Source organism: Xyrauchen texanus, chromosome 32 (assembly GCF_025860055.1).
Source record: "Xyrauchen texanus isolate HMW12.3.18 chromosome 32, RBS_HiC_50CHRs, whole genome shotgun sequence".
NCBI lineage: Eukaryota > Metazoa > Chordata > Actinopteri > Cypriniformes > Catostomidae > Xyrauchen > Xyrauchen texanus.
The window spans coordinates 5,148,077-5,415,425 of record NC_068307.1 but is presented as its reverse complement, the minus strand read 5'-3'; the positions used below and the strand labels follow the sequence as shown (position 1 = coordinate 5,415,425).

The window sequence follows — 267,349 nt, the reverse complement described above, 5'->3', positions numbered from 1 at the left end:
ATGCTGGGGGCTGGGCAGACTGAGCGCTGGACCGTGGCTGGTGTCTGATAGGTGCTGGTTACTGGTATGAGCAACAAACTGTTGGAATGTGTCTGAGAGATTTTGGCCACTGCACTTAGCTACAGGCTGGTTGATGGCCACTGGTGACTGTTTTTGATTGTCGATGATCATAGGGGACTGGACAAGCTCGTCGGCAGCCTCAGGGAACTGGACAGACTGGTTGACCATGGGAACTGGACAGGCTGTTTGGCCACCGGCGTGATCAGGAGCACTGGCAGTAACTGGGGAACAGCCTCCGTGGCAGGAAGCGCTGGCAGCGACTGGAAAATGGCCTCCGTGGCCGAGAGCACTGGCAGTAACTGGGGAACATCCTCTGGGGCCGGGGTGAATTGGACAGGCTGGACTGCAGCCGCCGTGGTCGAGAGCGCTGCAGCGGAAATGGCCACTGCCTCCTGGTGGTCGGCAGAGGGCTCCTACACCTCCTGGTGGTCACCAGCAAGCTCCTCCACCTCCTGCCGGTTATCAGAGGACTCCTCTGCTCCTCTGTCCCCTAAGCAACCAAATTCGCCAGTTGCTAGGGAGGGTAGAGTCACATGGGTTAACCTCCTTGTGGTTGCTATATAACGTGGCTCGCTCTCGGTGAGGTGCGTGGTGAGTTGGGTGTGTATACACGCTATGGCTCTCTGGTAACGCGCTCAACAAGCCACGTGATAAGATGCATGGATTGACAGCCTCAGACAAGAAGGTAACTAAGGGGGCTTTCACACTAGCACTTTTGGTACGCACCCCGGTTCGAATGACGTCAGAGTTCGGTTCGTTTGGATGATGTGAACGCTGTCTTCCGAACTCGGGTGCGCACCCGCGAACCGTACTCGGGTCCGCTTAAAAAGGTGGTCTGGGGTACGGTTCATGTGAACTCCAGTACGGTTCGCTGCTGATATGAACGCAATCGAACCAAACCGCGGAAGTGAACCGCTATTGATGACGTATAATGTGGTCGTCAGTCTCACACGCGTCACTTTCAAAATGAGTGGAAAGGGTTTACTTTCGTGCGTGTGTGTTTGTATACACTTACCTTGACGAAAAGCGGGATTGACGCACATGCACTGCAAGCAGAGAGATGATTTCTGCTTGCCTTCGCAAAAATTGTCTTCGGCGGACAGCCCGCTGTCTTTTGAACGATTTCAGTATTTTTGCGGCAGACAGACGCAAGTGTGTTTCTGTATCTTGATGTTGAAAACAAAACCAAAGGTTAAAAAAAAAGAAGAACAAATGTGAACCGAGCAAGTCTATTCATTGAATTTTGACGCCTTTTCATTTCGCGGTTATCAAGCAACACGATTACGCACCAGCTGCAGCTTGATGACGCAAGCGTACCGCGGTTCGGATACAAATATATAATGTGAACACAGTCCATCGGGGGGAGGGGGGAGCAATCGAACTCGGGTTCGGAAAAGGCAATCGAACCAAGTGTGAAAGCCCCCTAAGATTTGTCCTCCGCCACCCGGATTGAGGTCACTACAATATCACGAGGACATTGGGAATTGGGCATTCCAAATTGGGGAGAAAAAGGGGAGAAAATAAAAAAGATTTAAACTGGCAAATGGGATTTGATATAGGGAGAAATAACTGGGAGATCAAGTGCTGCAAATGTCAAAAGGCTTAATTTCAAAATAAAACAAAGAACAAACCAAAAAGTCTCACAATGGAGAAAAACAAGAGAAACCACTGTTATATTATCATTAATATTTATAATTAATATTAATAATAATAATATAACAAAGAATAATGTTGTCATTCTCAAAAAAATAATTTGACTTAAAAGACACATTTTCTAAGATCATCCCAAAACATCCCAAAACGTACACCACTGATCAGTCTAAAATCAATAAATATTTTTTTCTCAATAAAAATCTTTCACACGGACATGAACCCATCCATCCATCCATCTTCAACCACTTATCCAAAATCGGATCGTGGGGGCAGCAGCTCCAGCAGGGGGCCCGAAACTTCCCTATCCCGAGCCACATTAACCAGCTCTGACTGGGGGACCCTGAGATGTAATCTCTCCACCTAGTCCTGGGTCTTCCCCGAGGCCTCCTCCCAGCTGGACATGCCTGAAACACCTCCCTAGGGAGGCAGCCAGGAGGCATCCTTACCAGATGCCCAAACCACCTCAACTGACTCCTTTCGACGCGAAGGGGCAGCGGCTCTACTCCGAGCTACTCACGGATGACTGAGCTCCTCCCCCTATCTCTAAGGGAGAAGCCCACCACCCTTCTGAGGAAGCCCATTTCGGCCACTTGTACTCACAACCTAGATCTTTCAGACATGACCCAGCCTTCATGACCATAGGTAGGGTAGAAACGAAAATTGACCGGTAGATCGAGAGCTTTGCATTCCGGCCCAGCTCTCTTTATGTGACAATGGTGCGATAGAGCGAGTGCAATACCGCCCCCGCTGCCTCGATTCTCCAGCCAACCTCCCGCTCCATTGTCCCCTCACTCATGAACAAGACCCCGATGTACTTGAACTCCTTCACTTGGGGAAAACCTCCTTCACTACCCGGAATATGCACTCCATCGGTTTCTTGCTGAGAACCATGTGAAAAAATTACAGTTAAAATGTAAATTAACAACTTTTTCAACATGGTGGAAAAATCATGACATGCACGTTTGAGCAACCTCATCTTCTTCTGAACTTTGACCTTGGACATTTTTTTTCCAAAACTTGTAGAAACTTCAAAATACAAGTTTTTAACTCGTTCCGCTTTTTTCAGGGAACAAGGGTTACACATGTAACCCGAGACGTTCCCTTTACAAAAAGCTTCACTACGATGCTGCGCTGCTAAGCGCTACGGGGAACGCAATACCCATGCCGCCGCACTTGGGGCTGTCCGGACCCCTACGGTTGTGCAGTGTACTCACAAAAACGCGAGAGGTCTCAGACATGAGCTTGAGATGTCGACTGAAGGGCATAAGAGCCCGGAGTAGCATAAACATCTAAACCATTCAATTTTGATGAATGTGCGGAGAGGACCAGCCTGCCGCATCACAAACTTGTTTAGGCCTGGGCTGAGATGTCGACTCAAGGGCATAAGAGCCCGGAGTAACAAAGCATCTAACCCATAAAGTTCGATGAATGTGTGCAAAGAGAACCTTATCACAACACAAACTTGTCATAAAAACTGATGAATGTGAGCGGAGAGGACCAGCCTGCCGCATCACAAACTTGTTCAGGCATAAGCTGAGATGTCGACTCAAGGGCATGAGAGCCCGGAGTAGCAAAGCATCTAACCCATAAAGTTCGATGAATGTGTGCAAAGAGAACCCTATCGCAACACAAACTTGTCATAAAAACTGATGAATGTGTGCGGAGAGGACCAGCCTGCCGCATCACAAACTTGTTTAGGCATGGGCTGAGATGTCAACTCAAGGACATAAGAGTCCGGAGTAGCAAAGCATCTAACCCATAAAGTTCGATGAATGTGTGCGAAGAAAACCCTATCGCAACACAAACTTGTCATAAAAACTGATGAATGTGAGCGGAGAGGACCAGCCTGCCGCATCACAAACTTGTTCAGGTATGAGCTGAGATGTCGACTCAAGGGCATAAGAGCCCGGAGTGCAGAACATCCAAACTAAAAAAGTCCAATGAATGTGTGCGGAGAGGACAACCTGCCGCATCACAAACTTGCTGCAGAGGGAGACCTCTAGCCAAGGTTTTAGAGGAGGAGAGCCCTCTGGTAGAGTGCGCCCTAAAACCTACTGGCGAAGCTTGACCGCACGCCTCGTAGGCCCGGGCAATAACGAGGATGCCTCCTTGAGGCCACCCCGCCCACCGTAGTGGCCACATAGAACCTGGCAGTGGCGAGGCAAGTGCCCGCTGACAGTTCTTTCTACAGAAAATCTGAAGCAAACTGGCAGTAAACTGGTTCTGTAATAAGAACTTTGGTAGAAGGAAACGCATGCAGGCGCATTTGTACTGTGTATGCGTTACTACGATCAGCCCCTCCGGGGGTTGGGGGGACTCAGGGGAGAAGTAGAGGAGACATTGCGCTATCAACAGAATCCCTCTGAAAAAAGAGTTTCTGACAACACCAGGTGACGTATCCATTTATAGCCTGGCCGTTATTCAGCTCGGTTCACAGATAGAGTTGTTCCCCGTTGCCCCTCATCATAGTGAAGCTTTTTGTAAAGGGAACACCTATGACGTAAAATCAAGGGACAAACATATTTATTTCAATTATTTAGATTTCTAATTACTTATTTTGTTTTGCTTTTTTTTTGCAGTTGTTAGGCCTTGCACTAGCGCTTATAATTGTAAATGTCATAGAAGCGGTGTACCAGATTAAGTACAATTGACATTCAGACATATTTTCTAAAAAAATTATAAAACAATATAGTCAAACCATTTCATAATATTTAATAAAAGTGATACAATGATACCTTTTACATGGGGTTTCTTTACTATTTTAATCTCCTTCATGACTGAAAAGTACAAGTGTATATAAAAGTATGTATGTATATATATATATATATATATATATATATATATATATATATATATATATACATGTTAATCAAATAACATTTTATTTCTTTAGCATTTTTACAGTATTTTACTATTAAAATTACAGATTGTACAGATTGTACAGATAAAATTACAGATTACAGATATATATATATATACATACACTGTAAAAAAAACAATCTGTAATTTTAATAGTAAAATACTGTAAAAATGCTAAAGAAATAAAATGTTATTTGATTAACGAATATTAACTGTAAAATATACAGTAATTTTTTTAGATATATTTTAAAAGACATTAAAAAAATGTAGATGTAAAAAGACTTTCCTGTATAATTAATGGTAAAAATGTATATTATGTTTAACAAGAGAGTACACGTACTTTTTACAGTAAATTATTGTTAAAATTCCCAGAATTACCTGCGTGACCCACTACATTTTATAATATTTTATGGGATCATATGTTTCATCTTATTTTTAATATCAGTTACATACACTGGGGTGTCCTGTGTTATATGTGATGTAATATAGTTAATGTTTACTGTATTATTTAAATCTCACATGTGTTACCCTGATGGTGTTTAGTGTTTGTGTGAGTGGTGGTGGTGTAGTGGGCTAAGCGCATAACTTTAATCAGAAGGTCGCTGGTTCGATCTAGTGTCCTTGATCAAGGCACTTAACTCCAGGTTGCTCTGGGGGGATTGTCCCTGTAATAAGTGCGCTGTAAGTCGCTTTGGATAAATGCGTCTGCCAAATGCATAAATGTAAATGTAAATTAGGGACATTGAGTACTCTACATGTTTATTGGTAATTGCTCTTGGAAGAGCCACTATTGATGAGCTTCATGTCATCATGTGCCCTTCTGCAGTTGCTAAGGTGATTAACAAATACCTTATAAAGGAAAAGCTATCTATCTATCTATCTATCTATCTATCTTACATGTGTGTCTCATGTAAGATGGACTACAGAATATAGATAAAGTGATGTGAAATGGCCTTTTAAAGAAAAATAATGTAGTGCAATTTACTACCAGCAGATGGCATACAGAATATAGGTACTGAAATACAAAAAAAGCCCTCGAATGGAAAACTTGCTGGCATGCTGCCCTCTAGACGCATCATAAGAGTGCTAGCTGCATATCAGCTCTCAAAGCCATTCTTTGACACGCCTAAATTGCCTATAAAAACCCTTCTTTTCCAAATCACATAATTACTTAATTACTGGATTGAACTCAACCTGTGTGCACTTGAGGTTTCATATGATCTCAGAGTAACAACTGTGTTTGTGAGTATACGAACTTAATGAGTGCATATCCAAAGAAACCCAATACTATGAAGGAACCCAATACCCAAAAGGAAAAATCCAAGCAAACTCAAGGCAAGGTTGAAAAAATATTAGTCAAGGCAAAAATAAGAAATTTGAACACACCCTCAAAGAACAGTAACGGTAAGGAAATTGCAATAAGTGCTGAAAACTGTCTTTTCTCCAAAAACTCAAGTTTACAGGCTAGAAGAAACATACCTAAAAATTGTAAGTGCCTTGCTGCAACCCTGAGTTTTGCTTCTTCTTCTCTTTTTTTTTTTCTTTTTTAAGAAAAAGCGAGATATGTTGATATATATATATATATATATAAATGGATAAATCATATAAACTTATTTAAATAAAACGTTGTTATACATTTGATCTATTTCTTATATATAAATATAAAATTTAAATTTTATTTAGACTGGCACAATATGTATATTTGTATAAAAAAAACCTAATTTAAGGATAAGCTGTCTTTAAAGTATGGAATGTACTGTATATCATGTCCATTGTTATCTGTGGCAGTATGTAATAGTAGGAAACTCGACAATATATCCAGAGACAGTAGCAGAATATCATTAAAACCTCTTTATTGTATCTAGAAAGGACTTAACCACAATGAGTAGGACAAAAATTAATTTAGTTTGTCATTGCAGTGTGAATTATTAAATACAGTGGATTTTGTAATGTTTGGATAAAATAATAAGCAGTGGAAACCCTTCCGACATGATCTCTGTGAAGATTCTCAGTCATTCAGGTCATCGTGTCTTGTAGAATTTATTTTGAAGAACAGTCTGGGTCGCTCTACAGTCTGAACATCGCTCAGGGTGACCCGTCCACCAGAGAATGCACGCAAAGTCAGCCTCTTCTCAAACAAGCACAATGTGGTTTCTCACCAGTGTCACTGCTCTTGTCAAAAAAATGCTTGACATTTTCCCCAAGAACTTGCCTTTTGGATGAAAACAGAGCTGGCTGCTTTTCTTTGCCTTACAGTTGTGTTCCAAATCTTTTATTTGGCATTTATGTGCCAAGACCTGGCCACAGTTATCATCTTTCGTCTTCCACAAGAATCACAGCTCTTTCTATCCCAGTTCAAATATTCACAATCTAGATGAATCCTCGGGGCGACGACAAGCGGGTGAAACATCTCCATTCTGTAATACTCTGCAGAGGAAATTTCACAATGTAACAGATTTTATGTTGGTAACACATTACAGTGTCTATGTTACACATTTTACATGTTACTTTTATTAATTGTACAGTAATAACACCAAGTAAGCACAAGCAGCTCCACCAAATACTTATACTGTAAGTGCGTGTCGTTTATTAAGGTCAATTTATACTTCTGCTTCGAACCTACTCCATAGCCTGATGTACAACACCAAAGATATCTGAGGTAGCATTGCATTTTCACAAAGAATATTTTAAGATCTATAAGATCATTGTATTTGGGCTCGTTTTAATCTGGAGCATCTGCTGTTTTTATATTCTGTTTATGATTTAATGAAGTTACAAGAGAGAACGAGATAAAAAGACACATCTGCTAAGAACATATACATTTACAATTTTTATCTATATATTTTGTACTCTGAAAATAATCTGCTTTCTTTAGAACCACAAAACAAGAAGTTACAAAATGAACAATAAAAGTGGTGTAAATCAACTTGCAAACAGTAAAATTGTGCAAGCTCATTAATTATTCAAACCGGTGCATGCTAGGAAGGCAAGCTTCATAAAGTTAAGCAAAAAAAATGTATCCTGTAGGACTCATACATAATGATGCAGTGTAAAGATTACAAACAATCATAAATAATGTTTACTTATAAGCTAGAACATACATTTTTACATGTTTGATATAAATATAAGTGTAGAATTAAATTAATATTTTCAAATTCACACCTAAACTAATCTTTTCTGCTATATTTGCTTGACCACTAAATGTTTTTTCAGTGTATGTGTTTGACATAATATTTGTTGTATTCTACTCGAGACCTGTATGATGTTTTGATTGTATGTTTGACAGAATTGTTTACAGTCATTAATCAAATTTCGTAAGTTATGAAAATGAATCTTTATATAAATAATTTTTCAGCAAATTTAAAAGTACCTGCTAAAAGTTGTTTATATTGTGTATATGAATTTGCTTTTTTTTGGTTTTTTGTTATCTGGCCAAAATATGTATTTATTACTATTTAAACGGCACAAGAGAAGACATACAGTACATGCCTGATTTATTTTCTCTCTGCATGGCAGACAACATGTACCATAAATAAAATGTACCTGAATCTGTATATAATATGTACCACACCAGCGTACGCAAAGCCTATAGCATAGGTTTGACAGATGTATAAACTGGCCTGTAGGATTGCGAAATCCTAATTAAATTAATAATAATAATAAAAATGTACAGTAATATACAACTTCAAAGACAACTTAAAATCTCAGTAGACAACCTCAATTGTCTGAGTTTACAAGTGGTAGCCAATCAAAATCACTCATTATTGTACTGTAACTCCACATAAACGCATGCCTCTTCACATACAGAAAACGATCAATTTGATCATTTTCACTATGGGGGTTAGCCTTCAGCCGTCCACACCACTTCTATGCATTGTACTGTACGTAATACAGCTCTAATGGTATAATAGAACTTGCTTTATGGACTCCACGCAACTGGGTAAAAACACAATAACATGAAAACTGTGAAATAAACTGCATTTTATTGAAACATTTAGCACATTTAGAGAATTTGTTTTTGCATCTTTGCACTACAGATGTTCTCACCCTTTTTTCATTTGTGTGAGCATTTTACTGTTGTGCGAAGATGCCTAAACATTAGGCGTAATCCTTTTTAAAACCACCAAAGCAGAAGAAAACACTCAAAACACCGTCGCCACTTGTCTCTCAATAGTACACAATGTTTTCACCCATGTTGGCCCCCCACCTCATGCCTCAGTAGGTTGTTGTGAATCCCGGTTTTGTTGCCCGCAGTGTCTGCTTTCTGCTGCCACAGACTCTGAAATAATGAGGCTGAATGAAGAGGGCCTCTGCCTCTCGCTTTGCTGTCTTGGGGCCAACAGAACACACCACCTTTACTAGTGAGTGTTCCCCACACTGATTGTCTATGACTCCTTTTGGTGTTCAGTCGCCTTGACCTTTAACCTATTTTCAGCACATCGTAAGGAGAGTGGCATTTTGACTCAACGTGCCCTGTTGGATACTACAAAACAGCATGTGGCTAGGTCATAAGAATACCACCCAACCTCCCTGACACAGCATTGTGAATGTATGTATGTATGTATGTATGTGTGTGTGTGTGTGTGTGTGTGTGAGCAAGAGAGAAAATCTAGAGTAGCAGAGAACAGAGAGTCACTGCATGTGTTTTCGTGCAACTTCTATCGTACTATTTGTATGGCATATACAAAGGGGAGGAAATTCCATCTGTCGTGAGTGCCTTTTCAGGCTTCATGCCTATTTCACTGCTGACGGTTGTGCAGATGTATTGACTGATTTTACCTAGTGTTCTCTAAGCCAGTGTTTCTCATTTGGTGGGTCCTGACCCAAAAGTGGGTTGCATGTCTGTTTGGATAGAGTCGCAGACAGCAGGGAAAGAATAATGTCATGGTTCTTCCTCCATTGAACATTTTTGGGAGGCCACTCAAGCGAAATGTCTTGCTACTTAGGCAAATTTATTGATAATCTCACATTAGGCATTTTATACACGCTAAATATGCTTCTCATTTGCAATGCATTATTTTCGCAGTGTGATGGAAGCCTGCTTTCACGCAAGTATGACATAAGCCATTACAGAACCACTTGTGCCAATGATGTGCACGGCTCTGATTTACTGTATCTATTGAGCCGCTCACGTCAACCAGACAAAATTGATGCAACCCATTTTAATTCTAGTGAGAATTTTCTACTTTAAATCACTATGGATAAAATCAAACCTCTCGAACAGTAGACCGTCCTGACATTATACTGTGCTATGCGCCAAAATAAAGGTTTATTACACATCATCACCCTTACTAATATTTATTCGGATTTTACAGTAGTAACAGTATCTTTCATATTTTAACAAAAATGCTGTTGTTTCATGTCAAATAGTCTATTAGGTAAAATTCATTAGACCTTATTTTTATTACAACTGTGGCAGTTGTAAAACTACTAAATGTGTTTAGGCTGCTATTGTTTTTCATAACAAATACTATAATTTCTTCTTCTGATTATTATTATTATTATTAGAAAGACTATCTACATTGACCTAACCACAGTAATAAGGAGACATCCATGGTTTTCCCTGTGCTTATATGGCATTCTATTGTAACTTTAGGCTACAGTAAGGGATGCTACATTTGTCCTAGACTTATGGACAAATTATGGACAAAGTTTTTGTAATATGTGTTCTGTTTGAATGAGGTTTAATATTAGGAAATAAACAGGATAATAAATATAATAGGCTCATATAAATAAATAAATAGGCTAATCAACTTTTAAAATGGAAGAGAGAGAAATGTAGCACCCTAAACTAAAGCAAGACTGATGCAAAGTGACATTTTGACACTTTGGGATGTCAGGTGCATTGAGTGTAACATGTTCTCTCTTCCTAAAATGTGTGAATAAACATGAAGGTGTTAGGTGTTCAGTTAGGTAAAGACTAGTATTTTGCTCTCTTTCTTTCTTTCTTTCTCTTTGTTCTTTTTTCTTTTTCTTTGTTCTTTTTTTCTTTTACTTTCTTTCTTTTGTTCTTTTTTGCTTTTTTTGTAACGAACCCTGCCCCTTTGGTTCACCCCGAGCCCGCTAACGTGCATGCTCGTTCGGAGCCCGCGAGCTTTCACGCTCGTTCTCATGCCTCGAGATCTCCGGCTCGCACGCAATCTCTCCCCCCGGGCTCATATACCCGCTCCCAATCGCCAGAGTATTGAATACACCTGCACTCACCTCAATCACCCCTTCATTCGTTTCACCTGCACCGCTCGTTTGTTCCCCTATTTATATCACAGCACATTCGTTTCACACCCGTTGGTTATTGTCTAGTTACCCCTTTACTTTGCCAGCACTAGTGTTCCCCTAGCTCCCCCTTGTTCATTCTATTCGTAGATATTCACTGCTTTCGATATCGTATCCCCCGGCTTAGACCCCTTGCTTTCCGTGACCACTCTAAAGTTTTGCCCTTTTGTCTTATCCTGATTCCCCGGCTCTCGACTTCGCATTCCTCGACCTTTCTCCCCTCTGGATTTTCCCCACTGTACCTTCGCCTGCTTTTTACTTATTAAAACAGTATCTTGACTTACATTGTGACTGTCTCGTCACATGTGTGTGTGTTTGGGTTACAGAATAACCAACCTCACCGCAGGCAGTCACAATGGAAAACGCCGAGGATTTCAACAGCTCATTAGAGCGGATGTACACGGCACTTTCCGCCCAGGGAGCTACGGTCGGCCACCACGACCAAGCACTCACGGCTCAAGGACAGCAGATACAGGAGATCCTGCAGATGGTACGTGCGATTTCTGATCAAGTTTTGCCTGTTCCACCTGTACCTGTCCCTGTGTCCGTTGAAGTCCCCTCTGTGTTTCCCAGCGCCGCTAGCTTTCAAACCCCCGAGCGGTTTGACGGTTCATCGGACGCTTGTCAGGGGTTTTTGATGCAATGCTCTGTATACATGACATATCACCCCCTGTTACAAACTGACTGTGAGAAAGTGCACTTAACGATCTCCTTGCTCTTGGGCAAAGCACGGCAATGGGCTACCGCATTATGGGCCGCGGAAAGCCCTCTTTTATCATCGTACAGCCAATTTTGTCACCAAATTGCCGTGGTCTTTAATCACCCGGCAGCTGGCCGAGATGTCGGCAGCCGCCTCATGTTTTTAAAGCAGGCGTCGCGCACAGCCGCCGCCTACGCACTTGACTTTCGCACCCTTGCCGCGGGTAGTGGGTGGATCGACCCTGCTCTGTTGACTATATAATGCCTGGCGTTGAATGACCGAATCCAGATGGAATTAGCGTGCCGTGGAGAGTCACTGTCACTCAAGGACTATATTCAGCTCTCCATTACTATTGACAACCTGCTTCGGGACCGTGCTCTTCGGAGCCCCCCTGTCGTTCACGAGCCGTCAACGGCTCGCAACCCACCTAGACCCGTAACTCCAGAGCGCTCTTCCCCAGCCGAACCCATGCAGCTTGGCCGCGCCCCTCTGACCCAGGCGGAGCGAACCAGACGGATGACGCTGAACCTCTGCTTGTACTGCGGCAACCCAGGGCACCGCGTTGATTCCTGCCAGCTCTGCCCACGGCGTGCTCTCTCTAGAAGCCAGGTGAGAATGTCTGTCTTCCTCAACATTACCCAGAAGCAAGTCTGCCTCCCAGTAACATTGAGTTTTAACGATGTCTCTTTTTCTACCCCAGCCCTAGTTGATTCCGGGGCAGCGGGAAACTTTTTAGACGATGGCTTGGTCCAGGAGCTGTCCATCCCCCTCTGTCCGGTCGTGCCACCCCTCAGAGTCAACTCTCTGGATGGGGCACCCCTCGGATCGGGTCTCATCACCCTCCGGACCATGCCATTGTCCCTCCAAGTGGGCCTTTTCCACACGGAGGTAATCCAGTTTTTTATTGTGCACTCCCCTAGAGACCCTGTGGTTTTGGGCCACCCCTGGTTAGCGCTCCATGACCCCCACATTTCCTGGCGCACGGGGGAGTTGTTGCGCTGGACTTACCACTGCTTATCCCACTGTATTTCCCTTCCTGTGTCCTCCACCTCAGTAGAGAGCCCCGAAGTGGAATCCTCTGTTACCATCCCGCCTGAATACTCTGCGTTTGCGGACGTGTTTGCAAAGACTCAGGTTAGTCTTCCCCCCCACCGTAGTGTGGACTGCGCCATTGAGCTCCTTCCAGGGGCCCCACTCCCCAAAAGCCGCGCCTACCCCCTAACATTACCAGAAACCAAGGCCATGGAGGATTATATCGACGAAGCACTCAAGCTGGGCATCATCCGGCCGTCCACCTCCCCGGTGGCGTCCGGTTTTTTCTTCGTCGGCAAAAAGGATGGCGGACTTCGCCCCTGCATCGATTACCGGGCCCTAAACAAGGCCACCCTGAAGTTCGCCTACCCCCTACCTCTCATCCAACCATCCCTCGAGCAGGTCAGTAAGGCGAAGGTCTTCACGAAGCTCGACCTCAGGAGTGCGTACAACCTCGTGTGCATCCGCAAAGGGGACGAGTGGAAGACGGCGTTCATCACCACTAGGGGGCACTATGAGTATCTGGTGATGCCGTACGCCCCTTCAGTGTTCCAGTCGTTCATGTACGACGTCTTCCGAGACATGCTAGACCTCTTTCTCATCGTCTACATCGACGACCTGCTTATCTACTCCGCCACACCCTCTGAGCACACCGTCCACGTCTCTAGGGTGCTGCAGAGACTACGAGAGCACGATCTGTTTGTAAAGGCTGAAAAGTGTGCCTTTCACCGCCCCTCCGTCTCATTCTTGGGCTATGTTCTGTCAGCAGAAATCATGGAGATGGAGACCGACAAGGTGGCTGCGGTTCTGTCCTGGCCCGAACCGACCACACTCAAGGAACTCCAGAGGTTCTTGGGCTTCGCCAATTACTACCGGCGTTTTATTAAGGACTTCGGCAAAATCGTCGCACCCCTCACATCCCTCACACGGGGCAACCCTAAGTTTCTCACCTGGAACGCACCCGCCCAGCAAGCCTTCCAGGCCCTCAAGGAGGCCTTCACGACCGCACCGGTCCTTCAACAGCCCGACCCCACTCTCCCGTTCATGGTGGAGGTAGATGCCTCCGAGGTAGGGGTGGGAGCTGTACTCTCCCAACCCCACGGGACTCCTGCCAAGTTTAACCCATGTGCGTTCTATTCCCACAAGCTGTCCCCCCCGAAGTGAACTACGACGTTGGGAATAGAGCGCTGCTGGCCATCAAGCTGGCCCTGGAGGAGTGGCGCCATTGGCTGGAGGGCTCGAGGTTCCCCTTTGTCGTCTTCACCGATCTGCTCGGAGTACCTCCGAGCAGCCAAGAGATTAAACCCTCGACAGGCCAGGTGGGCAATGTTCTTTACACGGTTCAATTTCACCGTAACCTTTCGTCCAGGCTCCCAGAACCTCAAGGCAGATGCCCTGTCTCGCCTGTTCGACCGGGGCTCTGAGACCCCCGAGTCAGAAACCATCCTCCCCACATCGTGCGTCGTAGCACCCGTCCAGTGGGAGCTGACGGAAGCCATCCTACAAGACTCCCCCCAACAGAGTATATGTCCCTACTGCCATTCGCCCCCAGCTCATGCAGTGGGTACACACCTCACTTTGTTCTGGCCACCCGGGGATTACCCGGTCCACCCAGCTACTCGCTAGGAGATATTGGTGGCCCTCACTCAAAGACGACATTTCTGACTTTGTCCTCTCTTGTCTGGTTTGTGCCCAGTCCAAAACGCCCCGTCACCTTCCAGCAGGCCTCCTCCAGCAGTTGCCAGTGCCTGACCGTCCATGGTCCCACATAGCCATGGACTTCATCACGGACTTGCCCCCTTCCGACGGCCGGACGGAGATCCTTGTGGTCATTGACCGGTTCTCCAAGATGCGCCGTCTCATCCCCCTGCCCGGGTTGCCCAACGCCACACAGCTGGCCGACTTGGTGATCACCCACGTTTTCCGTAACTTCGGCATTCCCGAGGAGATCACCTCTGATCGGGGTACCCAGTTCACATCACGCTTCTGGTGAGCTTTCAGCGACAGGCTGGGTATCCAACTCAACTTCTCCTCGGGATACCACCCTCAGACCAATGGCCAAACAGAGCGCCTCAACCAAGAGGTAGGCAGGTACCTGAGGGCCTACTGCGCCCAAAACCAGGGCAGCTGGCACACCTACCTCCCCTGGGCCGAGTACGCCCAGAACAGTCTGATCAGCTCATCCACACACCTCACCCCCTTCCAGTGCGTCCTGGGCTAACAGCCACCTCTATTCCCATGGGAAGCTTCCGGCGGTGGATGCCTGGGCCCAGAGAAGTGCCCAGGTCTGGAGAGCCACCCATGACCGGATACAACGCTCTGTCCAAACCCAGAAGGCCAAGGCAGACCGCCGACGCTGTCCTGCCCCCCTGTTCCATCCGGGTCAAAGGGTTTGGCTCTCCACCCGCGACATCCGCCTCCGGCTCCCGTGCAAGAAGTTAAGTCCCAAATACAACGGTCCCTTCAAAATTATGTCACGTATTAACCCTGTCACATACAAGTTACTTTTACCACCCCGCAACAAAATTTGTCCTGTGTTTCATGTGTCCCTTCTCAAACCAGTGCACTACAGCCCCATGTTCCCACCCACGGCAGCCCAAACACCCCCTCCACCACTCGATGTCGGTGGTCAGCCCGCCTATACAGTCCGGGCTCTACTTGACTCCCGACGTCGGGGAGGCGAGCTGCAGTACCTGGTCGACTGGGAGGGCTACGGACCTGAGGAGCAGTCGTGGGTGCGATCGAGAGATGTCTTGGACCCAGCTCTTAAACTGGACTACCACTGCCAGCATCCCGATCGCCCCGCACCACTTCCTAGAGGTCGCGCTCCTCGCAACCAAGCGCGGCCGTCAGGAGCCGTCCGTAGCAGAGGGGGGAGTACTGTAACGAACCCTGCCCCTTCGGTTCACCCCGAGCCCGCTAACGTGCATGCTCGTTCGGAGCCCGCGAGCTTTCACGCTCGTTCTCATGCCTCGAGATCTCCGGCTCGCACGCAATCTCTCCCCCCGGGCTCATATACCCGCTCCCAATCGCCAGAGTATTGAATACACCTGCACTCGCCTCAATCACCCCTTCATTCGTTTCACCTGCACCGCTCGTTTGTTCCCCTATTTATATCACAGCACATTCGTTTCACACCCGTTGGTTATTGTCTAGTTACCCCTTCACTTTGCCAGCACTAGTGTTCCCCTAGCTCCCCTTGTTTATTCTATTCGTAGATATTCACTGCTTTCGATATCGTATCCCCCGGCTTAGACCCCTTGCTTTCCGTGACCACTCTAAAGTTTTGCCCTTTTGTCTTATCCTGATTCCCCGGCTCTTGACTTCGCATTCCTCGACCTTTCTCCCCTCTGGATTTTCCCCACTGTACCTTCGCCTGCTTTTTACTTATTAAAACAGTATCTTGACTTACATTGTGACTGTCTCGTCATATGTGTGTGTGTTTGGGTTACATTTTTATTTCTTTCTTTTTACTTTGTTCTTTCATCCCTCCTTTCATTCTCTTTTTTCTTATTTTTTCCTTTTATCTTTTCTTTCTTTCGTTCTTTTATTTGATATTTTTTCTTTCATTTGTTATTTTTCTTTAATTATTTTCTTTCTTTATTTCTTTCGTTCTTTTTTCCTTTTCTCTTTCTTTTTCCTTTCATTCTTTTTCTTTATTTTTTCCTTTTTCTTTGCTCTTTTTATGTTATTTTATTTTCCTTTTTTCTTTCATTCATCCTTTCATTTCCTTTTCTTTTTTCTTTATTTTTTTCTCACATTCTTTTTCCTTTTCTTTATTTTTCCTTTTATCTGATTTTCTTTTTCTTTTTCCTTTTTTCTTTTTATTTCATTCTTTTTTCTTTTCTTTCATTTCCTTTTCTTTTCCTTTCATTAATTGTATTTTATTTTATTTTATTTCATTTCCTTTTCTTTTCTTTTTTCTTTCATTCTTTTTCCTTTTCTTTATTTTTCCTTTATCTTATTTTCTTTTCCTTTTTTCTTTTATCTTATTTTCTTTTCCTTTTTTCTTTCATTCTTTTTTCTTCTTTCATTTTCTTTCCTTTTTTCCTTTTTTCTTTCATTAATTGTATTTTCTTTTCTTTCATTTCCTTTTCTTATCTTTTTCTTTTCATTCTTTTTCCTTTTCTTTATTTTTCCTTTTATCTTATTTTCTTTTCCTTTTTTCTTTTTTATTTCATTGTTTTTCTTTTCTTTCATTTCTTTTTCTTTTCCTTTTTCTTTCAATCTTTTTTCTTTTATTTCATTTCCTTTTCTTTCTTTTTCCTTTTCTTTATTTCTCCTTTTATCTTTTTTCCTTTTTATCTTATTTTCTTTTCCTTTTTTCTTTTCTTTTCTTTCATTTCTTTTTCTTTTTTTCTTTCATTCTTTCATCCAGAAAACGTCTCGGGTTACATGTGTAACCCTTGTTCCCTGAAAAAGGCGGAACGACATGTTGCGCTGCTAAGCGCTACGGGGAACAGCTTTCGCTGTGAGCCGAGCTGAAATATTGTGTGAAACACGTCAATGAACATTGACCGGAATTTATAGCCTCGGCTGATGTAATCATTAGATGCACCTGAGGCCAGGCTATAAATGGATACGTCACCAGGTGTCGTCAGATACTTCTTTTTGAAGAGCAGTCCTGGGACGTCCCAGTGCGGCAAAGCAGCTCAACATCTCGTTCCGCCTTTTTCAGGGAACAAGGGTTACACATGTAACCCGAGGCGTTCCTTTACAAAAGGCTTCACTACGATGTTGCGCTGCTAAGCGCTACGGGAACGCAATACCCACGCCGCCGCGCTGGGGCTGTCCGGACCCCTACGGTTGTGCAGTGTACTCACAAAACGCGAGAGGTCTCAGACATGAGCTTGAGATGTCGACTCAAGGGCATAAGAGCCCGGAGTAGCATAAACATCTAAACCATTAATTTTTTGATGAATGTGTGCGGAGAGGACCAGTCTGCCGCATCACAAACTTGTTCAGGCATGAGCTGAGACGTCGACTCAAGGGCATAAGAGCCCAGAGTAGCAAAGCATCTAACCCATAAAGTTCGATGAATGTGTGCGAAGAGAACCCTATCGCAACACAAACTTGTCATAAAACTGATGAATGTGAGCGGAGAGGACCAGTCTGCCGCATCACAAACTTGTTCAGGCATGAGCTGAGATGTCGACTCAAGGGCATAAGAGCCCGGAGTAGCAAAGCATCTAACCCATAAAGTTCGATGAATGTGTGCGAAGAGAACCCTATCGCAACACAAACTTGTCATAAAACTGATGAATGTGAGCGGAGAGGACCAGCCTGCCGCATCACAAACTTGTTTAGGCATGGGCTGAGATGTCGACTCAAGGACATAAGAGTCCGGAGTAGCAAAGCATCTAAACCATAAAATGTGATTAGTGTGTGCGGAGAGTGCCAACCTGCCGCACCACAAACTTGTTCGGTGTCAACTCAAGGGCGTAAGAGCCAAGAGTGGCAAGAACATCCAAACTATAAAAGTTTAATGAATGTGCGCGGAGAGGACCAACCTGCCGCAGAATAGCGATCCACCTCATGATCCGAGAAGCGTCGAGATCATGTGAAGAAACAGCTGGGTTTGGGGAGAGAGTGAGAGAAAGGGATCAACCCGTCTCTTGCTCCTCAGCCAAAACCATGCACGAGCCCCACGAACGATCTTCTTTTCGAGAGTGCTGACTCCCGGAAGCAAGCGAGGCGAGCACGACGCACTCTGCCTGTTAAAGCAAATCGCAGTGCTCGCACCTGCCCTGCCGCAACGCGAGAGCAGCGTGCTCCCAAACAAACAGCAAAAACTGATGTGTGTCGTCTTCAGCTATAGAGCGAGAAGAGGGGAACACGCACCGTTTGCTTTCAGTCATTCTCTCTTTTTAGAAATATATATATATAATATTTTCTAAACAGAAGAGAAAAGAGAACAAAGAACAAAGTTCACTGCACACTGTCTAACTGATTCTAACTCCTAACAGAGGAAAGAAAGTTTTGACAGGGTGTGTGAAACACACAGAAACAGAATCACTCTGAAAAAATTTATAGCCTGGCCTCAGGTGCATCTAATGATTACATCAGCCGAGGCTATAAATTCCGGTCAATGTTCATTTACGTGTTTCACACAATATTTCAGCTCGGCTCACAGCGAAAGCTGTTCGTAAATATCAGAAGATTAAAACAGTAAATTTAGAGCAAAAATGCAACCTACTAATCACATTCACCATTGATCATAAGAACGCGATTACTTCCTGGTTTCCATGGGACCAGAACCCAGGTCTGAATTCATGCAAAAATGTCAGACAAATGTCAAAATGCTTTGGAGTAATTCAACTCAATGGGATTGATTTCAGGGCACATTAACATTCCCATGTGTTGTAATAAAGGTTGTTTTATTCCTCATGGTAGACTGTTTTTGAGATCAAATTGCAAGCCGAGCCTTAAGTCTTTTTGCTTAAACGGCAATAGTTGCCATTATGAAGTCCAAGACCTGAGGTATGAGAGCCAGCAGAACATGAAATTAAGTTGAAAAGTGCATAAATATCAAAACCCAATATCGTAACTAATCTTAGACAAATTTCTGTTCCTAAAAAACACAATTATAATAACTTGGGTTATGATAATACCATTCATATTCAAAGCAAAGAAAAACAAAGATAGCATTGATTATAATAAATAACTTGATCAAAATAATCTCTTTGTGTTGTTCTTTCATAAATACTTTTTAACCCCACCCTTTTTTTTATCAGTAATTTATTAAATTGTATATTATTTTACAGCACCGGCAGCTAGAGTTTAAATCTGACAATCAAACCACCTGAGTGGCGGCCCTCATCACTTGCACTTTTGACACAGATTAACCGGGCAGAACAGCTAAAGGGGTTAAGAGAATCGACAGAAGCAGACTAATATTGCATAGTAAATAAGGGCAGCTCTCACCAGTGACCCCTGATGCACACTTGTTATCCAGTTTGGCAAATGAACAGCAGAAGGGCGCAATCAGTGCAGGCCCCTTTACCACAAAGAACAATGCCTACAGCAACATTGCAGTTGCATACATTTACTTTCCAACAGGCAAGCGAGCATGCAAACTGTAGCAGAAGGTAGATATTCCCAAATGCACACATTCATTCTTGCATACACTATTTTTTTCAAGCACATTTGCATCGATACACATGTGCATGCAAGCACGAATATATCTAAATTTGCACACACAGTTTTGATTTAAAATATTACTCACAGTCAGCATGTCTAATCTGTGAATGACGAATTATAGACATTAAAAAGGGCATTTCAGAATCACAAAAGGATTACGTGGGGCTTGTTCTGGGTGTATTTTCAAAGCTAAGCAAGTCTGACACAACAACATTGTCTCGACCAACGGCATGAGTTTCAGCCGGTATTATCTGTTTGACTGAGCGAAATTAAACTCTTCACCTTTAACTCTACACAGAAACTTGTCAGTACATGTTTACATTTCATCTCATGTTTTTTGCTGTTCATAGGGCTATGTAGATTTGGCTATGTAGATGTAGCGTATTTGGAGATGACCTCTCCCCTTTTTCCCTAGCAACTGCTTTTTCTGTCCAATGACATGACACCTTTTCTGCACTCCCCACCTTCATCAAGAGCGACTAGCTGTAGGCATTTGTCCCGTTGGACTGACCTGTGATCAGTTTGACAAGCTCTATTAAAGCAGGGGTTTAGTTTAGAATAAAAAGGGCAACCTTTGCTTCCAGGAGTGAGGGACTGACCAATTGCTCGTCCAAGGAAACCATGGAAGGATGAATGGGCAATCTGGACATCTCTCTGCGGTTATCTGGTGACCTGTGCATTTGCCCCTGGGAGAATGGAGGCAACAGATTGAACAAAAATGTGAAGATAGAGTTCACATGAAGGGCATAGGTTTGGTTTCAAAGTTGGTAGGAACAAATTACAAGGAGGAAAATATTCAAAATATTGGTTTTAAGAACCAGTGTGGTAATTTAGGCAAAAGAACATTATTTCCCAGTTAGTTGGGGATAGTTCACCCAAAACTTAAAATTCTTTCATTACTCACACTCATGCCATCCCAGATGTGAATGACATTCTTTCTTCTGCTGACCCATCATTTGAATAATATCTCAGCCCTATAGGTCCATACAGAGGTGCAAAAACCGTATAAGCAAGATGCAATGCATAGGGGAACCATTTAAAGGGGGGCGCCAGCATCTCACTAAAGGTGGGGCAATCGGCCTCCTCGACCTCTTCAACATCACCCCAACACCCCAATGTGTAATTGCACCCCTGGGTCCATACAATGTAAGTGAATAGTGGCCAAAATTTTGAAGGTCCAAAACACAGACAAAGGCAGCATAAAATAATACATTTGACTCCACTGGTTAAATCAGTGCCTTCAGAAGCGATATTATAGGTGTGGGTGAGAAAAATATCAATATTTAAGTTTCTTTTATATATACATTTTCCTCCCAAAATACACAGGAGAAGTATGTGAAAGAGGAGATTTATAGTAAAAAAGGCCGTAAATGGTGAGATGAACTATTTTGGGGTGAACTATTCCTTTAAATATTATCCTGATGTATTTTATTTATTTTTAAAAACAAGCTGGTTTAGAACTGAAAACTAGCATTGCCCGATATGGAGGAAAAATGTCATATGTGGAAAAACTTGTTGGATTAAATGACTATGATATGCGATGCGATAAACCTAAGAACAATGTGTCAAAATCAAATTAAATTGTTTATTTTTATAGTAGATCTACATTGAGAAAACAATGGTATCCAAGGGTTATAAAGTGACATTCTGAGAAATGAGCATTAAACAAATGGAAATCTAAACAATAGCTGAGTTACATATCCAATAAATGATATCTCAAAATTAAATTATGGGTATAGGCCTAATTTAAATTTTTCCCCACTTTCTACTTTCCAACTCTCCTCACTCCCACATATTTCACCCCCTTACCTGGCACAGTTGTTCAAATCCAAAGGTGTCTCACCGGCCGTAAAACAGAATCCTCCATAAGGCCGCATGTAAAACTCAGGATTTTTTAAATGTATTTAATTATTTATTTATTTTATATTTATTTGACAGAAAACGTTAGTAAACGAAAAATATGCTTATTTAACTTGGATTGGACCCATTCGCCCATGTAATCTCCAGAAAATGATTAAAAAAAATCTTTACGCAGTACTAAATGAAAACGGCTTTGATTGGTGCATCCTGACCAGCGCTGAGAAAGCTAACAGGTGCCACGTGACAACACCGTTTTGCTGCTCCAGGAGAGGTGGGACAACATGAATTATGATACTGAGGAACTTTAATAGATTGTATTTCTATCAAGGTTGCTCGATTTTAAACGTTTCGTTGTTTAATAATTCATGATGAGGACAGGAACACTGCACTGCCACTACAATTTCCACATTTTACTTGAAATAACTATAAAACAATAAGACAATTTAAATTGATAATTGTATGTTTATGGACAGAATTTGTGGGAAAAAATTATAATAATAATATTATATATATATATATATATATATATATATATATATATATATATATATATATATATATATAGGTCTTTGTCTTAAAGCATTGTAAAATTACAAGACATGCAAACTCCCCTTATACTATACTGTATTTATATATAAAGGGATGGGTGGGTTACTTTTGACTATGAAAAATTACAAGACATGCAAACATGCAAACTATACTATACTGTATTTATATATAAAGGGATGGGTGGGTTACTTTTGACTATGAAAAATCTGTCAGTAAAGTAAGACAAAATACACATGTTAAAAAAACATTCTCTGAAAAACTTAAATATCTTAATTAATCAAATTGATCTTGTTTTTACCCTTTTTTTTATAATTTTTTTACAGGAAAACAATATAAAAATTATTATCAATAATAAAATGTTTGCCCTAATATCAAAGGTCTTACTATAAAAATAAATTATTATCCAACGTGAATTTTCTTAATAAACAAATATGATTGTGTCTGGTAACACGTGCATGTAAAATGGTTAGAAATAGCATTTTAGCTTAGCATAAAGCTGACAATTTACACAAGGTTTATTTCAATTTCTTCTGCTCCAAACTTACTTCAAACGTACTTCTCTGTCTGCTCGTATGAATGTAACACATCATAAGAAAGTGTTTCACTGCTGTTCAAATGCACTTTGGATCGCATAATTTATATGTATAAATGTTTTCCATCTGAAAGCAGTAAATATTAAATTAAACAAATGACAATAAAATGTAAAGTAATCCCTTCAGTAATAAAAATACTTTTTGAATGTAACTATATTCTAATTACCAATTATTTAAATTGTAACTGTACTGGAATACAGTTACTTATATAACTCCCCAACCCTGTATATATATATATATATATATATATATATATATATATATATATATATATATATATATATATATATATTACGCAATACCACAATTAAAAAATTCCCTGATATTTTCATGTTTTCCATGACCGTGGGAATCCTGTTCAGTGTTTTGTCAGATGAATGATTGACATCAAGGTACACAATAGTACAACCCATTGAACAGACTTTACGTGTATCCCTTACTGCCTCGTATTTATTTACGTTAAATTAAACATAATTTACCCTGACTAAGGTCCATTGTGAAGCTGCTCATATTTTTAGTGACCTAGCTTTAAGAAAAAGACTCTGAAAAAGACTTGTTTATCTATGGACGTTGCATGCCATGTTTATCTTGCAATTCATTCTTTGCAGTCATGCAATCAGACACGAGCAGAAGGGAAAAGGGCAACGATAGACTGTTTTATTTTAATGGTTGCTTATTAAACATCAAGATACAGAGGAAGGGCCCAGCAGCATGACAAGACAAAACTCCTGCTGATAGGTTGTGTGTGTCTGCCGTTGACTCCAAAGAAAGCGGGCACACCATTCAAAGCGCATTAGGCCGAGACAGATTGAGTCGAAGCAATGACCCAGAGCAGGAGGGCTGCACAGTATAGCGGGTGTCTTCAACTCTTAACTGGCCCTTAGAAAAGTACACACATAGTTCTTGCCCCCTCAGCCAAAGGGGGGGAATGGGGGGTGTAGCGTTCATGTTCCAGATATTAAATTACTCATGAAATATTTGCTTGTGCTCCAGGCTTCACCGCTGCCTGCTCAGAGCACTCCACTTAGTCCCTTTCCGGTGTCTCAGAGTGCTGGCGTGTGGCACCTCTTTTCAAAAAGTCAATTTTTCGCATTTGGAGCCGCTGCATTAGAGCAGCATTTCGGCTTACATTAGCATCAAAGCCACATGCTTTGCCACCTCATCTCCTGAACCCTCTTCTTTTCTTCTTCTTTCCCGTTCTTAACTTCTAATCACCACCACCTTCACACTTCAGATATGTAAGATGCTTCGCTAAAACACGACACTCGGGAGGTGACCTCCACGTGATTCTGAAATGAAATCCTTCATGCTCCCTTGCACTTGACAGCACCAGACAGTTCCATCGTTGCTCAGTGAACCCGAACAATTCTTTAAAGACCCAGTGCATGAGAGCTGTGGGAGAGAACACATTCAGTTTCAACCGGCTTAATTTCATTAGTGGCTAAAACTCGAGTTCTGTGTCTCTGTCAGATTGTGTATACCAGAGTGGTGTATGAAAAGATGTGAAAAGTGGTTAAGCATCTGAGTTTTGTTGAGTAATTTGCAACAAAGTAATTAGTAACACTTTACAATAAGGTTCCATTTGTTATGTTAACGTGAACAAACACTAAACAATACTTAAGCATTTATTAATCTTAGTTAATGTTAATTTCAACATGGATTATACATTTTTAAAACCACAAGTTGCATTATGTTAACATTAGTTAATGCACTTTGACCATACAATGAACAATAGTACTTTTATTAAATACCATTAACAAAGATAAATAAATGAGAAACGACATGGAATATTTGTACTTTTACAAATATGGTGTGAAACTTAAAATAAATGGTGACCGTTCACAACACCTACATTGAAAAACATTATGTGTTTGATTTACTTAAAAAGTATGATACAAAAATGCTACATATATATTTTAAGTAAATTCAACTTAAGATAATTTTAAGTCTGTGTAACTAGAAAACTGAGAAAATATTTACTAACTGAAGGTCAGTCAATAAATAAACTTGATTCTCCAAAAATTTGACTTGCAACTCGCATGTTTTGATTTACTTCATGCATTACTCCATGTTTGCATGAATTGATATTCTGTGTTTTACACATCAGTGCAAACTGAATAAAGCTAAAAATGTCATAAATGTAAGTTTCTGAGTAGAAGCTCATACTTTATGGTTGCTGAGCCAACTAATCGTTTTTGTTTGTTATTGTTTTTCAGTATAAGATGCACACGTTCCCTTATTCCCATACATTTTATGTTGATAATGTTTTTTTGTTGTGACTGAAAATACATTTAAACATTTGCAATAAATAGATCTTAATTCTCATAATTTACTCTCCGTCATTCTTATCATGCCATCCCAGATAAGTATGACTTTCTTTCTTTTGTTGAACACAATTGAAGATTTTTAGAAGAATGTTCTTTTTACTTTTTTACTCCTCCCTGCCCAGTTGGTGGCGATAAGAATGAAGAATGTGAATCACCCCAAAAAAGTTGGAATGTGAAAGTGAAAGTGGAGATTTATTGTTAAAAACAATAGGACTTAATTATTGATCTGTTTCTCACCCACACCTATCATATAACATCTGAAGACATGGATTTAACCACTGGAGTCATTTGGATTATTTTATGCTGTTTTTATGTTCTTTTCTGGAGCTTGAAAATGTTGGTCACCATTAACTTGTATTGTATGGACCTACAGCGCTTTAATATTCTTCTAAAAGACTTTGTTTGTGTTCTGCAGAAGAAAGTAAGTCATACACATCTGGGATGGCATGAGGGTGAGTAAATGATGAGAATTCCTTTTATACAAAATGACAAATGTGAAATGTGAAACCTTTTCCTAATAGCACTATTGTGGTACTTGCGAAATGCATGCAGGATGTAAAACAAGACATTATACTTTGTTAAATAAAATATCCAGTCTCTTGCTCACAAATTACAAAATTGCAGGAAAGTACTGTAACATAATGTCTTTGGCTGGATACATTTTCAAATGGACTCTAAAGTATAGTAATAGCAGCTGTTTAAATGTTTTCAAGACCTGACATTAAGACATACTTAAGAAAAAAATGGGATGTCAAATGTTAAACATTCCTGACTGACATCTTACTAAATTTTGCAAAATGATCTGAGCTGATAGATTGTCTCCGGAGGTGGTTACTTTGATCCCGTGTGAAAAATCAAATTACTGCTAATGACAAAATCAGATTAGTTTAGTTCTGCAGCTGCAGGCCTTTACCTCCCCTCTGAAAAAAATGTGGTCGTGTTATCCCACGTCTGGTTTTGGAATATTGTATCTGATTCCTTCCTCCCCGTCAGCAGAGAGGCTAAATGGGGTCTCAGTGTTCAGCATTCTCTGTAGACCTTGTCCGCTTGCACTTGGCAACCACCAAGTCTCGCCAAGAAATATTCACATCTGTCCACTAGAACTGCTGTGTGGCAGACCTCTCGTTCCATTTTCTATATTTCTTTTGCCCCTCATTCAGGGGGACATCATGGCATCAAAGTTATAAAATTGGCTATAACTTTACACAGAAAAGGTTAGTAAGTGATTTTATCACACTAAAATCATGTTAACACTCATATTGTTTACATCTTGTGGCTATACTTTTGAATCAGTATTTTAACGTTAACTGATTGGCACCACCATTCACTGCCAGTGGTCTTACTGTCACCATGATGTTTTAATAAGAAGGATATCAAAATTAATTTTTGTAGTAATCAACATTATGCCACAAATCCTGTCAATTGACCTTAACTTGTCCTGAAGCCGGAATATTCCTTTAATTATGTCTGTAACCACCACTGAGGAGGACACGCCCCTTCCAATATTTAGATTGGTGGTCGACCACTATGTGCTTTTCAATGTGAATTCTTAACAGTGAATTCTTTTGGTGCCACTCTGTGGACATTTCACCCGGAAACTGAAGCTCATGTCCATACATTCAAAAACACTTCAAGCTTCAGCCACCGGGGGGCAATGCTTTGAATTTCGGTAAGCGCAGACCAATTTCACCAGCAAAACTTTCGACCTACTGTTGCCAAATTTCCAGTAGGATCAGTCTGTTTGGTGATGCTAGTGTCACAGAAAAAAAACACACTTCACCTTAAAATGATAACATTTGATCCCTTTTAATTCTGAATATGTGGTTAGATCCTCGATTTCATTGCTTGGAAATAGAAAGTACAGTATCTTCAGATGAGCCCGAATCCTAATCACAGACCTCTGCTTCTAGTCTGTACTGATATGTGTGTCATTTTAATTTGCTTTAAAATTTTAACATCTGTTCATTTCCGAGCACTCCATTTCATTCCTGTCCCTTTTCCTCTAGTGATTGCATTTGGATTAGTGGATGCCTCTTTATATAACCATATAAGTCGATGTGTTTTAGTGCGATCAGTGTGTGTGGGTGTGTGCAGTAAAACGTAACCAAGTGTTTCCAGGATGTTTGACCCCTTGAAAAAAAAATGTTTTTATAAAACAAATCACAGATATTCTCAGATGCAGACCATAAACCAAGATTAAAACTTAAATGACTCTTCTATCTTCAAATAAATTTGGGCCCCTCTGGTGGTTGTATCTTCTCTGTTGTGCTGTTCTAGAGAGATGTCAAATAAATGATACACTTATCTGTTTCTCTGCTGATCTAGTTGTCCTCTGTGACTCTGTATGCAGTCGGCAAGTAACCAGTAGAACTACAGAAGCCTTTAATGAAAAACAATCAAGGTCTTGTACAGGGGCGTCATGCACCCATTTTATTTTTTTATTTTTTTTGAGGGGGCACCAAGGTCCTCTTGGCTCCAAATACCCCCTCAGTCTGAATGGACATGACACCTCTGGTCTACGAAATCTACATTAGGCCTATACGGGAACTCTCTGGAGAAAGACACAAAGTATGTGGACACAGAGCCAAGTGAGTAAAAAAAAAGTAATGTTAACATTTTATCTTTAATTTGATAATTAAGCTGCACGATTATTGTAGGTAATACGTGTTTTTCCGTTCATATGTCTAGCTTGATCATTTTGTCAGTCCAATATAGCTAGTCGCACATTCCGCCAATCAATTTCTAAAAATGTACTTGCTTATTAACTAACTAACTAACTAACTAAATTAAATAGTGTAAGGATCCTGTCACCTATGTCAGCAGTATCGCCACTCCCTATATGCAGACTACGCAGTCTTCGTAGGGCACCAACTCCCTGGGGGGGCACCATCTTACCCTAGGAGGGTTGCGGAAACACAGATGATCGCTTCGCGCTCATATCACACGAATGTCTTGCCATGTGCTTCCCGAGTCTGCCTCCTTGTTCCCTCATCACTCTCCCTAGTTTAGTCCTTGTTAATGTTGATTCGTTTCACCTGCTCCTCATTTGTCTTCCTGCCTATATATTGTGCCTTCTTCTCTCATGTCTCTGTCCGATTGTTTATTTTTCTTACTATTGTGTATGTACTGCCTTTTGAGTTGCCTGGTTTTGTTCCAGTGATCCAGTCGGCCCTGTCCTGATTTTTTTTTTTTTTGTTGGATTCTCCCTCGTGAGAGTCTTGTTTGTGTTTTGTTCTTTTTAATAAAAGTCCTTAATCTTGCCTTCTGCGTTTGGGTCCTTCCTCAACATACTTGGACAAAATACATAAAAGACACAACAACAAAAAAATGGGTGCATGATGTCCCTTCATGTAAATGATATTAATTTTTTCCATAAGAAAAACAGGATCAAAGGTTGAAGGTTGAACTCAAATTTAAAATTTTAAATAATCGATTACTTTTTTTTTTTTATGTGTTAAAGTACTCTACTAAAAGATTACTCAATGCCAATCAGGAACATGTATTCTACAATGAGTTTAAAAAACAAATGGTAACACTTTCTATGCGGTACAGGCTTCATAATGCATTAGTAATGTCTCATAATACACTTTAGAATATGTTATTCATTTTCATAAATAATTTTAACCACAATTATAATACATTATAATACTTACATATTCATAGTTGTACTTCAGATTATAATGCATTTTAACACAAGCAACATCCAATTTTATCTATCTATCTATCTATCTATCTATCTATCTATCTATCTATCTATCTATCTATCTATCTATCTATCTATCTATCTATCTATCTATCTATCTATCTATCTATCTATCTATCTATCTATCTATCTATCTATCTATCTATATATTTGTATTATATATAATAGGTATGTTTTAAGCAAAGTGACAAAAGCAATGTCTCCTTATAAACACCAATAAGACATTACAAGCCATGCTGGATGTTCCATATATTACACATGCACAAAATGAAATATATATATATAAATAATAAAAAAAACACATTCAATGTATGAGATATTATGAAAAACTTGTTAATCTACAAGGTTAAAATATATCAGAAACTCTGTATGTTATAAGTTTATGGCTGTTTATAAGAAAATATTGCTTGCAGGTAAAGACTCCTTATAATATGATCATGTCATAAAGGCTTTTGACTGTTTACACTATACAGCACTAATACAATAATCTTTATTAGCTTCTGCTGTGTTAAATTTGGAAGTTGTTTGTGTTATAATGCTTTATACTCTAAAGTATAACCATGAATAGGAGTTATCTTATAATGTATTATAGCTGTAGTTTTATTTATTAATAAATTATGAGAATAAATAATGAATTATGAGAAGTTATAACCTATTATAAGGTGTATCACGAGACATTATGAAATCAGTGTAATGCATTTATAATGCCTTTACAATGCATTGTGAATATGGGCTTCATAGAAAGTGTTACCAAAGTATTACAAATATGTTTTTTTAATTTTTTGGATTTAAAAAAAAATCTAAAGCCCTTTTTGTGCAACAGTACCGTCAGACAACGCAACCATGAATGTTTTGCCATACTGAACAACTCTATCATTAAAAATAAGAAACCTGGCAAATGCTTTAAAGTACAGACTATGGCTGTCCATCTGTCAGCAATTACTGTACCAATTCCTCTCTTGCTCCCAACATCTCATTTTGCTATAGACGTAAACCTCTTACTCAGCAGTTTGCCTTTAGTGCCGCAACATATTTAGAAATTAAATAAACACACGAAGCACTACATGCAAGGGCCAAGCTGAGTAATCAGAGACAAACAGATTCCTTCTAGGTGTATATGTCTCGATTACAATTCGCAGAAGAAGCCTTGCATGCACGTTTACACACACAAAAGAGATTAACCGTCCCCCTCGTGCTTCCAAAGATGGGACACAGATGAAATTTGATTGGTTGTCTCTTAAAATGATCAGTTGTTATCATGTTATCATGTCAGTTATTCATGACAAATGACAGATTGTCAGTATTTACTATGATATTGATCAATTAGCTTTGGCTGTTTCTCAAACATTAGTGGATAGTTTGATTAATAAATGGAAGTAAAAGCATACACACATATATATATATATATATATATATATATATATATATATATATATATATATATATATATATATATATATTACATTAAGATTTTATTTTTTATTTTTTTTATGAATGGATTAGGGAAAGTATACATCCTAGTCATCTTTTTTATTAATTTATTTTGTTAGTTTTAAATGGTCCATTTTTATATTCTGTATAGTCTCTCAATTAAAATTAGGCCATCAAATCTGCATGCATAAATATTTTTAAAAGAATTAGAAAATCGTTTTAGATGGAGTATAGCATGTCACATTGCAAAAGTATTTTATGTCAGCTACCCAAATTAAGGATGGGTGTTTAGTGTAATTTTGTATTCGAGTACTCTAACACATAAGAAAATGAGTAATCGATTTACTTGAAATTTTGTATTTAGGTTCAACCTTGAACCTTTGAATCTACATTTCTTGTTTAAAATTGAGCACTCTATATAAAAAACAACATCTAGATTAAAAAATGACAGAAAATTATTTGCACTCACACATATAGCATACATCTCAAGTCATTTAAAGCAATATAGTCATTTAAAATAATGACAGAATATTCTTTTTGGATGAGCCCTTTAAGCTTGGATGGGCCTGCAATCTTCAAAATATTAATATCTACAGTCTTGACCAACACAAAAAAGGTATAGTTTGAGAGCTTAGAAGCTTTACTTTACAATGCATGTTGGCATTATGACCCAAACTGAACAAGTGCTTTGAAATTGGCAGATAAATCAGAAGTGTTCCGTTTTGATAATATATTTAAAAAAAATTGCAGTGTACATATTATTTCAATCATGAGTTGAGTTTCAAAACATTAATCTCATCAAATAGCCATGTGTCATATGTTGTCAGAAATCGAATACAAAAATATAGCGAGTAATAGTCCTTGTACATGTCCTTGACAATTATGTTGGTGTAGCTTATATGCCGTGTTTTCGCTTATAACTTCACAAAATAAAATGGAGCATCAAATATGACATAATTATTTAGAGGAGGGGATTATCTTTCAAATGAGCCCACACACAAGACAATCAGATTTATAGATCATTAGATAATCCACATGAAGCACTATGTTACATATGGCCACCAGGAGATGGCGCCATGTAAATAACACAAATTTGATGCAGACTCATCGAGTCAAAAGGCACTCTTTCTGTGAAATCTCATTACTAAAATCATGTCTGCATACTGTGTACACCTTTAGTCATTGTTGTGTTTGCATGTGTAATTAGTTCTTATGTACAATTATTGTGTTTTTTTATTTGTTTGGAGAGGCTTTTGGACACATAGAGATGTTTTTGGACGCTATGATAAATAATTTTTTTAAATGCTATAACTTTTGATTGCTTTGATGTATCATCATAAAACTTTTCTCAGATACAGTTGACATGATTGGGAACAACACAAAGACAGTTTTTCTGAGCCTTATTTACACACAGAGATATATAATGTCAAGTACAAATAAGAGTCTCAGAATGTATCATAATCTATATAATTAAAAAATAATTATTTTCTTTACAATGATACCAAACACTTGTCCCTCCTTGGTTGTTTTGTTGAGTTATATTAAGCCTTTAATTTTGGGTATGCCACTGGAACAGGAATAATTTAAAAACATCTACAGAGATTAAAGGGTTAACGACATCAAGCATCCACAGTGGCAACCAATGCATTGAATTGTAATGACAAGATTTAGATGTTTTAATTACTGCCCACATAAGGCAAAGACATATAGAAATATTAAAATGCAATATTCAAGTAGTGTTTTTACTAGTCGAATATTTAAAGCTGAACAAGTACTCGATTAATCGATTACTTGTTCACATTCCTAACACAAATGCCATTTATATTTATAATATTATTTGGTGTAACATATATTTAAAACTTGTTTTTTTTAATTAATATGTTTCTGTACTATGGGTTGGTTTCCGAAAAATATATTTATCAAAGACAGAAAAAACAAACAAACAAAAACATGCCAAAACTGTCCCGGGAGTTTGAGATAAAACCTTGCTAACAAGTGTTCAATCATGTATAAGATTGCCTTGTATTGGTGTATGTATTGTTTTCATAAACACTCACATTAATGTAGCTCTGACCTGTCCAGTGAGATAAGCCTGAGTGAAAGCCAGCTTTGCAGTGTAATTTATGACCCTGAGTCAAGCCAGATTAGTCCTGATTGGATCGTCTGTGCCATATGTGACCTATAATCAGTACTCTGCTTCTATTGGTAGGCTGGAAGGGTCAACAACCTCCCTGGGCAAAGGTTGTCATGGGAATGACCCCTGGATCCTTCAGTCTGTTATTTCGCTGCCCCCGCTCATCTTGAGGCAGCATTATCCAGATTCTTGTATGTCACTCTTCTATTTTTCTGCTCTATTTCCCAACTCTGCTGCTTCACACAAATTCATCCACACTGAGTTGCTTACACATACAAAACAAACCCATATTTAAAAAGTACATGTATCTATTGAAGAGATAGACAAATTAATTATTTAGTTTTATTGGCAGTTTATTCTATTTTGATTAGTAAATCTCTTACAGATTGACAAATGCTCACTGTCAAACCCATAATGTTCAAATCTATGTAGGAAACTGATTCATTATTGTAATAAAGCATATACATAGATAGATAGATAGATAGATAGATAGATAGATAGATAGATAGATAGATAGATAGATAGATAGATAGATAGATAGATAGATAGATAGAAAGTGGGAGGGAGGGAGGGAATGAGAGAGAGAGAGAGAGAGAGAGATGGATGGATCGGATGGATGGAGAGAGAGAGAGGGAGGATAGATAGATAGATAGATAGATAGATAGATAGATAGATAGATAGATAGATAGATAGATAGATAGAAAGAAAGAAAGTGGGTGGGAGGGAGGGAATGAGAGAGAGAGAGAGAGAGAGAGATGGATGGACGGATGGATGGAGAGAGAGAGCAGAGAGGGAGGGATAGATAGATAGATAGATAGATAGATAGATAGATAGATAGATAGATAGATAGATAGATAGATAGATAGAAAGAAAGTGGGTGGGAGGGAGGGAATGAGAGAGAGAGAGAGAGAGATGGATGGACTGGATGGATGGAGAGAGAGAGAGAGAGAGAGAGAGAGATGGATGGATGGATGGATGGATGGAGAGAGAGAGAGGGAGGGATAGATAGATAGATAGATAGATAGATAGATAGATAGATAGATAGATAGATAGATAGATAGATAGATAGATAGATAGATAGATAGAAAGTGGGAGGGAGGGAGGGAGGGAGAGAGAGAGAGAGATCGATGGATGGGTGGAGGGAGGGAGGGAGGAAAGGATGGATGGATGAGAGAGAGAAAGTGATAGATGGATTGATGGATGGATGAGAGAGAGAGAGAGAGAGAGAGGGATAGATAGATAGATAGATAGATAGATAGATAGATAGATAGATAGATAGATAGATAGATAGATAGATAGATAGATAGATAGATAGATAGAAAGAAAGTGGGTGGGAGGGAGGGAATGAGAGAGAGAGAGAGAGAGAGAGAGAGAGAGAGAGATGGATGGATGGATGGAGGGAGGGAAGGATGGATGGATGAGAGAGAGAGAGGAGAGAGTGGTAGATAGATGGATGGATGGATAGATAGATAGATAGATAGATAGATAGATAGATAGATAGATAGATAGATAGATAGATAGATAGATAGATAAAAATAAGACTACTTAATTTAAAAATAAAAATATTTAATATTGATATTTATGTTAATGTATGCTAAAAATATTTCTTAAAAAAATCACTTTATTGCTTTATAACCAATTATAGTTCCACAATAGCAAATACTGTATGTTTATCTAATTGTAAACAATCAATTATTATGTAAAACAAAAAGATAGCCTTGGTAAAATTGCTTTTCAAAAAGAATAAAAAAGAAAACCGCATTTCATCTAAACTGTATTTTTAAAATAAATGCATAACTGTAAAAAAAAAAAAAAAACTATCATGCAAAACTATTTTAAATCCATTTGAAATATGACAGCGGGGATGATGGGTGATTGCATCCTGAGCAGAAGGGAGAAAAACCGGTGAATCTTTCACATCCGGTCACCATCTAAACACTTTGAAATTATTCTGAAAAAGCAATCGCTAAGCTTTTAAAGGGGCAGATTTCTGCCACGGCCATAACACTGTCATCCGCATCCATTAATAAAACATCCACAGAGAGCTCCCTAGCACAACGTCATATATCTTTGCAGTCAATGTGGTACTGGGGAGCCCAGTTTGAAATTGGTGCACCCAACCGCCATCAGACCACAGAACAGTGATAAAAAATGAGAACGTTCCATAGGCCTGATGGTAAACAGGGAAAATATCTTTCAGATGTAGTGCAGTAATAATCTCCTAGAAGAAGAGAAGAGAATAAGTGGTTACCGACACACTGTTCACAGGGAGTTAGCATACTTTCAGGATACTGATAATACTTTTTTAAAGCAGTTAGCACAAGGCTCTTTGCGTTAGCAAATTAGAGAGCCAGTATACAAGCCAGGTGAAGTGTGTGTCTGATAACAGTGAATACGAATTGAACACATTTTCATTATTCAGAAGTTTTGAACATGCTCTGTGTATAAGCCGACCCATCAAATCACAATTTGAATTTTGTGGCCATCTATATGCCAGTGCTCTCATAAACAGCCTCCTTAAGAAGTTATTACATGCATTTTAAATTTACAGTCTTATTCTTCTGGGAAAACAGACCAAACATATTGATGACACTTCTTCAGTGTTGGGGAAGCTACTCTTTTAAAAAAAGTAGTTAGCTACATTGTAGCTATTTAAAGAAGAAAAAAAATATATAACGATTCTGATTGCAGAATTCAATAATATCACCTGATAGTTATATACTGTATTTAAGTAGGCTGAGAGTCCTTTTATTTAAATTAACCATGGTATTACTACAGTAACCATAGATAAACTATGGTATTACTACAGTAACCATAAATAAACTATGGTATTACTACAGTAACCATAGTTTAACCATGGTATTTGTAGTAAAACTATAGTAACCACAAAATAAATTGTGGTTTCTACAGCCATGGTTAAACTGAAGTAGAAGAAAAAATTACTAGTAAGACAGAAAGATAAGAAAGTTTTTGCACACAGTTAAGTACATTTTAGTTGCACAAAATGAAGTAAAATCTACTTCTCAACATAATATTGATTAAAGTGAGTTAGTAAATTTACCTGAAATATTTAAGTTAAAACAGTATCTTTTACTTACAAATCTGATGTATGCCATGGTATTAAAATAAACTTAGTAAAATTGAAATTAATATTTTTTAGAACAATTAAAATCTTATAAACACATTTAATCATGTACCACATAACATACAAAAATATTCCAACATGGAAACGTAATGCATGTTATGTAGTCTATTAGACATTGCTGGCAAGAGAAACAAAATACAGAGCAGCTGTGCTTGTAGACCTCAACACTTGGTGCACAAAAACAACGATGACGGGAACAATCAACAGATAATATTTTAGATCATGAATAGGTCGTTTTGAGTACAAAAATTGACTTCAGACTTCACAAAACAAGAAGTTACCAAATGTAGCAACAAAATCAACAATAAAATTGGTGTAAATAAACTTGCAAACAATGAAAACATGCAAGCTGATTATTATTCAAGCCCTGTTCCTGCTGGGAACACCAGCTTTCAAAAAGTTAAGTAAAATCTACTTATTTTATTTACCATTTTTATTTACTCAAATTGGTAAATAAATATGTTTTAATACATTAAAAAAATATATTTAAAATATATATATATATATACTTTAGGATTGTTACATGGTGATGCATTGTAAAGACATTAATAATCATTAATAATATTTTTATTAAGCTAGAGCATTCATTTAAAATTGAGTACAAATGTAGAATTTACTTAATATTTTCAAGTTCATGCTTTAACTTATTCAGTGCAACTTGTTCACAAAAGAAATGATTCAGTGTACCTCAATATTACAATAGTAAAACCATGGTTACTATTTGGATACTGCAGTATTACTGTAGTGAAACCATGGAACATTTTCATAAGGGTTAACCAAATAGAGTGACAACGTTAAATTAAACATTAATTTATACTATAAACTAATAAACTAACAATACCCTATATAACTGAAAAGAATAATGATAATAATTAATAATGACAAACAGCTGCACAAAAAATTGGGCAAATGCCCTAAAGGCTCCGCGTGGAATCAAGTGAATCAGTGAATCATTTGTGAACTTTACAGAAACCATCTGAAAGAACCAGTGACGTGCGGTGATGTCTTAAAGAGGCTAGGCACTGAGTTATGAAAGCCAGATTACCTGATTTATTGTTTAAGCTAATAATACGTAATAACAGTGAACGTTACGCACAAGCGCGGCATATCAAAAAATGTACAAATCAGGATGTATATCGTGTATTCTCTCTCACACACACACACAAGCGCGTAAACAGTGAACGTTACGCACAAGCGCGGCATATGAAGAAATGTACAAATCAGGATGTATATCATGCACTCTCTCTCTCTCTCTCTCTCTCTCTCTCTCTCACACACACACACACACACACACACACGCGCGCGCGGCATATCAAGAAATGTACCTTTTCATTGTGGTAGGTTATATTCAGCTTCCTTTGCTCGTCAAGTGCAAGGTCGATCCGAGATTTTCCAAAGGTTTTCAGTGTAATTTGACACTGGATGTGAGCTGACGACTTTTCATGCTTGGTTAAAGCTGCGGGCAGGTTGTTCAAATCACAATATCCCGCTGAAGTCCAAACAGTCTGACTGGTTGAAAAAAGCAGGCAGGGAGAGCAGTACAGCCGCTGATTGTTAGCACAGCCACATAGCCAATCTTTTCTTACATACAATCAGTTTGAAATGATCGGATAATGTTTGGGCCCTTTTGCTGTACTAGTCCATCTAAGGCTGGCGTAGACCTCCCTCTTGCAATTAACTCATATTTGGAATTAAAATCGAGCTTGGAAAAAATTCTTAATTCCGTGATGACGGCCGGTGCTGTCATTTTGATTTTGAATTTGGCGGGAATTAGGCATGTACGCTAGCTGTGGTGTAATGACGTTAGCTACGCAAATGTCCAGGAATATCTCGATTTTAATTGGTCCATGTCTGATACGTAACGGAGATGATTACGGGCATAACATATTTACGTCAAAAGGCACAGTAGATTTGTGCTTTTGCCGTACATGTTAAAGAATACAGGATCGGCGCGCATGCGCAACATGGGTTTTCCGCTTGTCGTCTGCAATGAATGGACCGTAAAAGCACTGCTTATTCTACCATTTGTTTTTAGTTGATTATGCGTAACTGCTACATTTGTCATCATAACGTCTAAACAATTGGAATAACACACATATTGCATATATAAATCACAAGAATAAAAAGTAAAAATACAAGTTTATTATTTAATAAACATTTTATTTAAGAATTCTGGCAGGGTAGGCAGTGCCTAGTTTGCCTACCCAGACCGCACGTCAGTGGAAAGAACCGACTTACTAAAATAAATATGGTTCATTTACATACTGCTCGAAAGAACTGATTCACTCCAATGGGCCAGTTTGCATGCACACCAAAATGCTGATTACTCTCTAAAATCAGCTTATTTAAAAAATCTGACAAGGCATGAAATTTGCATTTACGTACATGACATTTGAAATAATTGTGTTATTCTCTACTTGTGAAGCGGGATGCACTAAACACGTGCGCACATTGGATGAGCTGGTAAGAACACCGGGTAAGGTGTTTACATGGCATGCGAAATCGCCGTAATGGGCAAAAATCTGCCCGTGTCGATCGGGTTATTCATAAGCCTTTCTTGGCCTTGACACCAATAAGGGAACGCAGTATATTGTGCTAACGTGACCACACACATTGTCGGCTAAGTAAGCATAACCGGTATAAGAACGTGCATGTAAACACGCTCAATGATTTTGTTTTTCCAGTGCTAAATGAGAGAGAGAAGACGTGTAGGTGAGTGTGTTTGATAACTCCCTTGACTCCATAGCTGTGTTCCTAATATATTGGCTCAAATGTAGCATTTTGTTAAGCTACATCACTAAATGTCAGAAAAATGAGCTTGTTAGTGGAAAGGTTATACTATTGTAACAATAGCTGAGCTACTGTTACTCTACTGAAAAATTAGGTTAGGTTAGCAGTGTTGTTACTTTTAGTTAAATCTCCAGCACTGCTCATCTTGCACTACAAGATTTTTATCCAATCAAAAGTAGGATTGCCAACCATTCCGTATAATACTGAATCATCCCGTTTTTGAGGGAACAAGGTTGCGTTTCACATGAAATCTATATGGGATGCCATTTGTCTCATAATTTAGTGAGTTGTGTGAGATATCGGCTGTTACACAGACACAAGAAGGGAAAAGATAAAAACGGGAAAAACCTGTGCACATATTTTGTCACATTTTCAGTCTAGAATTCGAGTGCACGAAAATTGGTTTTCACCATTGTGATTTTAAAAACACCAGTAGTTCATGCCATTAAATTACATTGCACATCTTTAAGTGCTCGTTCAGGAAGAGAGATTGAGCTAAATGACTGTGAGAAAAACTGCAGCACTTTTTTAAAGTACAATATAGAACAGGTTTAGTAAAAATCACTTTTCTTTTTACATTTTCCTTTTGATAAACACTATTTACTGCCGAAGCATTGACACTGTAATCCCAGGAGAAATACACTATTTCATGTTAAGCGTTTTCTCTACCATAAAAATCCATTATACATTAATGCATGGTTACTACTAAGATTTGTACTTTTCTTTTTTTTAATGATAAAATAAATTGTATTACACTAAATATTAAATACTATTTTTGAAACATTTGTCATATAGCATACTGCCTACAAACTGATGACCTTACAGGAAAGCGGTTCTTTGAGCTTTCCAAATGGAAAAGGCTTAAGTTAATTATGGGGAAGAAAATGCTTGACAGAAAAATATAGTCTTTCTCTATTGATTGCAGCTTTGCTCTTTTGGCAAAAAGTAGTGTTTATTAAAAGTGAAGATTGATAGAAATTAGTTTTTTTTCCCTGGATGTTGTATTAAAGTGGTTTCATTTTATGTGTATTAGGGGCTGTTCACACCGAACGCTTTTTTGCATCCGTCCATCCTGTTTTTCAATTGTTTTTCAATCTAAACAACATTTAGGAGGACCTCTCATGCTGGAGCCCCATAAAAGTGTTTAAGAGTTCCGTATTTAAAGCTGGAATGTCTCGTATTTGGCTGGTAGGAAGTTGGAAACCCTAATCAAAAGCTTTCTAGTTTGAGAATGTCCATCCCCAAGTACCAAATCACAGATAACTAAAGGTAACTAAAGGCGATTGGCTATTAAAAAATAGGACAAACCATTCTATGTGTCCAACCCAATCTTCCTGTTTCAATAGGAAATGCTTCAACATAGGAAAGTATTTGGACTTCAAGGGTCATGCATGGTAAGTTTATCTTTCTCAGGTGACTGCAGAACCAACAATAGAAATGTTTGGTTTGACTTACACAGAGAATCTTAACTTTGTAGCGTAGCAGTGTGGACAGAGTCATGGTGATATGTCTGGAATGGTAAATGCTATTGGGCAGGATGGGATACTGTATCCCAGTATACCAAAAATCCCTCAGTTCCATCTGTTGCTTCAGGTTGAAGGCACATATATGTGTTTTTAACATGGCCAGTTACACTACAACTATAAAAAAAAACAGTCTCATGAAGTCGAAATAATAGTACGAGTGTTATGTATACCCTGTCTTGTTTTTCCGTTGCCCTTTGTTTGTCATTTTTGTCACTTTTGTAGTTCCTTAGTTTTCACTTTTGGCACCCTTGTAACTCCATAGTCTTGTTTTCCCTCGTGTTCACTGTTCATTGTTTTCACCTGCCCTTGTTAATTTGTCATCTAGTTTGTGTTCTGGTTGTTCATTGGCCCCTTTGTCCCACATTCTTGTATTTAAACCCTGTCTGTTTGTTCAGTCTCTGTCAGTCGTTGTTTGGTATGGTTATATGTTGTTATGTTGTCAGCCTGGTATGTCTCCCCTGCCCGTGTTTTTCTAGTTTTGTGTTTGTTTCCCAATTGAGGGTTTTTCTTTCTGTTGGTTTTTTAAATAAAGTTTAACTGCATTTGGATCCGCACCTCCTCGTCTGCCTGATTCATTACAACGAGATGGTGAAATACTACGAGTTGGCGTGAACAAAACTGTATGACATTTACTCCCATAGAGGAAAAATAAAGGAACCAACGAACGATGTTATTACGATTTTTCCTAAGTTTAACCCTTAACCTAAACCTATCCATTAAGTGGATAAAACCCTAAACCTAAATAAATTGTTGAAAAGGGGCTAACTATAATTTGATGCCTGTATTGTATCGATTTAAAATTGTGTTTGATGATTGGTGGTCTCAACACTCAAAAAAAAATATTTTTGCTTCTTGTTGAATTTAGTTACTTAAAACTTAATTTCATTGTGTGCAATCAATTTAAATTTGTAAAATGGAAAGTCACTTAATGAATTTGCGTTGGGACAACTTAAATTATGTTTATTGGCTACATGTTATTTGAGGTTCCTTGCATGCATCAGGGCATGAGTAAAGACTGCAAATGAATGTTTTAATATTTGCTTTTTATTGTAGTATTTGCAATGATGGTGTTGTGATTGTTGTCCCTTTGGGTTTTGTGCCATATGAGGGAATCTATTTCCCAAAAATATGAATGTTAAGTGTTACCGTCATTACGGTTTGTGTGTTAGATGTTGAGGACCCTACATGCCTGGTTGGAATGCTTTAAAATGAATCGGCAAGATGTCCTATATGATGAAACTTACAACAACACACATTTGACAAAAAAATTTACAAAAAAAAGTGGTATAAATGAAGTTGCCTCAATGTAATTTAAATGATGACCTCGACAAATTTGTATCTAGTAGATGTGACAAAATAAATGTAAATTTGTACAACAAGACTTGATTAAATTTGTTTTTTTATGAAAAACTGTAATTTAATAGCATGGAAAATGTTTCCCTATTTTTATTAAGTTCATGGAATGTTTTTATTTTTGGAGTGTATTTGAATAAAATTCAACCATTTTGGATGAGCCAAGTCGTACGATATCTTATGATTTCCCCACATTACTAGTTGTCTTGCAACTTTGTTGAAGTCATTCTTAGGTTGATTCTCCTGAAAGTGTAGAACAAATACTGTTGCTACAGTGTGTCGGGAATAGCATACTACCATACAACTCTTGCTATTTCTGCAGTATTTAGAGTAGATACAGCAAAAATGGTAAGAGTAGGATTAGATAGTATAGTAATGCACTATTCTGAGCTTGCCATAGCGAACAGCCAGACATATAGGAACTATTTTAACCAATGGCGTGACACTGTCAGTTTGTCCAACCAAGGATAGACTCGGGGAATATTCAGGAAAACTACTTGAAAACAGTCATAATTTTATAAATGCCATTTGTTGACGCCAGGAGCACGTGTTTGTGAATGAGGGTTTAAGGGCGCATAAACTGTGTAATTTCTCCAATCTTTTTCCTGTAACAAAACAATCACTGCAAATGAAAATATAAGGAGCACTAAGTGTCTTCTATGAAATCAACATATGTTTTGGCTTTATACAGATATAAATGCACATGTTTTGTCTAGAGTTACATATGGCGCTTGACATACGGACACAGGTGCACACGACAGCAACCCATTCCCGGGATTATATTTTTGACAGGACATACAGGAGCTTTGAAAGGGAATTCGGCCTAATCTGCATTTGGAAAGTGATCAAAGCTGCAGACAGGGAGCTTGTGTTTCATTTCACTAATGAAAGCCACTCTTCTTCAGAGCTGAATACAAAACGTCTCCTCATTTCACCTGAGAAACATTGCAGGAGTGCCGACTCAACAGTCACTCTCCAAGGTATTTCAGCATGGCTGCTGGAGCAATCATCGCTTTATGTGAGGAGAGCTGTATCAATTAGGATGAGGTCTATTTGGGGTTCATGTGGCCGCTACCATGGGACGCATGATTGATGGCAGATGGTGAAGGATGGCTTTTGTGTTTCTGCGACTGTCATTTGAATCATTTTAGCAAAGGCTTTGTTTTGTTGTAACCAACTTGGATTTATTTTGGTTATAAAACCTGTGTCCTGGACTGCAGTAGCTGATTTGTGGGGCTTGGGTCTCTGGGACTGTTTAATGTAAGCCTGTCTCCCTCATAAAACCATACATTTGCAAGACTGTAGAGTGACATACTGACAGAGCACTTTGCATTCTTGTTTTCAGTACGAAAACAACCCCAAATTGTGGTAATAATGTGTGAGAAATGTTTAAAGCTGCATTATAAGGTTGACTTCTCCATATTAAAGTTCTGATTTCCCCCCCATTTTTTATAGGAATTCTGATCACACTTTGCATGATAAGAATCCAGCAGGAAGTTAATTAAAGAGGGACAGGACTGGGCTTTAGGATTAAATCTGCACAGACTAATTGAGGTTTAATTCACATAATGGCAGAGAGTCACTTAAACACTAATAGAATGACTTAAGTGAATAGGATAAGAAGTATCTAAACCCCATGGTGGCATTGTATATCAATTGGTTTGATATTGCGCTCACTGGCAGAAGAATAGGATTCATTAACTTTCATATTCACACATAATAAAGTATTCTACAGTCCCTTATTGATGTAAAGGCTCTATACTTGTATAGCTAAGTAAAAACAGATGTGACTTCAAAAGAGCCCCTAAGTTGAATATGGCTTGAGTCAAGCCCAAGTTTAATTTAAAGCCTTGAATGTGAAGTGCCAGTATAAAAGCCTTATCTATTTACTCTGACCTGTGAGGGAGTGTCCCTCAAGGGTTAATCCACATTTGAAGGGTCTTCTCAGATTAGAGAGCAGGGAGGATCTGACACAAAAGGTCAGATATCAAGCACACACACTTAAAAGATAGCAACTCACTTTAAAGCCCAACTTCATTCATTAGGTTCTGCTGACAGCCATTGCTTTAACAGCAAATAAAAAAAATAGATAGATAGATAGATCGATCGATCGATCGATCGATCATATTTTTTGAGAGGCACAAGTTATGATGCATGATTTGTTTTTTGCTCACAAATACTTCCCACATAAATACTAATTTTATTTAGTAGTGCCCAAAATTTAAGCATTGTTTTTTTCTTTTTTTTTAAGTGGTACAACAAGATCAAAACATCAAGAATGAGAATGAAAGAGGAAAGTACCTCTCCCCACCTGTAGGAGGCAATGTTGAAGCAGTTTATGAGTAAAAATGGGTCGTCACATCTTTAATCATTTACAGTTATTTATATGTGTGATGTGTTGAACTAGTTGGTCATATTCGTCAACACATTTTTTTTTCTCTAAAATTAGAAGTTATTAGAAATGCATTACAACATTTTTTAAATGCTTAAAAAAGGGTTTAAAAAAACTCATTGCATATTAAATAAAATAGACAAATAAACCAAGTTGTGTATTTTATATTCATTTTAAATGATTATATATTGTTGTAGAAAAATTATTATATTGTTGTATTGATTACATGTAACAGTTTAATTTTAATCTTTTGATAATTATATGCAAAGGCACATGATATACTTATTGACCAAGGTTGTTGAAGTCCCCTTTAAGAAAAAAAAAAATAAAAATAAAAAATGCACAGAGAATAGATTTGGAAAATATTAGTTCTTGAGTGGTGAATTTTTTGTGTAGATACTAGATGGGATATAACTTTGATTACATTTTCTGTGTTATTTACATTTTTTTAAATGATAATTTTCTTATATCGTAATGCACAGCATGTACAGCGTGTGTGCTTCCTTGATAGTGTGTGCTTCCTGTGTTTTCCTACATAGTATGTGCAAAACAATTCACAGCAACACAAAAGTCACATTATCACATTAGCAATTGTTCACACGGTGAACAATTTACAGTATATGATAGGTGTATGGGAACTGTATCCAAAAACTTCAAGATGAAAGTGTCTAAATAAATTGTGAAAGCAAGAAAGAAAGAAAGGAAGGAAAAAAAGAAATAAGAAAGCACCTTTTTTTCCCCCTAGGTTTGCGAACACTGATGTGAATTTTATGTTCTAATGTGAATTTAATATTATAATATGAAGGTTTTGGTTTTTAAAAACAAACAGTCTTAAAAGACTCGGCCAGGATTTTCTCTCTGTCTCTCTCTCTCTCTCTCTCTCTCTCTCTCTCTCTCTCTCTCACACACACACACACACACACACACACACACACACACACACACACACACACATGTTGTGTTTCCATGTTTTATGGGGACTTTCCATAGACATAATGGTTTTTATACTGTACAAACTTTATATTCTATCCCCTAAACCTAACCCTACCCCTAAACCTAACCCTCACAGAAAACATTCTGCATTTTTACATTTTCAAAAAACATAATTTAGTATGATTTATAAGCTGTTTTCCTCATGGGGACTGACAAAATGTCCCCACAAGGTCAAAAATTTCAGGTTTTACTATCCTTATGGGGACATTTGGTACCCACAAAATGATAAATACACGCTCACACACACACACACACACACACACACACACACACACACACACACACACACACACACACACACACACACACACACACACACAGTAGTTTCCCTTTGATGTACAGTGATGTTAGAGGATGGTGTCAATTCGCAATTCACAATACACAGTCTTTTCAAACGGAAAATGATAAAAATAATTTAAAACATTTCTTACTTGATATTCCAGCAGACATAAGTCAAAGTATTAAAGTCCAGTCTCCCATGGTTAGTCTAGTTTTATATCCTTTGATATTTCTCCTCAGACTGACTGGTATTTTCAAGTAAAATACTGCCAGTTCTTTATATTACAATAAGAGCTTTGTTCAATGAGAGCATAGTCTAACAAAACACAGATTCTAAACTCAATAACGGGGAAAGGAATAACTCAGGTTATTAAGACACCTTATAGGTCTATATCTGCTTTGTGATATATTGTAATCTTGAACCATGATTTACTAAAGTAATTTGTGTGACCTAGTAGCAGGGAATGGTAAAAGCAGCCTCACTGACATTAACCTGATATCCGTACCCTACTGTTGCTTCTACCAACTCATTTTATTCCATCTGTGCAGAGAATTTGGGAATCAGCTTGTGGGCTTCTCTGGACTTTACCTTCTGTCTCTCCACATCCGCATGTGGGCAAGGCCATCATTTTTGGCTATTATGCTATATGCTTTATTATACATTATTTGGATTAAACTACCAGCTGCTGAGACAGGAAATGGGTCTTATATTGCTTTGAGGAAATTTAAAAATTCTTTGCACACAATGGCACATAAATTCAGCTGTCATTTCTTACAAACTATAACTGACAAGTCAAAAAGCTTAACGATCTGTTTAAGGCAGACCCCAAGACGTTTGTTTTTTTTTTCATCCTAAATTTTCTTGCTGGCTGAGATAACAATAAAAATAAAATAAATAGTGCCAGAGTCTCCAGCGACTGTCATTTTTGAATGTGCAGATGAAACTGTACTTGAAAAGTTTCTTTAAAGTGAGTGGATGTGATTAATGAAAGCTTGTTTTCAGGGTAAATCCACTCATGAAAAAGATTTAACAACAAAGCAAAAATGTCTTGGCGATTTCGGCGGAGTTTCTCTTTGGAAAAGATACATTTGCTTGAATAACAGTGAACAATGGATTTTACTGGCGAAATGTCATTCATCATTTCAGTTCATCTGAAAGCAATAAATGAATGTGCCATCATTCTGTGCCATCTTAAACTCCTGTTTGTTGGAAATAATGAACATACTAATAAAAACATTTTAGTTTAATAAAGAAGTCTAGTTTAGTTCATGAATAAATAAGACATTTTCTTCCCCACAAACTATTGTCATAAACATTATACGAAAAATAACCAACTCTTGTCTAGAGTAAATAATCTGTACGCCCCGTTTTGTACCTAGTGATTATTTGTGGAACTTATTCAGCTCTATTCAACATTCTGTACAGTGATTGAAGATGTGTAATATCAAACTCAAACTACGTGTAGTACAACCCCAGTTACAGTCTGCTGGGATCAGGTAACTCTAGGACCAGGCTTTTGAAAGATTTTCAAGCATATATCAAATAAGCAGACAAGGATAAAAGTGCCTGCCTTCTTTCTTTCTTTCTTTCTTTCTTATGAATTAAAAAAATATTTCATTTATAAGCAAGGTAGTAAAGAGAAAAAGACGTACAAATGGCTCCCTAACTAATACATATTGACGTTGTAATCTCAGAGCACATACAACCAACACCTTGTGTCAAGAAACTATGTTTTTGCTGGAATAGGTGATTGGAAAAAAGCATGTTTCATCTATCACAAGACTTTAAGTTTCATTTATATATATATATATATATGAAGTCCTTTTTTAAGGCAATCATTTTGCATGTTTTCTAAGTAAACTTACTTATTTAGCTGAAGTAAACTGAAATTAAATGTTTTAAGTACCATTAACTAGTTACAAGAAAATTCAACTCTTCTGTGAGTAAAGTATAATTGTTTTTATTTACTTATTTAAATTGAGTTATAGCATGTCTTATACAGTACGAGAGAAATTATGACTGGAATTGTGGTTAGACACAAGGCATATCGATTTCCTCAGTACTTTCTTGGTGCATTTAAATCTACACTTTTGTGAAGTTCAATCTGTTGAGAAAAATATAGACTTAAATTGAACAGGCTCCAAGTTCACCAGGGGTAACACTAATCACCCTAATGGTGACTTCACACAAATCACATCTATCAAGCACAACAACAGTAGTCATAACTTTTTTAACTATATTCATTTTCAAGTAATTAAATTATTCGACATAAGTACCCTTGTTTTGACCAAAAATGCTTTCTTTTTTCAAGTGCAAGGGCTTATGGGTATTCCACACAGCTGCATTTTTTGTATTTTTTCAAACAATTTCTGCAATTTTGTTAATATTGATTTAATACTCGAAGCCAAATTTAAAGAATGTGTATATTTGAATTATGATTCCAAAATGTGACATTTGAATAACGACCACTTAAATGTTTTTATTAATGACAACTTTAAGGTTCAGAGAGTAACCGTAACTTAAATAAAACTAGTAAGAATGGTAAATAAATTAAGCTTAAGTAAACAATTTGTTTTTACAATTTGAGAAAACTATTAGTATTGTGTCTTAAACATTAGTTTTTTTCCCCTCATATAAGAATCCAATGTATTTACTTTTCATTGACTCATAAAATAACAACAACAACAACTGCATATATATATATATATATATATATCAGATAAACATTATCTGAATAATATTTACCTTTCCTATTTAACTTTTAACCCAACTGCAACATTTTCTCAAATTATTCTCACTACACAGTTCAAGGAAGGCAGTTGGCATACACACACAAAACACGGTTAGTCTTTGGACACACACATGTTAAAATTGCAAATGAGGCATATTGCAAACACACTGTACCTCATTCTGTCCTCGATAATGCCAAACAAAGTAATGTTAACTTTTTGGATTGTTAAGGTGATTCATAATTTATATATTGTAATATAAATATATATATATATATATTTAATATATTTTAAAAAGTTAATATATTTTTTAAAGAATTTATTTGTTTCAAAATTGTATTTTAGAAAATAACTAAATAATTAAATTGGAAAAAGTCCAGTTGGAAAAACGAGTGTATTTATCCTCTCGTTTCGCAGTAATTTTAGAAGCCTTCTTACCTGTACTTCATATGAAGACGATGAAAAAACTTCACAGGCGATATTCTACTTAAAACAACAAGAACCATAGTTTTCTTGAATCATTTTTAAATATCACCCAAAAGTCTGACTAAATTCCCACATCTCTGTATTCCCAATTGTCACAATTTTTCCACCGAGCATCCACTGATAAGGCTGAATAGTTACGCTCTTTTCTTGATTGACAGGTAGGAAAGAGGAAAATTGCGCTTTCGGGTGGGTTGGCTTCACGTTTAATAGTCGCTCCGACGGAAATCGGCTCGGGTCGAGTTTAATCAATGAAATAATCTCTAAAACTCTTATTTCTTATTCGTAAAGCATAGTTTCTTGCGCATTTTCATCCGCTACACGATTTCACACGGTCCGCGGTACCACTGGCCCCCCTCGTCTGCCTCATTTGGTCTCGTCCATACTCGCTTTGGATTGTAGTTGTGTGTTTATGGCATCGTATTCATTCAACGGAAGGTGGAAGTCTACCGGTCTGCGCCAGCGTTTGATATCAATGGCTTTCAGGGCTCGATTTATTTGACTATCTGGACTTTTTTATAATTTCACCCCTAAGAAACCAATGATGGATATCCTATGGATTTTATGGACACTACTACCATCGGTCCTGGCTGTTGAAGGTAAGATGTTTCTCTCAGTGTTGTGCGTCTCCAACATCTTGCCGACCGAGCGAGAGTTTACGGTCACGGCACGTTAGTTTTGAATGTCATCCAAGAAATTAGAGACGAAACCGTTTTTTTCGCTCATCGGCAAATGTGGAATGATACAGGGACAAATGTGACATTTTTTGAACGGTTAGAATTTCCCTGACATGTACGTTTTCCCTTTACATGGTTTGATTGGTCAGGCAGACTATATAGTAAAATCATCTCTAGACACGTTTATTTCCCAATAATCATTACAGTTACACCATTAATTGGGGAATTTGTTCTATTTTTCATCTTTTAACAGTCCCCACGCGCAGAGACGTGAGTCCGCGAGACACGCTCGAGATTCAAGCCTCGCGCCTCTTTCACATTTATAATTGTACAATCACTGCGGATGTGAAATAGTAAACACAGCCACTCCTATTTATATTTATCGTCTGCAATCTCCTCTGTTAATGTTTTCTCAGCACTTGTAACACATTCACGTGGCATGTGTGTGGGGGTTTTCAGAGCTCGATTGGTGATGCTGAAATCAGCATGTTGGACAATGAAACAGGTTTCCAGTGCAGCATACAAATACAAATACAGTTCTGGATTCTCACTTACTGGCCACAATTTCAGTCCCCAAGCAGTTTGAAGTAGATGTGTCTGGTGAATTATGCTCAATGAACTTTAAATAGGCAATGCTGTTATTGCAGAAACCTCTTGTGGCTTCGGTTCTAAAGGTTATACTTATAATTATTTATTGTCAGGTAATTGATAAATATAGACATGCTCCATCCTGTACTTTTAGGCTGGACATTTTGAAGGGAGGGATCCTTTTTATTACTTATAGCTTACATTATTTAAAACTATCAGATATTTTTAAATCAGAGTAAGGCTAAAAACAGTAGTGTAGTTCAGAATAATTAAATATGCATGTCAAATTTAACACACTTGCATACAAAGGCACAAGAGTATTTTAATTAAATAAAAGCTAATTCAACTCACTGCACTGCAGTATTAGGAGTAAGTTAGTGATTCAGAAAATAATTTTTCTTTTGCTAATAAATATTTGCTAAAACATTTTTCGTGGAGCATTACACCATAGCTGCTGAACTCTAACATTATTTATTACAACTATTAAATTAGTTTGTACCAGCATTTACAATCCCAGATAGTTTAGTTCTGAGTTTATGTTAATTATAGTAATATACACTTGTAAAAAGGCAGCCAATATTTTTTTAACAGTGAATTTAGATTATTATGTTAATGCCTGAAATGTTGAAATATTTTCAGTGCTAAATTTTGATCTAATTCTATGCAAATTCAAATTGGCAAACTATTATTATTATTATTATTATTATTATTATCATTATATGTATATTAATGCTAATAAATATTAAAACAAAAATGCATTTAACAGTGTTTTTTTTTAGAGGCCATAATACATATTGTAATGTAAATGTTACTTTTACTCCTTCCCATTACAGAAAATTATAAACAATGTTCTCAAACATTATTTACTCTAAAAGTGTGCAAATTTGGACTTTCATATTGAGCTACTCACACTATTGTTGTCGTCTCTTATAGTTTGCATTTACAGTTAACAGAATTGCTTCAGTATGTCACATTTGACTCCCTTCGACTAGTATTACCAATTATATTATACTGAAAAGGGAAAGAATATTATTATGATGAGATATTATATATATACTGTATATAAGACCCCCCTCAGGTCACTTAATCACAAAATCTAGAATGATTGGTCGATTCACATTGTTCCTCTTGACTATCACCCTAGTTTATCAGCCAATAGATTTAAAGCATGGCGCTTACAGTATAAAAATTTGTGAGTTGAAAAAGAGGTCAACGCCGCTTCAACCTTAAAAATTCAAAGTGATAGCTGGCTGAAGAGGAGATTGCAGAGATTTGACGTCATCAAAACGCCTTATAAAACATTGTGTTGAACCTCACAAAGTGCGGATCTCAATTGTGAGATTGCAATTGAATTATGAAACACAATATAATTATGAAAGGACATGACAAATGCAATGTGTCTTTTTCTCTGAGGATGGGATTGTTGTCACAGATGTTTCATTTGGATATACTTGTAATTGTCGGTCATTTTATTATATGATCAAAACACAATTGAGGTGTAGGGTTTTGTTGCCAAAGAGACACTTTTGATACTTGAGACAGCTTTAGAGTAATAATAATACAGTTCAAGTGCTTTTAGAAGCTTACAGATCCAAGCAGAATTTGCATATGTGAATGTAGAATGATTTTTCCCAGCAGGTGAATCATACAAAATATGGTTCTAGCTGCTCATTGTATTTTCATATCAAACGATACCACCTTTCTTAGGGACTTTAAGTTTTCTTTAGTTTTTCTATATGTCAGCTTGCATTGTGCAGCGGTTTGAAATTACAGTGTAATTTAGTATTAGTCCCTGCGCCTGAAGCTCCTCGGCGATTAGTGTAAGAAATGTCTTATATGTCATTTCTCTATATCAAAGTTGAATTTTTGTTTCTTTTGGGGGGCTTTTCTTCAGCTGTTCTGCTTTGTGTCTCAGTTGGCCCTGAGTTTAATCACACAATCTGGCATATCAGATTTTAAATATATGATTACACGTAAGAAAAGAGAATGTTTGATATATCCACCGGACTTGAACAGTATGTGGTTACACAACACAAATACTAGAAAAGTTATCGAGCAGGATATTCCATCAGTAAGGCCACGACTGAGCTGCATTTTGTTTACCACGTCAGAGAGTTGGCATCTATTGTAAGTAGGACACCAGTCATACAAAAGATTCCTCGGTATTTCAGCGTTCCCAGCGTGCATTCCATTTTGCCTTCATGATACAATGTGCCTTCGCTCTCATTTTGAGACGTCCCATAAGCAGCTGCGTCTGTTCCCAAGTACTGTATGCAAATATTTGACTGCTGAATATGTATTGATGTTCTTTCCAACTCTGTGATTGAAATTCTAGTAGAGGTGGTGCATACTGTAACATCTTCATATATGGTTCAAGGGTAGAAATATCATCCAACTTTAATTAGAGATTTGGTGGTAATGTGGTACCAAACTAGTATTTTCATGGCCCACTTTAAACTTAAATATAGATATCAAAATATTTTCTGTATCTTTTTGGTTTCTGCTTTGTGTATTGCTCCACCATCACATAGTCATTTTAATTTGATCATTTAGATTTTGTTTTAAACCTCCTATTGAGTTTGTGTCATTTGTGACCCGGGAGAAGTAGATAATAATTTTTATTATACTGCATAGTTTTTTAGTATGGGGACCAAACTTTGTGACTTTGTCAATACACATAATTATTTTTTTTCCAGATTTTAATAAAATTGTTTAAGCCATATAGCTATATAAAACAAATTGCTACATCTTTTGCGTTCACTGGTCAATTTTGACCCAGGCATCATGATATTACATAGAATTTTTTGTACATTTATGAATACGATTTCTTCTTATAAACACTTCACTTACATTTAGCCTCTTTCTCATACTTTCTCACACACTTTTTTTGTCTCTCACTGGTACTGCATCTTGTTTATAAACACACACACACACACACACACACACACACACACACACACACACACACACACACACACACACACACACACACACACACACACACACACACACATGTTGGTCTACCTATCATTATGAGGACTTTCCATAGACATAATGACTTTTATACTGTATAAACTATAGATTCTATCTTCTAAACCTAACCCTCACAGAAAACCTTCTGCATTTTTACATTTTCAATAAAACATTGTTTAGTATGATTTTTAAGCGATTAGAATTATGGGGACACTACAAATGTCCTCATAAATCACATTTATAGCATAATACCCTTGTAATTACGAATTTGTAACTTACAAAATTGTCCTCGTAAATCACAAAAACACGCACACATACACACACACACACACACACACACACACACACACACACACACACACACACACACACACACACACATGTTGTGTTTCCATGTTTTATGGGGACTTTCCATAGACATAATGGTTTTTATACTGTACACACTTTATATTCTATCCCCTAAACCTAACCCTACCCCTAAACCTAACCCTCACAGAAAACGTTCTGCATTTTTACATTTTCAAAAAACATAATTTAGTATGATTTATTAGCTGTTTTCCTCATGGGGACTGACAAAATGTCCCCACAAGGTCAAAAATTTCGGTTTTACTATCCTTATGGGGACATTTGATCCCCACAAAGTGATAAATACACGCTCACACACACACACACACGCACACACACACACACACACACACACACACACACACACACACACACACACACACACACACACATAGTTGTGTTTCCATGTTTTATAGGGACTTTCCATAGACATAATGGTTTTTATACTGTACAAACTTTATATTCTATCCCCTAACCCAACCCCTAAACCTAACCCTCACAGAAAACATACTGCATTTTTACATTTTCAAAAAACATAATTTAGTATGATTTATAAGCTGTTTTCCTCATGGGGACCGACAAAATGTCCCCACAAGGTCAAAAATTTCGGGTTTTACTATCCTTATGGGGACATTTGGTCCCCACAAATTGATAAATACACTCTCACACACACACACACACACACACACACACACACACACACACCACTGTACAAAACAGACATGGCAGATTTAACAAACTTAACAAATGAACTAAATAAAACCTACAACTATCTACAGGGGGGTGTGGGGAGAGCAAAAGTTCATGCACACATTAGTCAATTAGTCTAAAAAGGGCTTGAAAGAGGAAATTGTCCACATTCGCAAAACCAGCTTACAGCAAACTCACACATCAACATTCAACAGTTCAAGTAAATAGAATAGATTTAGCTTAAAAACATAGTAAAGAAGTATTTTTGTATACTTGAGCTGTACAGTTGTTTTGATGATTTTCAGTTAGAAAAGAATACATTGGTTTCTTAATTTGAGTGGTAGTGGTGTAGTGGGCTAAAGCAGTTGTTAAGCAGAAGGTTGTCGGTTCGATCCCCACTGCCACCATCATTGTGTCCTTGAGCAAGGCACTTAACTCCAGGTTGAACTCCATGTTGCTCCGGGGGGATTGTCCCTGTAATAAGGGCTCTGTAAGTCGCTTTATATAAAATCGTCTGCCAAATGTAAAATGTAAATAACTTTTGACCACCAAGTTGAATTGAGCAGTTATGAGTAAAATTCAAATGACTAGTAATTATCATATTATATGTTAATATAAATTGTATATTGTTATATTTAGATAACATTTCGCTAATTGTGTATCACATTGGTTTTGTTGTATTTTGAAATGTCAAAGAATTTCTAAATTTTATTATTAAAAAAAAGGCATATTAATTGATAACTTTTATATTTGTCAGTTAACATGCCACAAATATAAATCTTTTTACACGTATGAACAGTTAAGATCTTTTTAATGACTTACAATAAAGTTTTAGATGAAAACCATCAAGTTATGAATGATTTACAAGCTTGAATGCAAATGGCATATGCAGATTCTGAATGCAATAGAAATAATATCAGAGAAGAATAGTTTCAAACACGTATTTACATTTGTGCTATCTCAGCCTTTTCCATTTGATCGGACAGAATTTCCAATGTTATAAATATAAATACAACAGTGTTTATCTACAAGGATTTTGCTCAGAGTTCAAAATTTGTTGAGGCTAAGCTTTCCCGATCTATTTCCATAACACTCTAAACAGCAGAGAGATGGATAATTAAAGCTATTGTTTGTTAACATAGCCGTTTTAACCCTCATATCAACACTTCCACTTTGAAATGCCTGCCAAGTTTGAATAATCTGCTTTCAAATGTAAATGCAACCCGTCCGTTTCCAACTATACGCCGAGTGTGGGCCATGGTGGTGTAAGCTGACACGTAGCATTAAAGTTTTTCGGGCAGATAACAAAAGGCAAAGTGTGGGGTGGTGGGCTTGGTGATAGAGATTCAGAAACGGGATTAGATAAAGGGAAAGTGAGCGGCTGCTCGCAATCCTGTGTTTTCTCAGTCCGCTGAATGAGCAGATGCATGGAGCTCGTCGTCTGCATGCCAGCCTCTGCAGTGGCATTCACAAAGAATCCACCTCCATTCAGCACCTAATCCATGCTGCCCAGGGCCCGGCTATTGTCACTTTGCATGCAAAATTTCAATTAGTGCTGGTACCAGTTGTTTCACTAGTGAGAAGGGTGTCACATTTCGAGGGAAAGGCCGAGGGCTACCTTGACCATGCAGAATGTCTGGAGTAGTACAGACGCTCATGGGAAATGTGCCTGATGTAATGAAATGCGGCTTTATTAATTTATTTATTTTGCCGATATCCTGTCGCTTGCGGCACAGCATGCTATTTTTGTTGCTTTTGGACCTGGAGGCTTTTGTTTAACAAGTGTGCCAGTTCTGCATTCACTGTTTATTTTAAGCCGTTACTTGTTCTGATTTAAGGAATTCACATAATGTTGACATACACCCTCTTTAAGGAGTTCAGTTTTGTGTGAGCCAAGGCAATCTCATCTACAATGACTAGTCTTATGACTAGTTATTATATAGACATGTAAAAACAATTTTAGTGATGACTGCTGAAATTATTATGCTCATTCACCTCTGCGTTTTCCCTATGTTCAAATTTTTGCCATATCTACACGATCCACGTGGGCTGGATGTACAGTAACACTATCTATAAATATTTGACTGTAATATAGAGTTATTTCTTTCAGTTCCGTGCAGTGCATGTGCTTTAGTGAGTCTAAAGGGAGTTTCCAGTGAGCAGGCCGGATCAGAGGCGCTCTCTACCACTTTCCTTCCCTCTGGTTAAGTCAGAAAAGTGATATCACTCCATCCAAAGAGAGGCTCACACACACCCCACTCAAATAGAAATGTATCTTCCTCAAAATGTATATAGCTTGGGCCTTTTTAAGGCATCATAGAAGCATTATGCTTAACATGCTCGCTTAAATACTTTGTTGGGCTAAGTGTTTGAAATCTTCTGTGAGGTCATAAAGCATTACTCGAAAATATATTATGTTTATTTAGAGTTACATTTGACTTTGTGCTCTGATTGCTTGTTGTTGTTAATGGAATATTTTGCGTTCAATACAAGTTAAACGGAATTATCAGCATTGTGGCGTAATGTTGATTACCACCAAAAAAATATTAAGAGTCAACTGTTGTTTATATTTATAAAAGCTGAAAAAATCATGGGTATAAAAGGCATTTAGAATGGAGGTGAATGGGGCCAGACCATAAATGTGAAGATGTGCATAATTTACAAAGTATAGCCACAAAAAATAAACATTAGCCATTAACATGATTTTAGTGTATTAAAATAGCTTATTACAACTCTGTTGACATGACGACGCAACACTGGTTAAGTGGGTAAGTGATTTTATCACACTAATATTAGCTATGTAGAACAAAGATTTTATCCAACTAAAATCATGTCATGAAGTATAATGTTTATTTCTTGTGGCTATACTTTTGAAACATTGTGTATTTTAATGTTTATGGGTTGGCCCCATTCATTTTCATTGTAAGCACCTCATTGTAACTGTGGGACGAGTTAAAATAATTTTGAGTGGTAATCAACTTTATGCCACAAATGCTATACATTTTGTTACATTCAGATAGCAAGTATGGGGGCATAGAAGCCCTTATGACTGAGGAATGATACTCTATGGGGTTCAGGGGTATCCCCTAAGAGAAAATGTAGAAAATGTAAAAGTCTGAATGGGACCATTTTTATATTTTCATAAAAGTGAGAAAGACTAGGCTACAAACTAGTAATTTTGTTGTCTTTCCTTGTCATCCATGCCAGAGATGATGACATCTGATTAATTTCACAAAATTAGAACAGAAATATATTTGTTTATTATTAATAAAGGCTAATGCTGATTAATAAAGCTAAATTTAGAAGGAAAAAAACGTTATGGTCTAAAGGCGCTCTGGAACTGTGTTAACTTATGCGGTGCCTCATGTCTACTCACATGACTGGAAAAGAGGCAACGCGTGCAGAGATCTAACAAGGCAGAAATTAAGCGTGTTCAAGAATATGGTGCAGAAAGATCAGATCTGGTGTATACAGCACTGTTGTTTTGTCACGCTGCTCACTAGAGACAATGAGAGGGCGGAACCGTCATCATGATGTCTTGCGGTCCACTGACTTGCACCTGAACATCTAGATGTTAAACACAGGCTAAATATCGAAAATTACTCAAAAGCTTATCATCGACATCATGGATTTTTTATCGCGATAAATAGCGAGATCGTTTTATCGCCCAGCCCTGGTACAATTACTATTTTAAAATGGACAAAATCATGAAAACAGCAGTTGAGAATCAATAAAATTAACTTGCATGATTGTTTTATATTATAGATTCAGATTTCCTGATTCAATTCTGATTCACAAGCTTTCAATTTGATATTGATTTATATTGGTATATTTCAGTGAAAATGTCTATTTTGCTTACATATGAAAGAAATTATTTCCCAGCTAATGCTGTTAATTATACAGGGGACCTTCAAACTAGGTACGGTACAAAAATATTAATTAGATTAATTCTATTTTATTAGTTTTCATCATTTTGGATATTATATTTCATATATTATTTTATGTTCCATATTTATTGTTTGATTGAACAACTTTTTTTGAAGCATTTACATTGATTTTATGAACACGTGTTAAATACCGGTACTGTCTCTTTAACAAAACCGGCATTTCTGTAAAAAGCATCTATAAATTACCGCATGTTAATGAGAGATGACTCAAATGGCTCTATCTCATTTGTGCCATGCACGATTAGGATTAAATGGTTATTTTTTGTTGTTTTTGATCAGCAACTGACTGTAGAGAACAGAAAGGGTGTTAAAAGAGACATTATGTAATGACAAACAAGTGGATCTCGTCTTTGGGCACACATTACACGGAACAACACGCAGTGAAGTATTCGCTGCTGAATAATTCACCACTATACTACACAATTACTGGTGAGTGAAATGTAAACATTTTCCAGCCAGTTGCCAAATATATTCATTTTAGTCACATAGTATGAAATTTGGTTGCAAATGTGAGTGATTTCCTCTCATTGTAGTGGATCGTTGTACATAGAGTAAAAGATCGATCTTGGGATTTAAGAATCTGCAGTATATATTTCGAGATTGTTCAAATTAAGATTGCTATGCATGGGAAAATCAATATTTTTTCCCCTCCCCTATTTCATGTTATGTTCCATACATTTTTAGCTATCTCTTATTTACACAATGTCACTGAGCTAAAATAAACATATCTATTACTCATAACAATAACATGGCAGTTTGACAATTACCTGAGCTTGTTTAACTCCATGTTAGTGTAGAGAGAGGACAGATGAGGGTCTTTATGTTATAGAATACTGCACTCTGTGCTGAGGATTGGTTGAGGGTGTGTGGTTGGAGATCGTGTGAGTTTTTCTTAAAACAGTTAAATGATAGCCATGTTTTTCTACCTTGAGGTGATAATTGTTTCAATCTGCAGTAGAAGAAAATGTCTTAGCCACATTTTGGGCCAAAGCTCGAGTGTACCCAGATACTTTACCTAGAACATATTGAAATCAAAGTTTGATTAGATTATTTAATTTTGTATTTGCGTATTAACGTATAGGTTTAATGCAGCCTAATCAATCCGTTTAATAATGTATAAGTGCTTACTGGAGGTACAGAATGGTCATCTCATTCCCATTGACCTAGTTTGTGAGAATGTTTTACTTCGCCGTAACCAAATGCAAAGCAAACTGTCTGCTGCACTTTACTTAGCATTCTATTAAACACATTCAAAATGAAATATGCAAGGCAATCCTTTACTCCTTAGAGCTGTTAACAATGCAATAACTCATGCATATGTGAGCTCCAATTGTTAATTCTGTGTTTATGTAGCCCTAATAAGTAATACCATACACAGTGTTAAACTTTAGCTTACAGGATGAAAATGTGTTGTACATGTGGTAATGCAAGCAACCCTAAACTTTAAACATGTTGTAACGTCACCTGGAGCATCACATCAGGGATCTCTTATGATGTTGGAATATTGATTTTTGCTCAGATTATATATAAAGACCACTGAATGTTATTTTTATATCGAGCTTGTGGCACTGGGAGCAGATTAGCTAATTACGTATCAGTTGGCTGGTTGTCTTAAGGGGCTAATTCTAATTGCATAAAGCTAGCCCTGCGGATTGTAACTTGTGCAAGCAATGCCACTTTACAACTGTTATGGGACTGTTGGTATTTTTCGGGAAAGAATTATAATACACATAAATCACATTGTAGTAATATTTGAGATATTTGCACTTGATATTGTTGCTCTAGAATATTGGTCACATGTGTTACATGGGCATGTATAATCTTTCTTTCACGCACCTGTGTAGAAATGCAAATGAAAACATCTTAAGACATGTGATTAGTAATAGGGCTGGGTATACAGATTTCTTGATTCAATTTGATTCCATTTCACAAGTTCCCGAATTCTGATTCAAATGGGTGAGTTATAACCCTGGCGACCCTGCGTACACATGCGTGGACTTTGTATTTTGGCTTCTCTATATGTAACGCATAATTTAATTTCATTTAAACCCGTTGATCTCAGTTCAGGAGACTCTGGGCTGTCAGTAAAGGGTTAAAGTTTCGAAAGACCGAGTCATGTGACAAAACAACATGGCGCTGATCACAGCGGCGTTTGTCTTTGGGAGAAACGCCAACAAAACTACATCTGGTAAGAAACCAAATTAAGTTTTTACATTGAAACCTGTTTGAGTCAAAAGATTAGAGACTGTTCTGAGACCAGTGCACACAGACAGCACACTGAAGGTTATGTCATTCACTAAAAAGGGAGCAAGGGATCATCCTATATGTGTCTTATGTCCAAGTGTCCTAGTGTATTCAGTCGAAACTTCCTATCAAAAGTTCAGTTTCAGGCTGCAGATGATGTTTGAACCACTCAACATGTTTGGCAGACATGGGACAATGATCAGTACATAGATTCAGAATTTATTATGCAAATTTCGGATTTATAAAATGCTTTGGTACTGGATATCACTTCTTTGTTTGATAGCGTGAAGAGAGAGCGCTGAGATTTTGTTTCCAAAGTAGAAAAAACATTGTAGTATAAAAGACAAATCAAGTACAATTATTTTTATTTATATATATATATATTTTGTGCTTTTCTCAATACACAATTTGTGTTTTTTTTGGCATGTTTATTAGGTGCTACTAGTTAAAAATCAAAAACAGGAAATGGAAAATACACACAGCAGGAAAATGCACAAATGTACAAATCCATGTATTTTATTAATAAATATGTACTGAAATTGCCTATATCATATTGCATGTATATATATGTTTTGTTTCATGTTTATTGTTTACATGCATAATTTGTACTATTTACAAGTATTTACATTGACTTGTAGAACAAGTGCTAAAATGGTACTGTCTCTTTAATTATACCGGCAGTTCAGCGCATATTAACGAGTGTGGAGTCTCGCGGTTTCTTACCGCATCCGTGATGAAGAAATCTATATCGATATAATAAAAAACAACAACAATATTTAGATAGTAACTTCAGACAGAGCAACCAATTTCACTCTTAGTCTTAAAGATCTTAAAAACAATCCTCCAACTGAGCTGAATTCAGTGGCAGTTGTGTATTCTTGTGAGAGGTCAGACCTTGTTCACACACACACACACACACACACACACACACACACACACACACACACACACACACACACACACACACACACACACACACACATGTTGTGTTTCCATGTTTTATGGGGACTTTCCATAGACGTAATGGTTTTTATACTGTACAAACTTTATATTCGATCCCCTAAACCTAACCCTACCCCTAAACCTAACCCTCACAGAAAACTTTCTGCATTTTTACATTTTCAAAAAACATAATTTAGTATGATTTATAAGCTGTTTTCCTCATGGGGACCGACAAAATGTCCCCACAAGGTCAAAGATTTTGGGTTTTACTATCCTTATGGGGACATTTGGTACCCACAAAGTGATAAATACACGCTCACACACACACACACACACACACACACACACACACACACACACACACACACACACACACACACACACACACACACACACACACACATGTTGTGTTTCCATGTTTTATGGGGACTTTCCATATACATAATGGTTTTTATACTGTACAAACTTTATATTCTATCCCCTAACCCAACCCCTAAACCTAACCCTCACAGAAAACATTCTGCATTTTTACATTTTCAAAAAACATAATTTAGTATGATTTACAAGCTGTTTTCCTCATGGGGACCGACAAAATGTCCCCACAAGGTCAAAAATTTCGGGTTTTACTATCCTTATGGGGACATTTGGTCCCCACAAATTGATAAATACATGCTCACACACACACACACACACACACACACACACACACACACACACACACACACACACACACACACACAGTCTTAAACAGTTGCGTTTCATCAAGACATTCGACATACACAATTCATCCCCGCTGGTGCAGCTCTGCTGTATGTCTCTCAGAATACAGTCTGTCTTCAGAGATAAAAGCAGGCTGATTGCATCCTTATCTGCATCACAAAGGGAAGCAGCATTCACCTGAACTGCTGTTAGCATGCACACACTTGACGTCTCCTGGCATTTCCACCATCACATGATATCTGCCAGGCTTTGACTGCATACATCCTTTCTTTCAGGCTGGAGGCTGACGGCTTGACTTATTCCGGCTCCTTGGGGAGGTGACCCGTGCTCCCCTTATAACTCAGCCTGATGTTATTGCTTTCATCCCTGTCAATGGCAGAAGGCTTGGACCACTGTGATGCTGGCTCTCTCTTTGCACTGGCCTGGGTCACAACATGCACTCTGATAGAATAAGCACAGAGCTGACAGAAAGCTTCCTCTTCCCAGAAAGGAGTGCAAGGGTCTCTGTTAACTGCAGGATGCCTGACGCTGTTTTCATTTTGTTGTTCCGTTGTGTTTTGACTCCCGAAAGCTGTAATAGATGCCTTACAGTTTTTTGTCCTCAGTGGACTCTGATTTAGAGCTACTGGCTGAGAGGCAAATTGAGAATCTTTCCCTCTATATTCGTAATTAAGAATTCACGAACTGTGAATTCTCTGCATTCCGGTGAATCAAACTGTAGGCATGGGAATAAAGCAGCAAACTTGGGTTAATATGACTAAGTAAAAAATGTTGTTGATTGCTCCCACAGTACTTTGCATTGGGGCATTTTGCTTCTGATATAGCGAGAACACTGGTGCTGAATTACACTTCTCACTTGGCGTTTTTCTGCTAGAAGCAGTCTGATTTGGCAGTGCAATGTGAGCTGGAACAAAATTAATTTTGAGATATGTGTCAGCCTCCTCCTTACAGGATTAACACCCCGACTCCATTCCCAGGCCACCTGTGACTTTTTCATGGCTAATCTAAGTTTGCATGCTACGGTCCCTGTGGTGGCAGAATTATGTAGATATAAAATGTTGGAGGTCCAAATGGCACCTGGATTTTAAATCTCTAAATTAACTGCTTTACTTAATAAAGAAGATTTAAAAAATTAAACAAACAAAAGGTTACCATAATATATGAGCAGTTGTGCAGCTCAGCACTCTTTTTCCTGCCTGAATTTGTGTTTAGAAAATTTTGCAAAATCTAATGCCTGGGCTGTTTTTTAGGGGCCAAGCTAATCAAAATTACTTGTCACTGAAAGTCGAAGTGTGTCACAGGGAAAAAGTGTTACCATGGCAATATTTGTTTGCATATAATTGCATTAGTTTGGCATGGGGGGAATTAGCAGAGATAACTAAGTGATTTGGCCTATAGCTGTGAAATGATTGCTCTCTGAAAGCAGGGTTTTTAATCCTCTGTTGTATTCCTATTAATTCATATCTAAAATGAACCCTTCGTTCTGTAATCTTTTGTTGTTCTGACTTGAAGTCAAGATCACAGTGTCATATTTAAAGGGATAATTAAATGCTTAAGAACCGTTGGGGATTCAGTTAATTGTGTATAATCATATTTTTTTCTTCTTCCATAAAACAATAACAGTGGTAGGCATATGCATCAGCCACACTCAAAATAGAATTGAACAGAATATATTCCAAGCTGGAATAGAAGGTGAATGGATAAAGAACTTTAAAGCCAGGGGTCACAACAACATAAGTGTAACGGCATATCGTGTTAGGGGTTAAGCAGCTGCAGTCCAATTTGTTAGGACTGCCTCATGGTGGACAGTCTCAGAATTGTCTCTGGTAAGAGCCATTGGGGATTCAGCTTAGCATGGGGCAGCAGGTGGGTGTGATGGTCTGAAGTTTAGTGCTGTTTCAAAGAATTAGTGAGGCTTTAAGACATATTTTTTTCTTTTTAAGAAATTTGCAGAAAACTAGGGGTCTTCAACCTTTTCCATTTCCAAATGTATAGAAAGTTATTAATATATGTACATACTTTTACATCAAAAAGTATGTACAAAAGGTATGTACATATATTAATATCGTACTATACATTTGGAAATGGAAAAGGTTATATCACAAAGCCATTAAAATAATTATTAACCACTTTTCCACAATCGGGCCAGTTTGAGACAAGGCTATCAACTGGTCACCCTCAGACATCGAGCCACGAAACCAAAATCGATCTGCGTTCCCACCATTGGGTCAATAGCGCCATGGTGTTGCCCTAAAACCGCACTTAATACGCCGCCCTGGTGCCAATGTCACACACCCCACCCATTTCACAAGCAAGAGGGAACCTCAATATGAGGTATCATGTTATCTAGTTATCTAGAATATCAAGTTTATATCATCTGTAAACATTAGCAAGACAACTCTTTAACTCCCATGGTGTCCCGAGTGGTTTCTCCACTAACAGCGGGACGATGTCTCAGCACACTGTCCATGATTTCAAACCATGGAAAATCTTTATTTGGGCACTGCTTTGTCCATTGCGCATTTTAACGGATTTGTACTGTGCCCTCAATTATATTTTTTCCCCAAACCTTTACCGTTGTGCGCTGGAGACACAATCCACAGTTGCCATTTTTTGGCCCAAGGATAATTGGCGGGCCAAAGGCCATTGGCCGTTTGTCCAGAGAAAGCACAGAGGAGGCACAAAGAAGTCCCGGAAGTAACAGTGGGAACGCAACAGGCCCAGGCATGCACTAGCACATCCTTATTTGGCCTGATAGTGGAAACGCGGCTATTGTTCAGCAGGAGTCTGCAACCTTTTTGACATGAAGTGCCATTTTTTACTTTTCTTGTTAAACACTGTGCCATATCTAAATAGACAGACAGAGCCTCATCTCCATGCAGAATAAAACAGATTTTATAAGTTATGTAACTTATAAAATATGACTATGATATTACTGTCTTCATGTTATGTGATTTGCTGATTTCATACATATGTTGGTGCGAGGGACTTACTGTACATGAAATTCATTCTCTCCTCTCTCTCTCTCTCTGTTGCTCGTGTGCAAGCAATTATTGCATGCCATTGGTGGATCAAACAATAATTTGGGGAGGGGTTAAAGACCCTTGCTCTCTCAATCAGTACTTTATGCATGTAGAGTCTAAGGATATGTACCAATTTTATTACATTCATTAATTCTGAGACATTAAGTATTTGACGTTCCAAAAAAATATGGATAAAAAAAATGTCTTTTGAATAATAAGCAACTCATTATTTGAGCTTAGCTTATCAATTAGATAGCAGCAGCAGCAGCAGCAGCAGCAATCACTGGAAAAAATATGAAGACTGATATTGCAATCAGCTTATCAGAACTTATAGGAAAGGGCGAACAAAAAACAGTGCCTTTTTATTGTATATATTTTCTTATATGTCACTACATTCTCTTTTATTAAATATTTTTAAGCAGGCGCTCCGTGATGCAGGGCAAAGCACCACAAATTCAACCCAGCCTAGATACTGAAATATGCATCCGCTGGGGTTGGTTAAACAATACCTGGAATCATTGTAGCCATGAAGTAACACTGCTCACTGAAACAGGAGCACTATATAAGGCTTAGAAAAGAGTGATGACTGTTTTCCATATCTTCCACCAGCTCTACCTTTCAGATAATAATCATCATGGATCATCTGGGCAGGCAGCTGGAAAATCTATACAGTCTCCCGAGGGAGTGGATATAAAGAGGAGGATATGACTGAGGCTGTTCTATGAAAATGAACAAGTCATGTGACGGAGTTACCGTGCAGAATGTTATGTTTCACACCGCATATGTTGAATACCGTTTTTATCTGACACTAATGTAAGATGTCATGTGTATGGGTTTAGCTAGGCTGTCAGTTCCAAGCATTACCCACAATCCATCAGAATCACATTCAGCCACAATGGCTGTGCAAATGTGAACGTTAATGACTTTTAAGTTCAGGCTCCAGTTTATGTCTGGATAGCTATATATATTAGACAGCGACAGGCCTATTAGGTTTGCATTTATACCTCAAGTCTAATATTTTGATACAAATCCACTGTGTATGTTGACTGTGTTTACATTAATACCAAGACTTGCATTTTACGGAATTTAAATTGTAGGTTACTTTACAGTTTAGGCGCGTTACCTCAACTCCACTAGCACTTTCAGATTTCACGCGCACATAAATCATAAAAAGTTATCTTTAAGATTCTCTTTATTTGTGTAGATTTTCTCTTTACTCTCTTTTTCATTTTGGCCTGTTAACGAGATAAACTAGTGGTTGTCTTGTGATCGACCTCTTGCATAGTGTAAAAGATCGATCTTGTGATTTTAAGAATGATTTAAATCAAGATCATGATTAATCATAAAGTCTTTTTTTTTTTACTCAGCCCTAATCCGGTTTTGTGGAATAATCTGTACATTGGATTGGTTCAATGTGGGTTTTATCAGTATTTACATGGTAGGAATGTCTTCCACCTGTTCATATCACAAGCCAACTGAGCTTAATCAGTCTAGGCAAATAAACAATACCACCCAGCCAATTTCTCCTTGTTTATGACACCCCCGTCCCCATGGCAGTGGCCCAGCATATCAATTACAACATTGAGTGACGTGATTTCTCCTTTGTTCCATGCAAAACTCTTCAGAGGCACACACTGAGAAAACACACTCAGCTCTGTTTTAGATGAGTAAGACTTACACTGACTTCACTGTCATACGTTTAGATCTTTTAAGTCTTGTCTCTCATTGTTAAGATTATTCTCACCCTTTAAAACTCCTTCCTTTGATTCCTTGCCATGTGCCATTTTACTGGTCCAAGTATATTATTTCTATGAAACAGAGCCTTCTTTGTGCTCCCTTTTGGTGAAATGGTTATGTATTATATCAATCAGTCTGAGAGTATTATTATTATTAGCTAAATTAAACAGTAGCAATGATTAAGTGAGAACATAAATCTGCATTTCTTGTTCCAGCCCAGCATGGTGGGCTTAGAAAGAGTTATAAAGAGCCGCCTAGAACAACTAGTGACATGACAACATCTTCCCACTCCTGGCCTGTCTCGTGATAAGTTCACCCTCCGTTTAAGACCCCCCTCTCTTTCTGCGGCCTATGGGGATATGTGACAGACACATTGCATGCATGTGATAACTGTACGAGTCCCTTGTTGGGCTCTCCATCAGAGGGGCCAGTCTCATAGAGTGATCGGGAAAACATGTTCTTCATTATACACCCACAGTCATTTTTCCGTGTACAGTTTGGGCACAGAACATGGCATGCTTTTACTTAAATGTCGCTCTTCTCCCCCTGCTGCTGGGCTCCTTTGAGTGATGGGGCTGGAAGGGCCACTTATTCCAACAAGTCCCCCCCCCCACCCCCCCTTGTCGGGAATGAAGAATGGGCTCACCCCTCCTCTAAAACATACCATGCAAGGCAGCTCTTTGTTGGAACCATATGGCTCAGGCTGTTGCGCCGTGATATATGGCCGATGGAGCACCTGCAGAATCAAGCTAGGAGACCACGTCTCGCCTTGGCGTGTGGAAACGAGAGACCTGAAGCTGGATTAGTGAAAGAGGTGTGAACACAGGGTCAAGGCACTACTAGCCTTTAAACTACCAGCCACAAAAGGCCACACCTCAGATACCCTACTGTATGGAAATGTACATTTGTTTGTTTGTTTTTTAAATCTGTGATAATCTAAGATTTTATTCTCTTGCAAAGTCAGCCATAGGCATTTGCCACATTTTTGACCCAGCATTTACATGATATCATTTGACACCTTACATTTTTTTGGAATTGTACCCTTCACCCTTTGCCAAGATGGCTGGCGCACTTTTGGCCGCCATGCTTTTCAAAGCTTTTAAAATGGTAGCAAACAGATTGTGCATCTGTCGTTTTCTACTGTAGTCAACCAATTTTTTGCTGCCTCATACAGGCTGCTAATTTGAAACAGTGGTCTGAACCTATTGCTTTACAAATCAATCTGAAATCTCTGAAAGCCTCCACTTAGGAATTTTTCAATGAAGTACAAAGCCGGTAATGCAGATTGGTTTGAAAGAAGAAGAAAAAAAAGATGCTTTAAGGTCTGGTCAAATATTTGTTTTTCTAGCAGCAGAATCATAATGCATCATCTATTAACTTCACATTTATGCATGGTTCCAAACATTTCTACAGTTGCTTGTTGGATTTAGGCCATATCAACACTTAAAATGGTTATTTCCCTTAAATCTGCACATAACCAGTGAAAAAACGTCTGTTACAGCTGCCTTTAGTGTCATTTTGTTTTAAACGGATCGCCCAAAATGCATCTTAAAATTAAGATAATGCAATTCAGTTGCAAACTCGTGTAGTTTATTCTTGATAACGTCAACGAACATGAAAGAACGGCTCATGCCTGTATTTTTACAATTATTTGCGCTAATTTGCAAAGAAAAAATATTAAAAACAGCTGCAAATAATAAAGACAGCGTGTAGGGAGATGTGGGTGATGTTATTTATTTTCAAATAATTATTTGTCTCCTGCTACCCACCCCTTGCTCTCCTCTTTCAACAAACATGAAAGAACATTTGCGCCCATTTTACTGTTTGCAAAAGGAGAAATTTTAAGAAAAACTGCGGAAAATAATAAAGACAAAGGGTAGGGAGATGTGAGTAAAGTTTTTTTTTAAATGAATATTTTTTGTCTTCTGCTTCCTAATAGTTTGACCTCCTCTTGTGCGCTCTCTATTTTTCATAGTGGCTCATTGTCGGTCTCTCGCTCGTCGGAATTGTGCACATACCTGACAACAAGGCGTCTAGATTATCAAGCGCTTTTGAAAACTATCATAGCTTCTGGGACTAGTCTCAGCTTGTCGCAGGAGTGTACACACAGCAAGACTGAATTCTGAGACTTCTCATCGCAGACCAGATTACTTAAAACATAAAAACAATTTGCTTGAGTAGTGTAGTGTACACTAGGCTTTATAAGTTTTCATTTGAAAACATAAATTTAGCTACGTTTAGAACTCTTTTCCCACACTAGGATGCCGTTTTCAGTCAACTTTACTAGTTAGAATGGTGGGAAACATAATTTGATCATACTCAAGGTTTTACTTGAATTGGCTTGTATTGGGTCGTTTTTTTCACCTTCAAGGTAGACAACTGATTGGAAGAGTTTGTAGAGATGTCAGGGTTTGTTGGAACATCATACCAGACTACTTAAACATTTCATGTCCCAACATATGCTGATTCGGTCAGTGAAAACAAACACCAACAAATGCCAACGGGAATAACACACTGATCCATCAAATCCCAACAATCATTTGAAGTTCATGTTTGTTGCCTTTTGGTGTAAACTGGCCTTATAATGGCATGTTTCAACCCTATCGTCCGGTGAGAAAGACCAGCGTGTTTAGTCTGCATTTGTCATTTTTAATATTTGTTTGAGGATATTTGTTTCACTGGAAATGAAAAATCCATAGAACATGCACTGTACTAAGTACACAAATAATAATAATGATAATAATAATAATGCTGTTCAGGTACTTCATGCTTTTGTAGACCATTATGATTACAGAACTAAGCCAAATCTATAAATTCACTGACATTGACAGGCTTATATTTACGCATCACTTACCATATGGTAGCTGTCATTCATAATTTTTTAATTAAGCAATTAAATATTGCTCCCCCGTTGTAGTGTTTGCACACATCAAACACCCCTGTTGACATAAACTGTGTCTGTCAGATATATCAATCAGATACTATTTTTTATGCGCACAACATGTGTAGTACCCAGAATCAGGCACTGCTGCCATGCAACCTAAAAACATGTGCCCTTCAGACTCATTTTAAAGCGACAAGTGCCTCAATACATTTGACTTGATTTATATTCAGTTTAGCAATTCCAATAGAAAATAAGCCACACATTCCAGAATTATCTGATCATGATTAGGATTTTTGAGTCGGATATCAATTTTAGAGGGGGGAAATGCACCTATTACCGATATGCTTGCCGATACAGTTAATTTTTGAGCTGAAATTAAAACAGACCTTTTCTATGTGGATTGTGCAACGATTTCGCACTGATATGACTATGCAAATGTACTCCGAAGGCTGCTTTCTTAAACAAATACTTTTATTTGGTTCTGGGGGTAAGTAATTTTTTACCTCGGCCATTGATATTAATAATGCTTTTAAAGAATTCTATCTTGAACTTTATAGTTCCACATCTTTGCCTACTGATGAAGATATTAGAATCTTTGTGAAACCATTAGTTTCACTGGCCTGTCGAATCGATTACGATTAAAAGGGTAACGGTTCGATTATAAAACGATTCTCGATGCACCACGATGCATCTTGTCCTTCAATATCTTTCTTTTTTCGGTTTCTTAAATTTTTTTTTTTACTCTATATTTTTTCCCTTTCAGTTTTTTATTTAACAGCTGTTTTAAAAATCAGAACGAGTCACATTACATAAACTGGCTGTTAACAAAACATGGAATAACCACAAGATTAAATAAATGGTTCTATAGTAAGATTATTTCAGTTTTCAGCTTCTAAAATCTCTTAAAAGCACAAAAGAAAAAATATTGGTTCTCCATCAAAACACTGAATACTATTACTTGAAAGAAAAAAAAAAAAAAAAAAATCAGTTGAAGCATTGTAAATCATTTAATAGTATTTAATATGAATCTATGCCATGCTATTCATTTTCATTTTTAAGCACAAATGGAAGTTGCTGGTCCAGGATGAGAGATATATCTGCTTCTATGAGAGTGCAGCTGTCAGCTTCTCGTCTCCTCACCTGCACAGGTGATAGTAAAGCGGTTTAAATAGCACAGTTGTTGCTTCAGAGATTTATCAAGCATCCCGTATGCACTGTTCTATCTGTTTGCTCTGCTAGTAGAAGATAAAACTTTATCATCAGGTGTGCACTCTGTCCTGATAAACGATTGACTGGCAATGATAAAAGCCAATGAAATGGAGAGCGCGCAAGAGTAGAGAAAGGCATCGGGGGGAGAATAATTAAATGAAAACATCACCAACATCTCCCGAACTGCTGCTACGTCATTATTTTCTTCTGTGTTTTCCCCCGTTGTGTGCAAATCAGTGCAATTATGGGTGCAAGCTTGTCTTTCATGTCGTTTGTTGGCTTCTTATCACAAATAAACTCTCCTGTTGCTTTGTGCGTGGATTTGTGAAAGAATTTCGGGATCGTAGTTTCATTTGGGCACAAATGATCATGTGTTTGATACAGCTGGTCTGCAAACAGTCGTGTTTGTGCACTTGACTTTAGTGTATGCACTTAACTTTCATCTTTGTTTCCACATCTGTCTTTGGTGTACACCACTGCTCTGCCGTGATTTAAACTGAACTCAGGATTGATTCTTATTCTTTTGAGAGATCTCTAATTAGAACCACCTAAACTGATGACTTAACAAAAAAAATTATCTTGATTCTGAGATAACCTTGGAGGAGCTTGGCGAGGTAATTAAGGCTTTGCCTACAGGCAAGGCTCCAGGGCCAGATGGCTTTGCCACAGAATTTTTTAGATCTTATTCTATTGAATTGGCTCCACATTTGTTAGAAGTTTATACGGAATCATTAAAGAATGGAAAGCTTCTGCCAACCATGACACAAGCCTGGATCAGTCTGATTCTTAAAAAGGACAAAAATCCAAGTGGGTGTAAGAGTTACTGTCCAATTTCCCTGATCCAGCTAGATGTTAAAATATTGTCAAAAATTCTGGCTAACCGATTATGTAAAGTTATGACATTTATATATAGATCAGTTGGGGTATATTCGGGGCCGCAGCTCTTCTGATAACATTAGGCATTTCATCAATATGATAGTGTACTGCTCAGTAACAGCTTTTCAGCAAGGCGCCTTACAGTGGCCCAAACAGGGCATTAAGTATTTAGACATTTTATTCTCAGCAAATTTGCCTGATTTAGTTAAGAGTTCATTTTGACCCCTTAATAAAAAGGTTTTCGACTGATGTAGGCAGGTGGGCTTCATTACATTTATCTATGATTGGGAAGGTTAATGTTATTAAAATAAATTGTATTCCAAAATTTAATTACCTGCTACAATCTCTCCCTATAGATGTCCCGCTCTCTCATTTCAAGCAATTTGATAGCATATCAAAGTCCTTCATTTGGAATGGGAAGCATCCCAGATTAAATTTCAATAAAATACATAGGCCAATTGACAAAGGTGAGCTAGGCCTACCCAAGATTTTGTTTTATTGTTATGCATTCTGTCTCAGACATTTCGCTCATTGGTTGCTTCCTCCTGAGGGATCCCCTCCCTGGTTTTGTAATGAACAGGAATTTCTTGCCCCTATTTCGCCATTGCAAAGCCTTTCTATCAAAATAACCGGAGAAGTTAAGTTACACCCCATTATCTTGCATTTACACTCTGTATTAGGGATGCACCGATCCGATACCTGCATCGATATCGGCTCCGATACTGAAGCTTTTAGACGGATCGGGTATTGGTCCGATGAGCCCGATCCAAATCTGATACTGTGTGTTAGTCTTGTTCGTTACTGTCAAGCTCCAAAAATGACATAAAAGAACCATTAAAACACCCTTAAAGCAATTCATATGACTAGTGCATTTTATTCAAAGCCACTTGAAGACGTGCGATAGCTGTGAATCACAAAAGGCTGTGCTTAATAAGTAAATATATAGTATGCGCAGCGAAAGTGCATTAGTGAATGGCGCTGCTCTGTTTACACACACACACTCGCGGCTATTTTACTATTTAGCCTTCACCCGCTGCTCAACATTTGAGCGCTACTCACGAACATCATCTGAGATGTAGATCCTCAATATTTCAGTTCACATTTAATATGCATTTAGAACGGCACCGGAGGTGCATTTGACCAAAATATTAATTAGAAGCAAATTAAACTACTGTGAATTTGCCTACATACAGACACATACAGGACTTTCTTGAGAGTTTGGATGGAATGTCAAAACAAAAGCGTGAGTGTTTAAAAAGTGCACGACTTAAATATATTACTGTTGTATTTAAAATTAAAATTAAAAGTTAGTAATAATAATATGAATAACTATGTCAATAGTATTTGTTTACAATTTATAACAATATTTAAATTGAATGGGTTCCAAAAAATAACTGTGTGAATGAAAAGTGGACTGATTGAAGTAAACTAAATTGAACAAAAAGAGATCTGAAGTCCAGATGTAAGTTGAAACATTTTTGGAAAAAAAAAAAGAAAGAAAGAAAAAAGGCAAAAATAAAACACTGATTTATTTGAGGACAAGACTTGAAGACTGGAATTACTGTTATTTTTCTGCTACATTATCCAGTATACTAGTTAAAAATAAAGTGTTTCTAATAAGCTTTACATTTATATTCAAATAATGTGTAGTTAGAGGTTTGTTTTTCTTTACATATTAAAGAATACTCCCAATTAGTTCCACACAATAATGTAAAGATATTCTAAACTGATTATGCAGAAAATCGGAATCGGATCGGAAGAGAAAAAGTGGTATTGGTGCATCCCTACTCGAGTGTTTAATTTGGACATTTATTTAAATGTTGCCTCGATCCTAAGGCAGAACACAACATTATGCATTAATAAGTTCCCTTTCTGCTGGTCAGAGTGGATTGTGAGGGAGGTTAATACACTCACTGACCTATATGAGAGTGGAGTGTTGAGAACTTTTGAAAATTTGGTTCAACATTTTGGGATTCCCAGATCTCAATTTTATAGGTATTTACAGCTGCACCACCAGCTCTGTACTATTTTTGGGAGTGGCATACACCCCCCTAAAGTGGCAGATACTCTGGGAATGGTGATTTCTGCTTTTGGGAAAGTTAATGAGGCATCAGTGTATTACTCCATGCTAATTCAGAGTCTGGGGGACGGAGCTTTAACTTCTATCAAGAGATTATGGGAGAAATATTTCAACTTGGTATTGGAGGAGGGAGTGTGGGCTAGGATTTAAAAAAAAAGTCTGCATCTAGGGTGCACCAGACTTTGATAAGTCTGCATCAAAGTCTGCAGCAAGGGTGCACCTTATGCAATTCAAGATTGTACATACAGTACTGTGAAAAGGCTCTCAGGGAGGGGCAGTGGAGAGAGGTAGAGGTATAAATGTGTGTGATTATTATTTTATATATATTTTTGTTTGTTTGCTTTTTTTGTGTATATACTCATGTGTGACCACAGGAATGTTTGTTGAGGGTCAGAGCAGGGTTTGGGATTTGGAGGGGGAGAGGTAATTGTGGGGTTTAAATGTTGATTCTATGTATATATATGCTTTTATTTTCTTTATTTACTGTAGCAATCAATATTTTTTTTTAATTACAATAAAAAGAAATGTAAAAATTCACTTTTGAGCCATTTCAGAGCAAATACATAATTATCATGATGTATATCGAAGATCGTCAATAGGCTGAAAAATATAGACATACAATTTTCTAAGACATATTACCCAGCCCTAACATCCACATATGTGCTCATCTAATGGATTAGGATGCTCTTGAACATTTAATATTTCTTTATTTTGTTGTCTAATCCATTAATTTTCAATGTCCGGTTATTTTTGACCAGGAACACAGGTGTAACAGTATAAGTGAAATAAAACCAATAAAAGGTAAATAAAATGGTCAATTTTTGTTGTTGTGTGTGTGTGTTTTTCAGATACCATATATCAACAAAGTCAAGGAATATTTTTCCAATTGGATTATGTAACAAATATTGTCCAGGTCAAAATGACGGGAACACAACATAAGGGTTAAGGCTAATCTGGATTACTGTAGAGCAGCTGTAATATTTAAAAACAACTTTGGGCATTTTAGAAGCTAATAAAGATATTATTTAGGCTTTTTATAAACCATTTTCCTCTTAGGACATCCAAAATGTATTCTTTAGAAATAGCTCACTGCCAGAGGCGTTTATCTGGAATGTTGTCTCTTGAGTATAGCCAGGTCAGAAACGCTTACACATACAAATGTACATAAAATACAAATTGATTTTCCTTTAAACTCATGTGGCGGTGTGTGGTTCACCTAGTGACACTGGCTGTTACAGTGCTTGATGACAAGCACATGTCTTTGGCATAGATCTACTGCACGTCATAAATAATGTGCATTTAGGAGGTCCATGGTTTTGAATAATGAATAGAGACCTTGGTTGGCAGCACCCCTGCTCCTACTAATGGATTGGCATTTAACCTCTTTCTCCTCTTGTAAGTTGAGAACACATTTGCCAGAACGTTCTGATGGAAAGCTGGCAGCCTAGGGAAGCTAACCCACATGCAAGCATCGGGCTAGTCTTTTCTAAATTCAGGGTGTATACAGTTGTTTGCACAGAAAACGGCAGAGTGGTTTACACTCCAGTCCAGAGGTGAAAACCACTTCAGGTGTGAACACACAAAGCATCTGCTCGTCATATTTTTTTGTGGACTATTTTGGTTGCTGAAAATGAGAGAAGAGTCTTAAGTTGCCTCACTTGAGTTGTGTAGCTGGAGGGCAATGCTCAGCGACCTCTTAGACAACAAAATCCACTACACTTAAAGATGGGCACTCAGCTGCCACCTCAGTCTCTGTTCTTTGAAAATCGAGCTCTCTGTTTCTTTCAAATCCAGTCTCCCATTCCCTGCTAGAAAGGGAAAAGAGGAGAAATCTCTAAGTGAAAATGCATTATTGCTTTTTTTTTTTCCTCTGTCTGCTTATGCAAAGAGTAAAATATTAACAGGACTAGACCAGTGTGGCAGGATCAATGTGGGGGAAACATTACCTGTCACTCTGCTTTGTATTAAGACCTCATCAGTGCAAAAAGATTTAAGAGCTTTGGCTTAAAACGTCAGTTAGACATTATTTCGCCCAGGGCCATCACAAAACATGTGTTCTCTTTGAGGGACTGAGGCCAGATGTGGGAGTCTTAGCGGTTCGGGTTTCCTCTCACCTTCTAAAGCTGCCAGACAGCTAAAAGAACCAGTGTGGTTTCTCAAAACAAAGGAGAGAAAGAGGAAAAGGGGGAGGGGACCAGAGGAAGAAAGACAGCCTAAGCCACCTCGCCCATCCTATAGGATTGCCACATTCCCAATTGTGGCTGTGGAGAATTGTGTATGCATGTGTCGGTAAGGAGTACAGGGGATGTATGACAAACATCCAGGCTCCATGGCAAACCTGCTTGCTTGTCTGCTCTCCCGAGTGTGTTTGTGTGTGAGGGAGAAGAAAAGAGGGCCTCCCTGCCGAGGAGGTTAAGACGCAGGGTTGAAATCCTTCTCCAGGGAAGGGTGGTTAGAACATGCACTGTTCGATCAAAGCAACCCGTGAATTAATTAACTCGCCATGCATTATTCAACCTGTTTTCAACCGCTATACTCCATAATAATGTTCTCTCCTCCTCTGGGGAACAAAAGAACCCACATTGTGTCAGATAATGCAGAGGCATCCGTGCTCTCCAGAGAAAAACACCCAGAGGATTTACCTGCCTGTGAAGTGCAGTCCTCATGTCGATGAAGAGTTGGAGGGCTGTTGCACTTTATCACCAAATATTAATAACATATTTTCATATTAGTTTTTATATTTTCATGAACTTATGCTGAATGTGAAATATGGCAGTTTCAATAGAACACAACAGTCTGGGTCCGGAAGTAAAAATCCCATTAATTTCTTCCATAGAGAATTGATTTTCAACGCTAACTTATAAACCTTTAAAAACAGACCTACCATAAGCTCTGAGGTTGTTTATCGATGGTATAAGCTTCAGTTGAAGGCATCTGTATGCATTATTTCAACTTATTTGTTTAAAAATAGTTTTTTAATAGTGGAAGTACTTTTAAACAACTAATTACACATGGTCCAGCTGTGGAAGTTTCAATCAGAGATCCGTAGCCAACAAAGCCCGCAAATTAAGACTAGAAGCGACCGCCTACTCCCATGACACACTGAGTGACGCAAACAAGTTGATCTCCCTGCACTCTCAAACTACTTATATATTTGTATATATCAGAATAATTAGCAAGAAACGTAAACTATATTGTTTCTATACTTATAATCAACAATCTAAAATGTATAGTATTATATATTTGAATAGTTTTATATTCGATTACATTGTAACGGTGGCGCACCCAAACTACAATTTAAATAAATTCTTCAGTTAATACAATTTTACTGAAAACAAAAAAATCAGATTTTTCAGGTGCCAGACAGGTTTAATCCTGTAAAAACAAGACTGCCGTCCACCCAGGGGAGCGCCGCTGCCATCCACCGGGGGAGGGAGTAGACCGACCGCCCGGATGCGGTGAATGACCACTGTCCGCGAGGTGAGTGGGGACTGGACTCCCCGACCGCCTGGAGCGATGGAGCCGCTGCCAGGGACGGAGGAGAGCCCTGCCATCCCCCAGAAACGCGGAGGGGACAGAGTAAGACCGCCGTCCTGCGAGGGGAGGAGGGAAGTGTTCCCCGACCGCCTGGAGCGGTAGCGCCGCTGCCAGGGGTGGAGGAGTGTCCCCATGAGTCGCCGAGAACGCAGAGGGGCGTTCTGACCGCCGGGGGTTGTGAGTCTGACTCATGTGTTCTCTTTGAGGGACTGGGGCCAGATGTGGGAGTCTTAGCGGTTCGGGTTTCCTCTCACCTTCTAAAGCTGCCAGACAGCTAAAAGAACCAGTGAGGTTTCTCACAAAAAAGGAGAGAAAGAGGAAAAGGGGGAGGGGACCAGAGGAAGGAAGACAGCCTAAGCCACCTCGCCCATCCTATAGGATTGCCACATTCCCAATTGTGGCTGTGGAGAATTGTGTATGGATGTGTCGGTAAGGAGTACAGGGGATGTATGACAATCATCCAGGAGGGAAGTGTTCCCCGACCGCCTGGAGTGGTAGGGCCGCTGCCAGGGGTGGAGGAGTGTCCCCACGAGTCGCCGAGAACACAGAGGGGCGTTCTGACCGCCAGGGGTTGTGAGTCTGACTCCGGTCCGCCCGGGGAGAAGTGGCCGTCCTCCACCTGAGAGGGTGGAGGAGTGATCGAGGACCATGCGGCGGTGTATCGGAGAACCGGCGAATAGATTTTTTTTTCTTTCATCTCTCTCTCCTCTCTCTCTTTCACTGCCGCTCTGCGTTGGACTTTTCCTTCTCATTTAAATGGGGGTACTACACTCGATGATTTGATTTGGAAACAGTTCTCTTAAGTCAAGAATGAGAAACATTGAGTGAAATATCGCAATATATTGTAGTTTTGAATAGCAATACACCCAAAAATAATCGCATCGTATCATATCATTTCAAGTCAATATTGTATCATGACCATATGTCGATATTATACCATACTGACAGGTACCTTGTGATTCCCACCCCTAGTGTTGGAGGAGTTGGCTGGAACAAAGTTCATTGCTGGCACATTGCAGGGGGGGAGAGAGATTTGATAGTGAAACATCCAGAGGACAAGTGGGAAATCCCAGAGGGAACAGAGAACAGATACCTAGATTCTCTGCACTACACACATCCTCAACATTCCTGTTTTGGCTGTCGACTCTTCGAGTGGAGTTTCCAATAACCTGCTCATCTTTGCGAATTCAGCATGATCAATTGAACGCCTCCCTCACAATCAGCGACATCGGCTGTGATAGTCCAGACATACTCCCATGTTTCCACTGCCTCGTTCAATTCAACAATCGCCCCTACACCGCAAAAACTCCAAACTCATCTTGTTTAAACAATCTCCTTGATCTTCTCCATTTTCCTCCTTTTCTCTCCACTGATCTTTAATAATCTGCCACCTTGTATCCTCTTCCACTCTTTCCGTCTCTGCATCAAGATAATTAAACACAGGTGTTGGTAATTGTGCGAGCGCTATTCTCAGCACCACCACAACTTCATTTGCAATGCATCATGGGATTGTAGTCTGTGCCCTCATGAAAGATGATAAGTACGCAGACCTGTACATTTGTCTTTTTGTCAGATATTCAATCCTTTTTTGCCTTAAAACACAGTCTGTAATATTGCAGTTCACCTCAGTGCTGGTTGGTTTGGTTCATGCTTTACAACTCTTTAATTGAGGATAAGTCTATCAAAGAAATTAATGGTAAAAATAAGTAGTCATGCACGGTTGCGATCTATAACCGAAAAGCAAAGTAGTTTGGTCTTTTTTGGCTTTATATTCAGTCTTATTGGGAATAAATCACTATTATTGCATTATTTTCAGTCATGTGTACACGTTTGATTATTAGAACAGTGCATTATTATGGGAAAAAATAGTGAATTATTATGTATTATTAGGGCTGGGTAAAAATATAGATTTTTCCAGTGCATCGCAATCTTCATATGAATGATCTCAACATCGATTTTTTAATTCCAAGATTGATCTTTTACTCTACGTGGCAACCCTCTTCAATGGGAGTAAAAAATGTGTGTGTGCGACCAAATTTTGTAACATAAAATGTTAAAAAAATCCTTTCACTGCGTGTTGAGAGTAAAAGAGAGTTGGTTTGACGCATTCAGTGTAATATGTGTCCAAAGATGAGATCCACACACTCTTTTAATATATTTTATGTTAGTTACAGTAAGTTGTTGATCAAAAACAACACAAATATAACATTTAATTGTAATCACTCATAGCACGGATGCGGTAAAGCCATTTGACTTCACTCTCGTTAATATCCTCAACCATACACATCTGTGAGACACTCGTTGAACTGCCACTAGACATCACCGTTTTAACATGTGTTGTACAATTGGTTTTTTAATAAATACCCAGCCCTACTCAGCATCTCCTGACATTTTGGACCAGTGATATTTCACAGTGGACAGAACTGCCCAGTGTGACAACACAAAAATATAACCAAGCAGCTAAATAAAATGTTTTGTTGCATGTTGCTGTCAGGACTGTTTAGGACATAAACTCAATGGAAGAGAGCTTTTATTGCTGTTTGCTTAATTACCTTATGCCTGAATTATACAGGGTGTTCTTAAAAAACATAAATTAGATCATTGGTTTTGGTTCAGAGAAAATTATGAATGTGATTGTAATACCTTTTACACAGACAGAGTGATATTATCACTGTGTATCCACAGATATTATACACCAATCAGCCACAACATTAAAATCACCTGCCTAATATTGTGCAGGTCCCACTCGTGCCGCCAAAACAGCACCAACCCTTCTTCTCACCATAATTGTACAGAGTTGTTATCTGTGTTACCGTAGACTTTGTCTGTTCGAACGAGTCTGGCCATTCTCTGTTGACCTCTCTCATCAACAAGGCATTTCCGTCCACAGAACTGCCACTCACTGGAGCATTTTGTCAATTCTAGAGACTGTTGTGTGTGAAAATCCCAGGAGATCAGCAGCTACAGAAATACTCAAACCAGCCCGTCTGGCACCAACAAACATCCATGCGATTATCTAATCAGCCAATTGTGTGGCAGCAGCGCAGTGTATAAAAACATTCAGATACGGGTCAGGAGCTTCAGTTAATGTTCACATCAACTATACCAATGGGGAAAAATTTGGTCTCAGTGATTTGGACCATGGCATGATTGTTGGTGCCAGATGGGCTGGTTTGAGTATTTCTGTAACTGCTGATCTCTGCAGATAGAAATGCCCTGTTGATAAGAGAAGTCAATGGAGAATGGCTAGCCTGGTTTGAACTGACTAAGTCTACGGTAACTCAGATAACCGCTCTGTACAATTGAGGGGAGAGGAATATTATCTCAGAATGCTATTCTGAAATGCAGGTTGGAGCTGTTTTTGCAGCACGAGGGGGACCTACACAAAATTAGGCACGTGGTTTTAATTTTGTGGCTGATCGGTGTAACCACATGCAATTAAAAAGAAATAGCTGGCTAGTATTTTTTCAAACACAGTGATGTCTGACCAGCTTTGATGGGCACATACAGACAGCATCTGGTTTCTGTTTCAAGCTCTCTGCCTTAGACATAAAGGAGGAAAGGAACATAAAACAGAATCAACAGGTTCATCTCTCTGCCCTGACTCCCCTTTGCCCTTCTGTCCATTCGAAATGAGTCTCAGACATTACACTGTCCTGATGGCAATAGATTTATCAGCCAAGAAAATCTTTTGTAGTGGATATGAATACTGCATGAGAGCCCTGGACTCATTCATACAGCTCAGCAGTGAAGGAATATTGGCATCTCGATTAATTTCTACGAACACAATGCTCACAGATTTTTGTTTTTTCGGCCCAAAAAAACACCTTCCTTTGTAAAGAGTAATTGAGAGACTTCTCCATGTGTGGTGGTGGTTTACATTTGTAATATCTATGCTAAAAGCTTTTTGGTATTTTTTAGTGAGACAGTAAACATTTTAAAATGTAAAACGAATGACTTTTGGCAACAGAGAAAAAGTTTGATAATAGTTCACCGCCCATTTTATTTGCCTTCGAGGGGTTCAAATTTGTCCTCATCACTCATCCTCTACTTCAGTTTGAAAAAGCTTTGAAAGCCTTGAAAAATATTTACAAATGACTTCCTCTCATGTTTTGCTTAAGACCTCAACGACAGGACTTTTAACATGAAAACAAAACAAATTCCTTGTATGCGTAAAAAACGTACTTGGCAATAAAGCTTTTTCTGATTCTGATTCTGATGAAAAGTCACAGTACGTATATGTCCATTGTTTGTGTTATGAGAAATGTTGAAGTGTATTTGCTCAGGTGAGGCAATATGAGTATTTTCCCAGGTGATTTGAGTATGTGCTCAAATGGTGAGTCTGCAAGTATGTACTCATATTTACATGATTGATGGGCACAGTATGTTTTTGCATCTTTTTCTCTGAAAAACTCCTAATGGCAGGTGTGTGGCATGTAAAATCAGTAGGTTATAACTGGCGTTGGGTAAAAATATTGATTTCCCGATGCATTGCGATCTTCATTTTGACCTCGATATCGATTCTTAAATCCCTAGATTGATCTTTTAATCTATGCACAATGCTCCACTACAATGAGAGGAAATCATTCGCATTTGCAACCAAATTTCACGCTATGTGACTAAAAATGTATATATTTGGCAACAGGCTGGTAAATGTTTAGATTTCACTGACCAGTGAATGAAGACAGTGGCATTCAGCAGCGAGAACCTTTCAATTCGTGATGAGAGTAAAATGTTTTCCATGTGTGTCCAAAGACAAGATCCACGCAAAGGATTTGTCAATGAATAATGTATTTTTTAATACCCTTTCTGTTCTTTACAGTCAGTTTTTGATAAAAAAAATAAATAAATAAATAAACATTTAATTGAAATCAGTCATAGCACAGATAAAATAAAGCCATTTGAGTCTCATTCGTTTACATGTGGTAATTTAAAGACGCTGTTTACAGAAATGCCGGGTTTCCTTAAAAAGACATGCTTTTTAGCATGTGTTCAACAAATCAATGTAAATACCTGTAAGTAGTACAAATTATGCAATTAAACAATAAACATATAATAATAATAATATATGCAATATAATATAATTATTCATTAAATACATTGATTTGTTCATTTTAAACAGCTAGAGTGTGACCAAAATTATAAAAAAACCAATATATATTTCCCTATTGCTCCTTGTTAGAATGTCCCCTGTATAACTAACAGCATTAGCTGGGAGAGAATTTATTCCATATGTAAGCAAAAGGGACATTACAACTAAAATATACCCATATGAATAGATATTGAATTGAAATCTGAATCGAAAGCTTGTGAATCGGAATAAAATGTAATCAGGAAATACCCAGCCCTATTTATAACCAAGCATGACTTAGGGTAGCATTATTATGACAAAAAAAATCATAATTGTAGATGATATCCTTTATATTGTAATCACAGTTATTAATGTTGATTCTTAGTGGTTTCATTAAATACTTATTTGTTCAACTTCATGTAGACGTGTCTTTATATGAGCTACACATCAAAACAGCTGCAGAACTAATTTACTTTATTGCAGTTTTACACATCAGTAAATCAACTTCATAGTGGCCTACTTAGTAGCATGACAAAACTAGACTGTTATTCAGTTTTTTAATAAATTGTACACAGAAATCGTGCAATGTGACAATATTAGAACTCTCCCATTTTATGAACTGAAGCTGTCACTTACTGCAGGTTTACACTGTTTGAGTGTCTAGGGTATATTTAACCAAATATCTGAGCTAAAGAGAAGCTTACCATTGAAACCATTGTTGTTAGATTTTACTGCTGATTTAAAAAAATACATATATATATTTTTTATTTTCACTGCTCACAAGTTCTCAGTTCGATAAATGGTGGTGGTTGAGGAGAGTCCCTTGTTCACTGTGTAAAGTGCTTTGAGTGTAGTGTCACAAAAAGCACTTTAGGTATTTACATAAATTTGTTGTACAAACGCTAAAAAATGGTACTGTCTCTTTAAGAAAATCAGCCATTTCTGTAAACAGCATCTTTAAATTTAGAGCATGTGAACAAGAGAGACTCAAATGGCTTTATATCATCTGTGCTATGCCCGAATAAAATTTAATGTTTATTTATTTATTTTTTATCAACATCTGTTGAAAGAACAGAAAGAGTATTAAAAGACACATTATTCATTGACAAATTGGTTGCGTGGATCTCATGGTCACACATGGAACAAGTTTTACATCCGCTGCAAAAACACATTTGACGCAACAGGAGTAGACTTAATAGAATGTTATAATCATCAGTTTTCACCGTAATCATAATCACAATTACAGTTTTGATTAATTGTGCAGCCAAAGTATGACTGCACTGGTGGTTTTTCCAATTTGCAGCCAACCTTAATTATAATATTGGTGAGTGGGAGCCTAATATATATTTTTCAGAAACTAAATTTAGGGATAAATGCCATCTTGTCCTACACTGAGTGTACCCTCTTGCATGTGGTAGTACTTAGATTCTGAGCACACCAGCTGTATTGTAGAGCCTATTAAGTGAAGGAAGTTTATGGAAGAGACACAAGTGAGATGCTAACATCCACACTGCAGGTTCACGGTGTCCCAGTCCATGAAAAATTCACCTCGATCTCTGCCTTTCTCATTTGTGGGCTCATAGGAGGCTAATTGATTCGAGACAGATCGTATGTGCAGAACGCTGGTCTGGGAAATCGGGGGGACTGTCTGCAAACAATAATCAAATATTTTTGTTGGAAAGCTACAAGTTCTACATAAACGCTCAAAACTGCTCTCTTCTGTCAGCAGCGATTTAATATGCTCATTACTCAAGACTGACTAGGGTTCACCTTAACTGACACTATTTGTGTTCCATGAAAGAAAGAAAGTCATATATGGGTTTGTAACAACTTTGAGGGCGAGTAAATGATGACAGAATGATAATTTTTAGGTGAACTACTCCTTTAATCTTTAAACTTCTTGCAAAAAGGAATGTGGTGGCCATTGCGTTTTGCACATTTGAAACCTCTGGTGACTTAATCTTGATGGCTTTCACCATCTTAGATGGCATAAAATATACTATAAGCATAGAGGAAAAATGGAATGGATACCAAGAAGTGAGTTCAGTCGGGATAGAGAGTTGTACTTACTAGACTGTTCGCCTGAAGCGCTGGTAATGTTTCTTCTGGATCTAATCCAGCACTAGCGCTCTATGGCACACTAGCCTACAAGGATTATATGTGTCAGCCTTGTTGTTTCAATGATCTGTTTCACCATTGATTGAGAATAGGGAGCAAAAGCTTAGGGTGCTATTCATAGTACACATTTGAAGTATCTGCAGTAAAAAAATCAAAACGAAGGCAGAAAGTTTTCTTTTGTCTCCTGCTGTAAAAAAACAAAAAACTTAAACCAGTCAACAGACAAGCCTGACTAGGTTGGGAGGCCGGCTAAGACCAGAAAGGTCTACCAGATTTTCTGCTTTTTCTTTATTGTGTCAATTAAAGTCCCGTTTGCGAATGCAGCAATGATCACATCTCGATTTTATATCATGATAGATTTATCATGATATCACAATATAGTAATTTTGGTTTAGTATTTTTTTTAAAGAATAGTAAATAAAAAAACATTGGTTAAAATATTGAGTTTTTTCTTTATTGTGTCAATAAAGTCCCATTTGCCAGTGCAGACAAGATTGCGTGTCAACATAAATGACCAAAATATTATATCGCGAAAAGTGTAGTAAATCATTAAAGAATTGGGTTAAGATGTGAAATAATGTAATGGTTACTGTTGTAACCTCCGTTCCCTGATGGAAGGAATGAAACGTTATGTCGATTGTAGTGACACAAGGATTCTCTTCTGAGAGCCTCACGTACCTCTGAATTTGAACTTGAGAAAAGGCCAATGTCAAGTTGGCGGACAGAATTTGCATGCCCCGCCCCGGATATATGGTTATAAAGGGAGCGGGCGAGCAAATGCCAGGCAGGTTTTCACTGACGAGCCGAGAATACGGTTACGGCACATTACAGTGGTAGGGATAGTGACGTGGCAAGGGAACAAAATGGCTCGTTCCTTCCATCGGGCAACAGAGGTTACAACAGTAAACATGACTTTCCCCTTCTGTCACTCACTCGACGTTGTGTCAATTGTAGTGACACAAGGGGTCCCACTTAAAAACACCATGCACTACCCCGTGTTACGTGGCTGCCGAGCCAGGTGCAAGCTGGCTGTTGCGTGCTAGAAGCAGCTGGGTCGGCTGCACATAACCCTCGCCAACGCCCCCATTAAAAGGTGTCATATACCGCTCTTAAGTTCCCCGTACCCGTACAGAAACAGGCGACATGACTTGCATGGGAGCCAGCTGGCAAGCTGCTTCTTTTCTCACACTGTGTTTCTCGTCATAGAGTTAAAAGTGGCTGGGGCTATCTTAACGCTATAGATGCGTTGGGGAAGGCGTCCTTTCCCGTTCCTATTCTTTCAGGGGGAAAGGGCCCTGTGGAGACCACGACCTGCCCATACTGAAGTGGCTTTCTCTCGTGAGAAAAGAAAGCCGTGACCACGATGTTGCCATGGCTATGTACTTACACAGAGAACATAAACCATTCATAAAAAGCTGTCTGCGTGTGTTCGCAGCCCATGCACAAGAGACAGCTTTTATGAACGTCAGAATGGAGAGAAATCGACCGCACCCAGGAACTACACAGCGACTACAAATGGCATCTTTAAAAAGACTCATCCTGAGGACGTTCAACGCTTGTTTGTGTATGTTGCGCTTTTACCAGAATCAAACTCTTTTAGAGGAAAATAAACTCTTTCAGAGAAGTCAGCTCTTTTATAAGAGAAGTGCTGTCGAAGCGCCCAGGGGCAGAGTCTGTACGGCGTGCAGAGAGGAGAAAGCCGCTGGAATGCGCCGTCAGATCCAACAGCAAGCTCTCTTGCAGAGGTGGGTGAAGCAGTCGTGTGTCACACAGCTCGCAGATCACACAACCGTTCGGCTCTGAAGAAAAAATCTGTCTGGCATTCGCTCGCCCGCTCCCTTTATATAGAAGATCCCTTTATATGTGAAAAGATTTTCTATATACCCGTATGTCCGGGGCGGGGCATGCTAGTTCTGTCTGCCAACTTGACATTGGCCTTTTCTCAAGTTCAAGTTCAGAGGTACGCGAGGTTCTCAGAAGAGACCCCTTGTGTCACTACAATCGACACAACGTTGAGTGAGTGTCAGAAGGGGAACAGGATTGTATGGCCTATTTTGGATAATGCAGTCAGTGAATCAAATACTTCCTCTTATATAATTTTATATTTATTTGGAACTTGACAATAGTCCAAGTAAAAAAAAATTAAATAAATAAACAGAATAAATAAATAATGAAATAAATAAAAAACCCTCAACTATTTGTTTTAAATTATTCATACCATAAAGCAAAATTTCACATTATGCCACATTTCATTTCATGTTGTTGACCAATATTATTATTATACATTTTCCTCAAAAAACTCAAGATCTTCCCAAAACAATGCAACAAAGAAAATAGTGAATAAGTAAAAAAATTAAAATAAATCTAGTGAAAATACCCCAAATTAACCCAAAAAGTATACTTCCACACTATCTCTGAGTGACGGTCTTCAAATGTATCCATTTTAATGACATTAACCTAGGTAACAACTCCTCAGCTGGCACGCGCGATTGTAAATTAAAAGCATCATGTCCAAACCACACCCACAAATATATATATATATATATTTATGGCTGGATTATTATTTTATTTTATTTTTCTCCCAATTTGGAATGCCCAATTCCCAATGTGCTTTTAAGTCCTCATGGTCGCATTGCGAGTCGCCTCAATCCGGGTGGTGGAGGACGAATCCCAGTTTCCTCCGTGTCTGAGACAGTCAACCTGCGCATCTTTTCACATGGCTTGTTGAGCGCATTGCCATGGAGACATTGCGCATGTGGAGGCTTCACGCCATCCACCGCAGCATCCATGCTCAACTTACCACACGCACCACTGAGAACGAACCACATTATACCTAGCAACCGGGCCAATTTGGTTGCTTAGGAGACCTGGCTGGGTTCACTCAGCATGCCCTGGGATTCGAACTAGCGAACAGGCGAACCCCAGGGGTGGTAGCCTGCGTCTTTTACTGCTGAGCTACCCAGGCACCCCACAAATAGTTTTGTCCAATCATCAGTGGTCTTTGACCAGCCGAGTTCTGTTGGGTCAAGAATTTCAGAGATGTATACGAACAGCGAAATCTCACCAAACTAACACCTTGGCAGAACAAAAACATCACTGCATTTTGTCATCGTTTGTAGGCGAACTAAGCGAAGCCTGTTTGCCCAGTAAGAATAAACAATCCTTTATGAGCATCAGATGAGATGCTTCAGAAGCACTGAACATGCGATGAATGTCACTGAATTTGCTTGGTTGGATGCTGAAAATTGTTTAATGCCATAAAAACCCTGTCCATGTTTCTTAAATTCTTTCAGTCTCTCGTGAACCCTGCCCACTGATAGATAAGGACATGCTGCCGACATACATATCTTAAAATACTGTACACAATGCAGCAAAATATATATTGATTGATACTTTAAATTGTTGCCATGATGTATATTATCACATCGCTCAGCCCAATCAACATCTTATAAATATTGTCTGGGGAGATGCTGCACAATGTAGAATTTCAACCCCATTTTGCCTACAAGAATACACAAACATGGGTTCAGGCAGTAGCACACACTCTGGGAAGAAAATTAGATTTTTAATATGCTATTTTCAAGCCATTACAGCCATTCTAGACAGTGATGGTTCTGTGTGCTAAATAGATTGGACATTGTTGGGTAGTGCTGCAGCTGGATTTCTGCCTGGTTGAGAGATTGAAGTCTCTGCTTGACTAGTTTCCTCTCTAAAGTCTTGCTGTGGCTCATCTGCCCTCTGACAGTTTGGTCCATCTGCCCTGGACTGGCCTCCAAGACTGTCAATGCTGTCAGTCTGCAAGAAGAGGAAAGATTGTAGCCTGGTAGATGCAACTCTCCCATGTAAGCCCCAGATTATTCGCAGTATGATTTTTGGTGTATAGCCGTGATTAATGAAGACAGAACGACAAGTTGGAAACTTGGCATAGCGGATAGCACATATGCACCAGACATGCTCATGTGAGAGACTCAGGTTTAAACATTCCCAAATCATGTTGAAAAATAAACGTAACTTGGTTGGTAACAAAACAGGCTTGGTAGCCTCTAATGTTTATTACACATTTTAGATGTTTGTTTAGTAATCATCTCTTCAAATATTATTATTTTTTCTTAGATGTGGGATTTTCCCTCGCTGTTTCCATTTAAATATATTTAAAATATTTAAAATCTTGTTCACAGTTTTTCTGTATTGTGGTATTTTTTCAAAGGAAAAGATGTGGAGGTACAAGAATCCTGAAGCCACCTTTAAATGCAGCACAGCCCAAATAACACCCACAATTTTAGTCTTAGCAACGGCCTTGACGAACCCTATCCCCATTATTTGCTCCCGGTGATTTTACCCTCCTTCACAAATCACACCAGGAGCAGCCTGTGTTTTCACAAAAAATTATATTTGATGTTAGTGAAGGACTTCTCGTGATAAATGAAACCTTATGATCACACATCAAACAAACACCTAATCATCAGCGATTTGGAGACAGATACATAATACTCGCACTCAGTCAAAACCAATTACATATTCTGTCCCCAAAGAATTACATTCAAAGCTGTGACATAAACACTGGGACATGAGGAATGGGAGGGGAAGTGACACCTTGACCTCACTTTAGCACTGATTGGCTGAGCTTGTCTTAGGAATGCCTACTGCTCTTGGCTTTGATAGAAAATGGAGCACTGCTGCTGAAAAGAGTTATAACTTTGTCAGATTCGTTTTCTCCTTTACTGCATTAATGCTGCCCTGCCTTGCACTGATTACAAACAGACCTTGGATGTCTTGGGCAGGTCATGCAAATTAAATTATAGACAGATTGGTGTGGAGATTTTAGAAACAAATTGTCTGGAATCATGTTTGTGACCTTTTCTTACTGTATGGAGTGGCTCTGTTCATTCAGACTTGGCTTTTTTTTATTCATGTACTATTGAATGTCCGATTTATGACACAAAACCCATTCTGGTCACAATGTGGTCCTAATCTATACGTGATGCACACAAATTAAGTGAACAGCAGCTGTAGGTGGATTACTCTGTAATTTGTAGGATTATTGACACGGCACTGTGCTACATTCTAAAGAAAGGCCAAGCTAACACAGATCGATTTGTGGTCTGTACCGATGCTAAATGTATTATCTAAGAGAAGTGACCTACAGTAATTCAGGTGCCTCAGAAAGACACTTACTTATTGAAACTGAGTGACTCTATTCAGCCTGAACAAAAAATATCCTCCATTTTGCCAAACCTCATTACTTCTTTCTGGCCTTTTCACCTCTTTTGGTGATTTGAGAAGGCTGTGATGTAGTCTTCAAAGATAACAAATACAGTAGTCTCAGTCTGGCACACCCACTGACCTCCCACAGCCCATTCTCTAACCATCTGATGCTTATAGCACACAAAGCCAGAAAACGCTTTCTCGATCAACTCAATCTCATTGGCTGGTTAGTAACATCAAATCATTAAAAAATATTCACAGTTTCATGTGAGGCACGTAGCAGGATGTGAAGCAGACATCAACAAGCAGAGCTGCATTTTCTGCTTTGTTTACTAAGTTATGTCTATGAAATTCTCTATAATTAGGTTTTCTGTGCTGTACTTAGACATTTTCTATATATGATCATTTTTCCCCCATGTCGGTCTTTTATTATGGTATGATTCATCTCCGATAACCCCTCCCCTAAATACCCTTTAATGACAAAACGGCTTGACAGATGGCTTTTCCTGTCAAATAGACGTTTCTTGGCCAATTGAAGTGGTTTTAGACCCCTGACATAGGGCTGGGCGATATGGCTATTAGGATATTAGAACATAGGCTAAATATCGATGATCGTTTATCATCAATACATTTCGATATCCTTTTATCGCCCAGCCCTACCCAGACATATGATGTAGTCATAGGTCGCGAGACTACAAATACAGAATCACGCATCATTATCCAAGAGTTTGGATAATTTTTTTGTGATTTAAAAAAAAAAGAAGGAAAAAAATCGAGGTTACAGTGAGAAACTTACAATGGAAGAGAATGAAGCCAATTTTTGGAGGGTTTAAAGGCAGATATGTGAAGCTTATACGTTTATATAAGTACTTGCATCAGTTCTTCTGTTAAAACTTTTTTTTTTAGCTTTAAAGTTTAAATCATCGTTTTTACGGTTATTTTAGGATTTAAGACATTTTAAAGAATTACGTCATCATGGCAACGATGTTGTACAATTGGCTATAATTTATAACTAAGAAAAGATTAGCGAGCAATTTTCTCACGCAAAATTCGTGTTAACATTGATATTGTTTACGTCTTATGGCTATACTTTTGAAACTATTTAACACTGTTTACTTTTCTTTTTTAAGAAAGGGAGAGACGAGTCAAACGTAATTTTGTGGCAACCAATATTATGCCACAAATGCTGTCAATTGATATTGACTTGTATTTAATTTCTGCTTGGAATGACAACCAGGCAGTTGTTTTGGGATCCTTCTGCTGACGAAACAGAAAAAATATCTTTCCAAGAAATTTCAGTAGGCAAAAACTCTTGAAAACTTGTGCAAAATTAGATTTGATTTAGGAGCTTTTTGAATAGCTTTATAGAGTGCATGTCACTGAAGAGATGGTAAGTGCATCCCTCACAGCTTTGTTTTCATTCCTGTCAAAAATCAAAGATGTAGCCACTGTGAATAAGGTCTGCAATTGCATGCCACGTAGGCTTGATTCATCACCCCTACGGTGATTATGCACTGGACACAGTCTATTATATCCCCTTTATTTTGACATTGCACGGCATAATGTGACTCATCCACAACAGCGGACACAAAATAGAGTAATTCTATGTGCCAACCATTGAATTTATTTATACTTGAGGACGCAAAGGTGTCTTCACTCTCCATCTCCCACTTTTATGTGAGTGCTGCACTGGCGCCTTTCCAGACCGGATTCAGGCGAAAATGGTGTTCAGCTGAGTGTAATAAATAGGGTTCACCCTGTCTGCTACACTGTCTCGGCTCACACCATTTTCCTCACCCTCCCTTCCTCCCAGCGTTGATCACTCCCAGAGTAAGTCCAACTTCTATATTCACCTGGACAAGTGTGCTTTTCAGTTCAACACAATGTAATCTGACAAGCGGTTTGCCTCTGCACAGAAGGGCAGACAATCCCATCTGATTTACCCCTCGTCAGCGGGGAACATATCACCACACTCTCTCATCTCTCATTTACACTCTCTCATTCCCTCTTAATGCACATCATTCACGCTAAAGAGTGCCGTTGCCACTTGATCTGGTATGTCTGGGTGTGTGCAGTTCACTGAGAGCTTTTCGACTGATTAATTCACGTACAGTTGAACATTGAAGAGTAGACTTCTCATCACGACGAGCCTATTGTAACTTTCTTTAGGCCACAGATGGCAGCTTGTGTCTGATAGGTACTGAGGTACTTGACATTTTACCCTGGGTAAAATTTTATGGCTATAACGTCTAATGTTCCATCAAAATATCAGACTCAATTCAAGCAATGGACATCTCCCCAGTGCAATGTGAATTTGATTATTATTCAGGAAACTGTCTGTAGGTGGTAAGTGTCTTTGGCCCTCTCAATGAATTAGCACAGGGGTGCGTCCATGATTGAACGATCTCGACATCACTTCTGTAGGATGTAGGTGTGAAGAATTTTTTTGATGAACAATTTGAGCTTCTGAGAGGCCCACTTTCCAACTGCATAAACCTCTTATGAAATACATTTGCAAGCATAAACTTTTACGATGTGTGCACTTACTGAGAAATAAACGCCATATTTTAAAACCCTCAGTATGTTAAAGGAATAGTTCACTCAAAATGACTTTTTTTTTCATTGAACGCACAAAGAGATGTTTTGAAGAAGGTACATGCTGCTCATTTGCATACAGTTTCATTGTGACTAGGGACTGTCAAGCTCCATAAACGACAAAGCTGGCAGATGACTTAATGACTGATAATGACTTCAATTTCAGCCTTTTCCTAACACAAGGCTATCATGTGGCTCAAAAATTGTAAAAAAAAAATATATATATATATATATATATATATATATATTTTTTTTCCTCTCAGTCAGGCCTAAGCTGCAGTGCTGCTCTCGTCCATCATCATTAGAGTTTATTGTGATCTCATGTTACGTTAATCTATATGACAACAAAAAATTTTGTTCACAATTTTTTATTGTCGACGTTGTCGATAACGTCGACTAATCGTTTCAGCCCTACTGAGGGTAAGTGACACTGTTTGTGTAAGCAGAATGTATTCATTTCACATGTCAAGGTTTTCCTGCCTGTGTTCTGTGTTGCCATCAGCTCTCTAGTTCTCACTACATCCCCGTTTGCAGCCTGAGGCACCATGACACACACATACATGCACACATGCTGCTGCTTGCTGACCTATGACCTTGTCCATAGGAGTGAGTACATTCTAGATGAGAGCTAGAGAGAGAGAGAGAGAGAGAGAGATGGAGAGGCCTGTTAGTTGGATAAGGTTTGAAGAGGCTTCTCAGTTAATTTGTCATTCTTGTGACATCCTTTACGTTTCTGGGTGTTGTTTATGTTGCGCTGTTTGGAGTAAATCAAAGCATATCATTGTGTTCTCTCTCACAGTCTTACAGAATAAACAGTGCAATTACATACAGTAACGCTGCAAGGTGTAAGTAGGACAAACACCTGATGTTACAGAAACAGGTTGCTTAAAGGGATAGTTCACCCACATATGCCTCATGTTGTTTCAAACCTGTATGACTTTTTTTAAGCACAATGTTAGCCCATTTTTTCTAGGGTTAAAGTAATAAATGTCATGTGGTATAACCGTCTGGAGACAGAAAAAATAAGTCTCATTAAAAGTAAAAATTCTTGAAAGAATTGTGGTAATGCAGGAAACACCCATAGCATTATTTCTTTAAAAAATAATCAGTGAAACAATTGAAAAAGCTATTTGAAAATCTCCACAAAGTCATGTGGTGCAACCAACATTTAGATATCAATGTGAAAAACAGATAGGATCTCTTTGGACCCTCAATGTGAAGTTGAAAATTATTAAATAGCAATATTTAGAATTTTTTATAAAATGGCACATTTTGTTCTGGTCATTTGGTGTAACCCTGAAAAAACAACTTGAAATTCTTGAAAATAATAATAATAATAATAATCATGACATTTGTAAAAAAATACACTCACTGAGCACTTTATTAGGAACACTATGGTCCTAATAAAGTGCCCGATGTGGTCTTCTGCTGTTGCATCCGCCTCAAGGTTCGACTTGTTGTGCATTCTGAGATTCTATTCTTCTCACCATAATTGTACAGAACGGTTTTTTGAGTTACTGTAGCCTTTCTGTCCGCTTGAACTATTCTGGCCATTCTCTGTTGACCTCACTCATCAACAAGGCATTTTCATCCACAGAACTGCCGCTCACTGTATGCTTTTTGTTTTTGGCACCTTTCTGAGTAAACTCTAGAGACTGTTGTGTGTGAAAATCCCAGGAGATCAACAGTTACAGAAATACTCAAAACAGCCCATCTAGCACCAACAATCATAACATGGTCCAAATCACGAAGATCACATTTTTACCCATTCTGATGGTTGATGTAAGCATTAACTGAAGCTCCTGACCTGTATCTGCATGTTTTTATGTATTTCACTGCTGCCACATGATTGGCTGATTAGATAATCAAATGAATAAGTAGATGTACAAGTGTTCCTAATAAAGTGCTCAGTGAGTGTATTTAAAGATAAACTTTTTTATTTAAAGATATTAATGAGTATGTTCTGTATTCAAGGTGCAGGAAAAGTATTTTAATACCTTATTAAATATATATATATAAATGTTAAACCAACATGGACTTAATTACATTCTTTATGAACTTGACACGTGTTTTGATCACTTTGGCCAACCCATAAATTCAGACAATTTTTCAGAATTTGAGTGTAATGATACTGATAATTCTTTAAAGATGCCATCTTGTTTAAAGCTTTAATGGTTTCCGCGGCAGGCAGAAAGAGAAGCTCACATTGTGTGACTCGGCTGGACAAACAGGAGAGTAGTTATTATTCAGTCCTTCCCATTTTTTGTGGTTGGAGCCAGAGTTTTTTTTTTTGAAAACAGTTAGCAATTTGAAGGGAGTCTATAGAGTGTGTTGAGCAGCTCATTTGCCTAATCTTGGGAACTAGAGTGGAAGCGGGCAATATAATGAGAAGCATGGCTTGTCTAGGGGTGGGAGGGCTGTAGCTCAGGCTAAAGTGGGCAAGGGGGGAAGGGGACACTCTGAAAGACATGAAGGTATTAATCAAACAAAAGGGGCAAGTCTGAGCAGAGGGAAAACGCTAGCGGAATGGTCAAGCATTTTGCATTTTCATACCTTTTGTCCTGGTTGACAGAGAGCGAGTTTGATGGAGAAAGAAAGGAGAGAGAGTGTGAGCGAGGCGGTGAGAGAGAAAGAGGTGTAATTCTCTGTGGGCTCGTCACACAGTAAACATTTGTCCACTTTTTGGAGTGCCAGAGACAGGACTGGAATGCGTGCCATGTGCCGCGTTTCATCGAGAGCGAATAGCCCAGAGCGTGGTTCTGCATCGCTGTGCGTTAAAGGGCAAACAATTGAACCCCCAATAATGGAACACCAACTTGAGGTTTTAGTCTCTCTAAAAATGCATCAGGGACTCTGCTTCATGGAAAAATGTAACTAGCACCTTTGTGTGCAAACTGCGTGATGGCCCTCTCACAGGTAGCTTAGTGCTTTTGAAACAAGATAGGCTTTTTGGCCAGCTCTGAATTAAGCGGACTGCATCAGGGGCAAATGAGACAGAAAAATGGGCTGAAGTGCGTTTGCGCTTCGACGGGACATGCCAGGGTATGGATTAAGGAGCTGTTATTGTATTTGATTGGATTTTCATGTTCCGTTTCACAGTAGACCACCTGCCCATGTATTTACATCTGATTGTTTAATTAACCCCAATTTTCTGTTCACTCACAGTCCCTAGGGCCAAACAAGCTATTTACATGCACACACACACACAACAAACACCAAAGTATGTGTACCTCAAACCTCAAATGACAGTAATTTTGTAATGACATGGGCATTATCCTGCATAATCTAGCAGCAAATTCATTATAATTAATTAGGAACAACAATTCTCCGTTTTCTTCATCTCTCTTTCCTTCAAGAGCTGTGCAGTGTTGCTGGCTGTTCACTCTACAGTACGCAGCCCAGAGCTTTGGCAGGAACGCGGACATAGATACCCTTTCTCTACCATTCATTCTGCATGTGAATGAGCTCCCTGCAGCTAAATGTCAGCTCTTTTTTTTTGCATGCTTATAAAACTAGCTGAGAGAAAATGTGACTGGTGCGTGCCCATGCAAATCTTGACACCACAATGCTAGAGTGATGCTATGTCATTGCTAAGGTGTTCGGAGTGGTTTTTAACATGTTGCTATGCAGTTGCTGAGGTGATTTGAGTGTTTGCTATAAAGTGTCAGAAATTAGGAGGGGGGCTCAAATGCAGGGGTAATGAATTGTTCTGAATTTTTATTATTATTTTTTTTTTATTATTGTAACATCTGATACAGTTCTCAATGTTCTATTATAGTTTTAGTTATACATATTATGGAAAAAAATAGCTTGTGTTGATTTAATTTTTGGGTAAGAGTAATAAATACATTTTGAAAATGTGTATAATGAATTGATTAAATATATGTCAACAGATGAGACTTATTTGTTTTTAATAATTAGGAAAATAAAGTGCCATCATATAGTGTTTAAGCTAGGGGGAAAATATTGGGGAAAATCCAATAAAAATAGGGCTGTTTATTCAGTGCGATTAATTCTATAAAAAATTATATATGTATAAAAAAAAAAATCACAATTTGTCATGTCCCGGGCCCGTAATAAGGAAGATTCCTGAGCAGTTCAAGCTTGAAGTACCACCTGTTTTCTCCAGGGGACAGTAAGCGAGACTTCAGCTGAATAGGCATCGTGCAGCTTATACAGAGAACAAATCAACCCTTCAGCAGACAGCACAACACAAAGATGCATTCTTGCATTCAAAACACAGCTTGATGGAGTACAAATTCGAATTTAGGGATCTCAGGATGTTTTTCTAAGTATTAAACTACTTTTAACTTGACGTAGCAACCTAAAAGTGGTATGTTTATGACGCGACGAAAAAACTCCAAAAGCGTCTCACTTTTTGCTGTGAACTGTAGTGCCAATGATTGGCTTATGTTCAATAAAATGCTAATAAACAATACATTGGATTCTAAAGCCACTTTTTGTATTGTCTTATCAATGATTAACTCCTTTGCCACAATAATGTAATGTATTTTAATTATTTGAATGTAATTGTCCCCGCGACCCTGTACACAGAATAAGCGGTTGACGATGGATGGATGGATGGATGAATGTAATTGTTTTAGAATATATATATACAGTACTGTGCAAAAGATTTAGGCACTTGTGAAACATATTGCATTGTGAGGATGTCTTCAAAAATAATGCCATAAATAGTTTTCATTTATCAATTAACATCACACAAAGTCCAGTCAACATAAAAAAAAGCTAAATCATTATTTGGTGTGACCACCTTTGCTTTCAAAACAGCACCAATTCTCCTAGGTACACATGGCGACAGATGTTCCAAGCTTCTTGGAGAATTTGCCACAGTTCTTCTATCTATTTCGGCCGTCTCAATTGCTTCTGTCTCTTCTTGTAATCCCAGACTGACTCAATATTCAGTGACGGGTTCTGTGGGGACCACGCTATCTGTTGCAGGGCTCCCTGTTCTTCTATTCTAATCTATTTGCAAAATAAATGTCCTATGTCCTATGTACACACTAATGCTGAAAATATAAATAACCATCTTAAGACAAATGTTTTTGTGAAGCATCTGCACAGTACTGTGTATATTTATATGTATATATACATATTTTTTTTAATTAATTTAAATATAACTATTTATAATTATTTCATCATTATATATTGAATTATTGTTATTTGAAGGGCTTTCTCAGCATATTTGCGATTAATGTGATTGTGGCTGGGTGGGGCCGGGTCGTGATCCTACACACCGGTCCCGTATTAGGCTAATTATGCCTCCGTGAGGTTTACAGGCTGACTGCAGAGGGCCGTGCTGGAGAGAGAGATCGTTAGCGGACATGTCCGTCATGTGTGTTAATGTTGTCTTTTAAGTTTACCATTAAACTATTATTTATATCGTCAAGCCGGTTCTCGCCTCCTCCTTTCCATTGATTCCTTTACAGTGATGAATTTATTGCCACGCCATGTAATTAATTAGATTAAAACATTTTATCGATCGACAGCCCTACATTTTTAAAAATACATTTGGTTAGAGCGCAACAGTGCCCGCCCACTTGCTCAGCCGTCTGGGTGTATTTTTCTCAGTTATTTTTCCCATAGAGTCTTAAGCCATGAACCAAACAAACCAGCTCAGAGGTAAATCACAACTTTCACGAACTTTCACGGCAAAGAAGTATTTGAAAATCAGACATAAGACAAAGGTACAAGGGTGTGTACCTACCATCTTTAATGAATGCATGGAATACAATCGCATGAAGCATTGCTAATGATGTCATTAAATAAAAAAATAAGTGAATATATAAAACTATTGATTTTAGGTTGTTGATTATAAGTATAGAAACAATATATTTTATGTTAATTGTAAAATATATAATTAGTTTAATGGTGAAGAAACACCGAATCGATTAAGTCATTCACAGAGCGTCATGGGAGTGTGCAGTGTCCTGAAGCCCATGTCACGGGCTTGTTGTTCTCTGATCTGCTACCAAACACAATTTTTAAACAATGAAGTTGAAATATTGCAGACGAATGGCTTCAACGGAAGCATATACCATCGATGAACAAACTCGTAGCTCACGGTTGGTCTGTCTTTAAAGGTTGATAAGTTATCGTTGCAATCAATTAGGCTATAGGATAAATTAATGGGATTTTTACTTCCAGAACCAGACTGTTGCATTCAATTGACCCATGCCCAAATCTCGCATGTTTACATGCACTCACACCAATTAAGCCGACCACGTGCTGATCAACAGGAGTAGATTATTGCCCATTACCCTGGTTTTGCGTTGCATGTAAACACCTTTACCGACGCTCTTACCGGCTTTTCCATTGTGCACATGACTGTATACGTTTTGACGTCAAAAAAGAGAATAATCTGATGATGTCTCATGTAAACGCGGTTATCTAGCGTTTTCAGATTTTTTTAATAAGATGATTTTTATTAGGTTATAGTGGATTGGTGTGCATGTAAATGTGCTGAATGATATTCAAATCCCTAGTTTCAACATACTTTTTCATCTGTCTTATCGTCTGCCAAGCAAAAACCGCTAGCTTGATTCCTCAGAAAACAGTAATAACACACAAGCTGCATGATTTGAGGCATTCATGTCTTTAGAGCAAACGGTGCGGTACGGAGTATGCGCCAAAGTTTAATACTTAACGTTAATTCTTAACCCCTAGTAATACTAACACTTGCCTTAGCGTGCACCACAAAATATGACTTAAATGCTCCCTCCAAACAGTTCTGCTTATTTGACTATTAAAGGACCACCTGTAGGCAAAACTTTTCAACTGTACAACGCTCAGGTAAACATGTCTCGTCTAAAAGACCAGGATCAGATTTTGCCCAAGGGTTTGGCAAAATATATTATTGGAGTAAACAGTCAGTCACACTTTAAGTGAATGATTAATTTGAAATAGATGACATGCAACTATAGCCTTGTTAAACTGTCCCACCCCTCTCTGAATAGTTAATCTGGCTAACAGGTGTTAATGATAAATGCCTGCTGAAGCTCTCACATCAAGTTACAAAGATTTCAAGTTAAGCTGGTGTGAGAACGACCCACTCATGTTACTGGTCATTTTCCATGGATGAGAAAGTTTTGCAAATATTCTGTTTCTATCTTTGAGTTGTTCGTCCCTCGTCCGAGGCCTCTTAGATCGTCAAAGTGAGTGAAATGAGGTCAGTGTCACAATGAGGGAAATCTGAGGAGATTCTTGTTTGTTTTCTCTGGTTACTGTTTCTCTAGCAAAGACCTTCTGCATTAAAATGCTGCCAAATCCCCTCCCATTACTAAAGAAAAGAGTACTAATTGTACTAGAGTCTAATTGTACTATACGCCCATTCAAGAATCAAAAATATAAAGAGGTAAATGTGAAAATACCTATATTCGTGAGCACATGCACACAGATTTGCACACTAGGTTATAATGAGGGTGCTGGAAATGTGCACATCGTATGCAGGCACACACCCCTGCTAAGGGAACGCATGGACAATTGATGCGCGCACACACTCCCAGTGATAAGCCTAGTGAGTTTCATTGCCAAGGGAATATGTCCATCCGTATCGTAAAAGAACACACACAAGTGAGCTGGTTACAGGACAGACTTTTTCCATTTTGTCACCTTGACTTTTAAATTAAAGTCATCTGCAAAATGCTTAACTTATTCAGCTGTGAGACACGTTTGTCATTCCTCGCTTTATATTTATTTGGGGAAAGATAATGATAGGAGCACTTTATTTGAGCTTGGCATGCACGAAATTGAATTTGCACAGGTACTTTAGCTTTGACAACTTAAACAGGTGTCTTTTCGAAACAAAAAACAAAGAAAAGCAATTTAAAAATGACAACTTATTGTCAGATGATTTATCTGTCTAGCATTCCCTCTTTTTATTTCTAACAAGATTGAGAAAAACATTGACAGACAACACACTGACTGGCTTAGATTAACATGAAACTTGAAACATTTGCTCTGGAAATCACATTGTTAGGCAGGTAGGCCTTTTTGATGACTGCACTGTGAGCAGAATTTCACTGAAGTAAAGTTTATAAAAGTTCCACTGGAAAGTTTCAGTGTTTGTGTCTCAGTTAGGTGATATTGAGGTCACTGCTGGCCCTCCATAAGCTACTTCCTTCACCTCTTTAACATTTTACATTTACTGTCTCTAAGACCAACAGGATTTTCACATTTACCCTCACTGGTTACAGATCTGAGGCACTCTCAGAAGTATTTGCATACCCTACTGTAGCTTTCTGCCTTGTCCCGTCTCATACTAAACCTGAAGCATTAGCTAATCTCAGATCATGCCATTCTCTATAGCAGGTAATTTTTAAACATTTTGATGACAAAGATCTCCAAATCCTTTTGCAAGGGACTCCCTTCTTGAAGTATTAAAAGGCAGCTATATATTTTCATGCACTTATTACAGTATAAAGACAACATGTTTGCAAAATTAAATAACTGGGTTTTATGTTGTAATTTTCAGGGATGCAAACTACTCAACATTCAGCTAAAGTCACCTTTTCTTTAAATCTTTAAACAGATCACCTCTCATGAGTTTGCATTTTACTTAAGCCAAAAGAAAGGATGAAATTATTGTCTTAAATGATGTACTTTGTATTAAGTTAAAGGGGTAGTTCACCCAAAAATGGTGATCAGCACTTTAAAGCTCCAAAAAACTTAGACATTCGTAATAAAAGTAATCCATATGACTCCAGTTGTTAAATAATGTCTTCTAAAGCGATATGATCGCTTTAGCTGAGAAACAGATATACTATATATTTAAATCCTTTGCACTATACTTGTTTCTCTCCGAAGAAACTCAAACAGCTCTTGAATCCTATAATTGTATTTTGTTTCCTTAAAAAGGAATTTCATTTGTGACTTGCAAATACACGTTTTATACCATAACAGACCTCTATTGGGGTTATAGAACTAGTGTGCAAATGATGAATATTGATATAGATTGATATAATAAATCATATCAAATGTTCACACGGAAGACATATTGAAAAAAAATATGTATCAAATGTATTTCTACATTTGAAAGTGGTCCAGATAATATGTGAAAATGTCAGATTAATGTACTTGTGGCTGTTAAGACTGTCATCCAATTAACAGATCAGTGCCAGATGTGATTGAAAAAAATCAGATTTGGGCCACATTCAGCTGAAGTGTGAATGTAGCCAAAGAGTCATGGTCCCTAGTTCAGTAGTCAGGGAACTGATTGGTGAGTCAGACATTTTTAGGGCTGTCCCAATTGCAAAATCATTTCATCATAATGCACCTTAAAAACCAGGGAGTGTCGTTGCTCACTATGTTCCCTTATTGGAAACGTTGTCACGTCTTCTGAAGTCTTTCAAGTCATTAGAAGACGAGTGCAAGTGTAAAACTATGAATTCAAAGCCTTATTTTCTCCATAGATTTGTTAGAAAAAGGTTAAAAACACAAGTAATTTATCTTTCCTAGTAACAATGAAATATCTACAACGAAAATGCACCACAGTGTCATTTTATACAGCAATGTTTTTGATTAATACTAGCTGTGATTTAATGCATGACTATTTTTGTGTCACAGGTGATAGAGCTATATATTATTGTAATATTCAGTAGATGAACACCCTCGCCAGTGCAGGAATTCTTGTTCACGATATACTGATTCCCAACATAGAGAGCTGATTGAGACGGTCCATCAGAAAAATGCTTTCTGCCTCTTGCTGACATCTTTGAAGGGCGTGGTTTTGGTGAGGGTGTGTTCAATTGAAGCCATGGTTGTAGTCGCAATTATCCTACTTAAATCAATCATAAATCAAATGTTGCCAAGGGAAGCTATCAAAGAAGTGTCTCTTTTGAAATTATTTACATTATAAGAAGAATATTGGTATAACCAATTTTGCAGTTTGCATCTCTTTTCTGAAGGCAGTTAATTACTCTGTGCTTTGTCCGATTTGTAAAAATGAGTCTGACTGTAACCTCGCTGCATTAATCACAGTAAATTACACAGAGGAAGGCACAGCTCAGAGACCCAATTAACCTCTGTGCCTTCATCTCAATGCTGGCCTTGTCAGCGGTTATTCAGTACAGACACCTTTGCTGATCACCAGAGAGAGTGCCCTGCACATGGTGTGGTGGCAAATGCTCCATAAAACCCAACCACCAGTCCTTCTCACATGCTCTAAAACTGGCTGACCCCTGAGCTTATTTTCATAGTTGAGTGGGCTCTTATAATGAGTTGTTACTTGATTGTCAAGAACCCAAGATGATGTTGGCAGGTTAATTTTTGATGGAGGGAGACATGCTAGAATGCGGTTTCTGATATTTTTGCATGGATTAGGGTTAAGATTTACCACTATAGTTTTATTCCATTGCATCTTTATAACAAGAATGTGAACAGTGAAAATAAACAGGCAGTTTTTCTGTCTGAATGCTGACAGCGTCTAGCCGCGCATGTCATACAGGAGCCATGGCACGTTTCATCACATCCTTTCATTTGTGTATTTTTTTGATACACAAACACACTCACACATACACATACACACAATGATAATAAACCAAGCGGTAAACACAAGCCAAGACATACATGTAATTAATAACCATAGCAACACATCTGTCTGAAAAGACGCTTAATTGTTTGTTTTGGAGTCTGTGGTCACTTATTGATTTATGGAGGCAGTCATTAGGTCCCTTTTAGAGAGACTGGAATGTGTGGCTTCTTCCGCAGCTCCTGAGAGATTCTTTATCGTTCAGATTTCTCAACTTATTATCCTGTCTCTTTAAGTATCTCATCCTGAAGTTGGCACCAAAACCCTCATCCTGTATTCCAGCCGTGCGCACCCTGTCAAGACAGGAATGCAAGGGACTGGGCGACGGACCAAGGATGCTTGTTATAGGGGATATCAAATTAGTGTGTCTAAGCCTGGCAGTCCCATTTCAAGTTTTATGTAGCAGTTTTGTATTGTTATTTTGGATTTACGGCATACTTTATGGACTGTGGTCTAGTTAGCGGCACAGTGGAGACCGTAAATTGCGAAGCGTTTGATTGTAAATGCGGTAAAACAACACAGAAGGCCTTGATGGAGATTTTCTAAAATGGAATAAACGTTTTCTGTTTTCATTGCTCCTTTTATGTGGACGTGATCCTCAGATGGCCATGTTTCCCTCTGGCCACGAGGATGTTGTATAGTTCTTTATTATAGGTATCATTTTAAAGCTTAGAAGCTCTACTTTACAGTGCATGCAGCAATTGACCAAAACTGAACAAGTGCTTTGAAATTTGTAGACAAATCACAAGTATTCTAAAGCTCTAAAAGAGTAGGTTACAAAAATACAGCAAGTAATAGCTAAGTATACTGTATGTCTTTGACATTTATGTTTCATGTGTACAGGTGTTGTTCATCTGCCGCATTTTCACTTATTCATTTTTGAAAAATAAGCAGAACATGAAATTATAGCATTACTTAGAGGAGGTGATTTATCTTTACAACAATCCCACACACAAAGTAATCGGGTGCATAGATCATTAGATAACACACACAAAGCACATTGTGCACACAGCACATAATGTGCTATCTGGCTAAATACACGTTAGCTTTCCTGGATCAGATGACATCATCGAAAATGCTGTAGCATCATGGAACACTAAACCAATCTGACTGGGTTCAGAGTGCTCAAACCAGTGGTGAAAATCCTCCATATTTGGGCAGAGAATCATGCGATCAATCACTCTAATTATATATGGTCACCAGTAGATGGTGCCAAGTACATGACACAGACACAGTGATGACTTAAATGGCACAGAATGAAACTCATTCTCAGCAATCTCATTAATAAAATCATGTCTGCATGTTATGCAAAACAAATCTTTTCATAAGAAATTATTTCGCATGTACAATTATGTTTTATTTGTTTGGAGAGACTTTTGGACACTTGGAGACGTTTTTGGACACTAGGATAAATTTGTTTTGTAACGCTATAGATTTTGATTGCTTTGTTGTTACAAGCAATCTGTTTTGCTTAGTTACAGATGACATGTTTGGGAACAGAACAAAAGCAGTTTTTTTTGGAGCTACCTTATTTACACCATAAGATATATAATGTAAAATCTGAAAAAATTGAAAATAAAACTGGCTTTTTTGTGTGATTTTTTTTTCAGCAGTTTCTTTGGCTGAGAGTCTCAGAATTTATCATTATCTATATCATTGAAAAATATATATCAAAATATATACCGATATCGGAAATCTCAGTATCGGCTGATACCGATCCCAAGCAAATACCAGTGTTGTTTTGCATAATCAGTTTAGAATATCTTTATATAACATTATTGTATGGAACTAATTGGGAGTATTCTTTAATATGTAAAGAAACACAAACCTCTAACTACACATAATTTCAATATAAATGTATAGTTTATTAAGAAACACTTTATTTACTAGTATACTGGATAATGGAGCAGCAAAATTAACAGTAATTCCAGTCTTCAAGTCTTCAGTAGAAAGAAACCAGTGTTTTATTTTTGCAACATTTTTTTTTCAAAAATGCTTCAACATACATATGGACTTCAAAGGATTTAGATCTCTTTTTTTGTTAAATTTAGTTGTAAGACATCAGTTCACTTTTCATTAACACATTAATTTTTTGAAACCATTCAACTTAAATATTGTAATAAATTGTAAACAAATACTAATGATAACAATAATAATAATACACTTTTATTAATATTATTGACTTTTAATTTTAAATACAACAGTAATACATTTAAATCGTGCACTTTTTAAATCGTGCACATTCTTAATGCATATTTTAAGTGAACCGAACAATTGAGCATCTACATCTGAGATACTATTCTTGAGTAGCGCTCAAATATTGCCACTGCTGTGAAGGAAAATAGCTTTGAGTGCTTCATTAGCCTGTACGTGAGTTTGCATCAACAAAGCATCACCATTCACTAACGTGAGCATACTATATATTTACTTATTAAACACAATCTTTTGTGATTCACAGCTATCGCACGTCTTCAAGTGGCTTTAAATAAAATGCATGAGTCATATGAACTGCTTTAATGGTGTTTGTATGGCTCTTTTATGTCATTTTTGGAGCTTGACCAAAATATGATTAACTCATAGTTGCATTTGAATATTTACATAGGCACACTCGTGAAGTATGCCTTTTTAACAAGCCTTAAACTTACCGTGGGCCAAGCGAATCCCTCTAGTATGGAGCATTCACGGTCGCTGCCCACCCCACTGGTCCCAGTGCACAGAGGCATTCCTCACGGATCACTGCTCTTGCCCCCTTTATTCCCATTCTGTGGCTGCGCTGACACCTGTTCCGCCACTCTCCCCCTAGCTCCTCATTAACAGCATGTGATATTAATGGGAGGTGAATGCTGCTAAATGATGGCCCCCTAAAAGCTCTGTTCAGCTCTGTGCGTCCACATGCAGACCTGATTTGCATGCCAATCCAACCCCCCCCCCCCAAACACACACACACATATTTCCCAGGCCACTACCTAGCCAAAACAGTGAATTGAACCTTCTGTCCCTGTTCCTGCTTTCTGTACCCTCATATTTCTTCTTTTTCTCTGTCTCTCTCTGGCCAGCTGACCGACTGCACCTGGGCGTGATATGTGTGCACTGAATAGCTTAGTCATACTGGTCGCTTTCTGCTCTGTGCCTGTTCTTTTTCTTTTGACTGTCATTATATTCAGTTCAGGGGCATAAATCACTTGTCAGCTTTGTTTGGAATCATACACAGAGCCGGTGCTCTGGCATTCACATGTATGCATGTGTGTATTGGTTAATGTGTGCATCTGTGCATACATACACGTGTTTGTGTAAGAAGGCAGAAGAAAGCAGCCTCTCTAATGTGTATTTAAATCACCTGTTGATAAATGTAAATAGGAAGAAAGCTAGAACATTGCAAACATTATAATAGAGTTGCAATTCAATTGTTCAGATGTATGTATGACATTGTAGGACAGTTCAGTGGAAAGGAGTAGGCGAGAACCGGCTTAACAATATAAATAATAGTTTAATGATTAACTTAAACAAAAATGCAAACACGTGGCAGGCAGCCGCCCGTAACTCTCTCTCTGTCGAACTGCCACCTCCGATCGCCTTTATTCCTCTCAAGCTTGATCAGCCTGATAAAGGGGCGGGTGTGTAGAATCACGGCTTGGCCCCGCCCTCCACCCTGACACATTCCTCCCTCATACTTTCAAGCCGGGTAGTCCCCAGACAAGGGGAGGGAAACAACAACGACAACAAAAAAACACGGTACTTGCACAACTGTACGGTGATGATACCAATCTAAAACACAATACTAAATATTTAAAAAGAGAGGGAAAGGCCAATGTGGAGCGGCAGCTCGCCGGTCCTCCGATATGCCGTAGCCTGGTCCTCGGCCACTCCTCCATCCTGTAGTGGACGTCAGCCGTGCCTCCCCCGGATCAAAGACAGTCTTCCGGCCCTTGGCAGGTGGAACGCCCCGCTGCATTTTCGGTGGATGGAAGGGTCTCCCTCACCTCTGGCAGTGGTTCTCCTGTCTCCATGTCTCATGTTGAGACACCTGCACTCTGTTTCATTTGTTCTGCGTCTAGTTTGTTTCTAGTACAGTGGTCACAAAGATTAAATGTTCTGAACAAGTTCAGGCTGCATAGAGTGGACTGTTTCATATTATTCCAGATTGTTCAGCACCAAGTGAAGTTTCAGCAAATATACAGTAAGGCAATGCACCCGTGTACTAATGGGCTGCCGTGCCTTGTTAAAACTGTGTATGTTTACAGTTTCAGTAAAGTTGCCTATATGCTTACATAAAATACAGCCTATTGCAACAGTACTTGCTAGTAGAACAAATTTGATAGTGAGCTATATCAGGTTCAGGTACGGTTCAGGCTTAAAATCTGACAATATCGTTCGGGCTTGGTAGGGTCAGGTCGTATCGAGTTTAATTTTTAAGGCCCGTGCAGACATCTACCGCAGACCACATTTAGAGCAGCTCCAGAAGAGAGCAAGTGAAGAATAAACACAAGCTGTGAAATAAAGTTAAACAAGGATTTTGATAGTGAACACAAAGCACTCCGGTTTCACTTTAATTTAACATTTGTACAATGGCAAATATTCTTGGTCGTTGTTGGTTTATACACAAGAAGAACAGCTTACTATGGAGCTGGGTGGGATGTCTCGACTGCATCAAGCATATTCAGCACTTTATTTTGCTGCTATAAAACATGGAGAAAAGCAATCGGATTACCTCAGATTCATCGTTTATGTGAATTATTTTGGGAAATTAAACAAATTTGCAAGCTTTCACAAATAATGCGGAGAGTGGTTGAAATTGCATAATCCGTGAGGGTCTGTTGTTAGGTAAATGTTAGCCATTTTTTTAATTTTTTACCGTACAATAAAATGAATGGTGATTGAGGCTCCAATGTTCATGCACACACACTCAATACTACTTTTCTCACTAACTTCCTGTCTCTATCTCTTTTAATGAATGTTGCATTCAAGACTTTCTTAAGAAATGACCACTTCTTTAAAAGGCTGCAGAGCCATACGTGTCCTTTTGAAACACAGAGAATGCACTTCCACTTGTGTGGTATTGTCTGCTTTAGGGCATTTCCCAGCAGGAGATTCTCTATGGATATGGGATTGTAACACAAGATAAAAGAACAATAGTCTTTCCTACTGTATCTGCTTTTCATGTGGAGATTAAAGGACAGAGCATTGAAAAGCCACTGGAACATTTTGTTTCTCAACTATTATTTTCATGTACAAATCATATCCAGAATAAAATAAAATAAAACTGGCATTAAACTGATATATATATATACACCGATCAGCCATAACATTAAATCCACCTGCCTACTATTGTGTAGGTACCCCTCGTGCTGGCAAAACAGCGCTAACGCACATCTCAGAATAGCATTCTGCTCTAAGTCACGAAGATCATAAGATCCGAAATGTTTTAAAGAATGGAACCGGTTCTCGGTTCCCAACCCAGTTTAATTATCATTATTACATTTATGCATTTGGCAGATGCTTTTATCCAAAGCGACTTACAGTGCACTTATTACAGGGACAGTTCCCTGGAGCTAAATACCTTGATCAAGGACACAATGGTGGTGGCTGTGGGGATTGAACCAGCGACCTTCTGATTACCAGTTATGTGCTTTAGCCCACTATGCCACCACCACTCCACCACCATTATTGAGTCTCTATTAAAATACTAGCAGAAGGGTGTAATTGTCATAAACATTAGCTGTGGAATTTTGTTGGCTGTGGTGCGGCTACCAATGAATTTGCTAAATGCTCAGTTTTAAAGCCACGATTTATTGCAAATAAGCAACTGGCACTACATTTGTTTCTGAAGGTGATAATTATTTACTTCAAACAAATAAAGACTCCAGGAATAGAACATTATAAAGCTAGTCTAAATTATGAAGGGCAACTGTAAATGAGATGTCTTGGTGGTTAAATTTAGAATATACACTTAAAACCTTTTTACTGTCTTTATTCCTAATTGGAGAGAACAAGATGTAGTCAAACTGGTTTGAAACACTATCTCTTTCTTTGCCTGGCAATTGTAGCAGACTGTGTACCCAGATAACCCTTCTCTTCACTGCTTCAACTCTAATAAATAACCTTATTTGATGATGTCGCTGTGCTTTGCCAAAACAATGTTGATTTCGTCTCCTGCTTGGATGACTTTGTTAGCCATTTGTTATTGCCAGACATTACTGACACTTTTATTATGGTTTATCTTTCATTAGAGGAAGAGGGTGTTAAAATAAAGAAAAACAAACCTTAATAAATATGCAAGCTGTGTCACTGCATAGCAAAGCAATTTCAATCTTTTAAATGTTTTGAAGTTAACACAGGATTGATTAGTTTGCCATTAAGTTTTTTGTCTGTGCTGTATTTAGGCGCTAAAGTTTAATGCTAAGCGTTGATGCCTCTTTAGGTGCGATTAGCAGTCAAAACACAAATCTTTTCATGCCTCTTGGTAGATAAGCAAACTAAACCTCTAAATCACCTTTAGTGACTATAATCGACCACGAGCAAACAGAGGAACAGAAAGGAGGGGCTGTTGGTCGTTCCAAGCAACAGAACATAAAAAGCATAGACCCCAGACATTAAACAAGCCAACACAACGTCTGCATATTACACAGGTCTTAAGCAAATGTTTATGTGTGTTTTAATGTCAAAGGGTAAGTCTGCCCTCTGCTAACTCTTTTATAGGATAACTTCAGGTGACAGAGTGGCTTGGCGGACAGGCTTGTGCCTGTTTCTTCTCAGGGGAAGTTTCTTACCCTTGCCGTTCCTGGCAATCACTTATCCTAGTATTTTAAAACCCTGTTTTGTTCGCACGGCTCTCTGTCAGCTTGCAATATTATACCACTTTCAAGGTTGCCTAGACTCAAGTCTGCTCTCGGAATGAGCTGTTGAGCTGCACAAGTTTCCTCCTGGAGTATTGGGAGTGAGCTCAATCCTAAAAGCCTTCAACAACTTGATCGCTTAGAAGTACCGAATCTGAGTGCACTTGACTGACCCCTCATTACAGGAGCAGGAGCCCTACTCCAGCCCACACAGACGCCCAGATGCAAGATCTGGTTGAGGGCTTAACTCTTGATTCATGCCATTAGATAAGCAATGAGGCTCATCAGTTTTACGACTGATTAGATTCACTGATGTCTGACGGTCTTTTAACTGTCTTGGATTTGAAGATCTAGCAGCATTGTCTTCATCTGGGATTTTTGGTTCCAATTCATTACATTGCAAGTCCAAAGTAATTAAAGAAACACAAGCCCGGTTTGTCTTGGATGACACTTCTGTGATATTGCAACATTTTTGTGGGGTTCCCATTTCACATGGGTGCCGTGTTCCTCAGCTGTTAGTAATTCCGTCTGAGGGAGTTTACATATTGAGACTCATCAGTTAAGGGGCGTCCAAAAAAAGTTCCTGATGTATTTGCTGTCCAATATATTGTGTTTCCCTCTCTGCAGCTGCACTGAGATCCAGCCCAGAAATTCTGCACGCTCATGGGCCTCTTTCCTCACCTCTGTTCCACAAGCATTGAATTAGTGCTAGACATATAAGAGCTCTCAATGGGTTTAAACTCTCTGTCATTGGAATTGAGTATCTAAGCAAAGCTAAATCTAGTTTCCATTCGACACAGTGGGGCGACATGGTTCGGGGGCGGGTTCCTGGGCCGTTGTGTATTCTTGAACTTTTCCGCCCGTTTCCACAGCAGAAAGCTAGTTTCAGGGCGGAAAAACTTTACGCTTGCTGGTCTCTATGCAGAAACCGCTTACATCAGGGAGCGGAAGGTGGGATAATGTTTCATCACCAGGTAAATTTTTCCAAACAACAGTTTGGCTATTTAATGTCTGCAGCAAGGTGTACTTCTTCACACTATAACAACAATAAAAAACCCACAAAAATGTTAGATTTCAAAATTGTTGAGGAAATTGGAGGAAATGAGCACTCTACTCACGATATGTTCTTCTAGGGAGATCCAAGTTAAACTAGAGTGATCGCAAAGAAAAAAATGAGTCTACGAGGAGATACAGCAAGAAATTATGCATGCCGGCTTCAATCGATTCAAATGATTGGCCAAATCATACACAAATTGAAAAAACTTAAAAGAGAGTACAGAGACCATAAGAAGGACCTAAACAAAAGTGACAGTGGAGGAAGCAGTGATGTCTTGGATATGATCAGTCAGCCAATTAACATTGAATTCAGTCAGTCATGCTCGAGACAAACACAGAATCGCCAGTGTCCTCTATGGCTGATCTTGGTAATTTATTACTTTTGCCAACTTTGTTAGCTTTCCTAGACTCTTCTAAATTTATGTTGTGCATTGTTTTGTTCAGCAAAGGGACTACTCACTAGTTAGGAAGATCGCTGCTATATGTTAAGCAAACTGGTGAAATTGTCAAGACGTAAACGTAATATTATATTCTATGGCAAAAATCTAAATATAACGATATGCTACAGCGATGTTAATAATGAATTCCACTGTTGCAGTTTATAGTAATTAGCTAGTAAAGTCAAAAGCCAAAAAAGTTCATCCTAACCGTAAATGTGATCTTATTGAATAATGTAATAACGTTGGATCGAATTTTTCTGTATGTTTAAATATGTCCTAAAAAACAGACACAGAAGCTGTACACAAACACTGTGATGCACCATGATTGTTTGTGGGCAAGTGAGGTAGTCACGTAAAACTACGACGTTGCCACGTAACGCGTTACATCACAGTTTTCGTTCTCAGGTCAGTGGTTCAAAATGTTCGGTTCTCAAAAGCACGGCTGGTTTGCGATAGCCTCAAAATTGCCCAGGCCATGAAGCGAGCACAGACTCAAGACAAGAAGCATTGCCATTTTGGTTGAAAAGGGCTATCTAATGACCTGGAGCCTGGAGCACTTTTTGTCTGTCGTTTTCAGTATTGTGTTTGGGTTTGGCTATTGACATCTGGGTGGTGCAATGGGCTAGTGGACGCATAATGAACCAATGCATGCGGCCTGTAGCGGAGGCTACCCCAGAGGCTCTTGTTTATAGTTCCCATAGGACCACAGTGAGTCATATCTCATCCCACGAAGACAAGCTAGGCCTAACTCATGGGCCTGGAATCTTCAGCAAGAGAGTGCTTTTTCTTTTCCCTTTATTGTGTAACTCCTCAGTGTGGGGATCCTGGTTAAGTGGTCACGGGTGTGAAGAGTAACACTGGTTTTCTCCTCGGGTCATGGAACATGATGGAGCAGCAGCTGATATGGTCCACCCATAAAAAGTCCAGAAGAGATAAAAAAAGTCTGTGGTCTGGATTAGAGCTTAAAGTCACTTATTCATTCTGTGCTATCACTCTTATCTATTATACAATTCATGTTCTCTTACTTCCTCTCTAATGGGTTTGTAGCCATCTCATCACAGTTGAATAAGTGTTCATTTTCTTAATTAATGTCCATCTATGATTTAATAGAGACCATAATGGATAGTGAGGAAAAGATTGCCATTGATTGTACACTGAACCCTGGCCTACATGCTGACAAATATCAATGAAGTGTTTTTGGCAGACAAGTTCCATCGACTGGCAGGACATCATCTAGTCGCTTAAAGAGCAACATGCAGGTTGAATTTATAACTGAATTAATACTTTATATTGTCTGCAGAGGTCTTTTAAAAACACATATGTAGAAATTACTAATGAAATCTCATTTGATGTAGAGATTTTGATGAAAATGTGCTAGGCTCTGGAATACACCTTTCCCGCTATAGCAACGCGTCATATGACGTAGGGCGAGGCAAATAAAAGAGCTCGCGGTCGGTCAGCTCTCATTGTTGGGTGTTGATGTAGTTAGAGCAGTAGTGAGAGACAGAAAGTTTTAGATCGAGTTTTAGAGAAGCCATAATGGTAAATTATTGTGTTTGTGCTGGTTGCACGAATTCCAGCCTGTCAGGACATCGTGTCCATCATTTTCCTTCTAGGAAAAACAAGGCTTTTTGGTCTTGGGTGCGTTTTGTGCAGGTGAAGAGAGCAGACTTTACTGCCGTGTCTGTTACCACACACTCGGTCGTTTGTGGCGCACATTTCACTCCGGAGAATTATCGACCTGGAGATTTGTTGGAGTCTCGGATGGGATTTCGGAGTAAGGACCACGTGAGGCTGATTACTGATGCTGTTCCCTCGGTGCACTCGATGGAATCAAGTCCACCGTCAAAGTTTACACCGGATTTTGGCGCAGGCGGGACTGGAGGACCAAGTGCTAACGTTAGCAGACATTCCGTGCAACGAAAACGAGCACTTAACAGAGTAAGTCTTTTAATTATTTTAACTCGTGTAATTTCGTAATGATAATAGTATAATATTTTTTATATAATATATTTTTTATAATATTAAATATTTAATATTTATTTAGTATAATAATACAGAGAGGGAGAGAGACTGAGCTTTAGGACAGGTTGTCGTAACGTAATTGTCTGCCTTCTGAAATGAATTTAGTAGTTTGCACAATGCTATAGCTATTGGCAGGCAGCTAGCCCAACTCTCCCGTTTCCCCCGCATTTCAATTCAAACTGTTCTCCCGCCGCCCTCCCGTCTGATTTTGTATCCCCGTAGGCTAACGTTATACTCTCCAGTAAATTGCAAGGTCCAAATGTATGAGGAGGCTCATAATTATAGGCATGTTCGTCCACACCGGAGATCTCGGTTTCTTCATTCGCATCCATTGTAACCTGAGCTTGAACTTGACCAGACTCCCTCGGCCATCGTCACTTCCGGTTAGTGCTTTATAGACGAGGAAGTTATTTTATCACAATTTATCTCAAAATATCGTTAATGGCGAAATATATATTACTCCAGTTCAGAAAATCTAGTTGTTTTATCATCAACATACACTATGCTATATAGGGGTGTCCAACCTGCATGTTGCTCTTTAAGACCCCTTACAATTTGCCTTCAATGCCTCATTTCAGTGCACACCCTTCTGACAAAAGTATCGACTACAAAATCTACCAACCTGCTTTCAAAGAAACACGTTACTATGTCTACATTTTTGCAAAATTATTTTGATTTTGTATGCATGGCGGCAGTTTCCTGGTGGTGCTACAACATCACATTATAGTATCAGTTCATTTTTGCCCTGTTCCTCACACAATGCTATCTTATAACATCTAAGCACTTTTACTTAAGCGCATGACTTGTAAGCTGAGATAAGTTTGCATTACACAACCAACCACATCTATATGTCACTTCGAAACTGCCGTGGCACATGCAGTAAACAACGTAATGCAGTTTTGCAAAAATGTCGCCACAGTCGCGTAATTTCCGTGAGATTAGACTGCTTCTTTTGGTCTCTCTCTTGGTCGATTATCAAGCCTGAGAAATGTCATTTACAAGGATAAGTTCATAATCACAACTGCACTACGTTTAGACCAGGCATGGGTAATAAAGCTAGCAAAATGGGTTTGCTTTGTACTGAGGGCACGGTATTATGAACATATTGGGTGTCAGCAGCACACTCTGAACTGTAGCAGATTGAATAATTTGCATTTGGGAGATGGTTATGGATTACACAGGGGGTAATTTGAGGCTGTGATCTAACCCAGCAGGTCACTTATTTTGTTTTTCCTTAGCGGGTTTAAAAGCTGTTGCTGTAAATGGCTTCTCATCACGCCTTCGCAGAGTTCCGTTGCTAAGCGTGCAGTAATTATGCTAGATGTTAATGTTAGGTACAGTGTTTCTGCTGAACATATGCTCGCAGGAATAAGATGTTTTTCTTGACTGAAGGCTCACTGTTTGTTTGATATTTGACTTCGGTCCTTTTTTACTCCATTGTTACTGCTGATGACCCTTTTTAAGCAAAAACAGATGCCACATACTCCAAATGTAATTAACAGTGTCATTTTCTATGGTTTACACAGATTATTGGTTTCAGTCAACCACCAGTGATTTACTGTCTGCTGTGTATAAAAAAACAAAACGGGAATACAAAATAAAATATGACTTACATTTGTTACTTTTTATGTGTTCTTTGGGAACTATTATATTTCAAAACTCTTTAGAGCATGGCTTTTCATATGTGCATGTTGAAAAACACTGTTCGATTCACTGATTTTAATGCAAACGAGAGCGAAAGGTAATGAAGTGTCCCCTCTGCACACATGGTTTCTCACACACATGGCTGCTAGAAAAGAAAGCCTGCAAGATATTGTCTAATCTCAGTACAGAGGAATATAAGCCTTTCATTTTAGAATAAATAAGCATGTTTTTGTCCCATACAAGGAAATTGAGTGGTGACTGATGCTAATATTCTGCTTAACATCTCTTTTGTCTTAAATGGATGATATAATCTTGTAGGGTGTTGGAACAAATGAGGGAGTAAATGATGATAGAATTGTCATTTTTGGGTGAATTTTCCCTTTGAGTTTAAATGGTATTGCGTCTTGGAACAGTGTGTATTTATGGAGTGCTGTTTTGCATGCATTAGAGTGACTTTCCCTCCTCCCCACCATCTGCATCCAGCCGCAGGCTGCTGTGGCATCATGATTTCTGGTCACAGTTGGAGAGCAAATCTCCAGGTTTGTTTTCCTTCTTTCATAAGAGTGGAGTCTCATTGTTGAGGTGCCACAGAGCCCATTGTAGATGAGTGTTCACTTTTTAATTTGTTACTACCAGTGCATCTAGTGCTGTCTAGGTGAGAGGAACATTGATATTTGGCCTTTACTGTCTTTATAAAAAACAAATCTGCCTTTGCTGACACCATTATGATTGTAGATCTCTGACTAATCATTTTTAGATTTTTTTTTTTAGTCTAAGTAATTGGAAATTTGCCTTTTATCTGGGACAGTGACTAATTTTTAGTTTGTCCAGATCTATTAAATTATAAAAAAATACATTGCAAATGCAATTTACACAAAACAATTACTTGAAAACACGTCTTCTATGATGAACATGTTTTCAGTTACTACATTATAAGTTCTTTGGATATTTTCTGGGATTAAAGTAAAAAATGTCAAGTGGTGTAACAGTAAAACAAATCTCATTCAAAGCTGAAATTATTGAAATAAGAAAACATGATTAGTGTAGAATAATCTTTTATTATTATTTCATAAAAAATTATAAGCAGTGAAATATGACAAATGTTTCAGAATCTTTGTCCACCAAATCAAAGTCATGGTGTAATCAACATGTAGATAGTGATTTTGTTTTCACGTGACACAAATATAAATAAATAAAACATTCATATAACATGAGGACCCCTTTAGACCCCTCTGTTTGTAAAGTTTTGTTTTTATCATGGAATATAATTATTTAAACATTTTAATGAAAAGGTACATTTTGTTGATGTCATTTGGTGTAACCTTAAAAAAAGTATATTATTGACTTAAAAAATGCATGATATTTTTTAAAACAACAGTATATTTTTATATTAAAATAATAATAATAATGAAAAAAATTCCCCATACTTTAGGGAATTAGGAATTAAGATGTAAGTTGCAAGGAAAGGTTTACACATACACACACACACACACACACACACACACACACACACACACACACACACACACACACACACACATATCTTTTAATTGATAATTACACCACATTACATTTTTAAAGCATTAAAACATCTTAAAATCCACGATAAAATTTAAAATTCCGTCAGTAATAATGTACTTCCAATTTTAAATGTATGCGGAGGAGTTATGAGCTCATATCTGGTACCATTTGAAAGCTTAGAATGTCTACTTTCTTGAGATATGCATCACTTTGGCATTTGTTTTACACTAAGTAACTTATTTACAATAAATTACATAGTTCCACCCATCAAAAGTCGTGTCATAATTATGTGCGTTTTTGAATACATATGTCTCATATCAGCTCAAATATGACGCACATGTACAAACCATGTATCAAATGAAAGCTCTCATTGCCAGTAAGAAGTTCCAATAAGTCTTTTTATTGAGGTATAATCACATATCTAATACACTTCGAATGAATCAAGAAGTATACAATCATACAAGTGAAATTATTGAATATTTGCCGTGCTACTCACACTAGACAGCACAGTTAGCCACAAATGCTACATAATCTTTTACCTTAGGTTATTCTCTGCAAAATGAGCCGTTTTTCAGTGTTTTCTGTGGTTGTGTGCCCAAGTAATCCCTCGATATGTCACACGAGTGCAGAAACACCACAAAGTAATGTTATATGATATTCAACAATCCAGGAAAATATGTAAACATCCAATCCGGATAACGCTTATATTGCCGTAAAGCTTAGACCCTCCGCTTTCCGGCAATGTCTCTCAAGATCAAATAGACCAATCAGGGGCTGTGATATTGCATCCAGACTGTGAAGTGATCACTGGGTAGGTTACGTGCCCAAAACACACAGACGCGTCTCACCAGACACCAGAGCGCATATTTACCACTTTCAACAGTGTTTTATGTAATGACAAAGGGTTTTCTGTAAAATTACACTGGGATTTTGCATTTATAGCACTGTATATGGGTATGGGGAGACTTTAGATTTGGGTAGGCGGAAAGTACACCAAAAAAAGGTAATATTCCTCCCTTCAAATAAATTGAAATAGATATTAAATAAAACATGATACAGACAAAATTCCTTTTTCAGGTATTTGCTGACATCTAGTGGAAACAGCCAAAACTGTCTGCTTGCTGCTAGGGTTTACAGGGCTTGAGTTATACGCTTTCAAAAATGAATTTATATAAAAAAAATAAAAAGCGCCTCTTTTTTAGGAGGGTTATTACTGTTCAGACAACATATATTTAATTTTTTTTAATTTTTAGCAGTGTTTTATGCAACTTCAAAGGGTTTCCTGTAAAATGACACCAAAACTGTGTATTTAGGCCAAAGTATGTGGGAATGGGAAGCTTTTTAATTTGGGTAGGCCAAATCCAGGCGGAAATCCCCAAAAATGGCAAGGATCTTAAGAGGTTAAATATTTTTTTGTAAAAAGGGGATTCCCCAATGTTTAGCATTATCTACTACTAACGAGTCTGCATAAAAGCAATTGTTTTGCAGATTTTGAGACAGGTATGCTGAAAAAAAAAACAGTGCCTCCTGTTTCCATGATCATCCTTTTCTACATCATGTTTCTACAACTTGATTGGAGTCCAGCTGTGGTAAATTCAGTTGATTGGACATGATTTGGCAAGGCACACACTTGTCTATATAAACCAAGCCATGAAGTCCCAGGAATTGTCTGTAGACCTCCGAGACAGGATTGTATCAAGGCACAGATCTCGGGAAGGGTACAGAAAAATGTCTGTAGCATTGAAGGTCCCAATGAGCACAGTGGCCTCCATCCATAAACCACCAGGACGCTTCCTAGAGCTGGCCGCCCGGCCAAACTGAGCGATCGGTGGAGAAGGGGCTTAGTCAGGGAGGTGACCAAGATCCCGATGGTCACTCTGACAGAGCTCCAGCATTTCTCTGAGGAGAGAGGAGAACCTTCCAGAAGAACAATCATCTCTGCAGCACTCCACCAATCAGGCCTGAATGGTAGAGTGGCCAGACGGAAGCCACTCCTCAGTAAAAGGTACAAGACAGCCCACCTGGAGTTTGCCAAAAGGCACCTGAAGGACTCTCAGACCATGGTCTGATGAAACAAAGATTAAACTCTTTGGCCTGAATGGCAAGCGTCATGTCTGGAGGAAACCAGGCACCGCTCATCACCTGGCCAATACCATCCCTACAGTGAAGCATGATAATGGCAGCATCATGCTGTGGGGAGGTTTTTCAGCGGCAGGTACTGGGAGACTAGTCAGGATCGAGGGAAAGATGAATGCAGCAATGGACAGAGACATCCTTGTTGAAAACCTGCTTCAGAGCTCTCTGGACCTCAGACTGGGGAAAAGGTTCATCTTCAAACAGGACAACGACCCTAAGCACACAGTGGCTATGGGAAAACTCTGTGAATGTCCTTGAGTGGCCCAGCCAGAGCCCAGACTTGAACCCGATTGAACATCTCTGGAGAGATCTGAAAATGGCTGTGCTCCGACGCTCCCCATCCAACCTGATAGAGCTTGAGAGGTCCTGCAAAGAAGAATGGGTGAAACTGCCCAAAAATAGGTATACCAAGCTTGTAGCATCATACTCCAAAAGACTTGAGGCTGTATTTGGTGCCAAAGGTTCTTCAACAAAGTATTGAGCAAAGGCTGTGAATAAGTTTTTATATTTTTTATGAATTTGCAAAGATTTCAAACAAACTACTTTCACGTTGTCATTATGGGGTATTGTTTGTGGAATTTTGAGGAAATTAATGAATTTAATCAATTTTGGAATAAGGCTGTAACATAACAAATTGAGGAAAAAGAGAAGCGCTGTGAATACTTTCTGGATGCACTGTATTAGTGAAGCAACAAGTGATAGTAGTTTTTAGTGAAGTTACTTACCTTAGCGATGCTGGTGTTCCCAGCATGCGCTGGCTTGAATAATTAATAAGCTTGCTTGATTTTAATGTATTTGTTTATTTTAAATGTACCATTTATGTTATGTTATGTACCATCACATAAGATTTGTAAGTAAAATTTACTGTATAAACTGAAAGCTAGATTTAGTCACTTTGTTCAATAGTACAAAATGAAGTAGATTTTACTTAATATTATACCATAAATAAATCTTACTAGTCATTTTTTTTGGTGTTAATGTGGCAGTACAATTCTTGTACTAAACTGGCAGTTGGAGAAAAAAATCTGTTTCAGGTTAACCTTTAAAGTGCAGGAAAGAACATCTTCCCTTGTGACTTAACTGAAACATTCAACAGGCTAAAAGTGAGAGGAAACCCATTGCTGCATGTCTCCCTCACTCCTTTGAATATTTACCATCAGCAGTCAGTCCTGGAACATAACCGGGTGTTGTAGAACAGTGTTTGTTTCTGACAGCTTGCGAGCAGCCCATCTGTGGCATCCTCCAGCATGCAAGCTTTCCTGGCTTGTGTTGAATGTGATGGATGACCTACAGGGGTTCCACTGGGATTTCCATATCAATGAGAAGAGCCCAGCACAGAATTACCCATACCGTTAGGATATTTTACTGATTGTTTTAAAGGCTCTTCAAGCTCATAAAATAAGTAGTAAAGGACATTGTTTTTGAGGGTTAATGACCAAGCAGAACTGAGCAGTTAATATAATCTCATGGACAATGAGGAGCAGGATGAAGGATATTTGGACAACAATAAGTGGGGTCATGCTTGGCTTTTTATTGCAGAACTCTCATCCAGATATAAAAAATGAAAGAAGCTCTTGGATGTATTATCTTTATGTTCTCCCATTTGGTGTTTTTCGAAGTGCACACACATCAACAACTAAAGGTGGTTGAAGAGATTGAATAAATTGCTCATATCTGTTATCGTAAGAAATGGTCCCATTTTTAAGTCTTTCTCTTAATCTCTACTAGAACAGTATCTTTATTCTACTATCACAATGTGGATTAAGTGAAAACGCAATGGATCTCCTGTCATTAGTCACCAAGACTCAAAAGGATTCATGCCTTGTTCGGACACTTTAACTTCTCACGGGCTTCTCACTTGCCTGACAGAGAAGTTTTGGTATTTTTGTGCAATCATGCATTAAGTCTAGGTGTAGTTGGGTGTGGTGTAATTGTGTGTGCGAAGCGCTAATGGGCTTGGTCAAGTGCATTTTACTTCTGAGGTTCTTCTCTGGTTTTTATATAGTCCATTCCCTATCAGCGGTTACCAAAGCGCTTTACACTGTGTCCCATTCACTCAATCACACACGCATTCACACTCACACTCATACACCAATGAGTACACCAACACAACATTTTATACACATTGAAAATGTTGTTTTCGTCAGAATTTGGTTTCACGCTCTGTTAGTAACATGATTCTATGAGACTAGGTTGTCAGGACCCAGGCATAACTTTCCAAAGGTTTTCAAGGACAAAGTAACAAACATGTCATGCAAACCTTCAAACCACACAGGCATGACAAATTGGATTCCTCTTATGTTTGTACATGCACAATTTACACATTTTTAATCATTTATTGCTTTGTTCTTGGCCTGTGGGCAAAGAGTAGGGTGCAAGCAATTATCATTTTCATCAACTCAGTGCGCATTGATGTTTCTAAACCTGTCAACTTGATGTAGACGTTTTTTTTTTTTTTGGTTCTGTGCGATGTCAGTCACCTCGCAGGTATTTTTGCTTTGATGCAAGTCTGTCAGAATACATTGATTTTAAACTGCCTGGAATTTCATCTTTCACTTAGAAAAACGAATCTTCCTGCACACTGTCAGTACATTTATACTTGTTACCAAACTGTGGAATGCTTCATTTATTTACATTGCAACAACTGTAATGTTTTTTTGAATAGGGTGTTCTCTCAAAACCAAACACATTTAGGTCCCTAGTGTCACAACTTGGCTGCACACCATCGAGGCTATTTAACTGCAAAAACATATTCTTGAAACATGGAAAGAGATCAGTGCTCTTAAATGGTTGGCAAGAAGAATAGGATGTTGTAATCCAACATGATGCAATGTCCAGCGTTTGCGGAACGAGTTGCTCTGATGTGCTTTGGAATAGCAATCAGTTGGAAAGGCAGTCTGTCTGTTAGCATGAGCTGTGAATCTCTCCACTCTCTGTTGTGTTGTCAGACACAGCAAATCATCTGAAGCTGGATCTTTACACAAGCAAGAGAGTTTGAAGAAGCAAGAGAGTGAGAGTGAAAGCAGCTTGCAATTACCATTTTGCAGTCCCCTTGTGAGACACATTCAAAGTAAATAATTAAGCTTTTCACTGAAGCAACACCATCCTATTTAAAAAAGCTGCTAAAGAGGCACTGGGATTGATTGGAGGGACTGGCCTTTTGACAGACTCAAATTAGAAAGTAGCCAAGGACGTCTTACTTGTTTAAGAGTTTGTTTGCGCACGTCTCGGGCTATCTGTCAACAGCTGGGTACCTGACCACATATTTGGATGCAAATTTGGGATATCGCTTACATTTTTTTTATGTTATACACCAAGATGCAAATAAAGTTTCTAAAATGTGCATAAAATACTTCGCTTCCTTGAGGTGGATAGATTTGTTATAGAATACATGTGCATAAACTGTGATGGAAACATATTGACTGGATATATTTCCATAGAATTTATATAGGAATATACACTTACTGAGCATTCTATTTGGAACACCTTTACACCTACTTATTTATACGATTATCTAACCAGCCAATTGTGTGGCAGCAGTGCAATGCATTAAATCATGCAGATATGGTTCAGGAGCTTCAGTTAATGTTCAAATCAACCAGTAGAATGTGGTTTGCTCTCGATGGGTGCGTGGTAAGTTGTGCGTGGATGCCGCGGTGGATGGCGTGAAATGCGCTCAACAAGGCACGTGATAAGATGTCTCAGACGTGGAGGTAGCTGAGATTCATCTCCTGCCACCCGGATTGAGGCGAGTCACTATGCCACCATGAGGACTTAGAGCACATTGGAAATTGGGCATTCCAAATTGGGAGAAAAAAAATTAAGAAGGCTTAAATATTTTTCCGAGTGTGTCTGACGCGCTTTCGCTCCCACAAATAAGGAATCTGCCGCTGTACACTAGCACACATAAAGTTTGTTTGAGGGGTTTGTTTGCGTGCTCTTAACATTAAGTTATTATTTACACATAGGCCTATTAAAAGATCCACATTGGCTACAACTTCAATTTTCTATTTTGCACCAATTTCACCTTAAGTGGTGAGTTTGATCTTTTAAACATACAGGATGGAAAAGCTACTTTATTTACAAATGTTTTTTGTGATATTTCAACTTGGATGGAAACTAAGCTACTGTGAGAGGGAACAAGGTTTGCACTGTTTTCTCGAGTTTCATCTATATCTCCTTTTTCAACTCTTGAATGATGTGCTATGATGTGCTAGGATGATCTATAAGGAAGGAGAATTACCTTAGCCCGTCCCACTCTGAACCCTGGGAATTTGGAGCTACATCATGTTGTCAAGCAGTCAGGAACACTCCGCCGACTGTGTGGTAGCATATTTCACAAGAAATCGCACACTGCCAATATCAACTGCCTGCTTCCTCTTCCTCTAAAACACACTGATACTCTGTGTTGGCTTAGTCCATCTTCCTACTGCCAGCCCTGCCACATCACTCCACACTTCCCTACATCATCATCATCTGACCCCTAAATTCAGCATTTAGTAGACCATGAGTAATCCCGGAGAATTCATAAATCTCCCCTAGAGAGCGTGACATATCCATGCACATATGCAGATTCTGATTTGCTCTTCTCAAGCCCCTAAAGTAATGCTGGTGAGGTTTGGGTATCTGCCACCTTCTGGATTAAAGCCACGTTCTTTAAGCACATTCTGTGTGCAGTATGCTGTGGCATACGGACACAATTACCATACAAAGCCATTCTGTAATGCAGCGGTTATGTGCGCTCCAACTAATTGACCCTCGTTGTGCTGAAAGATTTCTGGACGGCTAGGGGCACGTCAGAACTGTGCAGCGGTGCTCACTCATCATTCCAACTACACAGGCCTTTGCCCTTCACCCTGACATATGAATGCTATTATCACGCACACATGCCACTCAGATGAAATTATTTTCTCAGACCCTTTGGTAAATTGCAGCAGGAATCTAGTGTATGTTTATGGAGTATTTGCTTGCAATGAATAGCAGTAACACCCTAAATATCCTAATGTTTTTCTTTTTGCTTTGTTTTTTGAAGAAGAAAATCCAATAGCTGTCATTTCTCAGGTGTGTCTCAGAGAGAACATGCCCTTGAGAAACAAATGGCTGCATAGCGGAGATGACTCTGCTAATCTGTGCGTGAGTGTGTCTCCGCTGCTACAGTTCTACATGTTCCTTTGTGAGTGAGAGGTACTGAGGATTTGTTCTAAGCAAATTGCACACCAAATTTTGCTACACATGTGACAAACATTCCAAGCCAAAGTGACAAAGGGAGCTGCTTCTCTAATCATGTGCAGTGGTGGGAGGGAATCTTAATCATTAGCCTTCATTATGTGTTCTAACAGGAAAACGATGCTCTTTGGGAATCAGCATGGTATTAGTGTGAAATATGCTTCTAAATGCTGGTCTGTGACTCACTGTTTTGCATTTACTTTGAATCTGGCACTTGTTGGATGTATCGCCATGAGCTATCTAAGGGCAGAGGGAGGTTTTTTAAGCATTCACTGCCAAAACATTTCAGTTAGTCTCTCCACATCCACCTCTGCAAGTTTTTTCAGAATAGTACCTTCGTAGTCATAACCAGGCCACCCACCACCCACATAATTGAGTCAGAGTCCATCCAACAATTCCTGAGGTAGGATTCTCTGGAGAGTATATAAAATCAGATGCAGACATGTGCAGTAGAGAAATCAGCAATTGTCAAGCAATGGACTGAACATCTGAAGACATTGTTTTATCTTGCCAAGTCATCCTTCTTGATGCTAATTTAGAAAATGGAACCAATAAAGCCCTGAATGTGCATCTGGGTCTTCTCTTTAACTTTTAGCCCTTTTACACATGTTTAGGACTATGAACTTTTCGAAAGTAAAGTCTTGTTAACAAATTTTTTGCACCAATTATTTTTTTTTTATTTGTCCAACAGTGTTTGTACACAAATCTCAGGAGATTTATGTAATTTTTTCTGAAAGTCATGAAATTTCCCACCATGGTGTCATCTCTTGCTCATCTCAAATTCTGCATTGTTTTAAATGGAATTCTGTGGTGGAAATGACATTTGTAACTTTAAAAAAAATAAAGTGGCCAATATATAATAATAAATATTATTACTTTTTGCACAATTTGGAATAACTGCAGCGTGATTGGTAGTATTCTTCTCACGAGTGATATTTACCTAGATTTATCTTTTGTTTTTCAAACATCACTTGTCTCATATTTCATCTCAAGCATGCGTTTAACTGACAGTTTGTCGATATGGTTAACAAGTAGGCCTACACTAATTTTTTGAAAAAGAATAAAAACGTAACTAGGGGCAAATTTGTTCGGTGTAGTGGAAATGACTTCACAACTGTGGAACAGAAAAAATTATAGAAATAATTTTCACACAATAAATGTTAAAAATGGTTTGTTTATTTCTCTGTTTGTCATAGTTTTAAACATGCGTCCTTAGATAAGCCCTTATAATAAATCTCAGACTGATTGACTAATTCAGTTGGAAAATGAATTGCTGTGAACCGTAGGCCAATGATTGACTTTGTTTGGTAAAATGGAAATAAACAATATATTGGATTCAAAAACAAAATTTTGTATTGTCTTATCAAAGATTTACTCGTCTGCCACTATAATGTAATGCATTTAAATTTTCAGTATTTTTTTTATAATGTATATATCTTATTTATTTTTATTTAAATATAACTATTTATAATTGTTTAATCACTATATTAGTTAATCGCATATCTTGTAATTAAATAAATTAAAAATGATAATCGATTGACAGTCCTAAAATATATATATATATATATATATATATATATATATATATATATATATATATATATATATATAATATTTCTGTATGAGGTAGGTACACAAAGTCAAATGCTGCCTGTGCAACAAGAGAGTGTGTGTGTGTGTGTGTGTGGTATTCTTTGGCAGTCTAAAGCCCAAACCCTAATCACCTCCCCAAATAAACAGACCTCCCATTAATGATCTGTGTAGCCATTTTATACGTCAGCGCCAGCGTTCCCCAAAGAAATTGACAAAATTGGCCTTTTTAAAAGTAGCGATTTTAACAGGTGCCACTTTTTCTAGCACAGGGGCATAGCTGCTGACCAATCAATTTCCTCAGCTGTAATCCCTTGTCTAAGCGGATCCTGTTTCCCATCAATTAGCATGGACTGGTGTTCAGAGGCTCCCTTTGTTTACATCCTTGTGATGAACAGCTGGCCTATATAACCAGAACTATATGGCTCCTGACAGCTCTGCTATAAGCTAGGTTTCCTCGAATACACCTAGTGAAAGTCATTGAAAGATTTTATATTACACTAACAACTACCTCCACTGTATTTTGAATTTCTTAGCCTGCTTTTCACTTAGGAAGTGCAACCTGAAAAGCTCTTACTATTGCAGGCCTTTGGAAACCTACTCCCTTCATTGTATATTCATGTTGCCTGGAAATGCATGGCTTCACAAAAAAAATCATCCCTGTTGAAAAGCTTAAACTCACGTGTCCTCTTGAGTCTTATGAAGGCTGAAATACAACTGCACTGAGCTCCACTATGAGTCAAGCTTATACATAGGCCAGGTTGGAATGTGTTGTCACTCAACTCAAGACATGGTGTTAGTGTAAACACAGTTAATCTTCACAGTGCTGTATCCACCACTGTCTTCAAAAAGAGTCCACAAGAGAGTCCTGTGGAGCAGGCAGACCCCCTGGTTTACTTCGTTACAGAGGATGAAGAGCAGGAAGCAAGACATAGTGGTGAAGAATGGCCGAAACTGTGGGGAGCCGTAAATCTCATGCTTGGCTATGTGTGCGTAAAGGCTTCTGGTATAGTGGTTATCCATCGTAGAGTACAGGAGAGGCAGTGCATCATTCTTCCAGACTGCGAATAGCTGTAGCTTATGACAAGCCAATGAGAAAAGAATGTGAAAGAATATATATCCCATCACTAGGCAATACACTCACAATGCTTTATAGATGACTATCTCTTAAATTAGGTTATAGAATTCCCTTTTTCAATGGCCATATTTTATTTATATTAGATTTATTAGGTTATATATTACACATTGTAACACATTATATTTTGAATCCACAGCCTACCAATTGAAGATAGAGTTCTACTTTATGTTATCAATGGCTATACAAACTCAGTTTCTTGGTCTTAGTATACATTTTTAGCTCAGTGATAATCAGATGTAATGTGTAATGTGCTTGTGTCAATAAATGTGTTGTGGAGATGGAGGATGTCTGTTAAAAATAAACTGAATACGTGTGTAGTTTTTTCAATGAAAGCTTTGGTTCCCCTGCAATATTCAGAGTTTTGCTAAATCATTTTGAAGTGGCTTTTTGTGCGGCAGTTTCCTAGTTTTTTTGGTGCCTCCAGTGTTTATTTCATAATTTTCTTTTGACTTCACACAAATCACGAGTAAAACGGCTTATTAGCAGTTAATAAATAATGACATTCAGCATGACTTGTAAGCTGATACATTTTAACATTTGCATAACATAACTAACTACTTTTACAAGTTCATTCAAGCGCTATCAGGTTGTATGGTAGCTCCAACGCAAAAGACTGGGGTACGAGGTGCAAAAAGCATTCAAGTTGACACATGAGCCAAAATTGTCATAGAAGTACCACAAAATGGCGTAGTCACCTCGCATTTGCTTTTATTAAACTATTGATTAGGTTTAAGGTTTAGGGCATGGAGGTCTGTTTTGTTTATTTAAATATCGAAAGAGCATTAACCTTTTAAAACGTCATCTGTTTCGAAGAAACTTTAAGGCAACACCCACACGTGACGCCCATAAGGTATTTGTTTTCATGTGACACAGTCATGTGATCCATTCAACCCAAAACAATCAAGATGGCGGCCAATGTTGAAGCGGCGCTTTTGTGCCTGCTATTCACTTTGATAGCATTGTTAAAGATAAATGTTACTTTGTACAACCTTCACATGGCATTCCTTCAAAGGCGATGGGAAATTACTCAGAATTGCTGTCCGACGAAGGAACATGAGCGACAATTGCGTTTCAGACCGTACATGGAACAGCAATTTTTTGCATGCACTGTAAGGGGATTTAAGTATTTTCATATGTTTCAGTGTGGACGAGAAACTTTTGTAAAACACTTGAAAACATCAGTGTGGACAGAGAGCGTTTCGAAAATGTAAATGCCGTTTTCAAATGTATCCGGATTATTGTAGACAAAGCCTAACTGTCTTTTAGTGCCACACAGTGAACATTTCATCTACAGCACTACTGCATGAATTTTCATGAGATCAGGCTGCAAAATGCCTCATTCCTCAACACAGCCCTATACAGTAGACTTACTGTTTTTCTTCTAAATCACTGTCATTTTCAAGGCCCCATCTTAATTGCAAGCAGCATTCTAAATCACATTTAATAAGATAAAATAGCCTAATGCAAGATTAAAGAAAAGTCTGTAAATGAAAAGTATTTCCAATAGTTAAGACGAGTAATTATGTTGGCCTCAAGCTGAGCCTCTAAAAGGAGTTTTGTACTGTAATGTTTGTAAAAGGAAATCAAACCAGCTGTCCATGACTGTGATAAAACCTAAACTTCCTCTGTTCACATCAAGCCACATATTTCAATTTCTTCCAAAAAGTCTAACAACTTTCTCTTACACTAATTACTAGAGGAAATTAATTAAGCCATCAATGCTATAGCATGGAATATTCACAGGGGATGACTGACGGCCATTCTGAACAGAGAACTATCATTCATGCGCCTCTGAGGACCCCAAATAGCAAAATGTGTTCTCTTTGACCCCAATTACTTGAAATATTCTTTAACACCAACTAATCAAAAGTGGATAGAGTAACTGGCCTCCAGTAACAAGGACAATATTTTTTTCAACTAAAGAGCTACAGAAAGGCTGGCTATTCCTGTTGCTTGGAGGTCTGACCTGACATAGAACAGCTGGAGTACTTGAAGTGATTGTTTCAGGTTATGGGACATAACTTATTTCTACTGAACCAAATGGCAATTTCTTGTCTGATTATACTTTTCAATTCTGTCCCTTTCAGAGCCATTCAAATCTTCAGCATCAGTGCAGACATGTCAAGCTTGTCTCTTTATTTCTACAAACTGTAGAATATGCATTTTTACCAAGGGGATGAGAATTAATGATTTTTTTTTTATGCAAATCTACATAGAGGGCTATTTATGGAGCTCTGTGAAAAATAACTGTGATTTAAAGGCCACTATCTCCACACAGAATTTTTGGATAAGAGGCAGCAGCACCTGTGTTGCGATTTATAGCTCTTCGTTTTTCACATGCACACGCACTGACGCATACATACCATGCAGTCTGCATAGTTTTTTACGTTATGAATATAAGATGTAATTGTAATTTCTCAAAGTGTACATTGGAAAGCGATGAAATTATATTCTATGCAAAAAACAAAGTCACAGTAATTGCGAACCTCAGCTTGCACATATTCCCATATGAGAATGCCATATGCACAAGCCAAATTAAATGGCAGTTTTGTGTTTGAAAGTACATAAAAATTCAAATCTCTGATGTTTTTTTTTTTTTAGCATAATTGGCATGTATTTTGCATTACATACAATTGTCTACATTGCAATCCATGCTTTTCTCTATGTTAAGGGAAGTCAGTCTGAACACAATTTTCATGTATCCCATGGCTAGAAACATGCACAATGCATATTGGGGATATTCAGGCACATTCACCTGCAGAGGCTAAATAAAAATAGGAAAGTCTTTCAAAGATTAGCTTTTCCCAGTATCAATCTGCTGCCACATTGTGTCTCTAGTGGTTATCTCATCTTCGTCCAACAACTAACCTACATCCTGTACCCCATGTAAACCCTGAAGTGGAAGATCCAGCTTAGTGGACTGTTGTCTCCAAAATATCTTGGCTAAATCACATAGTGGGGAAGAAGAGTCCATTAGCCCACTATTTCCTTTTCCCTTCCTGATTTGACAAATTTCATCATTATTACTGGAGATGGCTGTAATATCGAAGCATATTTAAGGCTGTTTCATGTCAAAAATGTTGATAGTATTTTATGGAGCATTTGGCTAAGTGGTATCACAAGCATCTATAAATGACTGGATAAAGAATGATGTTAATGCACTGTAAGATATTAAATATTCATAGCTTATTATACTTCCGCAGCTTTTCCTTGGGCAAAGACTGAGGATGAAAAAAGATAAAGCTCTATATTAGGTATTAATTTCAAAACCTCTTTCTATCTGAGTTGGATGTAGTTACTGGAGTTATTTGTTATTTAGGAACCCTTTTAGAAACGTTGGAGACAACATTAGCAGAAGGATGAAAAGACTAATTTTACTGTTCATACAGTAGATGGCTAGATACTTTGGCTGCAATATGTTGTTGTTAAGTCTTTGAACTCACAGGCATTGACAATTATACAGAGTGTGACCTGGAAATACACAATATAACCTATTTTTGTTTACTCCTGTTTCCACAGAAATGTTGATGGACTCCACCACGGCGACTGCAGAGCTGGGCTGGACAGTATATCCTGTGTCGGGGACAAGTGACAGCAGCGTAAGTCCTCTTTTGAATGCATTTCTAAATTAACAAATGTCTATTACTAATGCAATTAGAAATACATAGCCTTTTTTACCGTATTCACTTAGTTTCTCTAGGTTGCACTTCAAGGGAAAGTTCCTCCAAAACTGAAAATGTACTCATGTTGTTCTAAATAAGGCTGTGCAATATGGACACAAAAATTATATAGTCATTGTTTTTATAGAAAGTTTTATTTTAATTATGATTTTGACAAGGGTTTTTCCTTATACATAAACTCACATAGCACTTTATTAGGAACACTAGGGTTCTAATAAAGCACACGATGTGGTCTTCTGCTGTTGAAGCCCATCCGCCTCAATGTTCCAATTGTTGTGCATTCTGAGATGCTATTCTGCTCAATACAATTGTACAGAGTTGTTATTTGAGTTACAGTAGACTTTCTGTCTGCTCGAAACAGTCTGGCCATTCCATTGACCTCTCTCATCAACAAGGTGTTTCTGTCCGCAGAACTGCCGCTCACTGAATGCTTTTTGTTTCTGGCACAATTATAACCAGTTACCAGCATTTAAAAATAACGTTTTCACTCCGGAACGATTGAACATTTATTTGTTACGATTTTTGGTTACATTCTGCAAAAAATGGAGTTGCGTTTTTGGTTTTCGTTTCTTGGGCAGTTTTTAGTCCCCGCTCACTGATACTTTTTTTTTTTTTTGTGAACTGCATTCTGAATAGCGAGATCTCGTAAGTGTGCAAAAGATGTGCACCAATCAGAAAAAAGACTTATACATCACAGAATTCTGAGTAAAAAAATAATTTTTTTAAAAATTGCTGCCTGCTACGGTTTAGAAATTGCACAGGCTATTAACCGTGATGATAGCCTCAGTCACCATTCAGTTAATGGAAAAAAGATAACATTTCCATCCTCATATTTTTATGTGCATTTTGGGATATCACATAAAGACTGCTGGATGGAAACACCAAGGTCCAAATAAAATCTCCAAAACGTGCATAAAAAAACGTATACGCTCAATTCAGGTGGAAAAATATACATATTTGTTTCCCGATAAGAAGATATGCGCATTACTATTGTGTAAACATATTTACAGAATATGTTCCTTTAGAATTAGGAGATGTGCAAGATGTGCATTAAAAAAATACAAATAAATTATGTGACTAAACTATATTATACATCCCCATGGCAAAGGCATAAGAACTGTGGAACGCACACACTTTGGAGCAGATTCACTAAACAATTGCTCCACTTTTGCACATGGTATTTCAGCGCAAATACCTGTGTTTTACTCACCACTTGCAATCACGTTTACCACTGAAATTGCGCTGCATCTTTAATATTTAAATGAAGTAATTCCTTTCCATGCAAACACGCCTCCTTTCTCATTAAAGAATGCGCTTCATTCACAAAACTTCGTGCAATTTTGATTCCTCGGTCTTTGCCCATGTGTCGGGGGAGAGACATTTCCTGGGCTTGCTTAGTTTGAAAAGAGAACTTTGTTTTGATGAATAAATCTGATTGAACTGTTTTCCTCAGCCTTTGTCTCCTGTCTCTCACCCGCCTTATATCCAGATTATCTGTGTCGTCAAGCACATGTTCTGCATATCTAAGAGATGATCCAGGTGTCTGGATCAAAGTGATGCTGTCCTGACTGGGTGGGTCAAATACTGTGGTCTGCAGCATCCTCGGCTACGTTGCACTCAGAATCAGACCGTAAGACCAGAATTGTGCGATCAGCAGCGCTTTTGTGGGCACGTTTGTGCCATTTGCCTGATCTGCATAATTCCTTTAGTGAATCGGTCGCTAAACGAGCGCAGTTAGTGTGTGCAAAAAAACGCAGATTTTAGCGGGTGAATCTAGTGCTCCCAGAATTGTGTGATGCGCTGTTGCTCCTTGACATAAGAAAAAGGTCTTTACAGTATTTTATTAATAGAAGAGTCACAGTGGCTACAATTTCTCCGGAAATGACGATTTTGTTCTTTTGAACACATGGGATGGAAATGCGGCTTTATTTGCACATTGTTTTTGCGATATTATTTTTGAATAAATTACATTTACAACTTGGCTGAAAACATAGCTAGAGTGCCTAACATCTCCTTTTGTGTTTTGTGTGAACAACATGAGGGTGAGTAAAGTATGTCAGACTTTTTGTTTGGTGATATATTCCTTTAAGACAGGCATGAAAATATTAATTATTGATATATATCTGTTGATTTTGACAGCATTTGCAGCAATTAATTTCAAGATAGCATACCTAGATGGGTTTCATCCATCTAGGTTCATGCCCAGTCAGCACTTGCTGGTCAGGCAGTAATTAATTGTCTCCTCCACCACACTAGGATCTATGTTCTTTCGAACGTAACGGATCGGGGAGAAGAAAAATATATTACTGAGTAATTTTCTGGTGTATTTCTGAAAAACCACTCCCTGTTTTATTCAATTATTTATGCTTCTGTGTCTGTTTTTGAGGGATGGTTCAAATTATACTATGCTGTCTGTCTGGAAGCAGTAAAAAAAGGAAGACTGTGTGGAAAAAAGGAAAATAGTGAGAGAGAAAAAGAGGATAGACGGCTGACATTGTGGTTGTGCAACTTCAAAGTTCCTCAGATATAATTTTGCTCACCATCTTCTCTTCCAACCTGAGGGCACGCAGCTTTCTTTCCGTACTGATTGTAGCAATCAATATAAAAGAACAAAGAGGTCTGGTGTCTTCACTGCTCTGGATTCAATCTGCACAGAATAAGAGTCACCTCTTCTCTTCCTCTCTAACAAAAGAAATGGAATTACACATGCTTTGCATCACCACATCTTTTTCATCTTTGCAACTCTAAAGTTGAACAAAACAACAGCAAAAGTGATATTCTTTCAGTACCACAGCTAATGGCAATATACGTCAGAAGAATGTTTGAATATAAAGTGTGAAATGTGTTCAAATGCAGAAGTTATTTTGATTTTGACACATTCAAAAATATAGACTTCCACAGCGGTTCCAGTGTTTCGGAGGAAATGGATTCATCAGCAAGGAATTCTGGTGATCTGTCCAAGTTTCCCTAGTCTTCATTTTCAGTTATTATGCTGCCTGATACCACATATTTTCAAAGGGCATATACATTTTCTTGAAGGAAATGAGATGAGAATAGACTCTAAGAAGACATAGCACACATTAAGTACAGTTGGGGAATGGTGGTTCCCCGCAGCAGCACTAAACAGGTGGGATTCTGTAAACCTTATAGAAAGAGAGGCTTTAAGTTATTGTCTTACACCCCTGCAGAGCCCTGTGGGCTTAACTAAAGTATCAGTGTCAGTCAAAATATAGAGCACTCCATCAACATTTGGCTGTCGTGGCACTGAATAGCTTTGCAAAACAAAACCCTGTTGCAGAACATTCAAGGAGAAAAAATCCAGATGTGGTTTGTTCATTCGTTCTGATTCATTCATTCATTCATTCATACATTCACGCTTGTGTGCTGAATGCATTACCGACTTAAACCTCTTGAGGTTTTATGCTGATGGAATATATAGTACATTGTAATTATGGAATTTAACATCTACTTTAAAGAAAGATTTATGGTAAAGATTTTTCACAGCCAGGTGTGAGATGTGCATATTTCATGTACTTTCTGCTGTTATTATTTTCCACGCTAACTATTACTCCACATGTCTGCATAGAGTCTTGTTGGGACTTGCACATCATCACAGCTTTTGAAACTTAAATGTTACCATTTCAGATATCTTAAAGAGTATCAATCAAATCAAATCCCTTTATTGTCACTCAACCATATACACAAGTGCAACAGTGGGTGAAAGTCTTGTGTGCAGTTCCATGCAACATAGCAGTATGACAATTATAATAAACATCTGATTGTGACAGGGCGTGATTATACACACCCGGTCCCTTATCAGGCTAATTAAGCCTCTGAGAGGGATAAAGGCCGACTGCGGATGGTGGTGCGACAGAGAGAGATCGTTTACGTGCAGCTGACCGTCATGTTTGTGTCTTTTTGTTCAGTTTTATATTAAAACTATTATTTATATTGTCAAGCCGGTTCTCGCCTCCTCCTTTCCTTTAATCCCATTACACTGATTTACACATAATACAGTTTACACTGTGTTTCAAATAAGTTACAAAACACAATATACATTATACACCTAATAATATACAATATACAGTACACACAAAATAAGAAGACTGTATACAATAAAAATACTCTGTATCTATATTGATTCTATTCCTTTTTTTGGACAACATTGAATATGCCAAGCTAAATACAAACCTCAATTAAGCTCAATCAACAGCATTTGTGGCATAATGTTAATTACCACAAAAAATTATTTCGACTCATCCCTCTTTTTATATATATATATATATATATATATATATATATATATATATATATATATAAATAATATTAATATATTAAAAAAGCAAAAATCTGGGTTACAGTGATGCACTTATAATGGAAGTGAATGGTGCCAATCTGTAAATGTTAAAATACTCACTGTTTCAAAAGCATAGCCACAAGAAGTAAACATTATGTGTGTTAACATGATTTTAGTGTGATACAATCGCTTACTAGCCAATTTTACAACTTTGTTGCCATGCTGGTGCAGCGCTGTAAATAAACCCTGTAATCCGCTCAGAACAGTAGTATGCAGCAAAAAACCCTGATTGTAACTTTACAGCTCAAATAATACACAAGTTTTAACAGAACAATTAATGCAAGTGGTTTTATAAAAGTTATTAGCTTCACATTAATACGTTTAAAATCTCCCAAAATTTCCCTCATTCACTTCCATTGTAAGTGTCTCACTGTAACCTCGTTTTTTTCTATTGTGAAAGAAATGAGTCAAAATAATTTTTTGAGGTAATCATTATTATGCCACTAAAGCGAAACAGATACATCACTACTATTCAGTTTAAAAATAAACTCAAGTTTATTAATAAAATAAGTGGTAGAGAAAATCTTCTATTAGAGAGCACTTTCAATAACACATCTCTGAGCAGAGGTGTTCATTACATTACAGAGATAAGTGTAAACCTCTGTTCATTCTCTTGACCTAACAATTTAACTTCTTTAATCTTAAAGTAGTTGTGTCTTCCTCAAGGGCATCTAAAAAGGATATATCAAAACACACACCACGTAATGCGTTTGAAATACAACTGTTCACAGTATTCACTTATTAAGCAGCACTAAGAGTGTTTTCACAGAAAGACTGTGGTATGTAACAATTAGTCTTCATTTGCAATTGTTAGAGTGTGTGTGCATCCTCATTATGTTGCAAATGAAATCATTACCGGTTTAGTTAGATAATGCACCGCAGTGGACATTACAAATGTGTATAAATTCCTCCATCTTAGAACCCAGTGATGGTCGTGCATTCGACTTGTTGCTTACTGATGCAGAACACGCAATTAAGCCAATACATTTGTGTTACTAATCGTGGTGATAGTGTGGCCTTGTCTAGACTGCCTGTAGGTCCAGATCAAAACACTATCTTAATCATTTGTGTCTTTGTAAGCAAATTAACTGGAAACACTGGAATTCAATTTGACTGACTTTTGCTCGAAAGCGAATATGGATCTGCCGTTGAAGGGACAAGTCACCTGAAAATGATTAATTATTAATCAATTTGGCCATGTCTACACTAATATGTTTTCATTTGATTTTGATATACATTTACACTCAAGGTTGGGCAGAATACTTAAAATATTCTGAGCTGAATGCTAAATAATCTCTCTTAAATGTATTCTGTAATGTGTTCCGATACATCACATAAACAAATAGAATACATTCAGATTACATGAATACATTTAGAATACATAAAAGGCAAGGCACAATTGGAAGAATTAGGTATGATATGTCATTAGTATCTTTTCTGAACTGTTACATCTCCATTATTAACATCTAAGACTACATCCACATTAATCCTGATTCATTTGAGGACAGCGTTTTCATTTTCGAAACGCTGTCCATCCACGTTGCTGTGTTCAAGCGTTTTACAACAGTTGCCAGTCCACACTAGAACATATGAAAACGCTTATATCCCCTTACTGCGCATGCAAAAAATCACCGTTCCATGTATGGGCTGAAACGCAATTGCCCTCCTGTTTCGTCGCAGGACAGCTATTGCAAGTAAACTTTGCATCACCTATGAATTATCTTTAGTAATGTTCTCAAAGAGCATAACAGGCACAATAATGCCGCTACAATGTTGGCCTCCATCATGATTGTTTTAGGTTGAATGGATCACACGACTGGATCATATGACAACAAATACATCATCATTTTCAGATATTTCCATCTTCCCCGTCCACACTACAATGCGATAACGGTATTTTCAAATGTATCCACTTGGGAGAGCATTTTCTAAAAGCTCAGTTTTTGCTGTCAAAAACAGTGTCTCAGTGTGGACGAAAGGCCAAAACCTAGAGAGAAAGATAGTGTGGACGTGGCCTACCTTGATTTCTTGAAATTATATGTGGAGTTAGATGCTGATGTTTTTCTTTATGGAAGGCAGAGGCCAAACAGAAGGCAGTTCATGATCAACTACAATATCTTGTCCACTTTCCAACAAGAAAAATGTTGCCTGTACCTCTAAGCCCCAAAAGCCCCTATCGGTGACATTGTAGCTACCAAGCAGGGTTGATTGTGAATGTTCAGAATGGCATTTTTAATGTATTTACTTGCAGAAATTAAACATGCAACATAGTGAGGTCCTGTGACAACAATGAGGTACAGCTTGCTTCCAAATTTAGGCCTAAATATTCTTTGTATTGTTAGATTTGTTTTGTGAATCACTTCATATGAGATGTTAAATAAATGTATTTACACAGCCATTACAATTGTGGGAAACTATGTATCATTTGCTCAAATGTAATATTTTTGTAAAAATGTGGCTTTATAGATTCTGGTGACCAACTGACAGCACACTGATTAGGACATTGCCAGATATTCAATCCCAGTATCATTATACATGAATAAAACATTGTATTTTCATTATCTAGTGTCTTACATAAAACCTTTTGGTGACCGCAATCTATTTTAAAGCATCTCAATAACCACAACCCGCTGTGCTTTAATGCAATAATAACCCACAATTGTGTTTTCAAATTAGCCTAAATTGGCATGAAAGCCTGACAACAATGTTCACGTGCTGCAGCTGCTTTGGGGAAGAGAGAGCGATAGGTCAAGTGTGCAGCGCGCATTTGCGCTGTTCAGAAAAACTGTTCAGAAAAACAATCAAGTCTCTCACTTGATTGACAATATTTTTTTTATTTCTGAATTATGTTGTGGTCATAATGAGAGAAGAATTCCAAAAGTATTCTAACAAATCTGAATACAGGGCTGAATACTGTTACGTCCTTTTTGTATTCTGAATACGTAACACCGCTACATGTATTCTGTTACACTCCAACCCTGCATATTCCTCTCATTCACACTAGAACAGCTTTTTGAAATGCTATCTATAACTGCATACTTTAGAAAACATATGACTTTGGAAACCTATAACGACGTTTTGAACCTTAAACAGATTAGTGTGGGTGTGGCCTTACCATTATGTCATTCCAAATGACATTCCGAATCACATTCTTTTTTCCAAGGAACACAAAAAGAGATGTTAGGCAGAATGAGAGCCTCAGTCGACGTTTACTGTCATTGAATGGAAAAAAGATGCAATGAAAGTGAATGGTGACCGAGACTAATATACTGCCTAACATCTCCTTTTATGTTCCATGGAAGAGAGAAAGCCAAACAATTGCTCTCTGTTGTTAACTGATCTTTGAAAAAAATTTTGCTTTTATTTAAAACCTTGCACTTTTAGTATTTCTGACTGGCCTACATGAGCTACATGAAGTCGTCAAAAAACAGATGTTTCCAAAGACGTCATGCCTGGTTATATTTAAAACCAACACAAACTTATCAGAACTGGCCTATAAAAGTATTTTCTGTAGGAAATGTCCTGAAACCAGTTCTGCTGTAGAGTGACCTGTATCAAATTGTGGTGGTCTATAAAACAGTAATGGGGTCCCTTCATCACGGACTCAAAGCTCTCTGTGGTCACATGTCAAGATTGAAACAAGCAGCATTTGGCAGCGTGACTCTTTTGTCCTGTCCCTGATTCATATAAAGGGAGATATGTAAACATGATCCAGAAAGAGAGAGACAAGGGTTAAATAAGCAATAGGAAGCTTGTTTGTCTAACTTCACATGTTGTGCATTACCAGTGAATGGAGGTTGAAAGTTTTATTGAAGCTGACTGCCAAAGACAGCTCAGTTTTTAGGTCGGTCAAATGTTTTGCCTTTTCTCAATCACTCTCTCACTTTCTCACTGTCTGTCACTCTTTCTGACGGCAGGGAGCTTAGTACCTCCATGGGGTTGCAGTCCTACTGTACTCAAATATCTGGATGTCATGTGTTCCACACGTCCCCTCAGGACAAATGTCTCTATGCGTCTCTGGCTGTCAGATTTCCCACAACTGCAAATTGGGTACTCTCCCTGAGAAGCTGTCATACATGCTCCCCTTCTCCCCTCTGTGCAAATTATTTATTTATGTAGATTTACAATGCTTTTGTTTGAGTCCAAGATATGCTTTCCACACAGGCCATCTATACAGCAATGAGATGTGGAGTCAGCATATTTCATAGAACGCCTCATCAGAATCACCATTCCACTAGTTACAAAGGCTCTAATACAAATGACAACCTTGGGAGAGCTTTAATTTCTGGCGTCATGTAAACTTCACAAGGTTGTGGCAGTTTATTTGTAAAAGATGCTGAAGTCAAAATAAAAGTTCAGAGCCGTGTCATTGAGCAGCAATTAATATAACAGAAATTGTGAGTGCGGCCAACATCTTCGTCCCCCAGAGCTAGCCTGCTTCATAATTCAGCAAAAGTTCGCGATTCCTCTCGGCTGTGTTGATCTAGTTGGGAGAGCCTCTGTCAGGGAGACTTATAGATTACAGCTCAGTTGAACTTTCTCTCTTCTTGGGTGGCAGGGGAGTTATCGATTTGAAACTTCTTTCCACTAGAACATTGTGTAATATATCACACAGCTCTTTTTCCCAGTGCAAGTTACAAGGCATTTCGAGTTAAAACATTTTATCAGCATTTATTTCAATTTAGATGTTTAATGAAGACACTATTTATATGAGATTATTCATATAGCTAAAATATTACACTTGCCAAAGAGTAATCATCTTAAAGGATGAATTCAGGGGCCTTCTCAGAGCATGCATTCTTGCATTTAAAAACAGCAAGATGGATGGCCAGAACGTAGGGGTCTTCAAAAGTTTAACTGTTTAAATATATCCAACAAAATATGATGTACTGCTTGTGTATGCCATGTTTGAATGGTTTACTAGGCTGTTCTGGGGTGCATTTCCCAAAAGCATTGTAAGCCAACTATGATCGCAAGTACCATTGTTACCAACAAAGTTCAACAATTTGGTGTTTCCCGAAACCGTAGTTCCAACAAACATTCGCAAACAGCATTGCATAATGTTGTGGGTAGAGCTAGAGCACTTTACCTTTGGTCAGAACATTTACATTTACATTTATGCATTTGGCAGACGCTTTTATCCAAAGCGACTTACAGTGCACTTATTACAGGAACAATCCCCCCGGAGCAACCTGGAGTTAAGTGCCTTGCTCAAGGGCCCAACAGTGGTATCTTGGTGGTGCTGGGACTTGAACCCCCAACCTTCTGGTCAGTAACCCTGAGCCTCAACCACTGAGCCACCACTGCCCCGGAGCATAGTTCATTGTTAGCATAGTTCATAGTTCATTGTCTCCAGAAGCATAGTTCATTGTTAGTCAGCTGTGTGGATATTATTTCATGTCGCTGAAGCTTCTTTATCTTTTATTTCATATATATCTTTAATTCTGTCAAGACTTTGATCACGTTTACATTCTGAAACGTCATGTTAACGCGAATGCATAATAAGTATGCAGTAAGATAGCTTCAAACTGAATTTTCGATAAAAATTGCTTAAAGTGAGTTCAAAATTACTGTTATTTTGGAGTCCTAAATCTTTTAGCCCTCCACTTCTCTCAGAATGGATGGCAAATCATTTTAAGGGAATTGGGCATAGGAATGATCACTTCTGAATGGAGTGCACCAATTTGAAGAGTGCACATATGCTCAAGTGTGCCGGGGGATCCCTGGAGTCTGATGTAGATGGAAATCCATCTATTGCAGCACAATGAATCTGTATCATTACACGGTGCACACCGATTTCGTGTCTTCTGTAGCTTTTATGCAGTAAACGTTGTTTCTGGTGTATGTGTAAATGAGCTATTATAATTTAATATTCTCTGAAGTTATTACTCCACCCCCTGCATAACATCATTAACAACAGCTCTATGTTGTTGAACCAATGTTGTTCAAACGATGGAAGTGCGACATAGTTACTATGGTTTCGAGAAACAGTAGTGACTAGCTAGTTAATTTCACCCATGATGAATCCTACTATGGTGGTTGAGCAGTGAGTTACGTCGTTGTACAGAAATGCACCCCTGGATGGCTGCTAACTGGCCACAAAAGAACCCACCCCCAAATTATACTCTGGTCACTCCATCAATGTTTTCCATCGACTTGTCATCTTACATGTAAAAAGCTTATGATTGCTTATAACACACCCTTTACTTAACAAGGTTCAAATTCCAACCTTAACTATTAGCAGTAGTTATAGTAACTGGGTTTGACTCCACATGTTTATAAAAATTTTGGGATATTTCATATATGTTGGATTAACCCTCCCCTCACTCATGTCATCGTCACCCCACCTCTTCTAAAGGCTGTCCTTCAGCCAGGCTCACAGCAGGAGTGGGTGGGAGGGAGGAAAGGGGCAATTTATAAAGCCTTGTTTGGCTGCGGATTTTGAGGCGCACCTGATGTGAATAGAGCATCATCACTGCTGCATTTAAAATGAAGAGCGCACCTCTCCTCAGGAAGCTGGCTTCTATCTCCAAGTGTGCACACACTTGTGTCCTTGCAGGTCTCGAAACAGAGCGGGAAGGGTACCAGCCAAATTAGATGCATGCCAAGCCTGCTATCCTGGAACCCCGGCACGAGTTGCATCATCAGGCATGACAGCATGCATTGCTGCCAATGGACTAGAAAGCCGGGCCGCCTTCCCCTCACACTCGGTTTGCGAAGACCACAGAATCTCTGCTTGGGTGTGGCAACAGGTGATTGCACACGCTCTGTCCACTAACGGAGGCTTGGACGCATCATTTTGTTGAACCAGCAATGGCAGATTCTGATCCGCAGCAAGAAATTAGTTCCATGCACAAATGCGTTTTTATGACCGTACTTGGGTTTTTCCTATTTTTTTTTTTTTAAATTGATTGTTCATTGAACTGTTGTATATAAGCAATATCACACTCGCAAATATGACCCTAAATAAGCACTGCTGTGATTGTCTGCGGCCAAATCACAGCAGTGCTGATGTAGGGCGATATCACTCTTGCTCATGTGACATTGCTTAAATATCATTTTTATATTAATTATACAAGTAATTATTAATAATTTATATTAATAATTTTTAATATTATATATATATATATATACACTATACAGTATATATATATATATATATATATATATATATATATATATATATATATATATATATATACACACTGTATAGTGTATATATATATATTAGTATGTAGTATGCATAATATATGCTATATTTATTTAATATATATGAGCTGTCCACACCGAATGTGTGGCTGTGTTGTTTTTTAATTGTTTTTCTATGTAAACACGTGCTGGATGGACGTCTTTGATCATTGTGCTGCACCTTGCTGTTTTTACATCATTTCATGCATGACAGTCACATTTTATTAGACCCTGTGTAAAATAACTTTAATTCTTTTAAAAATAACTTACATCTTGAGACCTGTGTTTTATTTCAACTGTGACTAGATTTTTTAATACAGGTGTTACAAGGATTCAATGTTCTGAAGAAGTTCAGGCTGCAAAAAGGGACTTCATGTGACTGTTACAGGTCGGATTCAGGCTTAAAACTTGACAGTACAGGTCGGGTCAGGTCATGGTCTTGGGTACAAGCCAGGACCTATAGCTAATATTTTGCAAGGCATAGGGGTGGCTAAAGTTATCCTGGCCTCTGTTTATTTCTGTCGCTCTGTCACTCTTTATTTTATCTTTATTTCTTGCTCTGGATATATATATATATTATTATTATTTTTTTTTAAAATCAAATTGAGACAAAGAATAGGTGATAGACTCTGATGTTTACATAGTCATTTATGTTTTGCTGTGCTGCCTCGTTTCTGTCCTCGGGCAGAATAAAAATGAAACCAGCATTAGCATAATTTAATTTCTTCCATCATGCTAGACAAAGATGAGTACTGTTTGGCAAAATTAAATAACAAAAATAAAACAATAACTTATTTTTTGTGTGTTCTACAATTTTAAATTATATTTCACACAACAACAACACATATTTTGTCACCGTTTACCGCATGTCACTCCAAATCTATATGAAAAGGATGAAATTTGTTCATGTTGAAATTGCTCTTTTTCATAAAATGAAAGCAGCAGTAACCAGGGGCTATCATGCTCTAAAAATAAAAAATCATAAAAGTTGTCCACATTACATGAAAATTTTATACAAATAAATAAATAAATACATAAAAGCTTAGTCCTTATGGCACGAACGCTATAGTCCTGAAGCCATTCGATAGACTTGTGTGAGGAACAGACTGAAATTTAAGCTGTTGTTCATGGAAAATAGTCCCTCTGCTGTAGCTCTCAAATATCACTCACACTTATGTGTATTCACAGAGTTTTGTGTATTCTGTTTAGTTTCATTGACGTCTTTTTTGGAGCTTGATAGCCATTTTGTTATGATATTCCTATTTCCTGTTCATAATCTTATTTTGTTCCACAGAAGAAAGAAAATGAGTTAGTCAGGAAGGTTAAATAAAGTCAGAATTTCCATTTAAAGTCAATATATAATATAATAAAATGTCCGCCATTCATTGGTCGGAAGGAAAGAAGGAAGAAAGGAAGAAAGAATGAATGAAAAAAATAAAAAAGAATGAAAAAAGAAAGAAAGTGTTCATCCTACACCTACAATTGACCTAGTGATAATTAGTGCAACAATGTCAGCCCTGAGTGCAACACATACAAAAACCCACTGAACATTACAAACCTTAGATAATTAAATTATATGGACGATCCTTTGATAGAGTGAAAGAGGATTCTTGTTAAGTTAACAAGTATATATCGCACACACTAAAGCATGAAGAGTACATGCACCAGGGACTTCACTGCCTGTCCTAAAGTGACTCCAGATGACTCCATTGTGGTCTCCAGTCAAACTTGCCTGCGATCAAGCCACAGACGTTGAGCACTAAACAACCCAAAGAGCAGCCACAGAAATGAGTCAAAGTCTTGACCTTGTCCAACATGGAAAGCCCTTTTCTTCACCTTCAAATGCTCATTGCACCATGACCTCAAAGCCCAGCAAGCCTATGATCACCCTAACACCCCTCCCCCTAGAGTGTCTTACTCTTCACTTAACAGCTGACATAATTTCCCAAATTAGTTGCCTCTTAACAAAGATTTTGACAAGAGTTTTGATGGGAGTTTTGATGGGGCTGGGGAGAAAGTCAAGCCTCTCCAAGACCTCCATTCCATCACACAATCTTGGACTAATTAAAAGAACGTTCTTTTGTTGTAGCTTTTGTTCTTTATTCCCATGTCCCTGTAAGTCGGCTGAGAAAGACTGAAATGATTTGGGATAGGATTGTGATCATTAACACTTGCACTATGTTGGTTGGACTTGCTAATTTAGAGGAATTTGGATTGCTCTAAAAGTATCCGAGGTGTCTAATATATAAAAGATAGCTGGTTATGTTTTTTAATGCAATGTTTTTACAGGCACAAGAGAGAAAAGTTTGTATCCATCACTTTAGTTTGATCCTTTCCATGTAGGCAGATATTTCTTGGATCCAGGGTTTCCGTTGTCCGGTAATTACCGGACATTGGCCGGTAAAAAAATTAAATGTCCGACAAAATTAAATCTCTCCGGTCAAATTGTCCGATTAAAATTGCCTAATAATCCCGTCCCCCTAACACAGTCTGAATTTGAGAATAAGCCTAAAATGTATAAAGCAAAAATACACCGATCTCTTGCTATGTTATAAAGGAACAGGCTCTATCGTTTGAAAGTTATGAAACAACATCGCATGCTGCATTTCAAATAAAGCGTACGCCTAAAACGGCTGCAATATAGACCTAAACAACGAACGATTGAGTGAGACGTTTCAAATATGGCCAGGCCCAGGCAGACTAGCTTTAAAAGCTTTTTTCAGAGGCCAGACGATGGTGAATCAGGAACATCTCATTATAGATAGATCAGTGCTTCTAATCCGCGCATTCGTGCAGTTTTTTTCTCTATCATCAAAACTGAATAGCCTATGTTCATCAGTGCATGGTTACAGTCTATATCAAGCAGGGACACGTTTGTGTGCATTTTATTTTGTGATTTCACCGAATTAATAGAGAGTCTCCGCAACGGCGATACATTGAAACGCTGCGTCCTAGTGAAGATTGCGCAACTTCGCGCAGCGCGTCGTCCATGCAACTGATAGCAGCGGACACGAAGCTCAGCTTGATTTCAAAAACAACAGATTTTAGCGCTAGATCTCTTATTTAATAACGGACTAAATGAATGATCTGCTAGTTAACTGGAGATGTTTTATTTATTTGTATTAGGTACATCCGTGCCTCAATGTTTCAAAAAGTGAATGTGTGTGAAACCACAGTAAAAAAACAATTGGCCAATCGGACGTTCATGTTTTTTTTTTTCTCGTCTATTTGAAAGTTAAGCTAATAATAACATGTTGCATTCTATAAGGCCTGATTATGTCATTTTTTAAGTTACATAGACTGCCTCCAGTTTTCCTCAACTTCACTAATTAAGAGGCGATATATTTGACCGGCATATCATCAAAATGTCCGTAAAACGAAACCTCAGTGACCGGCACCATTTTTTTCTAGCGGAAACTCTGCTTGGATCATTGGCAGCCATTGACCTTGCCACCTTTTTGGATGGCCCATTCTTCCATGCATCAGAATGTAGTGTGGGGAAAAGAATGTTTAAACAAGAGAAGACAGAGTGTAGCATCCTTTTGTTTGTAGCCTGTCACTTTGACTAATCAAATTAGGAATAAAAAAAGATGGTTGCTAATGACAGACTGAGAAAGCGATGGCACTGCATGATGGAAGAAGGAGGAGATGAGTGTGTTAAAGACATTGCAAACAAACGACCTTTTAAAGGAAGGCCTTCCTTTGTGCCGTCTCTGCTTCTCTGCCACTCTTTTATCAGAGGCAAAGAGGAGAACCAAATGAGACATAAGAGCCAAGCGATCAATCGCTGAGTGTGAAATTAGAAGAAACGTCTTTCAGTGGGAGTGTGGCTAAAAGGTGACCATGTATTTTAACATGTAAAAAGGGATTCGGCATTTAGCATTAGTTGGACATTTAGCAAAGATTTTGAAATGTGGCAGTTTTATTTGATTTAAAAAATAAAATTAAAAAATGCAATGCTGTTAAGACTATTTTTGAGCCATGGAGGGTTGTTTGATTGTGAAGAGGTCAATTTAAATATTTGATGGTCAGGGTTGTAACCATCAAAGGTATAGGGTATGTTAGCATATTGTTAAATAATGGCTGAAGAAACTAGCTGGGTGAATCTCACAAAATATGTCAAGAACATGTCCACATCATATTTTAAAATGCAATACTTTTTTAGGACCATTAAGACTTTTTGCATTGTAGCAACATTTTCATTACAATTAGGGTCCTCATTTCTGTAAAGCAAAATAATATATATCTATATATATAACCAAAATATAATAATAATAATTTATACTTTCAGTAATAACAAACCCCACCTGAACCCAAAGTTATACTTGAAAAACTGACCATAATGCCAACGCTTTGGCTCATGTTGGGTAGCAGACCTCTAAAATGAGCAGGGATCCCAAATAAAAAGAAGTTTGTATGACCTGTTCCTCAAAGTGTGTTGGCGCTTCAAAACAAATCTTTAATTCTTTGTGTTCTCTTTTCATCTTATAGTGGGAAGAAGTGAGTGGCTACGATGAGCACATGAACACCATTCGTACCTATCAGGTGTGTAATGTCTTTGATGCCAACCAAAATAACTGGGTGCGTACCAAGTACATCCGACGAAGAGGAGCTCAACGCATTCACGTGGAGATGAAATTTTCAGTGCGAGACTGCAGCAGCATCCCAAGAGTCCCGGGTTCCTGCAAAGAAACTTTCAACCTCTACTACTATGAATCAGACTCCGACATTGCCACCAAAGCCTTCCCCCCCTGGATGGAAAACCCTTGGATAAAGGTGGATACCATCGCGGCTGATGAGAGTTTCTCGCAAGTAGACCTAGGTGGACGAGTGATGAAAATTAATACAGAGGTACGCAGTTTCGGACCTGTTTCCCGTAATGGTTTCTACCTAGCCTTTCAGGACTACGGTGGATGCATGTCACTGATCGCTGTGCGAGTGTTCTACAGGAAGTGTCCTCGGACCATTCGGAACGGAGCGATATTTCAGGAGACACTTTCAGGAGCCGAGAGCACCTCTCTGGTGGCGGCGAGGGGAGTTTGCATCCCTAATGCCGAGGAGGTTGACGTTCCCATTAAGCTGTACTGTAATGGAGATGGAGAGTGGATGGTTCCTATTGGCCGCTGTATGTGTAAAGCTGGTCATGAGGCTGTGGATAATGGGACTGTTTGCAGAGGTAAGCCTAATTGTCTCCTAATGTAAAGGGATCTTTTCATGTTGCACAAAACACTTTTTTTTTTTTTCACGATTCTGTGTATTGAGAAATGGAAAACACTCTCTGTTCAATTGTCTGTGGTCTTATTGAATTGGTTCGTACTACTGTAAGCTTATTATATCAGTGTTATATCATTACAGTGCTCATGCAAAAATATGATGCATTACAATATTGCACCATTACAACAGTAGAGAACATTCCAGCGGGTATTGTTTCATCATCTTTGGATCTACCGTTTGGAAAAACATACAGCCAAAGAATGACATCCTCTTAAGTACAGATATTAATCAGTCCTCATGTTTTAGGCTTCCATTTTTTGTTGCTGTAAAGGGACCTAAAAGCCATGTTCATTTTTGTGCCAGCTCATTTTTTAAGCCTGCTGGAGCTCTAGAAATGGCCTGCTATTTATATTGTCGTTTTGCTCTGATTTCCCAGGCAACTCAGACACTTTCATGTGGCTGTTTTCACAATATCCCTGTGCAGCGTCGATATACGACGGCCCTCTGTCAGTGTGTGAGTGTATCGATCGTTCTTAGCCCACTAAATCCCACTGCTCCTCTCCTTCAGCCTTCCTCACCTGTAATTCAACTCTGTCTGCAGCGGAGCTCTCGTTTTGCCCGACGGCGGGTCCTGTTCCCACGGCAACGCCAGCCTGCAGAAAGGCTCCTTGCTGACACAGACGACACAATAAAACGCCCACCTGTGTTTCAGACACCCCCCCTCTTTTTCTTTTCCACACACGCACCCACTCACTCACTTACACAGACAGACGAACACACACACATACACTCGCTCAACCTCTTCATAAGCCTGTCTGTAATTACCACTCCGGCTCCCCGTCTCGAGCTGGATGAGCTGTGATAATAGCCGCTCATTGCAGGCACTAGCAGGGCGGCGCTCTACCGATATGCATTCAATAACAGTTAATGAGGATGGTCACAATCTTCTGTCAGGAGCACCTGCCTATAAAAAAAATCGTGGACCAGTGTACTCCAAATTGGAGAGCCTACATAATTATACACATTTGGTTGTTTTTGACCCACGTGTAATTTACTAAATACTTTGGGTTTTAATATTCCAAGGGTCTGCTTAAACTAAGGTATCTTTGTAAACAGCTGGATTTAAAAACAGTTACATTGTGAGCAACTATTGGAGAAGCTCACAAGCTTAATAAAACCGTTCTTATTTGTTTTCCTGACAAAGAGGGTTACTCCTAACTGAGAAAATAATGATCCTAATCACTGAGCATTTAGCTCATATTCATAAAGTATTAGGGAATATTAATGCATTGAGCATTATTTCGTAATATTGCACAACAACAGAAACTGATTGCAAATCAGGAAGATTTTCTGGGTGATAGAGTGCTAATCTAATATAGTTTGTCCCTGTCCAATCCTCGCCATTTATAATCCCATGAGCTAAATAATGTTAAACATGTATGCAAGAACATGAACGCACATGCTTCTAGCTACTTGCATGCCTTTTTGTGTTCAGAAATGCCAGCCACAATACAATGGTGCTACGAAATTACAGTTAGGAGGGGTGAAATATGAATATTTGATATGCAATATTTTATTGCTCAGTACATTTTGTGGCCACCATTGAGAGCTATTCTGTGTGAAGGTAAAATTATTGTAGCATTACGTCAATGCACACTCAGGGGCAGATTCACTAAACAGTTGCACCACTAATACCCACAATCACATTTAGCAGGCACAATCAGCACTGAAATTGCACTACGTCTTCAATATTTCAATCAATTCATTGTCATTCCTTTCAGTGCAAACACACCTCCTTTCTTTGTAAAATAGGCTCATTAAAGATTGCACTTCATTCACAAAACTCCGTGCAGTTTGCCTTGGGCAATTAACATCGTGCTGCTACTGCCAAATGAAAGTAGGCGGTAAAATGAATTTTATTTTAAAGGGATGTTTACGAATATTTTCAAACAATCATTTCAGCAGTAATTAATCAAATCCTCATCAATTGATGTTGAAGAGTGTTATAACCTGGCATTTATGTGTGGTGTCCTCAAGTGCACGTTCTGCATTTTTAAGAGATGATCCAGGTCAGATCTATATTGCGCACAGAATTGGTGTGCAAGACCAGAATTGCGTTTGCAAATTGTGTTCAGCAGCGATTTTGTGGCCGTGTTTGCGCTGCTGTCTGATCGGCATAATTCCTTTAGTGAATTGGGCACGCAGGTAGCTTGTGCAAACAACCGGTGCTTTTAGCGGGCACAATTCATTCCTAGTGAATATGCCCCTCAGATTAAAGTCGACTACATTCTACAACAGTCCAATGATGAATGAGAAACAAGTGAGCAAAAGATTGCAATAGTTTTTAATAACTGTACACTAAACATAAAGAATTGCAATATTATCGTATTGTAACCCTGATATTAATATAATATCATATCGCCACATTCATGCTTTTTCCCACCCCTGTTTGCAATGGGTTGGCCAAGCATTCTTGTTTGGCTTGCATACTTGCATACTTTACTCAAGCATGTATATACAGAGTCCTTGACCAACACAGTGCCAAAGTGCGGTCTGGTTGAACCTACATGATGTGCGTTTTTGCATCACTGTGGCAGCAACAAACCTTAGTACTCAAGAGGGCGATACATTTACTTTCAAAAATCTGGGCCGTTTTTATTCAGGTAAGTCATTCTGCATCACCCATCATCTTCTGCAACGTCTTCAGAGCCGCGGGAGAATTTGGCTAACACCTCCTGATGCCAGGGAACATGTGTTGTCATCGTTCCATGGATGGTCCTGTCCTAGCCAATCTTACACTCACTTGGGGTTGGGGGACTGCTTTAAGTATAGGATGCTCTGCATAAGAATGCCGTGGTGGCATGGCAGTTGAATGCGCTGTATTTTATTAGGACATTTAAAAGTTATGAGACCCAAGGATATAGCTGAAAGAAAAAAGTTAATAGAAAACAATATAAAATAATTTTAGATGAAAAAAGATTATTGATGGTGGTTGCCTGCATTATACATGGTTTTGATCAGGGTCTGCCTTCAATTAATTCAGCCATTTCTCTCTGGCAGAGGAAAGATGATACCTCTGCGTGAGACAATGTCAGGTCTGTGGTCGGGGGATGGGTTAATGCAAGAAAAAGGGAATTTCTAACAGCAGAGAGTTGGGCGTAATGAATTGATTTGTGAAATATGTTTGCACAGAGATGCTGTAGTATCTTCTTACATTGTGGGTTGCTGGAGGTCATAAAGAAATCATAAGATCTGCAGATGAAAGATCTGTCTCACTGCTCCGTTTAAACCCTGCAAACACTTTATTCCAACACCTCACTATGACAGAGCATGTAATTACGCATGTTTCAATTATGTCTTCAGAAATGCTTTCAACAGCTAATTATTCTTCGACATGACGTCTGTCAAAATATTGACAACACACCAATTTATTTATGCTTGCGATGGCTTTGGCTTTTTGTCAGTGAATTGAAATCATTTTACTAACAATATTATATTTCCTCCCAGGGAGGTGCTGGAAATAAATGAAGCAAGCCAAGTTCCATTTAGCAGAAATGCACTTAATAAAAAGATCTGATTTCGTTTAGAGCTGCATAAGACCGTGCACCCTCTTGAGACACACAAGGTCTTGTTCATTAAATGGGTCTTTTCCAATATCATGTTAGCTGCCTCACTCCCTACATAGGCAGCATCCTAACTGAAATGGAGCCTATATGGCTATATGGCATAAGTGGCCTGTTTGGAATGCACTACATATGCAGGTTCGACTCGCAATACATTTTTTTCTATAAAGGTAACGCAAGACTAACCGATTAATAATGATAATCTAATGAGCATAAATGTGCATAGTATGCATATTTTTGGGGAAAATAGCCAGTTTTCTATCACTTTAAACTATTTTAATTGATATTTTTCAGTACTGAATGGATTTGAATATATTTGGATATGAAAGTTATACATTTATAATCACAATTTCTCTTGATTTGTTCTCTTGATAATTTTTTTCACCAAACTCGTACATTTGGTGCTACCTTATACCCTGAAAAGAACATTCATTGATTATAATGGGAGCGATTTTCTTTTGTCGTGGTGTGGCGCACCATTTGCGTCTGGTGTAGATGGGTGTTATAATTTTGCGAAAACAGAGTGTCTTCATAGGCAGTATAATTAAGCTACCTACTGTACATTTTGGAAGAGCTTTTGTATCTGGAGTGATGCCTTAAAATACAACTTATGGAGGCAGCTTACTAGGGTTTGAAACTGATCTAATGTGTTTAGTTTGAAATGGAAGCAGAATCCTCATAATTGGAGACATGTTAAAGTTTAAGAGCTCCTAAAAACAATATTCATAGTTTTCCTAATTTTATTCTGTGGAATTGATTGCCCAATTCCACAGAATACTGGTTTAAGTACAAAGTTTGGGAATTCATTGCTTAATGTAGAGAGCAGAGAACATGTTGAATATACTACGATGCACAGCCAATGTGCATAAACATCTATCAAATGATAGATAAACACAATCAAATGCAGCAGCACTGGGGGATTCGGCACAGTTGTGCAGTTTGAGATGTTGGCGAAGGTACATTAAGCTACATAGCATTGTAGATGAAAGACGAAGTGCTTGCTTTGGAAAAGCTGATAGAGTGCAGACTCTCCACCTGTTAAGAAGTTATCATAAATGCATGTCTGTAAGGAATAGCCAGGCCTTCCTCGTCACGTTACTGATGAAAGAAAGCAAGCAGGTTTCACAGTGGTAAACATCGTTCATATGTTCCACAGGAATGCGGTTGGGCAATCCAGATCCACAATTTATTTATGAACCAGCAATGATTAAGCGTAGTGTCTGTCAAAGTGAAATATGTTTATTTCTATATCAGCATTATGGCATCCACATTTAAGAACACCCCCTTCACATAGGAAATCCCTAAAAGCTGTCGATAGTAAAATGCTAGAATAGATGGCTTTGTGGCAGGACAAAACATAAATAACAATGCTATGAATATTTTGCAACCTATCTCTTCCTTCCCACCACAACTTCAGGCTTGAATTTCATGAATTCATTGCCAGAAGATTTAGGCACTTGGCTTTACTGTAATCTTACAGCAAGTCTTGGAAAAAAAAACTGAAAACAACCATGATGACATGAAATAGGAGGTTGAGGGGAGGAGTAAAGGACAGTGAAAGATGCTGACAGTAAACAAGAACAGTAGTATCCCTCTAAATTCATGATCCTGGCTATCTTTCATGTGGACAAGGCTTTAGAGAAGAAATCATCATGGGGCCAAGACACCACCGTGGCTCCTTTTATTTCCCATGGTGCATCTGCTTTTAATGATAGCTCTAATTGGGCCAATCTTCAATCCCAGGAGCTCAGTGCAAAATATGAAGCAAAATAAACATTTGTCCCGTCATCTTCTTTCAGCCATCCTTGATCAAATAAAGGGCTTTGTAGAGACCTCTCCTCAATTGACCAACCCTCTATAGAAATTAATGTTTGGTTTTAATACTTCACAGGACATCTGTCATGACATGTTATAGAACAAAAACAAAAGCATTTTTTTTAAGTAAACATTGAAGTATTGAGACTAAATTACTTTTTCCACAGAGACTGACTGTTGCGGTTTCTATTCAATGTGTTCTTGGCTATGTCCACACTAATTGGCTTTCTTTATAAAAAGCATTTATTTTGCCACATTTACGCCTGTTGTCCATGCTAGAATGGCATTTTTCTCCACCGAAAACAGAGACTTTCGAAAGCGCTCTCCATAACCACATACTTTGGAAATTATGTTTCAAACTTAAACAGATTTACATTTACATTTATGCATTTGCAGATTTACAGTGCACTTATTACAGGGACAATCCCACGGAGCAACCTGGAGTTAAGTGCCTTGCTCAAGGCCATGGTGGTGGCTGTGGGGATCAAATCAGCGACCTTCTGATTACCAGTTATTTGCTCTAGCCCACTACGCCACCACTTGGTTTTTAACAACAAAAAAACGTCATGGTTACTGTTGTAACCTCCGTTCCCCGAGGGAAGGAACGAGACGTTGTTTCAAATGAAGTGACACAAGAGGTCACCCTGGGACGCCAAACATACCTCTGAACCTGAGAAAAGGCCAATGTCAAGTTGGTAGACAGAATGTGCATGCCCCACCCCGGACATACGGGTATAAAGGGAAGCGGGGCAGCGAGTGCCAGTCAGGATTTTGCACTGAGGAGCCGAAAATAAGGTACGGCCGTTGGGTTTAGTGCTGTGGCAGTTGGGACACAATGTCTCGTTCCTTCCCTCGGGAAACGGAGGTTACAACAGTAACCATGACTTTTACCCTTCTGTCACTCACTCGACGTTGTGTCGAATGAAGTGACACAAGGGGTCCCATATAAAAACGCAACGCACTGACCGTGTTACGTGAACTGCCGAGACAGGTGCAAGCAGGCTACCGCGTGCTAGAGGCAATTGTGTGCTTTTTTGAAACTGCATATCACCTTGAAGCATGCCTATATCAGCATTTCAATTAATTTGCACGAGGATTGATTAATAAATGCCTTTTTCAAGTTGACAATAGGTCTGGGCAACATGTTTAAATAATGATATCTCAATATTTTTATCTTTAAAAAGACTGATTTTTTTTTTTTTTTTTTTCGATCAGAAGAATATTTTGAGCAAAACAACCATTGAATATAGTACAGTCAAACATTTTAAGCCAGAAGAAAACAGTTAGCTCAGGGTATTTTTCCTAGATATTTCCAATATTTTTTACTTAAATATTTTAAAGCAAGTAAAATGTGAAGTGATGACGCAAATAAACCTTTGAATCAGAGTTTTGAACCGGTTCATTGAAATTATCAAATTGAAATGTCATTATTGAACATGAACACACCGGAGTGCAAGACCATGTCATGCAAAAAATGTTTTGTTTAATTAGTCTACAAAATGAATCAAATCAACTCAAATACTCTCAAGTGCCGATTCACTCATGTGCCATCTGCAGCAAAAGCCATTCACACATCGGCCATTTAAACAAGTAGGATATGCCTCTATCATAATTCTTTTGTCTGTATTCTGAATATTAAGACACTTTTATAAACCTATCGTTGCAGATGTATCAGTGTTATCATAAATTATAATAACAGAGTGTAATCGGCACATATGCACATTAGCGTCATGAATTTCTATATCTAAACAAGACAAATTAAACATTTTCTACTGCATATACAGGTCCTCCTCAAAAAATTAGCATATTGTGATAAAGTTCATTATTTTCCATAATGTAATGATAAAAATTAAACTTTCATATATTTTAGATTCATTGCACACCAACTGAAATATTTCAGGTCTTTTATTGTTTTAATACTGATGATTTTGGCATACAGCTCATGAAAACCCAAAATTCCTATCTCAAAAAATTAGCATATTTCATCCGACCAATAAAAGAAGTGTTTTTAATACAAAAAAGTCAACCTTCAAATAATTATGTTCAGTTATGCACTCAATACTTGGTCGGGAATCCTTTTGCAGAAATGACTGCTTCAATGCGGCGTGGCATGGAGGCAATCAGCCTGTGGCACTGCTGAGGTGTTATGGAGGCCCAGGATGCTTCGATAGCGGCCTTAAGCTCATCCAGAGTGTTGGGTCTTGCGTCTCTCAACTTTCTCTTCACAATATCCCACAGATTCTCTATGGGGTTCAGGTCAGGAGAGTTGGCAGGCCAATTGAGCACAGTAATACCATGGTCAGTAAACCATTTACCAGTGGTTTTGGCACTGTGAGCAGGTGCCAGGTCGTGCTGAAAAATGAAATCTTCATCTCCATAAAGCTTTTCAGCAGATGGAAGCATGAAGTGCTCCAAAATCTCCTGATAGCTAGCTGCATTGACCCTGCCCTTGATAAAACAGAGTGGACCAACACCAGCAGCTGACATGGCACCCCAGACCATCACTGACTGTGGGTACTTGACACTGGACTTCAGGCATTTTGGCATTTCCTTCTCCCCAGTCTTCCTCCAGACTCTGGCACCTTGATTTCCGAATGACATGCAAAATTTGCTTTCATCCGAAAAAGTACTTTGGACCACTGAGCAACAGTCCAGTGCTGCTTCTCTGTAGCCCAGGTCAGGCGCTTCTGCCGCTGTTTCTGGTGCCTGTGCACAGTGGCTCTGGATGTTTCTACTCCAGACTCAGTCCACTGCTTCCGCAGGTCCCCCAAGGTCTGGAATCGGTCCTTCTCCACAATCTACCTCAGGGTCCGGTCACCTCTTCTCGTTGTGCAGCGTTTTTTGCCACACTTTTTCCTTCCCACAGACTTCCCACTGAGGTGCCTTGATACAGCACTCTGGGAACAGCCTATTTGTTCAGAAATTTCTTTCTGTGTCTTACCCTCTTGCTTGAGGGTGTCAATGATGGCCTTCTGGACAGCAGTCAGGTCGGCAGTCTTACCCATGATTGCGGTTTTGAGTAATGAAACAGGCTGGGAGTTTTTAAAAGCCTCAGGAATCTTTTGCAGGTGTTTAGAGTTAATTAGTTGATTCAGATGATTAGGTTTCTAGCTCGTTTAGAGACCCTTTTCATGATATGCTAATTTTTTGAGAATTTTGGGTTTTCATGAGCTGTATGCCAAAATCATCAGTATTAAAACAATAAAAGACCTGTAATATTTCAGTTGGTGTGCAATGAATCTAAAATATATGAAAGTTAAATTTTTATCATTACATTATGGAAAATAATGAACTTTATCACAATATGCTAATTTTTTGAGAAGGACCTGTATATTACTTTAAATCATCATCGAGTGGTTATAACAACTTCTTTTAGTGACCTCATGTGAATTCTACTCATAGAATGAGGTATAAAGTCACTGATAACACATTTTAATGGCACATTAGTTTAGGTTCTACAAGTAGTGTCATCATCTTCAAATGCTCCTCTAAACTTGTCCCACAGCGGTGTGACCTGTGTCTGTATGTTCGTAAATAGTATACCATTGCTCGGCTGTTTAGAACTAATTTTTACCCCTGAATGAAAAACGAAGAAGAACTTCTTGGGAAGTATATCAGGGCCTTTATACTTAGTTGTGATGCAAGATTTAAAATCAGCAAAAAAAAAAAGCATTGATGTAATCCCACGTTCATGGATTCTAACAGTGTTTCACTGAAGTGTGCTCGTACCGCACTTACCCTTCAACAATTTTCTGCATTATCTCATACTGACAGATACATACACACATTTCAAATAAGCATGCCCACAATGTAATACAAACCTCTCATATTTCTTTTCAGCCTTGTCCCTCACCTAGTGAGCGCTTTCATTTTGGCCTCCCTGCAGCCATTTTCAGACAGCTTCAATCCACACGTGACCCATGGCAAGTTTTTATGGCCGAGCTCCTAACTGCTGTTGCCAGCTCTAATTGGGAAAGTAAAGAACATTTAAGCAGTGAAATTAAACCCTCACATACTGAATTGTTCACTCTAGAGCCAGCACTGCGAGTGGGAGCATAACAAAGAGCTCAAAATGCTCTTGGTGACAGCAGACACACGGTAAAACCAACAATTCGAGTCCACACAACTCGTCGCTTGTGGCCAGAAAGTAAATATTCTTCTGCGCTAGCCAAGGATTAGGATCACAAGTACCATAGGAACTGTCTAGTCACCTACTGGGACTCAGGGGAATAGTGATCCACTTTTATTTCTTGTTGCCTAGCTGTAATGGATATTTCAGCTTGTCCAGGTGTTTTTTTTTTCCGTCCTCTCTGAAGCAGAATAGATGTAACATTTCTGAAGCTAAAGATATCCCCCACACACCCACCCACACTTGCTCCATTGAAGAGCGCTTGTCGTTTTTCTCTCTGCACATTCATCACTCCCTTAAAAGTGATAACGCCAGACTGAAACGACTGGGAACGGTTCAGAGCTCAGGGAGCATGATGTGTTAACTTGTTCCACATGTATCTCCGAGCAGCCAGTCATTAGCTCACATCTCCACTGGGATTCGACTTGTTGGCGGCCATCTTCAGAGGCAGTAATCACTATTCTGTGGGGTCTCTGATCATTGCCCGACTAGAGGGATTTCTCGTGCCTTGTCTTTCGGGACATGGTCTCAGGTCTCAGAAGTTTGTCTAAGCTCAAAAATCTAATGGAGAAGAGGTGTATGCTGATGGAATGGTTTTCTCCCAGCATAACAGTGCAGAAGCAAAAAGAAATTTGCTCAGAAGTTTCTCGTACTCAGTGGAGTTCACAGTAATGATTCAAGATGTTTCTCATAAAATAGAACAAAAAAGATAAAAAGAAGATGTCGTGGTCCTATTTTCCTCAAGTATATTTTGCATATAAAAATGAAGCCTATTATAAGGGCTTATGATTTTTTTCATTTTTTCATTATTTTCATGACAGTTATGCACATTTTAAACCCAAATTCTCATTACCACAAAGGAAAAAGGATGGTCATTATTATTTGTAAAAAAAAATTAAAATAAAATCTCTCTCTCTCTCTCTCTCTCTCTCTCTCTCTCTCTCTCTCTCTCTCTCTCTCTCATATATATATATATATATATATATGAAGAAAATATTGTACAACATCTTTTTTTACTGTTATACATCTCTATTACTGTAATACTGTAATAAGAATCATCATTGAAAACAATGGGAATAATAAAATACAAATATTCGGACATGTTACGCTGACAAGAATAGAGGGGCAAAATGTCCTAAAAATAATATCACAATGCAAAAAATATTTATAGTCCATAACGGTGCTGTAAGTGATTTTTTCATGGAAAAGTATGCACAAAATTTTACTTCTCGCTGAAAGATATTAATGAAATAAGTGTCCTGATATATCTCACCGGAATCTGTGACAACTCTAAAATCTGTAAACAGCAAACCAAAAATGTCAGAGGGCCGCGGACAATGACACTTTCTGCCTGTCAATCATTTTGCACGTTCTCAGAGTATTGAAGTTGCAGCTAATTAATAAGAGGCATAATGCCATTTTTATGCATATTGCTCATAACAGTTGTCAACTGAAAGTACTATTTTGATACTGTTGTTTTTGACAACCGTTTCTGCTCATTTCGGTGTCAATAAAGCTCATTTGTTATCTTTAGAGTGCGGCGGGGTTTTGGAAAGAGGGGGCGTGGCCAATTCAACGGCTCAATTTGTAGAAATAGTAGAACGGCTAAAATCGCATACCGCACCTTTAATGTAGGCTTTATTGTCTCTATGCACAATATTTACATTGATTGGGGTTAAATATGACTATGTTTAGTAAGAATCACCCACATACACCATTAGAGAATTGCTATAAAATGTATGTAGACAACAAAGCTCAGATAATTTTGTTAATATTGAGTTGTCTGACTTTTGATTGCAGATCCTTGTATCTTGGCAAATCTGAACACAGTATTAACATTTCTTCTATAACTATAGAGGAGAGACGTGAGATTGCAGGGTCTTTTTCTCAGGACAAATATCTAAGTAGCAGGAGACCTCTGGAGAAATCTAATTTCGCTTCCCTTTTAATCTCACTTTTGTTGAGGATAAATATTTAAGACATTAATGAGATCTCATATGTGGTTCTTCTTTCCTAAGACTTGGCCTAAGCGGAGATGAGGTTCTTATCCCCTTCTGAAGCCAAAATTCGAAACATTTTTTTCCAATCATACATGGGAACTCCGGCAAGCATGCCAGAGTTCTCTTTCAACTCTTCTGATTCATACTCTGACAGATGTGCAACTGGAAGGCCTGAACAGGATACAGTATCAGTTCTCCATGGGTCAGAGAAGAGAAACAGGGCATATGTCTTTTGAAAAGTCTACTCACCACTGGCAAATATGGAATAAGGGTCTAGAGAAAAGAGGGTATGTTTTGCCACAAATACCATTCGATTCTGGTGAAGAAATCAGGCTCAAATAGCAGTACAGCTGTTGTGCCGGTACGACAGCGACTGATGATGGATGAATTCAGTTGACATGCAAGCCAATATAAATTGCAATTCCTTAACCTTGAGTGACATTTGAGGTTATTGAAGGACTAGGAATTTGTTACACTTAAAGCCTTTTCAGAAGATTCTGATTGATGGATCTCATTCCAGTGGGAGGCCAGGGCTGCTATCTGTGTCATGCTGCGACTGTCTTTGCAGTAGGATTCCAGTTGTTCACACTCTGTTGACCTCCAGCCATACACCGAAGGCTATAGGCTACAAGGTGTTTAGTTTCCTCCTCTGTCATACGACCTCACAAAATCACTTATGCGTTCTTGTTACACAATTTGTTAAGGTCTTGAGTCATTCAGTTATATGCACTTCACATGTGAGTGAGTCAAGGGAACTTTAATTAGAGGTTAGATTCACAGAAATACAAAAATTACTCAATTATAGCTACATTGGCCTGGGTGGAATGTCTTATATATTACAATTGAAAGAGAAGTAATTGTTGGCTAAAGGCCAAATGTACTTCTGTCAGACTGTCCGCACACAAGCAACGCAAATCTCGTCATCAGCAGAGTTCATGAACACTGAACATGTGCAGCATGATTTTTCAAACTGCATGTCTTTGAACATGCAGAAATCAGATGCGACTGGAATTATTTGCTCTAAATAGTTGGTCCACAAGGTGGCAACACTAACTTTTGAGCCATTGCTGTCATGAAGAAGCACTAGAAGATGTAATCGGCGCTAAACATCAGAAGACGAAGATGAAAGTAATGCACATTCTCATCACTGTAATATCATAGATTGATCAATCTATTGATAGATAGATAGATAGATAGACAGACAGACAGACAGACAGTCATTTGAAAAGTGTTTCAGTGGGGCAGCTTTCTTTAGGCAGCTCGCACAGACACAACACTTACAGTGCAGTATTAATATATAAGTATTATATACTGTAAGTGTTGTATTATATAATATATATGTAGTATTTAATCAAGATTGATATGCCAATAATAAAACCCATTTGTGTGTTCCTCATCTCTAGATGATTAATTTAGATCAACATCAATGGCAATAAAAAACATGGATAAATGAGCATTGTTGAAAGCAACATTGTAGAAATGAATGGAGCCGCATTGATTAGACTGTCTGACTGACAGCCTATTACGTAAGGTTTGTTTCGGCTCATGAAACTCACATGTGATTGGCTGGATGGTCACTCAATCAGCCCAAAGTAACAAAACGCAAAGAATACTGTATACAAATCCACCATTTGTACTCTGTATGGGAAATTTATAAATGATATATATATATATATATATATATATATATATATATATACTGTATATACACACACACTGGCTGCCAAAAGTTTGGAATAATGTACAGATTTGGCTGTTTTGGAAGGAAATTGATACTTTAATTCACCAAAGTGGCATTCAACTGATCACAAAGGACATTACCGATGATAATCGGGACATTACTGATGTAAAATCAGCACCATCACTACTAGAAAAAAGTAATTTTTGAGCAAATCTAGACAGCAGCCATCACTCCAACTCCTTATCCATGAGTAATCATGCTAAATTGCTAATTTCATACTAGAAAATTACTTGCCATTATATCAAACACAGTTGAAAGCTATTTGATTCATTAAATTAAGCTTAACATTGTCTTTGAGTTTGTTTTTGGGTTGCCACAGTATGCAATAGACTGGCATGTCTTATGGTCAATTAAGTAAAAAATGGCAAAAAAGAAACAGCTTTCTCTAGAAACTCGTCAGTCAATCATTGGGAATGAAGGCTATACAATGCTTGAAATTGCCAAAAACTTAAGATTTCATACAAATGTGTACACTTCTGTACAGTCTTCAAAGACAAAGGACAACTGCTCTAACAAGGACAGAAAGAGATGTGGAAGGCCAGATTTACATTTACATTTTACATTTATGCATTTGGCAGACGCTTTTATCCAAAGCGACTTACAGAGCCCTTCTTACAGGGACAATCCCCCCGGAGCAACCTGGAGTTAAGTGCCTTGCTCAAGGACACAATGGTGGTGGTTGTGGGGATCGAACCAGCGTCCTTCTGATTACCAGTTTACCAGTTATGTGGTTTAGACCACTACACCACCACCACTCCAACAAAACAAAACAAGAGGATAAGTACATCAGAGTCTGTAGTTTGAGAAATAGACGCTTCACATGTACTCAGCTGACAGCTTCATTGAATTCTACCCGCTCAACACCAGTTTCATGTACAACAGTAAAGAGAAGACTCAGGGGTGCAGGCCTTATGGGATGAATTGCAATGAAATAGACACGTTTGAAACAGAAACACAAAAGGAAAAGGTTAGAGTGGGCAAAGAAACACAGACATTGGACAACAGATATTTGGAAAAGAGAGTTATGGATCTTTACCCCATTGAGCTTTTGTGGGATCAGCTAGACTGTAAGGTGCGTGAGATGTGCCCAACAAGACAGCCACATCTATGTCAAGTGCTACAGGAAGTGTGGGGTGAAATGTCACATGAATATCTGGACAAACTGACAGCTAGAATAACAAGGATCTGCAAAGCTGTCATTGCTGCACGTGGAGGATTTTTTGATGAGAACTCTTTGAAGTAGTTTAAGTAGTTGAATTTTTTTTTCAATTTGTAATAGTAATTTTTCATGTTATTAATGTCCTTACTATATTTTGTGATCAGTTGAATGCCACTTTGGTGAATACAAGGACCAATTCCTTTTCATAAGAGCAAATTCCGGTACATTATTCCAAACTTTTGGTCGACAGTGCGTAATATATATATATATATATATATATATATATATATATATATATATATATATATATATATAAATAAATTAAACACAACCAATTATACTTTAGAATTGTAATCTATATATATTGCCCTTGTAATGAATTCTTCTGTTTTTCATTTGTAACATTGTTCTTAAGATTTTATTTATTATAGTCCTAGTTACTCATTCTTAGGGTAAGATGGTATAAATTCTCAGTTATGATGAATTGATAAAATGTATGTATTTGATATAACAGATGAGATACAGTTGTTTTAAATGGTCAGAATAAATTATACCCTCGTAAAGGTAAAACATGCCCCTGATAATCAAATCCAGCAGACAAATATTGCCCCTTATTGTAAAACTGTATTTATTTTGGGAAGAAATAGGTATCGGAAATTTATTTGTGAGATTTACTGTTAGGTGACCCTCAGAAATACTTATCATTGTGCCAAAGACATATGTGCCCCTTCCCTTCATGGATAAACTTGCATAGTAGTAATGGATTCTAAAATAAGAAACTGTTGCTGACAAAAGGTGCCCCTACATGATGTCTACAGCCCTCCCGCCCTTATGGTGATTAAAGATTAAACAAGAAAGTGGTTGAAGGGCAGAAGATAAGAGCATGTGTTCACCTCTTGACTGGATCATCCGTAATGGACGCCTCAGTGTTGGGGTGATGTGCTGCATTAATATCAGTAGGTCATTTCTCTTGGAGAGTGCTCTCCAAAGAGCCATCTCCCTGAGCGTACAGTATTTTGTTGCTTGAAGTGTGTTGTAAAAGGTTTGGGAGCAAGGGACCAAAGAGGAAAAAGCCCAAAACAATTTAGTCCTAATGCTATAAACAGTGCAGGTTAAACAGAGCTTAACTTAAATTGCTGCCAAGCCACATGAACAGTTATTGAGATGCTAATGTTTGCTTTTGGATTCATTGATAGGATTGTTGCTTTGTTTATGTTTAACATACAGTCACCACCCAGCCATCATGTCTATAGAGCTTTGTTTGAGCACAATGCATGATTCATCCTTACAATCTAAACGTACAGGGACTGTTTTGGGATTTGCTTGTGCGCAACTCGAGGATTTCTTAAAACTAACATTTCAGTTTGAAAAAGAGCAGATTCTTAAAAACTGTCCTCAGTCAAATTTAGGGGGATGAAATCTCTGGGAAACACACCTTCAGGGATAACTGTCAGATTACTCCATGATCAATAGCCTGTATTAAAGTTCTATCCTTATACTACACTTTCTTCTGAAATACACCACAGGTAGAAATGACCCTTTTTTCTTACAGTTTAAGAACTTCAAACTTTGCAGTTGAGGATGTTTACTGTGAACAGCCTTGAGCTTATTACTGCAATCAAATTACAAAATGATTCTGTAAAACTGTTCAATAGCCTATATTATAATTTTTCACATCACACCATAAATTCATAAAAAGCAGTAAATAAAATCAAAGAAGGAATGAGGTATGGGTTGCAATTAAAGGAGTTTACTGAAAATGTTCCCCTATGCCATTGCTCACAAATCTAATTTGTGCTTGCGCATATTTAAACTGGGTGCTCAAGACATCTCATGCTGGGTTTCATTTGCTTAATGCTATAGAGCGCAGCATTCTGGTTCCGGAAGTAAAATTACATTAATTTTAAACAACAACATATAAACCTTTCAAACTGAATGAGGTTGTTAATCGATTGTATATACTTCTGTTGAAGCCTTCAGCCTGCTTTATTTCAACTTCTTTTTTTTTTTAATTATGTTTAATAGCAAAATTTGTGGAAAATAACTACACAACCCATGATCGTGTAGCGGAAAATCTTTCAGTCAGGCCACGGTGAAAGAGCCCAGCAGCGACCACCAACTTCCATGACGCACTGTGAATGACACAGTTGAGTCGGTCCCTGTATACTCCTAAACTTTTTTGTATACTGTTTATTTGAATAGAGTAGAAAAGATATATATATATATTTTACCATAGTTTTTAATCTATGTCATTCACAATGCTTCACAGCATTTTAGTTCTTTCCCTCATGGAAGACGTTAAGTACACAGTCTTGTACCTTTGTGTTTTTGTCTGATTTTCAAATACGTTTTTGCTTCAAATCAAAGTTTGTAATGTTGTGTGATTCAACTTGGAGCTGGTTGGCTTCGATGGAATGAATGGGAAAAATATTTCCGTAACCAAGATGACGAAAAAGTGGGTACTGTTGTGCTGTATTGGTTCTTGTTAGTGTCTACAATTACTAACGTAAAGGAACTTTCTAGGTAACCCTTAACCCCTAACCCTAACCCATTAAAGTTAAAATTAAAAATTATTAATTTTACAAATTATATTTTATCATGAAACATTTTCGAATTCAGTCTATTCCATCAATTATTGTATTGAAAATTGCATATATTATGTAGTATATATATTTTTTTGTTACATGTTTATTGTTTACTTGCATAATTTGTACTATTTACAATTATTTACATTGATATGTAGAAACACGGTAGTAAATGGGTACTGTCTCTTAAAGACTGCCGGTTTCAGCCAATATGTGGATATAATGAGAGAAGACGTGCGTAATATCTTTAGCGCATCCATGTGTGGTTATAATTAAATGTTTCTGTTTTGTTGTTTTTAATCAACAACTGACTGTAAAAAACAGAAAGGGGATTAAAAGAAACATTATTCAATGACAAATGGATATGTGGATCTCGTCCTTGGGCTAACCGAACGAGTTAAACCAAACTTTTACTCTTAACCTGCAGTGAAAATATCTCGCTGCTAATAACTTCTTCTCCACTATACTACTCAATCACTGGCGAATAAAATCTGAACATTTACCAGCCAGTGGCTAATAACAGACAAATTTAGTTGCATAGCGTGAGATTTGGTAGTATGTGCAAGGGATTTACTCGCATTGTAGAGGGTTGTGCATACAGTGAAAGATCAATCTTGGGATTTAAGAATCAGTATTGAAACAGCAAGTTTGAATATATATAAACGCGAATCGGTTTTGAAAGTTATGCAGAGGGGAAGTTTATCTGTGAATAACAAATTACATTTTGATTATCATGGCTTCAAAGGACTTAGACTACTTTTTTGGTGTTTTTTATCTATCTATCCATCCATCCATCCTTCCATTTTTTTTTGGAGTGACCTTGTAACTGGTCACTGCTTGTTTCATTGTATAGTAAAGAGTAAAATGATAATTCTTCAGAATATTTTATTTAGTCTTTCTTTGAAAGAAATGAAGTTGAACTGGTTTTGGACAGAATTTTCTTTTTTTTATGGTAAACTATTCCTTTAAATATGTTCTCATTAGATGCACTTGGTATATATCATTTCATGGTCTTTTACACTGTGCTTTGATAAAGTTATAAATGAAGAAAACAGCCTTGTAAATTATTTTGTTATGCAAGCTTAAGGATGTCACATTTGAGTTGCCCCAAGCTCTGCAAAGCAAATAAATTACACGATCAAATGAGATATTCTTAGGCTCGGCACACCTCTGGAGCCTCACGCTGTGAGATGGATATCTTCCACCACCTCTGCGTGCTATACTTTTGTTTAGGAAAAGGGGTTCATCTAGAGGATACCATGACATTCTCACCTGCTGTTTTCCTGGAGATAGATAAATCTAAATATAAAGTGAGTCTCCTTTGGACTCCATCTTAGAAAGGCTAAAGTATATATACAGCAACTACAAGCCTCAGTTTTAACACATTTTTTGCATCAACGCTTGCCAAGTTCAGCAATTTTGTGGACACTAAATTCATCCCTTTTTGAGAAACAATTTGTTTCTTACATGTCTGTGGTTTTATCTGGCACACTCAAACAATGTCCACTAGAAGAGAACTTGTTTTAATCAGAGCTTGTCCTTGTTCTGTGGTATGTAGTCTAATGTTTTATTTGCAGAAGCTTGAAAAGGGCTTTATACATGGGATTCGTTTAAAATATTGTTTCATTTGTATTATTTTAGGCAGTTTTGCTTACACAGCATGAGACACTAATAGGCTAATGTTTGCTTCGAAAAAGAATAGGCACTAATGAATACATACTGTATGTTGTGCACTATATGGTTAAAATGAATTACAGATACGTGTGGTCCACACAGCAAGCCTCTTGAGTGCATTCTTCTGCAGAACTGCACATAATGAATAGCCTTGTGTTCCTTGTAAACTAGCATTAAATGCCAGGTAATCCCTCTCTCTGTTTCCTTCCCAAGCAATGTTAAACAAACACACTGTATAAATAAATGCGATTCGTCATTATTATTATTTTAGTTCTCTCTGTTGTTTGGATTTTCAATGTCAGCAGAATTTTTTGGGCACATACCAAATTAAATTGTCTTTGAATAAGATTGCAGTTTCTTGGCCTGCTAGCAGACTCTGTACTGTTGGCAATTCAGAGCATGCGTGCCGGACATCATGGTGAAAACAGATGACTCAATGATTTTCTGGCATTTCTACAACTTTAATATCTTTAATATTTAGACCAGACTAAACCAATTCAGTCAGAGCCCCGTTTGAAAATATTTTTTTTCTCCCAGCATGTGGGACAGCGGTGGATAACCCTGTTCAAATGAAAAGGAACATTCCAAGACTAATACAATAATTCCTGGTTTCTAATGATGGAATAAACTTGGGGTGGTATGTAAGGCTTGGACGTTCCCCAATATTGAATCGTGACCTTGTGGATTGTGAGGTGTTTAGAGAGCTGCATTATACGGGACAGGAATTCTATAAGGAGGCCAATAGACTTGCCACGGTATCATAATTTTCACACCGGTGCGATGTTCATGTTCAAACTGACTAACACCAGTATTACCGCTGGTGGGACGCTAGGTGGTACTATGGAGTAATTTTTATTAAGCAATAGCCAACACAATAACGCAAGGCAGCTTGATTATTTATTTTAACTAAAAATTAAATTGAAACAGAAAAAGAAGTACAATTAAAATCGTGTTGTACAACTTTTTAAAAGATGGCTTTTCAACATTTGTGAAGGGCAACATCTCTTTGGCAAAGGAACTTTATCTGTGCATTCTCTCCATCATGAGTCACCGGTCGGGTATTTCGATGTCTGGGCAAATACATCACTTATTGTGGGTTGTTGAGGGTTTAATGCTGGTGTTTTATTACCTTTCATCTTAGGACCCAGTTTAGCTGCTTCGGAAAGGTAATGAATTTGTGTGTGTGAATAAATGTGTTTTGTTCTGTTCCCCCCTATGGGGCGATATGCCAGAAATATGTTCACAATATATATATATATATAATTACAATATATAATTACATCGTCAACCTAATTTTATTAGTTTATTTAAAAAATAAAAAACGAACGAAAAAGATAACAAAGTGGTAAAAAAACCATATATAACCATCATATATAACGCACAACTATCCATCTATGACAATGGTGGAACATTACTAAAACAGATTAAAATCTAAAAACAATTATAAATGTAAACATAATAATTATAATGATGATAATAATCACTGAAATATAAATCATGGTTTGAGGTGAATGTATCTGTATATAGAGTGACCCTGCAGAGTTGCGTTCACAACAAACTGCTCTGTGGAAATCAAGTGAGCTGAAATCAGAGCACCTCCTGAGCGAAGATGGTCTGAGGTCATTTGCAGCATTCTCATACACGATACTTTACTTTTTTTCATACACATGTTCCATGAGACTGCACGCCTCCGAACAAACAGCACGTCAGACATGTGCATAGACGGCTTTTCTGTCATCTGTTCTTAAAAATATAATAAAATGTGTTCTCCACGTGCGTGTCTGTGTGTCTAACAGCATTTCTTGTGTTATTCTGAATCCGAGACGTCTTACGGTTACCCACCATGCACATTATATTTGCTACCTGCAATTAGTGAGTGTGAGTACTTTGCTGCATGTGTAATTTGATACATTGGTAAATAACATCTGGCTTTCAATGTGTTATTTAGGTTAATTTATCATGGGTTGCAAACCCTTCATCAGGCAACTATTCTTTATTTAAGGCTATTCTATTTGTTAGGCTCTTGTACTGATATTGGCAGTTCCATTCATAATGTTTCCACCGGTATAACATTTTACACCGGTGTTGTCCCTTGTACCGAGTAAAATAGGTAACACAATAAACTGTGGCAACCCTAGAGGCCACATGATGGTGGTACCAGGTTGAAAACCTCCAAGTACCACGATGCGTGAGTCAAATGCGGAAGACCGTAATGCCAGTGCATTTAGATAAAAAATAACAGTGATGATTGTGATAAGAAGGATAAACTGATTGATGTTCGATCATCAATATAGAGCAGGGTGGTAAGTGTACTACTGTATATTTACGCATTGAAATCTTGACTTGTTTAGTCCAGTGTTGTCGACTCAAGGCTGCTGGCACTGTAGAGGTATTTGGGGAGGTCTGGGCAGGGCTAGGAGGCGCCTGTATGTCCTAGTTGTCAAGGCGGCTCACTTTTCTCAAGCTAGTGCCAGCAGACTGTGTGGTGGCACCACAGTGGCTCACCAAGCCTGCTTCTCACCAAGCTGGCAGCCTGCTTCAGACGAGCAGGACTGGCAGGAATGGATTAGAACCTGTTATTAATGACTTTCTTTTGTCCCTCTGGCATTTTGTAAGCTAAGTATGAAAATAAGGCTGCCTTTAAAGGCTCTTTGGTGAAACCAAAGGGGAAAGCAGAAAAAGCAAACCCCTGTAGCTTGGTCGAGAGGAACCAACAATGACACATATTGTAAGACCACATTGTTTTTTTTTTTTTTTGCAATTCTTTGAAGTCATTGTGTTGGCCTTGCTTACATGCTAACACTCATTCTCAGATAATGCTGACAGAATTCAGGAAAATTAGTATTTTCCAACATGATTTCTGATCACTCCACTCCACAAACAGTGCCACCCCAAACTCATGTCATTGCAACAACATTGGTTCAACATCAGAAAAAACTTTGAAATCAAAATTTCACAGCCTGATCTCATGGTGACATTTTAGCAAAATGGCATTACGAGTTTCATTACAGGTTGACACAAAATTGATGAAATTACAGACTTTAACAATGTTGTTAAAACAAACAATCTAATACATACATATCTCTATGTCAGTGTTTCCCAACCACTGTGCCGCAGCACACTAGTGTCCCTTGAAAGATTGTCAAGTGTGCCGTGGAAAATTAACAAATTCCACAAAATAAATAAATGCATGAAAAAAACAATATATATATATATATATATATATATATATATATATATATATATATATATTCAGGGATCCAAACTCCTCACCTTTCTGAGAAATTCTCCATTTTGAAACCATAATCGGTCACTTTTGTGATTGTGAAGTGCAATGATTAATGTGCAAAAGTGAGTGATATTTATACACGTTAATGGTCATCACATGACTCGCGTCAGTGCTGCAGAATACATTGAATACTATGAAGTGACGTCACACCAAAGTGTTTTTCACACACACGTTTTTGCTTCACCAATAATGTCTTTGAGCGCACTAAGCAATAATAAATATTTAAAAACATTGAATGTCTCATAATTTTTTTGAATATTACCTTATCATTTACGAATATCAGAAACCCCAGTTATTGAACTAATATAAATTCACCAAGTAAACGCTTAGACCTCAACATAAACAAGTCCTTTTATTACTTTGTGCTATCAAAGCAATTGCAAGGTTTTTTCTCTCTTCCAAATACATGTTTTCAATGTTTATTGTGCACACCTCCCACTTTTTTACGTAGCAAACTCGTAAAATCGCCCCTCTGTGTCGCTTTCTGCAACTCTTGTCATGTGGAGGGCAATGTGGTGCTTGACGCTAGGTTCAGCCTCTAGAACCAAATTAAAACTGCCACGAGAAGTCGTCTGTCCGAGGCAAAGACACAAAAGCTAATGACAATTGCCTCAGCATCAGTCTCCCTTAAGTCGAAGCGGATGTGTTTTGTAAATTTTTTAATCGTATTTGTTTTTTTAATATTGCGTTGTTCATATTTTAGTGGTCTCTACTGTCACTGCGGGGGATAAAACATTCATCTACTTCGTGTGGTGTCTCTGTTTTTCATCTGTTCTCTTCATTAATAAATAAATGCATAATCTGCTATATGGTTGTCCTGTAAGTTCATGATTAAAAATTAAAATGTGAATGAAAATAAAAGCGATTAAATGTCTTATTATCATAAAAATATGAAAATTAAAATTTCGGGTAATAATAGATTGTGACGGAATTTTTACTGCCCTGTCCGTCTAAATGACGGACGATAAGAAAGTCTAACGCAAGCAGTGTATATTACTTTTTTTTTTCATAGCCGAATTTGAAACATTACAAGTAAACACGCTACTAAGACGGACAGAAAACATGGAAAAAGTCTTGAAAAGTATAATTGACGATGGTTAGCCTATGTGGGATAGTGGTGTGCCATAGAATATTTTAGTCGTAAAAAGTGTGCCGTGGCAGAAAAAAGGTTGGGAAACACCGCTCTGTGTGTATGTTATCAGTATACATGTGTCCGTTCCCACTTAGTTACCTTGCAAGTTTTCAAGGTGTTCCCAATTTCTGTTCCTCTCTTTAGGAACAGCCCACAGACTGGGGCAGATTGGGCTTTGTATTGCTGTCCAGTCTGATAGAGCCATGTGATGAATGGCTTTGCCGAGTCCAGGACAACACATTAGCATTATTGACCAGCTCCTGCTGATCAAAGAGCCTCAATATGTGCCCTCCATTCAGGTCTTGTTTAAATTGGCTGGTGTGTTGCAGTTTTATTCACAGACTTGAATAAGCTTCTGCGAAGAAGTGTGCATAATGGTTATGGAATTTCTTCAGAAATGTTCGCCTCAATCCACTGTTACCATCGATAGCAAAGAATTAGATGTGATTAGTGAACGACAACGTGTGTAATAAATCGTTAACTGTGCATGAAGCAGCATGGCCAGTGGAGGACTTTGATGCTCTGAGTGGAATTTGGCATGTTCAGAAGCAACGGGGGAGAATTTTCGCTCTCAGTGGAAAGAAGTCTTCACTTGAGGAGACATTTGGAAGTCATATGCATCTAATGTTCACAAGGCCTTACTGATGTCATCCCTCCCCATTCAGCAATGGCAGCTCCTCCTCGTGACCCTGTTACCATAAATAGAATGTCACATATTGATTTGGGGACAGAGTTCCTTCATGACATGTTTTCACACAGTGAACTATTTTGCCAACAGATCACTTCAGCTCAATCACAAAGCTAGGGCAATGGGCCATGAGCTTCTGAATGATTCTTTTAACAGTGGTGGACATACCTTTTCCATTTAGTATTGAATGGTTGTTTATGCACAACTAATCCCAATAATGAATACATCGTGGTCCCATAACAACACATGTTCCAATGTCCTTCCCTCTCTGTTATGTTCTTGTAAGGGTTTCAAATTTAACTTTTGTTTGATCCTCTCATACACTAGCATATCAGATTACATCTCAGCAGCTAAATAGATTCTTCTCTTGCTATGTTACACAAGACTATAATAATACGACAAGAATGTGTGCCATAGATGCGTGTGACGGTACATTTGATCACGTGCTCAGCATCGGTTACAATGACGTGTCAGTTGTTCAATCATCAATTGAGGTCTAAATTTGCATTCTCAAACTAATGCAAAAAAAAACACAATGGGCTCTTGGGTAGCATTGTGCACTGGACATTTTTTTTTATATCTTTCAAGAAAACCTCAAACTTCCATACCAATATAATTGTTTTGTTTTGGTTGCTGTTGCCAGAGAAATGAAGGAATCATCAAAGCACTTGAAACTTCAGATTGGTCAGTAAGCTGGTTTCATAGACCTGTTGGTACAGAGATTCCCCCTTAAGTGCACCCAGAGAAAAGTTCATAGCTTTTAAGGATTCCGAGTTTATAATTGAGATCTCAGTTATGCTTCATAAAATTATTTACTTCCATTGTAAGTGCCACATTGTAACCCTGTTGCTTTAAAAAAATAAATAGGTGAGATAAGTCAGAATTAATTTTGTTGTAATCAACATTATTCAACAAATGCTTTCGATTGAGCTTAATTTAGGTGGTTGAACCTGAAATATTCCTTTAAAGAGCCTTACATTTCAGATTAAAAACTGTGCTGCAACCCTGGGATGAGTTCATATGGAAATCTCAGATTTTTAATTACATGCGTTGGTATCTTGGCAAACCTAAGCACAGTCTGAGACATTATTGAGATCTCATCTAAGGCTACATCCACTCTAATCCATTTTGTTTCCTAACCTCATCATTTTACAAATTATGTGATAATGGAGAAGTTTTCGGCTATTCTAGTGTGAATGAGATGCATAACTGTAGCAAAATGTATGTATTTTCAAACGAAAACAGACTAGTGTGGATGTGGCCTAAAATGCCTAAAATTGACACATTTCCTTAAGTCTCCTGCTTCTCAGATGTTTCTCCTGAGAAAAAGAACCCAGTCATGGGTGTCTCGGTTCTTTTTCTCAGGAGAAACATCTGAAAAGCAGGAGACTTAAGGAAATGTGTCAATTTGCTCTTCATTTGATATCATTGCGGTCTAGAAGAAAGATCTCATTGATAATTTTTCTTTCCAATGGGCAGTCAGGGAAGCATTTGACTTAGTCATTAAACTTTTTGAGGGAACTTTAAAAAAGTATTCTTAATTGGGATACACCGATGTATATTTATCGGCCAATTATTGACCAAATTAAAACCATCAGCAATTCGGTTTTTAGCATGAAAATGCCAATATAAAAAACCGATGGTTCATTAATAATGAATTATCAACACACTAAAAACTCTGTGAATTGAAATGCACAATTCAGAAATAATAATAGCCACAGAATGTAGAAGGTTGGCACTCCTAAGAACATGCAATATTTAATTTGTAATCATTCTCGTTCTCACCTTAATGAAGAAAACCCGTCGTTACAGACGTGACAGTTGTGAATGTGGCACTTACCTATACATGATGAGGTAAAACCTTTGCTTCTGAGACATTGGTATGGTATCCATTAAGGCTGCACGATTGATTTAATTAAGATTGAATTAATTAAATCCATGTTCAAAGGAAATTATTTAGTGTCAGAACAGAGATTGTTGATTGCGTTTGTACCGCTTTGTAAATTTTTCAAACATAATTTCTGAGCTGAACAGTGATCTGAATTAAAAGTTGATCAGTAAAAAAGGATAACTGGCAAAATATCACTATTGGAAATTTTTCAGATCTGTGCATCCCTATGATTTAAGTTGCAAGTGTGTTACACCCATACAATGACAGATTCCTTGACACAGACAAGTAACTCTGATCCATCCCTCATTTAGTGTCCCACTTAGCCTTTCAGCACAGGCCACAATCGGGCTATTGTGGGGTTCTCCTTGTCAGTTGACGCCCTGGTTCTGTTGATATGGAGTGTGTGCTGAAAGCAGCGACCACCCCATACAAGTACTGGCTAATTGAGCCTGTCTGGGCATGACCTGTAAGTTGTGCTGATAAGCAGGTATTTGACCCTTTGGGAGGCCCAGGTTACTTAAAGCTTTCTGGAAATAGTCTCAATTAGTATGTTCAACTAAAACACCACGTGCCTCCAACGGTAGGCGCTGACTTCATTGTTGTGGTTCTGCTTGGTGTCAATGAAACTTAAAAAGTAGGTCCAGCCAAATGGAGAATGTGGATGTCGTCACATATTGTAAAGTGTGATGGAGACCTCTCTGTTTATACACTTCCCACCATACATGAGACTTGAAGTAGAGCAGAGCCGCGCTTGGACACAGATCACTCATCCAGACTCCTTAGGTAGGATAAAATGGTCCACCCTGAATTAAAATTTCGTCACACTGGTAGAACTTTGCTGATGCAATCTACTGAAAGCGTCAATTAAATTATCTGTGAATGCTTCCATTTGTGCATTTTTGCACTCCTTGCTGTCTTTCTCGTGAGTGGTAAATCATGGCTAGCAGCATCCAGCTGGTATGTTTTTTTCACACCAGGGAGAAAGATCTTTGTTGCGAAGTGTGTCTGTCCAACCAGCCCTGTCAGACTCTGTGGGCTTATCCTGCTAGCTCCAGAAACCTTAGACTAATCCAGCTAGTTTCTCAGTCGCGGTCGGTCTCCATGCTGAACCTCCAGGGGTTCCATTACGCTTCATTTAGATTAAGTGACCTTTTGCGGTCACAATATGGGATTTTAAAATAAAGTGAGTATCGATGCAAGTGTGTATGCCTGTGCATATACACATGAAAGTATGTGTGTTTTACTTGGCACTTTCCCAGAATTGACTCAAATGCTCTTCTCTACGCTAAAATTCCTCAGCCGACCAACGAAGTCCAAAAAAATAAATATATATAAACACTCTCTTCTCACACAGAGTATAAAAGTGACCACCACAAGCTCATATTACAGTAATGAGCTGTCATGGGTCTAGTGTTTAGTTCTGCGCCGGGCTGTGTGAATATAACATGTACTGTACGTGTCATTCATGTTCGTTTGTTGGATGGGAGATTCTCAGTTTTGGGTGATTGACAGCTGGACCTGCCTTATTTGGCCCGGCCTTATCAGTCGCTGCTGAATTCGGAGGTATCCATGGCCTCCATTCCCATGGTAACACAGACCCCATATACAGTGTTTTTGGAAGTTGGAATGTTTTTAGGCAGCTCTCCCGTCTGGCTGAGAAGGATTGCCTTGCTTTTGGGTTTGGGTCGTTTCGTTGTGACGTGCCACATTGACAGTTAAACATTTACATGTATACATTTACATAACATGGTGTGTGCACTTGTGTTTCATGCAATGGTAATGCATATAAGGGTGTTTTTTTACATTTACATTTACATTTACATTTATGCATTTGGCAGACGCTTTTATCCAAAGCGACTTACAGTGCAATTATTACAGGGACAATCCCCCCGGAGCAACCTGGAGTTAAGTGCCTTGCTCAAGGACACAATGGTGGTGACTGTGGGGCTTGAACCAGCATCCTTCTGATTACCAGATTACCATTTTACTTTGGGCACTGTTAGCACTGTGGATTTCTAGAAAGTAAGGTCTTGTTAAAAAGTTGGTATGTCTCGAGTTTATTTAATTTGTATACTACTAACAATGTCCAACAGTGTATATGCATCACAGGAGATAAATGTCATTTTTCAGAAAGTCATGAAATTCCCACCACAGTGTCATTTCCAGCACATCTCAAATTCTATATTGTTTTTAATCGAATTCTGTAATGGAAATGACGCTGATGGAAATATATCATAATTTTTTCCTCCCCATTTTCTCCCCAATTTGGAATGCTGAATTCCCAATTTGCTGTAAGTCCTCGTGGTGGCGTAGTGACTCACCTCAATCCGGGTGGCGGAGAATTAATCTTAGTTGCCTCTGCATCTGAGACCATCAATCCACGCATCTTATCACGTGACGTGCTCAGCAAGCCACGTTACCACGGAGATGTAGCACGTGTGGAGGCTTCACGCTATTCTCCGTGGCATCCATGCACAACTCACCAGGCGCCACACCGAGAGCGAGAACCACACATTATAGCAACCATGAGGAGGGTACCCCACGTGACCCTACCCTCCCTAGCCAATTTGGTTGCTTAGGAGACTTGGCTGGAGTCACTCAGCATGCCCTGGATTTGAACTCACGACTCCAGAGGTGGTAGAGAAATAACATTTTATAAATAAAAAAATTAAATGGCCAACTCCTTCGTCTTGCTAAGGCTAATTTCATAGCTTACATTTAATGTATCCTAAATACACTCAGTTAAGTAATATTTTCGCACTCACTTAGCACTTTATTAGGAATACTATGGTCCTAATAAAGTGGCCGATGTGATCTTTTTCTGTTGTAGCCCTTCCGCATCAAGGTTCAATGTGTTGTGCATTCTGAGATGCTATTCTGTTCACTACAATTGTACAGAGGGATTATCTGAATTACCGTAGCCTTTCTGTCAGCTTGAATCAGTCTGGCCATTCTCCATTTACCTCTCTCATTGACCTTTCATACAATACATATTGTTTAGATTATCATAGTTTTAATCATGTCATAATTTGTACTTTTATAATAGATTTTCAAAAGTGCCAAAAAAAAAATAATGATTGCACGGTAAAAAGTTTCAAAGTCACATATATCAATAAGAAAAACGGTTAAATCGATTACTCTTAAAGAACACCCAAAAGTACCACATTCTTTCTATGTTTCAGATGCATAAGAGGATATACCAGATAATTTCTCACTCTCATTGCTCCGGAAAAGATTTGTGTTGTAGTCTCATTAATGGCGATTTTTGTTTTTAGGTGGGATTTTGAGAGCACAGTGGAGTGTGTGTAAACACTACAGCAGTCTTATTGTGAGATATTGTCCCATGAAACAGTAAACCAAACACACATTATCTTTTGTGGGAATCCCCCCCCCCCCCATTTTAATTCTAGCGTGAACTGATTTTAAGCGTTCAGTCCATTTTCTCAATGTGTGTGGTCCAAAAAAGAATAAAAACACACCTAAGTATTGTATTGGGAGCCATTGATTTGACCTAGAAAAGATTTGAATCACAGGTCTATTTTTTCGTTTGACCTGAATCAACTCATTACACTCATTAATCACATTGTATAGCAACTAGGCTAATAGAAACAAAACACATCTGTTTAAAAGAACAGTTCAGCCAAAAATGAACAGACATACTTCCGTGAAATACAAAAGGAGACATTACACAGAATGTTAGCCTCAGTTACCATTTGCTTTCATTGCATCTTCTTTTTTACTTACAATGAAAGTGAATGGTGACTGAGGCTGTCAATCTTCCTAACATCTCCATCCCCCAAAGGGTCATACAGTTTTAGACCAACATGAAGGTGTGTAAATGATGACAGAGATTTCACTTTTGGGTGGACTGTCCCTTTAAAAAATCCCAATTTCTTAAACATACTTTCTACCCAGCTTGCATATAATAGCTTTCCTCATACCATGGAGATGCCATTGTTCTCAAAGACCGGTCGGCCAGTACAGAGGAGATGGTGAATAGTAGTTTGGCACCCCATCACCATAGCAACAGAGGAGTATTGCTCATCCCCCCCGAGCATACCTCGTGCTGGTTTGGCCCCTTCTCCACACAAGCAGTGCTGCTTAATTTCCCTGACCCGCAGGGTCTGCTTTTAACAGGCCCCATTGATTGGTACAAATGCAGGAGTGCAGAGCCGGTCCCAGTGTCTCTGTAACAGGGTTAAGCAGACAGCAATGAGGGGTTAGACATTTGGGGGAGCGTAAAACGTAGAGAGTGTTTTTTTCTCTCTCACTGAAACACATCGTTTATAGGCTAATTAACTGATGCAACGCACATAAAGCATATGCTTTCAAGGAGCACAGCCTCTCCAATCGCCTTGATGATTGACACCTATAATGTTTTCCGCCCCTAAATAGCCACCATTAAACCCTTCAAATGAATCACCACCGAACAATAAGTGCTCAGGAAAATGCAGGTGTAGACGCCACAGGGAATCAAACAATAAATGCTGAATGTCGTCGACTTTCTCTGACACGGTTTGATAGGAGTTTCTGCTTGAAGCCACATAACATCTTGTCCTTTTTACCTGGACATCTTGCTTAGACAAGTGTTTTCAGGAACAAGTGCAATCAAATTGAAAGAAGTTGTTCAGGTTTTCCTTCCTTTGGAGAAGAGTCCTCAACGCTGTCAGCCTATGAATGCCATTAGGCAAGAAGAATCAGAAAATAAACCTATTTTATATCTCAAATGTTTTTCCTAGACAGCATTGAGATAAATTGAGAGCAATTGGAGACTTCCGTAAGGCACCTGCTATTACGATTTTCTCCTGAGAAGAAGACCCCAGTATTCTCACATGTGTCTCACATGACTTTTAGAAGAGATCTAAGCGATTTATTGCACTTTGCTCAGAATTGCCAAGCTACCAAAGCCTGCAGTCAAGGATTTCAATATGTACACAAACATTTCTCATTAAATGCATCCAATACCAGACTATATGAGCTATGCTTTCCACATTAATTTTATTGTTTATTTTCTTATTGAAACATTTATTTCTATTTTTATTTCACCTAAGGATTTTTAGGAGAACTTCTGTGACTAAGTTTATACTTAAATGATATACATTCAATAACCTATGCAATCTCAGAACCCCACTATGTTTCTGTGCAAATTCATTTGGTCAGATCTCTGCTCGATTAATGGCACTGCTACACTTAAGCACAACAGTACGCACGTGCACAGGCACACTCATCAGTCAACCAATATGCTTGAATGTTACTACAAAGACTACTTTAAAACATCGACTACTGAGGTGGCTGACACAAAGTCACTACAAAATCATGGCCGTGACGACATGGCCCTAATATTATCATCAGTGGGCTTTTCCAGTGTTTTTGAATGTAGCATTTGCGGTCAAATCGTGAGACATAACTTCTCAGTGAATGCTAATTACTACTTTGTTGACTTATTTGACTGGAGGAGAAAAAGCAACAAATAATTGAAATTTCAACAGAACACAATAAGAATTATGTTGAAGGACAGTTTTGTCTCCATACACCTAAATCACATGCTTTCACTCTGAAGTCTTTTCAGCAGGATACTAAGCCTAAAATATATATGTGAAAGGCAACAGAGATGTTTTGTTACATTTATATTTAAAATGTTTTTTCTTACTTGTGAAGTTTAAAATGAGCTTAAAATATTGATGTTGAGTTTACAGTTGCAATTTGAATTCATATTCATGAACAGATTCATTTGGACTCGGACTCGGCCTGTTATGGACTCTGTCTTGAGTCCGACTCAGCCCCTTTTGGACTCAGACTCAACTCGGACTCGATTGTTTAAAGACTCGGGCTTGATTTGGACTCGACTAAGGTGGACTCGAACCCAACACTACTGTCGATTAAGTTGAACTTGTATTGAATCCGGAATATTAATTTAAACACGCGGTCTTGTTAAAAAATACTTTTTTGTTTCAACTCAAACTTTGTATTCACCTTGGAGCTGGTTGTTTATGGCTTTCAACTCATTTATGAAGAAATGTATGAAATCCCTATGGATAAAGGTATGTAAAAAAAATTTAAAACACTTCCGAATCTAAGCTGGCTGATAATGTAGAGGAGCACGGTTGCGTTCTATTAAACTGAATGCAAATAGAACATTTTGATATATATATATGATATTGACATATTGTGCATGAATAGTTGTACATATGTTACATGTAAGGTTATGCGCATGTATATGAGTGTGTGTGGAGGTACTATGCAGCTGTTGTTTTTGCAGATTGAACAGATAATAGGGGTCAGACTCCCCAAAGGCTCATTAAACTTTTGGTAAAAACTGATGTAATCTTACATAAATACCCTCCTGGGAGTCAGAGCAGAAACAAGACTGGAATCAAATAAATGCCAGTAGACTCATTCCATTTGTATTTGTGTGCGTAGGCGGGTGTGCACGAGTGCGTATGTGTTTGTCTGTAGAAAGGGATCGTATGGGGACAGCAACAGGACTGGCCACCAGCTGCTCTTCCTAGATCCTAAGCTTCTCCACCCTCCCCTCCTTCTCTCTCTCCTGCTGTCTGCTCTGACAGGGAACACACAGTTCCTTTATGCCACTTGCCCATCATTCCGCACCCCACCTTGAGGCCGCCACTGTCACTGGACACTGCACACAGTCGGTCCCTGTCAATTAGACACTGCATCTGCCGGCAACAATAGAGCCCTCTCGCTTCCTGTCTGTCTCACTGCCTGTCGCTCTCTAAATTTCCTTAACTCTCCTCCTCTCTCCCTCCCTTTCTCTTCATTTCGGCTTGTCATCAAGTGCCGACTTCCCACTTTGCAGCTATTATTTACATGAGAAACGGGCTGCCGTCTTTTAATGAAAGAGTTATTTGTGTTTGTATTGATTTTCGTATGTGTGGCTGATTTTAAAGCATTAATCTGAAAAGCAAAGAGATGGCTTAATTTCAAAATTGCCTCCCATTCTTTCCACGGAAATACTAAACTAACTGAAAGCTGCTTTAAGAAAGAAAAAAAGCCCATTTTTCATGTGCTTGACTGGTTTTCTTTGTTTGTTCCTCTTTCTTGACTACATCTTTTCCTCATTCCCCAGAATCTTATTTTGATTCTGTTGTAAAGACACCTTGGTTTCTAGCAGCCACCCTTTCGCCCCTCCTCCCTCCTCTCCTGAAAGAGGCATCTCACGCCTTTGACCAGAACATGGGATGCATGCTCAACCAGGGAGGGCCCTGCATGGCAACGGCTCTGGTTGCCCTGGCAACTGCCCGTCCTTGAGGAAAGGGTACGTTGGACTTTGGTGGCCAAGGTTTTGACAAACTCATAAAGCATCTTGATACAACGATCCAGCTATTGCGGCACTAAATGATCTTGATCCCATGAAAATGACGTGACTGTGGCATCATTTTTGCTAAATAATTTTACGTGTTTCCCTACATGTATTGTGACAGTTATTAGGTTAAATGTCCACTGTGTGGCACTAAAAGTGAGTTACATTTTTTCCTAAAAGATTAGTTTTTTTTTAGATTAAAGACCTGTTCACACCAAATCCATTTTTTCCATGCAATTGTTCGCTCTGAACAAGCTTTTGAACGGGCACAATTCAGTCCAGGTCACTGTGCTAGGTGAAACTGTGTCAGATCAATGCTTGTCTGATGCAATACTTGTGATGCTTGACCTTCTCAAAGATCATCTCAGGTCTCCAGTGTGAGGCTGCAGGATCACAGGGTTCAAACAGAATCTTTAGACATTTTTTTGTGCTGATTAGCAAAATCTGCTAAATGGATTTAAACATTGTAAAAACATTGTGGCTCTCCCAAAACCCTTTTCCCAATCCCCCAAATACCCTGGTTGCAGGCCCAATGGCTTGATTGTTTTGCATTTTGAAGAAGGAGAGATATCAGAGAGGTCGCTGTTGTGTTTGATGCATTTCACCCGTGAATGCTTAAAAAATTGTGAAATGGGGTTTGTGAAATATCTGTTCTTAATAGATACGGCTGTCCCATAAGTGTACACCATTGGTACATCACAAAGTTTGATGGTAAGTGAAGCTAGCTATCTAGGAAGATTTCTTTTGCTAGCTGCATTATCTGCCAGCTTTATAGTTAGACATAGTTTTATTTACATGTGTTTTGTTCATGTTTTGTAGGTTTTTGAGTTCATGTCTTTTATTTTGAAATTAGTTTACTTCCTTGTCTGGTCATGTGTCTTTGTCATGTGGTTTCCAGTTTCCCTCATGTTTCATGTGTCTTGTTCTTATTGGTCTTTGGGTTATTGGTCTTGTTATCTTGTTATCAGTTCTGTTCTGTTATTGGTTCATATGTTATTAGTTTTGTCTTATCATTGGATGCCTTGTTATGTTATTACCCTTTTGTTTGTAGCCATTGTCTCTAGTCGAGTATTGTTGGTGTAACATCTTTGTCCATGATTAATGTATAGGCATTGTTCATAGTCAATTCAAGACTAGTTTAGGTTCTGGTTAGATTTTGTTTTGTTTTGAATGTTTTGGATAGCAGCACTGTAAATAAAACTGCACTTGGGTTCTCATAAATCTACAAACAAACTTCTACCCCATTTAATGCGATTGCTGGCAGTGTGTCAGGTGGCAAGTAGTCTTCCACAACTGATTGTAAATTTGCGTTCAGATCTACTCCATTTCTGTATGGAATGCCTACTTTTCTAGATTCAATCAATTCCCAGTGAATAAAATCAAGCCCTGCACTCTATTTTTTCTCATTCAGTGTTCCTTTTCACTCAGAAATACATCACGATACTGAAGAAATGTCGGTCGCAACTTTTGCTACATGCAGACTTTAATATATTTGGCGATTTCCCAGCTCCGTGGTTTTGTAATATCCCAATATTGTCGATCATTGTCTGTCAATGAGTGTCACAATCGGCACTGGGATATTTGTCAGAGATCATCTGATTACATCGTCCTATCACTCAGTCCTAGTTAAAACCTCCCTTTGGGGACATTTAGGGAAATAATTTGGAAAAACAATCCTTAAGTTAATAATGTTTTTTTTTTTATTATTATTATTATTATTATTACTGAATTCTAAAATGCAAGAAGTTTTTTGTTTGATTTAAGGCACGGTTACATTTAGCTTTGCATGACGAGATTCCGTCATCTCAATGGGTATTCGCAAATCCATTTCACACAATGGACTTTCGATGGCAAAAAAAATTTGCCACGTTGACCAATAGGGAGTTGCTTGTTGTGGGCGGAGCTTTATACACAGCTACAGTAAATATTTAAAATGGATAACATTTTAGCGGCAAGTTCCTTTTTAACTTCACTGTCCCAGATTTCATAGCGCAGCATTAAAAAGAGGCAGCTGGGCACTTTGTTTTTCACTGGTTTCTCAAGCGCTTAATATCCGGCCACGCCTTTTTTGCATCCAGAATTGCAGTGGTGGTGGTGTAGTTGGCTACAGCACAAAACTGTTAATCAGAAGGTCGCTGGTTCGATCCCCACGGCCACCACCATTGTATCCTTGAACAAGGCACTTCATTCCAGGTTGCTCCGGGGGGATTGTCCCTGTAATAAGTGCACTCTAAGTCGCTTTGGATAAAAGCGTCTGCCAAATGCATAAATGTAAATGTAAATTTTGCTGTGCTAAGGTAAATGTGGCCGCGCCTTTAAGTTTAGTGCGGGTTTGGGTTAATCTATAGATATTATGATTAGCTTTATATAAAACAGTAGAAGTCTATTATATGTCCCGTTTAGAAACGTGTTTGTGTATGCATGCATGTTTTTTGGGCTTCCTTCTTTGGCCCCCAATTGACTGCTCTGTGAGTCACCCAAGACTTCCTGTAGGACGTCTTCATTGATGTGTATCTCACTGGTCAGCTTGCTGTGATTGACAGTTCTTCTTTAATGGAGATAAATGTGATTGCTGAGGTTTGCCCCTCCCCAACCAACTGCAGCAGACTCCAGTGAGGGAGCAGATATCAAAATGAGTATGTGTGTGGCAGTGCAGGGATTTTGTGTTCCTTTAGTCACACATTCCCTGTGACCTCTGTCAACCAATCCACCTGTGTGAAATGATCGTTGTCTGTCTATTTCTTAGCAGCCTTTTCAGATCCCTGTAATTGAGACAGTATCTATCTGCAGCTCTGCTCAATGTGAGTGGAAATTGTGCTACATGTATAGCTTTTAAAAATCTCATTCTTTCATTAGATGTTTTTTCCTTTTTCCAACACATGGATACTTGTGATATAATGATGTCAGAATCCATCTTCCTATTTAAAATTAAAATTTGCCCATTGACATTTTTTTCAATTTATGGACAACAACTCAAGTGAGCTCAGAGAGACCATTATCAGATGTCCTTTTCTCTCTGTCATTATGGTAAAGGCTTCTAATGCAGCTGAGCCAGCATTTATGTTGTGTCCTACTGCCCTTTTTGACTTTTTACCTACTAAACAGATCCATGTTGCAGGCTGGACATAGACATCTCTATGATTCAGGTTCCTTAAAGTCATGGAAAAAACCTGGAAATGTCATAATATAGTAGAGTAATAAAAGTCACAGAAATTAATAAAATCTTAAAAGACATTCTATAGTTTATATAAACAAATTTCTGCTAGAAATTGCTTGTGTAGAGGAGCATGTGCTTGGAAGCCATAGTGATGTCCGATTTGAAAGCGAATCGTTCTTTTGAGTTTTTTTGTTTGTTTTGTTTTTTGGCCAAATTCACAAATTAATATGAATATGAATCCATGGCAAATCAGTCTCAATTTGAATGATTTTGATTTTAAATCGTCTAGTAATCACAAACAACTGAAAAGATTTAGGAAAAACCATGTTAAGAATGAACATGCACATAGTACAGTCTGTTCAGTTATTTATTTATTTATTTTTCTAACTACAACACATTTTTCAGTTTGGCCATCTGAAGATCTTGGTAGATGACAGCCTTTAAGATGGCATAGATTTTCTGATTTCTCTCTCTCTCTCTCTCTCTCTCTCTCTCTCTCTCTCTGGACATGTTTATTGACTGCAACATGTGGGGACCATGGATTGATCTAAAATTCAAAGCATGCAAGTTACACAAATGCATACATATGTCCACACACACATACACACACTCATATGCACATTCCAGCTGTTGAAGGCGGTCCAGGGAGCTCTTTTCCCAGGTGCTACACACATTTCCCTGTAATCTCTCTCCACACCAACTCCACCGGTGCTCTTAATTTGTTGCGATGGCGCCTGCTGGACGGATTTGGACCACAGATCCTATCTGTAGAGAGCTCTAACAACTGCACTAGGGCTGAGATGGACACACACACACATGGAGAGGTGTCCCCTTGTTTGTGATGACAAGTTTCTTTGTGTACGTCAGAATTGTTACGCAAATTAGCGTATTCAACCTTCTGAAAGTCACACGGAGCCTGGGTTTATGAGCCACTGGCATGTGTTTAAATATCCATATATATGGGGATCACTCTTAACATTTTTTATTCCCAGCATGAATGTACAGGACTGTAAATCAAAAGGCAACATGGAAGGCAAAAGAGTGCACAGAAATCAACTGGAAAACCCCTCCATACTTTTGGAAACTTTTGAAGACTCTTCTTGAATACAAGACCTAAGTTTGTTGCATTTTGACTCATTAAAGACTGGATCTATATATCCAATCTGTTAATTTTCTTTAGCTAACACAAAACTTCATACATTGACACTTTCTGTTGGGCTCTTTCTCAGCCTAAAGAGACTTTAGTAAGATTAAGCCCCATATTTAAATTGACATTAACAGATTGCAATGGTAGAAAGAGTTCAAAGTACTGTCTATACCAGTGGTTCACGACCCAAAAACTTTAAAGGCAGTCCAATCAAAATCTATGGCATTTTGGTGCAGATTGATCTGCCAAGAGAATGAAGGTTCAAGGGTTATCTCACCCAAAAGTGAAAATTCTGTCATAATTTACTCTTTCTTTTTCTGTGGAACACACACACACACACACACACACACGAACAAAAGATTTCAATACAATGGCAGTGGAAATCATAAAAGTAGTTCTATCAGGAAGACTTGCAGACTTGAGTGAAATTTAAGATGACATTTATTTGATGAATATAAAACAGAAAAGTAATGTCTCTCTTTGGCATAGGCCCCGCCTGGCGGTCCGAAGAAGTTGTACTCATCATATCCTGCCGTAGAAAGGAGGCAGGGGCGAGGAGCCTACCCCCGTGCAGGACGGTACTCAACTGGTGGTGGTGGGGTGGTGGAGGTTGCCGTGTTAGCACACTGAAACAGCAATGTGATAGATTGTGAGCAGACTTATAAAGCAACGGCTTACATGTGATTGGCTAGGAATTACCCAGCTAATGGTGCGCTGATGTACAGCTGCTAGTCTTCCCACTAGAACTATGCTGCGCTTACATTGCATGCAGCTAGAGCATCGTATAAGTCTTCCTGAAAGAAACAATCTGAAATTTTATTTATTCTTCAGTGAAAATCTTGAGATCTGTTGCATGTTAATGAGTGCACGAGAGAAGCTCATTCACATGCACATATTGTTTAACACTAAAAGTGTGCTTTCAGAAGATTTACAGTATGATTCACAAGTCCCATGGACTACTTTTATGATATTTTTGGGTCCTTTCTTTAGCTTTAAAGTAAGTCAATATACAGTGTATTGAAAAGACGGGCTGTGATATTAATTAAAACATCTCCTTTTGTGTTACGCATCAGAAATGAAGTCACATGGGTTCTGGTGAGTAAATTATGACAGAGATTTCATTTTTGGGTGAACTATCACTTTAACAATGAAGATTGAGACCTTGAGAATATCATTGATACCCTTCTTTAATCCTTGGACCAAGACCTGGTCCCTTACTAACAGACTGGGCAGACTAGCATGTTAATTGCATCAGACAAGAAGACCTAGAGAGGGAAATAAATTTGTAATTTATGCCCGTGTGGAGGGGTGAGTCGAATGCCAGTTGTCTAATTGCTTTCACAAAGTCTTGATTGAATTAACTGGTCAGGCTTGAGCCTTAATTGAATTCTGAAGCCCACTAATTCTTTTCCAAACTGAGGTCTCTCTCATATTTTCTTCTCTCTCTCTCTCTCTCTGGTAGAGATTGAGATAGTTGAACTTTTCATCACCTTCAGTGTGTCGATCATTACTTGGCCTCTGCGCTCACAGAATAACATAGAAAGCTCCAAAGACTCATGCATGTTAGTTTGTTAAATAGTTTGCCTTTTAACTAATAGTAAAAGTGATTGAAGTGCTGGAGGTCACCAAATTACTTTCGAGTTTGTTGGTTTAGTTCTGGTCAACTGCAGTATCCCACTATGTCAGGAGGCGGACCTCTTGAGCTTCACTGCTACCATCTATTTCTTGTTAGCATATCGCAACGCAAAAGTGAACACATTGCCAATGGTCTCTATCGCTCATGTCACCTCAAATTGGCAACTCTCGTTCAGCTCATTTACATGCACAATCTTACACCAATTAGTAGGGATGCACTGATATGAAAATGTTTTGGCCAATACCTATTTTAACAAAAAGATATTGGCAGATATCAATAACAATACCAATATTTTGCCACTTACGTTATTTTGTCATCAGATGACTGTTTTATTTTATTATGCTTTAAAAATTCACAAAGTGGTAAAAAAGCTTTTTTCATTTCTAACATTTTATAATTTCCATTAAACAAGGATTTGATTTGTTAAACACACGATAGGGCAACATTTTAAAGAAAGACACATTGAAAGATAAATAGAAGATAAAAAGATACAAAAAATAACAAAACATTTTAACATGATAATTGAAAGGAACTTTTTTTTATTTGTACTTCTAAAACATTTTTGCACATCTTTTTTTGCAGTTCAAAACAACAGAACACAGATTTTACATGCATACTGTATATAATAGAACATTACAAATTCATACCAAGCATATGTTGGGCAATTCTACGGAAATGTCAACCACATCATTGAAAAATAAAAGGTTTTAACCAAGGGAATAAACCCCCCTTTTAAATTCTGTTTTTAGTGGTATGATAGATAATGCCATCCAGGCTGCTAGAGGGCGCCACTTGTTCACACAGCGCTGATTGAAACCCTGGGGGAAGCGCTGAATGCAGACTGTATTTAAAAATGGTTTAGTTAAGGTTTAGTAACCATACAAGGCAATAATGTGATTACAATCTTAATTCAGTCAATCATGCAGCATTAATGGTTATCAAACTGATATCTCAGAAGTCAAAGTCTGCTAGTTTCAAAGCATTTTAGACGGTTTCCCTCATCATGTAGCCTATGGGTAAGTGCCAATTTCACATCTGTCAGGTCCGTTTATGGCGGGTTTTTTTCTGCATTAGTATGAAAACGAAAAAGAATTAAAATGGAATATTAAATGTTTTTAGGAGTGCTAAACCTTCTACATATTGTGGCTATTATTGTTTTTGGATTGTGCATTGGAATTCACAGAGTTTTTACACAGTTGTTTCTAATTCACTATAAATAAATCATTGGTTTTTCATATTGCCGTTTTCATGCAAATTGCAATATGCCAATAGTTTTAATTTGGTCAATAATTGCCCGATAATTATCAGCAGCCATTGGTGCATCTCATAATTTCTTTTTTCTAGTAAAACCTTTGATATTAGGGCAAAAATCGTAAAAACATCTAAAAATTATTAAAACAAGATCAATTTGATTTATCTGGTTTTAGAAACAACACTGCACAAGATATTTCGTTTTTTCAGAGAATGTGTACTGGCAGAATATTTATAGTCAAAACAAGTGAAAAAATCTACCAGTACTGAAGAAGTAATCCAAAGTGTTTAGAATACGTTACTGACCTTGAGTAATCTAAGGACAATTACATTTTACAACATGTAATCTGTAATCTGTAGTGGAGTACATTTCAAAAGTAATCCTCCCAACCCTGCATGTAAACAAACTCATTTAAAATGAATGTCTTCTGGCCACTTTGTCACTTCAGATCACTCTCAGTGTGAACGCCCTTTAAGACTGTAGTACTCTGTTTAACACTTTTTACCTTATTTTAATCCATTCCACAGAATTCCGCAGATTTTCCCCCCATGAAATGTTCCATGTGGGCATAATCACCATTATACATGATGGACTAATGTTGTCTCATCCAGACATTGGCACCAACAAATCCTAAAGACCTATTTGAACAAATCACACACCCATTTCACAGCATCTCACATTATTTTGGGAAAATACGTTTCAAGGCACTTCTGGGTCAATGCAAACCTATTTTGAGGTTTGATTAAAATCTAAAGCTGTTCTAAAGCACTGTAAAATGTGCTCTGATTATGTGGAGTAAGTACTACAAACGAATTTGTTAAGTAATCATTTTTTCAAGTTTCAAGTAATTATTTAAAACAAATAAACAGTCAGTAAAAAAATTAGAACAAAGGAACATATTACAAGCAATAGAACAAATCAAAACAATAGAATAACAATGCAAATACATTTTTGACAGCAGTATCAAGTATTTAAGTATTAACTCTTTTTTTTTTTTTTAAAAATGAATGTACCAAAACTACTTTAAATACTGGTATAGTCTTCATTGTATGATTATTAGAGATAATGCATTAATACTTTTTAAAGCTACTAAAGTTATTCAGCCAAGAGCAATGAGTGATTTTCTAATGGTCTTGTTACTTAATTAATATTAACAACATATTAGACAGCGGCAGAGCTATTGGGCTGTATTTACACTAACATCCTGCTGTTTATGTTCACTTTAGACATAACTGTATGTGTGTATTGATAATGTGTAACAAACATTTAACCCATCACTTCTTGTTCACACATTCCTCCCCTAGGTCACAAAAGGACATGCCCCATCCAAAGAGAAACCCCTCAGCTCCATTTTCCTGCTTTCAGCAGATTTTTTTTGCTGTGCTAACAAAACCAGGCATCCCTTGGTTCTTCATTTTTTCCGTTTTGTTTTTCCTTCCATGCCTTTCTCTTCATGCATACACACAGGCCTTCACCCACATTCACACATACACCTCTGTCCCTTGTCTCTCTTTAATGTAGCTTTCATTAAATGCAGTACTTTCAAGCCAGATTTGAGTGGCTGAATAGACGGGCAGCGGAAAAAAAGGGGAGGGGAGTTTGTCACTGCTACAGTCACCCCCCAGACAAAGGGCCCTTTTTGTTCTGGTCAGGACTGGAGGACATGTGAGCGTGTATGGGTTGGCATGTACAAATGTTCATTGCACACCTGTGTGTGTTCACGCTAGAGACCAGATCATGTGTTTTTTTCTGAATGGTTGGATTAGACGCTGTGTACAGCTAGCAGTGTGCATAGAGAACACCACGCAGCACCCAGGCAGCCATGATGAAAATGTCAGGCTGAAAGGTTTTGCAAGCGCAGCTGCCATTATTTGCACTACTGGCTTCAGCACCGTTGAACTCCTGAAGTGGACGCAGCTGGAGGAGTCATATCCGCCGGCACATATACACACACATTTCTGCCCTGCCACCAAGTAGATCCAGCGCACACGCAGCCATCTGCGTCTACGAATATTTCTTTAGCACCCACATAAATCAGCCTGGGTGAAATACTCTGGCAATCTTTGAAATCACCAGCCATTTACCTGTAATAAAACATGACTAGCATTCTGGCACCCGAGCACACCTTCACAACAGGAATTCCCTCACTCAGCTCACTAAGCCTCCAATTACGCTACTGCTACCTTTTCCTCGGTCTGCACATGTTATTAAAGGTTATAAACACAAGCAAGAGAGGGTTTTAAAGAGCACCAGGCGGTTTGCGTTCCATAGTCATTGAAATTCGACAACAGAGTTCTTGTTCAATGTCGGTTCTTGAACCACTTTGAGGTGATCTGGAGCGAATTGAGTTTAAAATTAGATCTGAGACGTTTCGAAATGACTTCCTCTCTACCTCGCTAAACAACCAGATTTATCACGTCCATCAAAAAGTGGGTCCAAACTGTCTCGAAAGTGTACTTATTTATGGTTTTGAATTTGCACCAAATACCAAAGCAAGATAAAAGGACAAATATTGTGTTCAAACAACGTCCTGTATCAAAGCACGGATGTGCCCTTTAATCAGGATTTTTCTCGTCACTATAAGGCTACAGCTGACACTGCTTTTCTCTTCATCTTCAAATTGCATTCCTCTAAGCAGGGCTGCCACGTCTACCACATGGGGTAGATCTGCGAGCTGACATGTACACTTCAGCAGCCATGTTTAACACGGTTCCCACATTTTGAATGTAGATCTGTGCTGGCTAACATTATTTCTATTGGTTGGATGGAACCATTTGGAAGCGAGTAGACATGCAAAGTCATGACCAGATGGCAAGTGGTGGACACTCAATGCCATCCTTCCTCAACCTTCATCAGTGTGGTATAGGCTAATTACTGACATGACATCATCAATTAATATGACATACTTTAAAATAAAATTGTTTCCCTGTTTATTTATAAAATTATAGATAATATATTTATTTATAGATATATATTTATTTGTAATATTAAAAGATTATTCTGCAATATTCGTGCAAATATCTTTTTTCAAGAATTTCATTTTCTTGATACCAAGAAAATGTAAATATCATCCTGTTGCTAATTCTGGTGCCATTTTATAGTATGCTGTCATTAGCAAAATTATATGAGATGTGACAAATTTTAGATGAAATCAATGACAATTTGAAAATAAAATAAAAAACCTCAGGATATGGCCAAGTGTGATCTTTAAACAGCAGACGGATGTAATTTAATTAAATAATATACAGTCACATGCACTGCACGATACAGAATGTACAAGAGGTGCGGCTCTGCTCTGATTCCCACACCACACACACACACACACACACACACACACACACACACACACGCACACACACACACGGGTGCACACACTAACACAAACGCAACACACTGCTGGTGCATAATTTTCATGCAGTGTGTTTACAGTATAAACGCCTGTTAACACTTAAATGAACTCCTCCGGTGCAGCTCAGAGATTTCAGCTCAAGAGTCAACAGGAGTATCCCAGCAATAATGTGAAGCATGATATAACTAACCCAACTCAAAGATCTGTCAAAATAAAAGTCCCGCTAACAGGAAAGCTCTTCAAATGGATGCGTGAAATTGAAGACAGAAAAACTGAAATGGACTAAGCATAATTTGAATCTGTTAGACTTTATGCAGTTCTTTTAATCAAGTCATTTTCTGTGTAAATTCATAACAAATCTGAGGCTTTTTATTTGTTGATTATAGTATCGATTTAGTATTGATACCAAGGTACCAGGGTTGGTATCGTACTGAAGCCAAAATGTTGGTATCGGAGCAACCCTACTGTGTTGTGATACCTCTGCCTTGCGACCTGCTTCAGTAAACGTTATTTCACCACCTTGTGGTCTCCCAACGCTATTACGCCAAACATTAAACAGATGCCCATTTAAGTGAATAGAAAAACATGTGAATTAAGCTTCTAATTTATCAATGCCTCAAAAATATATCGATAAATTAAGTGCTGGTAATAATTGATATATCAATATTTTAAATGACATGTTTATAATAGAAGGGATCTATTCAAGAATTTGTATTTGTATTTTTGTATATTTTAATAGATCTGGAAAAAATGTGCATCATTGACACATATGCCCTTTTTATAAGCAGAAACAACTTGTAGATTTGAAAACAATTATTATTTTTTCAACACTAGAGACTTTAAAAGCACACAATTGTCAGGACTAGTAGGACATTCAACATGTGAGATCAGGTCGTAAAAGAACAAATCATATTTTCAGCACTCTCTCTCTCTCTCTCTTTCTCTCTCTCTCTCTGGCTCTCTCTCTCCAATTTCCACTCTGCTTCCATTCTGTCAATTTTTTTCTATCTTCTTGATGTTGACCTTATTCCATTTGGTCCCATTCTGTTTTCCATTGTCTGCCACTGCTGCGTTTGATTATGTTTCTTTCAATTTTTAGAAATCTGAGTTCTATCCTAAGTCCTTAAGCTTTGTTGCCGTGCCTGTCTTGGTGACTCAGATGACACTTTCTCTGGATGCACTAGCCTCATATTTCTCTTTACACATGGATAGCTTTGTCATAAATCATTTGGAAAGAAAAACATGTCAAAACTCATTTTAAACCCAAGGTGCTCTCTCTTTCCCTTTGTATTTATTTTTTTGAAGCAGTCTAAATATTTATTATATACTCTTGTTCAGATGTGATTTTGTTATTTAGCTATGGATATTTAACCATGCGAACCATGTGAGATATGGCAAACAGTTTGTGTGTGTAGGTATGCGTGAGTCCCGCTGTGTTTGGGGAACCGATGTGTGCTAAACGAGAGAGTGTTGTCAGATTCCTGGTGCAGGCTTATTAGAACTTGTCAGCTGGATTTGGGAAAGACTAAGTTTGCTTAAACTCTTAAGAGGGAGAAAGCGTGTGGGTGTTTTTAGAATAAGAGAACGAGCACAGATGTGTTGAGTGCAGAGAGGGAATATAAAAACGTGTATGTGTGTGTCCTTGTGTGGGAGTCTTAAGTGTTCCTGGATGCTGAGCTGGTCCTGTGGTTCACCGAGGTGTTGAAATAGGATTGAGAGAGCCAGTCCGAGCAAGCAGGTGAGGGGAAATGGGGAATAGCGCCCTTTCTGTCTGAAACGTTTCACTAAAATTAAATGACCATTAGGCACTAGTTAACCTCTGACACCTGTAATTGAGCTGAAAGAATGTGATCTCACCGGCTCTGCGGAAGTACAGTCCAGCTTATTTGCGTATGTTTAAAAACACGACTGAACCCTGACTGGAGTTGCTTTCTCCAAATAAACCCATTTACAGACATTTTTCTTGGCATGTCCCCCGCTCCAATCCTTGCTGTGATTGCCAGCTAAGACTATGGAGGCCAAAGTGTCTGTGCTTTATTGCTTTAACTCCCCTAAAACGGTTGAGATATTGAAGGTGTGTTCAAACAATTTGCCGTGGAAGCGAGGTCACCAATTAGGAATGGAGTGACGGGTTTTTCAAAATTAGCCAGTTGAGACAGTCCCTCCAGATGTGTGTGGATGTGGGCTTTCTCTGTCTCTGGTCTGACGTGGGCTTTTTCTCTCACTCTCAGGGCTGGGTTACTGTAGAGGGATGTACTCTACCCCAATGTGCAGTTCATCCTGCCAATTAGTTTTCCCAATGGTTGGGAAGTTCTTTGTTTGTTTGGTAAGGGAAAGTACAACATGACAACTCTCAGTTCTGAAAGCCCTCCAGGGAATTCCAGTATGTACACATTCAATTTCTACAACACAAAACACACACCCCGAGCAGTGTATTCTTATTCATGAAGGAATGACTCTTATGAGCCAGTTCTTTTCAGTCTAAAGTGTGTAAGGAACAGCGTGACCATTGTAGTCCAATTCCTGGACGAATAACTTTTATGAGCGGTTTATTTTGAATGTATAGCGTGGAACACACATCACGGCCATTGTAGTCTGATTCCTGAATTAATTAAACTTATGAGCTGGTTCTTTTTAATCTATAGCGAGAAACACAGTGTGCCCAATATAGTCCGTGTCCTGAACGAATGACTCTTATGAGCCGGTTCTTTTCCTCAGCAGAACTGACTGTTCTGCCAAATGTTCTGGCCAAAGAAGATAAATAAACAGCACTGGACATTGTGCCTTTGCAGGTGCACAGAATTTTGGGATGGATTCCCGCACCAACAGAGATGGGGGTGATGGGGGTGGGGGGTTGTCCCAGGTGAAAATTGCAAGCTTCTGTGAAAGGAATAAGAAGGATGAGTCACAATTATCCATTCTATTTGGGAATACTCTCTTTCAGGACAACTACTGGAGCAAACGTTTGAAAAGAATCTTGCTAAGCAAGTTGGCTTAAATTTAAATGTTGACATGTTGATGTCTACCTAGCTACCTGAATAAAAATAGGGTTCATCCATTTTAATTGCACAGACATTTGAAGGTTACTCTATTGCACTCTTAATTACTGAGGTTTGTGACCGCTACAATAATGCAAGAATGTCTGCATTTGCATACTTGCGTACTGTTTCTGGCCTTATTTCTCATCCTTTCCCTATTTTCCCCCTCTCTTTTGCTTGCTTTATTCAAAAAGTGTAGACACTCATGAGCGGATCAAAGGAAGTGGAATGATCTTAACGTGCCATGCAAGAGTGCAGGATTTAAATTATTAAGCTCATATACTGAACATGAACTGTGTTTACCTGACTCTATTGCTGCACTTTACATGTGTGGAATGCCCTAAAGTGTGTTTCAGCTCGACTCCAGCGGCCCATTATTTCTATGACGTGATACAGCCCTTGGCAGTCATGTAATATTGAAAAGTCGACTCTCTTCTCTGTACCTTGTCTCATCGTTTTCTCTATCTCTGTTTCAGCATGCCTTTCGGGTTTCTTCAAGACGGCGCAAGGTGACGAGAAATGCCTGCAGTGCCCAATCAATAGCCGCACTACCAATGATGGAGCCACCAACTGCGTCTGCAGAAACGGATATTATCGCACAGACTCAGACCCCTTACAGATGCCATGTACAAGTATGTTCTCTGCTTTTTCTCCATCTACATGCAAACCCAGTGTTGCAGTTACTTTGAATCTGAGAGTGTTTAAATGCACATTCTTACAGTGATTATGCTTAATAAGCCAACAACATGGGTGGTCATGTAAACACCTAAAATGGTTTTCCATTATCGGGGTAAGGTCATAAAGTTTAAGCAAAAAAAACTACAAAAACAATCAACATTGATATATTTCAGATTTTTTTACTCCAGCTTCACAAGCCACTCAACCTAAACTAGTACAGACAAGCTACACATGCTCAAAAAATTTGAGTATTTTTGTAATGTTTTCCAGTAAAAATATCTAAACATTCTTAAAACAAGATAACTTTACTTGAGAAGCAAAATTACATAACATATTTTGTTTGATAACAAAATTTAGTAACGTTAATGCTTATTACAAGAACAAACAAATTGCCTGTGGGAAATACAAGTAGCGGTGTTATGATAAAATGAAACATTGCTGTTTTTATGTCACATTGTGTGCAAACAATCACTCTACACTTAACTGTTAAGAAAACAGTTGAACTACTGTTTGCCCAAAAATGAAACTTCTCTCATCATTTACTCACCCTCATGCCATCCCAGATGCGTATTACTTTCTTTTTTTCTGCTGAACTCAAACAAAGATTTTTAGAAGAATATCTCAGCTCTGTAGGTCCATACAATGTATGTTAATGGTGACCAGAACTTTGAAGGTCCTAAAAATATAAAGGCAGCATTAAAGTTATTCATAAGTCACCAGTGGTTAAATCTACGTATATCTTCAGAAGCGATATGATTTAAAGTCCTTTTTTACTATAAATCTTTTACTTTCACATTCTTCTTTTGTTTTTGGCGATTCACATTCTTTTTTTTATATCGCCTCGTACTGGGCAGAGAGGAGAATTTATAGTAAAACATAAACCTTAAATATTGATCTTTTTCTCACCCACACTTATCATATCGCTTCTGAAGATAAAGATTTAACCACTGGAGTGTGGTGGATTACTGTTATGCTGCCTTTACGTGCTTTTTGGAGCTGAATGGTACCCATTCACTTGCATTGTATTGATCTACAGACTTTAGATGTTCTTCTAAAAATCTTCATTCCAGCTGGTCGACCAGCTCGTTAAGCTAGTACAAAAAAAATAAGCATGTTGGAACAGCAGCTCACCAGTATCCCAAGTTGTGGACCTGTAGTTAAAACACTATTTTTTTTTTTTAAGCATGGTATACTAGACAATAGCCACAAACTTCATGTTTTTCCACATACAAACAGCAGCTTTTTCCTCCTCATTCCCACTGACTTCAGTTGTAATCATCAGGCAGAGTACAACCGAGCCGTGGCATTATTGTTGACACAGATGAGGCTGACAAGACGAAGAGCGAGACAGAGAGAGAGAGCTCCTCATGCTATTGTGAGCGCTGTGTATTTGTTACTCGCTGAAAGAAGGGAGGTGGGGGCAGAGAAGAAAGAGAAAGGAAGCAAGGAGCGAGACAGAAAGATCATTCGAGCTTTCGACAAAAGCCATTTGCGAAAGCCTGGCCCTGGGAGAAGAGCAGCTGTTGTGAATAAGAGAGCAGCATCATGTCGCAGAGCTGAAGCTTGGTGGGCCTTGGCTTGATTAAAGAGAGGAAACGGCAGTCGTTAACGGCAGCCATTACCGCCCACTAACCTGGGAATGGGATGTTTAGAAATGGCTTTGCATGCGACTAAGAGGCTTTAACAGCCATAGCTTCAAGACACGGTTGCCTCCTAATGGCCTCATGGCTAAAAGAGCTGTAAATATGTAATCAATTGGAGGCTCCATCTTTTTTGGGCTTCTTTTAAAAGGGCAATGGGCGGAGGGTTATTTCTTGATTACCTCATTTGCCTCCTTGAGGATCACCCACAGTAATTGCAAGCACATGCCGGTTGAAGATAAACACAGGGCATTGTTAGCTTTAGTTGGCTGTCAGTCAAAGGGAGGTCTCAGAGGTGTGCTTTGTTTGGTGTGCTCTCACTCTCCTTGAGATGTACTTTTCATGACCAAACGCAAATTATGTTTACAAACACAGGAACAGCACTTCTTTAGGACACCCATTCAATGTTGATTCTCTCATGCGAAAGAACGTGTTTCACCAAATAAGCTTGTGATTTCATTGTAATTTTAATTAGCTTGATGAAAATGCACAATTTTGCCATTTTAAAACTCCATACTTTAATTGTATAGTGCAATCAACCCATCTAACATTGAAAATCAAGCCATGCCTGAGCCATGCCCATGGCTTAATGGTTAGCACACATGTTCTGACATGTTCTATTCATTTGCTCTGTCCCAAATCCTAATGAGCTGCCTATGGAGGGAGCATTTTAAGGCAACATAGGATCCTGATTATAAATAAACTGCATATTTTCTAGGTTATATACTCAAAAACATTTTGATGAGCAAAATTAACGTGTCGACATGGTCTGGTGAAAGACGTGACTTGATTCACCTGAGGTGGCTATCCTGCACTTGAAAAAGCCTGCACAGCGGAAAAATAACTAATAATGTGAAAACATCCCCGAAGTGATTTCATAACTATTTTGCTGAGTTTGCTTGTCTAACGAGAGGACATTTTCCTGCATGTGCCGCAAGTGAGAGAAGGAAGAAGCACGCGCAGCCTGAGATGAAATTAAACTTTGTATCTGCTCCAGATATCCTCTTTTTTAAATAATATTTGTATTATTAATTCTATTTAAAATATGTTACATTAATATGACAGTAATTTAAATGCATCCTCTGTAAAAACATAGTGCCAAACATAAATGTGTAAAAAAATGTTGATCAGTTTTATGGGGGGGGTATGAACCGACTAGTAATTCCATAGTCGACTAGTAGCATCAGAACCGTTTAGACGACTAGTCTCGCACATCCCTAATTAATATTGTTAACTCGTACTTGTTTTTATATGTGTCTTTAGCTGTACCTTCGGCCCCTCAAAGCGTCATCTCCAGCGTGAACGAGACATCGCTGATGCTTGAGTGGAATACTCCACGGGAGACCGGTGGTCGCGATGACGTGGTCTACAACATCATCTGCAAGAGCTGCGGAGGCGGCCGGGGCGGCTGCACGCGCTGCGGTGACAACGTGCAGTTTATTCCACGGCAGCTGGGACTCACGGAAACCCGGGTCTTTATAAGCGACCTTCTGGCCCACACACAGTACACTTTTGAGGTGCAGGCCGTCAACGGAGTATCAGACCAGAGCCCTTATTCGCCACAATATTCATCAGTCAACATCACAACTAACCAAGCTGGTAAGTCCATACCACCATTTGCTTACTTAACTTTTGTTGTTTCGTTATTAGCAGCATCGTTTGATGCCATTACTTGCCGGGCTGGGTTGACACAAGTGCAAACTACCTGAGGACACCAATTCAACTGCAACTTTTTTTTTTTATGGTTTAGGTGTTGCTTTGATTCTTTGTAACTTAATTTTCATTTTTTAAATATCGTGGTATACTCTTATTTAGCACTTTATTAGGAACACTGTTGTCCTAATATGTGTGTGCTTCCATCTGCAGAACTGCTGCTCATTTGGATGTTTTTAGTTTTTGGCAACATTCTGAGTAATTTCTAGAGACTGTTGTGTGTGAAAATCCCAGGAAATCAGCAGTTATAGAAATACACAAACCAGCCCATTTGGCACCAACAATCATGCCACTGTCAAAATCACTGAGGTCAAATTTTTCCCCATTCTGATGGTTGATGTGAACATTAATTGAAGCTTCTGACCTGTATTTACATGGTTTTATGCATTGCACTGCTGCAACACCATTGGCTGATTAGATAATCACGTGAATAAGTAGGTGTACAGGTGTTCCTAATATAGTCCTCAATTGTCCTTATTTTAGGTAGCCACTGATTATAAAAATCTAGTTTTGGGGTGAATTTTGTGGGACTTCAGATTACAATGGCAGTCTATTGGCTATTTAATTAGCTAATATATCCAACAAAGTTTTTTTTTGTGATACAGTTCAGTGTCAGCTACTGTTATGTGTATTTTTTTTATTTTTTTTTTATTATAAAAAAAGATGTATTGTTTTATTGCTGTAAACAAAAATTGCATTTGTGCAACACTGAGTTTCTGAGAGTTACTTCGGCTACATGCTGGGGTAGACTGGGACGAGAAATCGGCCCAGGATTTTACATAGAAACTGGCCCAAAAGTTGTTGAGCAGTCCTTTTCTGCATATCGCTGCCCCCTTCGGCTTACCGTGGCCCATTTGGACCCATTTTGTGGCCAGCCCTTTTGGAAAAGTCCCAGTTCTCCCGATGGCCAGTCTGCCCCTGGCTACATGGTCCGTATAATGCTTTTACAGTTAATTTTTCAGACCATACCAATCCAAATGCAAAAATAGAAAAACAGTTTGAAACTTTCATTTTTAATTTTTTCCCATTTATTAAAGAATGGATATTTGTCATTTTTTCTCCTTTTCTTCAATTTAGCTTTTTATAAATTGTAACTTAAGAATCGTTTTTTTTAATAATTGACTTATCGGCAATTTTCTATTTTTGGACATTGAGAAGTTTATCATGCTAATTGGGATCGTAACCTAATTAATTGTATTAATCATAATAATAATATTTTATTGTAAATATGCTTTAATGTATTAAGGCCTTTAAATGTGGAGCATACTTGCAATTTTCTTTGGACCATTTCTCCTTGTATGTTATTCACTGGAAAAAACTGCCACATGTTGGCTGGCAAAGTGAAGATCTCTGAATTCCGAAAATGATTTGCAGGTAAATTCCATATAAAGGCGTTAATACATTAGAATAGATTCATACCAAAACATTTATGTAGCCTAATGTTTTGGAATGATTTGCAAAATTCTGGGCTTTTCAACGCAATAGTGGCTAACTGGACTGACAAACCCATATGTGGCATTTTTCTTCCAATTTGGTAATGTGACTGCTCTAATGGCAAGTCAATTACGTAAAAAGGAATTAATGTATGATCTATAAGAATACAATAATGTAATTCCTTGGAGTGAGAGTGAACGAGGAGGGCAACATTCGGAGCTGTTCATTGCAATAGCAGCTGGAACTCATCCAGCCAGCAATGGGCAAAAGTTTCCTTTTAGTTAGAAATGAATATTGCACAAGGATAAATGGACTTGGTAAATGGCATGGTAACTCAGTATAAAGGCTTTAATGCATAAGAAAAGATTAATAACCTTAAAATTTTAAAGTAAAGGAAAAGACATTCAGAAGAGGTTACCATTGTTTATTGCTAGTATCCTATGCTTTGTAAATAAACTTGATTAAAAAAAAAAAGTGATACAAGTGGCAGGAGGACTGACATATGATCCGTCAGTGCCAGCTTCCAGCCAGCGAGAGATCAAACCCCTATCATCCACTGCACGGAGCAAACAATACAAAGCCAAAACCTTTATGCTTGCGCAACCTTTATGCTTTATGCTTTATGCTTTATTTATGCTGGCTGCTCAGTTGGTCGTGTGAATGGTTTGCCCACAGTCTTGATAATGTCTGTGTGCCAACCCCTCTGCGTGGCAAAGGTGGCACGTGTGTCTTTAGTTGTCAACCCCTTGGCAAGCCTTTCAAACTACTCCTCAAATACATGCAGACCGTTCCCTAACCCACACCACTGTGATAATGGTACAGCCCACAGCACAAATTGCAACACAAAAAAGAAATGGAAAATCAATGGTCAATTATTAAAAAAAAAAAAAAATTCTGAAGTTACAATTAAGAAAAAGTCAAGTTGAGAGAAAAAGACAATATCCATTCTTGAAGTAACCTGATTTATTTTTTTTTTTTTACAAAAATTCAAGATATCAGACTCTATTTTTACATTTGGGTTGGGTTGTGAAGCGTTACATGGGCCCTTTACAACCATAACAGTTTTTATCACATTCACAGTCACCTATCTTTAGTTAATACACTAAACTTCACTCAAAGAATCGACACTGTAAATAACCAATCCTTTTTATAACTCTGTAGCTTGGCATAAATAGCATTTGAGCCATAATATGCATGATTATACATCTTTTATGCTTTCACGTCACCTTTTCTTATTAAATTGTCCCGTTTTATGTATTGTATAGACTTCTTGATGTTTTCGTCTCTGTTATTCATCCAAAGATGGTTTGAAGTCCAGATAGTTCCATATGTGTGAGCTCATAATGTGTAATAGAGAGTTAAATAGATCTCACTACGCAACTCGCTTTGTTACCTCCAGATTACATCCTGATTTCATTCTCTGGCTCACATAAACCACACAACCATCCCACCATGTCACCATGAGATTAGACATAATTCCCAGAAATTTAAAGTGATGCACGTTGAATCGGACCCAAACCATTCTGGGACAGATTATACAGAGCCGATCTCTCTAGCCAATGATGAATTTTAATGAAAAACAGTTTCTTGCTACTGATTAGACTTTAAACTTTTTCCCCTCTTAAAGCAAAAGCAATGGCTGGGAGACATACTACAATCAGGCGCAAAGGCAACAGAGTTTTTCCGCTCATGCGATTGTGGTTTAGATTACCGTGTTCCAATTATTTTAGAGGGACTGCAGCATTGATTTGCTCTCGAAGTGTCTCTAAAAAATGTGCGGTTGATCGTGCCAGATCTGTACTCTATGCTCTTAGGGGCTCAAACGGAGTCAGACATTATTTTATGTTCCTCATCCTTGTTGGCTGCAGACAGATCAGACCCATCCCTACTTTAGCCTAGCAAAGCTGCCTTTTTTAAAGCTCGACAGCAGTTTAATTGGTTGTGACACATTGCTAACTTCCAAATTCAAAACTTCTCCAACATTTGCACATCTCAAAGGGAGGTTTAAGCCAGTCTTTTGTACAGAAAGCAAGCTGGAAGAGATGCGCCTTTGAATCCATGGAGTGTTTACATCATGACGGCAATGCTGGGAGAGCAGGAGGCCTGTGGAGATTTCCATTATTCAACCATCACACAGAGCAAAGAGAGGCAATTAAATACAAACTCTTACATAACCTTATACGTATATAATTTTATATGACTAAAAATAAAAGCTTTGAGCTGAGTGCACATGCACTGTAAACAGATTTAAACAACTAACGTACTCCCTCCAAACTAATTTCACTGGCCCACATGTTTGCAGTCAACTGTGAGAGTCCTATTAATGCAGTAATGTGTGCGTAGAGACAATGCATTAGTATAAATATTGTCTCTGAAACACACAAGTTAAAAGACATACACATCTGTACCGCAGGCCTCAGAAGACGAGAATGGCGGACTCAAACCCGGCCTCATAAACTGACAGGGAGTTCCAGTAAAGACTTCAACTTTTTACATGCAGTCTCTCAACAGTTACACTAAGTGCACTTGAGACATTTAGGGGACTTGTGAATGTATGTGAAAGTGCCATGGGAGCTGGATGATGAGGCTGTCAATGTTTCTTCGAACAAGAAAAGACTGATCGGCTGAAAACAGAAGGGTTGTTAGATTCACTTCATCTGAATCAGCTGAAACACATCTTTGAAATGAAAGCCAACTTCTTTTCCTAAGTTTAAAGGTCTGTATCTTTTTTTGGAGAACAACCGTGAATTTGTGCAGTTCGATTTAAACATACAGTTATGTTACATTACTAGTTATAAAAGCAGCCTTGACGCATACTGGGATTAGGATTAATGCAGAACAGTCATATCACATAACCAGGTTTGATGTAATATGTAAATATGATTGGTATGGAATAAGGAGATTGGCTGAGGCCAGGGCTGTATGATTATTTTTTAGGTGTTAGCACAAGTGCTTTTAATTATTTATAATATTATACTCTCCTAATTTCCTTGACTGGCCATTCCTCCTCTGGAAATTGAGCAACTTTATGCTCACAGACTTTGAGGGCGAACTCTCTTTTTCGCTCGCAGGCTATAATGTGTGATTATTTCTGTCCAGACAGCGCGTCCACAGCAAGCTGCTATAGTTCAAGCGCTGGATATTTGGCAATAGCAAAGCAGATATCAGACTCACTGGGCCATGTAGTCGTTGCATATCATCATTTTTTATCGTCCTGGGTCAGGCTGTTGGTATGAATGAGTAGATGAATATAGATCTTCATGAATGAATACTTTACCTTTAAGACTTCGAAATGTAAATGTCCTCTGTTATGATTGGCTAACCTTTACATAGAAGTACTCCATCAGTTACTGAATATGCAATTGGTTTACAATAAATATAGATGCACTGAGATGAAAATCTTTAGCTGATGGAAAAAAACTATAGGCCAAGTGCTACTTATTCACCTTGTTTTGTTTAGGAATTATGGTTTAAAAGGTAACACTTTACAATAAGGTTCTATTTGTTAACATTGACTGGACTGACCAACACGTACGTGGTAATTTGACTGCTCTAATGGCAAATCAATTCCGAAAAAATGAATTAATGTATAGATCTATAAGAATACAATAATGTAATTCCTTGGAGTGAGAGTGAACGAGGAGGGCAACATTCGGAGCTGTTCAACGCAATAGCAGCTGAACTACGTTTACAGCATTTATTAATTTTAGCTAATGTTAATTTCAATATACAAATATATATATAGGTATACAAATACCTTTTTAAAATCAAAAGTTGTGTTTGTTAACATTAGTTAATGCACTATTAACTAACATGAACTAGCAATGAAATTTTGTTTTTTTATTAACTAACATTAACAAAGATTAATAAATGGTTTAAACAATGTATAGTTCATTGTTAGTTCATGATACCTTATGCATTAACTAATGTTAATTAATGTACAATTGTGTACATGTACAAAGAGCTTCAACCCTATTTTATCATTTTAACAGTAAATAAGTAGATCCGTTGAACATGACAGGCCAAAATGTTAAGAGAGCCAGAATGAAAGACAATATATATATATATATATATATATATATATATACACAGTGAGGAAAATAAGTATTTGAACGCCCTGCTCTTTTGCAAGTTCTCCCACTTGGAAATCATGGAGGGGTCTGAAATTGTCATCGTAGGTGCATGTCCACTGTGAGAGACATAATCTAAAAAAACAAATCCAGAAATCACAACGTATGATTTTTTAACTATTTATTTGTATGATACAGCTGCAAATAAGTATTTGAACACCTGAGAAAATCAATGTTAATATTTGGTACAGTAGCCTTTGTTTGCAATTACAGAGGTCAAACGTTTCCTGTAGTTTTTCACCAGGTTTGCACACACTGCAGAAGGGATTTTGGCCCACTCCTCCACACAGATCTTCTCTAGATCAGTCAGGTTTCTGGGCTGTCGCTGACAAACACGGAGTTTGAGCTCCCTCCAAAGATTCTCTATTGGGTTTAGGTCTGAGACTGGCTAGGCCATGCCAGAACCTTGATATGCTTCTTACAGAGCCACTCCTTGGTTATCCTGGCTGTGTGCTTCGGGTCATTGTCATGTTGGAAGACCCAGCCTCGACCCATCTTCAATGCTCTAACTGAGGGAAGGAGGTTGTTCCCCAAAATCTCGCAATACATGGCCCCGGTCATCCTCTCCTTAATACAGTGCAGTCGCCCTGTCCCATGTGCAGAAAAACACCCCCAAAGCATGATGCTACCACCCCCATGCTTCACAGTAGGGATGGTGTTCTTGGGATGGTACTCATCATTCTTCTTCCTTCAAACACGGTTAGTGGAATTATGACCAAAAAGTTCTATTTTGGTCTCATCTGACCACATGACTTTCTCCCATGACTCCTCTGGATCATCCAAATGGTCATTGGCAAACTTAAGACGGGCCTTGACATGTGCTGGTTTAAGCAGGGGAACCTTCCGTGCCATGCATGATTTCAAACCATGACGCCTTAGTGTATTACCAACAGTAACCTTGGAAACGGTGGTCCCAGCTCTTTTCAGGTCATTGACCAGCTCCTCCCGTGTAGTTCTGGGCTGATTTTTCACCTTTCTTAGGATCATTGAGACCCCACGAGGTGAGATCTTGCATGGAGCCCCAGTCCGAGGGAGATTGACAGTCATGTTTAGCTTCTTCCATTTTCTAATGATTGCTCCAACAGTGGACCTTTTTTCACCAAGCTGCTTGGCAATTTCCCGTAGCCCTTTCCAGCCTTGTGGAGGTGTACAATTTTGTCTCTAGTGTCTTTGGACAGCTCTTTGGTCTTGGCCATGTTAGTAGTTGGATTCTTACTGATTGTATGGGGTGGACAGGTGTCTTTATGCAGCTAATCGACCTCAAACAGGTGTATCTAATTTAGGATAATAAATGGAGTGGAGGTGGACATTTTAAAGGCAGACTAACAGGTCTTTGAGGGTCAGAATTCTAGCTGATAGACAGGTGTTCAAATACTTATTTGCAGCTGTATCATACAAATAAATAGTTAAAAAATCATACATTGTGATTTCTGGATTTTTTTTTTAGATTATGTCTCTCACAGTGGACATGCACCTACGATGACAATTTCAGACCCCTCCATGATTTCCAAGTGGGAGAACTTGCAAAATAGCAGGGTGTTCAAATACTTATTTTCCTCACTGTATATATATATATATATATATATATATATATATATATATATCATATATTTCAATTTATGTAAGAAAACATATATAATTTTGCTCTTGTTTTTGCAGTTATAAACAATAAAGTTACAAATACAGATTACATATTATGAAAGAACTTTGCATATTTCTTATCAGATAACTTGTTTACTCAGTGTGGTTGCTTTATGTAACATGTAAATCAGAGGTTAATTTGCATTTCTAAAAACAAATTGACTTCTGTTTTTGCACTTCTAAACATTTTACATAATATTAATTTTGTATTTCAAATACATATTACGCACATGTTCTACATACTTAAAATTTTTCAAATTTCATTTATTTTGGTAGGTATTTCTTAATATTAAAAACATATCTTTTTTTTATATAAACTTAATAATGATAAATAAACCATTACTTTTTCATAATGGGATTTCACATGCTTATGACAAAGGCAGAAATCTGAAGCTTTTAATTATATTAAAGCACTTACATTAAAACTTGTATATTATTTAAGCTTTAAAATAATTTTTTTGTTAACTTAAATAGGTGTTACGTCGTCATGGTAATGAAGTTGCAGAATTGGATTTAACTTTACACAGAAAAGGCTAGTAAGTTATTTTATCCCACTAAAATCATGTTGACATAGTATATATATTGTTTACGCCTTGTGGCTATACTTTTGAAACAAGGAGTATTAGGTTTACAGATTGGCCCTATTCACTTCTGTTGTAAGTGTCTCACTGTAACCCAGATTTTGAAATAATGTTTTGTGGTAATCAACATTATGCCACAGATGCTGTCGATTGAGCTTAATTTATTTTGAACCTGGAATATGATTTTAATTTGGTTGATAATTGGCTGACAAAAATCAGTGGCTCATACATTAGTGCATGGGGTTATACGTAAGCGTGGGCATTCATATGTTAATGTTAAAAGTAATGTAAAAATGATCATGATGCTAATAACATGACGACTTTTTTTTGCAGTTTCATTTTAATAAATGGGCTGAACAGACTAGGGAAGGAGCTTTGCATTTGGAACATTCAAGTGTGTCCAGATTGTTCAAATCTTTTATTTCAAAAGAGAAAGAAAAGTAACTTTTCCATGATATGGTCCCTTTATACTTTTGTCATAATGAATTTTGCTTTTATATACATTTTTATAGCAAGATTTTTCTCCATATGTTTCCACTCGGCTTTACCCTGCTCTAACCTGTACTCCCTCTGTTCTGGGGTTCTTGCCTGCTGTTGGGGTGCTCTGTCCCCGCTCCGCCTGTCACTTTGGATTAGCAACCCCGGACTTCCATCAGGGGGAGCTGTGAAAGTACTCACACCAACTCCCTGTTAGCAGCCCGGGCCTCCTGGGACAGGGCACTAGGACAGAGGGGGGCTGGGTCAGGCTGTCCAGGCCTTTAATTTCGTCTGGATTGGAGGGCTTTGGGGTTACATAAACATCTTGTCACCCCTCATTAGCGAAGGCGGCTTGGAGCTTCATAATTTGTGCTCGCAATAGGGTGTGCGTGCTTGTCCGTATCCATGTGCAAGCGTTAATTAGACACGTTTTTAAGCCTGGCTGCTTGGGAGGGAAGGGATGTTCCGCAAGAAAAACAAACAAATAAGAAAATTAGAATTGATTGCCGTGAAAGTATTTTTCGCTTGTGGGGGAAGTTCGGGGAAGGCGTCAATTGAAATTCTCATTTTCGCTCTCAACCAAGCATGGCCTATCTCCCAGCCTTGTTTTCAGGAACTTTCTCCACAGCTGCCGCTATCATCCCTCTCCCAGGCCCTTTCACACTGTCTATCATGATCTCCACACACAATGCAGTTGAAGCTCGACTCAAACAGGCGAAAGAGCGACAAAGGGAACAAAACTCTTTTTTTATGCTCGACAGTCACAGGCTTAAACTGTCCTCGTGCACACTTATTAAGGGATGAACAATTCCTACACACTGATATTATGTGGAGAGTGTTACGATCTTGGCCTTGGAGAGTTTTTTTCCAGATCTTGATGAATTATGACCAGTCTGCCCACAAAGTATCAGGTTGGTGTTGTACTCTTCATTGACCCAGAATGCAGAAAGTATCTATGTTTTTTTATTTTTTATTCAGCCATTTTTTCAGTAGAGAGGAAGTGCGTTTTTTGTTTTGAAATGACTTTTAAATTACAAAAGTCAGATACAAAAATTACTTTTGTTTAGGCATATCAAATAAGGAAATGGAGGCCAACTTTTTTAAACATCAATCAACTTTCAACTGATGCTGAGTATGTGAAAACGACTCAAAGTAAAGAAAGCCTTAGTCAAGAGCTTATAAATTATGCGGCTTGCACCTCTTAGACATTATGGACAGAATAAACTTGTAAACTTGGTCATTGTCAAGTAGTGTCAAGGGTCCTATAATCCTTTGAAGATCCTCAAACCATTTCATCAAAGAATCAAATGGCACTTCATTCAAAAGTGGTTGCATGTTTTTGTGGTTTGCATGCCAACCTTTAACTCCAAGGGTATTGAGTTTAAATCTCACTTGAGTGATGAATAAATAAAAACACTGTTTGAAGTTGCCTGAATGTGTATTACTGATACACTTACCCTGAAAAATATTTGCACACCTAAGCCACACTAAAATTCATGCATTTTATTGCATTATATAATTCTTAAAGAGACAGTATCATTTTAGCATGTGCTCTATAAAACCATTGTAAATCCTTATAAATAGTACAAATTATGCAGTAAATAATGTAACTATATATATATATATATATATATATATATATATCTATTAGGGCTGTCGATTTAACGCGTCAAAAAATAACACGTTAAAAAATGTACGCAATTAATCGCTATGCCCCCGGACCATAAAAAGGAAGATTCCTGAGAAATGCAAGCTTGTAGTACCACCTGTTTACTCCAGAGGGCAGTAAGTGAAATTTCAGCTGTGTGGCAACGCGCAGTTTATACAGTGAAGAAAACACTTAAGTAGGCAGAACAGCTCAAACATGCTTTACGTTCTTGCGATCAAAACACTTGGAGCGCAAATCCAAACTAAGGGATCTCAAGATGTGTTTAAAGATTGAGTATTAAACTATATTTAACTTGACACAGTGACCTAAACATTTTATGTTTATGACACAACGCACCCGAGACGCTACACAAGCATGTCTGACGCAGGTGTAAATTGACGGGTCCTTAAACAAGACCTCATAATAAATCTCGAACTGATTGGCAAATTGACTTGTGAAATGGATTGCTGTGAACTGTATGCCAATGATTGACTTATGATCAATAATATGGTAGTAAACAATACATTGTATTCTAAAGCCGCTTTTTGTATCGTCTTATCAATGATTAACTCTTCTGCCACAAGAATGTAATGCATTGTTATTTTATTTATATATATATTTATATATATCATTTTTTAATATTTAAAGATAACTATGTATAATTATATATTGATATAAATATGTATAATCATTATATATTGAATTATTGTTCTATAAGGGGCTTTCTCAGCAAATAATTGTATATGCGATTAATCACGATTAATTAATCGGGACACCATGTAATTAATTCGATTACAAATTTGTATTGATTGACAGCCCTAAAATATATATATATATATATATATATATATATATATATATATATACACACACACACACACACACACACACACAAACAAAAAAACAACCGCCATTCGCCACGACGCTTGTGCCAGGCTATGTGCACGTTAAGGCCACGTGAAGTGTCGAACGCCTGCTGGCAGGAGGTCACGGGACAGATCCAACCGGTGACACGGGTCGAATGACTGAGATGACTGGCTGATGCACCACCTGTGCCCCCTACTGTGCCAACTTGCTGTGCTTTAGCCACCCTGCGCTCTGCTCGTTGTTGTGTGCGTCGCTCCTCTGCCCTCCGTGTTGTTGGAGGGTGACTGCCTCCAACTGGCTAGCAGCATCCTTCACAAGCCTCCTCCAAAGAGGCCGATCTTGACACTGCTGGTACCAGTCGTCGGCAAGTCCACTCAGCTCCACATCCTCCAGTACCACATCACTCCATCTCTTCTCCAGCCCGTGCTGCGCCCGCTTAGCCCCCTCTATCCGGCTGAACAAAAACTGTTTAGGCATGCGGTGGCCGGGCATGCGGGCTACATGACCCAGCCAACGCAACCTTGCCTGCCGGAGGAGCTCACCGATGGGACTTTGTCCACATCTTTCAAAGACTTGTGAGCTCCTCACACAATCCAGCCTGGTTAAACCCAGGATGGATCTTAGGCAGGCCAGCCTAAATGTTTCTAGCCGGTGATGATGTTCCATTAGGGGGGTCCACGTTTCGCAAGCATAGAGGGAGGGAATGACCGTGGCCGAGAATACTTGAAGCTTTGTGCGGAGCGACAAAGCGGGTAGCTTCCACACAGCGTTACTCAACCGATGAAAAGATAATGCCGCTCGACTGATTCGGAGTGAGACCTATACTGTCAAACCGGAGCTGGTCATAAGCACACTTCCCAGGTATGGAAAACACTCCACTCTCTCCACAACTGCCCCATCACCAATTGGGAGCTGTGGGGGTGTAGTGTCCGATGGTACATAATACCCAGGAAGGTGCTTAGTTTTGGTTGGGCTGATGGTAAAGCCCCATCTCTTAGTGGCAAGCTCCAGGTTCATCAGCAGCGCCTCCAACTCCTCTGAGTGAGCGGCAATCACCAGATCATCAGCATACATAATGTGGTTGACCAACAGGGAGCCATCCCTTGACTGCACCCGGGCCTCGATCAACCTCCCATTATATCTGTACCAGATGGAAATTCCTCCAGTACAGCCATCGAAGGCTTCACGAACCACATGGTCGAAATAGACACACACACACACACACACACACACACACACACACACACACACACACACACACACACACACACACACAGCTCATACATTTTAAGAGACCACTGCAAAGCTTCTCTGGATTTACTATTTATAGGTATGTGTTTGAGTAAAATGAAAATTTTTGTTTTATTTACTGACAACATTTCCCCCAAATTCCAAATAAATATATTGTCATTTAGAGCATTTATTTGAAGAAAATGACAAGTGGTCAAAATAGCAAAAAAGGTGCAGTGTTTTCAGACCTCGAATAATGCAAATAAAGCAAGTTCATATTCATTTTTAAACAACACAATACTGATGTTTTAACTTAGAAAGAGTTCAGAAATCAATATTTGGTGGAACAACCTTGATTTTCAGTCCCAGCTTTCATGCGTCTTGGCATGCTCTCTACCAGTTTTTCACATTGCTGTAGGATGCCATTCCTGATGCAAAAATGTAAGCAGCTCGGATTTGTTTGATGGCTTGTGGCCATCCATCTTCCTCTTGATCACATTCCTGAGGTTTTCAATGGGGTTCAGGTCTGGAGATTGGGCTGACCATGACAGGGTTTTGATCCGGTGGTCCTCCATCCACACCTTGATTGTCCTGACTGTGTTTCAAGGAGTATTGTCCTGCTGGAAAACCCTATCCTTAGAGTTGGGGAACATTCTCAGAGCAGAAGGAAGCAAGTTTTCTTCCAGGATAATCTTGTACGTGGCTTGATTCATGCGTCCTTCACAAAGACGAATCTGCCTGATTCCAACCTTGCTGAAGCACCCCAGATCATCACCGATCCTGCACCTGGTCATCTAATGGTCAGATAGTCCTGGAGAGGCCTTCAAGCCACATTGTCTCACACCCACTGTGAAATTTGGTGGAGGATAAGATATACATATGCAATTTTAAGACGTCATATTTATTGATGGATTACATGGATTTGTAAATGTTTTAAAATGTTCAAATATGATCAAAATGTCTAAAAAATATTGATAAAATAACATTTGTAAAATTCTTATTTCCGTAATCTTCCAAATTGGAAGGCCCTTGTATAATTAACAGCATTAGCTGAGGGAGAATTTCCCTCTGCTAATCTTTATCAATACCCAGCCCTAGATGCTAAACCTTTTCTCAGAACTAAATTGACTTTAAAAAAAATGCCACTTTTGTTTGATATTGTGTTATCTAATTCAACGACTTTCATACATTAAGTGTGACTCAAGTGTTCAAATACTTATTGGGGCCACTGTACATCATATTGTGGTGAGGGAAGACTCTTTAGTTAAAACTCGACAACAATAAAAACAATATCACAATCTTCAGCCTGGAATATTGTACTTTAGCTGTCTAAACAGAAAAGCATGCCTTTCCTCTATTAGTTTAGTGATTTGTCCTAATGATGGCACACCAGTGAGCTTAACAAAGCCATATTGAAGAAATACATTGTTTTATTGAGGCAATTTTACAAAGGCAAAGTAGAATGAAGGCCATAAGCTCTGGGCAGCTACAATAATGGTGCACATCTATGCAGCTGGAGACACAAAGACAGCTTTTACCTTTCCCTTCTGCTTGGCACTCATCGCCTGTCCCCTGTAGCTCTGCATTAACAGGGCAAGCAAGGTTAATCAATCATCAAGTAAAGCCAAACTGACTCCAGGCCCTTCACTTCACTTGCACACACACACACACACACACACACACACACACACACACACACACACACACACACTGAAGACCATGTAGTATACATCCGATGACTGGTGCATTCTCTGAATGTTTCATTTGAACAGTGTGTAAAAAGTCGCCTGCAAAGTGTGATTTTGCCTAGAGTGGAAGCACTAGGGAAGTGTCACTTAAGTGTCATTCAACTTACCCCTCCCCATGAAAAGATAAAAATAGATCCAAATGACTAAGTCGGCAATATTGTTTACTGTAGGTGACCAATATGGGTTTTTCACTGGCTTATACAATACCAATATCTAGAGATTTGGGGGGGACCGTGGATAGTGAATATTTCTTAGGTGAGGTTCATTTTTGAAAGTCAATTTCTGCATAGCCACATACCTTTATGTCTTGGCAAAAAAAAGTTATTGAACATTTTCATTATTATTGCACAGGAAAAAAAAGATACATATCATTGAACACACATTTACCATTTGTGACAGCTTGCCCCAATAGCAGGACATGTTGTCACATATCGTATATAGGCAAGTTGTCACTCTGGAAAATGTCCCCAACAAAACAGAATTTATGGCCATTTTCTAATCTTAAACGGCCTTTTAACCAAAAATTTTAGATGTAAAACAATCACGAGGCAGAAAATGCTAAATTAAACAACAAAAATTAAAAGGTAACGCACAACAAATTTAGATGTTGTTTTGGCCAATGAATATTGTAATTTATTAATTGTATAAATGACATTTAAAGGATGTGTAAAAACATTTCTAAACCTGACTATCATGAAATATACCTTTGTCCTAAGAACACAAGCCTTTCAGTAAAAATCTGCCTACTCAATATATCTTAAGTGAATGTATGCCAGGGTGGTTGGATTATGTCGGCTTGTTTACCCTAGAGAGCTATAGCAAAAATATGAAAATAGTGAAAATATACTTTGGTAAAAAATATTTGGTAAAATATTCTACTTTATTAAGGTTTTGAACAATGTGTTTGAAACCAACATACAAAACCTCTGCTAGAGAAAACACACATTTGTACATTTGGATTTTGACTCCAAATCTGATCATTACTGATATACCCCTTGTGACAACTTTCCTGTGTGACAACTAGGCCTGGTCTACACTGTAAACAGTATACAAATTTAATGATGACAAAATTTGTTGAACATTCATTTGACAACATTAGAATTTGCTCAACGTTCATTGAAAAAAAAAATTAAAACAGCGTTGTTTTACCCATAATAAAGTTTGTACATTTCGGAAACGACACAAGCGGACACTTGCACTTCTGTTAAAGGAATATTCCAGGTTAAGCTCAGTCGACAGCATTTGTGGCATAATATTGATTACTAGAAAAATTATTCGACTCATCTCTCCTTTTCAAGTTCCAGTGAGACACCGACAATGGAAGTGAATGGGGCCAATTTATTGGAGGGTTTAAAAACAGAAAAATGAAGCTTATAATTTGATAAAAATGCACTTACATTCATTCTTCTGTTAAATCACATCTATATTTGAGCTGTAACATTTTTTAAATCATCATTTTACAGTCATTTGAGGGTTTTAGATTTTGTTGACATTACATCGTCAAGTTGTAAAGTTGGCTATAAGTTTACACAGAGAAAGTTAGTAAGCGATTTTATCACACTAAAATCATATTATCACATATATTGTTTACATCTTGTGGATAAACTGTAGAAACAGTGAGTATTTGAATGTTTATGGATTGGCCCCATTGACTTCCATTCTAAGTTCATCACTGTAACCCAGATTTTTCCTTTTTTTTTTTTAAAGAAAAAGAAAAGGAAGGGAGTTTAAATGGCCGTTACATGGAAAGTCTTAATGGAAACTTTAACATTAGCAGTTCTATCAACAGAGGTTAGTTTCTACTTCACTACATACTTTTCTACTGCATAAGGAATTTGTCTCTAATTACACCAATTGGTGAAAGTATTTAAGGTATTAATAGTGCATTCATTCACATGAAGGCAAATTACCATAAGTTACAGAATGTAATTAACTGTACGTTACAGAAAGTTTATTTTTAATCACAGATGGTCAGGAGTTTGTTTCATTTATTTTTCCAAACTTGTTTGAACTTGCATATCCAGTCTATTGTACTGTTTGAGCATAACAGTTGTCCATCACGGTGTCACAGCAAACTCCTGGCAACGTTAACTCCCGGCCATTAGCTTTCTGTGTGAGAGTCTGGCACACCCAGATAAACGGCCGGCCCATATGCCATTACTGTCTGCCAGCTTGCTCCGTACTCCATTGCGTCATTCAGCATTATACACTCCGGCTACTGTTTGTTTGTCCATTTCATTAACCCAAGGTGGCGGTACCACTTGTGTCAGACTTTGCTTAATACCTGATTAAATTAATTGCTCCCTTATCAGATGGGGGAATCATTGTGTAAGTGAATTACATTATGCAGAGTTGGGCCTGGTAATCTGGCTTGGGCGCTGTCGGGCACTAGTGGAAGATTTATGACTTAATTATCTTCAGAATTGCTTTGGCGAACTCTTGTCAGGCCACCAGAGACAGCGGTGCCACCGGCAGCCTTCAGAGGAAGTGGCAATACAGAGCTAGATGATTCTGTTGCAGTGTAATTGAGAAGTGCACTCACGTATTTTACTGTCTTGACCTCATTGCTTAAAAAGACTTCCATTTCAGTTTTCAGTATGGACTTACTTCAGTGAGGATTTTAGAAGGATGTAGATTGCCATGTCTAATGCCGAAAAGGGATAGTTCACTCCGAAATGTGTGATCTTTCTCTGAAGAGGCTGCCCTTTCTATGCCTTGCATCACAAGTGTATCTGCTGTTGATGAGGTGGGGGCTCTGTGACAGAAGGTGGCAGAAAGGGCACATATGGCAGGTGCCAGGTGGGGTCAGGGGGCAGCCGGGCAGGAGACTGCACCCGACACCTGGAGCACTGGCACAGTCCGGAATCACAGCTCCGTCCAATCACGTGCTGTTGCATTCTAATCACGTCGGGTGTCATCAGAGGAAAGCAAGGGTTGTTTAATTTGCATTAGCCAGGGAAAAAGCCTTCATAAGTATGCAGGGCCGGTTGCGGGAGCTGTTGACTATGAAGTGACCAATGCATAAAATATACATTTCATTATGTATGTGTACAGGAAAAACAACAACCATATAAATACATTCTTGTACTTGGAACTTTGAAATCTTGCCAATTAGTTAATTTTCTGATTCTTGACAACATTTTTATCAAACATAAAACATCAGTTAATATAATTTGGGTAGTTTAATCAAAGGTAATTATATTCACAACGAATGGTATATTTTGCATTCATTATCTCTGATTAATAAAGTACCGCACTGACAGTTGCAAAGGGTCAGTTAGACTAGTTTATTTATTTCTGGAAGTGGCTGAGTTAATTGTGTTGTCCTGAAATGTTTAAAAGGGCTGAAATGCATAAACAAGTGTCACTAATGTATGAAACCACCGCTTGACCCTGAAATTCACTGAGGCTTTAAAATATCCAACAAAGACCATCTGCTTCATTTCGTTTACATGTTCTGCATTTTTACTACTTGTTCATGCATTTCAAGGTCAGAACATCGCACCACAAACTGTGTTATACTTATAGGTCATTCAAAATAAATGTAGTTTTTAAACTTAATTTAAAAGCAGAAAAGCTAAAGACAAAGAGCAAAACCCGTAATATAGGACATGTATTTTCTGAAAGAGTTTAGCAGTATTGAAAAATAATTATTGTAATGTAATTTATTTTATAAAAGTCCACTTTTGCCACTTTATCTTACTTTTTCAGTTCCATAGGTTGCACAGTGTAATGCAGTCAATGGAAAGGAGGAGGCGAGTACCGGCTTGATAATATAAATAATAGTTTGAATGATAAACTTAACAGACAAACACACATCTCTCTCTCCCGCACAATCCTCTGCAGTCAGCCTTTATCCCTCACGGAGGCTTGATTAGCCTGATAAGGGACCGGGTGTGTATGATCACGACCTGGCCCCGCCCTCCGCCCTGCCACACACAGCTTACCCCCAAAATTATTGAATGTCGTTATCGTGCCTTTTCCATCAACCTGATGCAAAAGTTTGATTATATAATTGTCCTTAATAATTTTGGAAATGCATTTTCATATGTCTTCATAGACATTTGTATTCTCCGTGACACAGTTGCTCTGTAAGGTACTCTGTTCTGCATTTAGCATCACATTATAATGAATGTGGTTTTATCTTACTCCGTATAAGCTTGGCACTATTACGAAGGAACGCAAAACTTATTGCAAGGGAATACAAAACTATTGCGAGAGCACACCAATCTTATTGCGAGGGAATGCTAAACTATTGTGAGGGAATGCAAAGCTATTGTGAGGGAATGAAAACTATTGCGAGGGCACGCCAAACTTATTGCGAGGGAATGCAAAAGTATTGCGAGGGCATGCCAAACTTATTGCGAGGGAATGCAAAACTATTGTGAAGGAATGCAAAGCTATTGTGAGGGAATGAAAACTATTGCGAGGGCACGCCAAACTTATTGCGAGGGAATGCAAAAGTATTGCGAGGGCACGCCAAACTTATTGCGAGGGAATTCAAAACTTATTGCGAGGGAATGCAAAACTATTGCGAGGGAATGCAAAAGTTATTGCAAGGGAATACAAAACTATTGCAAGGGAATGCCAAACTTATTGCGAGGGAATGCAAAACTTATAGCGAGGGAATGCAAAACTATTGCTAGGGAATACAAAACTATTGCAAGGGAATGCCAAACTTATTGCGAGGGAATGCAAAACTTAATGCGACGGAATGCAAAACTATTGCAAAGGAATGCAAACTATTGCGCGGGCACGCAAAACTTATTTTGAGGGATTGCAAAACTATTGCGAGGGCACACAAAACTTATTGCAAGGGAATTATTCTGCAACTGTTCCACATGTTAGCTGATCTTCTCACTATGGCATCAAGAGTCTGAACAGAGAAACCACAAAGCTGAACACGATGAGCGTGGAAGTGTTCAATGGAACAATGTCTTCCATCTGTAATATGGCTAAACTAAAGTCATTATTTTGTTTCATTTTAGGAGCCAGTGGCTCCATAGTCAATTTTTGTAGTCCAGAGCCTTGAGCTTATATCACGTACGGGCTTTAGAGCTCGTTCAGGGCTTATGTAGAACTTCCGTGATTAGCTGACTGTCCTTGTCTTGACCCAAATAAGTCATGGGCATGGTAACAAAATCTTGAGAGCTAATATAATTTGTCCTTCTCCTCTCTGTTAACAAAAAGCACAGAAGTTGAACAGGTCTAGTTCCTTTGTTTAGATGTGATGTGCCAGTAGACCTCTGATTGTCTGCTGTGAAGACCATGAGCTCTCGGCATTGTAATCGGCATACCCATTGACTAAACATCTCCACATAAAAGATGGAATGCTAATGCACATAATTGGATGCAAGCCATTCGCAGACTTACTTGGGTTTTCTCTAAACACCAGACTCCCTCGAGCAGCAAAAAACTGTGCCTAGGTTTTCAGATTAGACTCAAAATCCCCATAAGTGTCTGCAATCTTCTAAAAACTCTGAAGTGCTTATTTTAGAATTAGCTTATGGTGTGTATACGAGTACATTAATGCTTCAGTCTTTTCCAGTGCAGATGGTTTAAAGCTTGATGAACTAAAATGGGGGTGCGCTGTTTTACGGCATTGGAAACTCTGCAGAGACATAAAAACCTCAATCCAATACAGATGGGAAATATGGACGCCTGCCAGAAGTACGGTTTCTCTCTGGGCTTTTTTTTTTTGTTTGTTTTTTTGTACACCATGCTAAAAGTACATGCAGAAATGCTGTAGCTGGTTCTTTCCCTCCTTTTCGGCTCTCTTTGGATGTGAGTCTCGTAAATAGGGAATACTCACACTGTACGGTCCCACATGATAGAAGAACAGCAGCTGCTGTCAAATGGTACTGGGAAAATTTTGCAATGGGGAAGTTTTACCGTAAAAGGGGCTCGGGGAATTGACGAAATTTATAAGCGCTGACCTGCGAGGGTTACATCTACCAGCATTACCAAATCACTGCATTGCTCTTCCATACCACAATCCAGCTCCAAATGAGATCCACATGCCTTCAAAATCTATTACATAGACCAATGTTGAGCCAATGAGATTTTGAGAACATTCCACATCAGTCAGTGCCTTTTATATGATGTTTAAGCTGAGCGTTTGATTACACATTCTTTGCTCATTCACTGTCCCTAATTATCACTCATTACATTCCCATCTTCAAGAAATGTTGACTCTTAAAGAGCACTTTTCGGGCAAATAATTCCAAAGAGTTAAAATGCGATATCTTTTGGCAGCCCAGAAAGAGCTGGATTCAATGAGTGCTTCGCACAAATTAAGCTAAAATGCTCCAAAAATGTTGTTTGTGGGGTTGAAATGCCCCGTTTCCTACAAATTTTGGCTTCTTTAAATTTCCATCAGGCTCATTGTATCAGGAAAAACTCAGGATTTAACATAAATCATGATATTTCACGAATCACTGTCATTGTTATTGAGTCAGCTCTGTTAGACCTAATAATAATAAACTCCAATCGCAAACGGCTGTTTTTAATTTATAAAGTTCAATCGCTGTGACAGATGAGAGGTCAAATATGATCTAGCGATGATCTTATATGAACGAAACCCATGGAAGTTCTAATGGGAAGAACGGGACCCTGTCTCCACCATCACAGTGGCTAGGCTACTGTTTGTGAAAGGATATGCAAATAAAAATAGTCATACTGCTAATATAATATAGTCTTTGCATTTGTTTTGAATGCTTTAAGTAAAAATTGTTAAATTGAAAACTCCTGTAATAAAGTTTGAACATGGAATATGATAATATTGAAGTCAAACATTATTATTTACTGTATGTGGGTTAATAATTAAAGCAGTTGGCCTATAGATGCATAGTCTGATGGTAGTTTACATTTTTATATGCTACATTTCTCAGGCTTTAGAGATGTGTTAAGCATGTGAGGATGTGTATCCTCGTGCGACCCTGCTTACACATGTGTTGATTAGGGCTGCAACGATTTGTCGACGTTGTCGACAAAAATCAATAATAGAAATAGTCGACAATGAATTTCATTGTCGAAGTTGTCGCCAGACATGTTTTTTTCCGACCGAGGCACCTCTCTTCATTACAATCTCTGCCTAGAGTCGCACATGCGCATTAGCTTCTCTGCTGAGTGATAACATACAGAAATGGCGGGGTCCAACGCAGCAGCTAAACATCTAAAGTTTGGGAGCATTTTAGCCTGGATACGGCGAATAAAAAGATTACCTGCATGGTTTGCAAAGCAGTCCTTGCGTATCACGGCAGCACCTCGGTGATGCACGAACATTTAAAGAGAAAGCACGTCGGACAGTTGAATGAAACGGAGTTTGACTCGCCTCGGTAAGATTTAAATAACATGGAAGCTAATACGTTTTGTTTTGGATATACATTGTACATTTTATAAGCGTATTTTCAGTAAAAAAAAGAAAAAAAAAAAGGATTTAACGTTATGCCCGACTGTGCCTGACAAAAGTATTTTAAATTAAATGCATGCAGTCTGAAGAAGAGAGCCACCATGGACCCCTTTCTGCAAAAGAATCAGACGTGCACCCCACAACAGGCGAATGCCCTCACTGAGTCAGTATTGCAGATGCTGATCTATGATATGAGGCCGCTCTCCATGGTCGATGGTGCTGGGTTTCAACAAATGATAGCCCAGTTCAATCCAGACTACATCCTGCCATCCAGAACCCATTTCACCCACTTGATGGAGCAGAAATAGAGAATTAGAGCAATCTCATGCTAAATTTTAAAAAAAATTTAATAATTTTTCGATTAGTCGACTAATCGTTTCAATAGTCGGTGACTAGTCGACTATTAAAATAGTCGTTAGTTGCAGCCCTAGTGTTGATGTTGTATTTTGGCTTTGCTATACGCAACGCGTAATTTTAATACATTTTAACCGACTGATCTCAGTTCAGAAGCCTCTGTGCTGTCAGTAAAGTGTTAAACTTTCGATGTACGGAGTCATGTGACAAAACAACATGGCTCCAACCACAGTGTAGTTTGTCTTTGGCAGAAACAGCAACAAAACTACATCTGATAAGAAACCTAATTAAGATTTTACATTGAAACCTGTTTGAGTCAAAAGATTAGTTAAAAAGAGAGTTATTCGTTATATCATTTTTTTAATTTTAGTGATTTATTGTGAAACGCCACACTGTTAAACACAATTTGTTTAATGTACAATAGCACACGATTTTCATTAGAAATCCATTTTCATTAGAAATATTTACTGTGCATTTTCACATTGAGAAAAAAAAGCTTTTAGAGGCTTTATATGGAGTTAGGATGAAAATAAGGTGCATTTCAAACTGTTCTGAGGCCAGTGCAGACAGACAGCACACTGGAGGTTAAGTAATTTACTGAATAGGGAGCAAGGGATCATCCTATTGCTTTCCTATGAAGCCAAGTTCATTCAAACTTCAAACTTCCTATCAAAAGTTCAGATTTAGGCTGCAGATGATGTTTGAACCACTTAAATGTTTGGCAGGCATGGGACAATGTTAATCAGTACATAGATTCCGAGTTGATAATGTATAATTTTAACATGGTTTGCAGTGATTGGACAATGCTGGCGATTAGTTGTATCAGAATTAAAAACATTGTAACATAAGTCAAATCATGTCAAATAGGTTTTATATTTGTGCTTTTCCCAATACACATTGTTCCAAAGCAGCTTTACAGACAATCAGCTGTAATGTCTGTAATGTATCAAAAACACGAATAACCAACACTCCTGGAAACATAATACAAAAAGTAATATGATCTAAAATTACATTTATTTATTTATGTATTTATTTGCATGTTTATTAGGTGCTACCAATTACAAAACAAAAGGGGAAATGGAAAATTCACACAGCAGTCACGCTCTGGCCTCAGGATTGCAGAATCAAGTTTAAACATGTTTTTCCAATAATTTAGAAAGAACCTACATCATTTCTTCACTGTAAACCATAGATATCCCTTTATCAACAAACATTATTATATTATATTATGCTTAAAATATTATTAAAACTGCAGCGCTTCCCATATTCACCATTGAAATCTGCTGCTGAAAAGATCCTGGATGCCCGGTTGCCTGCAATGTGATGTCAGAGTAATTTCATATATAGCATTAGCAGTTAGTTCAGGTTAGTTCTGCCATTAGTCGATGCATTGGGTGTGTGCAGACTATTCCTGGATTTCTTATGCCATTTCGCTTCTCAAGTAATTTTATGTAGTACTCTAACACTGTAGGCTAATTACAATAGTGTAACCCTTCAAATACTTGAAGGACAATACTCACCTGCATAACCTTTTCCCTAATTCAATAAATATTCATAGATTTTTGCATGTTTATCAAGTGTAAATGATCACCAGATTTAGACATTGTATTGGGGGTTTTAAAAAGTTTCATAGTCTATTAATTTTGTTTTTTGGATTTGAAGAACTATTCCAGCATTACGTGGCCGGCCAGAGTAATAATGGCTGTGAGGCATTTATTTTCCAGCTTTGATTGGTTCGGAACATAAGAAATTTCTTTTTTTTCTGTTTGCACAAGCATGCCCCATTAAAGGCCAATAAACTTACAGTGTATGAGTAGAATAAACTTTATGTAATTATTTTTTTTTTTATGGATTTTTTAGACTAAGCAGAATTGAAAAATTGGCTGTTGTACAGTATTTCCATAACTTTCATTATTTCCATTATTCCATTTTTCTGTTTGATATGAATGTATCTCAATGCTCATAATTATTCCATCCATCTTCCAAACCTTTTCAAACATGACCATCCCATCCTATCCGGCTGTTTTCTTTAGCACAGATATGTAAATGTTATCTATTCCTCATGCGTATGTTTTCTGCACCTCACGCACAGAGACCGCGTGCGGCCTATAGTGTGATCGTTCCAGTGTGTCCGAATGCTCCGTCTGGCAGGAAAAATGTAAGCACCTACGTTTGAAGATAAATAGTTTTCATCAATTGTACCATGGAGATCAATTGTGTGAAAATACTGAAATTCTGCAAAAGCATAACAAACATGTTACTAGCTGTGATTATCACGCTTACTCCAACTGCGAATGCGCTAACATAATCACTTAAGCTGTCACTTTCTTCTCATGATGTCTTGGTTTTACTTTTTTCTAACCCCATTGGGCCAATGCTGCTTTGTCACTTCATCTTAAGTTTATTGATCTTGTGCATGTGTTTTATGCCTTGTACACTTAAAGGGATAGTTCACCCAAAAATGAAAATTCTTTCATCATTTACTCGCCCTCATGCCATCCCAGATGTGTATGACTTTCTTTCTTCTGCTGAACACAAATAAATATTTTTAGAAGAAATTTTAGCTCTGTAGGTCCTTAAAATGCAATTGAATGGTGACCAGAACTCAGAAGTTCCAAAAAGCACATAAAAGCAGCATAAAAGTAATCCATAAGACTCCAGTGGTTAAATCCATGTCTTCAGAAGCGATAAGATAGGTGTGGGTGAGAAACAGATTCATAATTAAGTTATTTTTACTGTAAATGTTCCCTTTCACATCCAACAGATCTTGGATGGCATGAGGGTGAGTAAATGATGAATTTAAATTTAAACATTTGTATTTTGTATTTGTGATGAACTGAATTATAAAAATAATTGTTTATTTATTTATTTTATTTTTTTGACAATTCAGTGCATTTAAACTTGTCACCAAGGTAGCATTTATTAGCTAGTTGGATTTTAGCTTCTGAAATAATTTTTTGTGGTAATCAACATTATAACACAAAACCTGTCAAAGGAGCTTAACATTTATTGAATGATTAAAAAATGTTGTTAAACTAATTATTTTGTTGTGTGGTGAGGCCAGTGAAAATGTTGGTGGGGCAAGGAAAAATCTGAACTTTTAAATCGTTATATTTGAAGCCAGTTTTGTCATGGAAGTCTGTCATCTCGCCATCAGGAAAACATCCTTTGGTAACAGGAAAACCACAACAATCTGCCTTCTCAGCTCTCTCTCACATCAGCATATGTTCACCCTTTTGAGCTGCTGTACATGCTCTGACTTCTTTGCATTTGCCCAGATTGGATTACCAGCAACAGCAGCACAGCCTGGGTGCAATGTAAATGTGGTACACGAAGCGCAAATGTCAGCATTTAAATATACATATTCATGTATAATGAGATGCTGTTGAGAAAGCCTGATTGCTAGGCTTATTATTCCTCTTTTGAGACTACATACAAATATTAAGATTGACAAGATGCCGCTGGTCATTTGCCTTTTAGTACACAGCTCAGGGTTGGACTGAGCATGGCACTGCATACAGCCAAACGATTTGCAAGACATCCCGTAGTGCTTAGAGTCCTGGGAAGCTGTTCATTATCTTCTGGCATATATTTATTAACAGGTACTGTGGCCTGCATATCATGATTTGGAGTATTTGGATAGATGAATACTTGTTGGGGTCAGACCATGGGGTAGAAACACTGCAAAAAAAATAACAGTGCTGCTCTGAGCTGGACTCGAGACCTCCTCAATCACCTGTGTGTTTAAGACAGATTTACAACTCTTTCTGGGCTCTAGACAGCAAGAAATAAGCTCACAAATAAAGCCACTTAGGCTATCCCTCAACCCCAGAGACAGTAAGCTCAAGCTGACAGGCTTTCCCACCCAAGCAGTTCTAACATACCTGGAGAGTTGTCTGTCAGCATTCCCATTCATGTTATTGGCAGTTACTCTGCTGGTGCATACAAATGAGGTCTACTCAGGCATTAAGTTGAAGTTCTTGCCCATTAGTGTGACCCGACTCCACCTGATAAAGACCTGACGCAATAAAGTAGTACACATAATGAGCACTTTATTAGGAAAACCTGTACACCTAATCAGTCATTCAACTCTTTAAACAGCCAATCATGTGGCAGCAATGCTATGCATAAAATCATGCAGATATGGGTCAGGAGCTTCAGTTAATGTTCACATCAAATATCAGAATGGGAAAAAAAAATTGATCTCAGTGATTTTGACCGTAGTATGATTGTTGGTGCCAGATGGGCTGGTTTGAGCATTTCTGTAACTGCTGATCTCCTGGGATTTTCACACAAAACAGTCTCTAGAGTTTACTCAGAATGGTGCCAAAAACAAAAAGCATCCAGTTAGCAGCAGTTCTGCGGATGGAAACACCTTGTTGATGAGAGAGATCAACAGAGAATGGCCCGACTGGTTCGAGCTGACAGAAAGGCTACAGTAACTCAGATAACCACTCTGTACAATTGTGGTGAGCAGAATAGCATCTCAAAATGCACAACATGTCGAACTTTGAGGCGGATGGGCAACAACAGCAGTAGACCATGTCAGGCACTTTATTAGGACCATAGTGTTCCTAATATATTACTCCGTGAGTGTATATCCAGCACATCTTTACATATAAAAACAACTGAAAAACAGCACAGACGCATATTAAACGCATTTGGTGTGAACAGCTTCTAGCTCGTCTTCTTGCGTGTATGTGAGTGAGAGCATGTGCAGAAGAAAACATAGCATTAAAATGTATTTATTAAATAATTTGAAAAATAAATATATGAATAATAATAATAATGTTATAATATATGTGTGTGTGTGTGTGTGTGTGTGTGTGTGTGTGTGTGTGTGTGTGTGTGTGTGTGTGTATATTATATAATATTATCATTATCAAAATATAATGAAAATGTATTAGTCTATTAATTACAAACCCAAATTTAACCCAATGTTGTACTTGAAAAACTGTCTTGAACCAGGCCCAAAACCTGACAATTTGTCGATTGCTTTTAAAAGTAATCTAAACATCTACAAAATGTAAAAAAATATTTGGGATGTATATGTTGCTTGGGAAAAATAAATAATAATTAATCAGAAAACACAGTTTGTTTTTGTCATCACAGTGGTGTAGATCCAGCATCTACCAGCAGGGGTTAATGCGATGACACTAATCTGCCAATTCTTGACCCCCTATTTGCACCGTGTGGCTCCTCTGTAGAGAAGTGTGTACAGGAGGAGAGGCCTGTCTTTATGGGCTTGAGCCTTGGAGACGTCAAGAGCTATAAATCCTGGCCTCTCCAAACCCCACACAACACCAACTGTGTTCTTGAGCACCTCCATTGAGTTTTCCTGATCCACTATGCCATGCTTTAATGTTTAATGCCTATTAGGAACTCCCTGAGCTTTTACTTCAGTAATGAACAGCAGGAACTTTCTTTTGTACTGCAGTCAAGTTGGACAAGTCCGACACAACACAACTACTTATATACGGGTTGACACATTTTCCTCTGTAATTACGAAGCATGCCGATAAAAAAATAAACTCAACATAAAACGACAGTTGTGTTCGGCATACTTGTGGCTTTTTCATCAGTAGAAATTGCACCTGGTTCTATTTGTTTCAACACACCACAAAATTAGTCCGCCTACCCTCTGAGGAGGATGTGACAAGGGAAGAGATTTCAGGGTAGATTACATCCTCAGAATGAGGCGAGGAACCATGACCAATCGAAGAGAGACAGAACTGGAAATTCCCCCTGCCACCTTGTTTATGTGGTTTGGCGCAGTGCAGTTTATACATCTACACATCTGTTTAATCACACACCAGAATCTGTGTTATTGCCACTGTCACTATAAATAGAATGAGTCTAAGATATTCCACAATTTCTGTTTTGCATCATGCTTTAGAAAATATTTCAACTATTTGCACAGCTCAACAATACGAGTGGCCAAAGGCCAGTGTGAAAGAGTTGTGGGCTATCGACAGAACTGTCAAAATCATCAATAAATCAGTACTGTTTTCCAGCAAAAGTGTGTTGATGAATTTATGGCTGTCAGTTTCGCTATTATTGCAAATTAAAAAGATAATCAATTATTTGTGGTTTACGTTTTTTCTTTCTAAAGTTAACGTTTAATGAAAAGCATAATTATACCTCTTTCTGACACATCAAAATACACTGCTAAAAACATTTTTTGGGGTGATTGGACCAGTGAAAATATTGACCAAACTGGCCAAGCAGCAATAATATGTCTCCCCATTTACACTTTCTCTCTGCATTTTTTCAGCTCCTTCTACTGTGTCTATAATGCACCAGGTCAGTCGCACCGTTGACAGCATCACTCTCTCCTGGTCGCAACCAGACCAGCCCAACGGGGTCATACTCGACTACGAGCTGCAGTATTATGAGAAGGTATATCATACACAATCACACTTGATTAATGCGTAATGCATGTAACACATTTTTTATGCATAATGCATGCAACATCAATCAATATTACCATAAGAAGGCATTATTCATTCTTGTTTTGTGAGGATGAATTAAACAAATATACAGTGGGGTCCATCTTGTGTTCTTCAGTGGATGCAAGGAAATATGACCGTTTATACAAAAGAGTTATCATGGTCAATGTCACAAATTTGCTAATTAGATTAGTGGGTTAGTAATTGTCCAGAATCTAGAAATGTTTAAAAATTTTATATTAAAAAAAAATAAATATTTGTAATTATACTCATTTTGTTTTAGACCATTTATAATTTTATTATGTGATTTACTTTAATTTTATTAAATATTCTATTATATTGGAAATACATTAAAAGGTGGAGAATCTAACGTATTTTTATTGTTCTTCATTTTATGCTATACATTTTCTTTGTTTCAATTTTCAAAATCTGAAAAATGTCCAGGTTTAAATGGGATTTAAAATCACAGATTTCAAATTTTGGACTTTTGGAATGCAAAGTATTTTTTATTTTTTTTTATTATTTTATTTTTCTTTATTTTATTTAGATTTGAGCACATTTTTGCTGTCTTAAAAATACATATTTAAACTATTTAAAACTTCTAATAAATATCAATAACACTTTACAAGGTTCCATTTGTTAACATTATACTTAACATGAACTAACAATGAACAATACTTTTACAGCATTTATTAATCTTGGTTAATATTTATTTCAACATACAGCAATACATTTTCAAAATCAAACATTGTATATGTTAACATTAGTTAATGCACTATGAACTAATATTGAACAGTTGTTCATTTTTATAAACGAACATTAACACAGATAAATGCTATAAAAAAACATATTGTTTATTGTTAGTTCATGATACCTAATGCATGTTAACGAATGGAACAATATTGTATAGTGTTACCGAAATATCGAAATTAATGTTGCATCACAGTTCCCTTTGAAATTATAGCTGGTTTACTGTTGCCGTCTAATTGAGGTTTTAGGCAGCTGTCGGACACAAACACCACTCTCCTGTTCTGTCGAGTGTGATTACAATCGCAGTTGCTGTGCGAAAGGCTGTTGTGGTTCGATCCTGATACCAGTGGCTGAAATAACAAGAGAGTTCGCTGCAATAAAAAATAAAAGTATATTTCAGTTACAGATTCCTCTCTGACAGTTTACGCCTCTGAAAACACACATGCTAACTTGCACTTGAGAAACACGCAAACCCAAATAAATTGTCGATATTCTTTGCCTATTCCCATTTTGCACGCTTTGTATAGCTGCTTGACACACATAAAATAACCACACCCTTACATACTGTACACACAGTTCAACACGCATAGTTTGACAGATACTTTCTGTCTTTCTCTTTTATTCTTTGTAACACACACACACATACACACACATACACAGGCTGACGGTCCCCAGGGCTCTGCTCCTGTTCTAACTCTTTCCTCAGTATAATTCCTTTCTCAGACAGTGCTGAGGACAGCCTGTCAAAACACTCTTCTCAGGCTGCAGCAAAGCTCACATCACAGAGCGCAGAAATAGAGCTGACAGGAAAAAAAGCAGCGCACTCAACTGTTACATACTCAAACACAGTCCTACATTCCCATTCTCTCTCCTTCTGTATCACTCTCTCTCTCCCTTCTTTGCTTACACAAACATACACTCAAGAGCAATGTAACAATGGCCACAGCTTTCGGCTCGGACTAATGAATTGTGGCTGGCCTGGAAGTGTCAGCCACTGTTTCTCTGCCGGGCTCTCCTGTTAGAGAGTCAAATGTACATGAGATACACTTCTTACTCTCTAAAGCTGTGTCCTAGCAGGAGGCTAAAATATCTACTGACAAATACTATTGATGTAAGTGTGTCATTTCCCCGTTCCCCAAACAATTTCAGCTTTAAGTACAGATGGGGACATTGTTTTCTACCTTTCTCCTTTTTAAATTTCTTTTTGCCTCTGTCTTACCTTCCTCAGGACCAGACCGAGCTTAACTCTTCCGTAGTGAGAAGTCAAACCAACACAGCAGTCATTCGTGGCCTCAAACACGGTGGCATCTATGTGTTCCAGGTCCGAGCCCGTACGGTGGCCGGGTTTGGACGCTACAGTGGAAAGATGTACTTCCAGACCATGACTGAAGGTGAGTATCTAGTCACAAAAATGATAAAACAATGGTTTATTTCACCCAAAGACCTTCATAGCCTCTTCAAATTGGTTCCTCGTGGGATTAAATTACACGGGTAGGATTCTCACTTCTTATCTTAAAAGCAAACCTGTGCGTTACCGACTTCAAGATTCTTGAAGCAAATAGTTTATCTACTAATCTAATCATCTAATGAAGACAAATGTGAATGCAAACAACTTATTTATTGTTTTTATCAGTGTGCTCTTACCGTAGATTTTTCAGTGATCATGGTTGTAAGATATTAGATAGTAGAGGACAAGCGTCTCCTGCACCACTAAATCTACAATGACATGGCAAGAGAAATTACAGTATAGTTTACTCGAGTTTGCAGTGTGCATTAAATATGATTAGAAAAAGAAACGTATCAACGAAACTTCTTACTACTGCATTGCTATTGCAGGCTGCATGCAAAAACAAATATACAGCTTGACCACTCTAGTCCGATTCACAAATGGATGAACTCTTTTAGTCTTTTTTTTTTTTTTACTTATTTTCTTTACTTAGTATCAACTTACTATCTTACAATTTATGTACATACTTGCCTGCACAGTATGTAAGTTTTAATTGTTCAGCATTCACAAAAGAGACATTTCTTTTTTTTTCTTTTGACATACAATAATTGTCTGTATTTCTGCAGCATTTGAGAAACAAACCTAAACAATTTATTAATAAAAAATAAATAAAACAAAGTATTTTTCTGCTCGGTCAAACTTGTGTTGCTTCAGATGCATGGAGCCAAAAACTTAGCAAAACCACAACAATTGCTGCCTGCACAATGAATAGATTCAAGAGATTCATTTAGAATGAATTGGGCCCACTAAAAGCGCCAGGCACTAACAGCACTTGTTTAGCGGTCAATTCGCTAAAGGATTTATGCAGATCAGACTGAACGCAATTTGCATGTGTAATTCTGATCTTGCGGTCCGATTCCGAGCTCAACACAGCCGAGGATGCAGCAGACCGTCATATTTCACCCACCCTGCCGGGACTGAACAGCATCACTTTAATGCAAATGCCTGGATCATCTCTTAAACATGCAGAACATGCGCTTGACAACAACACTCATCTGGATATATGCCAGGTTATAATGCTCTTCAACATCATTTGATGAGTATTTGAGCCCTTTTTTTTATCAAATTAATTTTACCACCTACATTCATTTGGTAGTAGTAGCACAATGTAAATTGTGCAGAGCAAATCGCATGCAGTTTTGTGAATGAAGCACAGTCTTTAATGAGCCTAATTGACATAGGCTTGTTTGCGTGGAAAGGAATGACACAGCGCAAATTCTGTGCTGATTGTGCCCGCTAAACGTGATTGCGGGTGTTTAGTGTATAAGATGCAGGTATTTGTGCTGAAATACCTCGTGCAAAAGGGGCGCAACTGTTTAGTGAATCTTCCTCTAAGACTAGAAAAAAGGTCTAGCAAAAATACATTATTTCTTTTTATTTTGTATTTGCTTGCAGAAAAGGTTAAAAATAAATTAAAAGCCAGACCAACAAGAGCACACGTTGCTGCACATCACTTTCTTCAGTACTTGGACTAAAACAAATATACACACATTTTATAGGTTCTTTTTGCTTGACTTTTTTTCTAGTCTGAATTTCTGTCAGTGTACAGGCATCATTTAAAAAACAAATGTATATTAATAATTAAAATAATAATAAAATAAAAGCAAAATACAGACAACAAAACAAAGCTTGAGATCTAGTTAAATGCCTACAAAAATAAACCAGAGTTATTGGTTTGAATCAGTATAACAATTACTTGCTGAATCCGTTTCTGAATTAACATTTGACTCATTTACGGACTAGATAATTATAACAAGAGTTTCATTTTAATAATTGTAATTTTTATGACAATAAATGCAATTTTTTTACTTTATATTTTTGAATTTCTTTCAAAAGTGGGAGACAGGAAATGACAAGGGAGCTTGGACTCGACTCGTGACGCTATGAAACCAAATGTCGAAGCACTGCCCACAAGGCTATGACCCCAACAAATTGAATTTTTATGTTTAATTTAGCATAGTTAGGATACATTTTTGTGGAGAAGCTGTCCCGCTGCAAAAACAGAATTCTGTAGGAAACACTGCAAACACTCACCTTACTTCATCCAGAGGCATCTGCCGTACTCATGCCTGCTCATTCAGTAAGAAGCTTATTACAATCACATACTAGTGTCAGAATTAGTCTAATCTATCCACCCGAGCACTCTTTTGGCATGATGAGAGACATCAACCCAGCCAGGTGATCCAAACATGGATGCGCCATGCCAGAAATCTGTGTTCACTTTGAATAATTTAAGCAAGAGGTTTAAAACTGATTAAACAGGAAGTAACAGTGCAGCTGAATTCACTTGTTACTCAGCGTTCTGATTTTTTGTTTACTTTTTACATGAGTTTGTGGAAGTTCAGAGCAATGCAATTTAAATGTAAAATGAAATCATACTTGAAGTTTTGTTTGTTAGATTTTGGGCCATCTATATACTAGTGGACTCCCAAAAGTTGACAAGTTTTTTAAGTTGCATTTAAAATGTACAGTGATTTCTCTTCCGTGAAAACAGATAAAACATATTCATGACTCTAACTGCACTCACATATTTTTTCCAATCAAATGCTCTCTATAACGAGAATGTACCTCCCCCTAATACTACCTACTTCTGACAAGCCATAGCAAGTATCAATGTCTGTGATGTAAACTAAAGGCTATTGGCTATTTAAAAAAGGAAAATTTCAACATATCCCACCCCAACTTCTCGCCCCAAGAAAAATCAAGTCCCGAGCTCATAAAGTCAGTTCATGGGGATTTTTGGCAAAAATTCGGTAATAAATTCAGTAGCAAATGCTAGCTGTTGCATGCAGCCTCCTCTAGCCTCTAGAGTTTTTTTTTTTTTTAGAAAAGACAAATGAAGGGAAATGTAGGTAAAAAAGAAAGAAGTAAAAAGAGGTGAAGAAAAAGAAGCCCAATTCTTCCCTACATCCCAAACCATCTGTCTTGCACCAAAAAAAGTTCACCCAACACATTTCCTCTATCGCCTGCCCATATGCTGCTGGAGCTGAGAAGTCCAATTGTAAGGCCCCATCTGCCCTGAAGGCATCTTGCACAGGTTTCCTGTCCCCGATTCCCCACTGTGAACCACCAAAGGGGAAGTGGGGGTCTCTCACCTGTGTAAATGTGCACTAAAGGACTCCACACTCTTCTGCCTCAGTGGAGTCTGAATTTGCTTCAGGCTACATCAGATTTAGTGAAAGTCTGCTGGGGTTTGTAAGGAAGTGCTAACTCTTGGATATGTGTGTGTATAACTACAGAGGAGTACAACACTAGCATTCAGGAGAAACTGCCGCTCATCATTGGCTCGGCGGCTGCTGGTCTGGTCTTCCTCATTGCGGTGGTGGTCATCATCATCGTCTGCAACCGGTGAGTTTTGTCCAAATACAGGTTCCTCACGCTGTGACTAAAGGCCGAAATATATTCAACGCAATTGAGTGAACGCTGGCGTTTCTAACTACACAAAACTGATTTTGTGCGTAGTCACGGTCAGACCACAGTTCATAATCAAGTATGTGTTTCAATCTCAACGTTGCCACAAAGGGCACTATAGCGGACATTAGTGTGAACTGTCTGCTTCTATGCCAAGTTTTCTCTTTCAAGTCAGCTACTGACATGGTAGTGCAACAGTTACGGTAAAGTTAATATATTTATTTCAACTTACCTGAAAAATAACATCCAGTTTAATGGCTCAGGCTTCACAAACTCTATCACCCACTTGAATACTGAGGTTTGTTACCGCCAAAGTAACACTAGAACATACCTTATGCATTTTCAACCACACCGCGTGTTGGCAATGTATTGGCAAATGTGTTTGCATCCGTGTACATGTACTTGTGTGAAGTATTTATTGCCTTAAACATGTAAAGAGTTAGCATAGCTTCCCTCTAATAATACCACCAGTTTAACAAAATCTCACTCACAAGTTACAGCTTTTGTCCTTGTTTGCTTCATTAGTTGACATTTACAGAGCAGCAGAGCTTGTTACTACTAGCTTACTTACAAGAATAGAGGTTGTATTAACAAGATGAAAGTAGTGGCAATAGTAAGTGTTGTTTTCATGGCTTTAGCAACTTTTTAAAAGCACCAGTAGAGCTTTTTGCCTTTGTTCCAACAGACGTGGGTTCGAGAGACCAGAATCAGAATACACAGACAAGCTTCAGCACTACACCAGTGGCCACCGTGAGTACTTGGGCCTTAGCACCTCTGTACAGACAACATGCATAAGTTTTACACTTACAGAAACAGTAAGTTAGCAACTGTTTATAACAAACAAGCATGAAAATACACTGAAGGATCTCAGCAAAATAAACCAATAGCAAGTTTGGCTGCTACCTCAATAACTGCTATGTGCATAGAACACTATCTCATAGTATGTTATGTTTACATTTGGCATTTATAGAAACTGTCATCTTTTTGCACTACTGTGTACTGGTCGGCACTGCACTGTCTCACACTTTGCTCATTGTCCTGTTAATTTTTAGTAATTTATTGTACTGTCCCGTACTTTTTGCACACTTTATATAGGTATGTTATTTAGTCTGTGTAGTCTCATGTGGTTCTGTGTTTGTCCTATGTTGTTTTATGTAGCATCATGGTCCTGGAGGAACTTTGTCTTGTTTCACTGTGTACTCTACTAACTGTATGTGGTTGAACGACAATAAAACCACTTGACTTGACTTGACAATACTTCAATGCCTTCATTCTACATACGTATTCTGTTGAAGCTAGGGTATACTTTGTTTTTTTCGTGTGCTGTTCTGTTTTGTGCACGGTCAAGCGCTCAACCTTTCAAAGTAAAATCTTTTGAGGATGAGCTCATGCACACCCTTTTGACGCATGCACATTACTTTGTTAAACAAAGATGCGCAGTGTCTGCGTGTCTAGAGAAACACATACTGTGCTGATGACGAAATGTGCGACACGCGCACCATGTGCTAAACGTAGTATTCAGTGGCCTTTACACATACACTAGTTTGACCAAGTCTGATCTATTATTATCTGACCAACATGTAAAGCAACAAAGCATAGTTGGAATTTTGACATGCTATTCTGGAGCGAGTAAACCTGAAATAGCATAATGCTCCTCTCAAGTGCCCCTGAGAAGCCTCACATATGAGTGGGGCGTTTTTGATTGCTACGACAATGTTACAACACGCATTGAAATCCGAAACAAAATATGGAAGAAGCCAAACTTAAGCAAACACAGAATGAGTGACGGAAAAGACACATTTTCTGATGTAGCAGTGGATAAGCACAAGTGAATAAGCCTGCAACACATTTACATGACCTTTATGGTTGAGTGCTTTTTTACCTTTTAACAAAATGATTAGCTAATTTGCATTAAAAACTGTGAATTTGCTTTGCATTAGTTGACATTTGTCCCTGTTATTAAATCATTTTGCTAAATAATGCTTTCCAATATTTTTTCATGATGACATGCCACTTCCTACATCACAACATGGCTAGTCGGATTTCAATTTGAATTTCCCACTTGTAACTATGACTTTGCTTAGTCATTTATGTACTTGGAACTTATAATTACGATATTTTATATCTACAAAATGTATTCATTTGCATAAAACAAATCGTGAAGGGTGAGTATAGCTTTACATTAGTTGACTAGGTGAGTTCTCAACAAACTATTATTATTGGAATAAATCACTGAAATTAAAATAACTTTGCAAAATCATTGCTTTTCATCATATTTCATGATGACGTATTATTATAGATTTTTGCAGATAACCGATGATTCCAAAAGGCAACTATCAGCACAAGTTAATTGGTAAAACAGATGTATTGGTCCGCCTCTATTATAGAATTAGTAATACAATGAAAGTACTGGTTTGTGATTGACTGGTATGTCTAAATAAAAGTCATAGCAATTACTTTCTTTGGAGGTGGTGTATGAATGTACAGCTGGTAGTATGACCTGGAACTATAATTGGTTTCACATTGAATGTATGGCTCCAGGTATCAGCTCCTGTATTTTAAAGAAAATATTTCAAATGAAGATGGGCACACCACCTCCAAGACTTCATACCCTTCATACCTGCAGTTGGTTCGCCCTTGGCCTGTTGTTTGGCACTTGTAATTTTCACAAGTGCTTGCCAGTTTTTTGTGTAATATGCATCAGAGGGTCCATGAACATTCTGTGGGTGGTCTGTAGGCGTGAGACTATACTCATGTACACTTTTTCTCCCCTCACCCATCTCACACACACCTCCATTTATAGCTACCTGTCTCCTCTTCAAATACACTCCTTTGTCTCAAAGTTGGACATTCTCCTCTCCTTCACTTTGCAAGACTAATGTGTAAAACATTAATCCCACCGCTGCCCTCAAAGTCAGAGAGGGCGATAGCCACCTTCCTCTGTCTTTGTTCTTTTTCTGGCTATATGCTGTTTGTCTAATTTCTCATCAAAGCCTTGAAGTAAATGCAAAAAAGCTCTGAACCAGGTATTTCAAAGTTAGTAAGATCCATTAAAAATTTGTCATAAAATGAGCAATACTTCAGTAAATACCTGTACCGTTTTTTTGCCTCGTTGTGCTGTTCCATTTATAGAAATAAATCTCTAAGATTCTCCAGAGGCAATAATTTAAAGCTAAGCTGTATCTCTCTTACTCTCTCTCTCTCTCTCTCTCTCTGAGGGCTTATATTTTATCTCTTCCTTGCTCACTCTGCTGAATGAAATGGTCTGGTGGCATTTTTCCTCAAGTTTAATAATTATTTTTTGCCCTTCCTTATCATTTTAAAAAGCTTTTTTAATCTGTGTAATCAATGATAAAGGACAGCTGCAAATGCTGTTTTTATTGAAATAATTTCTGGAATAGTGTAGGCCAGTAAAACCTGGAAAATCAAGGTCAGAATTCATCCATTAGTGCCAAATAGCAGAAAGTGTCCTCACTCAATTCTCACTGTCTTGTACTTCTCTCTCTCTCTCTCTGTCTCTCTCTCTCTCTCTCTCTCTCTCTCTATCTCTCACTCTCTCTCTCTTTATCTTTGTCTTTGAACGTCACAGTTTCTTAGTCTTAAAGGGTGTGTTTACCTAAAATGTCTAATTCTGACATAATGTACTCAACCTCATGTCATTCCACACCTGTATGACTTTGTTTCTTCCATATCCAAGACTTCTGAAGCCTGTGTGATAACATTGTGTGAAGAACAGGCCGCAATTTAAGTAGCTTTACTTGAAAATCTTTCCCCCTCCACATTTCTAAAATCAGATTTTTGTACATGTAAACATGCCGTGTGATATTATTGATTTTATTGTTGCCAAATGCCATTGGTTCTCATGTGTGTTTTAATGGATTGTGGAGCAGCACGTTCCAATGTGTGGCAGTGCGAATGAGATATCAGAGATTCAAGAGGTGAAGATTTTCAGTAAATAACTACTTAAATTTCTGTCTTACGCAAAGCTATCATTTGGCTTAAAAAGACTCACAAAATCGTGTAATATGGACTTCTTTTATCATGATTATTATTCAGTTTTTGGAACTTTAGAGCAGTGTTAACATTCTGTCGAACATCCCATTCTTTGTTCCATGGAAGCAAGAAAGTCATATGGGTTTGGAACAAAATTTTCAGGTGAACCATTCCTTTAAAACAGCTCTGCTCATAAGAACATTCTCCAATTTAGCACATACACCGCAACTTCATGAATTTGCATATTTTCAATGTTCACGAATCCTTTGATGTTTCACGTCGTTCACCTATCTCACTCTATTTATCTTCTCAATGTCTGTTGCGAGAACACATCCATCAATTGAAAAACTGTCTGCATGTTCAGATCACAATTTTTTTTTTTAAAAAAGCATCCAGCTGCATGAAAACACAATGTCTATTAAAATGCCTTTGAATAGATTTGGAACCGAGAGATTGAATAATCGGATTTGAGGCAGGAAGAACTGAAGTCCCAACACACTTAAAGTCCACCTTAAGCTAATTTACCTTCAATCAAAAGCATTTTGATTGGCAGCAATGAAAATGGCAGATATACATCAGGGACTATGACATGTTTTTGAAATTAGCTTCTTTTTTTTCCACCTGTAGACTATAAATTTCACGCACATGTGATATTTTTTATTTGAAAATGACAGAATCACATAGAGTTTTGCATATTACCCCAATTTGCATCACGTATTTCGCCATTCTGGTGGCTTATCCAATGAGTGCATGTGTTCTTAGTACCTTCAGACCTCTAAATATTATAGCTGCCTTTTTTATTTTCTCAAGTGTCACCAGGAATGAAGATCTACATCGATCCGTTTACCTATGAAGACCCCAATGAGGCTGTGAGAGAGTTTGCTAAGGAGATTGACATCTCGTGTGTGAAGATCGAGCAAGTCATTGGAGCAGGTAATTTGCTATCAAACCTCCAGATGTCCAACAGTGTTCTACTGTCATATACTTCTTGTTATAAGATGTGCCTTGCCCATTCTAGACCTAGATTTGCTTTTTTCGATTCTTAGGGGAGTTCGGAGAGGTGTGCAGTGGTAATCTGAAACTCCCAGGAAAGAGAGAGATGTTTGTGGCTATCAAAACGCTGAAGTCAGGTTACACAGAGAAGCAACGGCGGGACTTCCTGAGCGAGGCGAGCATCATGGGGCAGTTTGATCATCCCAATGTCATCCATCTGGAGGGAGTGGTGACCAAGAGCAGCCCTGTCATGATCATCACTGAGTTTATGGAGAACGGCTCCTTGGACTCTTTCCTCAGGGTGAGAACATATAGATAACAACATAGATTTAGATATAGATACACTGATTTGCAGATAGTTCATACCTGTAATGCTGCTTTCATTTGCTACCAAAATTATCATACTTGAAGCCATTAATTTGAGTACGTCGCTTTAAAGTGCTTTGTTGTCGAACAGAATAGGAAACATGGCGGATGCCAGATTCACACTGTGATTTTTTTTTTCTTACCAAGAATTTTGTCTTCTTTTCCAGTAAAAATATCTAAACATACTTTAAACTAGATACATTTACTTAAGAAGAAGAAAGACATAAGGTATTTTGTCTTGTTTTCATAGAAATCTAACAAAAAATGTTAACGTTTATGCTTATAACAATAAAAAAAACAATGGGGTAAGAAAGGAAATCTTAAAGGTAAAATAGCAAATTGCGCTTTGCGCCCCTTCATTAACATTTACATTGAAATGTATGCATTTGGCAGATGCTTTTATCCAAAGCGACATACAGTGTACTTATTACAGGGACAATCCCCCTGGAGCAACCTGTAGTTAAGTGCCTAGCTTATGGACACAAGTGGGAATCGAACCGTCAACTTTCTGCTTACCAGTTCTGTGCTTTAGCCCACTATGCCACCAGCAAACCATTAACACACAATACATCCACAGTTTGCATGCATACACTCAAAGATGGTGCATAAACTCCCAACCACGGCCAATTGCGGTTTGCGCTGGCATGAAAATTGCGCTTAGAATTAGCGTTCTCAGGCTAAATTGGTTAAGAAGTGGTGTACATTCATTGCGCATAGGGTTGCGCCTAGCACAGTCAAGAAAGTAGACCCTAAGTCTTGTTTTCAGACAAATATAACTTTGTGGGGTTTATGCTTAAAACAAGAAGAAAAAAAATCAATTAGTTAAAAAAAATACTTGTTGTCCTGAGAAAAAGGTCATTGCGCTAAGACGTTTGAGAAGCACGTCTAATGTAGACTAGTGCAAAGTCTAAAGTCAGTCTGGGGATTCCACCAGCAGATAATATCAAAGATCACTATTAATTCTAGCCATTATTTGTGTGTTAGAAGATCAATATGATTAACAATAATAATAATACATTTATTTTGTACAGTGCCTTTTCAAAGCTCTACAACGCTTTAAAGAAATTAAACATAAAAACATTAAACAGAGAAACAGATAACACATATAAATTTCAAGACAATTAACAATGGGAGAGAAGGAATGCATATTTCAAGCAGGTGAGACACAGATGAGTAGGATGAGAGCCAGTAGTCCCACATAGGCCGATTGAGAACATAATCACAGCACAGGTGACAATAAAGTCACAGAGCGGGAGATGCATTGCATAGAAAGCCCATTTACACCACCAAATTCTTATGAATGGACTGTCTCCATTTATATCGATGTGGAGTGACAGGAAATGGAATAAGATGAAGACAATAACTGAAGAAGAATCTCAGAATAACATTTGACTTGGCCCAGCCCATTAGCGCTTTGCACGCGCAATTTCACCAACCCACTTGCTCTTAGACTTAGCACATGCTTGTACGAAAATATCAAAACCTCATGCCCACTGACTTGCACATATAATGTATATAATGTATCACATAGCGGTGCACTTAAGGCATCTTAGGGCCCTTAATATCTTATTTAATTCTGCTTCTCAGCTATATTTCTTGTTTTAAGGATGTTAAGATATTTCTACTGGAAAATAAGACAAAAATACTCATTAAGAAATGTATTTTGGTAGTGCATTAAGCATCATGTGGCTACTGATATACTTAAATGTAAATGACCGAAACAGCAAGTGATAACATGGTAGCTGCATTTAGAAAAATTAAGAAAACAATCACTACCGAAACCGTATTATCCTCCACCACGGAAACTCCCAGTTGTAATTACGACTTGAGGGGGCATTCATGTGCAACTTTTAGGTTGGAAACTCTAAACTGAAGGCAGCATGAGTCCACGCTTGATAAATGGAGAGATCATGAGGAGAAAATGTGCAGGGGTGCGTAAATAAAACTTACTGTGCTCCCTCCACTGGTTGATTATATGGCACTTGTTAACAACATTGAGGAAAATGCCTTTGTTATATTTCACTGGAATTGATCAATGTTTGGTTCTGTCCCCTTTGGTTGATTTATTTTTATAGTTTAGTTTGTCTATCTTTTTAGCGGAGGTGAGGGTGTAAATTGTACTTTCATGTTATGTTATCAGTCATTTATGTCAGTGCTGCCTTATTTGCTAGGTCACTCTTGTAAAAGAGATTTTATCTCATTGAGTTTTTATCCTGGTTAAATAAAAGTTACTAACTTGTAAGGGGGTTAAAGGGAAAGGAGGAGTCGAGAACCGGCCTTGCGCCCCGTCTGCCGGCTGGTCATCTCCGCCTTCCTCGGCCTGGTAGGAGACAGGAGGGGTGAAAAAAACTAAATAGGTGATGGAAAGGCCAGCACGGAGCAAGAGAGAGAGAGGAGAGATAGAAGAAGCTCACTCACCGGTTCTCTGATGCACCATCGTGTGGTCCCCGATCACTCCTCCACACTCTCAGACGGATGACAGCCGCTCCTACCCAGGCAGACCGGCGTCAAACCTCCGACCCCAGTAGACAGAATGCCCCTCCGCTTTTCTGGCGGCACATGGGGAAACTCCTCTGCCCCTGGCAGCAACTCCATTGCTCCAGGCAGTTGTTCCCCGCGGTCAGGCGACTCCGTCCCCCGGCGGATGGCAGAGGTGCTCTCCTGGGTGGACGCCAGTGTCGAGGACTATACGACGGGCATCCCTCCTCCCTCCCGGGTTTCGGCACCAGTGTAAGGGGGTTCAAGTGAAAGGTGGAGGCGAGAACCAGCTTAACAATATAAATAATATTTATTTAAATAAAAAGACACACACAAACACATACAGGGATGCTGCCTGTAATTCTCTCTCTCTCGAACTGTCGTCACCAGCCGCATTTATCCCTCGCGCGCCCCATCAGGCTGATTGGGGACCTGGCGTACGTCGTTCCAGCCTGGTCCCACCGTCCTCCGCTCTACATAACTAAATAGATTCATGAATTTATTGTCTTTTTGACCTGATTCTTTTTCATTATTTTGTCAAACTGATTCGCAAAGCATTTTTCAATCAATCTACTGTACGAGAGAGTTTTGTTTTGGTGTAAAACTGTGAGGTTGATGTCCATAACAAACAACAATGTAACCTAATAAAAAACAGTCATGAACAGATTTAGCTTTTTTCTTTCTAAGCTTGATTTTTTTTTTTTTTTAATTTTCTAAAGAAAATGAGTGGCGCTTGCCTGTACAAAACTCTCTCCCACAATGCTATGGTGTCTTGAGTGGTTGTCAGGGTGTTGCTATGCAGTTGCAGTTAGGTGTTCTTAGTGTATGCGTATGTGATTGCACAAAAGTGAAATGTAAAATGCAATGCTTTACGAAAACCTTTTTGAAACCCTTTCATTGAAAGGAATCTCTCACATATATGTTCAGTCACCTCAACATGCCTCAAATTCCAATTGCATTGGAGCATAAAATCTTTCATCAGCAGGTGTGTATACAAATCAAAATTTCTAATGCTGTCCTTCAGGTAACTCACTGCAGGGTGTCTCTCTATAATACCGAGCTGCCCCCCTGCTGCAAACATCTACTCTCAGTATTGATTCCAGCTGTAATACTGTTTTAACAAGCTCAACACTCTTCTATTCATCTCTGCGGGTTGCCACTCTAACATTTGCTTAAAGATGGTCTCTTTAAAGAGAAGCGTTTGCTGCTCTTCAGTCGTTGCTCTGTGGTTAGTCATGCACTCATTTTGCATTGGTCACGCTCTCTCTGCAACACTCTCTGCATTACAAGCGTCAGAGTAACGCTATGTCTTATAAAAACATGGACCATATGTGCTTCTGACATGTATAACGGAACACACTGAGTGATCAGAAAATTGTGCATACTGTTTAATCCTGTGCATAATCCATGTTTATGACAACGGCGGAGATCTGGATTCCCAGTACGAGGAAACTGCTCTGTATCTGCATCCATCCCCACAGATGCATTCAGATGATAATCCCTGCTTACTGAACAGGCATGCGGTATGAGAAGGAAGGACTGCTGTCAGCCGGCGAGTGACACGTGTCACTTTGATTTCAGCTCAGAGCTGATGTTGGTAAAAGCCTTTATCGTTGTTAATTGGCCTCGCTGTTCCATGTTGCCTCTGATTTATGTAAATATCTCATCTTTGGGGAAGGGGATGATTTATTTTGCTCATTAGCATGGCTCTTCCTGTGATCTATCTGGATGGAAAACTTATTTTATCCTTCACACATAGCTTTTTAGGGTGTCAAGCTCAGGAAGTAATTATCGGAAACAAGAATCCTCCGTGATTATGGAGTTTGAACGAAGAGAAGTAAACAGGAACCAAACGTCCTGCCATTTGTTAGAGATTTGAACCAAATGTATTTCTTCTTACCACAATCAGATCCAGCTCTCGCTAACGTCTGTAATTGTGAGGTTCTGATGTTATTTTAGCTGTTTGACGAGCCAGTTGTTTCACTCGTGTTTATACTTGCATCCTATGCACATCCCACCCCGTGACAGAAGGCACATGCCCTACCATGCCATTGTATAACAATAACAGTAGAAACAAGAGTCAAAAATCTGAATGAGGACCTGAAGATCTAATAGGTTTACTTTGGAATTGATTCATGATTCTGTGTTAGAACATGTGAAAAAAGACCATTTGCTTTCATACCGTCGCGTAAGAGAGTGCTTTGAAATGTGTCAGATCATTGTGCAGACGCACATTTGCATTGCTTCTGCAAGACTGTCATATGTTTCTGACAGAGCGCATGAACTCTTTGGAAACAACACACCTCTGCTGTGGCACCTCACTATGACAGCAGCTGACAAAATTCGTTGTTTGTGCTCAAGTGCAAGTCTGATGGAGTTCTTGTAAGACAGGACCAAAAGAGAGACTCGAAACTAACCCGTCTGGTATTTCTTTCTTACACTGATCCAGCTTTCAATATTGTTTTGTGTTGGATTAAGCTGCAGTAAAGTGAGAGAGGGAAATGAGGAGAGCAAAACTCAAAAAGATTTGCTGCCATAATAAAACTTTCAGACAGATATGAGAAACAAACTGAAAAGTCAACCACCCCAAACTGACAGCAAAGATATGTCTTGGAAACAAACGGCATGGATAAAATAATTCACAATCGGAAAATAAAGAAAGTTCGCTTCACAGAGGCTGCAGATCTGAATACCTCTGGGCAAAGAATCCCTCCAATTAAACTGTAGGCAAACTCTGTGAGCAGATTAGAGGCTGTATTTATGAAGGATTTTAGCTTTATGAATAATGGATGGCACTTAATTGCTGTGGAGGGTGAGGAGTAGTTCGATGAAGTCAGCTTAACGTGGGGGAAGGATTTGTGTGCAACACACACTGCCTAATTATAGAGTGTGTTTTAAGCAGGGAGTCGACCATCAAAATCGTTCCAGTGCACTGAAACGTTTGCGCCCTTGAAATTCCAAGGCTGCGTCGTAAAAACCAGTGTGCATCGACTTTTGTTCCCTTACCAGAAATGTCATCTTAAACATATATTCCGGATTCGGTACAAGGTAAGCTCAATCAACAGTATTTGTGGCATAATGTTGATTAACACGGAAAGAAAATATTTATATCTTAAAAAAAAAAAAAAAAACTTTCAGGTTACAGAGAGGCACTTAAAATGGAAGTCAATGAGGCCAGTTTTTGGAGGGTTTTAATGCAGAAATTTGAAGATAATAATTTTATAAAAGCACTTACATTAATTATTCTGTTAAAACGTGTGTATAATTTGTTTGAATCATTGTTTTTACGGCAATTTAAGGTTTACAGCATTACATGATCATGAAATTGGATATATATGTATAACCTGTGTTGGATATAACAGCAAAAGGTAAGTGATTTTACCACACTATAATCATGTTAACATGCTTATTGTTTACGTCTTGTGGCAATAATTTTTAAACAGTGAGTATTTTAACATTTACTGATTGGCCCCATTCACTTCCATTGTAAGTGCCTCGCTGTACCCAGATATTTTTCTTTTTTTTTTTCTTTAAGAAAGGATAAGTTGCAATTCATTTTTGGCTTAATCAATATTGTGTCACAACTGCTGTCGATTGAGCTTAACTTGTATTGAACCCTGAATATTCCTCTAAATCTTTCAAGTTATCAGAAGTGTACATTTCTGTAGTCAGAAGCTGTGCCCGATTTCTCGTACTGTCAAAGTATGTACTGGATTTGGTAACGAACGCACTTTGGCCAGTATTGAAGTACATTCTTTAGGTATGCGGGTAAATAGTATGAGTAGTATGAATTGTCCCGTGACCTCAATAGATGATGTGATTACAACAACAGTGAAAATAATCTACTCTAGTGTTAACCACAACTTAACCACAAGGAACAACTTTGTTGCTTTATATACAGTAGCACATACAGTTGAAGTTGCCCAACTTAATACCAGTTGTAAACAGGACATATAATATACCAATTAATTACACAGAGAACTAGGGAGCAGGATGAGACACTGCCAAAGAAAATTAAGACATCTTGTTTGTCCACCATCCAGTGCTGTTCATCTATCCCGACTTGATGTGTCTGTCCACACTCCGCCTGCTGGGTTCAACTCCTCTGATCAGAGGCTGAATTCTGCATGCCTCATGGCTGTCTGCGGAGGGTCTGCAGATGGAAGCAGCTGCACGCACAGCTGGGTCCAACACTGCTGGACCTCCTCATGAGCAAAGATCTTTCTGACCACCATGGTCAACAGCTGCAAGATTTACTTCGACCCCGCATTGATCACTGAATGTCTGATCTTGCACTCTGTAGCGTAAACTCTACCAATCCACCAGAATGTCTACACAGCCAGCCCAATTCGGGCTTGACACAGCGCGTTGTTTCCAGTCTCTAAATCAACAACACTAAATCAAGCTACTCTTATCCGACTTGGCAAACTAGACCTTAACCACGATTCCTGCAGCTTAACAGTTGCCTTATTGCTGTTGTGTAGGATTTAAGGCTGAAGCACAACTTCAGACACACTTATGACGCTGTATTTCTGTACTAGGGATGTGTAAAATTACTTATTTTCAAATTCGACTTATTGGTGGGTTGTCTGAATTATTAGATGGTGTTAAATTTAATTGCAAAAATCATATCTGTTTTCAAACCAATTTCAAACACTCACTTGTCTTATTGGGTCAAATAGGTTGCATTGCTCTAACTCATGTAATTGTTTGAGTTCATATTGTAATGAAAAAGATTGCAAATCTGTTTTGAGCCGCTGGTGGCACAGCAATTCAATTTACGGAAGCCCTATCGAATTAGGCTTGTTCCAAGGTCAAATAGTGATCTAGGAGTTATTACCTATGTGCCCTTATCATAAACTAGGCATCTAACCTCAGGCTGATCGATGAGGACTGTCTCTATAATAGGTATAATGTCATGCACTTTGGATACAAGCATCAGCTGAATGTCAACTCTTTGTACTGACTTATTACATATAAATATGAATGTGAACATGGTATTTAACATATATTGAATTACTTGACAAATAGAACATGAAAACAATGTATTAACAGTGTAATACCAGTTTAATTGTATTAAATACCATATTAAACACAAATGGGTCACTTTTGACCAACATATGGAAACTAAGGGCAGTGTTGCCCTTATGGTTAAAGACACCCTAATTGAGGCATTCCTGGTGTGTCTGATGAAAAGACCACTTCATGTATAAAGTATAGTCTAAAAGAAGATGACCTGGTCATTTTTGACCCATGCATGCATTTTAAGAAAAAAAAACTTTCAGAGAAGTTGTCTCTAAATGTATTCCCTTTGAATCACTGGTGTTGTAAAACATAACTAAGATAACTGAGAAAACAAATCTAGATAAACTCAGTGTTTTGGACTCATCCCTTTGTTGACACATCCCTTTTGTGTGCTTATTTCCAGCAAAATGATGGGCAGTTCACTGTGATACAGCTGGTGGGCATGTTGCGAGGGATTGCCTCTGGGATGAAATACCTCGCGGACATGAATTACGTTCATCGGGACCTGGCTGCCCGCAACATTTTAGTTAACAGTAATCTTGTCTGCAAGGTGTCTGATTTCGGACTCTCGCGCTTCTTGGAGGATGACACGTCTGACCCCACATACACCAGTGCCCTGGTGAGACGTCTTTCTTTATGTTATGGCATTCATGCATACTTGCTGTACTCTCACCTCAGAAATGATTTGACCTGTTTTTGATGTGGTTTATACAGGGGGGGAAGATACCTATTCGGTGGACCGCCCCAGAGGCCATCCAATACAGGAAGTTCACATCTGCCAGTGACGTATGGAGCTATGGCATTGTCATGTGGGAAGTGATGTCTTATGGAGAGCGGCCATATTGGGACATGACCAATCAAGATGTACGTTCTCCATCTCCTAAATTTATTAAGCTGTTAATTGAGTCAAGATGATGTGTGGTTAAATAACTTAAATGCATGCTTTTTATAAACAATACACAATTACACTAAACAAACAAAAGTTAGTTCTGGTTCTTTACTACTGTATGTATTAGTATAATGCTTTGTTCACTGTTGGTATCACTCTTTTTGGCTGTGTTCGCACCATTCCAGCTGTCAGTCTTTGTGTTGTTCGCTGACACGCAACGGTTGATCCTGTTTTTTATTTTTTTGCAACTATTTTTGTTTGCAGAGCAAAAGTAGACAAAATAACTGCCCATATTTTGTCTGTAAGTTACTCAATATTAACCCTTTTGTTAATAGAACTGTTGTATAAAAGAAATATCACATATGACTTAATTATACAATTAGATTTAGAATAAGATTTCTTGCTTTATTTAACGAGTATCAATAGAAATGCACATTACACGCTCATGCCAGAGACTGTTGATCGGTTGCAGTATGTTAGAGTGTGATAGATGAGAGCTGTGTAGCAATGTTGAATCAGAGGCTATGGTAAACAGCAGCGAGAGCACATCATAAATCTGCCCATGTGCTGCTTTGCTGTGTGCAAGGCCAAACCTCAGACCCCAAACACTGCATGAGCGCAATCAGTCTCTGCAGAAACAGTCACACTGATCATCACATCCCACTGGCCTCAGAATGCAGTGGAAGACATAAAGAAGGAAGACTTTGCATTTTTGGGTTTAAATTAGATGTTTGAACTGTATTTGTTTTTGTTTGAAGGATGTATTCTCTTGGTGGCAACATCACATGACTATGAGGATGATCTATCTTTCTATCTATCTCTGTCATTCTTTCCATACAGCCATTCATCCATCTATCTATCTATCTATCTATCTATCTATCTATCTATCTATCTATCTATCTATCTATCTATCTATCTATCTATCTATCTATCTATCTATCTATCTATCTGTCTGTCTGTCTATTTGTCTGTCTGTCTGTCCCGTATATCCTTCTTTCTTTCTTTCTGTCAAACTTTTCATCTATCCATCCATCAATCCATTCTTTTTATAGTTTGTCTAAGTTGTAAGTTGATCTTAATATACATTAAAATCTTGATGTAGATAAATATGGAAAAAAAAATCTTACTACCTATATATATATATATATATATATATATATATATATATATATATATATATATATATATATATATATCTATATATCTTGAAGCCTACCACTAAAGTTCACCTGTGTCTAATGCATGGTTTTTGTAAACATAAAGACGATTTCACAGGCAAGGCACAAAGCCACGTTAAACTTTCTCTGCCCTTGATGAGAGCTCTCATTTCTAGCATCCTTCTGGGTGGCTGGGAAAAGGGAAATTATGGGTCCAGATAAAAAATGGTTTCAAATTGAAAGTGCGAACTCTAATGCTCTAAGAGGGAGTGCAGATCTCTGCAGTTATCTTATTAGCGGCTCCAGATAGCATTGCGGTCCTCCCAACGGGCTGGCCGTTTGAGGCGGCTGAATGAGATTAATCAGGCCTTGAATAGAGTGCAGTAATGGTTGAAATAATGAGCTAGGGAACGCAGGGTCTCAATTGGGTCCTCTTCGTACTTTCCACTTTATGGACGCTTATCTTGCTCCCGCCACCAAGGCATCTTTTATGGTTTATAGCATGTCATTCACAGTATTCTGTGTTATTCAAATGTCACAAATACATTCACATCAGTTTTTTGTGAGTAACTACCTCAGAATAGTAATGCTACTAAATTAACTAGTTTTTCAGTGGTATCCAGTAACGATACTTTTGCCAACAAGTAGCTGTGTAGCATGCTAAATCACATTACTGTATTTATGAATTATATTTACAAATTGATGCAAACCGCAGCAACCTTTTAGGTCTCCGTTTTTAGATTGTTAGCCTAGTTAGACTATGTACCGGAGTGACGTAGTCACTATTTGCTCATTTATGCTTCGCATAAAACCTCAGTATCTGTTTCACACATTTAGTGCGGCTATGCAGTTTATTTGCTGGAGTACAAGACATATCTAAACACAGAGTGACGTTCTTGATTTCCTGTTACAACTTGCAACACATTTTCCAAACGTAAAATTAAGTCAGTGTATATATTATAGACCATGTGTTAATCATATTTAATTTGACAGATGTTGCATGATTATAGATGAGTAGGAGGGTTGGTAGCCAGAGTCAGCCAGAAAGCTGCAGTAAATGCAAGGCGTTGCCAAACTACTTGGAATACAAGAGTAAATCTACAGCCGTGGCCAAAAGTATTGGCAGTGACATAAATGTTGTGTTTTGCAAAGTTTGCTGCTTCAGTATTTGTAGATAATTTTTTCACATATTTCTATGGTATACTGGATAACAATGATAAGCATTTCATACGTTTTAAAGGCTTTTATTGGCAAAAATATTTAATATATGCAAAGATTCAATATTTACAGTGTTGTCCCTTGTTCTTCATATCCTCTACAATTCACTCTGGCATGCTGGATATAAGCTTCTGGGCCAAATTCTGACTGATGGTGATCAATTCTTGCCTTATTAGTGCTCGGAGTTGATCATCATTTGTGGGCTTCTGCTTGTCCACTCGCCTTTTGTGGACTGAACACAGGTTCTCAATGGGATTAAGATCTGGGGAGTTGCCTGGCCACAGATCAAAAATTTCAATGTAATGAACACAGAGCCACTTCATTATTACTCTTGCCTTGTGACATGGTGCTCCATCATGCTGGAAAATGCACGATCATCACCAAATATTTTCTGGATCATTGGGGAAGTTGCTCTCATAGGACGTTTTGATACCATTCTTTATTCATGGCAGTGTTTTTGGGCAGAATTGTGAGAGAACCCACTCCCTTGGTTGAAAAGCAACCCCACACATGGATGGTCTCAGGATGCTTAACTGTTGGCACGACACAGGACTCATGGTAGCGTTCACCTTTTCTTCTCCGGACTATCGATTTTCCAGATGTCCCAAACAGTCGGAAGGGGGCTTCATCAGAGAAAATAACTTTGCACCAGTCTTCTGCTGTCCAATCCTTGTACTTTCTGCAGAATTTCAGTCTGTTCTTGATTTTTTTCTTGGAGGGAAGTGGCTTCTTTGCTACCCTTCTTGACACCAGGCCATTGTCCAAAAGTCTTCGCCTCTGTGCGTGCAGATGCACTCACACCAACCAATATTGAGCCAATATTGAGCAAGCTCTGCACTGGTGGTGACACGATTCCATAGATGACTCCTCAGGAGGCGGGAGTCCTGGTGCTTGCTGGACATTCTGGGACGTCCTGAAGCCTTCTTCACTGCAGTTGAACCTCTCTCCTTGAAGTTCTTGATGGTCCGGTAAATGGTTCTTTGAGGTGCAATATTCTTTGCAGCAATTTCCTTGCATGTGAGGCCATTTTGATGCAAAAGGACAAAAAGATAAATTTTGATACAACTTAGTTATATGTAAAATAATTCCGTGTTTTTAGTTGTAAATTGTGCACATTATTTCAAACATTGATGGCTCATATCATTATAATATATACAATTTCATAATATAATATTACTTGATAGAATGTATAATTTTTTTATTTTTAACAAGTTAAAATGTGATTATAATAATGATGATATACAAATTATTAAAAAATAATTATACACTTTCTCATACTTTTTCAGGACAGGTTTTGTTCAGTTCTTTTTGTTTGTTCTGCACCTAATCAGCCTGAATGTAGCCTATTTTTTTGAAGGTTTGTTTGTGATTTTTTTCTTATAGAGAGAGATATATGAGCAACTTTTATTATTTAAACTTTGAACATTTATATTGTGAAATTAGAACATTTGGCGCAAATAAAAAAAATAAAAAAAGATTTGTCATACTTTGTTAAGTGTTATTAGGCCTTGTTTAATTGAGATCATATCAATTTATGAACCGCATATCATATATCGAACTGAATCATGAGATAAACTTAACCTCCCATTCCTAAATGTGTACTAGAATCAATTTCAATTCTATTGCGTCATTCGCAATGCATCTTTGGATTGTAGTTCATTCCCTCATGAAAGACATTTAAAGGATTAATTCACACCAAAATGATAATCATCTCATCATTTACTTACCTTTAAGCTATCCCAGGTGTGTATATCTTTCCTTCTTCAGCAGAACTGAAGTGAAGATTTCTATAAGTACATTTCATCTCTGTTTGTGCATATAATGCAAGTGAATGGGTGCCATCGGTCTGCTGGCTATTTGATGGTCCAAAAGTCATATTTAGGCAGCTTAAAAGTAATCCACATGACCCCAGTAGATAATTTAATGTCCTCTGAAGCAAACCAATTGTGTAAGAAAAAAATCGATAATTAAAATATTTTTTACTTCAAATAGTTGCTTCTGCTCAGCACTGGATTGTTGTTTGAACTGACGGTCGTTCCTCTGTTGTAAACAAAGCGCGTCCTTCCGACTTCTCGCTTAAATGCGCCATTGCACTTATGTCACTGACGCATCAACTGCTGGCAGGAAGCAAGTTTTTAAAGTGAATAAAGTTTTAATTATTGATTTAATTTTTACACAAACCTATCGATTTGCTTCTGATCGACTGGAGTCATGTGGATTACTTTTATGCTGCCTAAATATGACATCAAATAGCCAGCAGACTGATGGCACTCGTTTACTTGCATTGTATGGACAAACTGAGCTGAAATGTACTTATAGTTCAGCTGAAGAAGGAAAGATATACACATCTGGGATAGCTTAAAGGTAAGTAAATCATGAAAGGATTATCATTTCATTTAAAAATCTTTCATGTGGGAATGAACTATAATCCAATGATGCATTGCGAATGACACAATAGAATTAAAAATTATATAAAAATATAAAACTATTGATTAAAAATGTGTTAATTATAACTATAGAATGTATTTAAAGCATATTGCAAAAGATTCAGATATGTACAAATACAGTATATTCATATATTCACAAGTGTAGGGAGACTGATATGGTTGCGTCATTTTGCAGTGCTTCATGAAAGTGGGCGGTCGCTGCTGGGCTCTTGTGGTGTGGTGTATTTGCCGCGATTCTCTGATTGGTGGATTTTCCCCCTCAGGATCATGGGTACTGTAGTTGTTCTCCAGGAATTCCACTATTAAACACGATTTTTACACAAATTTATTAGAATTATTATTATATTTTTTATAGATTTAACAGAAACATACAACATCAGCTAACAACCTCAGAGCTCAAGTTGTATTGTAAGGCTTAAAATTTATCATTAATAATCAATTCCCCTATGGAAAACATTATTGAGATTTTTACTTTCGAAACCAGACTGTTGTGCGCTATTGACTAACACTTAAGCGGTCGCAGTGCGTATGCGTCAAACACATTCGTGTGAGCTCAAGATACATTTATTATACTTTGAAAGGCTGGAACACTTGACTGCACAAGGCAAAACAATATATGATCAGAGAGGAAATATACATTCTGCCAGATACATTTTATCACCGTCTTTATATTAATACCGCTGAGTTCTATTAACTGACTTCAAGAGGTATTTAGAAAACAGCTGTGTTGACCATAATCGCTTATTTATAGTCTGTGTGTGTATGCCATGTAAAAATGTGCTTGTGGGTGTGGGTGTGGGTGTGTGAAGGTTGAATTTGATCATGTGTGTGTTTGTGCCCAATGACAAATGGGTTCCTTGGGTTCCCCTAAGACCCAGATAGTGATCAGAGAGCATTTATGAAGACTGCAGATCAATCCTCTGTCTCCTACTGTGTTATAAGCCCTAAAGACACCAGCTCTTGTCTGACGCCGCCTGCTTCACGCCAAGCCTACAGTTCCTATCAAAACATTTGTACTTTATGGCAGTACGATAAATTCATTTCACTTCAATGAAATCTAATACATTATAGGTTTGTGTTACAGGATTAGACATCTACTGACACTGATTAAACATTCAAATTATCCAAAGTTATTACAAGTCAATTCAAGACATTTTTTATTTATATAGCGATTTTCACAACACACTTTGTTTCAAAGCAGCTGTACAGGAAATCATGCATTAACAAAAAATGAAACCATAATATCTATAAAGTCTTAGAGTCATCGTTGTGTAGTTTGATTAAATATGATTGTACATTTTGTATAAAAATAAATAATTCAATGATAATTGTATTTAGATCCCCTGTGAGCAAGCCGAAGGCGACTGTAGCAAGGAACACAAAACTCCATAAGATGTTAGTTAATGGAGAAAAATAACTTTGGGAGAAACCAGGCCTCTGGCTAAGCAGCATGTATATAATGACAATATTAGTTATTTATGTGCAGTGCACATTACACATTATCAAGCTCTAATTTAGCCCACATTATAACAGACTTTATAATCATTAACACACACCAGTCCTGTGAAATAATCACAGATGTCAAGAGTACAGCATAGCTTAAAAATGACATATACTGTTGGAAACGTGGATTGGACTGTATATATATATATATATATATATATATATATATATATATATATATATATATATATATGTAAAATTCCACACAGAAAATTTTGAGTGATGATGCAAATGAATCATTAAATCGATGCATTTAAAATGGACAGTTTAAACTGATTCGTTTAAATGAATCAAACTAACCAACTCTGTCTCATAATCATGAGACAAGGATCGCAAAACTAATGACACACTTAATGGCTTAAAAATGTGCATTAAAATCATTGTGATATTCATTATATCGCTAATTTTACAGCCACAGCTAAATCATTGTGAATGCTGTATATGGTGAATATTTGAAATATCGCCCCAGCCTGATATCATTTTCTGTCACTTTTTCACTGCACTCATAATGAAAATGAAAAGATCAAAATAAAAATCCCTAAAAAATTACAAATGATATGTATATTTTTATTACCTTTAGACACAGACAGACACGTCTACTGCAAAAAAAAAAAAAAAGTTCTTTGCGTGGCTATTCCCCACAGCCAGCCATAGACCATCACAGATCTGTGTCTCCCTCTGCAGGTCATCAATGCCATCGAGCAAGACTACCGACTGCCCCCTCCCATGGACTGCCCCAGCGCCCTCCACCAGCTCATGCTGGACTGCTGGCAGAAAGACCGTAACAACCGGCCCAAGTTCAGCCAGATTGTCAACAACCTGGACAAGATGATCCGTAACCCCAACAGCCTGAAGGCCATGACTCCTCTGTCCTCAGGGTGAGTTAAAAAACACACCGAGTAGAGGATTAGAGTTTGCTTGGATGGTGACAACAAATATTTAGTAAAATTGAGTGGTTCCAAAAAATGTGTGACCTGTCTACCTAGGCAGCATCATATGTGCACTCCCGAAACAGCAGTAACACTATTCTGCCTTCCGAGCCAGGGTTTCTCCCCTGATTGTAAGGAGGCTGTGTTAAAAATATTTCTGTCATTTTCTTAATTTTAAAAACATTTAGAGATAATTCCAAATGCTGTCTGTCATTTGCAAGATAAAAAAACAAGAAAGAGTACAATTTAAACCAAGCGTTGTGTGGTTAAAGCCTTAAAATTATACTAAAGTCTAAAATAAAAGTGTAAAAATGTAGAAAACAGAATTCTGCTTTCTAAAGACAGAAAAATAAATAAACAAATATGCAATTAAAACACTACTTAATTAAAAAAAGTTTAATATTAATATTAACAAATTAAATAAAAAAAGAAAGTGTAGCCTTTCTTAAGTGAACATTCCTTTAAGCCTTTTAAAGTCACTATTTCAAGGGCCAATAATAAAATAGAGACTGGAGTAAATAGTGATTTAGTGGTTAAACAAAAAAAAAAAAATGTATATAAAAATGTTCGAAAAATAATCATATGTGAAATTAAATTGCTTAAATTATTGACCGTCTTTATTGTGTTATTATTAGATTCAATGAATTTGGAAATCGTGAGATCAATCATGATTATTTGGTAAAACTGTTAACATTAGTTAACAACAACATTAGTAAACATGAACTAACAATGAACAATACTTGTTAAGCATTTATTAATCTTTGTTCATGTTAATTTCAACATATACTAATACATTTATAAAATCAAAGGTTGTGTTTGTTAACATTAATTTATGTACTGTGAACTAACATGAACTATATTATTAACTAACAAAGATGAATAAATGCTTTAAACAATGTATTGTTCATTGTTAGTTCATGATAACTAATGCATTAACTAATGTTAACAAATGGAACCTTATTGTATAGTGTTACATATTATTTTATTCTATTGACAGCCATAGTTGTATAAGTGTTTAGAAAGGTTTGCAATATATGTATACTGTATTTCTTAACCCTTTGCTTGCTCACTTGTAAAGCGATATTCTCAGTAAAGCTGCTTTTGAACAATATTTATTGTGAAAGTGCCATATAAATATATTTGAATTTAATTGAATATTTCTCGTTTCAGGTTTACATACAACATTTTTGAGTGAAAATATGACGATAAGAAAAAAGATACACTGTATATATGAAATAAATATATTTGGAGATAATATTTGACAGATAATACTTTAATCACACAGTATATTTTGGGCTTAGTACAGTGACAAAATAAAAGCCAATGATTTAGTTTTGATTAACTAACATGTTATCTTGAAAATATCACCCAGTAAAGTTGGGTCCATATACATGAAATTATAAAGCTGCTTTTATATTATTGGAACGGGGTCCCTTGCAAGGATATTATCATATTCGGGGCTCCTTGGTATTGAAAAGTTTGAAACCCCCTGCAATAAATAACAGGGGCATGCGTCCCCACACCACAGTTTATAACAGTTGCAATGCCCCTGACTTGATTACATTTTTAATTATTGAAAATAAGAATTTTGGCTAAATCATATCTAGATTTAAAATGTACAGAAATGGCCCACAACCCTACATAGGACATTCAATTATCAAATGAAATGGAAAAAAAAAACATTATGGATGGAACAATAGACTAAGCTGGAAATTTGACAATTTTGTACATCAATGATTATTTGTAGCCCAAGCTCTGATTGGCAAAGAAATACTAACAGTGAATTAAAGATATAACATTTATTATATAATTTAAAATATAAGGAGGTACTTCAAAATCAATAAATAAAAATAGGCCGTAGTGTTCGGCTTACAAAAAAGTTTGAAAGCCTCTGATCTTTGATACTTTATTTCGGTCAAAATTTAAAGCAGCATTCATACTCCACAGATGCACCAGGATTCCACATATTTTTTGTAAGAGACAAGCAAAATGTACACTACTAATAAACCCAATATTTATGTGTGCTTTGTGTTGTATATGCTTAAGAGTATTGCATCATAATACCAGACTCTATTGCAATCAATTGGAGATTGAGATTCCATTTCATTTATGATGCTGCTTTTGAAGACAGTAGCCTATGTAGGCCGTAGACAGCAAATCGCCTCACTTGGTTTTGGAACAGAGCTTAAGTTTAACCCTTTATTTTTAGTCATTCGGTGTGTTGTGCAAAAGTAGTAACAATAAATCACATTTATGTTGAAAGTTATGGAGATGTTTAAACAAGTTTCTTCAGTATTTAGTTTATAGAGACACATTGCCTTTTTGGAAAGGAGAATAGACACAGAAGTGCAACTTTACACTAAGGTATGCCGTGGCAACATCGAGGGATTGTAATGATGTTTTTAGTTTAAACACTGCACATACATAATATGGTATTGTATATCCGTCCTTGTTACATGATATACGTGTGGTTACAAAACAACATTACTTAATTCGAAGTTTCTTTTTGACACTTTTTCAGCTATTTAGTTCTTAGATTTGTCTGCCACACTCTGTGTTGCACAAATGTGTGTGTGTGTGTTCGGTGTTCCTATATTAGGGGGAATTTTTTACGTCTGACGTTTTGCAAGACTTTGTCTAAGACAGACTCGCACATGTCCTGCAAGGCACATTTAAAAAAACAAAACAAATGTAATATGACCTATATAGAGCTGTCTTTTTCCAAATGATTCTCTTCATTTTTTTAATCTGGGGGGAAATGCTTTGGTCTTCTTATACCTGTGGTGTCATTTATTAATGCCAAAGACTTTGTGTGTTATTTCTTTTGGCATTGAATTTCTGTGTAACAAACTCTTCTGTCACAATGCTGATGGTTAGAAGCTTGGGTTGTGCATGCTATCCACAAGTTCCTTTCGCCTGGAGGCTTATACGCCACAGAAATGTTTCTAGAAAGTATAGTCATCCGGGGGATGTTAATTGCATTTTTTGAAGAATTAAATACAAGGGCAGAGGATATTTTGCACTTAAATTCTCCACTCCACTCCACAGATTGAATCTTTATGACCCAAAAAATAAAATAGCCTGTAATTCTCATGTGAGTCACAATTGCCAAAAATATGCACGTGATTTCAGTTTTTTTTGCATTGATAATCATTTACCAAATAGACGTGCACCACATGTAATTTAGGAATGTACCATGTTTGGTGGGATTTATTTGTGGGGACTATATGGTATATGTGACTTGATGTTTAAAGGCTATTTCACTGTGTAAATTCGCAACAGTGTGACTCATCTCTCTCTCTTTCTCACTACCCCTTTAGAGTGCATTTGCCCTTGCTTGACCGCAGTGTGCCCGACTTCTCTAGCTTTAGTTGTGTGGATGACTGGTTGGACGCTATTAAGATGGGCCAGTACAAAGACAACTTCGCCAATGGAAACTTCACCAGCTTTGATCTCGTTTCCCAGATGACCATGGAGTAAGTCCAGTACCTGACAGAGAGAGAGGGAAGGTGGAAAAGAGAAAAGAATAAGGGGCAGTTCACACAGAATACGTTAGATGCAGCGCAACGAATGGACAATACAGGTGTCTCGAGACGCGTTTTCTTTTAACTTGACACGATGGGCCCTATTTTAAGAATGTTAGCACTAAGCACAGTACTATGCCATAATTCATAAGCACAAAGTTAGTCTTGGGAAGTGGGTTTGGCGAAATCACGTGGGCAAGGCACTAATTGGGTCAAGTGCAATTTAATTCTTCTTCGGCACCATCTATGTTCTATTATAATCCATTCCCTGTTAAGCATCAGTGATATAAACAAAGACAGCATATTCATAATAAGTTGGTAGCGTAAATTGACTGTATGCAATGAATTAGAAGAATAGCAATATGGACTTACACTATTTTGTGCATTAACTGCGTCCTTGTTAAATGGGACACACTCCTTTTATATGCATGGGAAATGTGATTCAGCATATGGATGTAGGTTCCATTAAATTATAGAAAATTAAAGTATTATTAATCATTTTCTTCTACTGACACACAAATCATTGCTTAGTATTAACCTTGATTGTATCGGCACACACTTCACTTCTACCGGTCGATTTTGATAAAACAAAAAAAAAAAAAGTAATTTTTTGAAACAAGAAAATTTTTAAACTAAAATATTTTTATATTCAAATTACACTTCAAACGAAATTAAAATATAATGAAGTGGTCAAAAAATTATTCAAAATCCAAACATTTTACTCTAAAATCACTTTATGACAACAGGTGGAAAAATACCAATACAAATTAGATCATAAATACAATTTTAAATATAAACAGAATAATTGAAATATAAACCATGACCTATAGATAGTTTAACACAAATGTCATAATTTTAGTTGTCAAATTTAGTCAAATAATAATTATTTTTTTTTTTCATAAAAAGGCTATTGTCAGGGACATAATTTGATGTTCCACATTATTTTCAGAGTTTGGACATGAACTATATTACCACTTGCTGGTGGAATCTCCAAACTGCAAATGCACAAACTGAGTTTATACTTTGCACTGAAAACAGACATGCTATTGAAATGTCTTAGCACAATTACCTATTTCTCAGGAAATGATAACAAAACGTAATTATCATACAATACACCCACAGTTAGTGCAAACACTCCCTCCTATGGCCACTTGCGCTTTACGCTGGCACGAAAATTACGCTTAGAATCAGTACAAAATTGGATAAGACATAGTGGACGGTCGTAGCACATAGCACTAGTGCATTTAATTGCAAAACTGGAAATCAATTGAAAAAAATGTTGGTATCTATCCTTTTCTGTGTTGCTGGCCATGTCAATCATAGTATAAATGGGAGCCACACCCATGCAAGCTTAAATTCCTCTCCTCACCGTGTTACCTAGCGAAACCAGACACGCATCATGGTGAAATCAAAGGAGGTGTTGTTGATTCAGAGACGCTTGGGTTGCGTAACAAACAGAGGATGATAGGGATAGACAAATTTATCTGTTCCTCAATCTTAAACTGACATGCTGAGTTTAGTTTGGCATCATGTGAATAAATATGTATTACTTTAGCGTTATGGTATCTACATAAGCATGCTCATGTTTCGTCTTGTCTCTCTCTTTGTGTGTAGAGATATTCTCAGGGTCGGAGTGACACTAGCAGGCCATCAGAAGAAGATCCTCAACAGTGTTCAGATGATGAGGGCCCAGATGAACCAGATCCAATCAGTAGAAGTTTGACACCAATGCCCCCATTAGACTGGGAAGAGGACAAGAGGAGGACCATCTTGAAGGGGTGGGGCAGCCACCACAGACCCCTGAGCCTGATTTTCCTTCTGGACTACCTAGGATATCCACCTGCCCTTTCTTCCAAATACTCTCTCGTTCTCCATCGGTGTCAGCCGAATTCTCCATGAACCCTTCAGCCGCCCTAATGGGCTCGTTCCGGGAAAACCGTGTCTGGCAAATTTGGTCACAACATCTGAACATTTAGCTTTAGCTTCCCCATATCCCTTCAATTTTCTCTTACTTCCTTTCCAGTTTTCTTATTTTATAAATTTTTTGTTTTGTCTTCTTTTCTTTTTTCTTTTTTTTAATTTTTGTAAAGAATTTTGTAAGCAATGACAAAACAAGGAATCTATATCAAATGTATAGATTGGTGTAAAAGTGCAGACTAAATTACAAGGCTACCCTTTAAAAGGGCAACGAAGAATCAGGACATGTAAAATTTTCCCCACAATATGCTTTAGAGATTTACTTTATAATATTTCATGCTGAAAATCTTGAACTGCCTGCTCATTGATGACACACGGGACATTCTGCCAGACCCTAATCCTTCTCCCCTTGTTGACAGCCGAGGGAAAAGGATGTGAACACCATGAAATGGACCTTCCTTTTGCCAGGCATTGCTGCCTTGAAGAAAATACGAGACTTTTAGTTTTGTAGTTTAAACCACTTCAACACGAACAAACAAACAGGAAAAAAGTCTTCACTCCTAAATAGTTACCTTACTCACAGTGTTGAATTTGTGATTTCTCATTGCTTGAGGGGAAAAAATGAAATATTTTATGTATAAGGCTAGACAGCCTGCCATATAGAACAACATCCCTTCGTACCTCGTCCTGTACATATCAGATGCACTTGAGAGTGTGAGGTCATCCACTTGATGTAGTCAAACATTCAGTTTCGGTTTCAGTATTAGACGGACTGACAGTGACATTTGATAGATTTTCTTTTGCGTGTGCAAAGGTGGTCATCTTGCATATTCTTCCTCCTTTTTCAAAGGTTTGTCATGGGCTAAGATGATTTAGTTTGAAAGACGCCATCAGATATTCTTACCCACAGTTGTATGCCGGAAAAATTCCTTAGAGTTGTTCTTTTTATGAACTGCATACAGAGAACGACCACAAGTGGATGGACGGTGCGGCCCTCGAATTATCTACCCTAGTCAGTTTTATGTTGGAATCCCTTCTGCGCGTGTGCGTGTGTGTATGTGCATGTGTGTGTGGCTCGGTGAGCCCAAGGAGCTGCAGTGCATGTGTGGTGCGAAGCTTGGATTTGATACACTTTGCAGATCACTGTGTTAATATGCCTCTATTTTTGCCACCAAAATTTGCTTTCTTTTAAAAAGATGTTTTATAATGAGGTGTTAGGGGTTTTCATATCTGATAAAGTATGCAGTTAGAGGAAATTTTCATAATGGGGACGTGACGTTCATCATTGTGGAGTATAGTTTTTATATAAGGATATTGATATTGTAAAACATTTTTGAACTGGGTACATTCACATTCATGTGACAAAACACGGGGCCATTAAAAAAAACAACGTTTAGGTAGAAATTTGAAATCTAGATGGTTTATGGTATTAAACTGGGCCATTTAACGAACACAAAACAATCGATATCTGCAAAATATTGTAAATTAGTTGTTGTGTATAGCTTTTATTTGATTTTTTACAGAGAAGACCTACAGTACAGTTTTCCAAATAATCCAAGGTATGGTACTTCCACAACACTCTCTGAGATTCTCTCTCTCTGTTACATACATATAAGAACCAAGACAACTATGTAAATAACATTCTCCTCCCTCAGAGAGATTTTTCTTCAAGGTGTGTTGGATTTTAGTGTACAGATTCATTTTTGTATGTGTTGTTTAAACTGAATGGAGAGTCACTATTGTCAATGTTCATTTTGGGCCTTTTCATTGTGTTCTAATATGGGCTGAGAGATGAACGTGTGCTTGTGTGTTTGTATGTCCAGGTACATCCAACGTATCATCATTGAGGTCACTGTGGTTAACCGTTGACATGCTTCTCACTCAGCCAACGAGGGTCTCACATTATTCCATAACCTCAGGGTTGACGTGCATCTTTAATCTATGTTAAAAGCATGCGGTACTGTGAGGTCAGTTTGGCGTAGGTAGGTGCACAGACTGATTCATCATTGAGTGTGGATAAAGTTCCAACGTAGTCTCATGACAACTCGTACGAGATGGAGAAATTTTAAAATATAGCACAACTTGGCCGGTAAGAAAGTTACGACATTTATTCACAAAGAAACCAAATATTCAACAAAAACAATATCAAACTGATACTATACAGGCTTCAAATTTTAGCCCAACACTTTATTTTAACCTTGTTTGACCCTGTGTACACATGTGTGGACGTTGTATTTTTGTTTCTCTATACGCAACACATAATTTTAATTTATTTAAACCGATCTCAGTTCAGGAGACTCTGTGCTGTCAGTAAAGGGTTGAACTTTCCACTCACAGAGTGCACAATCTCATCTGGTAAAAAACATAATTAGGTTTTTTACATTAAAACTCTATTGTCATCTGATATGCCATTTTAAAAATTTGAGCAATTTATCGTGAAACACCACACTGCTAAACACAATGTACACTAATGTGTACTTTAGTGCATTTTATCCTTAGAAATCCTTTATTTATTGTGCAATATCACATTGAGAATAAATGGGTTCTTCCAAAAGCAGAAATATTTTGCTTTCAGATCCTTTATATGGAGTTAGGATGAAAGGTGCATTTCGAACTGTTCTGAGACCAGTGCAGAAAGACAGCACACTGGAAGTCATCCACTAAATAGGGAAAAAGGGTGCATTTATGCATTTAATCCAAACTTCATATGAAAAGTTCAGTTTCAGGCAGCAAATGGTGTTTGAACAACATGTTTGGCAGACATGGGACAATGATAATCAGTACATAGATTTAGAATTTATAATGTATCATTTTATTTTAACATGGTTGGCAGTGATTGGATGATGCTGGCCATTACTTTGAATCAGAATTAATTATGCTTATTTCTGATTTAATGTCTGTAAACACTTTCTAAAACTTGGTATTATATAACATTTTAAAACTTAGTCTCGCTCTCTACATTTTTAGGAAAAATATTTACTCTAGATTTTTTATTTGTATTTATTTATTTATTTTTATTTTTGTGCATGTTTAATAGGTGCTGCTAGTTACAAATCAAAAAGTGAAATGGAAAATGCACACAGCAGTCACGCTCCAGAAAAGAAAGGAAACATCTGTGAAAAGAAATTTGGTTATTCATATTTTTTTATGCAATACAAATGACTGATTTACACTGATCAGTCACAGCATTAAAACCACTGATAGGTGAATAACATTTATGATCTTGTTACAATGGCACCTGTCAAGGGGTGGGATATATTAGGCCGAAAGTGAACAGTCAGTTCTTGAATTTCTTGTGTTAAAAGCAGGAAAAATGGGCAAGTATAAGGATCTGAGCAACTTTGACAAGAGCCAAATTGTGATGGCTAGATGACTGGGTCAGTGCATCTCCAAAATGGGTGTTCCCGGTATGCAGTGGTTTGTACCTACCAAAAGTGGTCCAAGGAAGGACAACTGGTGAACCGGCAACAGGGTCACTGATTCACATGAAGAGCGAAGGCTACCACATCTAGTCCGATCCCACAGAAGAGCTACTGTAGCACAAATTGTTGAAAACCTTAATGCTGGCCATGATAGAAAGGTGTCAGAACACACAGTGCATCGCAGCTTGCTGTGTATGGAGCTGCGCAGCCGCAGACTGATCAAAGTGCCCATACTGACCCCTGTCCACTATCGAAAGTGCCTACAATAGGCACATGAATGTCAGAACTGGACCATGGAGCAATGGAAGAAGGTTTGTTGTTGTTTACCTGGGAGAAAGTGATGGCAGTAGGATGCACTATGGGAAGAAGGCATCCCTGCAGAGGCAGTATGATGCTCTGGGCTCTTGGGTCATGTTGATGTTACTTTGACACGTACCACCTACCTAAAGATTGCTGCAGACCACGTACTCCACTTCATGGCGACGGTATTCCCTGATGGCAGTAGCCACTTTCAGCAGGATAGTGAGCCCTGCCACATTGCACAAATTGTTCAGGAATGGTTTGAGGAACATGACAAAGAGTTCAAGGTGTTGACCAGGCCTCCAAATTCCCCAGATCTCAATCCGATTGAGCATATATGGGATGTGCTGGACCAACAAGTCAAATCCATGGAGGCCCCACCTCACATCTTACAGGACTTAAAGGATCTGCTGGTAACATCTAGGTGCCAGATACCACAGGGCACCTTCATAGTTCTTGTGGAGTCCATGCCTCGATGTGTCAGAGCTGTATTGGCGGCACGAGTGGGACCTACACGATATTAGGCAGGTGGTTTAAATGTTGTAGCTGATCAGTGTATGTCAATACATTTTAATATAATTTATTTTCCTATTAAAATCATGGTTAGATTTAGGGTTTTGGTAAGGTGTTGCACTTTATGGTTAGATTTAGCTTACGGTTAAACTTAAAAAAACTGTAATAACATCATTGATTTCTTATGATTTCGCCATCTCGTACTATTTTTACAACTTGTCATGAGACCGGGTTGTAAAGTTCTCATCACAGTCTATGGCAGCAATGCTAATGGTGTTGATTTCGACTTTGTTCTTCCTATTACACAATGCTTCCATTAGAATGAAGATTCTGCTCGAATTTGCTCAGTCGTGCAGTGCTTGGGCATAAAACATAAATTTAGTTCAGCAGATAAGCCATCCAGGTGTGAACTGTTGTTATACATCCCAAATAGTTGAGAGACGACCCAGTCTACCTTTCCCACTTCCTGTACTCTATCCTCAATGTTACTCTGTCATTTGTTATCATGTGTCCAGAATGAGGGTAGTAGTTTTCTTTCCTTAGAGCTTGTCAAACTATATGGCCTTTAGGCTTCGCTTCTCAGCTTTTCCATGGATCTTAACTTTTTATCACTAGCAAGAGGCTACAAGGAGAAAGTAAATGAATCATGGCCACTTAAAATGTGCTGTAAGCAATTTTTTGGTGAATGCAACACACCTAAACAATATCACTAAAATGGGTGTCCTCATATATTACACCAAAAAGAGTCGGGAGAGTGGCTAATGCTTTTTTAGCCAATCGGAAATCACGTCTACCTAGCTGTCTTTTAAGAGTAAGAGCGGTGCGATGTAAAGGTGCAATCACGTTTATCTTTGCACAGCGAAATTCTGCAAGGCCAACAAAAAAATACGGCAACACATTCTATGGGAAATTCTTCACCACTGAAAATCCATTAAAGAAATGTAAGATTGCACAGATTCCCATTGAGGTAACAGTATTTCACCCAAAGAATTTTGCTATGCAAAGACAAATGTGACTGAGCCTTAATTCAGTGGCTTGTGAAAGTTAGTAAAATGGCATTTAACACCCTGTCCTAACCAGGCACAATTTCCACACAAAATAATTTGTCGAAATTGAAAGCAAAAATTCTGTGCAATATGACAATCACTGCCAGTTAGAGCATATTAAATGTTCAATATACAGTTATTTAGAGATGGGTTTGTTTTATTTTTTATTTTTATTTCTGACCAATGAGATTTAAATGTGGGCAGGGCTACCCAACCTAACGCTATCGCTTGTTACTTTGTTATAAAATGCACTTACATTACATTAGTTACATTTCAAACAGTGAGTATTTTAACATTTACAAATTGGCCCCATTTACTTCCATTAAGAGTGAAATGCAATACATTTTTGTGGTAATCAGCATTGTGCCGCAAATGCTGTTGATTAAACTTAACTTGTATTGAACCCAGAATATTCCCTTAAAACAGGAAGTTGGGTAGAAAATAATGAAGACCTTTTCACATTTTTTGTATTCTTATTGAGTAACCTGTGAACTACAATTTTCTCAATTGGACTGTAAATGTTAAATTTGTATACTTGCTATTGGTTTCATTTTGTCCACTTTTAGGGGTTAACAAGCATATAGATGGCATAAAAGCTAACAGACATGGAATAATGCTGCCTTTATGTGCTATCGGAATTATCCTACTTCCCATTTCTGAAGTGGTAATTACGAGTATGTCGCATTCAAGTGATTTGTTGTCGGAATTTTTTTTTAATTCATATATATTTCTTGAGGAACTTTTATTTTGAAACCAAAACAAATATTACTCAGCTTGTTGATGATAATGGAATTTTGGTCAAATATAAGCTATTTTTATGTTGTAAAAATGTACAACATACATCAAATATGACCAAAACGGTAAGCGCTAACAATTAGCAATATTTAGAAAATTAACAAGACCTGTCATTCACCATGTTGAAAGTTTATGACTCCTCCCATCACGTAAACTCGGGTATCAAAATTATCTCTTACGACTTGAGGGGTCGTTCATGTGCAACTTCCGAGTGGGAAACTCGTATACGATAATTCCGATAGCACGTGAAGGCAGTATAAGACACAAAATTCCCACTTCTATTACTTGTCGCATTATCACATCATGCCTGGTTAGGACATAGTGGATGTTCTCGCATCATATAACTGTACTAGTGATTGTGCCAGCAATCAAGCACCCACCTTAACCTGTCGGACCAGAACACATCCTCTTAATATTTAATGGCTTATCAGCATCATTGTTGCACTGTAAGACTAAAGGCTCTGAATCCCTCGTCTTCCTCAGAATAAAACCGCTTTCTACTTCACACTCCTTGGATAATCATTGTCACTCAAAATTGCAGCAGATCGACACATACACTGCTGTTCTGTCTCTACAGTACTGCCCGTGCAGGTTGGTTTGGTGTTAGTCTGGTCAACCAGTATAGCCTTTCTGATGGAGCAAATTGAACAAGGAAATCTTGCTCCAAAATCCAGCATCCAAATCACAACATATGCTGGTCTTCTCAGCAGGATGAGACTGTATTTTGATATGTCTGATCAGAAAACAAAGCGTTTAGAAGTTGAGAAGTTCATGACAGTAGTTTGGCGATATTTGCAGGCATTTTAAATCCACGTAACGGCACAGGATTAGCAGAGCTTTGAATGAAATCCAGTACTGAAGGGATATCCTGTAGGCTTGATCCTCATCTTATTTTCCTAGCAATGAAATGTGTTATTTCATAAGCATAGTTTTATGGGTTTATACTTTTTCACAAAACGGGGGGTTGTCTTGCAGTTTGGCACTGATGATCTCATGAGTTTCTGGCACTTTGTAAAGAGTGTTCTGAAGGAACATTAGCAGCCAATGAGCCTTTCTGTCTTAAGATTTGTTGGGAGATGGTTGCATATGTTGAAAGATTATGACATGGTTGGCAGTTATGGACATTTGGTACAATGGATTTTCTTCAACAAACCTGTGTTTACATAGAAATATTTCTTCACAACGATCTTATATAATTCTGTATTCCACATTTTTAGCCACAGTTGCTGAAGTTTATTTCTCGGTAGGGGACTAATTACTTCACATGTCTCGTTTTGTTGTTTAACAGAACGTAGGCCACAGACAAATGAGACGTGGCGTTATGGGTGTAAAAGAATCTCACACAGAGTAGCACTTCTATTGCACTTTTCACATGGACTATATCAACTTAAATGCAGATTTTACCTCAACATTTTCATGTGAGGCCTCTAAAAGTGCTGGGAAAGAACCGGCGTGTCTTTAAAAAACTCGGAAATCGACCTTTTTTCCAGATCAGTACAAAAACAGTGCACCGTTTAAAGGCTTTTGTTGAACATCATATGCTCGCCGCTACAGCTGAAATGATAAACCATTATTATGATGATTATAAGCGACTGTGAACGTAAATACAAGCTGGCTCTGGCTCACTCTCATTGGTCCATATTTGGTCAGAAGTTTAGTCTCGGATAGAAAATGGCTCACCTGAGCAGCGCTGGTGCCTGTTGGGCTGCAGCACCTTCTGCTTTTAGGCTGTCAGTAGTGCAGCTAGACTGTGATTTACTCCGCATGTCTCTCAGCCCTAGTTTTCAGTACAGGGCAGCAGACCTTTCCCTCTAGCTAGCCCAAATTGAGCACTGCCCACCTGGACAACTGTGATGAGATGGGAGGTCGTGTTTCGCTGTATAAAATGTGTATTTGACTGTAACCCTGTGAATGATGTAACAATTTCATTATTTGTAATATTGTTATTGGTTTATTTTCTAAAAATGGAAAAAGCCCAACTTGACTCTCCTCATTAAAAAATGAAATGAGATCTGTTATACAACTTGGCTGTGATTTTGTTTTTAAATTTTTTATAAAAAAAATGTTATTATTATGTTTTAAAGATACAAGACGATACTACTTGGAATTGAGAAAGTGAGTACAATGAATACAATATAATAAAATAACAAGCAAATAGCATGAAAAAAATGTGCAATTTTATGTAAAAATTGTGTGGTGTTCCCATTTAACACAACAAAAAAGTAATTTCTCACATACTCACAAACATATATATTCCTGCATTCAGGGCTGGACTGGTAATCTGGCATTCCGGGCATTTTCCCAGGGGGGCTAACGCACTTCGTGGCCGATCAGGGGTGGACTCGCCATCGGGAAAACTAAGCGGGCCGGTGTGTCGGCCACGAAACATGCAGAATGGGCCGCGATAAGCTGCATTCACACTGCCAGCGACACACAGCGACAAAACGATTTCATCACATTCATTTTCAATGAAAGCTGGCGACTTCCGGCAGCACGAGCGGCGGCGACCATTGGCGACCGGATGTGGGCGTGCCCAACGACGTGATAAAGTTGAGAAATGTTCAACTTTATGCAAAATAAGAGCGACTTTCGGGAGCGACAGTCAATACAAGTGAAGATGGTAGAACTCACATGGTCCTAATATTTTAATAATAATATTAATTTTAAAGAAATAGTGCTGTTTAGACTCTCAATATACACCATTAGCGACCTATCCTCCAGCCACTGGCAACATGCAGCGAAAAAGTAGTTGGCAGTGTGAATGCAGCCTTATGCAGAACGCGCTGCGATATGCAGAAAAGTTTTGGGCCAGTTGCTATGTAAAATCCCAGGCCAATTTCTCTTCCCAGTCCAGCCCTGCCTGCATTTCATAATATAACATTTGGAAACAAAAACATAAACTACAAAAACATTTAGTAAAATAAAAATAAGTAGGGGAGACCAGGGCTAGTTGTCACAATTTTTACTCCAGCAAATATTATTTCAGGGTGGGTTTTATTTTTTAAAGTACTTTTTTGCATAGCCACAAACCTTAAAGGGATAGTTTACCCAAAAATGAAAACTCCCTCATCATTTAATCACCCTCATTCCATCCCAGATGTGTATGACTTTCTTTTCGCTGAACAGAAATGAAGATTTTTGCTTACAATGCAAGTGAATGGTGGCCAGAACTTTGAAGGTCCAAAAATCACATAGAGGCAGCATAAAAGTAATAAAAAAAGAAAAAAAAGAAGTGATATAATGAATATTTAATCTGTTCTTTTTCTATAAATTCTCCTTCCTGCCCAGAAGGTGGCGACATGTACAAATCGCCAAAAACTTGAGAAGAAAGATGTGAAAGTGAAAGTGGAGATTTATAGTAAAAAAGGATTTAAGTATTGATCTGTTTCTCACCCACACCTATCATATCACTTCTGAAGTTATATATTTAACTATTGGAGTATTATGGATTACTTTTATGCAGCTTTCATGTTCTTTTTGATCCTTTAAAGGAGACCTATTATGCCCCTTTTTGCAAGATGTAATATAAGTCTCAGGTGTCCCCAGAATGTGTCTGTGATGCTTCAGCTCAAAATACCCCACGGATCATTTATTATACCATGTTATAAATGCCTCTTTTTGGGTGGAATCAAAAACACACTGATTTCGTGTGTCTCTTTAAATCCAAATTAGATGCTGCTCCCCGCCCTCTTTCCGGAAGAGGGCTGTGCCTTTACAGCTCGTGCTTCAGATACTACAGCAACAATAAATCAGTACCAATATGACTGATAGCGTAAATACCAGAGTTCAGCCATAGATGTATGAATATCAGAATCAGAATCAGAATCAGCTTTATTGCCAAGTATGCTTACACATACAAGGAATTTGTCTTGGTGACAGGAGCTTCCTGTCTACAACAATACAAACAATACCAAAAACAACAGCAAGACATAGGTAATTAAAAACAAAAAGAACACAAGAATAAATAATTATACATATATTACATACACTCACCTTCATACATACCCACATACACACGTAGTGCAAATCTAATACAATCTGTTATATAAAGAACAAAAAACTGTATATGATGTACAGAGCAATGTAAGTAATGGCAGAAGTGGATATGTTGGATAATATAAATTAAAATTAAAATTAAACTGTGTATTGCACATAATTATTGCTCAATGGGGCAATTTAATTGTTCATTAGATGGATGGCCTGAGGGAAAAAACTGTTCTTGTGTCTGACGGTTCTGGTGTTCAGAGCTCTGAAGCGCCGGCCAGAAGGCAACAGTTCAAAAAGGTAGTGGGCTGAGTGAGTGGGGTCCAGAGTGATTTTACCAGCCTTTTTCCTCACTCTGGAAGTGTATAGTTCTTGAAGGGGGGCAGGGGGCAACCGATAATCCTCTCAGCAGACCGAACTGTCCTTTGTAGTCTTCTGATGTCTGATTTCGTAGCTGCACCAAACCAGACAGTTATTGAAGTGCAGAGGACAGACT

General features: G+C 38.2%; 1 protein-coding gene across 1 annotated transcript; it reads left to right on the top strand.

The window, feature by feature from the left end:
• The first annotated feature begins 48,450 nt into the window (after positions 1-48,450).
• Positions 48,451-257,489, top strand: LOC127625916 (ephrin type-B receptor 2-like). Its single transcript, XM_052101373.1, has 16 exons — positions 48,451-48,604; positions 129,141-129,220; positions 145,338-146,022; positions 193,163-193,318; positions 196,268-196,603; positions 224,512-224,636; positions 226,665-226,827; positions 230,183-230,291; positions 231,040-231,104; positions 235,158-235,280; positions 235,394-235,641; positions 243,613-243,828; positions 243,924-244,073; positions 251,108-251,301; positions 254,673-254,828; positions 256,491-257,489. The coding sequence occupies exons 1-16, from the start codon at positions 48,547-48,549 to the stop codon at positions 256,597-256,599; spliced, it is 2,973 nt and encodes a 990-aa protein (XP_051957333.1). The 5' UTR covers positions 48,451-48,546; the 3' UTR covers positions 256,600-257,489.
• Positions 257,490-267,349: the final 9,860 nt, after the last annotated feature.

Excerpts from the sequence above, each read along its gene's own strand:
- LOC127625916 (XM_052101373.1), top strand. The coding sequence starts at position 48,547 with ATGATGGATATCCTATGGATTTTATGGACACTACTACCATCGGTCCTG. Across the intron at positions 235,642-243,612 it reads CCTTGGACTCTTTCCTCAGG|CAAAATGATGGGCAGTTCAC; the intron begins GTGAGAACATAT and ends GCTTATTTCCAG. Across the intron at positions 254,829-256,490 it reads GTTTCCCAGATGACCATGGA|AGATATTCTCAGGGTCGGAG; the intron begins GTAAGTCCAGTA and ends CTTTGTGTGTAG.